Source organism: Ammospiza nelsoni, chromosome 2 (genome assembly GCF_027579445.1).
Source record: "Ammospiza nelsoni isolate bAmmNel1 chromosome 2, bAmmNel1.pri, whole genome shotgun sequence".
Lineage (NCBI taxonomy): Eukaryota > Metazoa > Chordata > Aves > Passeriformes > Passerellidae > Ammospiza > Ammospiza nelsoni.
The window spans coordinates 31,300,874-31,587,022 of NC_080634.1; the positions used below are offsets into that span (position 1 = coordinate 31,300,874).

Consider the following 286,149-nt stretch of genomic DNA (forward strand, 5'->3'; position numbering starts at 1 on the left):
GGCTCCCTCGCCTCCGCCCCGCCGCCGGCCCGTCCCGCGCTCCCCGCGGGCAGAGGGGCGGCCCGGCCCGGCCGGCGCTGCCTCCCCTCCCCGGGCCGCGGAGGGCGGCAGCCAATCGGCGCGGCGCTGCCGGGCCGAGCTGTTTACCCAATCTCAGCCCGCCCCCCGTCGGGGAGCCGGGAGCGGGGGGCGGGCGGGCAGCGGGGGCTCGGCGGCGGCACCGGCGGGGACGCGGCAGCGCACGGGGAGCCTCGCGGGGCGCGGCGCAGAGCGCGGAGGCGCGGCGGGGGCAGATGCCAGCCTGGCCCGCGGGCTCCGCGCCCGCCCGCCCGCCTCGCCCCGGCGGGGGCACCCCGCGCTCCTACCTGACCATGACCCCGCGCCGGTCCCCGCTGGGCCACCCCGGCGTTTCCCGCTGAACAGACCGGCTCCTTTCCGATCTCCGCCGCTCCCCGCCTTCTCCGCCTACTCGCTGCTGAGGCTGCCGCCTCTCCCCGGAGCCCCGCCGGAGTGATGGGCTGCATCGGATCCCGCACCGTGGGTAAGGCGTTGGCGGGGACGGCGCCAGAGCATGCTCGGGCAGCCGCGGCCCCCGCCCGGGTACCCGCACGGCAGCCCCCGGCAGGTCGCCCCTCGCAGCCCCCTCCCTGCCGCCCGTGCAGCGCCATTAGCTGCGTGCGACCCTTCCCCACCGCGGTCTCCCGTGGCGTGGCGGGGCTGCGCGGAGCCGCTGGCCTAGGTGCTGGCAGCGGGGCGGCGGGACGTGCCCGGGGCCGGGGGTCGCCTGCCCGTGTCACCCGTGACGAAAGGTCGCCGAACATGTGGGTCAGTGCGGCGCCTCCGGAGAAGGGGGTGGGTGCGGGGCGTGCCGTGCCGTGCCTCCCGAAGCGGAATCAGGCGGCCGGCGGCTGGCTCCTTTGCTCGGTAAGGGTTTATTGTTATCCGAGGATACATAACGTTCCATGATCTGCACGTCTTCTTGTCTCCCCCTTTCCCCTGCGTAGACTTCAATGGAGAAGAGCAAAGAAAGCTGAATCCCTTCCCTCTCGCGGAGCTATTGCGAGGGGACACGGGGAGGGACCGCATCCTTCCGCTGGGCCACGCCATGCACATTTTTAACCAAAGGATCGCAAGCCTTCAGGCTGTGTGACCCATCTCTCCCCTCCTACACACATGCAGATACCAAGAGGTCCCTTGATCTTTAAGCGGGGGTATCTACAGGTAAACACAGCATTCTGGGCACACTTTCTTGCCTTCAGGATTTTTTTTTTTTTTTTGTGCAAACCACAGGTACAGCTCTATCAGTTACATGGGGATATATAATTCAATATGCCAAAAGAATCTCTGAGAGCAAACCGGAGTTCATTTGGCAGTACATCTCGCTCCCAAGCCGTCGGCTCTGTCTCTCCCAAGAGCACGCGGGCATCTGTGGGAAAAGGAGACCTCTGAGGACATGAGAATTGCACCACCACCCCAGATGGAGGGACTGTGTCACCCCAGAGTAAATCTGAGGGACTATGTCAAAGCCTGATGCTGCTACACTTCTTGTCTCAGTGGGAAAGCCCTTTGTGAGCACTTGCAGGGAGCCATCTACTCCTGCAGCAGCAAACTTTAAACTACAGAATCCAGTTTTTACTTTGAGAATTAATTCCTGTACCTAGCCTATGTCTCTCATCAGTCTCAAATGTCCTTATGACCTAGAGAAATCTCTTACGTGTCTACATGGCAAAGATCACTGCAATATTTCCCTTGAGATTGTTCAAGCTCACCTGGATCAGTGTCTCTATAGCATATCAGGACATGTGTTGCCTCCATCTCCTGCCTTGCCCCTATCCTCCGCACACCAGTGCTGCCAAGGGCATTATTATTCTGTTAGCTGGGTAATTACTGGTACGCCTTTTATCGATGTCTGTCTGAACAGGCAGCGTTAATTCTTGGTCTCTCTTCCCACAATGCTGTTGAAATAAAGAACAAACATGCATTTAGTAACATCCACTCTCCACTGCAAAATGTGGTTAAGCTGTCGTACAAACTACAGGTGTTTGCTCCTGTGCATGGCAGCGTTTTTATGTGACAAATAACCCCTGGTATAGCTGAGCTGTTGCAAGTATCATGCTCATATGAGATTATATATACGTGTTTGTATATATATTTATAAGTGTCATACAGTTGTGTGGGCATAGATGAAAACAGAAAATAGCATCTATGCTATGTCGATGGGATAATGATAGCTGAAAATTCACTTTGCAAATTGCAGTCCTCCAATACAGACCTTAATGGTGCAGATGTTTGACTTCTCATATGATAGCAATTTTTGGTTAGTGTGATACACGTTCATTCTTGATGGTGCTAGCTCAGTGGACTTTAGGGACCTATTTATACAGTTAACTGAGGAGCTTTTCTTGCCCTGGTGGTATGAAGGCGTGTGCTAAGGGGGATTGCTCAGCTATGATTCTGGTCTCTGTGGGAGTCAGATATGAATGTAGTAATACTGTCTGATGCCTGCTTTGTGTGAAACTTTTACATTGCTGTGCTTTAGAAGGGGCTAATTCTCCTGTCAGTCCTAGAGGCTGGATTTCGTGAAGGTGGGATCCTTGAATTTTAGTTGGACTACTCCTCCTAAGGAATTTTGTTTAGAATGATTCTTACTTGGCAGCCTAGATTTTTGGCTCCAGCCTTCCTGGAGTTATTGAGAGGATTCTTCAGACATATTTTCTTCGAGCTGGAAATCAATGCTTTGAAGTACTAGGTCTGAGCTCTAGGATGTGGTTGGAAACTAACATCCTAGCATGAGCAGAGCTTTGTGTTCTCTCTTCCAAGTCTATCTGGTTCGATTTTTGCAGAATTAGTTCAGTATACAGCCTCTGTATTGGCTTCCCAAGACCAGGTAGGTCCCAGAGAAGGGAGTGCTATGCTTGTATTTATTTTACCTTGAAATTTACATGAAGCAGATTTTGAACTCAGAATTCAAGAGGTTTTAATTAGTGATAGAAAGCTCATAATCAGTCACATTTGGTTTATTCACCACACAAGGGCCAGTGCAGGATTGTGCCCTGAGCTTGCTCCGGGCCTTTTTCCATTCCAATTTTAAGCAAGCCACATGATTTCTTCATCTCCCGCAGGGATGTTTTACTATGATCTAGTTAGATGTCATAGTTTGCACATGTTTAGTGATGTGCAACTTTACATTTTCTTTCCTAAATATGAGTTTTCTGGTTATTTCTCCCTGGGGAAAAGTAATTGAGTGGGTCATAACAGAGCAGCTCCATATGTGATAATTTGAAATGGAGTCATAGAGTATATTTAAATTTTACAGAGGACCCCAGAATGGCAGTGATCTGGATTATGATTTCCTAAGGTATGGAAAAAGCTGAAAAGTGATCTTAAAAGGCTAACCTGATAGCCAGTCACCTTCTCCACAGTCACATCTCAATGTCATACATGTGCTTTGTGTAACATGGTATATAGCAATTACTCAATGAGAAGTGGAGGTGGCTTCTTCCTCTGGGAATGGCTGCAGGTCGTGTCTGTGTATTGAGGATACCCCATCATAGTTCCTAGGGAGCTGCCTAGCAACTCTCATCATAGCTGGGTCTCAGTTTCTGGGATGTAGAGGAGAATTTTCACTGAGGTTGCTCGACAGTTAAGGCTGTAAAATCCACCTAGGAACTTGTGGATATTTGAGTGCCAACCAGCTAAATGCCAAAGATTGGCTTGGTTGTTGTCAGTAACTGCGCCAAGTTTAGGGTTTCAGGTCTGCATGGGTGTCTGAATGCATTTCAAGTGTACCTTTGACTACAGCTTAGACATCTCCTAACACTGGCTGTTCTGATTAGCAGGGCAGGGTTTCTCTTAGTTCCTTGAATGGATTTAAATTAATAGAAAGCTCAAGCATGTTAAGCTCAAGATTGCTGTCTCTTTTTTTTTCCAGTGATTTCTCTGATTTCTCTCATGTCTTTGCACAGAAGCCTTCAGCAAACCTGTTTTGTGAATGTGATGTAAAATGGTGGGAAAATATTCCAAGACATTACAAACTAATAGTACTTGTGGAGCGTGGGAGAAGAGAAACTAGAGTTGCTCACGCTGAGGGTCAGGGAAAACCTTTTGACTGTGAGAAGTGTCAAGCACTGTAACGGGTTTCCCAGAGAGATTGTTCAGTATCCATTCTTTGAGGTTTTCAGGACCAGACTGGATAAAGCTGTGAGTAATCTGGTCTAACCTCATAGCTGACTCTCTTTGAACTGGAGTTTTCACCTCAGGAGGCACCTTCCAACCCAGTCATCCTGTGTTCCTATGCTTAGGGTCTAAACCCTGGAGTGGTTGCCTCTCTGAGTCAGGTTGGACTCACTGCTTCAGTCTTGCTGTGCCAGAGGTCCCCAGGTCTTCCACATGCCATCAGTACACTCCTACATGTTGCCCCCATCACCACTTTCCTTAGCTCTTAGGAGTGCCATGTGTCACAGAATTCCTCCCCATGATAGCCCCAGCTGCCAGCTGCAGCCTGTCCTCTCTGAGTGTTGTTGGTGTGGCAGTTTTGCAAGGAGCAGCCCAAGTGGCAGCTGGGCTGGTGCACGGAGCACCAGGCTGGAAAAGGCAGAGCTCTCCATTGTTAATGAATTGTTCAGGCTCTGGGTCAGGTGTGACCTGCCAAAGCCAGGTACCTGGCTTGCTGGGCTCCCCTTCCCTGGCAATGGTCAGTGTCATGTCAGAGGCAGGAGTATGTACTTTGTCTGTTGCTTTCCCACTGGATGATCCCTGCTAGGTGTAAATGAGTGGCTCATAGCACCTGCAGCAGGAGAGATGGAGCCAAAGACCACCCACTCCTAATCCAGCCACTTTCGATTCAGCAGAGTGGGAGCAGGGTGGGAGGCTGACAGGAGAGGGTAAAGCAGCTGGAGCAAGCAGTGAACATCCCCTGCATTTTTCTCCTTACTTATTCTCCCCCACAGATCTGTAGGTGTGTGACGTGAGATCTGGAATGGCAAGTGTGGTCTACACACTTGGAGTGTGAAAAAGTGAGACATCCACTCTGCATGCACACCTCACACATACCAAGTATGTATCAAGGTGTCCAGTTCCTACCTCCTTCACCTTCAACATCTAGTGAGTCAGTGAAAAGGAATAAAGAGAGGAGAAGCTTCAGAAAGGAGATGCAGAAAGGTAATGCAGATGGAAACTGAGTCATGGAAGTAGGAATAATTTCATTTAGTTGCATGCACAGAGGTGGAAGGGGAAGGAGCACAGAGCTCCGTGTAGAAACTGTAGGTGATGTGAGTAAAAGAGTGAGAATACATGAAAAGGGGCATCTGGGTATCTTGTTCCTCCCATACCTGGGATAGAGACAGAACAGAGGGACAAAGGCACACCTTCCAGACCAGACTGCTTTGAGGTTGGTCTCACTTCACTGCTTATATTTCTTCCCAATCTGGCTTTTCCTCTTTCAAGCATTTCTCAATCTAATCACTTTTAGAAGCTGAAGTAGAGGGCTCAGGGATGGGAACTTGTTTGTCCCAGTAAGATTCTGAGCAGAGAGCATCTCCCAGCCCTAGCAGCTGGTTGTCCTGAAGGCTGTATGAACAGGTGATCTCTGAGACCTCCCTCTCTCGTCAGGGCTTCTGAAATACAGGTGGGTGGTTTCAAAGTTGTGGTGGGGAGAGGCTGGCAAAGGGCATGATTGCATAAGCCTGGCTTTATAAGGAAACAGTCCTAAAAAATACACGTGCAAGGTAAGTGTGTGTCAGAAACAGTCATTAGTAACAGAAAATAGTCTTTGGCATGTTGCTGATTGATGTAAGACCTCTGTGTGTGTACAATGCAACAGATGTGATTTGAGGAACAGAACTGAGGAAGAGCATACTCATTTTGTGAACTCCTATGGACAGTAATATTGCAAGAATTATGAGAGAAATTACCAAGGAGCTGATGGAAAAATGCAAGTAATTAATTCATTGGCATGATAAAGCTGGGAGTCTTAATTCTATAGACTGATGTGTATTGAAGCAGAAGAAGTGAACTAATCAATAAGTGTTTTAGGCCTGCTTTCTTGGGGGGACATAGAAAAAGTAGTTTTCAGGTCATTTAATAAGTTTGTGTTATCCAACAGCAAACAGCTGTGATTTTTAGACTGATACTTAACCAATTGAAGATAATTCACACTCATGAGTTTTTAAGCACTTTGATAAAAAGTCAAAGCTTTATTTTATAAGGTCTTAAAATAGTGAAGAAGGTCTCAAGTGAAAAGCTGGGATGTTAGCACAACTTTAAAGGTTTTGTGAGATGACCTATCTATTTAATTTTATCGATTAGTTAAAATTTCCAATAAAATATTAGAAGGCAAATATATCAGTTAGAATGGGCTTATACAAAACAGAGCCTGTCAAGCTAACTTGATTTCATGACTTTATGAGACTCCCTGCAGCCAAGTACTTCTCTGATAGAAGTACTTTACCTACAGTCATGGTGATGGAGGTAAAATATAAGATTGTTAAAAGATACAACCTCTAATAAGCTAGCAATCAGCTTAGAACCACATGATTCTTAGTTAGTTAATATATGAGTACAGTACATTCTAAGTGCATCTAAATTCAATAGATAGCAAAATAGTAACAAGGAAAGAGTCATTGTTGAAAAACCTGTGGCTCTAATTTTGCCAAGTACCGTGTGATTTTTACATAATGCTCAAAATCCTGAGGGAGATCTAAAATACTGATAAACTTGATAGTATTTGCAATGACTAGAAGAACTGCTAAAAATGAAAGTAACAAATGGAAGGGATAAATCACTGATAGGGAAGAGTTTGATTCATTTTAAGTACTGACAGACAGTGTGTGTTTCAATCTAACCAAATATGAGTTAATCTAAATATCTAATGGCAGAGTGTGAATGCTGTTTACAGGACCAGAATTCTATTTTGTGAGCAGTCACACTAAATAAGCTTATAGGTATTGGAACTGGTAATCAGTAGGTCAACAGCTGCTACTGAGATGCTGCAGCCAAGGAAGCTGATGTGCTTCTTTGATCTTGAATATTGAATAGGAGGAGAGAAAAGCATATTTTCTCTGTGCATTTGGCACTTGTGAAAAAATTATTTTTCATCTACTTTGTCTAATTCTATTATTATCACTTTGAGAAATACTGCAAAACTGAAGTATGACAAGAAAATAAACATAGAACCGTGAATAAAAACTTACAGAAGTGACTTGATGACAGTCCTTAAGTGCTTGATTGAAGAAAAAAACGACCTCGAAGTCATCTGACTCTTCAGCCTAGTAGAAAGCTAAGATGTGAGAGAAGGATGGCAGATACATTCAGATTGGAAATGAGGCAAAAATCAAACAGTAAAAATACTGAACTATTGGCATAATTTACTGAGAGTTGTACTGAGCCCTCTGTCACATGAACACAATAAAATCAAGATTTTAAAAAATGCCCTCGTTCAAGCACAGCAACAGAAAGTATAATTAACAAAGGGAATACATTTAGCCTCTCTTATTTTAAGGAGGTCAGACTAGATGATCAGTGTGTTTCTCCATGAGTTTAAGCTACACATTCCCAGGTCCAGGAGTATACCAGCCTTTTAAATGAAATATAATTTTTATATCCTGAAACAAATGGGGTTGTATTTGCAGATGCCGATCAGGCATGGCTCATGGGGAAAGTTTCAGTTCAAAATTTCTAAAGTGCGCTGGAGAAAACGGTTTGGTGACTCAAATGGTGAGCATAGGGATTGACATTCCACATAGGAAAAAGAGTTTTAGGGTTTATACTGCTGGCCATTTATGCTCACTGGCCAGGATGGTGACAGAAAGCTGTGACAGGCAGAGGAGGATCAAAGAGGCTGTGGAGGCAGGAAGCTCAGCAGGCTGCAGATTAAATGTTTACTTCAGGAGCTATTCAAAGAGACTGTAAAAGGCAAATAACTTGCCTTTTGCAATGATTAGGAGGACTTAGTGTGTGGTGTTACTACTAAAGAGGCTTCAGGTGACTCAGAGAGATTAAGACCATAGCAGAACATCACTACCCTCTGCCCCCAGCCTCAAAACCCCAACAATTCTGTGTCTGTTCATTGTGGAAGAAGTTGTGGAATTTTATCCTGTGAAACCTTTTCTTGTTTGAGATGCATCACATCAGCTTCAGATCAAAGCCTCAGTGAGGTTGTAGAGCAGGTAGACAAAAAAGTGGTCAGATGATGTTCATGTGAGACTTCTGGAGAAGTTTGAGGCTGGAGGGGCTGAACTGCAGATTTTTATCTGTAATGCTTTCCAGTTGCTTTGGTACAAGAAGATTGGAAGGTCGATGATGTCATGCCAGTTTTTAAAATGATTTTGAGATCTGGAGAACTGCAAGCTAGTAAACAAGATATGCCTAGGAGGCAAGCTAATAAACATTACTCTGAAGAACAGAATTAGTGTAAGCATGGAGAGATAAGATGTACTGAGAAAGAGTTAACCCTACAGTTGTTAGTTGATATCACAATTTATAAGTCTTAGAAGGGGTCAACAAGCAATATTGACAAAGGAGGTCCAGTGGCGGTAGTCTGCTTGGATTTGCAAAGCACATTTGTAAAGGTCACTCACCCCAGGCTGTTAAAAGACATAAATCTACTGTTGAATCTGAGAAGTTTCTTAAGTAGCTGGGTACAGATAGGAAACAAGGATTAGCAGGAAATGTCCGTTTTTCACAGGGATTTTTTTTTCAGATTTGTGCATATCCATAAATGATATGAATATTTTTTCAGATATGTGCATATCTGTAAATGACATTAAAAAGGGGAAGGGCTACATAATGAGGTAACAAACTATGGTAATAAAGTAATCAATCATTTGGGGGAGCAGACAGAAAACTGCATGGAATGATTTGGGAAAGGATTTCACAATATCAAATGACATAAATGATGGGTGAAATTTGATGTGGATAAATGTAAAATGATGCACACAGGCAAAGCAATTCTAGAGTTACATTTGCAATGATGGAGGTTCTGAGTTTACTGTTGCCATGCAGGAACGAGATCTTGCGGTTATAATGTGTGGCTTAATGCATAGTGCCACTAAAAATGCCAATCAAATTAGGAAAAGAATAAGAGAATAAAATGAGAAATAGCATTATACTATGTATCTATCCATATGGTTCCCTTGTTTTGAGATTTTATAATGCATTGACCTTAATGGTCTGTTCCCATTTCAGAAAGGCCATAATCAAAGACTGGAAAAGATTCAGAAAAGGATAGGAAAAACAATCGAAGGTATTGTGTGGCTAATATGAAAGGAGCCATTTAAATAGGGATTTCTCAAGTATGGAAATGAGACGGTTAAGGATATGACAGATAATCTAAAAAATAATGAATTTTCTCTGGGATGGGAACAGCATGGAGAAAATGATGAGGGAAGACTATTTAATTACCAATTTTAAAACAGAGCCTAAACGTCAGACAAAACTAATAAGTGGCAAGTTTAAAGCAAATAAAAGTCAGCACTTCTTCATGTAACACAGAATTCAATTGTGGAAGTACTTGACATAGGATGTTATGGGTACTAAAAGGCCTTTGTTTTGATTTTAGAAGTGAACAGATGAATCCTTTAAAGATGACTAAATACAGAGACAAGTCTGTCTTGGGAGCTACTTGAGATGTAAATTGTGACAGGTTAGGACAGATATTCTGGGGAAATATCGCTGCTGTTTCCCCTGTTTGAATAATTTCCTGTCTTTCTTACACATCCACTCCCGCTTTAAGGACAAGCTGATACCCATCCCAAACAAATACTAAATACCTCCTTTCCCACCACTTTCTAAAAGAAGAAGAGAATGAAGAAAAGGAGCCAGAGAGGAAAGTAACCCAATCACTGAGGAGTGAGGGCTGGGAAGAAGAAAGCAATAAGAAAAGAGAACAGACTAACAGGCTAAAACCTGGAAAACAGGGAACCAAGGGGGAACAATGAGCAGAGCACCCCTGTATTTCCATGATATCCAGGAACTGGTAGGTGCTGCCGAGTCATGCCTTGCCCAGAGCACTGGAATAGAAATAGCACTGTTAGTTGCTGGGATCTTGGGATTTCCTCCTCCTGGAGCTGGACATATCCAGCTTGGTGAGAAACAGGATAGTTGATGAAGAGGATCCATAATTTAGTAGGTCTTGGGATAGAAACTGTACCAAAAAGATGTGAGAAGAGTAACCAGAATCAAAATAATGAGTTTTGGAGGAGACAGAACATTGGCATGTGTGATGTGCTGGTTTTCCCTCTGACTGCAGAAAAGGCCTGACTTGGGGAATCCTCTGAAGAAACTTGAACCTTCTGCTTGATGAAGGATTTTCCCAGATGATGTTCCCAATGAGCCATTGAATTAGCTGAAAGTAGAAACTGGCCACCGGGGTTCTTCATTCTTTTCTGACAATGAGTGGTCCTACAACCACTTATCATGGGTCTAAGGGGTTGTTAACCCGGTGTTTGGATTTGAGGGGGAGGTTGAACAAATAATGTGCATACCTGGCAGAGAGTGATGACTGTTCCCTTGATGTGGAGATCAGAGGGGCCTCTAGAACAGAAGGTACCCCCTGGGTAGGTGTGGATGCCCTCAGGGACAGCAGGGAAAATCATGGGGTGGGGTTAGGGGTGGGTGTGATGGTGTTTGTGATGGTGAGATGTGGCCTCACCCGAGCAGGTGCAGGGCTGGGCATTGAGTGCCCGCAGCTCTGCCTGGTGAGCTCAGCCCCTGCAGTCTCAGTGCCAGCAGCTCGTGCTCATTTTCCCCAGGTGCTTCGGGAGCTGTGGAGCTCTCTCTGGAGAGGACACCTGAAGCCCTGCTGGTGGCTTTCTAGGATTGGGAACAGTTTCTCTTACCAGATATCTTACCAGATATTTCCATACAATACAGCAGAGAGGAATCAGACCAGGAGTTTTCCTGGAGAGTGTGTAAGAATTTCCTGACACAGCTGGTGAGTGTGCCAGCTAGGGAAGGCACCTGCTGGATCTCTTGTTTGTGAACAGGGAAGAACTTGTGGGTGATGTGGTGGTTGGAGGCTGTCTTGGGCATAGCCATCACAGAATGAGAGACTTTTTGATGCTCAGAGCAGTAAGGAGGGGGTCAGCAGAACTGCCACCTTGGACTTACTGAGGTCAGACTTTGACTTGTTTAGGAGACTGTTTGGCAGAGTCCCTTAAAGAGGCAGTCCTGAAGGGCAGAGGGGTCCAGGAAGGCTGGACATTCTTTAAGAGGATATCATAAAGGTGCAGAAGCAGGCCATCCCCATGTGCTGAAAGATGAGCTGGTGGGGAAAAATACTAGAGCTTAGTCTGAAACTCAGGAAATAAGGAGAGTGTCTCACCTTTGGAAGAAGGGGAAGGTCATTCAGGAAGACTGCAAGGGTGTTGTGAGGTTGTGCAGAGAGAAAATTAGAAAGGCCAAAGAGCAACCAGGATTTAGTCTGACTGCTGCCATAAAAGGCAATAAAAAGGTTTCTGCAAATGCATAAGCAGCCAAAGGAGGGCTAAGGAGAATTTTCATCCTTTATTGGATGTGGAGGAAAATATAGTGGAAAAAAAAAGAGAAAAAGGCTTAGGTATACACTTTGCTTTTGGGGGAGAGTGGTGGCAGGGAGTCAGCAGCCTCAGTGCTTTCTGTCTGGCTCTGACCACTGCTGCTGTCCCCAAACCAGATGCCCTGTGGGGACTGTGACCAAGTGTGTGATGGCTGTGGTGGAGAAGGGTGCAGCCACCTGGCTGTAAACCCTGGGGCTGCCAGGGTGACACCCCACAGCTGAGGCAGGGCAGGTGAGGAGGGTGGATATGAAGCTCACAGGCTGCCCCTGCCCTCATGTGCTGGTGTTTGGAGAGGCTCTGGTTTTGTCCATTCCATGAAGAGGGACCAGGAGCATCCCTGAGGTGGGAAAGGTGTGTTGTGATCTGCTGGTTGACTCTTGAGGAGCACTGGGGTTGGTTCTTCTTCCCACTGCTGAGGATGAAACTACAGCCCGAAGATGGCACATCTAATTGTATTCCTGTGCTCCAGGACAGCGCCCACATGACGTGCTGGCTACAGGGGGATAAAAATTTAAACACCTATGGAGAGCAATGTATGCGATTGCCTGCTGCATATTGCTTCTGTGAGGCTGGCTGCAGGCCAGGCAGAAGGGGCTGCTACCTTGGTTCATATCGACGTTTTCATACTTACTGTGCTGAGTGAGGGCCCTGGGGACACATTCCCTGCACTTCAGAGAAGCAGTGAAGAATGAGGATAAACCCATCGCTGCTGTTCCTGCTGGCTGATACTTGTTCTGCAAATGAGACGGTGCTCTGAGGTTTGGTGTTTTTGGAGTTTGTGTTAATTGGATGTGTTTCCAATTGTGTTTCGTTTTGGAGTATCTCCCTAGCCCGCATGACATGATGGCTTCTCAGAGCAGAGCTCCTTGTGTCTAGCATTAGGCTCTCTGCTCATCTTTTACTTAAAGATATGCAGTAGCCTTTAGTATTGGTTTGACAGTGCTTCCAGTCATAAAGAAAAATGTAGGTGTTAGGGCTTAGTTCATTAATTCTGTCTCCTAAACAGCTCTGAAAAGGGATCTGCCTGCAGGAAGCTGTAGAATGGTCTGGAAAAGTACTCAAATGTTCCAAATTCAAAGCAAAGATCCTGAGAAGTGCCCATCTGATTCCTAATCTTAGAGACAGGTCAGAGCTGTAGGTGTTTCCATTTTTTATCAGAGATTTGAAAGACATCTGTTTTGTGGACACCAAGACATTTCTTTGCCTTGATGAGCACCAAACTGTTCTGCTCTGTCTCCTCCACCTAAACAGGTTTTTTTCCATTTCTCATCCACAACTGACCCTGTTGGTAGGTGCCAGCAGCAGATAACTAATTTTTATGCTTCCTTATGCAGTACAAGCTAGAATTCCTACAGAGTTAGGTGAAAAACTTGGGTTGATGGATTTCTCAGCTTTACCTGAGAGAATTTGAGTGCTTCCTTCAGAGTTCACCTCAGGGACAGCTCCGGTGACAGAGCTTTATTCCTTTCCTTGATGACCCTTTGGATGGCTTTGATTGTCTCTGTGTAAAGCAGGCAGGCAGGGAGAAGGTTTCTATGGTTATTCTAGCCACCCATCTGTCAGTCCTTCCCAGCAGTTTCAACTGCTTTAATTTCAACCACATTTGACAAGACACGATGATGTTGTGTTTGACAAAGATACACACTCCCACGAGTATCACGAAAATTGGTATCAGGGAAAGAACAATTTAAAGACTGATCATAATTACTGCAATTACATTTGTTGTTTTCTTAGTTGTTCGGGGGGAAAAAATGGGAATGGAAAGGAATAATTGAACCATTTACTCTAAATATTCATCTTTACCAACATTAATGCTAGCTACCAGTATCAAATGACAAGGTTTCTGCTCTCTGCTGGAAAGTAACATTTGAGAAACAGAAGAAAGTGTTCTAACAGGGGATAATAGCAGTGCTGGAAAGTCATTGCTTAATTAAATTGTTTCTTGTGTTAATTGGCGTGACACATCAGAAAGTAAATAACACAAATACTTATTTGGTTTATGGCGTAGATCTTCACCAGCATGATGTTCGGAAGGGAAAAACAAAATTCAAGACTCTCAAACTCTGTTCATCTATTTGGTGTGGCACAAAATAGAGAAGACAAATTTGAGATGATGTTTAACATCCAGCACAGAAGTTACAGCACAATAGATTATTAAAGGCTGTAGATGCAGATTAAAGTCATAGATGCAGAAGCCTGATTTAAGCATGGACCTTGGTAAATGAACAAAATGCAGGCACAGGTACCAAATATAGAATCAATTAATGCACAGTGGAAACAGCAATTCAGAAAATGTCAAGAGGAAACCCAAGGAGAATGGGCTGTTTAGATTAAGTTTTGAGTAATTCAAAACAAGGTGAATTTCTTATGGTCATAGAATGCACAGAAACTGAAAATATGACCAACCGAGAAACTCGGCGTCTTCATGGTAAATTAAGGTATGTGGCAAAATGAACTACAGAAATAGTAAAAAAGTAGTAGTAATAGATCAGCAAGGTGAGGTGCAGTCATCCTGATGATTTTTGTATTTTTCCAGTGCATTCATCAAATGTTCACTTTTCTTGGGAATGCTTACTACACATATTCCCTAGTTCCTGAGAGTCCAAAGTTATGGTGCTCAAAAAACCTAAAGTAAAGCAAGAAGTGGGGAAAAAGATATTTTCTTTCCCTCACATTTTTTCCTCTTTAAATGTTTTTCATCTTTATTATTTAGAAAGGCTTGATTAAACATAAATCTTGATTTTTTACCTTAACGGTACTGTAAGAGAAAGAGGGATGATATTTTCCCCCAAAGGCTCAAATGTCTTGAGTTGGAAGCTTACGTCAGTTGTAATGGGGGCATCTTTTTCTTATGAGTGTTTTTGCAGACTTTGTTTTTATCTAATTTGTGTTAAAAAATACAAAGCAGCCATGATCTGAATAATGTGGCCTAATGTATTTCGACAGCTTTCATTTTCCCTCTCTGCTTCATGTAATCAGCTTCTTACTTTTTCTTCAGCCATCCACTGAGTCTTCCAAAACAAGGATGAAATCTGTGATGTTAAAAAACCCCAAACCAAATAACAAATTTTTAAATAAAATGAAGACAACTTTTAAAAGTTCCATGAAAATGAATCCCCTCTATATCCTTTCTATACAGAAACAATGACAAGGTCAGAAACTCAGTTATCTTTCAACTTTCATCACCTCATTTCAGAACATCTGAACGAGAATGATAGCATGTTTGTAAAAATTCCACTTTAAAATTAGCTTTATGACCCACTCATTTTAAAGTTCTTATCAGCTCTATATGGAGAAGAGCAAATACGATTCTGTAAGAGGATATTGATCATAGAATTACAAATGGAATAGTCGTGATGATTAGCAGAAGCTGGAATGGGAGATGGATAAGGGAAATTATACTGGAGAAGAAACATACCATTACAAAAGAAAAGAAGTCTCTACTAATTGCAGGGAGAAAGAGGTTGACAAGAGACTGGATAAAAAGAATACTAATTTACAAAGTACTGCTTTTTCAGTTTCTGTTTTCCCACTTCACTCTCCATACTTTTTTTTTCTGATTTTCCATGTTTCTTTCCTTCCATTTGCCAGAGCAGAACTTGTTTTTTCATGTCTTGATCTAACATGAGTTAATGTTGCTCTTGCTATTTCTAGCAGGAGAGAAAAAAAACCCACTAACCTTTATCCACCTTTCAATAAGAGAAAGTAATGTTGCCCCAGGCCCAACATCAGTTAGACAATTTCTTTTCAACCAGTGTGTGATGCTGTAGCTTTTCAGCAGATATGACTGCATTTAAAACCATTTAGCAGATGTTAAAGAGTTATTTTCTCTCAATATATTTCTCTCTTAGTACCTGTGAAACTGTTTAGACCAAGAATTTATTTTCAAAAATTATTCAGTCTCTGTAGAGCATGCAGAATCACATATTACTCATTCTTTTTCCCTGAACTGGGTTGATGAGCTGTTTCAACTGGAGAGAAGCAGTAGTAAATAAATTCTGTAGGTCTTCAGCTCTGCTATTACAGAACAGGTTTGAACTTTGAGACAAATAATTGTTTGATGTTCTTCAAACATTTGATGCTACCATCTGCCAGAATAGTATTAATGCTGGACAAGACAAAGCTCCTGGGAGACCTTATAGCACCTTCTGTGACCTAAAGGGGGCCTGAGAGCTGGAGAGGGACACTTTACAAGGGCACGGAGAGATGGTGCCGGGGAAGTGGCTTCAGAATGGGAGAGGGTTGGTTTAAATTCGATAATAAGAAGAAATTCTTTGCTGTGGGGGTGTTGAGGCACTGGCACAGGCTGCCCAGAGAAGCCATGGGTGTCCCATCCCTGGGAGTGTTCAAGGTCAGGTTGGATGTGGCTCTGAGCGACCTGATCTAGTGAAAGGTATCCTTGTCTGTGTCGGGTGGGTGAAACTAGATGATTTTTAAGGTCCCTTCCAACACAAATCATTGAGTGGTTCTGTGAATATTTTCCACATTCTAACACTTCAAGAAAACCATCAGTGGGCTTGCAGCATTGAGAGCAGAGGCTGAGTGTCATTTGTGGAACTTTGGGGCTGTCAAATGACATGTGCTGAGCAAGAGGCTCCTCTTCCTTTGGCTGGGGCGGAGGTGTCTTTGCAGTGTGTGCCCAGAATGGTGCTGCAGCCTGCTTGCAGTTTGTACCAGGGTGGCTCCAGGCTCACAGAAGGGCCACAGCGCTGTGCTCACAAAGAGCTGACAGTGCAGGAAAAAGACCTGGGGTAAACAGAGATAGAGCAGGTGTGACACTGTTATCTGCACTGAAGGGTTCTGTACAGCTGCTCAGGAGAGGTGACATCTCTCCTGCTCTCCAGCATCCCTGTCTTGTTCAGCTCTGTGGCAGGAATGCCCCAGCTCTCCCCTTCTAGTGTGCAGGGTTGCAGGTGGAGGACAGGAGCACAGACAGGAACAGGCAGCTGGATCCCAGTGTGCAGGGGCAGGCTCCTGCTCTGCTCTTTGCACCAGTTTCATCCTCCCACTGACCCCTGTTGGACCCTCAGTCCACCCTGATCACAGTCCACCCCTCCATCCTTCCTCTCCAGATTTGCTCTTCCTGGCAGTGCTCCCTCCTCCTTCCCTCTACCCCTGCCCTGTTCAGGGGGACTGAGGACAGATGTATTCCATTCTAAGCCAGACCTCACAGCTGATGGTGCCTGGGTCTGTCAGCTGGGCTTTCACAGCTCTGCCTGGGACTTCCCTTTGCTATAAGAGAGACTTCTAGCCCTGGCAGTTTACTTGGGCCCCAAATATAAGAAGTTCCTGGTCATTGTGGCAAGAAGTTCCTGGTCAATGGGCAACTCACAAGTGGCCCATTAAGCCTTGCTCCTCTTGCTTGAGTTCAGAAATCCCCAGATCTCCCTCTCTTGCCTTGCTGGACTCAAGGTTGCCAGTCCAGTCTGTGGCAGTGCAGTCAGCAAGAGCTCAGTGAGGCCCAGTACATGGATGTGCTTGTCAGGAGAGCCAGTTAAGAGGATCACAGCCCTGAAGGGGGTGATGTTTGTCATCCTTGTCATAGCCATGTCCTGCCTTCTCCAGAGATCTGTCTGTGTCTGACCTCTGTGCTCACCTTTGTAACATGCAGTACAGGAATCCTTTTTCTTTTTTTTGAGTTCCCCGAGTTGCAAGGAGCTGCAACTCGGAGAACAGCAGCTTTACTCAGCCTAGTTAGGAACATATGGGGGATGCTACTAAAGCACTTGGTTCTGATGAACAGAAGCATCCTTTGGATGTGAAGGAAAAAATATCCCTTAGTCCTCTCAGAAATGGACCTTCCAGCACAGCAGAAATTTGAGATGTGAAGGTGTGGTGGACACCACCATATGCAAACAGCGTTGTCTTTTTGTTGTTTTTCATATTGCCACATTTAGCCTTTTTAGGGGACAAAATCTGAGGGTTTTTTTTTGCATTTTGAATTCTTGGTGATGAATGCCTCAGGTTTCCCACCCTGAAGTGCCTCCTTGGCCCCTGCAGGCCTGTGTGGGGTGGATTGCAGCATCTCTCACCTGTCAGAGGATTTGTACTGGGGAAGTGCAGTGATGAGCACTCTATAAAATGTGCCAGAGCTGCTAGAATGAGTAAGGGGCTTTGCATATATCTGTGGAGGAGAAATTTGCTATAAAGAGTAAAAAAAAAAAAAAAGAAGATCATGAAAGCGGAACCATTCACATTCAATCCAACCAGATTAGACCTTGCTGAATTGATCCCAGGACTAGATGATCATTTTGACAGCTACATTTCTTGACAGATTATAGGAGGCTCAGGTTTAAGGACAGTACAATGGTTCCTCCATGACATGGGAGCAAATAACTTCAAGCAGAATTTGAGGATGGCACGCAGGCTGAAGACAGTAAATTGCTGACTATCCAGAGCAGTCCTGGTTACCTGGCTGACTACTTACATGTGCTTCTTAGCATTTAGTTTCACTTTTTACATTTAATATTATTTAATTTTTAAATCTTAATAAAATTTTATCATGTGTATTTTGTATTATTGATATTTAAAATTTGAAGTGTAATGGCAGGTATTACAAAGGTCTTTTTTCTTGCTGAGGATGGCAGAGCAAAGGCTTCAGCAGCTCTAAGCTGATGTGCAACCAACTCAAGCCATAATGGTGAAATGCCTTTTTCAGGGATGATGGTTCAATATTGAAAGGGGATGTCTTAGGAATTGATTCTTTCCCAGTCACACATCATGACTGGATTAATCTGCACTTTAGCCAAGCATACATCATGCTTGAGAAAAACACAAGTGACTTGTCTTCATATGGAGAAAGCTGTGAGAAATGTAATAGTTGATGAGGTACGGGTGGTCTGAGTACAAATGGAATGTCTGATTTAAGTCTGTTGTGGCCTTAAACTCAATGATTCTCCTGCTTATTTAGCTGAGTTGGCTTAAAACTGGTAGAACAAATTGTAGAGGCATTCAGAAGCCTGACCAGATGTGTTCCCACAGGAAACGAGGTGATTGCAGTAGACTGGAAGGGACTGAAAGATGTGGACCAAATCAATATGGACAGCACGAGTTCACTGCATGGCAGCAGCTTCCATCGACCTTCCACTGAGGTGAGTGCCTGGCCCAGAGCTGATGAGCCAAGGGGATGAGAAAGTTTGGATTCTGGGTTCAGAAATGGGTGTTGTGCATCACTGAGGCATCATCTGTGGGAGGGCTGGAATGCCAGGGAGCTCCTGAGGACCATACCAGGGCAGTGTGGCTTGCTCTGAACAGAATTGAGTCACTCCCTTCACAAGATCCATAGTGAGTAAGAATTTGCAAATGGAACTGCTTTTTAACCAGTCATGACGGGAGTGGAACACAACATGAGAAAAACAGTGACAGTTCTGACAAGCCTGTAGGTCTGCATTCCTTGAATAAGGGATTCACATTGGAATGTCCAGCACTGTGTCCGTCCCAGCTTTTGCAGCACAGCCGCAAAATCTTTTGAAGAAACACATTTGTCTGCATTTTGAATTTTAGAGATGCATTCACTAATAACTCACAGACAATCGACTTACCATGCAGTATTTTAAGGGCTGGTTCATTGAATTACTGCAGCTTCTGCATTCTTGGATACCTGAATTTTCAGCTTTGTAAGGTTCAGAGTATGCAATGATGATTAATAGAAAGATAAAATCTATTTTAAATGCATAATATTTGAAGAATCACAAATAATGTTCACAAATAAGCTTAACAAATAATATACAGTTTGCAAAACCTTGAAAAATGTTAATAGATGCACATATATATAATATTTTTATTTTGTTTGAGTACCTTGCTGGCTTGGAAAGCACCTTCAAGACACTTAAGAGTTTCATGGAGTCCTGGCAGGAAATTGTTGGGCCCAATCTTGTATGGAGAATTCAGTCAAATCAAAGCAGATCTAAAAGTCAACGAGCATAAACCACACCTCAGTGAACATTTTGATTTATATGAATGGCTACCATAGGTGTAACATGAATCATTAGATTTTCCTGAGTGTCTCCATCCCCAAACCCAGGATGTTGAGATGAGTCCTCCTAGCTGAAGGAAGCACACTCTGAGTTGGTGCTGTGATGGCTGATGTGGGAAGTCATTCTGGCTCACAAGGGGCGAGTGAGTCAGAATGGACAAGCCAAAACACTGCAGAAGAAAATAATTTCAGCAGAATTGAGTAGCTTGCTGTAGGACACTCAAAATACAAAGGTGGTGTAGCTCCTCCTTGTGTTAACCTCAAAGTGGTGCAACCCACACTTAGGAGTAGAGTCTTGTGAAAAGGTGCTTTGCTCTTTCCTACTCTGTCACCCTGTTCACTATTCCACTTTCAAACACCATGACCCTTATAGGCACCATATTCACCAGCAGGGAATGAAACCATCTTGAAAGACACAAGTTTTTAGAACACGCCAGATAAAGTAGTGCCTGTTGATTGTGGCAAACCACTGGAGTTGCTTGGCTGCTTGCAAGTTGTTTGTTACACTGACGTGGTGCCTTTCTTTGCTTTCTTTAGCAAACACGGACGGATTTCTCCTGGGATGGTATCAATGTGAGTATGCACTGAGTCACTTTTCAAATTTGTAGTCATAGGAAGACCAGGGTTTGTCTGACATTGGATACAGCGGAGGCCAGAATGAGAACATGGCTGAAAGTGCTTCGTGCTGCTGAAATTCTGGTGGCTGTCTCCAAGGTGGTAGATTTTTGTTTGCTTCTGAGTCTTTTGCTGTCTGGCAGATATTTTGATCTGTGGGTGGCTGTTGAATTGCTTTCCTCCTTTTGGGGACAAATGTGTGCCATTTCATATGTTCTATTTTTGAGATTTCTGGGCACTGCTACATAAGAAAGGTGTCCGTCCAGCATATTTTAAAAAATAGTAGTCCTTGATTAGAGCATCATTGGATCTTCTTCAGGGAGAAGTTTGGGAGAAGTGTCTCCCGCATTTTCAGTTGCACGCAGAAGTAACAGAATTCTTTATGTCTCCTAGGGTAGATGGAGAGTACCAGTTAACTTCAATTAAAAGCAGATGAGAAGCAAACATTTTAATTACACGTGTTCCTTTTGCTCTTAATACCTGTGCCATGAAAAAAGTTTTTTTTCTTTTTCGCTAATGCAGAAACAGCATCCTGAAAAAGGAATAAGGCATATTTATTCTACTGGACTTTTTAAAAGGGTACTTACAAAATATTTTCACATAAATTAACTTTATAGTTCTGTACACTTGGAAGGCCAAGATTAGCAGCTCCATTTTGAGTAGTATAAGTGTTTTCAAATTCTAGATTCTTTCAAAACTTTAAAAATACCTGTAGCTTTCTTCTTTCCTGTGATTTGGAAGCATGTGGGACATTGAATATAATTTTTAATTCTCACCTCTTTCATTGGGGCACTTATGGTCTTGAGATCTTTTGCCTAGAATCAATTACAGAAACAAATTGTGTTGGAAAATAATGGTGCATGCAGCAACTGTCTAGAAGAAATTTGTTTTTTTTCTTTTCCCTCACTGCACCTATGTCTAGCTGAAAGCAAAGTACACAAGGTTGTGTTTCCTTAAAGAAAGCAGAAGACAGTTTCCTTACTTGCAGTTTCCCCTTTTCCAACCATAGAGAATCCATGGAGCTCTTTCATGAGGCAGCTCTTAGCCAGTGTAATTCCATAGGTCTTCTTTGGTACTGAAGCTATATCATGAATTTCCTTCCCTTCCCATTCATTCCTGCCTTCATGTCACAGCTCTTCAGCCTTGCAGTAGTGGGAGCCCTCTGCAATTTACTTTCTTTTTTTGATGGGTTCCATGAGGCAGCTCACAGCACAGCCCCCAGGCTCTCCTGGAGCAAGTGGTGGATACTGAGCAGGAGCACCCGGGCAGGAATGACCAGTGGGGCATAGATGGACTTTCTCCAGCAAGCTTCATCACCAAAGGAAGTGCTTCATGGAACAAGGGCCATGCTCTCACTTTTTGCTGTTCTTCCTCTGCTTTCTGATTTCTTCAGCTCACGTTACACACACAGCACGTTCCTGCCTCCACAGTTACAGGATGCCTTAGCTGCTGCATTTACACTCAGTTTCCAGAAAATCTCACCTCTCATATTTTGGCAACTGACTGGAATTATACACAGTGTGAGATCTTTAAAATGCCTTCCTTTGCCTCCAGTTATTTCACTGCCCAGTTACTGCTCCACTCACTTTTTGTGAGGTCCAAGTGCTTGTTTTCTGTCAGGATTTAAAATTTTCAGTGTCATAGTCACTACTTTTGAGTATCCTTGTGTTTGAAAGATTCTGGCCTTGATTTTCAGAGAGGTTGAAATGAAGAGCAGAAGCAATGTTTATTTATCCCTTGTGAAAGTTAAGCCTCATATGCAATGCCTGGCATCTCTGAAGAAGCCTGATGAATTCATCTTGAGAGATTATTTTTGTGATGATGTTTGTGACGGTTGCCTGTCCCAACAGTGCCCTGTCCTTGTTATTCAGGGACTGAGGATAAACACAGAAAAGGCAGTCAAGAAAATTAAGCAGAGCTGTAGAGCTGTAGACCAAATTTCCTTTACAGATGTAGGTACTTGAAACAGGACCCATCACTGATATAGTCATGATCATTTTATTAAGACTATGTAAGAAGAAAAAAAAACAAAGTACCAAAAAATTGGTAGTACAATGCATATATGATACGTTACTGTGGCTTGCCTATATTGCAGTGACAGCTCCCCACTGCAAGATCCCTGAATTGTCCGATAGCCATGTCTTGCATCTCTAACAAAGAGTTGGGAATGGTGCAGCGTGTCTGTGGAGGGCTGGCAGCTGCCAACGGGAGGCTTCTCACAGCCTCTCCCTCTGGCCTTGCCTCAATCAGTCCCAGTACTGTGCAATATCCAGTCCTGGTTAAATAGCCTCTCATTTTCCTTTCCTTCTTTCATTCTTACTGCTTGCTTCTGCTCGTCATCTTCCAACTACCTACTGTTTTCTCGTTTCAGTTCACTTCCTTTTCTCCTTCCTGTATATCATTTCTTCATATTCTCTCTCTTTTCAGCTCTCCATGGAAGATACGACCTCCATCCTTCCCAAGCTGAAACGCAACTCCAATGCTTATGGGATTGGGGCTTTGGCTAAATCATCTTTCTCTGGTGAGGTCCTCAAAATTTGACTTTATCCTTGGCAGCTTCTCTCCACAGGCCTTTGGCCTCTTCCCATATCTCTCTGTCACTCTCACAACTGCTCCTTTCTGGCTTTCGCCTTTTCATGGCCTTAGAGGAGTCTCTAACACCATGGTTCTAAATACAGCAATCTCACAGTTGTTGCCCTTTTAAAGAACAGATTTGTCTTACTCCTATTGGCTTCTCACTGTTCACCCCTGCTCTGACATCTTCAATTGCTTCCCTTCAGTCTTGGGTTTAACCCCCTTTTTTGTTTCTTAGTTTGTTCACTTCCAGGCTTCATCCTTCATGCCCAGCTCTATCCTAAATGGATTCTAGGCAAGGAAGGAAATGGTCTTTCATATTTGGGGTTCCCCTTTTTCCCTCTTCTGAGAGTTTGTCCAGGGGAAGATGGAGAAACTCCCCTGGAGAGTGATGCAGTGAGAGGTGGGAGACACCCAGCCCTAGTCATGCATCCTGTCCGGACAGGAGGGGAGAAGCTCCACTTCTGAGAGAAGTAAAAACCCTGTCGGAAAGCGGAGCTGTGTAATAGCCCTGCCTTGTTTCCCAATGTCTGGCCCCTTAGGGATATCCCGCAGCATGAAGGACCACGTGACAAAGCCGACGGCCATGGGGCAGGGCCGCGTGGCGCACATGATCGAGTGGCAGGGCTGGGGCAAGGCGCACAGCCAGCAGCAGCAGCACACGCACGAGAGCGCGCGCAAGGACGCCGACGCCTACTCGGACCTCAGCGACGGCGAGAAGGAGGCCCGCTTCCTCGCAGGTAGCCCTGCCTGCCTCCTGGCACCTGCCGTGGGGCGGGCGGGGTGCCCCCAGAGGGGAGCCCCTGAGAGATTCCAAAATGCGGAAGCTTGAGAAAAGCACTCGGGAGAGGCTGAAGTAGAGAGAGACTTTGGTGGTCGGGATATTGCCAGTGGAATGCAAGGTGGAGAGGGTGAGGGTCAGTTGTGGGTATGTGTGTTGCTGAGATAGGACCAGAGTGGGACAGTGTGACCAAAAGATGGGGTAAGGGATGATGGCGAGAAGTGGAGACTTTAATGCATCTTTGCTTCCCTTCCCTGTCTCCTTTGGCACAGGGGTGATGGAGCAATTCGCTATTTCTGAAGCGACTCTCATGGCCTGGTCCTCCATGGATGGTGAGGATATGAGTGTAAACTCAAATCAGGACAACCCAGCAGGCAACTACTCTGAGAACTATCAGGAGCTGATGGAGAGCCAAGGTGAGCTCTAGTGCTTCTTGCTAATCTTAAGACACCCCCTTCCTGCTTTGGTTGCTCTCTTTTGCTCTAGTCTGTTTTATTCTGTAGCCCCAGTCAGATCTGCTAGAGTCACCCCTGTTTGTGGAGCTGTCCAAGGAATCTAATCTTAGCAGAGAGTTTCCAAAGCCCAGTTCCTTTTGCCTTTTTGGAGCACAACTGTGGAAAGCTGCCAGCTCTTACAGTCAGTTGTTGGTATTGAGGTCACCTGCCAACTGCCCAGAACTGTGTTTTCTCTTTGCTCTCCTTGCCTCTAAAGGTGGATTCACCCACCCTGTGCAGTACAGTGCCATGCTCAGGCACACAGGCTACCACGATGAGCCAGCCAGGCCTAGGGAGAGTGTCTAACTGTGTGTTGTTTGCCTCCTTTGCTTGCAGAGCACATGGCCCAGACGCAGTATGACAGCTGGCCTCACTCCTACGTCTCGCAGGGCATGTACTGCTTAGGCTCCTCCGATGCCTGGGAGGCCAGTGACCAGTCCCTCATCGCCTCCCCAGCCACTGGCTCCTACCTAGGCCAGAATTTTGATGAGTCCCAGACAAACCTTCAGGAAAGCATTTTGCTTCAGAGCAGCTTTCTCCAGCAGCAGCAGCAGCTCCAGCAACAGCGGCAGGAGCAGAACTTCATCCAGAGCACGGGGCTGGTCCACGTGTGGCCCCTGCAGACTGCTCAGGGCGGGGGTGGAGCTGAGTCCAGCACGTACATGGAGGACCACATTGAGGATGAAGGGAACCCGAGGCTGGAGAAGGCTCCTCTCCTAAACAAGAAGCCCTCTCCAGAGGAGGATGATGCAGTGTGCCGGGACCTGGAATCTTTGTCTCCTCGAGAGGAGATGGAACATGCTGCACTGAGCCGCAAAGTCTCAGATGTCACCTCCTCTGGGGTGCAGTCCTTTGATGAGGAAGAGGGAGAAACAAACAACTGATGCTTTCTGTGAAGTACTCATCATTGCTGAACAAAGAGAGGGGTGGCAAGGAATGCAATTACAGGGATTCTTCTCTCCAGCTCCCCATATTTCCAAGCAGACACACCTTCCATTCCTGACATTTAATTATTTTTTTAAATGAGGAAAATCTCAAAGTGATTGACACATAAAAACCTTTTCTTCCCCTCCCCCATGGATACATATTTTGGATTTTCATTGCTCTGGGCAACATGTGATGTGCTTGGAGAGATCTGGATTGGTAAATAATTTCTAAGTCTTTTTAATACAAAGTCTTGGCTGTGGATACAAACTCTTCTGGTACTGGGGATGTGGCTGATGAGACAGGCTTGGTGTAGGGAGCAGCTTTGTGGCTAGAATTCATCTTGGCAGAATGGACGTTGCTCTGTGGACATGGCCCCCTTCTATGTCTTAGAATATATGAATATAAACTGGTTTTAAATGAAGCTGTGGCTTTGCAGATCTAGATTGCACTAGTGTTGGGATTGTGGCTGATGCAGAGGATCAGGCCATGAAGGATGTGCTGTGCAACCAGGTCCTCAGTAGCACCTTGGTACAAGCTGTAGAGTTGATGGGTATGAGCTGTGCTCCCAGAGCCTGGGCTGTGCTGCCAGAGTGGCTCTGTGGGCACGGCTCTGCTGTGGCATGGAGAAATGGGTGCAGATACAAACCTAACCCTGCTCTCAGATATTCATGCTTCGGTCTCTTCCATTTGTTTGTTTCTCTCTTTGACATTTCTGCCTTCCCAGGAGCTGGCAAGAGCGGTGTGTCCTTTTGGCAGTGGGCACGGGAAGCCAGTGGAAAGGACATTTTCAGCTACGGAGACAGTCATAAAAAGCTGACTCTTGCAGGGGGCTTGAGGACATGCCCATTTTGGTGCTGCTGCTGTCTTTCTGTCTTTTCCTTGCCAGCAGAATGGGGAGACCCAGAGAGTAGGCAGCAGGTCCAGGGACAGTGCATACAGCTATGAGATCACAGATACCTAGTTTACATTAGAGTTTTCAGTTTTTGCACTTTTTTTTTAACCTTTTTATATTCTGGATAAGTGTTAATAACAAAGCAGTTAGTAATGGGAAAGGCCTGTGCTCCAGTCATGACTTAACAGAAATACTGCACCTCTCCCATTTCTGCCAGTCCTGCGTGCCAAATGTAGCTGGATGAAAAGGGGTGAGAGGAAATTTCTCCTCCTATTTGTCTTCTTCTTCCTGCCTATGTTTTCTTCTTTTGTTTTCCTACCCCCAAGCAGTGTAAATAATGCTCAATACTTGCTCTGTTTGTTTTTCCTTCCCATCTCTTTTTTAGGTGTGGAGAAAGCTGATTTCAGGAGTTTCCCGTATTTGTACGGGGTATATATTTTTTGTTTTAAAAAAAACATGATTCTCTGATTAGGGGGAATTTGGTCTCTTGCAATTCCTCGCCTTTTTTTCACAGACCTCCTTTTGGGAGGGAGAGGTTTTGAAAGGAAATTGTTTCACTTTCAGCTCTCACCAGAAAATAAACAGGGACAACAAAAGCAAAAATTGTATAAGGTTATTGATTTTGCTGGAGGACTGAACAGAACCAGCAGAGATTACCCAAGTGCTGAGTTTTAATTGCAAGACCTCTTGCAAGGAAGCATCAGCAGAGCATGGGTGTAGATCAGATGCTGGATCTGATGAGCTATAGAAAGGAATTTGCCTGGACACTGCCATACTGTTCCAGGAGCAACTCTTTTCTCACTTACTCTGACTCATATTTGCTCTGTTTAATTCATGATACATTTGTATCTTCTTTGCCTCCTCTTCAGGCTTGGTGTGTTTTTTGGATGACAGGAGAGTGATACATGCTTCTTTCCTGCTTCAGGTTCAGTTCCTGCATATTTTCAGGGAAGAATGTCTAAGGTGAACAAAATGTCACTGGAGGAATATCATCAAGTCTCAGAGTTTAGACAGCTCCTGGCAAGCAAAGCAAATGATGTCCAGGAATTGTGAAAAGTAGGAATGGCACTCTCAGGAAGAACTTCACCCCGATCAGCTGTTTCCCACTGACACAGGCAGCTGCAAAAAGAGGGACTCCTTTTTCAATACCCAGGTCTTTCCAGCCAAGTCCACTTCAAGCAGATCTGTCTTCCCTCTCCACTGCACCTCTAAAGGAAAGACCTCTGGGATGTTTAAGTTACCCTGGTAATTTGATGTAGGTAAGAGAGAAAAGTTATTGTGACCCATCTTTTTTTATGTGTTTCCTTGGTCTTGCTTCTGTATTTCTAAGGAGGTCGCTCTTCTCCTGAGCGATGAGCTTTCAATATCTCTTCAAAGATATTTACACATTCAGGTACTAACCTCCCCTGGGCAGCAAGGCTTGATAAAAATGATCTCCTATAGTTCTTGCAGGGCCATTGGAAGCTCATTGTCCTGAACTGGCTTGGGTCCAGCTGTGGCGCAGGGCCTGGGAGATCACACTAGCCAGAAAAGACAGATGGGGCAAGTGCCAAGAGCACTTCAGCAGATGAGTAAATGAGTAAGTCTAAAGCTATTTCTCTTTTAAAAGGTCTTTAGGGAAACAAAAATGGTTGGGTGTGTACCTTTGTGGGAGATTTGGGTGGCTTGTTTGTTTCTTTCTCCAAACCATTTTGTTCCCATGTGCCTCTCCAGGACCAATCTGGATGTTTACAGTAACTTTCAGAGTAGCTTCTGATCATCCCTTTGTGTTGTTTACAGGACTGGGACAAGTGGGTCAACTTGTCCAGGCTTCTTTTTCTTCAAGATGGACATGTGGTACATTTACTAAGATGTCTGATTGATGTCTAAAAGATAGACCTTATCTCCATGGAAAGCAGTGACAGTGAGTTATCTACATAAGGAAAAGTGTGAAAAAAATTGACCATATAGAAAATTCTGTGGAGTCCAACAGAAGAGAAGAGAAAATCTGTAGGTTCTTCTTGCCTCTGTGGAATTGGGATAAAGAGTTATACCCTACTTTATAGTACCATAACCTGCTGTCTTAGAAACCTGTAGAGAGCCTCATTCTCTGTGAATGCAGACTGGTTTGAAAACCACTCTCTATAAAAACCTTCCAGCTTACTAAATTCTGTATCTTTTTTCATAAATGACTTAACATTCTGTGAACAATAAAATTTCAGCCTTTTCCTGAAAGAAAGAAAAAGGCTATTTTCCATACCTCTCCACAGTCCAAAAGAGCTAATTGCTAGGAGTCTGACTAGAGAGAGCAGATCTTCCAGTTCACACTTGCCACCCGAGTGAGCAGCCTGAGCTGAACTGGAAAGGCAGTTTGAATCTCTTTGAAAGTGGAAAATTGTTTGTGTAATCTGGTCCTTTCTTACATAACAGGCCTGCTGCCTGTGTGTATCCAATACCAGAGAGAGAGATACCTGGAACCTCCTGTACATTTCCCAGAAAAGCTGTTATTATATAGATACACCTATTCAAGCATATGGGAGGCACAGGTGCTCTGTGAGCGAAATTTGGCCTGCAGTCCCTTTATCCTGGTGAGGAGGGATGAGTTGGAGAGAGTCCAGCCAAACAGTCAGAGCCCAAATTGTGTTTGTGAGGCTGTAAATAAGAAGGAAAGGTGAGCTCAGTATCCCTGATCTGCAGTTACTAAGAAACTGAGCTCTGCTGTTTGATGCCACAAACATATTATGAAGCAAAGCTGCACTACAGAAAATTTTGGGTATTCTTGAAGTAGTGGAGATAGAAGATTCCCATCTTTCCTCCAAGCCTTTGTCTTCAGCAGGAACTTGTTGAAATTACTGTGCTAAACATGAAATAAGGCTTAACCAGAAGTGACCCTAATTTAAAATCTTCTATTGGAAGAAAATTCTCTCTTGTTCCTTCTGCCATGATTGCTCATACCTGATTAGTTATACTCTTTCATGAGCTTTTCTTTTATATAAATCTGAAGCTTTCTTTACAAGCCCTCTGGGTTCTCTTCAATTCCATTACCTCAGGCTCTGGGACAGAGAAGTTTATCTGCTTCTTTCAGTTTCTGTGCCTCTAAATCATCATCCTCTTTTGGAGAGCTGCTGACAAGTCATCCACTTGCTTTTTCCCCTTAAAGAATAGTAACATCACCTTTCAGGACAGGCTTGCTGCAGAGAACAAGTTTAGCCATGCTTCTAAGCTGATCCAGTGGTGAGCTGCTTTGAAGGAAGGGGAGCTCTGCTCTGACCATGCTCACCTCCCACAGCCCTTGGGCAAGTGCTGATGCACAGCTGGCCCACACCAAGCCAGGGACTTTTAGCCTGCTATAAAAGTGAAGATGGAGGAGCTGTGAGCAGAGGGAGAGAGAGTGCTGTTCTCAGCAGCTGGTCTTCCTTTATGTCAGGTTGGAGAAACTGGGAAAAGCACTTTGAAATGGCATCTTCATGATGAGTCTAAGCTGCTCAAAGGAGCTGTCCTGCCTCCTCTCTTCCACCACCACCACCAGCTCTGTACTTCTACTGCCTAAAAAGCACCAGCACTAGCACTCATTTGGCTGCTCAGGAATTGGCCCCATTGAAAACTAACCCAGTCCCCTACCTAAATAAAGGTTTCAGTGAGGTGAACTCTTCATATTGCTTCTCTTGATGAGGTAGGCATCACTGAGGGCTGCTAAATGTGTAGATGGTTATGTGGAAAACTGGTTGCAGATGCAACTTGAATTGGTTTAAGCTGATTGTGATATGTCTGTCTGAAAAGAATAAGGGTACCAAGAAGGATATTTTTCACCATTTTCTTCCTTCGTGTTTTCCTTGGAATTTTTAGGATGATCTTACTTGATTTGGTCTTTGTTATTTATGCCCTGTTGTTTCCCTCACTGTTCCCTTCCACAGGCTCCTTTGAGGTAAACCCTGGAAACTGGGCAGGAGGACATGAGTAACTTGATATATGCATGAAATTAATAAAATTAACATGCACAAATCGTGTATGCACTCAGTGATCAAACTCCATGGCAGCTAAAGATACTGACAAGTCTTATCCTGTAATTGCAAGAGGGGAGACTTGTTTAAGAGTGGAGCATAGCTGTTGGAAGGGATATTTATCCCTATTTTCAGGCCAGTTCCAGTCCAATGTGAGATACAGAAGAGTACCTGCTGTACTGTGTGCAGCAGCAATGACAAATGTTCAATGTAGCCCTGGAGAAGTGGAGAAGGAAAGTCATCTCTCTGTTTGACAGAGGTAGGAGGTGTTGTGGTGAGGCAAGGCTGTGTGCAACAGCACAGGCCTGTGCACCACTGTGTGTGGCAGGGAGGGAAAGGCTTGGAAAAAGGTCCAGAAAAGCCTGATGTCTTTTGTTTACACAACACAGGTAAGAAGCTTCATGGCAAACTCCCAGCGGAGTGGACTGAGGTACAGAATTGCTAAACAAGCTGTAAGTCCAGGATTGTTGCAGCTTATGGTACTCCTTAATCCAAACCACACTTTTTTTTTGAGACAGTGATAGGAAAGAGACCTCCCTGGGTTTGGGTACCTGCTAGCTTCTTCTTCGTTGTCTTCAAAAAAAAGCTCACAGTGTGTTTTGTTCTTCAGGGAAATCGTATGAGAAGTACACAAAATAAGAACTTACTCCTTGCCCAAATGAAGTTAGTGTGAGTTCCGATCTCACTGGAAAGCCAAAACACCTAAATTCAGCTTAGTTTGCCTTAACTGTTGTATTGATAATTGCCTAAAAGGAGAAGCAAACTCAGATAACCTGCCTCTAAGTGCTATAAAAAGCAGAGCAACATTGGCAAAGTCTAAGCTCTTCCTTCTAATTTCTCCCAGGTGGATTATTTTCCAGTGTTCCTTGTTCAGACAACTCTGGCATATCTTTTAAACAAGCTGTTTGACTTTTTCTAAAAGAAAAAAAGAAAAGAAAGGAAAGAAAAAAAATTAATTCCAATACAGAGATTATCAGCAGCTTACAGCTAGAAAAATGTAAATAAGTAATACTTTCATCTTTGATTTTCCTCCCCTGTAGCAATCTGACAGGGAAAGATTTCTATGCCATGGCTCAGGGAAAGGAAAAATAAACAGGGAAAATGTGAGTAAAATGGTGCCTATTAGAACTACATGTATGTGTAGGACAGCCTACAGTCATTAAAGCACAGTCTCAAATACGGTTGCAAGCTGTAAAGTCAGTGTCAGGTGCCTCTTTTGTACCATGGGCTTTTCCCAGGCTGAGTAGTAGCGAACCTGTGCATGAGCAGAAGAGCTGCACTTCTGTGCCAGATCAGAGTCTCTGTGTCTCAGAGTATGTCCTGGAGCCTGGGGACACCGTGCTCCCTGGGCAGCACAGCCAGTTCCGTGGAATGACTGGGATAAGGGTGAGGGTTACCATGTTAACAAATGGATGTGGAAGATCTGCGCTTGCAACATCAGGGTCTGTTTACATCCTTGCACTGACATTTTCCCCAGCATAGGCAGACCAAAGTGTTATTTTTTCCTTGAAAATGAAGAGAAGGTCTATGATTGTCATTGTTGGTCTGCACAAAAGAAAAGAAATATGTGCTGTATTTTTCCAGTGCAGATACACATTGTTGGAAGAGGAAACCAGTGCAGATACCACAGAATCGCAGAATGGTTGAAAGGGACCATCAAGTCCAACCCCTCTGGCATGGACAGGACCTACCCACTGATGTGTAGTAGATGCTGTCTTTTGGGAAGAGAGGGGTTGCAGTGTTCTGTGGAAAGAATGCTCCTGCTAGGATCTTCCTCATCTCCTTCAGCTGGGGACATTTTAAATGCCCTCTGAAACCTAGTCTTGTTTTTGCTTTCTCATAAGGGATCAAATGTCCATGCTTGCAAGACAAAAACATCTAAAAAGGCTTTTCTCCATTATGGAAACAAGATTGTGCATCAAGATTTGCTTCTAATAAGATAAAGGCATGTAGTCCAGATTCATTGGCCTTCTGGATTCATTTTCATTTGGCATGGAAATCCAGTCTCGATTGGATTGGAGGCCACAAGGTTAAGAATCCTCTTCCAGAGCTCTGCCATGTTCCCATAAGGCAAGTGTAGGTGGATTTCCCTTCTTTTCAGATACTGCATGCTTGAGCAATGTAGCAAGCCAAAAGCTCTTTTGCAGGTATATATTCTTGTTTGGCTTTAATTTTTCTTCTCTGATTTGTGGATGTTGTGCATGATTGGAGGTCTCTGGGAATCCCTACACTATAAAACTGGAACTCAAAAGTAATTTTACAGGGAACAGGATTCCTCTTGTTTCAGCTCTTTTCAGACGTGGGTGGGTACAGGCAGAGGATTGGGACGTACAAGGATGGTGGATAGGAGTCTCAAGGGTGGCGTGCAGAATGGATTCCTGAACCATGTGTAAAAATAACTAAAGGCTCGGGTCTTCAAATGTTGTATTCTCAGTATCTGAAACTCCTTTAGCATAAGTGTATGGGACAATGGAGGTTGCTGCAAAGCAGTTCTCAAGGGCTTCCCCCCAAGCCTGGATGTGTGTTCTGTAGAGGGGAGGGTGCATGGGGATTGTCTGTATCCTGTTCAGCTAGTGTTTACAGAGGTGCATTGATGTGTGGGGAGAAGGTACTGAATGCAAGCGAAACAAAAAGGAAAAGGGACCCACTACTGAAAGCTTTCATCCTTACATTGTCCCACACTAGCCCTTAATAACTAAAATGAGTCTGATTTGCCTTTGGTCTTCCAGCTCCAAAACATGTTTGCCTGAAAATTTTTGTTGGATATACTTCGCATGTTTTGATAATGTGACTTACGAGATAAACACTTCTACAGAGCTATATATAAATACATCCATGTGCAACCACCTGCATACATGTGCACACATTACATATAGACTTAGAGAACTATATGGCACTACACACCTCCATGCCTGTATGTGGCAGCAACCACAGTAAAGGAGGGGAGGTAGCTCAAAATAGCATGTACAGTCCTTTATGGAGTTGTTATTAAACAGAATGTGGTCTTGCCCTCCTGGCTGGTGGAAGTGTTTTATTTCTGTGGGACTGGTTCCAGGGAACTTGCGTCTCAGGAAGGAGGATCCTAGGAGGAGGGGGTGGGTTTCAAGGAGACAATCTGATGGAGCACATTGAAAAGGATCCATGGTGGCTTGGAGAAGTGCCCCAGAGTAGGAAGTATCTGATTTCTCATTAAGAAAGAGCATCACATGTTTGACTATACTGGGCTAAAATCTGATGTGTGTCTATGACTGCCAGGACATGAATCCTAGGCCAGATTTGAGGATAGAAAGCATCACGTCAACACAATCCTCAAATTTAGCACAGAGTAAGTTTTCCTGTTCTACTGAATAAGCATTTTCCAGGTGATACATACAAGCTTTGTCCCAAAACTGGTGAGATGCAGACACATCTGACTCAGAGTTGGACAGAAATTTCACAACAGCCCATTAGGACACAGAAAGGTGTCTGGTGCTTCAGTTGTAAAAGGCACTGACATTGAGTAGCACGACTCTGGGTTCACATTTCAATTTTAAATGCTTCTCAGCTCACTGTCCTCATAGCAGATTGGGGAATTGGTCCACCCAGAGGGAAGGAAACATCTCTGCACTTGCAGCATTGTTGTGTCATCTGCTTCTGATGCAGGACATGAGGTAGATCCAGTAGCTTGTTTGCCATAGTTTGTTTGCCATGTGAGACTTTTGAATTCCAGCCATAAAAAGTATTATTTCCTTGTCAAGATACTTGTGCTTTTCAGACTCTGTTTCTTCCAGGAGCTAAGCAGTGTTTCTTGCCCTGCTCAAGGCATAGCATATTTTACAGCCAGGGCTATTGCACTGAGTTTTGCTTTCTGTGTTCTATTTGAATTTAATTTGCTTCTTTCCAGTTTACCTGCTTTTGCTACCAAATAGATTGCCACCGACCACTTGGTATGTATGTCTGCATAACTACATTCATAGAATTAATTGTGACTTGCATAAGACACACTTACTTAACTGCTTTAGGTTTTTATTTGTTGTTTTTTTGAGGGTTTTTTTTTATATTTTATTTTTGTGAATCCTTGTAAGTCTCCCCATGCTCTCTCCTGGTTTTGGTTTTTGATGTTGATGTTGTGGATTTTGTTGTTTTTTTTCCTTTTCCAAATGGCTTCTAAACTACTTTGTTTTTGAAATGTAGTGTGTCAAATGAAATCACTTATTCCACATATGTTTAAGACTTGAGTCCCTGGGAAAACAAAATGTCTCTGGTCCTGGAAGTTATACCTCTGCATCGGAAAAACATATTTTTTCCTTAATTTCACATTATGCTGTGAAGATACTGTCCAGCTGCTGAATGTTTCATATAAAAGAACTCTTCTGTCATCATACTAGATTAGACTTACCCCTCAGTTCAGTTCATCTTCTCTGGATTCATCTGCTTAGCCCCATCATGAACCTTATTGTATGCTATCTGCCTGAGGCTCTCATCTCCACTTTCTGCTTATTTCTTTGTTTAGACTAGATGGCAAACCTGCCATATGTTTCTCTCACGTTGCTGTTTTACAATACCTCATGTGTTATTTCTAAGTGATTAATAAGAAGGGTAACTAAAAAGGGCATACGAGCACTCTTGCTGTACACCTCACTGGATCTACACTTTGCCAGCTGCAAGGGTACTTTCTGCATGGTTCTCAGGCAGATCTTATCTTCTGTGCCAGAGAAATTGCCAGTTTGAGTTAAGCACAGGATTCTGTGACATGTTTGGTCAGAATCCAGCCATCTTGGCTCCCATTTCTTTTCACAGCCTGTTTGCTTAAGTGCACTATGGAACTTTAAGGGGGGAGAAAAAAGCAGATTTTTTTTTTTTTTACATTTCAAATGTGTTTCTCATAAACCTTCCATTACTGTCTTTTGCATTTGTTTCTGTGTGGAAAAAACTGAAAAGCTTCTACCTTATGTGGCTTTAATTCTGAGTATATCTCAGTATGCCTTGTAGCTTTCCCTTCTGTTCTTCCAACTGAGTAGCCATTCAGTAAAGGTTTAGATACTAGCAGTACTTAGCTTGTTGTTCCTCTAAAGTAGGCAATTCACATTTTCATTTCTCTGCATTCTGTTTCAGTTATGAATTTGGTATTGGATTTTTCCTCAGCTGCACATTGTCCTCCATATCAGGTGCAATTCTTCAAGTCAGATATGTTTCTGTGACTAGTTTTACTACACAGCACAAGATGTTTGCACTAGCAGCACACTAAAAAGGCTGGGATGGGAGCAAATGCTCATTTGAAAGTCCAGTGCTTGGACTAGCAACAGGTTTGGGTGAGACTCTACCTCATTTAGCCATCACACCAATCCCAGCAGTGTCCACAGCACTCTTGTTTGTCTTACAATGAAGCTGCGCTGGGACTTGGTGACATCCAGCAAGCTGAGGGAAGGAGGGATGTGCCTCAGGGCAGAGGAAACTGAGTTGAAGAGTTTTCTGCTACTGCACAGCCACGATTTGACAGAGGTGATGTTGTGTGTGTGCCTGAGTGAATGTGCACAGGGTTGTCTGTCCAGTGGCTGGGACAACACACAAGAACAGCCTGTGGCTCACAGCCAGGACCAGTTGAAGCTTGTCTCCCACAAACACCGCATTAAAAAGTTTTGCATCACATCTTAAGACCCTAACCCTAATGCTCAGGTATGGCTTTTATGTGTAAATTTTAATTATTGGTCTCTAGTGTTGATTATATTTTTATAAGAGCTGTGCCCAGGTATCTGCTTATGTGGCCATGAGCAACTTAGTGTTTGCTGTGATTGTATTTTTAATAGTGTGTTTCTAATTATACCCTTCCTGGGTTTGGACTAATTTGGTAAAGAGGGATCTTCTCTTGCTCAGCTGGTTTTTGCTGGTCTTTTACTCTTAGGCCACAAAACGCACACTTCTATACAGTATCTGCATAACTGGGCAGAAGGGGATGTTGTTTTTATGGACTCTATCTGTCTCTCTGTTTCTGCCTCTACTAATTGTTTTTGTCCATAGGCTTAAAACACTAGAATTTCTTTAGTCTCAAATGGCAATCAAAAATGTTACTTTGTTGAGGCAAATCTTTCTTGTTGTTCAGTAGTTCATCCCCATGTGTTTCTCCTTTATTTGGCTCATGGCCAAGTCTCTTAGCTTAGTCACACCTACCTAAAGCCCCACTTGTTGTCTTACCAACCTTAAGTCTTCCCTATTTTTTCAGTTCTTCATATTGATGCATTTAAAAACAAGACTCTGCTTTCACCCTTAAGTGCCATGTGAAGGAAGAGTTCAGTTTTTTGCTAGATGTGAATTTCTGGATGTGAAGACCTCTTAGCTGATACTAATTCTGGGGATATTTTGGGTTGAGAAAAAAAGGTTTTTCCCTGTAGCTTATCAAATCTGTCCTATTTGGATAGGATGGGAGATGCAGGCTTTAGAGTGACAGATAAGTGTGACTATTTGCTGGACAAAGGTTTCAAGTTCAAACTTTGATGGGGTGTAGTGGGATAGCCTGAGAGTGCACAAGCCTAAAGTTCCCTTGACAAAGGTAGGCTTAGTATTATTTTACTGCACATTTTGCACCTATTAATGTACTTGGCATCAGCTCAGTGAAGATTTTATTGATAGGATGGAAATGGAAACAACTTCAGCCTTTGCAAACCATCTTCGCAGAGTGTTTTTTGTCCCATCCTGGCTTCTTACACATTTTCATGTATGAGTAAAGGTGAGAAAAGGGTGCGGATGGATGCTGCTTCTGTTCCATGGGTGGAGGCAATACCTGGAATGGATCTTGAGTAGTGTCCACAAAGAACAGCAGACACAGCCACCTTTCAGCTCCCCCCAGAGAGCAATCCTGCTCCTCACAGTAACCCAGGGACAGCTCAAGGCAACAGGAGTGGAGAGGTACCTGTGTGTGCATGTGTGGGCACACGTGTGTTTTCCTGCAATCTCAAGGGGTGAGCCTCAGGAAGCTTTCCAGGTTAGCCAGTGTTTCATTCCCCAGGCTCTCCATGTGCATAATTTTTTGTTCCAGCTTCATCTCCCCCAGCTCACAATCTGTCTGTCATGACTCACACACTCGCTGGCTTTGATTTAGACTCCCATCTGCTTTCTCAGCCAGTCACATCCCAGTTCTTCTGTAACACACTGTAGGAGAAGTGTGGGACTGGAGCAGAGCATATCTCTGCATGCAGGAGAGAGGAGGGGGAGGAGGTGTGCTGACTCCAGCCTCAAAGTTTCTCCTTGTCTCATCTGTCTCAGTGGAAGCCTGTGCTTAAGCTGTAAAATATAAGCCTGCACAGTAAGGCTGGGGATGACTTGGAGAAACTCATCCTTCTTGGGTGTGCCTGCACCCTCAGACCACATTTGGTCTCGGTGTTGTCACTCACTGAATATTTATACTTTTGTAAAAGGAATGTCCTTTCTCCTCTGCTTATATAAGGGACTATCACAATTCCCTGAGGAAAAAAACAAAGCAGCAGTTGTTTTGCCTCTTCCCTGCAGGCAGCAGAAGGTGACACAAAGGTAGTGGGGAGGACGTGCTGGTGCCTGGCAGACACAAAGGTGCCCCTCTGGTGGAGCCAAGCAGCTGTTGTATGCAAGGGCCTTGCCCTCAGATCACCACTGTCTCCTCACAAGGACTGGCTGGCTCCTGGAGCACATCATTAAGGCAGGAAAGGCTGTCCCCAGTTAGCTCATCAAGGGTGATCTTGCGCCTGAAACAGAACAGACCTGGTGGGCTCTGAACTCCAGACAGCAGGAATAAATTTCTCTCTCTGCAAGAGACTAGCAGGGAAGATTTCCTTTTACTGTAAGCTTGTCACAGACTCTCCCACCCATAATCATCATCAGAGAGCAATTGGTGCAAGGTCAATCCTTGGAATTAAAGCCAGGAGGGAATTTTCCTTTGGTGACTGTGTTAGAAGTAATGGTATTTTTCACTTGCTCCTGAGATGGCTTATGGAAAATCACGTGTTAAAGTAGAACTGGTCAGTCTAAGTTAGATAATGCTTTACTAATATCAAGAAGGGATATGAGATTACCCCCAAGAACGTATTTTCAGAGCCTGGATTTCTTCTCTGTTGCTGATAAGTGGAAACACATCTAATAGACTGCTTGAGGCTGCATCTGAGTGGTATGAGACACCAAAAATATGGTAGAAAACGATGTAGACTGTTAGAAGAAGCTGCAGAATACACAGAATTTGGTTTTGCCTGTTTACTGAGAAAACCTCACAAGAGCAGTGAATTAAACAAGCAGCACCTTACCTTTGGATGCCAAGGTTTTGCATGCATGACACGAACTGACAAGACGTCTTTTTGCAAGACGCAGATCTGCTCCAGATTTAGAACTGGAATAGGGAGGGATGCTGCAGACAAGGGTTGAGGTCTCTGCTGTTAGTCACAACAGAGACAAGCTGGCAAAAGTGAGAGCTGGAATTCTCAGATCTGAGGTATGCAGAAATATGTGGAAAGTAGGCAGGGTAGAATTACCAGGAAAAGAGAGCAGGAGTTTTCAGAAAGAAACTTGTTTTCAAAGTGTAGAAAATGTGTCTTCCCTCTGCTGTATTTCTTGGCAGCCTGCTAACACTCCATAATTACTTTTTTTTTTCTTGAGTTCTTATATTTTAAGACTATAACTGTGGAAAATTGTGAACAGTGATTCAGAGAGACAAACATTTTTTTGAAATATAGGTACATACATGCTGTTTTACTCCTCTTCCCCCAGCACAGAGGATGCCCTCACTTAAGATTTTCCCATTCTGTTTTAAAATTTCAGAGATGATGTGAAAACAAAGATGCTTTTTTCCCTTCCAGTGTTTTCTTAAGCCTTGGCTGAATTCAAGACATGAGACATACACCAAATACTTTTCTCCCATCTGTTTTTAGGGCATGGCTCAGCCATAGGACAGAGGAGAAGCTCCTAACTGCATCCCCATCCAGGAAAATCCCAGAGTAAAAATTGAGAAAGAATAAAAATGTTCTACATGGGAATGTTTGGGGGGGTGCAAGATAAGAGCCAGTGAAAAGGAGCTGCAGCAGCGTGGACAGGGTGGCAGTCAGAAGCAGCAGTATGCTTCTAGGCTGGAGGTCTGGCTGTGATACACTGCTGCATGCAGGCCTGGTGTGGCTGGAAGGATGGCACCAGTGGTGAGTGAGAGCTGATCCTCCTCCCCTTTCCACATGGCAGATTGACCCAGGGCATCCTGGCTGTGTCAGCAGTATCCATGTCCTGTTACAGTGGGCTCTGCCTGCACTCAGGCTCCTTGCAGTCCACATCTGACACCTGCACATGCCCCAGTAGTCCAGCAGCCCAACAGCCTGCCCAGAGGGAAAGCGTCAGAAGAAAGGGTCAGTCTGATGTCCCTCCTCCCAGCTGAATCGTTCCTCTGTGGGGATTGCAAAGAACATCCAAAAGCTTCTCCTGGAGGAGCAAACGCAAGAAGACTGGCTCACTGAAGAGTGTGATGGACTGCTACCCTCACACCAGCTATAGGGGAACATCCTCATCCTCATCTTCATCTTCATCCAGGTCAGTGGTACGTAGGTTTATGTCCTTGAGGATGTCTGAGATGTTTTCAGCAACTCGCCCTGTCAGCTCCATCTCTTCCAACTCCGTATCCGTGGCATAAGCGGAGCTGGGGACTTCCCCCTCTTCCTGTGAGTGTGAGGGCTGGGGGGAGTGTGAGCAGGGGGGCAGAGGGCTCTCGGTGCCCAGGTTTGCTGCCTCCTCTGCTGCCACCGTGCCGGTGTCCTCCCGGCCCCACGCCTGCGCGCCCTGCCCGGCCTTGGCGGTGCTGGAAGTCCGGCTGATGTCACGGAAACTGGCAAGGGGAGGTCGGAGACGGACCCCAGAGCGGGTGGAACCCTCTATTGCCTTCTGGAGCTGAAAAAAGAGAAACACTTCAGAAATAAAAAACGTTGAAAGGGAGGCCAGCCCAGCCCTACCCAGCAGAAGTTCATCTACTCCCCGGGGTAAAGGGATCACAAATAGAGTCACAGCTCTGCCTCTGGGGCCTGTGGAGATCATCTTTTACACTGGTGATGTCATGAAAAATTCCATGGTAAACAACAAATTCCATACCTCTTTCAGAAACAGTAATAGCCACTCAGTTAAGAGTGGCTATTAAGCCTGCACTCATGCAAAAGATGAACCTGTTAGCATCCCTGTAAACAGCACCTGCTGCCTCCTCTGAAATGCAGTCATCCATTCCTTTACGTGGCTTCCAAAGAGCAGACTCAGAATTCAACACTGGACTGGAAATGTAGCACTTGCAGTTATATATATTCCCAGCTGGAGCCTACAGCACCTGTGACTTACTGCAGTGATCCACAGGACACTTGCAGTTATTTTATTTAGGAGGATGGCAGAGGATGTGTACTCACCTCTTCCAAAGCCAGCACTCCCCTCAGCTTCCCCATGCTGGTTACGTAGGCATGGCTGAGGCCCAGCAGTGAGAACAATGTGTGTGTCTAGGAGCAAAACCACAAAAGACCATCTCAGAGGCTTTGGAAATGGGCAACACAGAACTTGATGCTAGAGCTGAGACTCAGGATTTAGAAATGGCAGTCACAAAGACACAAGACTGCAGTTATCCCAGTGAGAAATTATGCCTTCCCTTCTTGCCCTTTTGTTTCTGCCAAATGCTGCTCTTTGCTCCTTCTGCTGTGCAGCTGTAGTTGGGACTATGCTGATGATGGAGAGCACATTCTCAAGGTCATTCTAGTCCTGCAGCTGGTGGAGATTCACATACAACACCCTGTGTTGTGCATTTGGAGACCTATGCAGATCCTGTTTCGATCTGGTGCTGGAAACTGAACTACCATATAGTAATATGTAAAGTCAAAAGCAGCTTAGGTTATTTATTGCAGTGCTTTCCTTATCAATGGAGGATTTCTTTTTTTCCTGTCCCAGAATATTTTCGGTGGAAGCTTAAGCTTGTTGCTGCTTATCCAGTGCAGTGAGAACACTGAAAACAAGTTATTCTCTTTCTCTTACAAAGTCTCCTTGAAAGGACAGATATCACACTGTTATCAGTCTTCTTTTCTTCAGCCTAAATATACCCCATTATTTTACTATTATTCACAGATCAGGGTTTCTAAAACTTTCCACATTCTCAGTCCTCATCTCTGGTACATTTCCAACCTCCAGGTTCTTGAAGCTGAGCTCTAGCTGGACTTTACCTGTGGCCTTTACCATGAAATCATTCTGTCACAGCTAGTGTTTGACCTTTTCTTTAGCATCATATGAGAAACTGAATGTCATGTTCAAGTGTAAACTAGGAAAAATCTGATTTCTCAAGAATAAGACATTTTACTCTAAAGTAAAAGAAAACCAAAGAAAAGAAAACGTGGTTAAATATAGCTCGGTCATGATAAATTGTGGTATTCTTTTCATTGTCAGTAGTCTCACATTTAGCTCTAACTGTGCATATTTCACATAGTTTGATTATTTATTATTTATTCCTGGGTAGTTTTTGGGGTTTTTTTGTGCATCCAAGTTAAGTTGATTTGTCTGTTATTTCAGAGTTTCTCACTTGCTCTTTTGTATGACAGGTATGAAACTTTCCCCATGATGAGCCTTCAAGTATATTTTTTTGTAAGCGTATATTCTCAAAGATACATGCTAGTGGTTTTCAGGTTACTTCACCTACCCCTTCAGAAAACTCGTCTGAACTATATGCTAGCTTATTCTTGTTTTGCTCAAGGCTGAGATCTTAACAGTAATTCATTAATTTAGTACAAGGTTTATGCTGACTAGTCACATTAAATATTGATAAAAGCATGCACTATGCACTTTTGCTTCAGTAGACTGCTTTCCACTGAATGAATGCCCAGTCCTACCTTCCTCTCGACATACAATGATTGCTTTACTCCCCAGTCATCCTATGCTGATTCTAGGTACTGCATGATCCAGCTTCCTCTTTCCTTGTGCTTCAGTTCCATGAAGAGCCTGTGACACAGGCAGATGAGTAGAGGGTTTCTGAAGGCCCTCTGAGAAACACCCTGAGAAATCCAGGAGTGCTCATTCCAGTGCTGCACACTGACAGGGCAGACTGTCAATCTCAGTGGAATGCCCCAGCAGCAAGGCACACAATGCTGCTGTTAATGTAGCAGACTTTTTTTTTGTCCAAAAGCTTTTTTAATAAATGGACTCAGACTTCTTATCACAAAGGCTTTCATTTTGCAGGAGATTGGAGATACACACAGGAGATTACAGGAACAAGCTCACTTCTGTAGCTCGATGTGAAAGTGGGTAGTGATAGTAGTTGTAGGTGAAGACAAGGAGAAGAAATAAGTCATAGACTGGACTTGGAATGAGTGGAGAAAAGTGATGTATGCCTCAGGGAGACATCTGCACTCACCTTGTGCAGGGAGGTTCTCTCCACCAGCTGGAAAGGGGAGGGATCTATGCGGCAGCTGTCAAAGCACACGTTCTTGCCCAGCTCCTCCTGTTCCCAGGCATCTATCTGACACAGGAAAGAAGGGGAGTCACTCTCACAGCTATCTGCAGCATTGCTGTCTTGTGTACCCAAACCAGTCCCCTCCTCCTGTTAATGCTTCTTCCTTCCTATGTACAGCATTCATCTTGTCCATTATATCTCACCCCTCTGTCCCTTTCTTGCCAGATGTCAAGTCCCTGTGGAAACAGGGCAATTCAGAGATTTTCTGAGAAGATGGGGTTTTGTTTTTTCCTTCTTAAAGAGGGGGTGAACATCTTTAGCTTTCCTTTCTGAGTACATCTTCCCCTTGTTGTTGCAAGATGATTGATCCATTGCGTAAGAAATGAAGGAACAATGTGGGCCCACAAGGATTTAGATGAGGGGGCACCTGTGGAGGCCTCTAGTCCAAAACCCTGCTCCAACAGGGCTGACTTCAAAGCTAGATCAGATTAGTCAGAGTCTTACCAGCATATCTAGCCAATCTCTTCTCTTATGGGTGAGACTTGCCCACTGTGCCACTCCAAGCAGAAATTTACTTTGGCTATGACTTTATCTGCCAGTCACTGAGGTTCCTGGAGTATTGCAAGTGATAGGAAATGGGTACAAGGAGCACTCACATAACCTCACTCTGTTTCTGCACCTCATCTTACCTCTTCTGGTGTCATTGTCTCAATGACTTCCACTGGCTCCTGTAGGAGAAAACATTGTTCAGGACAGCCAAAGAACCCACAGTTTTACAGAGTACAGAAAGGGAAAATCTGCACAGCCTCCTCACCCCATGTGGTCCCATTTTTGTTCCAAATGGTGTATTAGATTTTCCAAGTGCTTAGATTTTCTTTATACTCATCCATTATATGGTGTGCTCTGCCCTTGCTGTGCTTCCCTTGCCAATGACAATTCACCATGGAGTTCTGCTGGAGCAATTCAGGTGCCTAAATATGGCCACCTAATACTGATTTAGATACTCTCAGGATATCCCACATAGGGTCCAACCACTGTCCTGGAGTGGATGCGTCTCCCATAAGCTCTTATCTGTTATACCCAAACCCTGTGCAGATGTGTCAGATAACCAAGGGCAAGTTTAACATGGCAAGAGCCAAAAGCTTTTTTTTTTCATTTTTCTCCATCTGTCCAAAACTGTTTGCCAAATGGAATAGAACTGAATTTTATTGCATGTTAGCCAAAATATCATTAATTTTTATCACTGAGAAAAGATGCCCAAACTCAATCATGATGGTAGCCTGAGACCTGAGCACAGGTGACTCTTCAGGAAGATGCACACTCCTTTACAGTAATCACACCCTTTCTCCTTGGGTGAGCTCCCCACTGATGCTGTCAGAGTTCAGGATCATAACTGTGTCCATGCTTTAGCCAAATGCTGAATGTCTCAAGTAGTAGTTTCTAGTTCCACTGCATTCCCTTCCCTCTTCAGGGTACTACCAGGCTCTGTGTAGCCCTAACCTGGATGGTGCTCTCTGTTTCATGTGGACGGCTGCAATGGCACAAGAGCTGCTGGATCAGTTTCCTCAGACTCCTGAAACTGCCTGAAGGATGAGAACAAACATGTGGATAAGAGAGAAGGACAAATGAGAGACAAAAATACAAAGCCCCACACCTAATGAATCCTCTTAGCCAAGGCAGGCTGGGAAATGCTATGTATGAGGGACATGATAGAGCTGGGCTGGTCACAATCTGGCATTCAGTTTGAAAGATGGTGTCTGGGACATTCCAGAATGAATATTACCATGCAACAAAACATTTCAACAAACTGGATGTGACAGTGGGTGCCAAGGGGTGAGGAGTCCATGCGTTCTGCCAGAAGTGGAATAATGGGAATAGAAAAGACCAGAATTATACTCCCAGCCAAAGAGTAAGCAAAGAGGAAGATACAGGGCCTGGTGCTGTTGTGAGCAAGGCTGTGGAGGAAGTTTAGTCAGAAACAGTGATAGCTGTGAGCCAAACTAAAAAAAGAAAAGCAAGGTCTCATGAATTCATTCCCGTTCCACTTCCTTTGTCATTCCTGGGTCACCCAGTTCTAGCTTCACGTAAAATGTTTCACACACTGTCCTTGTTTTCATATGTGGTTCTTTTTGTGCTTTGGTAGGATAGGTGGATGGCTACCCCAACACTTCCCTGCTCTGGAAACATGAAGTGGATTTTTCTATGCCTTAAAGGTTTAGTCACACATGAGGGGTGTTAATGAACCAGAATGTGCTATATGCTCTATTACATGTAACACTTGGGTGCCTAAAAGCATGAGCTAAAGCCTTATCCTCTGTACTCATTCTTAAGACTGGGCTACATCTCTGTGCTTACTCACTCTGCATATTTCAGGATGCATAAAGGATAAAAACAACCCACCATCCTGCATCACACATGAAAATAAATCGGCAATGAGCTATAAGTACAGTCTTGAAAGCAAAGCTAATACACAGCTGGGGTGTGACACAGAAGAGCACAATATATCAATGTTTGTCCATCACATTGATGCAGCTGAACCAAAGAGATGTGTGTCCAAGGGAGGAGACTTTCAGTTTTGGAGATGGCTGAGCAACAGCCTAAGCTGCTCAAAAACTTAGTGCAAAACATGTTTAGCTCTCAGGCTGCTTTCTCCAGGGAGATTCACTCATGTGGTGAAGGAGCCAAAGATGGGACCATTCTATTCAGACTCTACAGAAAATGTCCAAGGAGTTGTTATTGCAAAGAATGGAGTGGGGAGACAGATAGAATCCATCCTTAGTGGGCCTAATTATTCCGTGCTGCCTGAGCAATCACAAAAGAAGGTATCACCAGGTACATTACACTGATGCTTGGGTGCACTAACAAAGTGTCCTTCAGGAACAGCAGAGAAAGCTCCTCCTCAGTCTCTGGGAAGCCAGCCCCTCACACAGGCAGGTACACACAGCTTCCCCAAGCTGGCCAGGATGTGGTTGAGCCATGACAGAAGTTACCATACCTGGGTGCTGCTGGGGCTCCAAGGTTTCAGGCATTTGTTTAAGAGGACTTGTTGGGCCATTTGGCTCCTCTGGGTAACTGGGAGTGGGACTTGGAGGCCGAGGCAGCTGTTACAGAAAGGAGAGAAAATAAAGTCCACCTTGTGCCATTTATTTCTCAGCCTCCCCAAATGCCTAACTGCTTTCAAGCAGTCTCTGTGTTGCAGTCTGTCCACTTCCCTCCCTCACCTCTCCCCTCTCCTCTGTATCCTCATCCTCATCGACATAAGCAAAAGATTCGTGCTTCAGCTTGGGCAGGTTTGCCCAGGGTCCATTGTAGGGCGCCTCGTTCAGCTTCTGCTGCCTTTCTCTGTTGAGGAGCCGCCGCCGCTCTGGGCTGATGTGGGCCTGGAGGAGAGCCTGCAGCTCCGACCGCTCCACGGACCCCAGCAGGATCATGGACTCTGCACAAAACAGAGCAGGGAAGCCATTAAACCACCTCCAGGTGGTTTGAAGGTGCCCTTCCACACATCAGCCCTTCCTCCTTCCAGCCTCTTCCAGGTGCTCAGGTTTGTACTGCCTAGATCTGTACCAGAGTCACTGACTGCCCTGTGGTGGCTCCTAGGCTGTGGGACTGTGGGAAGGGGCCTTGCTGTCCTGAGCTGTGCCACCCCACGCATGCTCTTGGCTCATGCAGGATCCCAGGAGGGCCCTGTTGTCACAGTTCCCTCTACAGACTTCCCACACACCTCCCTTACGTGCTGGATCTGCTTCACTGCCCACACTCCAGCTTCCCTGTCTGGCCAGCTGAACAGCTGTCTGCTATACATCATCCACAGTGGGAGATTTTTAGGATTTTTTTTAATGTGGTAGGTCACCCTGCCTGCTTCACACCATATAATTTGAAAGCTAGTTTCTTCAAGCTGAAACAGTCTTCAGGAAGGACCAGTCTCTCCACATTGCCTACCTGGCGAGTCCACCAAAGGCAAAGATTTCACTGTGGTGCTCTGGAGTACCTCTTGCAAGTCTCGGTATTTACAGTTGGAGGAAACAAATTTCACATCTTGGACCATAATATCCTCAACAAAGATATTGTATTTGCTTGAATTTGGGGAGAATAAGAGGAAGAGTTAGCATATTAAAATGCCAAGCACATAAATTCTCTAAAGAAATACCCAAATGACTACTTTTAAAAAAAGTGTTTAAAATACAGCTGCCAAATGATCTTCTGTGAGAGTAACCAGAGGACTTTCCAAGAGGATAAATACAGATTAACTGGATTTCCATTACAGTTGTATTTCACTCCGTTACCCCTCACCATGAAATACACACATGTATACATATATGTATAGATGGTTTTTTTATACATACCCATGTGTATGATATATACTAGACAGGGGAAGATGTTTATAGGAATAACTGAGTTTTGCTTCAAGCAAAATATCCAAATAAAGTATTTCAAACATTTGCTCATTTGCTGGGGAAAAATAACCAAACTCCACTGAATTTAGATAAATGAGACTCCTGAATTTTAAATTTTTAAGATGAAGCAACTTGGAAATATTAATACAAATTCAGTTACATTGCAGGTCATTCAAACTTGTGGTTTCAGTTAAAAAAATAAGAGGACTTTTCTCCATTTTTGTGTATGAAACCTAATTCTACTCCAACACTTGTTTTTTTCTTACTGCAGACCTATTGTGCCTTCTTAATTCCTTTGTAGTACTAGACCCTTACTAGACCTTTTATTCCCCTGTGGTTTTAACCCTCCCCTGCTTTATTTTCTTGCCTGTTTTGCTACTATACCTTATGTGATTCCAGCCCAGGTCTGGCAGGTAGGGCAACTTCTTCACCTGGATGATGCTATCATAGAGGCTGGGCTGCAAACTCTGGGCCACCATGTTGGCAAGGATGACAGCCACCATCATGGGCAGGATGTGAGAGATCTGACCCGTCAGCTCGAAGCAGATGACAGCAGTGGAGACAGTGTGGCTCACCGCTCCTGTCAGAGCTGCTGCACCTTTCCCAGGTAGGTGAAGGAATAGGGAGAGAAGAAGACTGTCATATAGAAGCAGCGTGTCATGTCAACCAGGAAAATTACAGCAGTGGGAGCAGGTGAGGAAAAAGGAAGGTGTGGAGGCTCACCAATGACAGCATACCCTCCAGGTAAGATTTGGTAGAGAATGTCGTCAAAGAGGATCCCGTTGGGAAAAAGTGATGCCATGATTTCCCCAATGAGACGTCCAAATGCAGCTCCTGAAAAATATCACTGACAGTTATGGAGTTAACATTTAAGGAACATCCAGTCTGTGCTGTGCAATCACTTGGATATTTTCTAACAGAAACGAAGCCAAAGCTTACATTAAAATGACACTGAAAACTAAAGAGTAGTTCTCAGTTATAAAATACAGAAGTTAGACTAAAAGAGGAAAAAAGGGTACTAAGATTGTTAAATACAGCTGACCACTCGTTCATTCACTTGGGCACACCAGGCACAGCAGTAGCTGTGATTCCCAGGCTGGAGGACATATTTTCAGGCTGCGTACAATGTCAGTCCAGATCATATTTGAGGCCCTTTAGACTCTCATGCTGTGAATGTCTAAGCATTAGAATCCCAGCTGACAGAAGAGTTTTTGTGGGAAGGGACTTCAGGAAGTCTTGTTCTGACCCCTGCACATAAAAGGGCTGATTTCAAAGTTACATGGAGTCACCCATGTCTTGTTCAGACAGGTTAAAAGTCTGCAAGGATCTCTTGGTCTGGTGGACACAAAACAGCACAGTGTTCCAGAATTGTATCCAAAATGCTGAATGCATAGAAACAATTTCTTTGCATTGCTGTCTAGGTCTTTTCCTAATACAGCCCTGATGTTGGTTAGCCTTCATCACTGCAAGGGCATGGTTACTGCCTCATGTTCAGTTGCTGCCTGCCAGAACTCAGAGGTCCTTAGAGCACCCTATTTCATTTGAGAGTTGTGGGTACTGAATGCTGAACATCATGAGCTTGTATAGCTCGGTCTAACATAGCCTCTCTTTCTAAATATCAGCATCACATTATTGTGATTTTTTGTTGTTGTTATTGGAATTAAAACCAGTTAAAAGTCAATAAACTTTTTATGTTATCACATTTCAGTCAGAAGAAAGGAGTTAGATTACATTGCGGGTACTAGTTTTGAGGTTATCTCTTCTGGCTGGCTTTCAAGGGTGAAAGGAGCAGCTACTATTCATTACAGGATATAAGTGAAGAGGCATAGAGATTAGAAGGCCGTGGCTCAACATGTGACCCCAAGTGTGGCCTTCCTTATGTAAAAGGGTAGGGACTACCTATTTGGCATTTGGTTTCAGGGGATTGAACTAATGACAAAAGCAGAGATCCAGAGGCTGGTCCATGGACTTCTAATCAGGTTGTCATAGACATCAAGTGATGACTCCTCATATGCCAGCTGAACCCTGCTGGGTGTGTAGGCAGTGTCTCTCCTATTCTCTCTCCCTGTCAGATGAATATGCTGCAAAACAAAATTGCAACTCACCTAATACGAAAACAGGCATGAAGCCTCCACAGGGGATTGGCATCGTAGTGGCAATAACAGCCATGCAGAACTAGAACAGAGGCAGAGGGTGCAGTTGTTACTGAGCAGCAGTAGCATTTCCTGCTGCCCCACTCTGTGCCCAGCCTGGCTACAGAGGCCAGAAAGCTGCTGAGCTGTAGTACTGCTAACTGAACTCTGTCTTTGTAGTACCAAACCTGGCCAAATACAGCTGAGAACTGATTATACTGCAGTGGAGAATCAGGCCAGGCCTTTGCCCAGAGTCAAAATAGCAGTTTCTTGTTTATGTGGTCTATCCCAATACTGAATTTATCCAGAAGAAAATCAAGAGCAGTTATCTAGTGAGTAGAGAAAGCCTTTAGTTAGCAGGACAATGCCAATGAATCTAGTGACTCAGGGTACAGCTCCTCCAAAGGCAAACTGATGGACTCAGGACCAACACACCCCGTAGTCCACTCCTCCTCTCCTCTTTTCTTCAAGTAAACAAGACCTTTTCTGCTTGGTACACTGTAATAAGAATTATCACAGAAGGAGAACCCTTAACTACCTGTCAGAAATTGATAGAGTGTTTTACTTTAGGTGGAAACAGTTGTGTCAATCAGTCATTGATAGCTGCTCTTGATCTACCAAAATTTTCAACTGACATTGCAAGGTGGCCTCAGCTCTTCTGTGCCTTTGCAATAAGTAAATAATAAAAGAATTAGCACCTATTCTATGATATTTTAAAATCTATCTATCTATCTATCTATCTATCTATCTATCTATCTTTCATCTTAGGAAAACCTCCTTCTTGCTGCTTTTATTTTGCACATTGGAATATGATGTTTTCTTCTTTCAAATGTCTTTTTTTTTTCTCTGTCCCATGTCAATTACACAGCTGATCCTTTCAGAAGCTGAACAGACCAACTTCCACAGCTCAAAATTTTTAATCTGCTGTTGCTTTCTGGGAAGTGAGCAAAACTGTTTCCAGCTGCACTTCTCCATCAAGTTTTGATGGACTGCTAAGAAATCCTTGAGCCTCACACAGCTGTAGATTGCACTTGCATATTTCTATTTGTCCCATATCTGAAGTCAGGAATATCAAATAGACTGTATCAGACTTCATTTAGATCAAACATAAATTATCTGAGGGCTTTTTAGTTAGTCAAGTATTTATTTTTGTGGAACTTGAGAAATCTTTCCTTATTTAGTTTTCCCTACCAGCTACTACACAGTGGACACCAAAGGTCATTCAGCAGGATGCATGAGGAGGATGACCTAGGGAGCACAAAAGGCTACTTTTAAAAGGAAACTCTTCCCTAATAATTTTGGTCATTCAAGGTGGACGAACATCACATCAGAAGATGCAGGAATCCATTGCAGCTGTAGTGCTTCATTCAATACCCAGCATCTCCTCATTGGCACTGCACAAACTGCTTTACAAAAGGGAAGAGCATTCAGTCTGAGTGGAGAAGGGTTGTGGTGAGCTGGGCTTCCTACCTTCACAAGGAAGAAGAGCAGGATGGTGACAAAGACGCTGACTTTAGGATGGATCCAGGCAGCAGATTTCCCTAGGATCTGGGTGTCCCCAGAGTGTTTGATCCAGGTATAGTTATCAAAGAGAGTGCTGATGGCTTCCCGTGGCATCAACTAAACAGCAAAAAAACCAGGTATGAGTCATGACATCAGATGAAGTAAATATTCTATCTCTATTACAAGGAAGTGGAGGAGATTTTTACCATGGGAATTCACGACTATGAGACTTAATTCACATTTCTAATCTTCAGGAAGAGAGACAGAACTTTACTCATACAGGTGAAGAGATAATTACTTTTACACAAAGGGTAAGATTTTCCTTATTATTTGCTTAGAAGAGGGGATAATTACTTTTACACATAGGGTAACATATTTCTTATTATTTGCTAAGAAGAGTGGACCTTTTTCAAGTTTTCTATGAAGGAGGTAGCAGAGATCATATAGTGCCTCCTCAGTACAAACTCCTCCCATACTGTTCTTCCCTTTTCCCTGACACAAGGTTATTGGGGCGGAGGATAAGGAGATAATGTTCCAAAGAACTGCACAGAATTGATAATACACTTTCCAGCCTCACCTCTCCTGCCATGAACTGCCCAAATCCATGAGGAAACGTCACAGACGCTATACAGAAGGTTATAACTGCAGGGTATATCAGTCGGCTGTAAAGGAAGAGAGTTATTACAGTGTGGCCTCTCATTCAGTTCTTGCAGCACCATCACTTCAGGACTAGGAATGCTATTTCTGTGAGGCTCTCTGTATTTGTATCCATTGTTTTGGAGTGCTGTTACCAGCAGTTTAATGCCTTGCTCCACTGTGACACTTCACAAGCACTGAGACAACATGAGCCTAAACTGCTCCCCTGTGCTGGACTAATCCTGTCATGTGTCCCTTGGCAAGGTACCGTTTCCTACAGGAAGCATTGGCTGAGATTTAGGAAGACAAAATATAACAAAATATAATTTGATTCAGTGTAAGGACCTAAAAAATTTTGAGAAATCAGTGAAAACTAATTCCCACTTTTCAGGCTTTGCCCTACTCCTCTATTAACTTGATTTAACAGCCCTGCAGCTGTTTGTGGGTAAGGCTACATGATGAGGAAAGACATTTTTCCTTCCACGTAAGAAAGTAAGCTAATTTGAACTTCTGTTTATTTAGTGGTTTTCTTCTGGTCAGGCTTGCAAGTGGAAAAGAAATAAAGTCCTCCATGCCTCTCAACTTCAAAAATTCTCATAGTATCAGATCTTTTTCTGTAAAGAGACTGAAGACATTTACAGCTAGCCACCATTTCTTATCTTGTTCAATTTATGAACTTTGGAGGTTAGGACTCTATTAGAGAGGGGAAAACAGTATCTTCAAGTGTCCTGTTAAAACTTTATTGTCAAGACTTTTATTTCATTTTTTCATTTCTCTTCCATGCTGCATTCCACACCATTTGGTTACTATCAGTTTCAGCTTTTGGTTGATAAGAATGGAGCACATTCCTTACAATTATGCCAACACTTTGATTAAAACCAAATTACATATTTTAAAAACATAGTTAGATTTCAGTTGTGTTTAATTTTCCTGAAATATAAATAATGTTGAATTTTTCACAGATCCTAAAAATCCCAAACAAACCAGAAACAGCATGATTTTAAAAAGCATGATCATTGACTTTCTAATTAAAAATATTTTCTGTCCAATTAATAGCTTGCCTTATCCTCTTTACAAATGTTGCAGTCTCCCTTCCAAATCAAGAGGCTATTTGAAGCTATGGAGGATGGGCAAAAGGAAAATCCGCTGCATGAAAAATTCTCTTGATGTTTGCAGAGACCTTTCTCTCATACAGGAGCAATTTCTCATATTTTTACTATCTTACACATGAATTAGGTCTGCTGTCATCCAGAAAGCATTTGCTACTATCCAGTACTAGTTGGGTGTAAGAATCTGGTCCCTAAAGAGTATATATTCAAAAGCACTCACTATTTGGTGAGAAACTGGCTCAGGGCTTTATGACGTCGGATGCCCAGGACCACTTGGCGATTGAGATAAACAAAAAAGGCTCCAAGGAATCCAGAACATATGCTAAAATGGAGAAAAAGAAATAAAATCATGCCAAAAAACAGATAATACACAAACCATCAACCAAGAAAATGAGTTTAAGTGGTTTAATCTTCAGCTGCTAGTGAAGTCTTTTGAATAACAGCTGGAGGGTTACTCCTGCAGCAGCTCATTTTGTCGACTCCCTGATGAAAGAGGAGAAATTATCTTGGACCTTTGTCATGCACACTACCATTTTACCAATTTTTTCTTGCTGAAAATCTATAAAATACTTTATTAAAAGAAACTGACAGTTCTCAGTGGGGGCTCGTGAAGAGCAACGGGGCAAAGAGCAGTATTGTCAGAACTTAAACACCAGGTTGGAACAGAAAATAGTAAAAATGAGGGGAGTTTTAAGTCTGATTCAGTAAAATTATACGCCTACAACAATTACTAATAGTGATAGGAACTCTTGTGCCTAAAGCAAAGTATATCATCTCTATGATCCTAATAACTTAGGTTATGCTCCTGATTTTAATAAAGAAAAAAAGTGTAGTTGTCTAAGAATTGGTGTGATCCTTAGGCTCTGTAGCTTAATGAGACTTGGATAAATAGGGCCTAATACTTGAACATGAAAAGAAAAGGAAGAGTGAAAAAAGACTGCATTTAGAATTGGTAAGGGCAAGATTTATTTTAGGTGACAACCAATAACCCACATAATACTGAGGATAAACACTTCATATTTTCATTCTATTAATTTCTAAAATTAACGGACTTCTGCTTTGTTATATGTTACACATGCTTTTGCCAAATCTCATTCAATGAATTATTTAGTATACTTAAAACATTGTACGTTGAAAATAATCCTGCTTTATCATTTAAAAATTGCAGAGAAACACATTTAAACTAAATATAAAGCTTTTCACAGACAAACATGTTCAATGAATTACTGTTCAATATTTTAAGCAAGCACTGATTAGAACAGTGTTTAAAATAGACCAGTCCCTTAGGCAATATAAGCCTAAAGACTACACAGTTAACTGAGTTGCTCTATAATATTTTAAATTAAAATATAGGTCTCTCCATTCCTGTCTATCATTTTATCAATAAACAGGAAGTGCTCCTTCTGTACAGATTATGCAAATTAACATTTGGTGACACAGAAAAACAAGATCTACCCATTGATAGTTCTTGTCCCACCTGAAGGTGAAGAAATATGTTGGGTAGAAAGAATGTTCAACTTTGTGACTTAAGAGAATTTGGAGCATTCCAAGTTGGTATCAGGACTTTATCCAAGACTATCCAAGCCTTTGGGGTTGTTTTTTATTTTAGAAACCACACTGGACACCCAGGCATTTGAAAGCATTTTGCAGTTGTCGTATATTCCTTCCCTAGCCTATGTGCAATGCTGAAAAAAGCCAGCTCTGTCAACTCTGTCCAAAACACAGCGGCAAGAAGTTTTGTGTTTTAACAACCAGCTGTAAAACCACAAGGATTATGTTTTTCCTTGCCAATCTAAAGCAGTAGATTCCTCCAAGCTCATTAGGCAAGTCTGTTTAAGGGGAAGAACAAAGTGAATACATGTTGCTAGCAAAAGCTCCTGTGTATTCACAGACTTTTCAATATAGCTGATGTCTTTAAAAAACCCCACTTGATTTCATATTCAAGTAAATTAGTAGGAGAGCAGCCTACTAAAATAGGCTGGAAAACCTCAAATATATTTCTGGTCTTGGATGGAGGTCTTGCAAGAGAATATGTTCACATCACCAGAACAGGCGTTTGTTCCTACAGTGTATTCCTTTCATTACTGCTCTGAAGTGATTTCCCCAGAGCCTCCCTCAAGCTCTAACCACAGATTTTTCCCCACAGTAATTCCAAATTCATCTTTTCTCTAATATTTCCCAATTTTCATTTTTCTTAAGTTTATTCTTTCATTTCCTCCAAATTAACCAATTTATTCTCACTGAATCCAATTACTGTTGATTACCCTTGTCACCATGTCAGGTGTACCAACCTCTCTCAAAAAGGATAATCAGTCTGAGCTTGTGAAAAGGAAACTTCAGGTTAAACCTTTTGTTCCATCTTTGTCATATGAAATGGCCGTACTTGTTGGATCAGTTCGTTTGGGGATAATGTCAAAACAATTAAAGGGCCATTCAGTAAATTTATTCCCAGAATTTTGACCAAGTCAGACTTTTTTTTTTTCCCTTTTTTTTTACCTCCAAGCTTAATTTCTGAAAAAGATACATGGAAAGGAAATAACAAGCACCTTAATAATACCCATATTTCTTTCCTTAGCCATTGTGATACATAGGCATAATTTCTGAAGGAAAAATTCCAAAAAATAGAAGCTTTATTTGCCACAACCAAAGTGACTAAAAGTGATCTTTGTAAATTTTTGGCAGAAGAATTCCTAACAGTGATCATATTCTAACCTTTGTAGAGCAAGGTGTCAGTTTCCTGGGAACTCACCCTATTATAGCAAATGCTGGCAGCTCTTGCAGGTCAAAGGGGAAATCCATGCGGAAGTTTGTTCTGAACAGGGCTGTGATGGTAACTGTGAGAGACAAAAGGTAGAAGAGGAAAGAAAATAATGAGGTGAGAAGTTAAATGCAATAAAAGCTAGGGTAGGGACAAGGAAACTTGTTTATACACGCTCCTGTGTGGTTTTCCTGTGTGGTTATATACATTATTACAGATTGGCAGGCTGCTCTGATTTAGTAGGTTCTATCTCTGAGCACTCGCAGCCCTAGCACTCTAGATGGTCTAGGTTTGCTTTCAGATAATGTATGCATTATTTTTAGCATCAATCTCTGATTTTTACAGGGTTTTCTTTTCTTTCTTGTCTCCTACCATGCATCCACTACAGAAAAAAAAACTCTTCCTGGTGTCCTTACTGACCAAGAGGTCTCTTTGCTGAGGCAGGTAGTGCATGCATAGCTGAGGAAGCTGTGTCACTTCTTACAGTTGTGATTGCCTTCCAGAAACAAAACTCAGATCTTCACTGAAGTTACAGCTTCAAAATTTCTGACTGGTACCAAAACTTGAAAATTAAAAGCTTAGAAATCAGAGATGTAAAAGATCAGCTAAGCCCCATCTTCTCCAGCTCACCCCTCCTGGTAGTACTGCTCTGCTACAATGCAATGTTCAAACCTGAGCTGCTTTTTTCTGGAGGTGCATTATTATGGGGAAACAATAAACATCTGTGTGCCAACAGAAGAAGGATAAATCAGCAATTTAATACAGAGTGGAAGTGCAGCTGAATGAGGATGGCTATAAATCCCCACTTGTCCTGGATGAAGGAATTATTTGTTCAATGAGAAAATAAAAGAAGCAGTGAAAATCTAGCATATGATAATAACAGGAAGAATTAATTACTTTTAATTTGGTCAGACAGAACTAGGTTTAGAGTAATAATTTAATGAGGTCTCAGTGGGTTATGTTACCTAAGATAGCTAAGCCTAAAACTGCATTCTACTATCCAAATTTTGAAGATCTTGCTCCCTGTCTCTTCCCCCTGCTCCTTCCCTCCCGGCTGTACTATTGTTCTCCTCTCCCATCGGGCCCACTCTCACACATCACAGCCTTCTGTGAGCTCCTTTGCCTCATTAAAACCTGCCAGAAAACCTGTCTGCTCTTTCCCTGCATTACTCCTTTGCCAGCGAAGTGAGTTGAATTGAGGGGAACAACAGACCCAGGTGGCACCAGCGAGGGTTAGAACAACACTCAGGGATGGAAGATGGTGAAAAGCAGGGTGCCCTCTTTTTTGTTAGATCAGCCCAAGAAAGGGATCATCTCAATTCAGTTTTAGGAAATAGTCCAAGCCACTAAAGAGCAGAGCATTAAAAAGTATAGTGAACTCATTTTCAAAGAGTTTTGCTACAGGGTGGCAAAGATGACCAGAGGAAAGGAAAACAGGCACAGCATTTAGTCTGGGTCCTTCTTAGTTCCATCTCTACTCCCACAGAAGAGAAAGAGATTTCCACAGAGAGATTCATCCCACCTGTCTACATCCTCTTTCCTGACTGACTAAGCCATCCTGAAACTAAATGTCTAAGCCCTTTTTTCTCCATTGGCTACCAAATGTACCACTTTAGAGTATCTGTCCAATTATTACAAGGCTAGAAGTAAAAAGGAATGGGAAAGTAGTTAATGTGAAAATTTAATTAAAAATAGATTTGAACTTTAAGATAGCACTGAGCCATGTATAGAAGGAACCAGAAGGAGCAGAAGGAAGGCAAGGCATGAAATCCTATGGCAAGTAAGATGAAAGCTGGGGACATGGTAAAACAGAAATCCTGCAAATTGCATAACTCCAGCCTTCCATGACTGACAAAGAGGGACTCAAGCTGGAGCAGCCAACCAGAGTGGTTGACAAATAACCAGAAGTTATTTGGAAAGTACAGATCATGGTGTGAGGCCAGACAACAAAGCCATGAGTATCAAGAGTCCAGCAAAGATTCTGTGGGTCTAAGAAATAAAAGAATTTTGGTGAGATGCCACACAACTTACTTGCATGTGTCATTCTGATGTGATCACTTCCCTACCTCCTTCTTCCTGGTAGCAAGCATAATAGAACATGAACGCAGACTGAAAAGACTGGGTGTGTAACTTTTGAAGGGAAATAAATGAGCAAGAAAAGACATGAAAGGCAAGTTAGAGCAGATATGATAAAAGATCATAAAATAATGAATGACTTAGCTAGATAGAAGTTCCTAGTTCCTTAATACAAGGACAAGCAGACTGACAACACAAAGAAAATACAGAACTGTGAAAATGATTGATTTTTCATAGCCAGTTGAATCATGGAACTTTTTAACCTAGAGTCAATGAAGAAGAACTTGAAGAGCCATTAATATGGGTATTAAAGCTGTCTGGATGATTTTGAAGAAGGGACAGGAGTCAAGATGATTCAGGATTAAGCTAATTTCTAGTGATTTGAGAGACCAAGAAGGGAATCAGAAAAGACAAAGTGAAGGACAGGAAATTATCTCTTGTTATCTGTCTTTGAGTTTCTTATATTTTTCTCTGGAAAGAACAAAAAGATAAGGGTTCTGGGTTTTTGTGACAGACCCAATGGTAAAATACAGCTGACTTTTAGGCAGTTCTGTATAAAGAACAATGTAGTCCCTTTCTGCATTTAGGTAGAAAGTATAGTCATTTTCTATATTTCAGAGAATATTCAAACCTCCAAAAAAATCCAGCCCTCTGAAGTCAAGAGAGACATGTTGTAGCAGTTATAAATAAATAAACTGCCCACATGGAGCTCAATAAAATAGATGTAATTGTAAGAATAAAAGATATAGGCATTATAAGGAAGAAGTTTACATAGAAATGGCAGCCTTCTGCACCAAAACTCTATTCCCAGAGTGATTGAGATGCTCTCCTGAACAAGCCTGACTTGTGCAATTTCTGTCTGCAACAAATGTCACTCTCATGCTTTTCAGTTACTTGAGACACTTTATTTTTTCAGGACCTTCAGTCAGATCCTACCAGTCCTATACTCTCCTAATCATTCAATCATCTCAATTTTCTTGATTATCTGTTTTTAGTCAACAGATGACCAAAGCAGGCCATGAGTTTTCCAGCAAGGATTACATCCTGTGTGACAGGATATCTCTGTGTGGCAGCCTGGATGCTGTCCTGAGTGGAGGCAAAAAAAAATCCCACCTCAGGGGGTCTTTTGCTTGCTGAGGACTCATATTCTGTCATTTATCAGTTAGATACACCCCAGCTCTCCTAGGAATAGGTTGGACTAGACAGCTGACAAGATGACAAGACACTTCCCTTTCTCCTTCCTTCTGTGCCATTGAAATTCGTGTTGTGGCAGAAGCTTCAAACATCATAAAAACATTGTGGTTTTGAGAAAGATGGAAAATAATGTATGAACAGAGCAACCTCTGTGCAAAGAGGGCAGGAATGGCTGTTAGCTTACCTGCATCCTTGTTCCAGACAGCCAGGACTCGGAACACGAAGGCACTAAAGGTGGCTGCAAAGAAGCCTCTCCAATAATTGCGCACAGCAAAGTAAGTGGAGGTGACCTCGATGCTGAAAAGAACCCCTAGAAAGGGTTGGAAAGGGAGCAAAGTTAAAATAACAAGTGTCATGTTAGAAGCATGAGAGAGGGTTCTAAATAGCTCTCTAGAGCAGTTGTCTCTGCACTTATTTGATCATGCACTCCTACCAATAAAAGGTTTTTGAGCATGTAACCTCCCCTCATATGTGTATTTATTTATTTTAAAATAATGTACTAAAACATTGCGTACAATAGCAAACATGCACAAAGATAGAAAATGAACAAGGATGAGATAAAGATGAAATAAACATAATTTTTAAAATAATTTGTTTTATTTATTGATGGAACAAAAATAATTGTTCTCACTAAAATAGTAATATTCTTTGTTTTTAAAAATCTGGGTTTAATGCTCTGTGACACAGGGATTCAAGATACAAGAATATCTTGGTTCCTTGCTCAATTAGTTTGGTACTTGGTCTAAAAAGAATATCTCACAAAGACACATAGATCCAAATGCAAGAAATGTATCATTTGCTGTGCTGGCTAAATCATGATACTATTTTTTCAATCCCACCCACCACATATTGCAAAGATTTTTATTAAAGTTTGGGAAGTAAATTTTCATCCTCCCTGATGTCAATCATTTGTGGTTGCAAAATAATCAGATGATGTTGAATTTTTATTTTTTTAACAAGTGGGTTCAAAACCCACTGAAATTCATAATCTTGAAGATTTCTAAAAAGGTAGAAATTTCTGTTTTCAAGTTTTTTGAGTATATATAAAGTGACAGTTTTTGTAGCTAAGACATTTACATTGTATTTGGCAACAGATTCACAAAACCTCCACAAATTTCTTTTGAAAAGCAGTTTCTCACCCACTCTTAGAACATCACTTTCACCTTGAAGTACATTAAGTATGTTTACTTTTTCAAAAATAACTGCTAGGTAGCAATCTACTGACAGACACTTGTCATCACAGAAAAGATCAGCAAATTCAGAACACCTCTTTTTGTAAAAGAAAAAGGTGCAACTGGACTTTAAATTCTATTCTTCTCTAAAGTTGGTATCAGATAACCAGCAAATGCCTGTAAGATTTTCATGGTCATTTCCCATCTCATTATGAAGTATTGTAAAGATTCTACTCTTTCAGGGTCTTGTTTTTATTAAATGAACCACATCAACAACATCCTGCAGCACTTTGTGCATGTCTGGCTCCCATTTCTTTGCTGCAATAGCTCATCTGTGAACACTGGAGTGCATGAATTCCAGGTGTAATGGTGTCTAGGTAGCCTTACCCCCACAATTCTTCTCTTATTCTGCTCCACCAGTTGTTACATGTGCAGAGCTCTTCCATGAAACAGTTTTTATTAAAGAAGTCATTAACTGTTGGGAATACAATTTCTGTGGTAGACATTCCTTTCAGTGTCTCACAGAAAGAACTTCTGCATTTCACCATTGAAACAGAATCTGGAAAATACCAGCATCTGAGGCATTTTAGAAACAACTGTACTCTAATCCAGCTGCACAGGAAACCTTTCCTACTGCGCAATTTGTACAGACTCTTGTTTCTTCAAACCTTAAGCAATGTTTGCTGTGCATCTTCCAGCAGTGTTTACTGATGAAGGAACACATTTTAGTTTGCTGCCCTGTTGCTTTCTGTCTACTATCACAGCCATTTTTACATTTTATTGCAGGAAGAACAAGCGTTTCCCCTGTGCTGTGTGGCATTTTCTCTTTTGCTGTGAAGAAAGAGACTTTATAGGAGGCTTCTCTACACATTTGTCATTAGGTTCAGTGGAATTTTGTGAAATATTGGATTGAATGTCACACAGCTTGAAACATCACTGAAAAAATTGTAGAGGTCTCTGTCTTCATGCTCTGGATGCCTAGATTTGAAATGTCTTGATAATTCTGATGGCTTCATACCCTCATTACTTAACTTCTCAAAGCACAATACACACGCAGGATAAAGTTCATCATTAACAATAGCAGATGTAAATTCATATTTAAAAGAACCTTTGATAATTTTAATCTTCTTTTATCCGACTTCTTCTCAGATCTGATTAGCTGGCCATTGTTTGTACCTCATAATGGGACTGAATAAGGGCCTGTGCTAGAAGTGTCAGCTCTGCCATTTCTTGTCATTTCTCTGTGCTGACATTATTAGTATTATCTTCAATCCATAGCCTCTTTGCAGGAACCTTTAAAAGCCACTTTTCCAATTTGTGAGGATTAGTTTCATTAACAGTAGATAATATAATCCATAAATCCACTTAATCCAGTGTGAGCACACATCAATTGCAATTCATTGCAATATGCTTAATAAATGATTGAAGGCACCATGATCAACCCCCCACATTGGGAGCAACTCTGCACCTCATGCACTGTATGTGACAAATGGCCATGTGGCATATTAGGGCACCACTGCCAATACAAATACTTAATATTAGTGAAGTTTAATCTATTTACTTTTTTATATTAAAAAAATACAAATTCTGTGGGTGTTTCCTTCCCACACCCAGCAGAACACCTTGTGTACCCCTGGCGTATGAACACCCCAATTTAGAGACCACTGCTCTAGAGAGCCTTCTCCTCTTGCCTCCAGAAAGTGGACAACACGTGGGAAAGAGACTGTCAGAGATGCTGGGGAGGTTGAAAACACTAAAGGTAAGTGTCTCATCAAAAATGTGGTGCAGGAGAAGGGCAGAGGAGAAGAGGACTAGGTGGGAGAGGATTTTGGTACCTGAGGAAAAGGAAACAGAACAGCCACTTGCCTCCAAGTGGTGTCCCAAAGCAGCAGCCAACACCCACAGCACAGCCCACAGTCAGGACATCCGTGTAATAATAGGGCTGCTACTGGTGAAAGAGACCAAGAGAGACAGACAAACAGAAGAAAGAAGGAAAGAAAACAGAGAGTGAGTAACAAAATTGGCAGGTGTTACTGCATGATGTCACCCAGCTCTGTCTCCAGTCTCAGAGTTACAGCTATGTTTATCTTACTTCTCCCTTCTGGATGGCTTCAAAATAGTGAAAAGGCAAGACCTGGCACAGGACAGGCATATACCTGGAATCACACATTCAAGAAACATGAAGAAGGCATCACCTCATTTTCCTTTGAAACATACACATTTCTGTCACTGTGGAAGAAATGTCTCCTGGAAAATCCTCCAGAGGGTTGAAGGAGCATAAGTAGGTTTTATTCCATCTCATTTACTTTGGCAGGGAATCTCAGGAAGCACATGTGCCACAGAATGCCTCGAAAAACCTACCCTGTGATTCAGTGTGCACAAGGTACATGCATGTCCAGAGCAGAGTGTGGACTGATGCTGAAGGTTCTCCCATGCTGGGTAGGTGAGTGGGTGACAGATCACCCAGTAAAGCATTGTGCTGTCCTGGCAAAAATGGTCATAATAATAAAAAAAGTAATTGGAAGGTATAAAAGGGAGATTCTTTCTAAGACACTGAGTACCATTTGCTTGTCAAGGGCTAAACTGGCTTTAAAAATCCATCCTCCTGACACACAGAGTAGTATTTACCTGCAAGAACACCAAGAAGTTACACATCAGGGCAATATGAAGTCAAACTGCAAGTTATATCCTGGACCAAGCTGAAGATTACATGACTCTGAAGTAAGGGAAATCACATTTGGCAATTTGGTGTAAATCCAAAAGAGGAACTAGGGCTACAGAAACTATGATAACTTTCTCTTTGTTCTCATAATACAATGTTATCACAGACTCACAGCAAGTTTTAATCCTGTGTTTCTGAATGCTTCTCAATGTCTCTGTTCAGAGCTGGGCTAACTGCAAGGTTGGTCAAGGGTGATGGGATCAGGGTGCTCAGGATCAGGCTGCTAGGGTGGCCCTGAACACCTTCAAGGGCAGCAATTCCCCAGCATCTCTTGACACATGTGCCACCCTGAACCGCCTTTGTGACAAGGGGAGAAATTCTTTTCATGTGTACATGGAATTTCCCTTGTTGCAAGTTGTGCCTGCTGTCTCTTTGTGCTTTCACTGCCCTCTGAGAAGACTTTGGCTATTTTGTCTGATATCTCCTTTATCTAGCAAAGGCAGCAGTTAGATCAGTCCCTGTTTAGCCTTCTGTTTTCTTCTCTAGCATCTCCCAGTCATCTAGGTATGATGCATCCTGGAGTCTCTGACATGATGTTAATTCCAGGTACAAAGAAAGAAACAAAATTTATAGACTTCTACGGAGATGATTTTTTAGTTTTTTTTGTTTTAATTTTTTTTACCATTAAGACAGATACCATTCTCCTGTATATTTCCAATGGTTCCACCTGACTGCGGTCTGATCCTTGGTTCCGAAACTGCTTTCTCTCAAGGCTTTTGGCAGACTGACAAATTTTGCCTTGAAGCCTCAGGCTTCGGCTCAGGCTGTCTACATCTTGCTGGACTGCCCACATATGCACAGTTCTCAGCCTCTCTCTTGATTAGCCTGATTTTCTTACTGGCATCTTTTCTCAAGTTATCCACTAAAGAACTTCTGATCTGTAGCTGACAAACTATGCTCCTTCCTTGATTTTTTTTAAATAGCCAACCAGAGTAAAGATCAGTATTCCTGCTGATGCAAGACCATGTTGCATTTGTCAGCTAAGTCATCCATTTGAAGACTAACAAGAAAGTAGTGCATGGGAAAACTAAAGCCATCTTAAAAAAACCCCAAAAACGTAGCATTTAAAAACTCCTTACACTTCTGGGCACAATAACCATGCAAAGAGGTTCAGGGCAGCACACTGAGGGGAGAGGGGGAAGTGAACTGGAAGAAATATTATTTATTCATATGTTCCACTGCTTTAGGAAGAGGCCTCTGTACATGTGCCTCTGTTTAAGGAAATTCAGTGAATCAGAAGAGTAGTATAAATGCATGGGGGAGACATAAATTTCCAAATTTTTCTTCCAAGTGGGATCATGGAAAGTTGTGAAGGGACCACTGGAGTTGTCTCCCTGCTCAGAGAGCTGTTAGTTCCATTCATTCCAAGTCTAGGTCAGGTTCTTGTCCAAGTGAGTCCTGCACATTTCAAAGGGTGGAATTTCCCTGGACACTCTGAACACCTATGTCAGTGCTGGACCACCTTTGGGAGAAAAGAACAAAATTTCCTTTAACTGAGTCAAAATTTCCCTCATTGCAAGTTGTGCCTGTTGCCTCTTGCAAGGTTGGCTTTTTTTTTTTTTTTACTTCTGTTCTCTACTTCATCCTTATTGATTGTCTGGATTGCCCTGGGTACTTTTCAGGTGGAGCAGTGTTAATGGCTGGCAGGGACTGAACAAGCTGCATCATTAGAAATCAGCACTTAAATAGGTGTCCCTTTTCCCGTAACCTTCCCTTCCTTTCACTGCCCCTGGTTACACGTGGAAAGAAAGAACTCGTGTTGCTGCAGTGGAGAGGTCTCTGTGGAGAACCTTTCATGAGAGCAGGAAGTCTCACAGCAAGAGGTCAAAGGAACTGTACACGAAATGTCACATATAGGAAGACACTTGCCTCCAAGAGGAGCCTTGAAGCAACATCCGACTCCAACTGCGCAAGCTGGCACCAGGAGGTCGAGCTGCCTATGCACATTCTGGAACAGGGAGTGCAGCCAGAGACGGGCATGCTGGGGTTAGAGGGAGCAAAGCCACGGGGTTAGGACCCAAAACAATGAAAAGAAGCAACAGCCAGCAGCACAGTCAGCCATTGCTATTACAAATAGCAGGCTCTACACACTTTAGTGCGGTCTTTAGTACTGTCAGCTGGTCTCCAGCAGTGACATCTGCTCCTTGTGCACAGACAGGACCTACTCAAGGAGAACAGCACCTCCAGCTGTATTACACAGTCACCTTCTGCTAAGAGCCTGCACATAAAGGAGTTCCTACATTTATCTATATGTGCAGTTAATAGATTTTTTTATACAACCAGTCAATATGGTGATCAGCCTGCAGAGGCTGTTTGGCAATAGCAAAAGCACAGAGACGGTGTCAGTGTCTATAATTAGCAATGCTGTATAAATTTGGCTTAAAGACAAATTGATCTTTGTCTGCAGCTACTTTTTTATACAGTCAATCACAGTGCAAAGGCATCAACCACAAGATTGAAAACTTGTCAAACACATACTCCTAACCAGTCTCTGTGTAATTTCTAGGCAACATTGATGGTCCTGCACAGTTATTTGGCCTGTATGTCTGGCCTTGCACTACTTTTGTTCAGCCTGTGTTTTACTGCTCTAAGCAGTACAGTAAACATCAATCTATGCCTTTCCCCTGTGTTCCATAGCCTACCCACACTACCCTGGGTGTCTCAGGAGCTCAGCCTGTGGAAGAGCTGTGCGCAGAGATATGTGCCTTACCTCATACACCCCACAGAAGATAGACATGAACTTGCTGAGTACCACAGCACAGATACTGGCAATATGCACAAAAGGACCCTGCAAAAGAAGAGGAGGACAAAATCAGAGAGGGTTGCCCCTTGCTAACTGACAACCATTTAGCTGCTGCAGGCCTCATAGCTTCCCTGCCATCTTAGCCAGTAATACAACCATCAAGGTTGGAAATGACCTCTGAGATCATTGAATTAAACCTTTAATGCAGCACCACTGTGTTCACCACTAAACCATGCCCCCAACTGCCACAGCCCTTTGAACACCTTTTGAACTCTTCCTGGGATATTTATTCCATCACTTGCCTTTTCAATGCCTGACCACCCTCTCATTGAAGAATTTTTTCCTAATATCCAATCTTAACCTTGCCTGGTGCAACTTGAAGCCATTTCCTCTTGTCTTCTCACTGGTTACCTGGAAGAACTGACTGGTTCCCACCTGGCTACAGCTTCCTGTCAGGGAGTTATAGAGAGTGAGAAGGTCTCCCTTGAGGCTCCTTTCCTCCAGATTAAGTTACCCCATTTCCCTCAGCCACTCCTCATAAGATTTGTGCTTTAGATCCACCAATCTTCCTCAGTTGTCCTATCTCCATTTAATTTTTTTCCCTCTCAAAGACTACCTGACTTGAGTTCTTTGATGTTTCCTATATCATGTCTTTGAAAGTGGAAGAAAAATGGCCAGTGAAAAATAGGTGCTGGAAAGTGCAGAGCTTTGAGAAGAGGAATGGTGGTGAAAGTAAGAAAACATTTATAGATTCTTCTTTCACAGAAAACTCTCACCTTCCAGACCATGGTTACTGCTGCACACAGAATCAGCAATATTTACCTCTTTCCCCACAGGCATGCCACTTCCAAGCCCAGCTGTGAGGGCCACAACTTTGGCCACGAAAGCTTTGAGAGTGAGATACTCCTTGAGGACCACTCCCCTCATAATGGTCTTGAGCTCTGGGATCCCAGACCCTGAAAACAAGATCAGAGCCAGGGATGAACAAAACCCATGGACAAATGGAAAGAAGGAAAGACGAGACAGACAGAAACAGATCTTGCCCCCCTTCTGCGCTCACCAACAGCCTGTGGAGACACGAAGTGGCAGAAGCTGGCCGCAAACAGGATCAGGCCGAGTGGGACGGCCACCCACGCGGCATACTGCAGGGGGACATTGGGGTGCAGCGCTCCATAAATCCACTTGTAGGCTGCAACACACAAACAGAGAACCCATCAGTACCCACAGCTGCTCCAAACAGGCTGGTGGACATCAGAGAGTCACACACTTGCTAAATGCGCCCATGCTAAAGCTCCATCAGAAATGGTGCCCTCATACTCCTTTTCTAAGACAAGCCTTATTTTGAATATGAGTTCCCCAATAAAGCAGGCATTCTTCAGAGATGGATAGAAAACACTATTAATACCTGTGCACAAGTGTGGCATAAAAAGAGGCCTGTTACATACAGCTGTGAGAACAAATCACTGTGCAGTGCCTTCATTTGGCAGTCTGAGGGTCTTGCGTGGGTTCTGAAGGGCAATAACGCAGTCCACCCACCATTCCTTCATAAAAAACTAGTTTAAAAGTTCTGATTGTGATATCCCTTTTACCCTTTTAGAGCAGCAGAATGGAAGCTGTGCCAGCAGCTATTAAAACAGCAGTGGTACCATTGCTCAGCCAGGTACAACAACTTGAGCTGCTGAGAATCTAAATTGAACTGCAGCTCCTCTAAAACTGCATCTTCCCTGCCTGAGCTGGCACCCCACACAGGCTCAGAAGAGGCTGAGCTTTGGTAGAGATTTGGCAGGGGAAAAGGAAAAGGAACCCCAAAGGACTCAGCTGCAGGGAGTATAAAGGAGAGGAGCCCTCAGAGTAGATTATACCAGTCACCTGGTAGATGGGGAAGCTCTGGAGGGAGGAACGCCAGGCTGAAGAAATGTTGGGAGTTTTGAGGAATTGCAGCAGCCAAGAGGAAAAGGTTGCAGTATGTGTGGGCCAGTCAGGACTGGGACATGAGAGTAAGGACAAAGGAACAGTGCAGTTAATGGGATGTGGCAGTGGGTGGAGTGTTTGTATGCGCACACTGAGATGGGGGCTGAAAGATCTTGTAATTTTTATTGCTGGTGAAGGGAGACAGACTACAGGAAAAATGCAGGGAAGGGATAGAAGACAGGGAATAGGAGATCTTTGTGAAAAGGGCAAAAGGTGAGGGCACTATATGCCCAAATGGCAAAAAACCAATCAGGGCACTGTATAAGTAAAAATTGGAAAGAACAAAATCAAGTTAAAAAGCAGAAACAGTGCCAGGAGGGCATCTAAGAGCCCCTTCCCCCAGTCACCCATGTTCTTAATATTCTTGGGGAGAAAGGGAAGCAGTAGAACAGGAAAGGCTGCAGTAACACTTCCCTGTGCTCCTGCATATTCAGGGGAGCAGAAAGAAAAGGGATTAAAAATAATTGTTTGTCTTTGACTCATCATACACATCTCTTGTTTCTGCCCACTTGCTTCCAAAATTTCCCCTGCCATCACTTTAAAGAACCTCTCTCTAGCCAACCTTTACTACGTTGCCAGAACTTCAAACTTCCCAAGCAGCGAGGGTTGAGGATGGGACAATGATGCTAAAGGAGGAGCAACACTGGTCACTGGGCTTTGTAACACATTCCTATCATTTACTGGCTGCTTTTGCAACACCTGAATGGGACCCACCCTGTACGGTCTTTGCACTGGCATAATCCACTCCCCAGCTCACCAACGCCATGACCAGACCCAACAGAACCAAGAAAATCCAGTCCTCTCCAAGCTTCTTGGTGACATATTTCTGGATGCGTTTAGCACAGTCTGTGGAGGGAAGAGTGAACCAGAAAAATGGAGTGAACATAGATGAAGCTGTGTCTGTCTCTCCTGTGCTGAGAACTGACTAAAACAAGGATTTATTTGGAGGCATCGTGGGCTTCATGTTGAAGGACTGATATCCATCCCTCTCTCACACAGTTCTGTAATACCTAATGTAGTTTAAAAAACATTTTAAAAAAAGGGGGGGGGGGTATGTACAGGGGACACAGGGTGGAATTTAACATCTTGTACACTAGCAGCAAAAGTCTAATACAAGAAGGTCCTTTTCCTCCCATTACAGAGTTCTGTTATGGAAAAAATATTTACTTGGGATTGCTTTTTTATATTCCAAACATCTTTTCTAGGATGAAAGCTCATATAGAAAAGGTTTTTCAACCCAATGAGACTCGATTCCTTTTCCTTCCCTCTCTGCTTCTCCCCAGTCTCAATTGCTTAAATCCCATCTCTCTTGCTGGCCCACCCAATATCTGGTAATAGGGAATGAAACATGAATTTTCCTTACCTTGACATTTGGAATAGTGCTCTTCTTTGATCTGTACTTGACTGTCACGTTTCAGGGGTCTTCCATTGTTCCTTTGGGCTTGTTTCTTCAGTAGCTTTGCTGCTTCCTTGTCTGAAATGTCATCTGTTATCCGGTCTGTGTATCGGCCATACAGCTAGAGCAGCAGAAAACAAGAAGGATCACAAGGAAAAGGCAAGGCAAATGCTCCTTCACAAATAGCATTAAGGATGACAAGGCAGATCTACCAACAGCCTGAGTTACAGACCCAAATGTACCAAGCAGGGAGACTGAGACACAGAAACTCTCAGACAGATGCAGCCCATTTATTTTTTTCTTCTTTTTCTTTCTAGTTTATTCTTCCCAATCTCTCCAAAACCTTTTCACCCCCTTTTTAGGAGTACAAGATATGATCACAGAATATTCATTATTTTCTAATGTCCTGGGGGAAAAAATGGTTGAGAGATTGAACATTAAGAGACAGCATTTGAGCATTAAGAGACAGCTTTCTGAAGGTACAAAAGAAGGTCAAAGTAGTTCATATGAGGCCACCATCCTCAGGGCTGTCTCATAGATTTCAGCAGCACTGTAAAACATCTCTGAAGGTTTTGAGAGGCATTACACTCTCAAACAGGCTGCAGGAATGTCCTGCATCTGTTCCTCCTGCTGCCAAGGAATGCTTAACAGGGCACACAGCCACTGGTGCTGCTTGTGAGGAAAAGAAGCAGCATCATCTCAAAAATATCACAGGCTGCTGCACACCTCCAACCGTTATTTACCCAAATCAGCATTTTAAGTACCCCTGCATCTCCAATTCCTCTGAAATTCCTAATTGCTTAAGCCAGTCTGTTTCTTCTGATCCTAAACTTGAAAAGCAGTAGGTTTTATGCAGTTCATAATCAGCTGCAGGTGCTCACCAAGGACATTTCTTACATGGGTCTACACTAAACTGGGCAGTTGTGCTGTCTCATCAACAGTTTAAGGGAGCTTGAAGAACCCTGACCGTGCCCTGTGTTTTTTTACCAAATTCCCTGGAGAGCAGCTATCCCACCTCATTCTTTCAGAAAATAGGTGGGGAAGGTGTGCATTTGAGAAGCAGAGAATAAGCTTCTTCTCCTTTCATGTCCTTCAGTGAACCAGGTTTGGCTTTACTTCAGACCAGGTCACCACCTGATGCACTTCCCACCTGTGACAAGGTGACCCTTTGCTCCCTCCCCAGCACAACATCTGCTTCTCTGAGATTTTCTGAGTGGCAGGAGGAGAATGAGCCATGTCTTGGACAGCAAAATCAGACACTTAAGCTGGAGAATGACAGGACACATGACAGAGATAAAGCACTACCACACACTTAGGAGACATTTCTATTTGACAGTTCCTGCCTCCCCCTTCCTGTTCCCTTGAGATGAAATAGATACAGAGACTCACAGAAAGATTCACACTAGAAAGCACCTCTAGTCCAAGCCTCTGCCCACAGCCTGCAAACTCCAAAGCCAGGTAAGCCAGATTAGGCTCCTCAAGACCTTATCCAGGCAACTCCTAAACAACTACAGGAGTAGGAATTACCCAGCTTCTCTGGGCACCTGTTTCAGTGCTCTACCAACTAGTACTTGAACATAACAAATATGACGGAAGGTCCTAAGTATTTTATTTATTGGCACAAATTCCTCAAGAGGCACTTGTACCATTTGTCATAGCTCCCTTTGGAAATCCTAGTGGATTATTTTTTTCTTCACAGAACCCCTATCTATGCTTTTTAAAATCATCCTATTCTAAAGATGGCTCATCTGCTGCTTCTTAAACAGATTGATCCTGTCTGAGCAGCTGAAAGTATTCTTCCATTCATCACTGTATTGGATGCCACACAAATTTAATGCAATTATTAACCACATGATTACCAACACATTCTAAGTAAATGAAGCAGACTCTCTGCAGGGAATAATGGCCATGCTCTGACCCCCTTAAAACAGACAGGACAGTGAAACATCAGGCTGAAGAATTTAATCTACAGGGTAACTGCCACATACAGAATACAGTCCTTCCTAGCAAACTGCTCATTTTTTTCTTTTACTGTGTCTTTCAGGCAGAAATGCCAAATACAAGCAGATTTTAGACAAATGCATCTTCACATCACCTCAGTCAGTGTTTCATTGCTGTTAAATGGTCATGAGAGATGGGTTTATGTCAAATACAACTCAAACCCATGTCAAGTATGAGATTCAAATTAGAATCTTCCATCTGTCAGATGGAACAGCATGACAGTAAAATAGTACGAATGCTGAAATCCTCATACGGTATCTGAGTTCACTGCTTCTGCCTGGCTGCAAAATGGTGCATTTGGGATATGGGAATAAAAGGAGTTAGTCCACAGACATAAAAAAGAAACTGCTGTCCTGGCAAACTAGGTAGTCTCAAACATTTAAAGAATGCTTCACACATGTGCTTTGCTTCTCCAGGATTCTGGAAGTATCTGAAAAGGTAGGAGACTGTGGGACAGAGAAAGAATCCAGAAATCAGAGGATGACCTTACAGCAAAATTGGGTTAGGCAAGAAATATCCACCCACTAGAAGATATAAAACTAAAAATATAACACAGTACGACTCTGACTGTTCCTTCTTCTGTTGCTCCCTCTCTAGCACGAGGAACACAGGGTTTCTGAGCACCAGAAAAAATGAAGGCAATTTTATAAGTTCTCAATTACCACCTAAGTGTTGAACCAGAAAAGGTGCCTACTTGGCTAAATGCTAAGGGAGACACCAAAATGGTGCAAAACCAGCTGAAGGTACAAATATCACTCAGGATAGATGGGAGGAACATACATTCCCCCCCCCCAAAAAAAACCCCCAAAACCACAACCAAACAAAAACAAACAAACTAACCAAAACAAAACAACCCCAAAAAACAAACCACAACCAAACCAACAAGGCAAAGTTTGTTTTCGGATATGAAGCATTTATCAATGCAAATGATCTTTTGTCTTTCTGAAAATTGGGGAAATTTCATTGTTTAAGTAACAGAGGAAAAGCTTCACAGAATCTCAGGGGAAAAAGCACATCACAACCTCAAGACTACGGGGAGCTATTTTCTGAGGGGTCAGCACCTGTATAAAACTGCCCTCCTCCCACAATCCAAAGCCCAAGCTATTTCCCATGCCATTCAGACTGAACAATGCATGGAATACTCCAGTCCTGAAATCCCTTTCCCAGCTCTGCCAGTGCATCCTGTTTATGATCTGCTGCTCCCAGCCACTGAGGCAGACTTAGCCTGTACCTCCTTTCCCTCTCACTTCTGCCTTGTAGCCCTCCTGCTATTCCTAAAATTATCTTCCTTAGGTGATTTTTTTTTTCCTGATGCATCACCAAGGAGAAGCCATATCTGACCTCAAAGGTGAAACCTCCCAAAATGCAGCACATACATAAATTCAAATGTCAGTAAAATATCTCAGTCCACTGCTTAGACATAGAGCCAATGAAGCACATGTAAGGAACAGGGGACAGCAACAAAATAATAGTTGTTCCTGAAGAAAGGGTGTCTAAGGGGAAATCTAACAGCAGTGCCACTACCTAAAGAGAGAGAGGATTTGGAGGGAAACATCAGAGCAAGATTTCTCAGAGGGGCACAGAGATGGACAAAAGGGAAAAAGCACAGCTTGCAAGAAAGGAAAGCCCATGCAAAGGAACACATGCTCCCATCCAGCCCCACTTGAAGGTAGTTCAGCACAGGAGCAGGTGCTCGGTGGGGCTGGGGAATCTTCAGTGTTGCAGATGTTCAGAACATGCCTGGAAAAGGCTCTGGACAACGTGATCTACCCTTGGAGTCAGCTCTGCTGTGAGTAGGGATTTGGGCAGGAGAGCTCCAGAGGCCCTCCCACCTACCTCTCTCTGTGAGCCTGTTATTCTGTATTACTGCATTGCCTGATTTCTTACTGCACATCCCTCCCACTACCCCCATCTGTGTATTGCTGAGCGAGCTCCCTGCCAGGAACACCCTTTCTATAGTCACAAATAGCACAGCTTTTAAATACTTCACCAGCTGTAACTGCTTTCTCATGCAGAAATAAAACAATACAAAATCCTACAGTGTAGGATAATGTATATTTTTAACAAGGTAAATTACATCATCTGTTATGTATCTATCTGTTATATTAATTGCCAAAAATTTCTTGTTCTTGTTCTTGTTCTTGTTCTCCTTCTCCTTCTCCTTCTCCTTCTCCTTCTCCTTCTCCTTCTCCTTCTCCTTCTTCTTCTTATAATAACAATAACAATAATAATAGTAATAATAATAATTATTATTATTATTAGTAGTAGTAGTAGTAGTAGTAGTATCCTACTATAATGTTATTATCTATTAACCACTTTATGGTTTCTTATTATCAATTATCTGAAGGTCCAAGGCCAAGGACCAAGATTTCACTATTTTGGGGCCTGTGTAAACCAAACCAAATCACATGTATAACAGAAGGCAACAGCTAGCAAAAAAAGGGGTCAACAGAATCAAAATCTCTGTCAAGTGTTTTTTCAGATGACAGTGGGGAAAGAAATCTTAATGCTGACTCTGTGTGGAAATGTATGAAAACGTGCAAGGGGTTGTTTTTCATGCTAATTACATGATAATAAGTGTGCATGTTTGTAAAAACTACTTGTGCATATTTATAATTTGTTTGCATGTGCATGACTTACCAGCAAAATACACATATCCACAGCAAACCTGGCTTAGCCAGAATATGCTTGCATGCAAAATTCCATGATAAATGTACATACACACATGTACATGACTGCTTATATAAAATATTTCTAGGACGCATCTTTCAGGAAACTATAAATACAGCTGTCTGGTTTTTAGATTACAAATTGCCTTCACGAATGCATGCTTGCTTGGGGATGTTTCTGCCTGAAGTTATGCATGGGAATGGGTTTGCTGGCCTTCTTGTTTGCATGAGAGATCATCTATCTGCATGCACTGACCATCAGGCCTCTGGAACTGAGCACAGAGACACTCTGGTGTCAGGGAGCAAGAGCACAGAACTGGTGGTGGTGTTGCCTCACTGTGTCATCTGTGCCTACTGGACAGTGGTTTTAGGTGTGTGGGACTGGCATATCTGCTGGATCTGTGTGAGCTGGGAAGTTTCTGTGCATGGATGTGCTTTACTGGAGAAAGGGTTTGCATCTGGAAGCTCCCCACAACCCAGCTCACTCCTGGTTCACGGCACACACACAAAGGTGCATTTCCTTCACCCACCTCAGCTCTCCAGCCCCATTTGCACCCCATGGGGCAGGCATGACCCCAGTGGAGCTCAGCCTGAGGTGGGCACACACACCTCTCCACCCCATCCCACCCCCCTGCTCACCCTCTTAGCATGGCTGCTGCAGCCAAAGCTCTGTCTCGTGTTGGTGTGAACAAAGCCTAAGTCAGACCTCTGTCCATCTGGGCTGCTGCTTCAAGTAAGCCAGTGGGGTGATTTGGGAAGACTTTTGTGGAGGAGATATGCAAGGTCTCAGATGCTGTAGGCAGTTTCAGAAGAGAAATTCCTGAATATGGCCATGGAATTGATTCTCTGATCTTTGGCAGTGTGACACATAACTATCCTTATTGGGATGCTTTTCTACTGGAAGAGATTTTCTTGGTGGCAAATGTGCCTGTTTTCCTATCATTAAATCACCCAAGTCTTTAGGAGACAATTAATACAATGGCCTTCATTCCCCAATCATTCGTCATCCATGTAAGAGGATTTGTATTCATTTAAGGAGAAACATCCACTTTATGAATTTCACATTCACATGCTCTCTTCCTTATAATTTGACTGGATCCTTCATTGCACCAAAGCTGTCTTAGATCAGCTTAATCAGAACAGAGTGGTAGGAAATAAAACACCAGGACTCCTCTGTAAACCCTCCCCTTTGCAGGCCGTTGTCCCAAAAGAAGAGGTAAGGGACACACAGAGCATAATGAACAAAAAGCCATAACCAGAGTACATCTATGTTCCAGACACTTTTCTGCACCAGTGCTTGTACAAACCAGAGCAAGAGTCAGGTCAAGCTTAAGGGTTAGAAAATCCCTCACTTACAGTGCCACTAACAGTTATCAAAAATACCAATATACATGTATCCATGAAGGGCTTCATGGTCAGAGGAAAGTCACAAGAGAGCTTTACTTCATCTACACAGCTGTACAGATATCCATACACATACATCACTGCTTGTCTTTAGTTTTACTCAATATCACTACACAGCTTGAAAGCAGCTGCAGCTTCTCTTTGCTGTTACAAACACATTAATGCTCTGGTTAATTTTCCCCATCCCAGCTTGCCCATTCCAAGTCTCGTTGCATCTGTGGCAGGTGACAATGACCTCTGACTTGAATGACTGGTTAGGGATCCTTGGTGCAAGTACGGCCATGAACGTCAAGGCCCGGCCTGGAGTCAGCAAGCGAAGGGGAGAGCTGGTGGCACTGGGCATGGACAGGGATCTGTGTTCTGAGAGCCCCAGAGCCTGTGTGACCCCAGGGAGACCTGTGCTGCCACAAACCATCCCGTTGTTCAGCCCTACCTGTGGGTAGCTGAGGGAGTTCTCCGGGGAGCGCAGGTCGTCCCGTGTGGGCCCGGCCTCGTGTCCTGCCTCCAGGGGAATCCCGTACCGGGTGCATTTCTCAAAGCAGACATAGTCGTACTGCGGTGTGCCCCCCCACAAAGCTGGCTTCCAGCTGGGATCCTCTGTCTTGCTCTCTGAGCTCTCCATTCCTCCACTCCTCCTCACACTCCTCTGGGACTGAGTTGCTGCTCTGGGCCTTACCTAGAAGCACCTCGTGTTCTGGCAGAGAGCATGGCCTCCGCATTCTCTGCTGATCCTTCCTTTCTCTCTCTCCTCAGACCACTCCACCTTGTCCTGTTCCTGCACTCTCTTTCTCTCTGCCCCTGCTCCTCCTCCTCCTCCTTGTGCCTCTCTCGCTTTCTTCCCTTCCTGCCCAAAAGGTTCAACTATATTTATAGCAACCTTCCTCAGCCACATGATTCCCCAGTGCCGTGTCTGATCTCAGCAAAAGGCAATAACTCTGCTGGGATTGAATATCAGGTGTGAGCAAGAGGGGAACTCCTGAAGGAGAGGGAGGGGGCAAGGGGAAGGAGGTGGTGTGACAGAGCTACGAGCACACAAACAGAAAGCAGAGAGGTGGAAGCAGAAATTATTATCCAGGATATCTCTTCTTTCACAGCTCCCCATCCCATGCGCTCTGTTTGCAATGAGAACAAAGGTCAGTGGGCTTCCTCATTTTCTCCCCAGACACCAGGTGCCCTAAAGACTGAGCAACAACCATAAAGAAGCCAGCAGCCATGGTGAGATGGAACGAGATGAGTGTTCACTCAGTGTCCCAAGACAATTTTTCTAAGCATACAGTTCACAGCAGCAAGCCCTAATGGAAAAGTCAGACATCCCTGTAAAGCTGAACATTACAGTCTAATCTCAGCTTTCCCAGATGTTCTTATGGGGAATACTTTGCTCTTCAAAGCACGTCACCAAACTGCTTTGTGGGTACTCAATTATAGGTGTATGCAGAAATTTAATTCTTCTTGATGCTCACTTTTCCACAGAGTAGAGCATTCAACAGCTTCTCCTCTCCACTCTGCCACTTGTTTCTCAGCCACGGAGAGAAGCAACAAGCTCAGCCAACACCAGTGAGCTACCAGCCAGTAACAGGAATGAGAAGCATGTTAAAGCAACTTGGCCTAGAGACACCTCCCAGTACTGTCAGAGTGCTGCCTGGAACCATATTTCTTGTGGAGGCTATTAATTAGGGAGGAGCAGAGAGTTCAAGGTCCCAGAAGCTGTATACAAGAAAAAAGACCTCATATGCCAAGCTACTCATACTGAGTAAGAGATTTGCAGGCAGGATGGGGTAGAGAGAAGGGCAAAACACCCCTTTTTGGGCCCAGAACAGTGGTCTTATTATTTCATTTTGCAGACTCTTGTAAAACATTTCTTCTTTTGCTTTTTGTTTTTTTTTTTTTTTTTTTTTTTTAGTCTGCATGGTCCTAGAGAGTAAGGTAGAAAGAAAGTCTCTATGAGGAAGACACACTTCATTTCTTGCACAAACCACCTTCTCCATGCTCCTGCTAAGATATAGATATCCATTAGCAGTAATATCCACATGGATAAGGTTAGTGTGTGCAATCTACAACTGGTATCTGGCCAGGCAAGCATTAAATGTACTGAATATTTACAAAATCAATATTAGTGCTGCCCCAAAAATTTACAGGCTCTCCTGTTTCATTCTCACCAGCACTCACTTTACTGTCAACAAGCACTATCTTCTGGAGAAAGACTGTGTCCCATAGGCAGGACAAAACTTGAAATGAATCACCTTAAAGAAGAGTTTCTAAGCGACTGTTTCTAGGAAATCAGAGAAAAACATTTGGTTGCCCTTACAGGTTACCATCAAAAAGGTATTAATTGCTCCAAACCTATTAAGATGCTTTTGGAAGGCCATTGTCATTATGACTTATATTAAAAAATTATACATAGCACAATCTATATAGTGTATAAAATATAAAAAATTTCTAAAATATAGGGTACATCATGTATAGGAAGCCTAAAAACTGAACACAGTAGAGCCTAGCAAATATCAAAGCTGTAATACAGCACCAGATCTTCAGCCACTATTATATGCACTGAAGGAGAACACTCATCAGAGACACTGCAGAAAACAAATGAGAACCTTTAGCTGAAAGTGCACTCCTCTAGCTCTTGTTTTCAAGAGGCACAAGAATGGCACATTAGAAATTGCTGCAGTATAAATATGAACCCTCTACTGCCAGCTAATCAAACTCTACTGCCTGTCTTGCATGATACTCTTGTGGAATTTCCAGGGAAACAATGATATAGTAATAGCTCAAAATAGGATGATTCTACCCTGAAAGGCTTTTTCCAAGAACTGGAAAAAGCTTTTTTTCCCTCTCAGCTTCCTAACTGGTCCCAGCCTCACTCACCTCATCAATAAAAGCACGAAGGACCTCAAGGCCAACCAAGTGACTCCAGATGCTACTTGAAGAAGAAACCTTTACTGTCCTCACTAGGAAGACATCCTACAAACCCCCTGAGCCCCTCCTTGTGCTTCCCATAGTGTAACACACCTCAGTCAGTGCATGGCAGTGCTGCAACTACACAGCTGATCCTGAGCAATCACTGTGTGCATGGTGGCGCCTATGCACTAGGGAAGACCTGGCTCGTCTGCAGCTAAGAACCTCATATTCAACTAATTCCCACTTCTCATCAAACAGAGTCACAGCCTCTAGTCTCTGTACCCAGATATTGTCCAACAAGGAAACAATGAGAACTGAAATTCGTCATTTCAGTGCTTTACAAAATATATGCAATCTTTGGAGATTCTGGATTTATGTTACAATATTTCCTGTGTCCTGAACACTAATCTTACCATGCTACTGAGCTTATAAATCAACCTCTTTCCCCTTGGAGGTGAAAATGCTTTGTCAGCTCTATGGAAATTTTTAACAATCCTTGCTATTTCACAAGGTACCAATAATCTCTGTCACAGCCTCCAGCCTCACTGACACTACTTTAGTTAAATTCAAAGCAGCTACTCTCAACTTGTATTTGCTCTGAGATTTCAATTTGCTTCTATTTCACTCTCAGAAGAACTTGTAGACCCACCAATTTGTCCACTTTCTCCAGCTGGCACAGCTGACCTAAAGAAAAGTAAAATTCTGGCTTTACTCATAATCTTTTCCATGTTTTCAGATCTGCAGATAAAAACACAAACAAAGAATATAGAGAATACCTTGAAAAAAATCTGCCTTTCTGCACTGCTGCTGCCCAGCAACTGCTGTCAAATCTCCCCTATCACTCCTCCTGCAATCTCCTGCCACAGCTCTTTGTTATATATTTTCTTTACTGTCTCTCTGTTTTGCTTTCTATTCCCCAGACCTTGTTCTGCACTTCCACCAGGACTCACCAATGGAGCATTTCTGTTGCTTCAGAGGTTACCAGCACACTCAGGAGATTAGCACAGAGCTGGAGGAAGACGTAAAAATAACACATCTTAACCATCTTGCACTAGCCACAAACACAGATGACCTGCACACATGGCTGGACTCCTCAAGTGCACCTAAGCCTCTGGAAAAGGCTCACAAAAGTTTCTAGACCTCCCCATGGCATGCAAGAGTAAAGTTACACGACCTGCTCATACACCATGTTTTTTTTTTTTTGTCCATTGCATTTTACAGGCCCTAGTGAGACTCCAAAATGTGCTTCAAGAAAAGATGTTTGTGATGAATGAAAATACAGCTACAGTCCAAATTAGGGTATTAAATGACAATAAAGAAAAGAATAGAAACTGGAAGAGCTGTCAACTGAGATGGATCTCTTTTCCAGTCAGGCTTCTATTTTTCTCACTCCTCTTCTTAGTTTTCCCTCAGGTCTGCCTTTCTCTGCATTAATTTTTTTCTCCTTAATGCTTTTCAGGATGCAGAAATACAATTCCTAGCCTTCTCATCCTAATGCTTTGATGGCATTAGAAAGCTCTGAAAGGCTGGTGAAAGCTCTGAGAGGCTGGTGGGGAGGGAGGTAAGGATGTCTGAAGACTCACACTTCTCCCATGGTCTGGTCCCAGGAGATTTATAACCTGAAATAATCCAAGTACTATTTATCAGCAGTGACAATCTTAATGTTCCCTATGCCCTGCCCACGCAATTATCAGACATCATACCAACTTCTGAGGCTTGTGTTTATGCTAGAGCTTTTTTTGGCTTGTTCTGAAAGATCTAGACCACTTCATGACCTCCCTGTACACAAGCCTTGCAGCCCACCAGCAGACTGCAGCCTCCTCTGGAGTGAAACACCACATCTATTTTTTCAACCCTGCGTACACAGACATTATAGCAGATGGTGATGCAGAGCCCTCTGCCACCCCACACTGATAGGAATGGAATTTGCTGAGGCAGAGTTATTGTTACAGAGAACCCTGCGTGCAGATTAGAAACAGGCATTTAACAACAAAGAAAAAAAATAATATTCTGTGCTTGAGAAAGCCCAGCCCAAGAGGTCCATAAGTCTGCAAAGAACATAATAGAAAAGATAGTCTATGGGACAAAAGAAACTATAAAGATGAAGAAGGGAGTTTTAAAGGAGGAAGAGGAGAAAGGTGACAAAGGGATTACTACTTAACACTAACAGGGTCTCTAAGAGAGAAACACAAAGGCAATAAAAGACAAAGCTCCAGAGGGCATCAGGGGATGAGAACCTGGACAGGAAGATACAGCAAGAATATTTTGCTTCAAGCAATACCTTTAGATGGAGCAAAAAAGAGTGAAAAAAGCAGGAAAAAGACTTCAGTAGATGTTAGAAAAGGCAATGGCTTCTAGATGAGAACAAAGCTCTTGACTAGGACATTTTATTAGACAAGATAACCATAGAGGCTTCAAAGAGCTACAGGAGGCAATTAGAGCTTTGGGAGAGAAAGAATGCTGTGAAAAGGGCTGGGATGAGGGAGGGAGATTGGAAGAAAAGGCAGCTTTTATACTAAAAGAAAGAAATAGATCATGGACCGAGGCTTGAACAGCAGCAAAAGATAGAAATTTAGGCTGTGCAGGGCACATAGTAAGTCAGGCTGGATATGGAGAGACAATGGCAGAGAACTCTCAGAGGACACTTGAAAGAAGGGTTGAGTTCACAGCAAAAACTCAAAAGAAAAAGACCAGAAAGTTTAAGTGCTTTCATTATGGAAAAATAACAAGATAATATGATGATATTCAAGTGGACATGTACTGACTAATACTAGACTGAGTAGAGCAGAATTGACAGAAACAGGGCAGATTTTGAAAATCATCAGCTTTTGATAACTCAAGAAGAAAGAGGCAGAATGGGGGAAAAAAATCTCACAACTGGTATCAGATAAATACTTACAGGAACACAAAGACATGAAGGAGCCATTGAAGCAGATGTTGGAGTAGAGGAATTTGGAAGGAATTTGAACAGATCAGGATAGGGCAGGATGGCAGTGCAATATGACATGATATGACGATATGATATGCCATGACTTGGCAAAAACCAAATGAGCTTTAAAGGGGCAGGGTTATGTCCCAGTTCCAGAACCAACCTGACTGTGACAGTCATCACAGAGCACCATGTCCATGTTGATGACACCATCTAAGGTAAATTACTTTTTAACTCGAGGTTGTATTGTCCTAAATCACAATGTGGTCACAGGTTGGAACTGAGAGCAAAAATAACCAGCAGGGAGACTTAAACCCAGCAATAAGAACAAGACAGAAACTCAGATTAAAGAGAAGACAACAAAATTTGGTTTTATAAATGGATCCAAACTCATTCAGAACTTTAAAGTGAATCTGACTGTCCTGATGAGCTCTCAGGTAAACACCATCAGGCTTCAAAACTCAATACAGAACAGCCTTTAGTAGAATAAAAATAAGATTATTTGATTATTTTAAATAGAGAAAACTTCAAGCATGGAAGTCAGAAAGCACAGAAATAAATACATAGTCTACACACAACTCTCCCTAACCCACTATGACCTTGGTTGCAATTAAGTTGATGACCTTCTGAGCTGCTAAAATTTTGTGCTTACACTCTATTGCCTAGGAGATTGTTTCCATATCTCCACAGGTTGGATGCCTCCTCCCTTACAGCTGCCCCCTTCTAAAATTGCAGCCCTCAATTCCCTTGGTGATTCTCTATCCTACAGCACCCCGTAGCTTCTATTAAATAATTTCTTCTTTTCATCTGCCAAAAGGCTTTCCAAATAAAGAGGTGTATTACTGGTGAGGTAGAAAAGTGAATGTCTTGTCTTAGGATAAACCAAGAACAAATCAAATAGGCACAGTGTGCATGCAAGTACCAAAAGAAGAAGAAAAGCAATTACAAAAAAGTAATATTAGACTGCTTAGAAGGAGAAAACTTTTTCTGACTGGATTGCGCATCCAAAAGCAGCTAAAGTACAGTGAGAACTAGCAAACACTCAGTTAACTGATTGAAGTAGATTCAGTGGATTTCTTATTTTCTAGGAGAATAATTTTGCATCACAAACATTCTCTGATGTAGTCAGCTTGAAGATATTTTTAGCAGAAAGGACCAAGGAACATCTAGGAAATACAGACTTTTCTTTAATGATCAAAACTTATTAAGGATACCTCTAAGCTAGTAAATTTGTTATTATTCCAGCACAGAGAAATTGTAGCTTGTGCCTTTCTTCCCCTTCTCCCTGTGGATTGCTTGTTGCACAGGTAAAATGAATAATTGCCCATTAGATCTGTCAGTCATGCTGTGACTCACAGCCTGACCAACACCACGAGGGTGGAAAGAAAGTGCACTGATGAGCTGTGCTGAGCTGGTTTGGCTAATTTCAACAACAGAATGATGATTCTTATGTAAAATATGGCCAACTATGAAGATGTGTGGCCATAGTTGAAAGGTTTAGGAGGAGGAACTGGCTTGTGAAGGGAAGATTTTTGGGAAAGTTTCAAGGACATGTTTGTGGTGTGCATGAGCTGAGGTTGGTCAAGAAGAAGGAACCATGAATATGGACAGAGTACCTGCAGCAGGTCATGGCTAGGATTAGAGATATGCAAGAAAAATAATTTCTTTTTCCTGATATATGTTCCACTTTCAAATGCCTGAAAAGCAATTTCACTGAAGCCCTGTGATCTATGGATCTCTACGAGACTGATCACATTGCCTAGTTTGGGGCACTTGAGGAGCAGACTTGTTGAAAAGGACAGTCCTAATTTTTTTATGTACTGGAACTAGTAATCAAGAAGCTTGATGCAAGGAAAAAATTAATTTTCAGCCAGCTCAGCTCTTCATTCCTGCTGATGCATGCCCACATGAATGTCAGTAAAAAAGGGATGAGGAATACACCTAGAAATGAGAAAAGGGACTGTCTTTTCTGATTGCAACAGAGCTCTCATCCACCATAAAAATTTTCTATGTAACACTTGGCTCTTGCTTACATTTCAGACTCTTGACATGGTTAGAGCAAATGCTATGAAGTGCTTGCATGAGCCATGGTTGCTAAGTACAAGTTGTTGGCAGCTCTGGCTTGTCCTGTCCCATCTCAGACAACTGAGATACAGGATGTCAACAGAAGGGCTGTAGCACAGATGTGTTATCACTAGCATTGAAGATTTTTTAATATACTTATTTACAAGGACAGCTGTAAATCCTGAAAAGTTTTGACTAACCTTCCCCTTCTCTTTCCCCCATCTAAATGCAGATACCCATAAAAAAAAAACCTAACTCTCCAGCACAGCAGGGGTCTTGCCTGTTTTCCATGAAACAATCCCTGGTGGTAATATGAGATAAAGACTAAGGTAAACAGAGGAAAGATAGTGTTTCTCTTGGCAGCCTGAATAATGAATCCATCCCAAATGAAGGCAAAGAAATTCCCCTGCAGCAATAACCTTTGCTGTTATCACTGGCTGCTGATACAGGGATGAGAGTGAGAGTCAGCATGACGTTCACTGGACTCTCTCCCTCTTCTGTCTTCTAGCCCCTTGCTTTGACTTGCAGGAAGGTGCTGGGGGAAGGGAAGAAGAACTGCATCAACCATGTGCATCCAGGTTCAAGTACTGGGCCACTCTTTGGCCTGAAGGCTGCAAAAAGTCTTTTCTCTGTCAAGCTTTATAAACTAGAGCTGCTGCACACCTATTAGCAAGAGCCAATTTAGATTGTCACAAGGGGAAAAATGGTGCAAGAAGTACACCAGGGCCATGAGGGGATACAATCTCCAAGCGCCAAAGAGACAGGTAGCTTAGTATATAAAGTCCAGGATATTAAGATAAATCAGCAGAAGAAATTGCAGGACATTCCCCATAAGTGGCATTGGGTCCCAGGGCTGGCATATAATGTCCATGACATCTAAAAATATTAGCCCTGGAACAGGAGTCCAGTAAGGGGCTATAGGTTGACGCTGGAAACTATTGACCAAGGTCAGGAATGGTGCAGAGATAATGGTCCAATGAAGAGGAAGGTGCTGAGAAGAAATGGTGGAAACTATTCTTACTTTCACTTATGTTGGGAGCTGAAATTAGTTCTACAAGCTGTTAAACTCGGACTGTTCAGGAGAAATGAAAGACTTTTGGATGTTGTGTTTGTTTAAGACCATTGCTCACAGTCCTTCTCTTGCATTATTAGGTGTTCAGAAACAGCAGCAATGCTTAAGACTACTTGTGGTATCCTGTTCAAGCACTGCCCTTGGTCTGGGGTGTATATAAAATTTTTCTTGTCTATATCAGAGCCAGATTCTATTCTATATTATGTTTATAGTTTATTTTGAAAGGAATGAGTCAGTAACAAAAGAAAAAAAAAAAAGAAAAAAAAAGTAGAGATGGACTTTGTGAAATGTTTCAAATCCCACTCACTCACTCTTCTGGGTTTTCTTGCATCAGGAGGAGAGTTGTTGCTCTCTGGCAGGTGCACTGCTCTCTGGCAGGTGCACTGGCTGGGCTGGGGACATTTACTTAGGGGGAGAAGGACAGAAATGCTCTAGACCACTGGTTTTTGGGCACCATGAGGACCACAAGCTCACACAAGTCTGCAGGCTCCTCAGACCCATCCTGCTGACAGACAAGCTATGCCACATGCTGAAGACTCACTGCTCTGGGAAGAAGATGCAGCTGACCCTTGCCATGGCAGCTTTCAACCTGCTCTTCATCAAAGAGGAGAGGGATGCAGAGGGTATTGCTGTGGTGCTTCCCTGTACCACAGGGACCACAGTTCTGGCTACAGAACTTTCTGGTAGAAAGCACAGGCTGGCCCCAGTGCCTCCACCACTGCCAGCCAACAGGTCCTTACCCTCCTTCCCTCTCCCTCCAAATAAAACTGCTACAAATGCCATCATTAAATCCCATGGGATGGCAGTGAGGTCTCTGTAGGGGCAAGGTAATCTCCTTGCTCTGGGCAGGAGGGTTCTCCATTGTCTTCCTGCAGGAGATCCTCACCAGTCTAACTGTGCTTTCTGGCAGGACCATGAACAGACATCTGTCTATACAGTTTCATACTGAGCTTTGCTACACTGATCATTACAGACCTGTCCTCCCTTGACCTATAGTCTTGTGTGCTGGGGAACATGATCATTGCCCTGAATCAGCTGCTGAGCATTCAGATCTGCTTAGAAGTGCATTAACGTCTTCAATATCTGTGTTCTGATACCAGGTCTGAAATGTCATTGTTATCAAGATGCCTTCCTCTGCAGTCCACGGTCTGTCCACAGGAGGGTCTGGACCCAGCTTTGAATTTTTCTTACAGAGTTGCATTGGAAATAAGAGGCAGATATAAATGAGAAGGCAGGAGGTCAGCACTCCCTAAAGGATTCCTAGTACACCCTCTAACCCTATAATAAGCATATCACCTGCATCCTGGCAGGGGACAGCATTCATGTGAAGGATCTGAAGCAGACTAAAGAAGGACTGAGGCCTTTTTGTGTGGACTTGTTCTCTTTAGATACCAGTATAGTGTCTTTCAGTAACCTTCATATCTTCTGGAAATGTTTCACTTTTTTGAACACTTCTCTTAATAGGTCAGAAAGCTTCTTTGTTTTAATGTGGCTCTCCATTTGATCCATTCTAGTCTATGTTTTGACCTTTGCTGTTTCTGTGGGGTTATTGAACTCCAAGCACATTGTGGTCACCATGAAATAAGTAGTGGTTTCAGCTAAGAAGCTGAATCGTGGTATCAGGTTCAGCTGAAGTATTGTTATGGAATCAGTTGTTTCAGTCCTCCATATGCAGTAGCAAAAAATCATCAGATGGTGATAGTTCATTCTCTTTAAAGAACATCCATTTACTACAGGACCAAACACACTGATCTGGAAAAGTGGAAAGAAGAAAAGAGAAGCCTACACATAGAAAAAAGAGTCGGGTTGGAAGCAGAAACCACTAGAGGTTCTGAGAGTGAAAAAACTTTGTGGAAGAATTTGGAAAGGATATCTTAGCATATTCTATTAATCTACTACACTATTATTACACTACTTATTTGCTACATAGCATGCAAGTAGTTTCCCCCAGTGATGGAAGAGTAAAAGAGAATAAAGATAACATATGGCCGCGCAGGGCTAGAACTAGTGGGGAGTGAGGAGTCACAAGGGGAAGGACTACTCCTTGTAGGTATTCTGACTCTTTCTGAGGCTTGCATTGAGGGGCTATTAGTGGAGCACCATGCTGTACCTGAGCTCTGCGCAGAAAAGGCTGCCTGTCACACTGTGCACCTGCCTAATCAAAAGCCAGTGATGCATCAGGCCCTGACCTTCTTAGTCTCCCTTGCTCCACATTTCCAGACAAAGTGTCAAGTCTAGTTCTTTTATCTTTTGGTATGAGGCAGTTATAAGGAAAAAAAAATATATATTTTCCAGGGTCATGGCATAAGAGTAGTTGGTACTGCTTCTGAAATACATCTAGATTAAAGAAGAGAGAACACACAGAGACTCAAGATTTTTCAGCATTGGCCTGAACTGTTACAGCTGTCTCAAAACTGAGTGCCATGAAGAAAGGATGGTCATATTCCCTTCCTTGCACCAGCTCTGATATGTCTGTCTGAGCATTGTGAAAGGTAAACCGATCGAAAACACTCATGTCTTCATGCAGTTAAGTGCTCAGAGTTGTGCCCTGAGTGAGTTCACTGCAGGTCACATAGGGAAGCAGCATTTAAGAACAAAGCTGTTCGCGTGGCCGTCAATAGATCATATCATCCAAAATGTACATGCTCACATGCAGCACTAAAACACATGTGTAGGCTAGAGAAATTTATTTAGCCCTGGCTTCATCTTCCCAAGAGTAAGATTTCCATGAATCCCTGGAATAAAGATCCTACACCACGCTGACTGTTTCTTCTGCCACTACCCTGTTGCATAGCTGCCATGTGTTTAATCCTGCTTTTGCCTTTCCCATTCCTGGAAAGCTTAGGTGAACCTGCAGCTCTTTTGCCCTTTGAGCCTGGAGCATTATGGACTTCAAACTAATGGAAACAAGGTTTCCAACATGCCTTATTTTTATATGGAATTGGAATTAAAAGCAGCCTGCCCTCAGTACCATGTCCCCTACGGTTGATAACAAACTCGATGCCAAGAAGAATTAATATCAAATACCTCTCTGGTCTGGATAAGGGCTCACAGGGTGCTAGTAAGCTATTCAGAGGAATAAAAACAGACTGGCTGAAGAATTGTACAGGGCTTTAACAGGATGATTGAGCAATAAAATTACAGATGAAAAGTCACAATAAATCTGAAGTGATTAAGGAGGAACAGGCATTCTAGCTTTGCATACACAAGAACTGTTCAACTATGTAAGCTCTCAATATGTAAGAATAAGACCTTGGGGTTACACTGAATTATCATAATGACCTCTTTAGCATTTATTTAGAACTATGTTTAAGAAGCAGGATAATAATACCTAATAAAATACAATGTGCAAGTACATCTGAACAATGTTTGTTTTCTCTTTCCCTACGTAAGTCTCAAAATTAATACAGTAGAACTGGGAGACTTTTAGTGGATGGTCAAATTATGGAATAGTTGCTGTATGAGGAACAGTTAAATGGACTATAACCTCCCAAGCTGGAAAGGACAATGAGGTCTGGAAAATATTGAGCGGTATGAAGAAAATTAACTGAGAAGGTTAATTTGGCTGTATCTCAGGAAGTAGGGCCTTGCTCTATTGAAGTCAAACTCCTTGGAATTTAGATGCAGGCAAACAGTTTTAATTTGCTTTTCTGTAATAGAAGTAAATGACAGTTTTGTGTGAGTCATTTAACAGCAAGGGTAGATAAGAGAGTTCATTACAGACAAAGAATTAAAAATACATTCTGTGTCATATTTAGAAGACAATAATCTTGTAGACCAGTAGGTAATTTGCACTGCTGTTCCTCTGAGTACTTAAGTTAATCACAGAATTACAGAATGTTTGGGCTTTGGATGGGACACCCGCTGTCTTGTCCAATACCATGTTCAAGCTGTGTCAGCAGGCTAAAGTTGCCTTGGGCTGTGTCCACACAGCTTTTGGATGCCTTCAAGGATGCAACAATCACACCAGGCAAACCTGTGGCAGTGCTCAGTCATGCAAAAGCCTCTTTATGTTCAGACAGAAATTCCTGTGTTTCAATTTGTGCCCATTCTGTCTTGTCCTGTGACTGGGCTCTGCTGAGAAGAGAATGGCTCCACCATCTTCAGTCTACCATCAGATAATGAGACCTCCCCCAAGCCTTTGCTGAACAATCCCAGCTCTTTCAGCCTTTCCTCAGATGTGAGATGCTCCCATCCTTTCATCATCACTGTGGCCTTTTGCAGAACCATCTCCAGAAACTCCATGGGTTTTATGAACTGGGGAGCTCAGACCTGGGCACAGGACTCCAGGTTTAGCCTCATCACAGCTAAGCAGAAGGATGTGCTGCTGATCATAACCTTTGGAGCCCTGCAGTTCAGCCAATTTTCAATCCACTGCAAGGTCCACTTGTCCAGCCTGTACTTAATCAGCTCACTATGAGGATGTGATGGGAGACAAAAGCATTGCTAAAGTAAAGATAACCATAATCCACTTCTCTTCCTTCATCCACCAGGCTGTCTCAACTGGCCACTGAACTGTATGTTGGTTAAATGTGATTTTCCCTTCACAATGCCATGCTGGCCACTCCCAATCATGTTGGGGAGTCTGTCCTTCATGTGTTTGGAAATGGTTCCCAAGAAGTCTTGCTCTATCACTTTTATGGGGATTGAGCTGAAGTGGGTCAGCCTGCAGTTTGCTGGACTTCTTGCTCCTTTTGAAGATGGAAGTGACATTTGTTTTCTTCCTGTCCTCAGTTACCATTCTGAATCCCTATGAGCTTTGAAAGATTAAATAGAGAGTGGCCTTGCAATGAGATTGACCAACTCCCTCATGCTGGTGGGTGCATCCCATCAGGTTCCATGGATCTGTGCATTCCCAGTTTGTTTAAATGTTCTCTGACCTTGTCCTCCTCAAGTGAGAGTCCTTGCTCTCCATCATCTTCTTTAGAATCAATTTGCCTTGATTCTTTAGAAGAGGGCCCACATTTTCCATTGCCTCAATTTTGCTGCTGATACACCTGTAGAAGCCTTTCTTGTTGCCCTTTGTGTCCCTCACCAGATTAAACTCCAGATGAGCTTTGGTTTTCTTAATCTCATCCTTTAACACATGGCTGGTGTCCCTAGAGTCCTCCCAGGTCACTTGTCTGAGATTTGTCAGGATCTCCTTCCTAATTCATGCAGACTTCCTGCCTTTGCTTGATTTCCTGCTCATAAGGATGGATCATTCCTGAGCTTGGAGGAGATGATCCCTGTACAACAACCAGCTCTCTCATACCCCTCTTCCCTTCAGGGCCATTTCCGATGGGATCCTTCCAATAAGATCCCCGAAGAGTCAAAGACTTTTCTCCTGAACTCAAGGTTTGAAACCTTACTTTGAGCCCTCCTCCCTCCTCAGATGCAGAAGCTGTCCTGGATGTTCACATCCCTAACCTGTCTTTCCTCCTTTTCAAGTATCAGGTCCAGCAGAGCACCTCCTCTTGTTGTCTCTTTGATTATCTTGTTATGAACTTCTTGGCAATGCACTCCAGAAGCCTTCAGGATTGCTTGTGCCCTGCTCTTACTGCTGCAGCAGGTTTGCTTCCAGGGACTATGAACATGACCTCTTGCAATGGTCTGAAGAAAGCATCATCTAATTCTGAAATCTATTTGCAGGACTGCGAGCAGTTCTGGCTGACCACACACTCAAAAATGGATAGTTATTTTTCTGTAGCTGTTAAAAGCAGTGTGTTCCTCCTCACAGTTAAATACTTTATCAGCCTCTGTGACTGGTCTTCAGGCAAATTCTCTCCTCTTCAGTGTCCCAGTAGAGATGTGGGAAACTCCAAGTCTCAGGATATAGATATCTATAGTCTTATAATAGTTTACATGTAATCAAAGGATATGTATGCCAGAATATGCACAGGTAAGACTAGTTGGACAAACTTCCATCTGAAACAAACTTGGGGGTGCACAAAGTAGTTTCCTCATGGCACCAAATCAGAACATACTACATGTAGTTTGTCAGAGTTTTTAGAGCTATAGGTATTTGACTTCCTTTGAAAAAGTTTAGGTGCCACTGACGCTCACCATAGCACTGTGCAGTAGATGAAGGCGCTTTGTATTTTTATGTGCTTCTAGAATCCACCCTCAGTGCTGATAGATGATGGGCAAACATTGCTGATCCATGACCTTTTACAAATACGTCATAGAAGTGGATGACTAACAATCCCAACAGCCACTTGGTTCCCTGAAGAATGAGTAAGAATCAATTTCTTCACCAAGAGGCAGGAATTTGCTGAAGAGATAAATGCCTGAATTTTAAAGATGTGAGCAAATTCTTTAATTCTGACTACATCCTCATCAAGGTCCAAAGACCAAAGTGTTTGTTGCAGTCACGATGTGTGGAGGATCTCTTTGCTGCCTCTATGTTCAGTACTGAGAATTGTGTGATTAACAAATACAAAAACATTATATGCCTTCCCATGCAAAGAAACAGCAGTGAAATCTGGTTTCATCAAGAAATTCTATGTTACTTAACAGTAAATATGAACACTTAAGATAAGCAGGTTCCAAGAAGGTAGTGTTCAGCACTATTAAACTTCTGTCTGTCCTGCCTCTGCATTAACAAGTTAACAGTGATCATTTTATCATACAGGTACATGGAAGCTCTTCCATCAATACTGACAGCAAAATCTCCCTGCTATTTTGCTAAAGTAAACACTGACAAAATAACTTATTTTTATGTCATGTTTACTGCCAGCTTCTCTTCTGCATGCCCAGATTCTCTGCTGTGATTGTGTGGAGATTCACAACAGTAGTTGACTTTACCCTGAGGAGTTTTATTTGCTGTGCATTTCAGTATTGATGAAATATTTCCCATCTACCATACTTTGTATGCCACCTGCTGTACAGCTGGGGCACTAATCTCTGTACTCCAGTTGCACCTCTGCTGCCATTGTTGAGAATTATACTAGCAACAGGTCTGTCTTTTTTAATGTCAGGAATTTTTGTACAAGGTCTTCCCACACACGTACCCTCTACCCCAAACTTGCGTGAAATAATTTAATCTGCTATATTGCCAAAGCAGCACTCACGAGATGTCAAAGCAAACATGTATTTTCTTTGTCCATATAAAAAAAGCTTATAGCATGCAACTACCCAATTAGGTTTCACACAAATGGGGGATAGCCCCATGTGCCATTTACACATGAACAAGTTTTTTTACTTTTTACAGCACAAGATCAATGGCAACGTGTAGACTGATTGGCATGCTGCCAGCCCTTGGAATTTATTTCTTTGGGCAGGAGACCTGTACAATTCGTGGAAACTGTAATTCACCTTCAGGTATTGGACACCTTCACAACAGAGTCCAATACCTGAATGATTTTGGAAATGAATTTTAAAAAATACTATTCTGCAAGTAGCAGAAAAGGCCCCTTGCCCTCCCTGCCAGGATGGTGCAATCCAGAATGTGGTGTCTGCAGGCAACCTGTTCCTGTAGCTGCTCCCATAACCCAGAACCAGGACAATGTGGGCAACACTTAGGCAAAGTAAAGCCTTTGGTACCATTTCTGTTGCATGTGCTACTGTTGAACTGAACTTTCTCCATGGGAAATGTGTTTAAGTCAGGAATATACAGCACAGGTGTGCAGTTGTGGGTGTCACCTCAGGAAGTCTTGCTTGGATGGTTGACTGGAGAAGCTGAAGGAGCAGGGTTTATTCACCCCAGAGAAGAGGCTGATTTGCAAACAGCAAATGCCAATACACTCAGAGGGAGGGTATAGGCAGGGCAGCACCAGGCTCTCCTCTGAGAGGCATGAGGAAGATGCAAGAGCCAATAGCCATGACCTGAAACAAGGGAAATTCATAACCAAGCAGGGGGCTGGACTGGATGCTGCTAATGTTCCCTTCCATTATAGATAATTCTGTGATTCTTGTGGTTTTGCTTTGATGGCAACAAAACCAAAATACTGGCAGGCAAACTTCAATTATTAATAGAATGATAGAGACCAGACCTGCTAGCAATACAAACTGGAAATGAGAAAATTTCCTCAAGAAGCTGCTATTCTCACAGCAGAGCTTAAAATCACAGCAAAATACAGCAAAAATTCCTATCCTCATCTTTTAAACAGGTAAGGTTGCCCTGAACATCTCTCCCATGCAGAAATGGACTGAAGAAAGAATTCCTTTTTTTCTTTTCTATTGTCATTGTCACAACCCTACATCTTGCCACATACAACTTGGCCCCATGTTCATCTGCATCTTTTGTCCTCTGCAGCTTTGGAACTGGCAATACAAATCTGCACAAGTGATCTTTCTCATGACCTCAGTTTCCCAGGTCTCTTCTGCCTTCTAACATTACTTTCTGTATGATTGACAACATCTTCAAAAATAAAAAGAGGAGAGGGGAGCTGGGGAGAATCCCCCTTCTGCCTTGGGACAGCACAGGGAAAGGGTCACATGGGATATTTTTAGAACAGAATCCAATGGCAGTGATGTGAGGAAGGCACAGAGAAAAACACAGCTGTGAAACCTAACACTTGGCCTCATGTGTACTGAGAGCAAGAGGAGCAGAGAAACAAATTGAGGAGACCAGCAGAGCACAACAGTGAGGAGAAGGTATGCGAGAGCAACAAGGGAATGGTAAAAGAGTAAGTGACTAAGAGGCATGAACACCTGGAAAACAAATAGTTAAAAATTATTGGAAATGGAAAAAAAAAGGAAAAAAAAAAAAGAAAAAAAAGCCAGGAGCAGAAAAAATTTATAAGGTGGCCACAGTATATAAACAAACACAGATACTTCAATCATAGAAGGGGTTTAGAGACAAGAAATGGTCAGTTGACTCATCAGCGCTCTCTTGTAGATGGTTTGTGACCTTGAAGGCTGACCAGCAGCTGCCTCATCTACCATCTCTCCTCACCCCAAGATGTACAGGCTTCATAAGTGACTTTGGCTGTGGATTGTGACACTACAATAGATTTTCTAAATCAGAGGAAAACAGCAGTCATTCCTACAGTCTTTGAGCCAGGCAATGACCTACTGTCTGTCCTTTATGACCAAGCAGCATGCCTAGAGAGCAGTGGTAGCTTTATGTCTGAAAACTGATGTATGCAGCATTAGTTCAGAAGTGCTCTCTGCTTCTGTTCACTCACCAAACAAGAACGAACCAACATGACTGAGTACATGGAGTGAACAGATGTAATGCTGATACTTGAGAGGAGCCTGTTCCTAAAGATAGCATTTTAAGGTGTAAATTGCTAAGATACTCAAGTCCTGAGAGTGTCTGGCAAAAACACTTGAGGCAACAACATCCAGAATTACAGTCCTGTTTTCATCTGCTACATAATCCTTATAAATGCTCTTAATTTTGCTTGTTTTGAGAAATAATTTATCTTCAATTGAGATTACTGATTCAGTGCCTTCTTAGCACTGAATTGGATTGGATCCAGCAAATAGCTGCTCCAGTAACTAGCTGCTACTCTGCCTATGATCCCTAAGGACTTGGGTATATATGGTCATTCTCAAAGAATTCCTAACTTTAGCGTCACCCCTAATGAAACAGGTCCTAGCATTGCTGCCCTCTTATCAGGGATGGGGATGACTTGAGTTCAACAAAGAGTTAATAATTTGGGATTTACCTTAGCAGGTACTCAAGGAATCAGACATAATTTATTACACAATCCTGTCCTGTACAGAAGCCTAGAAAAGCTTTCAGAGGCAAATATATGGGATAAATTTATGAATAAATTAATATAATGCAATACACTGTATGTCTTTCTCTCACAAATAGCTATTTTAATGGACAAATATTTTGTCAAAGATTTGCCTTAGCTCAAGTTATACAAATCATGCTCTTTGAACTCAAGAAATCTGGTGCTAGCTGTGTCTTCCCACAGGCATTCGAGAAAACTCTCCTTAGTCTATTTACTCTGACTAGTCTAGTTTTACACCAAGAACCTAAAACTGAAAATTGTAGAGATCCATGACTTTGTTATATCTGCAGAAGAAATATAGCCATTTTATCCAAATAGCATACTCACTTCTTCTGCATCTTGTGCTGGTTCATGCTCTCTTCCTTACTGCTGCTTTTGTTTGGGTTTGTAGTATTTCCTAACAGTTCAGTACCTCATGCAATCATTACTTGTCTGTTTATAGTGCAAACAATAAAACAGGTCATGGCAATCCCATTCTGTTCTATATTAGGCTCAGCCTCAATGCTGTACTGTTGATACTACTCACTTCTGACATGAGGATGTTTCTTTTTTATATTTGAATGCAGAAAATCAGGCCAAGAGAGATGAAATACATCCTAATCCTTCCACTGTACTGACTGTCTCTTTTGGCAATGTTAATACTTGATATGTGATAAATAGCATTCTTAAAAAACCACTGTTGAGTTGAGGGTGTGTGCTTGTGATGTGCCTACTGTGGATCACTAAGAAATTTACATTCATTGTGTAAGTCTGGATTTGAAATTAAGATTTCAAATCAAAAAGGGCTGTATGGTCACATTGAAGATCATACAGTCCTCATTCATCTCTAAGGTACTCTGTCATACACACGAGCAATATTCAGCAGCAGAATATTTTTTTACTAAAAGCCATTCTCTAGTTCTTCACCTCAGCCTCTTGCTCCCAAAGCCCATCCCTTCCTTCTCCATACCTTCTCCTCACTAAACTAGGTGCTCTAGAAACAAAAACCAGAATGTGTGGCAACACCCTGCATCCAAATACTTATAAAACAAAGCAGTGCAAGACACTACTCAGATGTGGTCAAGAAATGCCAGAAAGAAAAATGTAAAAAAGTCTCCATCTTTCTTTACAGCAGCTCAGAGAAGATGAGAATTTTTTTTTTCCTCAGCCCCAACAGTCTTACTTCTCTCTAAACACTGCTACCAAAACTTTGCATGCCCAGGCACAAAGAGGCTGCTATTCATTTTTAAAGGCTGGGATTTCATTCATGGTGTTCATTAGGCAATCTGGATTGTATGATGCTAATTCTCACTTCAGGGACCAAAGCAAGAAGCTTTTTAGGCACAGGACAAACTGCTACCTCCACTTGTCCAGTAAAGTGTGAGGACTCACAGACATGCAGCGAATCTCATTTCTGCCATTTAACTCTTTAAAGTAGCTAAAGCAGAAAGAGGCTCAACAGCCTGCATCCAAATACCTACAACAAAGCAGTGCAAGACCCCACTGGGATGTTCCCAAAGGATGCCATAGAGCAATGTGCTCCATGTTCTCACAGTGCCTGTAGCCACCACTATGGCAGAATCCTAACTGCTTCTTGTGGGAGCTGTAACAAAGGGCAGGGAATGGCTTCAGTGCCTTATCGGTGGCTGTCTTGATAAGAGAAACCCATTCACAACCAGCAGCTGCATTTCTGTGTAGCTCTGCAGACTCAGCTCTGACTCATGCCAGCATTTTTTAACCTGCCTGGTGTTGTAAATTTTTCACCCATGAGGATTAGGAATTCAAGGAGAACATGGCCACATTCTCTCTTGAAGGAAGCCACTATTGGAGCATGTGCTCGGGCACATGTCTCAGGGAGTTTGTCTAATGCAAACAGGGAAGGATATTTGTACGCAAAGAAAGTTTTCAGTGCCTTAAGCAGAGGAGGGAAGCCAGCTCTCACGTAGGAAACATTCTGTGCTGCTGCAGGTATCGTACTCACCAGAGTTTCTTGGTATCGGAACGCTTTCGTTGGAGAGGCATCCCCAGTCATATCCCCAGAGACAACGTCCTGTGGAGCAGGGCTTGTTCAGGGCTGTCCTCCTGTCTGCCCTCCCCAGCAAAATCATGGAGTGAAACAGGCACAAGGCTTCAGCTGAAGTCCCTCAGAGCACCCTGAGAGAGAAGGTTACTGGTGAGGGAAAGACACAGAGGGAGAGTGTAACCAGAGACTCCCTGCCCCCTCCTGTTCTGTCTGCTTCCCTGCTTTAATCTCTCTCTGCTGTCCTGGCAATGGGACAGCTCAGTAAATTAACAGGAGGTAACGTTTCCTCCTCCTCTCTCAGGCAGTGTCATTCTTCACTCCATTTGGAAAGGGTGGGGAACCACAGAAAGAACGGGTACTCATGGCAGAGAGAGATGAAGGAAGAGAAGGATGGAAATGACGAATTAACAAAATTAGAGACAAGATCACCATCCTGCAACTTTGAAGAGGATTATTTCCACAACCTCTTTCAGGGACAATCTTGTGAAGTGTCAGCATCTGAGAGAGGAAGTTCTCTAGCAGGCCTTGGAAGATGATTCCTCATATGAATTACTGTTATGCTGTCCTCACATTTAACATAATTTTTCTTCAAGCATACCCATTATTGCTGGTTACCTCGCCACAAATAAACAGCACTCCTTGCAGTCTTTGTACCTTCATGAACCTTCATCCACTGGCATAGCTAACACCCAGGATCTTTTATATCCAGAATCACAGAATGGCTGAGGTTGGAAGGGAGCTCTGGAAGTCATCTGGCCCAGCTTCCCTGCTCAACCAGGGCCTTCTAGAGCCAGTTGCTCAGGACCACTTTCAGATGGCTTTTGAGTATCTCCAAGCATGGAGACTCAGCAGCCTCTGGGCAACTCCCTCCAGTTCTCAGGCACCCTCATGGTAAAAAAATGCCTCCTGATGTTCAGATGGAGCCTCCTGGGTTTCAGTTTGTGCCAATTAAGGCTGCTCAACAGCATAGTCAGGAAGAGTTTGTGGGCTGTTGAGGATCCTGGAACATCTGTAGGGGTGCAAAGTAGAGAGGTCCTGCCCCCTGCCCTTTTGTGTGTCCTGGGCCTTTGCCACAAGAAAAGCAAGGAGGAACTAACAGTGTAGAAAGGACAAAACCAGGGTTTTGCTGCTGTGGGTTACTGCCTTGAGAAACAGAGCACTGAGCAGCTGTGGCAACAGCTATGTCCTCAGCTGAGTCACAGCTACTGTCTGCTGTACCCTGAGGCAGCAGCAAGCACAGAAGTTTGTGGGGAATGGAGCAGATAATATAGGCCACAGTTCTTTTCACAGACAAGTGCTTTTTTTCCCCCTGTCATCTGATATCTGTAAAGCTTTTCGTTGAGGGAAAAAGAAAAATTCTGTATCTAGGAAAGCAGTTACTTAGTGCAGCATCATAACTTCCTAAGCTGTTTCCCCCACTAAATAAAAATGAGTTATGTAAGAGCATGTGAAAGGTGAAAGTGTTGCCTTTATTAAGGTTATCCAGTCAGGGAGCTTTCCAATGCAGATGGGAAGCCAGAAATAAAACCACCCAGGACTCAGGGACAATGGGGAGCAGAGATTATGCAAAAGACCAAATGTCTGCAGTCACTGTTTGACAGGCCATTAATAAAGTACATTCACAGCTTTGGAGAGGGCCAGCTTGGAGTTTGTAACTATTACCAAGAGGGAAACAAGGATCATAAGGATTTGAACTAGGTCTGTGGAGCTATGCAAAACTTATTAAGGAAGATGGCTGGGGAGGATTAATGAGGGGAATAGATGGAAAAGGACAGCCTTCATGAAAACTAAGTTTGTCCTATCTTCATATTAAATGCTTTCTTAACTATCTTTCCATGAAATATCATTATCCCACATGCATGAGTGCTGTAAGTTTGAGATGCCAGCAGCTGGTGAGACTGGCATGAGTGAATTTGGCCCAATTGCAGTCAGATTGGGTGCAGATCGGGGACAGGAGCTGAAGCAAGTGTGGCCTCAGCAACAGCAACTGGAGCAGCCACAGCTCTCTGGACCAAGTAAATGAGTGTGTGGCATGCTGCAGCTCAGACCTGTGTGAGGGGACTTGGCACAAGAACTTGTCACACCTGGGGTGCTGGCACCCTGGTCTTAAAAACAGGAGCGGACGACTGTCTGCTCCAGCCTCTAGGATGGGACCAGCACATGTCCTGGGTCAGCTGCTAAGGCATGGAGCCCAGGGTTTCTGGGCTGGACAGGAAGAATAACTAAGCCAGACTTGCAGAGGCTTAGTTATGAAATTCCTTAAGTGTTTATTTCTGTGTGAATCCATTTAGAAAACTTAAGCCTATGCTCAGTGTGACCTTTCCCTCTCATTCTTTAAGTCACTTTACAAGTGACTGAATACCAACAGCTACTAAGTTTGTGTTTTTCTTTACCACCTGCACCTAACAAACCCTGATCCAGATCCAAATCCAAATCGAAATACAAGTATTTTTTCAATGTAGTGTGAACTTTACCTTTGTCAAAACATGGTTTCTATGGCAGGTGTTACTGTTGCTCCTTTTTTTTTTTGCAAATAAATAAATAAAGTAAAATAAAAGTTTTTCAAATAAAAACTTTTGGAGTGCCAAAGGAAAATTAAAATAATAATAAAAAACCAGCCTAAACTACAGCAGTTTAGCTACTTTTCTAAGTCAGAGAAATCTGAGTGCGACTCTGAGCTCTTTGAAATATGTAGTAAATTACACAGATGTCATCTTAAGAATTTGTGCATGCAGGCAAAACGGTTCGTGCAAAAATACAGTCTGAAGACCAAGTTATAGATAGCAGTCCCATAAACAAGTAACAAATGCAGATGAACTGAAACAAAAGAATATCAAACTTCAACAGAAAAGAATTCTATGAGAAGCGGCAAAATCAGCAACAAACAGCAGGCCAAATTGCACTGAGTAGGACATAGCTCTCATTCCTAGTGAAACAGACTCACCAAAGCTGCTGATCCTGTGACAACAGTCGATTGTAACTTCTCTGGAGATTTCCATTTCATTCCCTTCCTTTTAAAGAAACTGTTCTCTGTATGCATACGCTGATGACATAACCTATTACATAACAGTATCTTCTTGCATTTCCTTCTCCTAACTTAATAATTTACTGGTGTGATATAGTGAAGAATTCTCATATCCTGAGGGGTAAGAACAAATTATATAAGACCGGTGCAGTCCATGTCAGGAGTCTCAGCTTGGCATAAATTTTATATGATGTATTAGAGATGTTTAGCCAAACCTTTTGATGTTTTGGAAGCATATGCTCTCTTTCAATACCATTCTGTACATCCTAATCTTTAAGGGGACTAATGACTATTTGTACAAAATCAAATCCTTTGACTATCTATCAGTAATCACAGATAGGGAAACAAAACCAGTTCAGAATTAAAATTGTATTAACTGAATTGTTCTGTTAATAAATGTGATTCTCATGCAACACAAGATTTTTAGAATACATTGGGTTCACTGTTTTCACTCCCCATCTCAAATAAAGCCCTCGACCTTATTCTTCTGGTTTCCAGACAAAATGTGAACCTCATAACACTGCCCTGCTATCCCAGCTATTGTAAGTAATTCCTTAAACCATGCTAGTAGCTCCAAACTCACCAATGAAAACATCTTCTTTACTTCATCTTCTGGCCTGCTAGAATCACTTTCTGCACAGGTAGATGTTGGTCATTACAGTGCTAATATCATACTGGATTTCCTGCACCAGAATTCTGTATTTTTAATAAACCAATGTACTCTTTCACCAAAAAGAGATCATGGAAGACAGGAAACAAATCTTCAAGGTGTCATGGATGAAACAGGGTAAATGGCAACCTCTAGTGGATTTAGAGACTGGGCATTATTTTTAGAGCTTACAAGAACAGAGCTTCTACCTTTTTATTTCACACTAATTGACTTTCTCACAGGTGCATTACTTTGATCTCAGTTTCCCCACCCAGCAGTAAGATCATGGCTCCTTTGTGAAGGGGGAAGAGAAAATTCTGTGTACAGCTGCTCCCAGCTACAAGCCTTGGGCTTTATGCATCAAGCCTCTAAGCATTCTCCGGCATTCCTTCCCATGCATCTCTCTGATCCCCTGGACCTTCCTCCGCTTCCAGAATCTGACTGATGGTATCTTCACTTTCTTTTCAGCCTCTGCCTCTGAGGCTCCTTTTTTTCCACGAACTCTTCATTTTGACACCAACTTTTCCCTCAAAAAGACCAACCCCAAAATTTTCCCAAGGTGAGTATTTCATCTGCTGAAGCACAACAGCAGCCTCCTACTTGGTGGTTCTGCCTCATCTCTCCTTATTAATGAATCACTCTTTGTTTGGCCAGGGAGTTATCAAAATTCACAAGCAGCTCACAGTGGTTGCAGCTGTAAGTAGCAGGCTTCTGCCTGAGAGTTCAAAACCCCCTCTGGGATGTGCTATCCCAAGAAATGACACAAAATTCTGTTTATGTAGAACCTCCATTTCTGCAGGGATCTAATTCTCCAAATGGAAGACACCGCACAGATTAATCAAACAAAAATTCTTTATTTTGACACCTCAAGGCAGTAAAATACAAGTGCACAAAAGATATATAAAAGTGGCAGTGATAATGCAACTTGATGCAATCCTACAGAAATTCAGTCCATCAGAATGGACTGCTTCATCAATAAATCTATCTGTAAAATATTGCACCACTTTGTAGAGGGAGCACTCAGGAAGACACTGTTTATACTCCAGCCTAATACACGACCCCTAAACTGGTGTATTAGACTTCAGAGTAAGGCACCAATTGGCAAGTATGATTCTTGTTCTGTTCATCACATTGTGTGTAGGATAAATACAAGATACACATTAATGCTGCACCCTTGTCAGCTGGAGGAAACACAGCCTTCATTTACCAGGCAGAACAATAAAAAGAGCACATGCCTAGTTTTCCAGCCTCCCTCCATTTACCTTTGTGCTTCCCATTCATAATTCTATCCCGAAAAACAGATCTTAAAAGCCATACTTACATTAAAAAAAGCAAGGAACTATGCCAACTTAGTGCTACAAAATGGAGAGACTGAGACTGAAGTGAGCCACCTGTAGTCCACATGTAATCCAGTGTCTCAGGATTTAGGCTTACCACAAAAAGAGAGCAATGCCCATCTCCCACATCACATCAAGTGGGAGTAACTGCAGTTGGACACGGCAAGACACAAATTACAGCATGAAGAGGCTGTGGAAGAAATTTCCAAAAGAAGTGATAGTTTATGCTTTTAAATGATCATGGATTAAGAAAGAAAACTCACAGAACAGTATAATAATATAAAACTCTTCCCTCTCATTTAAAAGGAAAAAAAACCTGCAGTGATAAATAATCCAAGCAACATGCTCAGACTGTAAAGAGCTGCCTTGAATATTTTTGTCAATTAAAAAGGCAAAAGATCCTCATGTACAAAGCTGTAGAGCTTCAGGGCTTCGGTTGTACAGTGCAATTTATAGACTCCTGAGAAACTGGTGGAGTGAATGTCTGTTGTGACATGTAAGTACTATGGCAAACAAATTCCTCAAAAGGAATATTCCATGCAGTTGTTCACTCTTGGGACTAAGGGAAGTTAATCTAGAATTTCTGGATTCAAAACTATTTCTGGGGCATTTTATACAGGCATATTTGTTTGGGTCTCTACATGTTTTCCTGATAATCTGGTATATCTTAGAGTTCTTTTGATAACTTGGCTATAGAAGGAATGTAGAAAAATAGACTTTTAAGTGATCAAAATGGAAAGTGTTGAGTACTGAGAACAATAACCTTCCATTTTAGGGAGGGGGAAGATTCTCCTTCATAAGAAGCCCTTTTCAATATGTAGAGCAGTCGACTGTCCTGGATGAATAACCATGCAGAAAGTACTTGAAATTGTTGAAGTACAAGCATAAGATAAGTAGCATCTTTTGACTGATTTTCCTTTCAGAAAGGCTTAACTTAAAAACTTGTACTAGTAGTCCATTTCCAGTTTCGCATTAACTTTGTTTACAAATGTCCTTATGTCTCCTTCCAAAGGATGTTTCCACTTCTTTCCAGTTCCAGTGCTGATCCTCTTTCCATCACTTTCTATACATACACACCCAATTGGGATATTAGAATTTTAAACCCTGGACTGAGTCAGGGTCAAGGAGAGTGGGCAGTTTATTTTAGAAAAGGACATAAAGAATTAGACTGGCACTCCTTGCTTGCACATGTGATGTCACAGCTCGTAAGAGTGAAAACAGATATCCACAGTCAAAGTTCAGCTTTGGCAGTATCTCTCTTCAAACAGAGCTGGCAAGGTTATTTTCCTGGTAGATAGCCAGGAAACAGGTAAAGGTCCCGACAGAGCGTGCTACAATATTCCGACATTTCCTTGCAGCGGTGGAATTCCGTGCCTGGGGCATAACCTTCTCGTTGCTTGATCTGCCTATTCACCTAGATGTGAGAGGAAAAAAATTCAAGTGACTAGAAGGATTAAAAAGACAGAAGGAAGAAGAATGTAATTTCTTTCTGCACTCCCAGATTTTTCTGTTTAATGCATTAAGTAGTCCTGTAATTATAAGAAGGATAAATAACTATGGTGCAGTTCCACAGCAGCTCAAGTTGCTGTGGTCACACTGCTTTTTTTCACTCACTCTTCCTCCACTTTTTCAATCTTTACTTTATATGAGTATTGCTGCTTTTGCAGCTGTTTTGTGCATGTTCAGGGAATGAACTCAACTAAAACAAAAGCTATTTCTATAGAAGAAAAGTAATTGTTGCAAGCAATATGAACTCTACTTGCAAGTGCACCATGTGACCACATCAGTGAAACAGGAGGAGTCAAAGAAACAGCATTACTTGGTTAAACTACTATGCAGCTGTATATAAAGTAAACAAGAAGGAGGAAAGAATTATAATTTTGCTACAAACAAGGCAAAAATAAGTGCTCTAACAGTACTTTAATCCTAGCATTCTGAAGCAATGGAAGGCCCTTCTAAAGCCAGGTGGGAGTGGGAGAGTAAATGGCCTTTACCTTCACCAGCATGTCAGCCACATGGGTGTGTCGGGAGTCCTCTGCAAACACGGAGGTGAGAGCCTCCACATACCAGGAGCCGCGCTTGGTGTTCCGCATGGCCGCCGTGCCTGCCGAGAGAGCGCCTGCCATGAAGCCTTCTGGGGAACACCGACACGTGAAACCTCCTCATGCCCAAACAATTAGGGGCCCAAACAATTACCTTTCAGGCAAGCATATCCACAGATCATATCCGAGCACGTGGGCAGCCGCAGCTTCAGGCTTTCTTCCTTGTTCGCGTCGCTTTCCTCACAGCCTGGAGAATCTGACCATCCTTTGCCATCTCTTTGATCCACTCCCCGGTCCAACTCATCTGTGGTGGCAATAAACGAGGAGAGGGAGAAAGGGAGAAGAAATTATCCTGAATTACTGGATGTAGCTTTCCTGTACTGACTTAGATTTTTGGTCAGCAATGCCACAATTCCTGACAAGCAGAAAGTTTTTGCATTAACTTGAGGCTTTCTCAGGTGTTCAAAACTCATCTGAAAGTTCTTCTGCGCAAACTAATGCAGTACCAACAACTGCTGCACCTGCTTAACCTGACACGGTCTGCATGCTGATTTCTGCTCCCACCTCTTCCTGCACAGATCATGAGATAACCATGAAAGCAGGGAAGTTTCTGATAGTTCTCCACCACTCATTTGATGCCTACCCATGATGATTTTATTTTCCACTCATACCTACCTTGGAAATATCCAAAAATGCCTAGTGCACTTTGCAGTGCTAACTGTCTTTTGACTGCAGAACTCAAACAAGAGCTGTAATTTTAGTTGCTATGATCTACACCCAGGACATGTAGAAAACCTAGACCAAGTATTTCACCTAGTTCTAAAACCTGATTACAATACTGCTTGTTTCAATTAAAAGCATAAATTGTGCAGCAGAAAAATGCAAAATAATCTGAATCCAAACATGAGAGAGACCTACAGTCCACAGAGATAAAACCTGGAGTTTAAAACCTGGAGAGCATTTAATGCTCTTTCCAGGATTCATTAGTGTGCATTATGCAAGTGTAGATATTCTCAATTGGTTTTCTGCATGATGCAGAGCTTCCATTATAATCTCAACTAATTGCTTAGTGGTGGTAACTTTGATAGTCCAGCTGTGTTACAAGAAAATTAAAATTACATTTCACAAATTTTCCATATAATTTTGCCCTTTTGTTTTCTTTTGTTATGAGAATCTATTATTCTTTCTTCCTAACAGCAAAATCAGAGTCTAGTGTTACAAGGCTTCAGTGTCCACTTCAGAGGCCTTCCTCCTAAGATGTTTCTCAATTTTTATTGCCAGCTCATGTCTAAATAATCTATTTGGATTTCTAACCCTTTAACAGGCAGTGGAACAGGTGGCATCTCATAATTATGCTCAGAAAGTGGTCAGTTCATAAGTCAGCAACATTGTTCTTTTCCTCTAAAAAGAAAACAGCAGTGGGAGGAGTGTGATTGTCTGAAACAGCCTAGAATTAAAGTCTCCATAGCTCAGAATTTAATAATTTCATAATTAAGCTCCTTTCTCATCTCTTACGGTAGCAATGCGTATTTTTTCATTTTTAACCACATTTTTTTCATGCCTTTATCACCCTTCTCAAAATCTTTCCAGTTCTCTGTCTTTTTAAAAATTTAGTGTACTGTTCACAGTGCATTTTATTTCAGAACACTCAGGTAATTTTACTGTCAAACTCTATTCATCCCATTATGTATAAAATCAAAACTTTTTTGATTAAAGCTTCAGAATTAAACATCTTCCTCATGCATATCTTCAAACACCACTCCTATCAACTTTACTAAAACATGTAAAGCACTAACCCTTTGCATACTTAACCTCTAATTTATAGAACCACTGCCAGAGATTGATCAAGTCTGTTTAAATTGTACTGAAGCTCCCAGACAGCTGTTCTGACAATTAATTTAAGTAACTGCTAACTACCCAGCTTTTAGTATAATTTTTCACTCTTTTGAATGGACTACATCAAATGCAGATTCTAAGCAACTTTTATGCCACACTGAAACTCTTCCCATTGCTTTCTGTTGCCACTGGTTTTTGACCCATGACTGTAGGTGAACTACTTAACTTCTTTAGTAGACTCCTGCCAAAAGCTCATTGGGAATTAGGACTGTACCAATATTTCTTTATCTACATTTTAAAAATGTGTCACTAATAGAAGACAGAGCAGGCCTACAATGTAAGGTTAGAGAGGAAGAATAACTTATGTATTTCTCACCTTGTTTCAACTAGTTCCAGCTAACTTGCATGGCACAGATAGATTGACTACTATTTCAAAGTTGACAATACTATTTATACAGTCCTTTTAATGCTGTCTAAAGGGTACACATTTTTGTTGACAACTCAATTACTTTTTAACTGGCTTTCCCCTCTAGCTATTAATCAAGGTTTAAAAGAGGTTAGACAAGGCAGGGTTTTGTCTTTGCTGTTTTTTATTAAATTGAGTTTTTCCTTACAGTTTTTCAAGTATCTTAATCCTTTGTCTACTGCAATATCCTAGTTCTAAAGTGTTATGCACAGCAAGCTTTACCACTCTTCCTTGACAGCAACTTTTTGGGAATGCAAAGGCCAAGCTTGATTTGTTAGTCTTAACAGACTCCTTATGGTAACATTACAGTCAAATAAACATAATTACCTAATGAGGTCAGCTGAAAATTATGGCTAATTACACTTATTTCCACCCTGAGTCTGCACATTCACATTTGTTCAAGAGTATCTAAATGTTCATTCACTTAAGGAAAGCAATCAGATTCAATTCACATTGTAAACATGCATGTTACAATATTCCCAAATGCTTAAAAGGATCAAGTATTTCTGACCACTGAAATACTTCATGTAGACTTTGGGCATTTCCCTGTATTGGGATTAAAGAAGAGTAGAGATTGGAGGACAAACTGTAAAGCTTGCTAAAAATGAGAAAGAAGGGAGACAACTGTGAGAAACAAGGAAAAAACAAGGGGAAAAGCTATGAGGAAAACTCCTCTATCACAATGGAAAAGAAGGAAACTCTAAGACAGAGCTTCACTTTGGAATAGCTGCAATTTCACAGAGTCCAAACACTTGAGAAAAAAATTTTGGTCATTAGCAGATCTGAAAGGTAGCTAGTTACAGATGTCTTTGTTTAGTTACAAAAGGGAGGAAAAGGAGTAATAGAATTTAAATTAAAAGGTACACAAAGCACAGAAGAAGAACAAGTTTGTAAGAATCATTAAAAGAGTTCTGTACAGCAGCATGTAAGAATTCAACAGCAGTATGTGGAAAAGGGTGCAAGGAAAGGTCATCTGAGGCTGAAAACAGGCTCAGGTAAAGGAAAAAGCCAAGACCCTAAAAATAATTGGAACAACCCTGACAGCTCAAGAGACCACCACAGGAGACACAACACATCAAGGATCTAGAGAAAGACAGGACCTCAGCAAGACTCCAGTGCTAGTGTACTGCTCCATGCTGTGCTGCTATTTGTGCACCACGTGCCCCGCTCCCCCTCCTGCAGGCACAGCACGAGGAAGCCTCGGGGTATGGGTGGGACATGACAGAGTTTATGTCACCAAGGTGCTCTGGGGTCTGCAAGGCAATGCACACACCTCATGCACAGCTAAAGACACTTACAGAGCAACAGATGCAGGGGCAGCAGCGGGGCAGAGGGAGGTGAATATGGGTCCCACTTACACCTGAGAGAAGCAAAGAGCAAAGTTGACAGCAAGTTGAATGTGAGGGTGTGCATGTGTGCAAAATGAGCCTTAATGGCATGCCAAGTACATGGCTTTCAGTGCTTGGGCACTCACCTCCCCGGCAGGCCTGAATAAAGAACATTTTGGGCTTATTCTGGAGATTTGGGCAGTTTGCATTATCAAAGAGCCGGAAAGCCTCCTGCAACTGAGAGAAGAAAGAGAGGAAATTTCTTCACTGTAGCCTCCTGTAAGCCAAACCCAGTCTCAACCTTGGTTCCCTATCTTTTGCTTATTACCTCACCAGTCTTGGTAATCCTCTCCTTTATCTGCAAACTCAGTGTGTGACAAACATATCCCTTCTCCACCCTCTCCCCAGGTTCATACTTGCTTGGGTTCATGAACTCTACCTAGTATTTACACAGAGAAATAATTTCTCCTGCTTGCTATTTTTCATTTTCTAGACCTCCCCTTGCCCTTTTCTTCCCTCCAGCCCTTATTTTTTTCTATTTTAAAATATGTGAATCCTCAGTCTTTTTTTTTTCTTTTTTTTTTTCTTTTTGAATATTGTTACTTTCCTGGAGATAACCTACAAGAGATCAGGACTCAGCAACATACCTGTAGTAGTTTGCCATCACTGCCATAAACCCCACCCTCCACACCATGGGAAAGCAGAGCAATAATGCAGGAATCCACATCTCGATGATCTCGCAGCTTGGAGAATCTCTCCAATGCATTCTGCATCTCCTAGAACAGGAAAAAAAAAATCCAATGCTTTCCAAACTTCCATAGGGAAAGTGAATCAATTTTCTGGGAAGAACACAAATGGCCCTCCTTGTAACGAAGAAAAACCCCTCACACCTCAAATTTACATGAAAAAGACATATACTATTAAAAAAAAAGGCAAAATATTCTTCTTTTATGCAATATTCAGTCCTAAATATAACACTGTGAAGCAGGAATTGCTTAGGCCAACAGAGGAAACCAAGTGATATTTTACAAGTGATATTTTACACTGACACTGGCATCTGGCTGGGATGTTGGACCAGCTTAACAGATACATACTCTGGGGCTTCAGGCATTCAGACACTAGTGGTCAATTCAAAATTTAAACTGAAAAACTTCAGGAACCGACAACGTGACAGATACAAATATCTTCTATCAATGTTGCAAAAGCTCTGTTCTTGAAGAAAACATTCTTTAACACGTCCTGTGTCAGTTGAATTCATAGGGATTTAAAAGGACTAAGATCAAATGATGCTGGAGAAGACAGCAACTGCATTCCTAGGGAGAGTGGCTTGATTAAGTTAGTCATGGAACACAACCAATTTTCCTATGTGAAGCACATACATGTTTTTAGTGAAGACTGAAAGAGTGGAACTGAGCTGCACAGATAGACTGGTGAATGGGATGCCAACTGACTTCACCAGTGAAAGGACATGAAAACGTCACAATAGCAAAGACTACATCAAATATTTGCAAAGTTTAACTTTTAGGAGAGAACACTGGAAAAGTCTATCTATAGTAAATTGGAGACTTCATTAATTTGTGCTTTTAACACATGCCAGGAGTGGTCTCAAAAGTCTTCCCCTTGCATTAGGGTCAGACTAGAATAGTACCTCTTGTAGTTCTTTGTGATACTACTATCCACTGGAAGAGCTCAGCCTTCCAAGCTTTCTCATGTGGATCAGTATGAGAGCATCATCACGTTCAGCTTCATTTTCTATTCTTAAGTGATAATTCATATATTCAAAGCTCAGCTACGTACCAGAGACAACTACGACACAAACTCTCAGGCACACCGGTTGTGAAGCACTGGGATCACCCCTTACCTGTGCAGTTTGATCATGGCAGACAGTGACTCGGTAGCCGAGGTGCCTGAAGAGCATCTCCAGGGAAGCGCAGTCCACGTCTCCCCCGGCGCGATATTCCAGGTCCTTCTCGCTGCTGAAGCGGACATTGCTGAGGATCAGCGCTAAGCCTCGTGGCTCTGATGTCAGCTTGTATGCCTGCAAGGAAGATTAAAAACGGGTAAATTTAGACTACACAAGGAAATAATGGTGTGTTAGAATAGAACAGCTATCATTCCAGACCAACTTGATATGCCTGTGCTTGCCAGCCTCCACAACTGACAATGCTACAATACTATTATTAATAAGTTAGACTGCCTTGCCTTATTCCTCATTTCAAAAGAAACACAGCTTATCCATTTCAAATTGTGAATTAGATATTGCTAACTTTTCCCCCTTTCCTCACCCCAGCAGGGCCCCAAATATTTTTGTGTCACCCCCAACAAAGGACAACACTATGCAAAATTTAGCTAAGGTTTCTTAATTGCTGTTGGGAGCAGAGATGTAAAATAGCAATGAGTGTCATTGTAACAGCAAGGGACTGTCAGTCATTGATCTTCAAAGTTGTGCAACTGGCAAAAGAGGTTAACAGGAAAAAAACTAATTTAAGAGGGGTGCCTTCTGACAGAGAAGTTACCTCTCTGTCCCTACCATTCCAACAACAACAAATCAATAGTAATTCACTTATTAACACTCCTGCAAATTGGAAGTAAAATTTAATACCAAAGAAGAATATCAAATAAGGTGCATCCAGGCACAGATGTAAAAGGAGCCTAGTCAAGCTCACACTGGCACTGCTTATTAATCAAGTCACCCCCACAGACAGTTCCAAAAAACCCAAACAAAAACCAACACACAAACAAAACCTCTGTTTCATTACACATAGAGCCTCTGACACTGTACAACCCTAAGGAAGTGTTTATCCCACAACACAAAGTAATTTTTCCTTAAGCCCATCCCACCAATCTATTTACAGACAGAATCAACAAAAAGGAATTAGATTACATATAAACTTCAAACACCGCAGCAGAAGATTAGAAATTCAAATTGTTCTACCCACAGGTAGAATTCTAACACATAATCCTGATCTGGTTCTCAAGCCTAAGGATTCTATTGGGTACAGCTGACAATTAAAACAGCCAACTTACTAGCTGAAAACACAGTTCTACTATCTTACAGTCATTTAGAGGGTTTGTCATCTTACAGAAAATGAGGACACAGATAAATAAGCTTGAGGCAATAATACTGACAGCTCACAGAGAGCAATAGCACAGAAGTCATTCCAACAAGCTCTTCATGACCAAAAAAACAGAGGCAGAGATTTGTTTAGAGTTACAGAACCTTTTGGGATCTCTTGACACTTGTAAATGAGAACCACATCAAACGGAGCATGACTGGTAACACCTTTCATTTACACAAATAGCACAACCCTGATCTGCATCCCAGTGAAGCATTTCAACTCAATTTTAAGTGGCACATGTTCAGCTCACTGATCCAAACATCTCACATCTTGAAGACTTTCTCTGCCAACAACTTACCAAGTGCTGATGATTGTGATAAAATTCAGGAGTGCAATACTTCACTGGAGGAATTGAGGGACCATCTCCATTATCCAAGGAATGCTCTATTGGTTCTGTGCAAAGCCAAATATATTAATAAAAATTAAAAATTTCAGACACAAAACCTCTGTATTAAGGTAGTAACTTGCAAATTCTGAACTATATTTATTTATGCATATTTCACACCTCCAAACATTTTGTTTGATCAGGGCCTACTGACACAAAATGAAACACAGAAGAGAAAAAAAAGTGCTGTAACAGTATACTTGTTTTATTTATTTTAACTGACAGCTTTTATTTTTGCTTGTATGTGGGTCAGCCTTATCTAACGCCTAGTCTACAGAGTATGAAAACAGAATTCTCATCTAATTTAAGATCTTTGTGCTTTCTGCTGTTTTGCACAGTATGTTCTTACTTTCAGAGTTTGGCTGATGAAATGTTGCTAGAAAATTTCAAACAGAATACTTCTTTCCTTCATAAAAGGCCTCCCATGCTGAACACATGCATAAGTGATCAAACGAGACAATTTTAACTTTCATAAAGTGCAAAGCCCTTCTCTTTTTTTAATCTGCCTCTGAACACTTTCCTCTGGATAACAGCAGATGAGGGGAATGATAATCAACTATTTGCCATTTGCAGACAAACACTCACTCCTCTGTACCGAAGAAACTGAGCTAATGACATTCACGAGCTCTTCTGAAATCCTCTTTCAGCATTTTGAGGCATGGCTCTCCTGGTTGGAGGAACATATGCTCTAAAAAAATCAAAACAACCCAACCTAAAACCCTTGCACATAAATAAAAAAGTTTCCAAAAATTAGACACTTGCTCTTCAACACCAGAGAGAGCTTCTAGTAACCAGCATAAGGGAAAACCTGTGGTTAGGGAAAAAGTACTCAAGGCATTACCAGAAGCAACATAAAAACTAGCAAGGAGATTCATTCCAACCAATGTTTATTAGACCAGATCCCTGGCCTAAGCTGGAAATGCACGTTAAGGAGAAGCTGATATCCTGCACTTGACAGAAGCTAAAGAAAAGCAAGTTGGACCCAGATAACACATATAAGGCCTTAAACTAATTTTTTAAGAAGGAAGTCTTGGTTAAGAAATGCTGCCTGAAGTCAGTATCTTATCAGAGTGCTAGCTCAATGAAATTCTATTACAGATCTTCAAGAAAATCTTTGCAAAATCTAGAATTTTACTGACAGGTACTGTTTTAAGCAACAAAGTCTCCCATAAGAATAAATGAAGCTAACAAGAAACACGTATTGGTTGTCTCTTCCCATATGCTATAAAGCACCCTCTTTGATCATAATATAGTCAGTTTACTGTCAAGTTTGCATTCCTGGCATGAGCAAAGTGGTGGCAAGCTTATCTCTACAATCAAATTAAGACAGTATTAATTGGCAGGAGCCAACCAGGTAGCAAATCAAGTGCAACTCACCAAGCCAACGGGGTCTCTTTGAATTACAGGACTCACTGACAGGGTATGGAAGATCTGACTCATGACAGTGTTCAAGCTACAAGACATCAATAAATCCATGAAAAAGAGTAGCATAAAATAGCTTTTTTTTCTCTACAGTACAAAGCTGAAGGTATCATGGAAGAAAGGATACATGCATTTATATACACAAAAAAATGACTAAAATATAATATTATGGTCACTTCCAAAAGAAACATCATGACAAGACAGCAGCAGCACTTTCTCTCAATGCAAGACTCCTCCCCTTTGATCATCTGCACTTCTACCCAAATCCTCAGTTTAGAATCTTTACACTGGGGTCATCTTAGCTTTCTCGGTTTTAACAAGAACTTGATTGTCTGGTGATTCCTCTATTTTTGTTTGCTGTCAAGATTTCATTGTTTGTATAGTAAAGAAAAATTGGAAACAAAAAATTAAAAGGGTAGTCTAATAAATTTTACATTTTAATAAGGGAACACTTGTGCAAAAGTATTTGATCTCGCTTCCTTTGTGTAAAATATGTTTACTGACAGTTTCCATCCTTGCCAATGCACTAAGAACATGGAATCTTTCCAAAACTCTTCCTTTAGTACAACACTAAGTACACAAAGTGAAAAGGTGAAAAAAATAACAAAAGAAAGAAATACAAGTATTTGTTTCTTCAAGAGTCTACTCAGACAATCACTGAAAACTAAACCAATGAATGTTCAGAGAAAATTTCTGGATTATTGATTACACATCCATTAAGAACTTGTTGGATGTAAGAACAGTGCAGGAGCCTCATACAGTCCAACAAAAAGAGGTGCAAGGCCCTGTGCCTGGGGCACCAATATATCCTGGGGGCCATCCAGCCGGGAAGCAGCTTGGCAGAAAGGGACTTGTGTGCTGCCAAGCCCAAAAGGAGCCAGCAGTGCACCCTTGGCACAAAGGCAGCTGGAACCCTGGGCTGCACCAGGAGGAGCGATGCCAGCAGAAGAGATGAAGGGAGGTGATCCCTCATCCCCCTCAAGGGGAACTTATCAATGTGTATGAATACCTGAAAGGAGGGCACAAAGAGGACAGAGCCAGGCTCTTTCCAGTGGTGCCCAGCGCCAGACCCAGAGGCCATGGGCACAAACTGAAACACAGGAGACTCCCTCTTAAACATCAGGAAATGCTTTTATATTGGGAGGTGCCTGAGCACTGGAGGCGGTGCCCAGAGAGGCTGCAGCCTCCATCCTTGCAGATATTCAGAAAATGCCTGGATGTGACTCTGGAAGCCTACTGAACGTAACACTTGAGCAGGAAAGTTGGAAGAGATGACTTCCAGAGGCCCTTTCCAACCTCCACCATCTTGTGATTCTTTATGAAAATTCTGTTCTTCCCAAGTTTCTTCTTCTCTGCTTTTGCTAAGGCTACTACAAATTTCAACTTACAACAAAACCACTCTATCCTCTGTAAAAAATTGAGTTTCTCCCATTTGATAAAGATCCTTTTGTGCCCAAACCCAATCTGAAATGCAATCCATCCATCCTATTCTTTAAAAACTGCTGTACCCTTGCAATCTCATGGCTCAGGTTGGACATTGTCTTCAGGATCATTGCCTCCAGGTGCTGCTGCTTGGTTTCTCTCAGAGCTTCACAGAAGGCTGAGAAGGCATTAGGGCCTCTCTTGGGCAGCAAATTGAGGAATTCCACATTCCGGTCGAAGCTCCCAGACTTGGCCTGAGGAAAAAAAAAATCAAAATCCATACTCAAGTAACATCTGACATAAATAACTTGCAATGAATCATCAGAAGAACTCCTTTTTTTTTATTTCAGAAAAACATTTCACCACTATGCTTAGCTGTGCTAGAACCACTATTATATTCTTCCTAGTTGATTTCATTCACACTTCTCTGTTCCTATTTGCTCAATACATGACACCACACAACAAGCCAACAATTCATACATGACCACACACAGTAATACACCATATTCTCTCTAAAATTTTTCTTCCAGTTACGGCTGGAATAGTATCTGCTCCTCCTCACTGAATACACAAAGTCAACCACATGCTCCCACTACTATCCAATAGTTTATGGTCTCACACAGATAGTCAAATTCTCCAGAAAACATTAAGTAAAACACTTACTATATGCAGTCAGTTCCAGAATGGTATTTTCTATGTACAGATGAATACTTAGACCAATGAAGCGAAATATACTGGTATATGGGGAAAAGTAGCCATCAAAAAATTAAACAGTGCCAAGAAGCTCTAACTGTTAGGATATTAACAGGTATTTCCCAACAAAATGTATAATTTCTACAATAATACTCTTCCCTGTGAAATCTAAATTACACCAAAAATCACACACCAAAATACTAGGTATCATAAACAAATTTTATTTATTTAGAATTAATCTTATATTGTTTTAATTATCACTTAGATCCAAGATCTCTCCTTTTGGTGGATGATGGGAATAGCTGATGAGTTAGAGATAATTAAAGCTTAACAATACAGCAATCACAGGAAAAAAAAAAAAAAAAGAAGCCTTGAAGTAAATGTGAAAATCTTCTGCTACAAAAGATATCATATCATCTGGTTTCATTCATAATTATCAAGCTCAGTGTCAGAGTCTGGGTTTTGCCCTGACACATTGTTTGGGAGGATATTGCAAAATCTTGTTGATCCAATGTTTATGAACCTATTTAGAATTTCAGACCTATATTCATTCATGACTGACTAAGAGCATTTATTTTTATCCTTGGCTTCAATGTTTTGTCCTTTCCCTTATTTATCAAACTCCTTTCTATAAATTGGTCTTGATTTGCTACAGGAAACAAACTTTCTTCCATAAATGGCCTCTTTCCCTTAGCAGTGAATGTACCTTCTCCTATTCCCACAGGATCCGGAATTTTCAGAGTACTATTGACTAGAATTGCCAATAACAATGTCTTACTTGTGCCTTCCCAGAAGTATGAAGGTTCCTTTCTCCTGGTAACACTGCTCCATTAGTCGCTGAAAATAACCACCTCCATACATTTGTATCTTGCTGTAAGCTCATTGAATTTTATTGTAACTAGAAACGTAAGTTGAGACTTGATTTCTTAAGTATCTAATGCATTTTTCTTCCTTTCTGCAGCTGCTTTAAGACAAGCTAAAGGTCATTCATCTTCTTCAGTCTGTGACTCTAAGCCATAAATGATAGTTAAGAACACAAGCTGACCTCAAGAACCAGAATGCTACTTTTACTGAAAAGTTAGGAAATTTCCAGAATGTTCATATTCTGCACTTTGCATGCACAGCAGTCAGCTTTTGGCAGACTTCTTCCTTAATGCTTCCTTAAACACTCAAAGTCATATCAGGAAGCACAGCCCTTTATCTTCAACATCACATTTAGGTTATGCTAAATAATGTTCAGCAAACATTCAGAAGTTAATAAGACACTTCTTTCATTTTATTTCCCAATACATCCCTAATTTATTTCTTTCCCCTCACATATGGGTTTGACAATCTGAATAACAGAAACTAATTGTAAATAAATTCTCAAGTCCTGTCAAAATTCCATATTAGTCTTATTATACACCTGCAGAATCCATAGAAAAAGCATATAAAATTGACAAACATCCTAATCAAATTTATGTCACTTGTCAAAACCAATGATCCCTTCATTACTGTCTAGTGATCAACGGAGTATTTAAATCTTTCTATATATACCATCTCAGTCTTTGATTACAGTACAGAGTACTCAACTTGTTTAAAAAGCATGAAAGCTCTTGCTATTTTATCTGCAATTTTAAAAGTCCATCTCAGAGCTCTGGAAGAACATCTAATGCTCCAACAAGCATTTATGCAAGTAGATGTTGGAGCTTGCCTTAAAAACAGCCGTTTCCACTGTCCCACTTTATGCCACAATAATTTCCCCCCTGTGTTTGAAACTCCCCTCTTCTGGGTTTTCACCTAGATAATCATAACATCATTTTCACTACAAAGTAAACACAATTTTTTTTTCTTTACAATTTATTGAAAATGTATATTGTGAAAAAAACTTCGCACGGTTTAGCATCTTTCTGAACGACCCAATTTAAATTCAATACTGTCAGATCCTACTATCTCCCCACATTTCTTACATCAAAGGAGGCAGCTTCTATTTGCTGACTCTTCTCCAATGCTGTACACCTATAAACTCTCTACTTACTCTTCATATTCCTTGTGAGCTCCTCATCCAGTTCAACCATCTTTGCCTTCAGTGGCTCCTTCTGGAACACAGTCCCCCTCCCATCTTCTTTTTACTTGTGGTAAAGTTTCAGTACTGGTTTGACACCTCATACTTGGAAAAAATGTCATCTCCCTGAGCTCCTTGATTTACTTCACTTTCCTTACATTACAGAAATTTATTTAAATGCTCTATTTCCAGAATTTTCTGTTTCCAGAAAAATTTCCATTTTCTTCTTTTGTTTAGCTTAAATCAAGCCAACAGGACCAGCGTAACTGTTGTCTTTTTAAGAAAAGATTATTTAGAACATAACTATTTATCGTAACTATTTATCCAGATCTTGATTTCCTGACTTATTGAGGGTGCAGGAGGATATATATAGAACCAGCCAGTTATAATATCCAGGAGAATCTATTCTCTTTCATCAGTCAATGGCATTTGGCTCCTCCTGTTTCCATTAAGGTACCTGGCGATCAGCATCACAATACATTTACAATAACAGGCTACTTAACAGCACTTCTAAGACCAGTGCTCACATTTGCCAGAGACAGGAAGAATATTAAAAATTCACAGACCTACTACAGGAAGATCAAAGTTAAGACAAAGTGTTTTCCACTCCAGTGATTCTTTTTTTTTTTTAATGCACTTTGCTCTTTCTCCATAGCACTGTTATGTCTAGGAGTATTCAGTAAACGTTCCCTTCATTTTTATCCTTCTAGTACAATGCATATTCTGCAGATCCAGCCTTCCTTCTACCTCTGCCATATTTCTATTTTTGTTGCAATTTGCAGATCAATGCCCTGCAACAGTGGTCCAAGTCACTCTGTTCTCTTGCTCAGGCTGCTACTGCTATTTATACACATTTAAGCACTTAGTTAGGTGTGTTTATTGTATTAGGCATAACTTTTCACTAAGCTACTACTCTTTACCTGAGTTATCCATCATAACACCTTCCTCCTTACTGATAATCCATTACTAAGTACTGCTGCATTCCCTTTTACTCGATTACATCTGGAGGGAAAGGCTCCTTTAGGCTTCTTCTCTTCTGTCTCAGATTAATACTTTTAACCTACAATAGCACCTCACCAAAAAGAGTACTTTCTCTGCCATTACCTTAGTTTGAGACGATTTTTTTTCCCTTTTCTTCCCTTCTCCCCCTCAGGTGACACAGTGCAGGCCATCAGAAGCCCACCCCTACTCACCATTCACACTTGAGCAATGATGCTGCTTAACCCCTGTGGGCTGCTAAGCATCAGACACTCAGTTACCTCCTCCCCAGGTGGAATGGTGGGGAGAACCCAAAGAATAAAAGTGAGAAAAGTTCAGACAAACATGGTTTAATAGGTTAAGCAAAAGCCACACGCACAAAGCAAAACAAAGAATTCACCCACTAATTCTTGTTGGCAGGCAGGAGCTCAGCCACTCCAAGGCTAGCAGGGCTCCATCACTCACAATGGTGACTTACAAACACAGAATATTCTGAGTGGGAAGGACCATTGAGTCATACGTGAATGGCCTGTACAGGGATTAAATCCAAGACTGTGGCATCATTAGCACCATTCTCTAACTCAGTTTCCCTTTCCTTCTTCTTCTCCTACCTTTACATGCTGACCATGACACTGAAACTGGATACGGAGTGGGATATCCCTTGGGTCAGCTGTCTCGGATACGGCCCCTCCCAATTTCCTGTGCACCTCCAGCACTGCTGGTCGGGTGGGGTGAGAAGAAAAGGCCTTGGCTCTGGGTCAGCACTGCTCAACAATAACTAAAACACTGCGAAATCAACAACACTGTTTCCAGCACAATCCAAAACACAGCCTCATAGCAGCTACTATGAAATTAACTACTCCAGCCCGAACTCGGAGAAGTCCCTGATTCACTCTCTGGCTTGCACTGTTTCATGGTATCTTTGTTCTCCTCCACTGGGGATTGGAGCTATTTCAGGTGAGACTGCCTGGAGCTCCCACAACTCAGCATTGATATCCTTGACAGGCCCCATGAGGCATCTAATATTATCTTTGACACTGCGTCAAAGTATGCAAAGTAATTCACATTATCTTTGACAATGACTCAAAATTAGTCAGGAAGTTATCTTTTCACTATCAAAACCTTATCAGTCTCAGGTTAACATTTTCTACACTCATACCCAGAAAATAGCTCATAATCCTAATTTTCAGCATCCGTTCTTTGTTATGGGACCATGAACTTTGCTAGGGGACTAAAAACCCCCTCAGCTCCTTACTTGAGCCCTGACATGCACTTGTTGTGCAGTTTCAACCACTTCCTTTCCAGCCTGCTTTCTCTGAAGACCTGCAGCTCATCCTGCACTGTGTTCTGCACATTACCATCCCTCTGGCTGGAATCCCAAGCTATTTCCGATGACTTCTCCCCACAGCACCCACTGCACAGGGAAAGCAACACAAGCCTACAAACAAACAGCATTTGTCAGTTGTCAGTGAGCCTTGCAATACAATTCACGCAATTTACAAAAACATACAGGAAGCACCAACTCTTTATGTGGAAGGTGCCACAACAAACCGGTATATAAAGTATTCATTTACTTATTTTCACAGTATTATTTTGGAAATACATATTATTCCTGCTTCTATACGTGGAAGGAAAAAGATAAGCACAAAACTACAATAATGGACTGGAAGTTACCATACGATGCACTAAGTGCAGCCTGCTGCAACTGCACACCAGAACACAGGGAAATGTCAAGAGGAAATGCACTTTGCCTTTCTACAAAAGCACCTCACAGCTCTCCTGCACGCTGCAGCTCCTCGGAGTGCAATTCCCCTGCAAGGTGCAGGTAACAGGTGAGTTTTTCCCATGCTGCCGCTGCAAAGAGCGACACCGAGCTCAGCCAGACACAAAGCTCACGGCGCAGGCGACAACCCGCGTACCTGTATCATTTCCACCATTTCCGTGGTGATGATGTCTTTCTCCACCATGTGCTCCACCAGCACATTCAACACCAGCTGCTTGGCCAGCATCACCCGGTTCTTCTTGAGAGCTTCCTGGTGGCACCGCTGCATGCCGCACGCCGCCAGCATCCTGGAGGAGCGGGGACACCAGGGCCGAGCGCCGCGCCAAGAAGCCACCCGTGCCCCCTCCCGACTTTTGGCGCGGGAGGAACCGGCGGGACCCCGCGGGCCGCGGCCGCCGCCTGACTACGGGCGGGCGGGCGGAAAGGAGCCTTCTCCCGGCGGCCCCCGCGATTCAAACGGCGGGACGCGCTTCCCGCCCTCACGTGACCGCCGCTGGAGCGGGAGCGCCTTCCCGCCTCTTCCTGCGCTGGCGGGCGCGCGGTCCCTCAGGCGTGCGGAGCTACCGGGCGCAGTAGCCAGGCTGCGCCTTCCTTGGGAAGCGTACCGGCTCTGGGCATTTTTAATTCTTTTTTTAACCGGTTTTAGTTTCTCTGCTTCCGCTGAGATGGGTTCCTGCGGCAATCAGCTGCAGTCAAAAATGATAACGTGCTGTAGTTAACAGGGAGGGAGGAAGGGTGCAGAGAAATACGGAGGGAAATACAAAGGGGTAATCAAGCGAGCACCCTAGCGAAAGCAAATTCACAGCTCCCATTAAGGAATCAATTGGAAAAATTGGTTGGAAAAGACCTCTGAGATCACCATGGCAACTCGACCATAGCACTGAGTGCCACGTCCAGCCCTCCCTTAAACAACTCCAGGGACCGTGACTCCACCACCTCCCAGGGCAGCCCATTCCAATGCTCGACAACCCTCCCGAGAAGAAACTCTTCCTGATGTCCAGCCTGAACCTCCCCTGGCACAGCTTAAGGCCAATTCCTCTGGCCCTGTCACTGGTAGCCTGGGAGAAGAGCCCAAACCCCACCTGGCTGCAGCCTCCTTTCAGGGGTTTTGGAGAGCGATAGGGTCTCCCCTGAGCCTTCTCCAAGCTAAACAACCCCAGCTCCCGCAGCTGCTCCCCATACAACTTACAAAAACAGTCATGTAAATCTTCAGATGGCTTCTGCACATTATTCTTTAGCACATAGATTTCCCGTGTCCTGGTGCACAGGAATTCCATCTGCTAAAGCTTAGCACAAGTCCAAAGGCTTGACAACCTTTACAAATGTTGAAGACAGAATTGTACTGATTGTAACTGGTGACATTTTTGGTCTTTGTTTTGGCTAGTTTTTAGTTGGTGCTGGCCACCTGAATTTCTTCCTGACTCCTGGCAATTTGATGCACTCAGGCAAGTCCTGAGTTACCCAGTTTAAGACTCAAAGTTTCTATGCCTGTGTCACATACCTGTGACACCTTTTGGTAAGGTATTTTTCTTTTCTGCTGGCAGATACAGGAGGGAAATGCAAGGAGTCATTGACATTAAAGAAATCACAGTGCCTTGATCAGCAGTTTGTGTCTCCTAATACTTCCATGACAGAGGTATCATAATTGCTTCATCAATAATGATAATAAAGTGATTCAGCTGTTGATTCATAAATGGAACTCCTCTCTCTTTTCTAAGCCAAGATTATCAAATAAGCAGAATGCAAGCAAAAGCATGGCTTTGTGGAGTGTTTCTTTTGAGAGGAAAAATTAATGATGCCACCAGGAATTTTTAATGCAGTCCTATTTATTTATAAACAACATAAAAGGTTTATTTTTTCTCCTTTGAAATATAAAGAATCAAACAATAAGAAATAATTTATTTGCTTCTAGCCTTGGGTTGATGGTTCCTCATATGAATTAAATATGCAGTCATGAGCAAGGCTGGGATGATTGCTGCTCTCCTTCACAGGAGATTTCGACCACCATTTAAATTTTTTAATGTGGACATTCAACAGATGCAAATGCATCTCTTTGCATACTGCAGACCACTTTGACACTGCAGAGCTGATCAGTTTAGCTCACTCATTTAAAAAGTCACAGCACCACTGATCAGTGAGAGCTAGAACCTGCCTACAACCTACAACCATCATGATGAAGGCCAAATGTGTCTTGGGACTGTTGTCCTCTGGTGCTCCGCTGCCCTGGCAGACAGACTGGACCTTTCCAGAGCCCACAGAGAACTGGGGGAGCTTTGGCCTTTCTGTGCATGATGACAGTAAAGTGTCTCAGGCCATCTGTTAGAGTGCATCTGTAATACAGCAGACATAAACCCTGCTCTAGAGCCATGAGGTCCAAGCAGAGGATGCTCACATGTGTATAAATCCCATCGCTGGCCTCTCTTTCAGGGGGAAAAGTTATCTCCCACTTGTCCACCACTGGCTGTGTGGGATGAGAACTTTGTGAACAACAGAAGTCACTTGATGCATACTATCAGCTTTTCAACCCTAAGTGAGAGGTATCAGGTGGTACCAGCTTCCAGATGCAGTCAGACCTCTCCCCTTAGTCACACTCCCATGTAGCACAGGTGAGGATGGGGAGCAGGTGTGGCAGAGGGACAGTAACAAAAAGCTGAGGCCATAAATTTGTGTTGCTGCAAAACAGCAAGGTGAGGAGTGCAGGCTTGTTCTCTCTGTGGGGATTTCAGGGTGGCTGAAGTCACACAGTGCTCAGCAATATTGCTGTTTGCAATGCACAGGCAGAATGTGCTTAATGTTGTTTCTATTCCTCCCCTTTTCCAGGCAGATTCTTCTGGCTGCATTCCTACAGTCCTTCGGGAGTTTTTTTGGCCATCTCATTTCTTCTCAGGATTTACTTCTCTCCCATAAAGGTGTATCTCCAGTTTGAGAATGTTGCCATACATAACACAACTTTCCTCACAGTGGTTTTATGTATCTGCCAAGTCAAAGCAGTGTGGTATTGCATTGATTTCTTTTTTGTGCAAAGAGATTCTGGTAACATCAGAAGCTGTGTCTGTAGTTCAGTTCTGGTTCAAAGAATGGTGAGACAAACGTTTAGGCAAAACATTATCAGCCGTTTTACCATCCCTCTAGGAACATCCTGTATTGGAGTGAGGGTTTGGTTCTGTATTCATGGAAGGTGAAGTCAGTCCTAATACAGAGGGCTGGTGAGCATCTGCAAAGACCTCATCACTGATGGCAGTCTCGTAAGGAGGTGGTGGGGTGAGTGGCTCCAGTGGTTCAAACCTTTCTTCAAGGTCTTTGTCCTCATGGATGTCCGAAACAAACCGCTGCAGTCTCGGGGGCAGCACCAGCTGCAGCTGCGTCCTGGAGCCCGTGTCTGTGTCAGAGGGGTGCACTGTGTCTGGTGGCACTGGCCCCCGCAGAGCCTCCACCATCATCCCCTGTTGGGCAGAGGACTCAATAACGACGTTGTACGGGGGAGGCTCGCTCAGCGGCGAGGGCACGGAGCCTGGGTTGGATGTGATTGTCCATATTGCTGGTGCTGGAGCTGACATGGTCATCACCTCCTCGTAGGTGGGTGCTTCATAGGCGGCATTCACCCTGTGCCAGAGAACAATGCCAGACACACTCGTTGTTTTAGTGCATAATTTATGTTTGTAGTACAGATCATGGACTATAGGGACCGTGCTACAATCAACAAATGGGACTGAGACAGGGTATCTCATGTGGTATTGCTGTGTAGGATATTCTGCCCCTGGATCAGCTCACCTCTCCAGCCAACTAAATGCCTTTCTTACTGGGATAGAAAATAGCTTGTCTGACCATTCTCCCACACTCCCCAGAGGTAGTGAAGCTACCCACACTGTTCAGTTCAGTGTCCTAGGCTTAACCCGGTGTCCTCCTACAGTTGAAATTTATCACTAAGGATTGCTAACTGCTAGTTATCTCATGGAATAAAAGAACCTAAAACAGGACCTATTTTTTTTATTATATTAGCTATTTTATTTATTACATTAGCTCATCCATTTTTAAGAAGTGGAGAAAATTAGGTAGTTTCATTTAGTTTAAACAAGGACTACTTATTCCATGTTTAAAATAACTATATCCAAAGGAAAAAATGTTACATTGGAGACATTTTCATTTTTGGGTTGTATTTTTAAATAAAAGGATACTACTTTTCTTTAAGTATGCCCCCAAACTAGCAGGGCCCAATACAGACTTCTTTTTTTATATAGTCTTTCTAAAAATAAACATTGTCTTTGGGAACATCAAGTCATTTATGCACGTGGATAATGATTATCTGGATTATACAAGGAAGCAAGGCTGCAAGTAGAGTTAACCTCTTCAATGACAGAGGAAAACTGGGGTTAAATTAGCTGACGCTGAAAACCTGCAAATGAACGTGAAGCCAAGAACACGTGGGAGTATTCAGTCTCTAAAAATCAGGGGTTTATTAGCGTCAAGCAGGAATTTTAAGAGTGGAAACACACCCAGTTACAGGTTTCTCTTAAAGTTTGCCAAGAAACAGTTTCTCTAGAGATAAGGTTTATAGAGCTAAACCCAAATAAGATTTAGTATTGCTTCAACATTTTTTCTTTTTCCTTGTCTGACTCATTGTTTGGCAAGCCTCGATTACTCAAAGAAAAAATAAAATGGGCCTGGATCGGTTTAACATTGGCAAGTTTTAGTGGATCAGTTCCCAGGGGGAAGAAAATACATATTATAAAAGTTACAGGACATGCGTGGCATTGACATTTGCAACCTCCACATCAGTAATGAGGGAAAACAATCTGAAAAGAACTTTTGTCTTTGGGAATGGAGCCTGCATTTTGTGCCTCAGGGGAAGGGCAGCAAAAGAGTGTTTAAAATGGCCATGAGTGAAGTGAGAGAGTTAAAGAGGAGCAACCAGGTTGCTGCTTACCCTGCTTGGCTTTGCCTGTTTGGAGGTATTTCATTTGCGTCACGCCGGTGTTGATTCCTCAGGTAACACTCGACAAACACACTCAGCAAATAGCCGACCAGGCACACTCCCCCTACCCCGAGGAAGAAATAGCCCACTGGGTTGATGTTAGAGGAGATGGCCAGCATGGTGACCCCGATGAGAAGAGCAGCGGTGAACAGAAGCAGCAAGGTTTGGCGGATGTTCTTCCAGCGTGTCTCTAACAACATGGCAGAAGGGATGGCGGTGGCAGGCACTCGAGAACAGATGGGCATTTAAAGGGTCAGACATCTGTGGAAGATGGAGCAGTTTTTTCAACATGAAACATGAGCATATAAACACATTTCTAAGTATTGTGACCAAAGTAAAAACATAGACACTCAAGTATGTGCATGTACATCATAAGCCTGGGAAATCTGTGCACACCAATGTAAACATATTAGAATTTCCTCTGTGTGTCCATATTGAATAGTTGGAATGCTTGGACACAGCTGCAAAACATAAAATGTATAAATGGACCATCAGTACTTATTACCAGACATATCTAAAGAGGCCTGGCTTAACAGGAATGCAGATTGAGGTTACTGCAAAAGCAAGACATGGAATAACTATAAGGGTTAATTCTGGGATGTTTGTACCTTGCATAATCAACATTCAAATACTCGTTCAAACCCTGGAAGAAAAGCAGCATTATTTAATATGCCTGCCTGCCCTGACAAATTGAGCATCTTACTTCAGTGTAGTACTAGAGCAGTAATGTAACTTTAGGTTCTGGATGTAGCCAGGGTATATGTGCTTTTGTAAAATGTAGGTGTTCATTTCAGTGTTTGCCTGTATTCTCAGTTCCTTCTCGGTTGATGTGCTTTTTTTTTTTTTCCTCTGTTCTCAGACACAATAGTCTTTCCTGTCCCCCATTCCAAACCCCATTTCTGTGAGAGAAAGAGTCAGCAGTTGTCACTGTGTGCAGTCAATACGGAATGAATACCAGGGATCTGTGGTATTCAAGAATACCATAATTAAGGAGCTGTCTTGCACATGTTATACTAACTTACATCTATCCCACTGTTTTGGTGAAGACCTGTTTGAAGCAAAGAAGCATGACACAACAGGCATATTTTTTATGAATATGCTTCTCCAAAGAAATAAACAGTTTTATATAGCTCATGTCACATTGTGTGCTTTCCCCTAATTACAACAAAAATAGTTAAATGCATATAAGCAAAATAAACACATTTGTTTTAGCATCTACTTACCAGAAGGAGGTTTTGGTAGGTACAAGCAGTCATGGTCTAACTTCTCTCTTCATCACAAGGAAAAATGTGCACTGCTTCCCGTTCTGACCTGAAGATAGAACACCAATTAAAACTCTCCCTTCCTCCTTTTGAGTTTTTTGGTAGGGAAACTATGAAGATTTCTTTTGAAAATAAAAGAAACTAGTGAATATGGGAATAGAGCAACTGATGGGAAGATCCCATTGTACAAGTTTTGGGTGGGAAAGAAGAATCTCTGTTTTCCAGGTTCTGAATCCAAAGCAGCTTCTAGACGATCACACACCTTCTACTCTATTGCAGCTCTTCTCGGTCTGTCCCACAAAAGCAGGAAACTCATTAGGAAAGAGGGCGGAGTGAGCAGTGGGGGAGTGCTTACCTGTGTCGTATCTCTTTGATCTGCTTCACCTCAATGAGAGAAACTGCCCTGAAAATTCTGGGTTTTTCCCCACGTAGCAAAGGAATCTTGATCTCTGCCTCACAAAGCAGGAACAACTGCCTGCCCAGCCCACATCACGTGGCCCACATATAAATCTATTTATGACTTCTGTAAAATGTAAATTCATACATTTGTCCTGGTCGACTTCTGTTTGACAAATATTGTTTTATGTCCTCTTTGATTTCACAAACAGAAGGGGGGGAAAGGGGGGGCAAAAGGTTACTGTTTCACAGAGGGCTGAGTTAAAAATATTTTTACTCCCTGATGTATCTGGGAATGGAATGAGAGGTAATGATAAGCAACAGAACTGAATTCGGTCCTGAATTACTTCTGTTATCTGAATCTTTAGTGTGTGTCTGAAAACTGGAATAGAATAGAATAGAATAGAATAGAATAGAATAGAATAGAATAGAATAGAATAGAATAGAATAATTTCACTTGAAAGGGACCTACAGCTTCCCTAACTCCCCACCTGCTTCTGGCTGACCAGAAGCTAAAGCATTCTTAAGGGCATTGTCCAAATGCCTCTTAAACACTGACAGGCAATCAAGGGGTGGGATTATTCTGAGCAGCCCTTATTAGGACACACATGAAACATTGTGTACAGTTTTGGTCCCCCCAGTTTTGATGTGGTCTGAAAAATTGGATATGGTCTGGTGAATGCCTTGAGGGTTGGAGAACTTTGAGAGCTTAACAGGCTGAATTTGTACAGCTGAGAAATGAGAGGGCTTGGGCAGGTGGAGAGTGTCTGCTCACAGTTTTCCAATAGCTAGTTACAGAGAAGGAGTTTTAATGAGGGTACGTGGTGACAGGATAAGAGGCAACAGGAAAAAGGGTAAGTGCCTATAGATATTAGAAAAACAATCTTTAATGTGAAAACAGCAAAATGCTATTACTTCCCCAGAAAAATGGAGGAATCCTCTTGGCTGGATATATTCAAGACACAGCTGAGTTCAGGGCCCAGCTTTCAGTAAGAGGTTGGACAAGATCATCTGCCCTTCCAGCCTAGACTTGTCAATGTTTCTGTGTTTTGAATATTTTCTCCTTATAATTGCCCTTCTGGCTGCTGACAGATAAAGGACTTTAAGCTTTGATTGTTATCCATTCTTTGCTTTCAAGAGAATTCTTTTGAATATGGCAGACTAAACACCCACATAAAGGGGAGAAAGTCAGGATTCTGGTGTGCAGCATGTAATGTTGCAAGGCTATTATTTAGATGGAAAATATGATTTGCATTTTGGGGTTGCCTGGTGTTGAGAACACCTTAACTTCTAAGGAAGACTTGAGAAAACTGTTTTGACAGCCTCTTTACACAGGCATCATGAGTGACCCATGGTGGAATCTGCACATGTCAGTACAAAGAGCAACTGCTTTCTAACCAGCGTAGCTGGTGGTTGTTAGAACCGTTCCTCAGAGATAAGATTTACATCCTACTGATTTGAGGAGGTAATTAAAATTATCCTCCTGCCTGTTCTCCATTTCCTCCTGTCTTCCTTGCAGTGACTCAGTGCTCAGGTGATCTCTTGCTGAACCAGCCCCGCTGTCTCAGTGGGAAAGTATTTACATTTTTCCAAAGTGAATTTAGTAGGCTTAATCTAGTCCCTAGAGTATCATCTAACCATTAGTTCTCCATTAAAGGGAAGCAATCGGAATGCAGAGCCAGAGTGGTAGAGGAGAAGGGAGGAAGAGTGGGAATAATTTCCAGGGCTGTCATTTGATTGACTTGGCCCAAACCATTGTAGCAGAAGGAAATTCTTCCTTCTTTGATGGAGTAAGCCCCACAGAAAGGTGCAGAAAGAATCTAAGACCCATTTTTTACCCAGCAAAGCCTGTTAGATATATCATGGCTTACTAGCTCAGCCTGATGACTTTAGACAACTCCCAGCTCCGGTATGTACACTGACTACTGTCCAAAGGCCTCAACAATTTGACCACTGTTGAATCCCCTTTGTAAGTTCTTACAGAAGGTACTTCAGCTGTGTGGAGGGAGCTGTGGCTTTTTGCACATCTGCACATTCTCCTGTGCAGAATCTCCCCAACTGCTTTGGGGCTAGATCTTTTTGCTAAGTTAGTACAAAGTTAAAAAGGTGAAAAAATTCTTCATTATTTGCTGGACAACTACTTCTGGGACTGGAAATCCTGTATTTGATTTGTGGATAGATAGAAAGATGTTGGTTTTGCTGAAAATCTGTATAGCAGTTTTGATTGGTGCACCATTTTTAAAAATAGTCTTGGGCATAGTTATGAAATATCGGGATGAAAAAGGCTAGAAATGGTAGGTCTGTGTTGAATTGGTTGTTGCTTGTATTGATTGCATCTGTTTATTTCTGTTGGATTTCAGGGTTCAGTAACTCCTGTAGATTTTACCCATGCAGTTCATGGATGACTGCCGAATCTTTAGGAATTATTTTTATTTACAAACCCACATAAAACAACAATACTTTATGATGCAGTTGTATGTTCATTAGTTGAACATGTTTTTGAATGTGACACATACTGCTTTGTGAGTCTAAGGATACAAAGCAGGATGAATTTCTATGAAGTAACCTTTTAAATATGTTTTCTGGCAGAAAAGTGCTTCTTCATGAGGCCTTTTAGCATTTCTGAAGGAGTTCTAAAATTTTTGTCTCTCTGCTGTTTTGGTTCTCTCCACAGTCTGGTTCAGACTGTCACTGGGATCCATAACTAAGAAAAATTGATCACAAGCTGCATCAAGAAGTTTTGGTGATTAAAAGGCACAGAAAAAGCAGTGAGGCTTGGGTAAGGCCTGAGAGATATCACTCTGTGGGCTTTGTTAAACAAGGTGTTGAAGCCTGGGAGAGTAAACAAGCACATTTATCCTGCCGTGCTAAACTGTCTCCCTTTCATGTGCAGTACAGATTTTCTTTCTTACAGAAAGCTTTCTGTTCTCTTTTGTTCAGTCATACTGTGAGAACCTTCATTTAACAGTATATTTCTTTACTTAGGACTGTGAATTTCCTTTTTTTTTTTTTTTAATTCTTTGTTTCTTCCTGTATCTCGTCGTCAGCCTCTAGGAAGCATTTCACCTTTCCCCTGTTTCATCTCACTATCTACTCAACCTTCTGCCCCAACTGCTACTAATTAACTTAGTACCTACAGTGAGCTCAGTTATCGGCTCGGTATGCAGAGAAGCTTGCTTTATTCCCAAGGGCTTGTGACGTGCACACCATGGCACAATTAATCTGACTGTAATCGCCAAGCCTATTCTTCCTCATAACCTCGTCCTGAAGCAATTTCTGAGAATCTGAGCAAGTACTGGGGACAAAGTGTTACTGAATCACCTTTTCCAGTCTTGTCTGCCTCTCCTTTTGTCCCCCAGATTTTGCACAGTCACTTTTGTGACTAAGCAAATTGCATCACTGCATTTTGCGTTTTGTCTAGAGATCATGGGGCAATGATGAGCTCTGGTTGATGTTTCTGGTCAGTATAATGTTCTAGGCAGGAGAAGGCAAAACCCCAAGGAAAGCAAAATGCCTATGCTTGGATATTCAAAATATGTGTGTAACTTGGGGAAAATTATTTGTGTTTGACCTGCCAGAGCTTAATGGTCATACGTTTCTTGGGAACTGGCAATCTCTGTTTCCTTCCAGCTTATTCCAGTTCTTACCGGACAATGGTTGGAAGTTATATGCGTAGTCACTGTAGGGTGGGTTTTTTGGCATGTTTGTCTTCTACCTGCAGTGGCTTTTCTCCACAGATCAGGGCCGAGATGTGGTGACAGAAGGACTGATACTCTTAATTCCTCAGCTGTCTGATGCATGCCTGAAAAGCATAAACGTACAGAGATTGAGTCAGAGACACTTGTTATGTTGTGGAGAACTAAAGGATTTCTCTTTTCTGAAAGTGAGGAGTCACATTCAAGATGTGAAGTGTTTTTCAGGGCTGTCTGCACACTTAAAGTTCCTAAGTACTTAAATTTAACAAAACAGCACCTCCTTTTCCTGCCAGGAGAGGAACAGAAAAATAATAAGCATTTACCAAGGTGATATGACAGTCTTTATATCCTCTTTCAGACTTTTAAATTCACATACATCATGTATGTGTTTTGCTTTTTGTCTGAGAAAAAAAAAAAAGTGAAGGCTAGAAGCTTCCTCATCTTTTTATTCTGAGTTCTCCCTAGGGCAAGCACTTTAAATTTGTGAGATATCATTAGCACTGGCAAAACTTTCTGCATCTGATTTAGTTTAATGATAGAGCCCAGCTGGGTCTAAATTATTTACTTTTTGCCAGAAGACTTTCTTCACTTGTGTAGAATCTCTGCACACTGCAGTACTTCTACTGAGATGTTATTCTATGTGGGATGTAAATTAGCAGTATGCACTTCTCTGTGGGAATCCAAACTGGTGACTGAAATGCTACTAAATGGGACACTACAGTGACCTCTCCTCTTTTGCTAATTTAGAGCCCCTAATGTGGATTAGACAGAGGAGGAGATGGCTGTGACTAAATGTGAAGAAGGAGGGCAGTTAAGATCCTACTGCAAGAATATGGTGAAAGAATCACGTGGAATACTGTGGAAATTTCCATAGTGTGGAAAGAGCAAATGAGCAGAAAGAAATAGTTGTAAGATGAAACTAAGGACTCAGTTGAGGATAGTTAAAAGAACCCAAGAAGATAATTTGCTGTCATTCTAGACTGTACTAGGTGTCTGTGAAAAGAAGAGAAAAGCAGACCTATGTATACTGAGCAGCTTTACTATGGAACATTCCTTTTCTCCAGACATAATTTCACTATTCTAAAATAGGAAACTTTTCAGCCAAAGGACATGAGATGCAGTGAGAAAAGTTAATGTGTAATTGCCACAGAATTTCTGTTCCTTATCTTCCTCCCTGGTCCTAGCGATATATTCCTGCTGCTTATGTTGCCAAACCTGTTATACACTGGAGAGCTCCCTGAAATGTTCTGAATGGTTAACAGGGCATAAACAAGTATAAAAGAAAAAAGTGCTATTTTCTCTTGTGTTAATACACTAACAGTCACAGAACCATGCAGGAAGTGACCGTATGGCCACAGGAGAGGAGAAGGGACCTCATAGCCTCTTTCTGCGTTGAAGAAAGGGGGATGCCTTTTCCTTTCAACAGCTCTAGATGGTTTTGCTAAGGAACCACACCTGAAATAGTTGGGTTAATAGAAATTTTACTACCCAACAGTAAAATACAGCCTACTTGGGTTGGAATTCAGCATTTGTGCAATTCACTGTGGACTAAAATGTAATAGATGTGAAAAGATGAGAAAGAGGTTGAAGTGCCTGTTGCAGAATATAGATTCCTGAGCAGGAATTTGGCATTGTTTTCTGTTGCTGGTGAGACCTACAGTGTCTCTCCATAAGGTGTTCCTACTTCCTACTGTATAACATTGCACTTTCTTCAAATTCTTTTAGTAAATAGAGGGGTGGAGGAATGGGGAAAATGTTGCCAGACAGAGAAATCACAACCATTTTATTGATGAGTTGTGCTTTGGAGAAGAAGAGGACACTGCTGTTATTGGTACTGGCCCTTCTCTGAGTGCTGTGCTTTGTAGCAAGCAAAGCACAGAATCCCACATGCTCCTTGATCCCTGTTCTCAGCCTGAGGTGCTCATAGTCTAAAGCAAGTGTGGCAAAGCCACAAAATAATTTAGCTGTGGAAGACCAGAGATAGATAACTTAGTATAAAAAGAAACTCTAAGAAAGAAAAGAAAAAAAATAAGTAAAATCTATTTTAGTAAAGATGCCTTTTGCCTGAAAACTAGATCTCTAACTGGGATCCTCTTCTTTCCTTTGTTAGATATTCTCCACTCAAAGACAACACTGTTTCAGCCTAGTTCTACCACTAGTTTTTGCTCCAGCCACATGCCATAAAGGCAGCACACCTCAGAGGGAGGAAACTCAATCTGGTTCCCTTTTCTGCTTCAGGAAAAATGGGTGTCATATTTCAGTTACATCCCTGCAAACAGGCATTCACAGGGGTCAGTGAAAGAGCAAATATGTTATTTTATGAAAGCAAATAGTCACATGAGCCAAAAAGAATGTAGTTTTTATCTTGGCATGGCTCCTCAGTCTGAGATGTCAGTTTATTTAGTGATACAGACAGGTTTTGTCCAGTTCTGGCATGGATTTGCATTCCTAATGGTCACTGCCAAATTAGCAAGAGCACATCATAATGCATTTCTGGTATGTGCCATTGTCATGCTCGTAGTGTTGCAGTTTGTATGGCATCTGCATTGTCATTCTGGTACATTCTAGAATGTCATTGTGATGATATTTCAGATGTTTGTTCCTGTGGGGGCAAATGACTGCTTCCAAGGTCAGCCACCAGCTGCAGGGACAATCTCCTGAAAGCACCACACCACATCACTGCCAGTCCAGCCTGCTCCTTGTAAACGAGCACTGTGAAAGCAATACACAACCTTCTGCTTTCTCCTGAGGCGGCAGCAGTAGTGACACTGCAACTCCTGTTGTTTGTGAAGGAGAACTCTGCGTTATCAGGGCTTCTGCTGCTGAGAGATAGCTTTCTTGTTCACTGTAGGCAACAAAAAACCAGGACACTCAATATGTGGGATTAACTGCCTATCTGGTTGAAATGACGGCTTTGAGAATTTATTAGTGATGATGACTGTGCAAGTTTGCTTGTTCCACATTGTACCTGTTTCAAGAGCAAGTGTTGACTGGTTGCAAAGAGTCTTTCTGTGAAACTTAGAAGATTGCCATTGAAGGCAGAATTTCAGGGTAGAACGGTTGTATTTTATGAACATTTGTGTTGAAGTGAAGTCATATTTGATGCCGAAGATGATCCTTGTCATAGTGCCTCTGCTTCTTGAGAAGAGTTTTTAAGTTAACTCACTATTGGTGACCTCTGATTCATTTAATTGTTCTGTGAAATCCCTTGCAGATGATGAAAGATATCAGAGTGATTCATGAGAAGGTGTTAATTATTTGAAAAGCTCTCATTGACGCTTGGGGCATGAGAGATCTTAATCTTGGCTGAAGAGATTTCTTTGACTATACTGGAAGTAATGATGAGGTATATATTCTTGTCCACTGCCTCCTTTCTTCCTCCCTGCTTCCTCCAAATATTGTCTTGCTTGATCAAAAACAGAGAGAATAGTCTTTTATCAGAATTGCCATTATATGACCTTTACTTCACATACCTGAGTGTGTGGCAGTACACAACACCCAGAGCTCTCCCAAGTTTCCAGTCTACACCTGCCTGAGATCCATTGATACTGACAAAGTCCTTGGGCTTCATTAATATTGATGAAGTTTCCAAGTCTCTGATATATGGTGGTGTTCCTTTTAGCCAGATTCTCCTGCTCATGAAGCTACTCAGCAACAACTTTAGCAATCACTAAGACTTCCTAAATTTGTACTTTAAGCATTCTTATGGCATGAACATTTGGCCATCTGAAGAAAAGATAAAGGGCCTCCATGATGAAAGCTGACTCCTTTGCTTCCTTGGGAATATTATGCTCACCTGCTGTTTTTAAATGATATTTGCAAAGTAAGGGGTCAGGGCAGAATGAGAACTGTATGGAGGTGAACTGATTTTCAATTTCTTATGACCACTGTAAAGGTCAGATGATTTTTATTTATGCAAAATCCCTGACAATTGTTTGCTTGTCTTGAGGACTACAGCTTTCTGCATGTCCTGCTTCTGCTTGCTGCTTTCCTCTTGCAATCCTACCCTGAAGTGTAGTTCCATGGCAGCCCAGCTATGCTGAAATTGTTGAGCGTGTCTCGCAGTTTCTAAAATTCTGAACCATAAGTACATGAAACTGGAAATACAGTATCTACCATGTTAACATTATGGGGTTGGAGAAGGCAGAGATATGTTAATTTCCATGCAAAGGCTTGTTTCAGAGATTATTTTTATGCTCCTATTTTATATTTTGTTAATTTGGAGGCTGAATATTTTTTCTTACAAGTTGTGTTGAAACTGATAGGTCAAACAAGCAATGTGGAATTTGGCTGTAAACATGTTTCCAAACAAAAACAGACAAAATCAAGGCTTCTTGTGAATTGTGGCTCTCTAAATGGAGAAGTTTTGGCTAGAAATTGCCATAGTAAGAGGCTTTTGTGGTAGGTCAGTAAGAGACAATGGAAGTGGTACAGCTTGAAGAACATACACAAAATGGTGGAAAAATCAAACCTGACATCCTCCAGATTAATACTGGATGTATGCTCTTGAATGAGTCAAAGGGAAAAGAAATTACTGTTTTGGGGTCATAGATGAGATACTGATATTATAAATAACCAGGCTGTGGTTAGGTGATTCCCCACATTTGACATGCCTGTGCAAAACTCTTCAGTATGAGAGAGTTGTTGTTGCTGATCCTAAACTCTCTGGTTTAACTGTTGACCCTTCTGAGTTATCTCCAGCATTCACACCAAGCCAGCTGGGCTGGTTGGTTGAGCACTAACAAAGTGTAAATATTTACTGCCTAACAAATCTAACTTCTCTCATTTTGGTAGAGTCCCATGATTGATTACAGCTCTGCCTTTCATTCTGCAAATATATTTACATCAGTTATATAAATACATTTATCAATTCTTAATATTCTTTGAGAAGGAAGTAGACATCTTGCCCTCCTTTCATTACATTTTAATTTGTGCAGCTCTACTTGCTCTTAAAAGATAGCTGGATTTTCCCTGTTCCCAGTTTTATGTCACCAAAGTACTGATGGCATTCTTTATTTCAGGTCTAGAATATATTTAAGACCACTTGCTCCCTTTGAGAATGCCTGGATACTTTTTATCCCATGCTGTGCTGGTTTGGCTGTGGTAGAGTTAATTTTCTTCAAAGTAACGGTGACACATGATAGAGCCCTGCTGTCCTGGGAATGGTTGAACACCTGCTTGCCCATGGAAAATGGTGAATGATTCCTTGTTTTGCTTTGCTTGCATGTGCAGACTCTTCTTTACCGATTAACTATCTTTATCAGAACCCATATGTTTTCTCACTCTTACCCTTTTGATTCTCTCCCCCATCCTACCACAGGGAAGTAAGTGAGCCAATTTCACTGCAATTGAATAGAATTTTTTCTTCTACTCTGGCAGTTCAACTCCCTGCCGTCTGGGAATTATACTCGATTGTTACTAACCAAGGTGCTCAATGCAGGCTGATTTTCCAGTGGTGCTTGTCCTCTTAGTGCTATCCAGGCCACTGAGGTGCTTAACAAACTGGCCATAATTTTTTTTGTGTGTGTGTGTTGATGTGGAAACACTATTTTGTGAGACATATTGTTTGATAGTACTCCAAAACGTTTAGTGGGCACTTCTCTGTAACAAGTAAACTTGAAGCCATAGATTCCATTTTTACTGCATGTCTGATACACAGAATAGATGTATTTGATAAATGTGTGTATACCTATAATGCACAGCCCACACATGCCATGTAGAACTGTATGTAGTGTGTAGTGTGCAAACACATCAGGACACATATTTAGTCATTCACAGAAGCAAAATGTTCTCCATACTCTTCATTAACATTAATTTCTAGATATTTAGAGTTAGTGTATGGTTCCAAAGTGATAGATACATTCTTACGAAATGTCATGAAGTGATTCTTTTTAAGTTTTTATATATGCCAAGTATTTGTCAAAGCAAGTGTCAGCTGTTCTCTGCTGTTGTACATGCTTACACTATGGAACCCTCCTTATTCTCTATGTGTTCTTATTAACAAATAAATGATCCACTATTTTGTCTCCTAATACTCTGCATAAACCACCCTTACTGCTTTTCAGATGGCCTGTTGATGTGGAATAATTACTAGGTGTTTTCCAATGAAATTCTGTTGGTTAATTAATTGTGAACAGTCTGCATATTGTTTGTTTAACTGTCCTGATTCCTGTAAGTAAGAATGTCCTTGTCTTGCCCTCACTGGAGAAAGGCACTGCTGTATCGTAGGTGGGAAGGAAGAGGGAAACAAGGGGACTGTTCCTGTAACTGGCACTGACTTCTGATTCGGGTCATCTCAGATCAAATTCCAGTTACACAGCCTTCAGCTGTCACTTTAACCAAATCCTTTCGTTCACTGCAGGTCTCTCAGAGATTGGACTCTTTTGGAATGGGGACTGACTCTTATTTTATGCCTTGGAAACAGGGCTGAGATTTTCCTGAGCTGCCTTGCATCCTTCTTCAATGAAAAGAAAAAAAAAAAAAAAAAAAAAAAAACCAGCAAGATTTTACTGAAGTACAAATGTTTCACTGAAACAGATAATTTCACGGTACTTCAGGTATTGATCATGTCTAACAAAGTGTCAGCACGACCCCCCGCCTGTATTAATGCCCCGAGGGTGTAAGCGCTGTTGAGCGTCCCTCACACGCTCCGGGCACAGCAGCTGTAGGTGGGCGGGCGGGCGGGCGGGCGCCCCGCTCCCGCTCCCGCTCCCTTCTGTTGCTCCCGCTCCCTTCTCCCGCTCCCTTCTCCCGCTCCGCAGTGGATCGTGCCGTCCACACTAATCAGCAGCGGCTCCCGTCATTAAAGGGGCCGCCGCACCCTTCTCATTTCCCAGAGGAGGGGGCTCAGGTGTTCCGTCCCCGGGGATTCCGCAGCCTCGGCACGGTCTGACCGCGGCCGCTCCGCCACCCTTTGTGCTGCGGGCTGCTTTAACCCCTTCTGCGCCCTTCAGAGTTGCAGTAGAGGCTTATGGGGAATAATCCCAGCTGGTCCAGATTATCTGGACAGAAGGAAATTGCAAGCACCTTTATCGCTAATTTTGCAAAAGAAATTTACTTGTCCGATTGCCTTTTCATCCACACATTGTTTTTATTTGCACGGCATCTAGTTCTGACCTCCCTTCCTTCTCATCCCATGTATCTTTCTAGCAGCCACAAAAAAATCCTTGCCTGTGCTTCCTGCCCTTTTGTTTGGATTAAGCAGCTATTATTCCCCTTGTTTGAATACCATTTCATTACTGCAAATTGTTAAACTTGTTGATCCAACCTAGGCAAGGCCCATATCTTTACCCTTTTGCTTTTCAGCCTTTCCTCAGTCTAATGACTTGCCTCTCTGCTGTTCATCCATCTGTTTTTACATGACCCTGGCAATCCTTTCACTTCCCTGCCTTGGTTTCACACGCAATTCACGGATGCAAACTGGCTTTGTATATTCATATAACACTGCTTTTAAAGGATTATGCTTACTGAGAGTGTAGAGAGTTTTCCTTTGTTAAAATCATTAGTTAAAGCCCATTATGAAATTAATGGTGCAGTAAAGCCTAGAAACTAAGTCCTTTTTCTAAGCATGATTATTATATAGGTAATGCAGTGCTGTTTGCAAAATATGGTCTTTAATTAGAGGGTCTTCCTCTGCTAGAGCTGTCCTCACATCTTGCTCTCTGAGTTATCCTCTTGTTAAGCCCCTGTGATATATGGCCAGGGCAAGACCTGCCCTGAAGTTTGCTGGATGATACAAACTGATTTTCCAAGTACTTTCACATATGCCAAGAAAATTTTTACCTGCTGAATGATTAGAGAACTTAATTTCTGGGTGGAAACCATCACTGACGAATTTCAACTTGGTTAAGATCTGACACACTGCAGAACTTGAAGCTCTTACATATTATACTGAAATTATGAACTTTGACCTTTTGAACATTTCATGCCACAGATTTTTTAACATGCAGTGGATAAAACCATAGAATAAATTAGCATGAAAAGGTCTCATTTAGGTCAACTACTGTGCACTAAATGGTCAACTTCAAAGCTAGAAGGGCCTTTTATATATATCTTCTGAAGATCTCCAAGAATGATATTACTCAGTCTCTCTTGGCACTTCTTAATGACTGAATCACTCTCATAGAAAGAATGATTTTTTCCTTGAATGTAGCTGAAATTTTCCTTGGTGCAACCTGAATGTTGTCACTCGTCTTTTGCTGTGCCTTTATATGAAGAATTACAAGTCAAAAGAGTTTAAGTAGAATAATAGTTAGTTTGTCACAGGGTGAAAAATAGATTTTTGGGGTTTTTAGAGTGAGGATTCAGGGAGGCAAGATGGAGGAATCTGGGCGTGTCCAGCCTTTCTCCTTCTTCTTCCTGGCCTCCATCTTCTGCTGTGATGTTGGTACTTTTAGATTGGTTTAGAGTAGAAGCTTGCTGTCTAACATAGGTGATAGGTATTGGAAAGTTATTGTAAATATTGTAGTTTTTAGTATAAAAAGATAACATGACCTCTGAGGGGGCAAAGTGCCTCTGACTGTCTTGCTGAGCAGATGCTGGCAGGCCAGGAGAAAGAATTTTATAGATAAGATACAATAAACAACCTTGAGACCGAGAAATGAAGAGCTCTGACTCCTTCTTCAACCACTGGGCTGGGAAAAGAGATTTTCTAATGTATTCCGGGGTCACTCTCAGCAGAGATTTTGAGAGAGTCTTTACAGACATATGGGAAGACCCAGTCAGTTTATAATCAAAGGGTGATTTAAAGACTTGTATGAAGGGCAGGGTGTTATAATTGTATTGATCAGGTTATGAATAATACTAATTTTTAGTATATAATACTAAATTTTATGCAGTATATAAATTGTATATATATTATATAATATGAATTATACTAAATTGTAAGATACCAAAATAGTCATACAATTAGTCCAGTAAGAGTCTAATATTCTGAAAAGTATAAATAAATCTATACTCCTATATCTGTAGGTAGATGCACAGGTATATTTACTGCTAACTGAAAAGCCAAAAATTACTGTTTTCTAATATTATAATTCTGATTTTCTTAATGTTATTGAGTTTTACCATGTCTTGTTCTTAGTCTGCTTTTCTGGAAATAAATCTTACTTTAAACAGTCTGTCTGTGCCTTATATACCTGTATACCATTATTCCTTTATAACATCTGGAATAGCTCTCTTTTACCAAAATTAGGGTATCAAGGTCTCAAAGATAATTTGTTGATTTGATAATTTTCATAAAATTATGTTCTGATTACTTGATAATTATTGCTTCGATAATTATCTCATTGAGCCTTTTTTTCTGTTATCTCAGAGAAAAGGCTCCTTTAAATTTAATTAAAATGGCCAATGAAGAAAAAAGATCCAAAGGAGGGAAAGGTTTCAAAGTGAACCTCATCGAAGATCCAGCACAATAGATGGGTCTTGTAACTGCTCCAGAAGCCTCAATTAGAGTTCTTGGACCTGGAACAACTGCACAAAACAAATCTTTGGGTATTATTCCATCCACAGAACTTGGTGGTTCCAATGCTCATACAAAAACAAAAAGGTGATGATTTTTTCTTAATTTAAATTAAAACTTTTCCAGCCTGCAGAATTGTGGAGAAATGCTTGACAAAGCTTGATCTTTAAAGTTTTGAAAATGAGAAGATAGTTGCAAACAATCAGAGTACCCTCTTAAAAGCATTGCTGGTCTTCAGGAGTTTTACTCATAACTGTAGTTGCAATACCAATGTTTTCTATTTGGCATTTTATTTTTAATGTAATTTCAGGATATTCTTCACTACTTCTGGTAAAATTCCTGCAGACATTTTTTTCAAAAGATGGGAAAAGTTAAATGGGGCAGAAAAGCCACGATGACCTACTGTTTGAGCACTCTGGCTGGTTGTTTTTTTAATTTGTCTCTGTGGTGATTCTGGCACAGCTGTGGTCATGGGAAGAATTAACAGAACAAACTACTGTGATGTTTGAGACGACACAGCAGGAGGATCCCCAGCAAACTGATGGCACTGGGATGATTCAGGGTGAGTTACACCAGTGCAAAATGGAGCAGTTAATTTGTCCTGGGATTTCAACCTAATTTTGCTGGGAGGCAGATCTAGAACATTCACCCAGTTGTGGGCAGTAGCCCTCTACAAAGGCAAAATGCTCTAAATGCCTTGACCCAGGTCTGCCAGAACTCATTTTACCTTTGCCTAAGGCTGGCACCACGTAAGAATCCTTTAATTATCTACAAAAATTGTGACTGAAGAATCATTCCAACCCACAGGTCGGTCTCATGATTCATGATTACCAAAAGCATTTACAGAAAGTACCATGTCATCCTGTCCCCTTAAATTATCCTCTCCTGTGCCTTTGCTATGGGACTAAATCAGTACTACGTAATCATGTTTCAGATTTTTCCAGTCTTCTACTTCCCCTTCCTGCTCTGATCTATACACATGAATTGGCATGACCCAGTTCACTGTCACCAAATAACTGTCATTATACTTGAGAAAACTAGGAAAATGTGCTTTTCTCTGGTTAAAAAAAAAAAAAAAAAAAAAAAAAAACACACCAAAAAAACCCCCAAAAAAACAACAAAAAAAACCCCAAACCACCATAAAATGAAACCTAACAGAACCAAAAAACCTGCTTTCATTTTTAAAGGTCATCCCTGCAGGTCTGAGATTAGAAGTGCAGGGAGCAGGATGTGGATGTACAGAGCTGCCTGTCTTCCACTTCTGGAGCTGCCAGTCTGTCCCCTTCTGCCAGGGCAAATCTTCTCTGCTTAAGAGCACAGCTGCTCCACAGGCTGGCTGTTCAATCGACAATGATCTCTAGTTTCAAGTGTGACAGCACCGACCTGCTCGATCTCCATTCAGCTGCAGGTGGGGGCAGCGGAAGAGAAAGGGAGGGAGGGAGAGGGAGGACACTGCAACCTACGTGAATAATTGATAGTGCAAGGAAGGGAGAGCAGCTGGGTTCCCTGTCTCCATCTGCTCACCAGCTGGGGATGAGAGATCCTTGCTCAGGTAGGGGATGAACAGCTTAGCTGCTTTTATTCTCGTCTTGTTTGCAATGCCAATTAAAAATGTTTTGCATCTAGAAGGAATGGGAGCAAAGATAGGTGGGGGAGGGTTGATCCAGATCTTCTCTGCTGCTTGTGTGGCGTTGTGTAATGATAGAGTTTGGGGCAGTTTCAGCCTCATCAGGGAAAGTGTGTGTGCTTTTTAGATGACATTGTGCTATTCTGCATTGTGTAGAGAAGCAGTTGCAGAGAGAGAAATGGAGAGTGGAGGTGGGGAGAGCGGATGTCTGTGTAGGAAATGAAACAAACTAAAGGGATGGGGGGGCATGAGAGAGGGTCTGCCCAGACTCAAAGGAATCCCACCCTGATTATGTCAGTCCTGGACATAAAATGAGGAGTCCAAGTGCACTGCAGGAGGTGCTGTCTGTGCACACCCAGTGCTATATTTAGAAACTGTGTGCATAGATCTGTGGAAACAGCTGATGTGAGAACATGTGTGTTTCTGTCTGTGGATGCAGCTATGAGTTTGTGTAGTATTGAAGTAAAACTTCAAAAAATACAGGTTTTGCCCTGAAGAGTTTACCCTTGAAGGATATACTGCTGTGTTTATGTGGTACTGCGCAGCTTCCGTGGAGCTGCTGATGTTCTTACAATGACTCAATTAACAGAATTGCAGGGACCAGTTTCTGTTTTACAGCTAATATAGACTTCTCCTATGTGAGCAAGAGAAAATGCTAGTGAAATGAAACACACTGAAAAAATCTGCTAACAAAAATAGGAAAATACATAGCAAAAGGTATAGACAGCAATTACTGTAAGACATATATTAATGTGCCTACAAGGATACCTGAAAGAACAAAAACTAAACCACGACATCACTATAAAATGCATAATGATCCATGCAGGTATGGACACATATAGGGATTAAAATCTGAGACTGTAAGTACACTGTATTAGTCATATAAGAACACAAGTATTAATAGGAGCTGAATCTACTTACTACAACAGGCTTATAATAGGGAATATTTTTGTATCAGCAGGGTAAATAGTAACAATCGCTGTCTTGATTGTAAGTTGAGGAACAGAAAGCAGACCTGTGATTTGCTTACATGTAATTTATTCATGTTGCTATTGCTAAAGGAAGTTAATTAGAACAGTAATTAGGGCATTTAATAATTGTTTGCTGTTTTGCTTATGCATGTTGAGGGCTTTGTACACAAGTGGAGTTACACAGAAGGTTAGGTAAAACTGTGAGGCAGCTATATGAAAGCTGAGTTCCGTGTGGTTTTGTATGTGAACAAAGTTGGCTCTTGTCTGTAGTGGCAAGCTGCCGAAGAACAAGAATGGCAGAAAGACCTGAGCCTCTCTGTATGCTTTGCTTTCACCATGGCCAGGCTTGATAGCGCTGCTGCTGATGACCCTGAGATGGGGGAGGGCAGTAGTTACTGCTGGCAGCCCTCTCTAACAGCAAAAAATAATGTCTCTTCCTCCTTCCTAGATGCAGCAGAAATGGCAAGCTTGGCTCTTTGCCTTGGTCCAGTCACATCTCTACTCAGAGATTCAGGTGAATGAGTAAGTCCTGCTTGTGCCGAGAGCAGCTGCTCTATTCAGTGCCCTGGGTCCATTTAGGAGGCATTTGAGTTGGAGTGAGGATGTAAGAATTGGCCCATGCATCAGCATCAGATCTTCTGGGGAATTACAAAAGGTAGACAGAAGGAAATTGAGTCACCTTGGCTCCATGCAAGTTACTAAAAACAGCAAGTGGACCCTTTCTTTGTCCATTCAAAGTCATCACCTATCTTTGATTCCTTACTCGTTTCAGTCTCTTTGCCCACCCACAGATCCTTGAAGTCCCCATAATCATTTCTATCCAGGTCTTTCAAGAGTAGAATTTATAGGAAGCATAAGGATGAAAATGGTGCATTCATCTCCAAAACTTTGAAATAACTCCTTGCTCTCTGCATTTTTCTTTTTTCTCCCATGTCTATCTGCTAGCTCATATTTTCTGCCTGGTTTGTCTACATACTGTTTGCACTCTTCCTTTACATCTTTTTCTAGCTCTCTGGCAAATTCTGCCTCATGTTCTGTGTTTCCTTATGTCTTCTTCATTAGTTAGGAAAAACCCAGTGTGAGGCTGACATTTGGCGTAAGGCTGTAGTTGCTGCTTTTACAGGTCTTGATGTAAAGAGAATAAATGACATCATTCTGTGGAATGAAAGTGAGAAGCACAGAGAAAGAAAAAAAAGGGTGTCCAGAAGAACTCTGTGTTCTCATTTAAACGCAGGTATATTCATATTCTTTCTATAGCAGACCATGTTCTCATGCTCAGTTGTTGTTTGTTTTTTAATCAGGAATGACAATCTGTTGATGAGTGAATCTGTTGATGAGCGAATGGAAATACATGTGGTTAAGGCATTTGTGACCTCTGAAAAATTGAGCCTCCCTAGTTTACACATTGCATCAATGAACTATTTCATACGGGGTGCAGAGCCAAATTTCTGCGGTCCTCGAGGTACGTCAGATCCAAATGACACGGATTTGGATTTAGTGGATGCAGTATGTTCCTAGCCTTCCCTTTAAAAGAATGGAGATTTGTGGAGAACTGCTTTGATGGTCACCTTCCTCACTGGACATTGAGAGCCTGAAGATGTGATGTTATTCTATAGCAGAGTTGAATAAGTGGAATCCCTCTGCTGTCCCTGTCTAACGCTGTGCTTGTGTTACCCTCACACAACCTGGAGAGCAGCGTCCCCGGCTCGGCTGTCCCAGCAGCCGCTCCTGCACGCTGTGCTCCATCCATGGGCTCCCACAGCGGGGACTCCAGGGGAACCGCTCTGCCACAGCGGAGGAGGGGCAGAAGCCATCACCCCATCCCCCCTTGTCTCCTCGTCCTCCATCCCTCCTCTTCCTCCTCCTCCTCCTCCTCCTCCTCCTCCTCCTCCTCCTCCTCCCCTCCGTGCTCTCCGGGGCCGCTGCCCGCCGGGCCCGGGCCCGGCCGTGCGGGTCCCTTCCCTTTCTATCCGGTGAATCCCGACTGAGAGGAAGAGGAGGAGTGGGGGCGGGAGCCGGGGCTTCGCGGGGGGCCGGCAGGGAGCCCGTGCCCTTCTTCATGGCGAGGCCGGGGGAGAGCAAGCTCCCGAGGAGGGAACCCGGGAGCTGACTCAGCGGAGCAGTCCAGCATGTTTTCCCGGGAGCACGGCTTCCCTGCCGGAGCCAGCGGAGGGTAGGTACTGCCACCGGGACCGGTGCCGGCGGCAGTGGGGCCTGGGGCCCTGCCTTTCCCGGGCAGCCCGGGGACGGGGCAGGGCAGCGGCTGCCGGCGTTGGGATCGCAGTGCTGGAGCAGCAGGAAGAGCCCTGGCGGGTTGGCTGGAAGGGCGGAGACCCGGGAAGGGGGAAGGCGATGGCCGTGCCCAGCCAGGCAGGTCCGGGTCTGGCTGTGGGCCCGGCCCTCGCTGCTCCCTCCCTCCGGCCCCGCTCCGGCCGCGGGAGGCGGGCCGTGGGGCGGCCGCGGTGCTCCTCTCCCTGGAAGGAAAGAGGGAGGCTCGGCTGGCTTTCTCCTGCCGTCCCAGGAGTGGGGGACCTCTCCTCTTGGGACTTCTCAGGAGGTGGGAGTGTGGGTTGGATGGCAAGATTAAATTCCCCCTGGAGTTCTCCTTTCTCCTGGCCCGCAAGGAGAGCTGGCGGGGAGAGTTCTCCGGGCCTCCCGCTACGCTGCCCACCTCTTTGTGCGTGCACGAAGTCCTGAGCGCGGGCTGCCCACGAGTGGGAGCGGTGCCCTCCACGGTAGCTGCCCCGCAGCCAGAGGTGGGAGAGAGGTTCCTTACTTGATGTCAGAATCTGTGGGCAGAAAGTTTGTGACCAGCTGAGAGCAAACTGCCTCTCATCTCTAGTGGTAGCTTCCTTTTCCTAGTTCTGCTTCAATAATTCCTTCTCTTGGGCTCTAGGAATCCATGTGTAAGCAATTTTCAAAGCTGTATAGGGGTTCTGAGAGTAGGGCTATTCGTGTCATGTTTTCAGCTGTCTCCACCGAATAGCTGACAATTGTATGTGGTAAAGCAAATGCACCTCTCTAAGGCAGAAATAAGGGAGTGAAGCGGCAGAAATTGTTACTCAAGAGAAGTGGTTGCCCAGAGTTTTCCTTATGAGCATTTCAGGCCTGTTCTTGTCTCACATTACCTTCAGTTCTTCTGAATTGCCTGTCCATTCTAGTGAGGGATTTAAAAAACATATTAGTGTCTCCCTGCAAGAAACTCTTATCAGGCTGGGACACCAGTTATTATCCTGACTGTTGTTCCACAGATAGCTGCAAATCACGCTGTGGTGTTTCTCCTATTGGAAGGCTTCCAGTTGAGCAGAAGTGTTTACAACAGCTATACACCTGCTTCCCTGTGAACTTTCAGGAAAACAGTTGTCTTAGGATTTGGGGCACTTGCCTTTTAGAGTGCAACAAATCCCCATTTGCTCTGGAATATATTTATGAAAGGGTGTATGAAATTCTGTCCAATTTGTGGTTTTTTAGAGCAGATACTTGCATTGACTTGGTTATTGAACTGGCTCAGATACAGCAGATAGCAATGATTTTGAAAGCTGGGTAGAGAGATCCTATGACTGAAATAGCAGAGGATGCTGCAAGACAGAATACAAGGCATGAGCAGAGTTGTAGTGGCTTAGAGATGTTCAAAAGTTCTTGTTCCGTTTCAGAATTGAGAGTGGAATTTATCAGTGGATCAGCAGTACCTAGATTTAGTTTGACTGCCTGCTTGAAATTAATGTACTGGTTAGTGTCACTAGCAAATCCCAATCTAGCCTTCAGCATTTTCTAGGCCCTATGCTTCCCCTTATTGCCATTTCCTAAGAATAAAGCTTCAGCAAGTATACATTTGCACATAAATATTCCTCTCCCAATCTGCAGAATTGCTTTCCTTTTTCAGAAGGATGATGTTCTTCTTTTTTGTGGTCAAGGAGTTTGAAGTTCCAATTTGAAAAGAAGTATGTTCCCTTTTTATAATAGTCTAGTGCTTTTCATTCCAAAAGTTCAAAGTTCCAGAAATTGAATGTGGACTTCAAAGTGATAATTATAATAGCACCAAATTTTTGTGATATTTTATAAAAGATAATGTAAAATCTAAGGCATTCTCTTGGATTTTCAAAGGCCTGTGGCATATTCCTAATTTGGGATAATTACAGAATTGTGAACATCCCTGAATCTACAGTAAGTCTGGTGATTTTGGCATTTACTGGACTCATTTGGTCAATAGAACTGTGCTAGGATTCAATGGTTAAGAACAGTTTCTGCCTGAAGTTTTCCAGTCAGTCCAGAGTGTTGAGATCAATTTATGGTTAGAGGACAGGGGCAGGACTGGCCACACTGACCATGTAGGATTTCCATGATGCAGATGTGTATTTAACTCCTCTGAATGATTCAGCATTCACCTCAGTGACATGCCAAAGAAAACACTAATATGAAACAAGGCCCCAGGACATCCAGTTACACGAAAGGTTCTATTGTTACACTTCTTTCTGAAAAAGAGAATTTATCGACTTAAACTTGTTGCCTTTTTAGAGTTTACAGAAAAGAATCTTCAGATTTTTAAGAGACAGGGAAAATGTTTCATGTACTGCCTTGGACATAAATTTTGCTCATCCCAAACATTCTTCAAGTAAATGAAGAGGATGATAAATAAAGAATGTATTAGTATAGTATTAATATTAATTTAAAATACATTTGCCATCCAACTATTTCAATATTTGTTTGAGGTTGTCAAGACTAACTCCTACGTCTTCCCTTGCAGACATTTTATGGCATTAATTTCTGGATGCATTATACAGATCTCTCTCATATGAATTTCAGGAGAAAATTGTGGGATGGAAGCATTATGTGTTGATGAGTCTATATGCAAGTTACATTATGCCATTGGGCCACAAAAATGAATTCTGAATTGTCAGAGAACTGGTGAGCATTAGGATTCTTGGAGCTTGTGACAGAGTAGTTTCAAGATTACAGAAATAAGTGGTACCTCTATACAAGAGGGAATGTAGCCACTGCTTTCAAAGCAAGGGTCTGCGTGACCACTCTCCTAGCATGGAAGCAGCAGCAGTCATGCATCTAATAGCTACAGGACAGCAATTCTTGATTGCCTTGTAGGATTATTGTATGCCTTGTATCATGGTTGTATGGCCAGTGGTGAGTAGTGTCTCTCAGGCTCTGTCTTGGGACTGGTGATCTTTGATATCTTTATAAGTGATGCAGGCAGTGGCACTGAGAGCACCCTCAGCAGGTTTGCAGGTGACACAGAGCTGAGGGGTGTGGCTGACACAACGGAAGAAGGAACCATCCAGAGAGACCCGGACAAGCTGGAGGAGTGGGGGTCCTGTGAGAATCTCATGGAGTTCAACAAGTCCAAGTGCAATGTGCTGCACCTGGTTTGGGACAATCCCAGATATGGGCACAGGCTGGGAGATGAACTCATTGAGAGCAGCCCCGTGGAGAAGGACTTGGAGGTTCTGGTAGAGGAAGAGCTGGGCATGAGCCTGCAGTGTGCGCTTACAGCCCAGAAAGCCAAACGTACCCTGGGCTGCATCACAAGAGGAGTGGCCAGCAGGTTGTGAGAGGTGATTTTCCCTCTCTACTCTGCTCTTGTGAGTATACATGTGGTATACTGCATCCAGCTCTGGGGTCCCCAGCACAAGAGAGATGTGAACCTGCCAGAATAGGTCTAGAGGAGGCCACAAAGATGTTCTGAGGGCTGGAGCTCCTTTCCTACAAATATAGTCTGAGACAGCTGGGGTTGTTCAGCATGGAGAAAAGAAGAATCTAGTACTTAGAAGGAGCTTATTTAAAAGGGAGAGTGACTTTTTACTGGACAGGTAGTAACAGGACAATGGGGAATGGTTTTAAACTAAAAGAGAAGAGATTCATATTACATATTAGGAAGAAATTCTTTACTCAGAGGATAGCAATGCACTGGAACAGGTTGCCCAGCGAAGCTGTGGGTGGCCCACCCCTAGAAGTGTTCAAGGCCAGGTTGGATGGGCCCTGAGCAATCTGATGTAGTAGCTGACATCTGGCAGAGGGGTTGGGACTAGATGGTCTTTAAGGTCACTTCCAACACAAACCGTTCTGTGATTCTGTGACCACCTAATAATCATATTCATGATTTCATTACAAAGTGGATGAGTCCTGTGTCCTGTAAACCTGTGCTTAGTTCCCAGCCCCACCTATGTGGCCTTCACCATGACTTAACCCCAGTTGTGACTGCTAGTAAAAACTGTGAGAGGTGTGGAATGTTTATAAAGTAACAGTAGGAGAGGTGCAGCTGGCTGTGGGGCTGGTTGTACTGCCTTGGGCAATGCCAGATATGTCTTCTAAACTACAGTGTAGTGTTTGTGTTGCTTTTTATTTTCTCTTCTATGAAATCAAATAAAGTCCTGCTGCTGTTTGTACCCACTGCTGCTCCAGCAGGGACCATAGTAATAATATATTTTCCATAGCAGATGTGCATACAAAAGCTCACCTAATCTCCATGCTGCTGTACCAGCAGTGGTAACACAAAACAGTGCCTGAATCTCTGCAGGGTGTTATCGGTTCTGTTCCAGTGCCATCTCTGTTATGCTCCTGTCTTTGAGATTAATACCCAGGCTGTGGCAACTGGGGCTGTCCTTTTGGTGCTGATTTTAGTGATGGCTCAGAACTACTTTCATCCTTTTTAATGCAGTTCTGTTTTGAGATCTGATTACAAAGCTTCTTATGACACGTGTCTTAATTCTGCTCCAAATCCATGATGGAAGAGGAACTTGGCAAAGAAAAATCATTCAGCACTTCCATGACAGTTGTGAGGAAAATATTGTTATGTGAGCAGAGACAGAGCAGTCAGAAGCCAGAAGATTTTTGCTGTTACATCCAGGATGTTTGAAAGTGGCAAGGGGTAAGTTCAGCCACCTCAGGGATTCTCGTAGGTAATGACAGCTTCCTGATAGGCAAGAAATGGCCTGGGGAGAGGAGTAGTATGCAGAGGGCAAAGGAGGCACTGCAGGCAAGCACTGACATCTTGAATTCTGTTAAGAGTTAATTTTTTTTATTTCTTTTTTTTCTCTTCCACGTCTGTCTGTTGCAGGAGGTCTGAGGAGGTGGTGCAGGGTTTTAGTGATGTTATAGACTCTCCCACTGAAGGCTTTCCATGTGTCCTCACTCCTGCTGTCCCCAACAAGGTAAAAGCAGTTCATGTTTGACTCAGGGCTGGTGTATGCTTTGAGTTATGTGTGCAGAGGAATTGACTGAAATCAAGCTTGTGTGCATGTATGTCTTACAGCTGTAGTTGCCTCCCTCTGTGAGAATCCTAAACTTGCTAATTTGACCAGTTCTTATGCCGTTCTATCTCAAGTCAATCTGACCCATTGAAACAGAGAAATCCCGGATACCTGACTGACCAGGTTTCAGGTCAAGCTTTTGCAGCACAAGCAGAAGACAGTTTGGACAGTTATATTGTCCATGCTACCAATTAAGGAAGAACAATTCCATCAGGTCTTCAGCAAGCAAATAGTTTCTTTGCCAAAATATGGAAGGAGCTGTTGACTCCTTCAATATCTGGGTTACCACAGAAGATAATGTTAGCTTCTGCAAATGTCAAATTGTTTTTCTCTGTTGTCTTTTCCTTTTCACAGACTGTGGACTTGTTTGAGATGATTGAAAAAATGCAGGTAAGGAGAAGTAATTCTGTCAGACTTTGGGATCTCTTAATTTTTGGTAGCAAACAAATAATCAGCTACTATTTGTCCTGTTGCTTCACTCACAATATTCTTTATTGTGGGCTTACAGAATGTTTAGGGCTTCTAGGCTCAATCTCTTACTCTTCAATGGGATTTCAAAAGCATTTTTCTGTGTTCATTTTTCCATGTCAGCATGATGGAAGCAATAGACACAGGTTATTATAATCCTGTCTGTTCTTTGCAGAAGTGTGATTCTGAGAGAAAATCAAAGTTGCAGTAAGTTATCTCTGGCATCTTCTTCAGGAAACTCTGTTCTGCTGGGTAGCAGATATAATGACAGGTGATTAATGGGATGTTAACCTAACTGCATTTAGCAAGGTCAGACAGTTTAATAAATAACTACTGTAGGTCCTGTCTTTAACTTGTGCAAGAAGGAGGGACTCTGGCTTAATTCTTACACAGAAATACACGCATTTGGCTGCATATATTTTGTTACAAACTTAAAACAGGGCAGAATTGGTTTTTCCCCCCTTTTACTGTATCAGATAAAGACATAGTAATATATGTGTTAAATACCTAGCAATGAAGTCTTCATATTTTTCAGATTATGTGTTCTCAGAGCATCCTTGTAGGTTACCAGTATTTTCCCTGAGTGGTGCACCTTCTTTAAAGTGCTGTGGTTAACCTTGACCTAACATAACACATAACATGACACATAACTCCTGCCTTTTATTATGTACAGGAATTAACCTTACCAAAACAAATTAACTTCTTTTCTGGAATTTGAGTGATCAAATTATGAATATGAGGAAAATGTCAGAATTTAGTGAGACTACAAAGGTGAGGAGATGGATGGTAGCAGCAAAATGCTGAATTTAGAGTGATGAGGCTTAAGTACTTTTTGGCAGACTGGAGAGGAGGGTGGGAGGGAGGGCTGAAGGTGTATCTGCCATGTATTCATGCATCCATGTATTCTGTGCAGGCAGACACAGACCTTGCAACCACTGCACTGACATCCAAACTGTGTTTGGGATGTGTTCTCCGTGCTTTAGAGTAGCAAGCTGTGTAAGTGTGCCTGGCTCATTTAACTGCAGGAGAGTAAGCTTGAGCAAGCAGTGCTGCGTCAGTTCAAGCACATGTTCAAAGGCTGTGACAGTCCTTCCCAGGCTTTGAAATATGGATAAGGATGAGTCCCTACCAGGTGTCCCTCAGTGGAAGACCGGTATTTAAGATTGTCAGTATTTCAGTTTACCATATGGAAAGTCTGACTGGATTTGCACCTCTTTAGTTAGAGAGATAGCAGGGAGCTGATGGGAATCTCCAAGGCATGCAGACTGCCTAATTTTGCATCTATGATGTTTTCTTAGCTGCCCACTATCAAGACTTTATAGCTTTTTTTTTTTAATTTAATCTTGTTTTGTCACCGAAGATGCACTAGGCAAATCATTAACTGCCATTTCAGTATAACAGATTTTTTTTAAAGTTTAGTGTTTTCCAAAAGAAAAAAAATTCTAATACTTATTATCTTTGTTTAGATTTTTACTAATTCTTTATTCTTTTTTGTTTGTTTTTGCTTTCCCTTTCCTTCCATTTGACTGTGACTGTCCTTTACATCTGTTGAATCATTCTTGTAAACAAAATCTGGGATTTTCCTTAGCAATCAAAGTGAGAGAAAACCAAAGCAGGAGACTTGAACATTTCTTCTGTAAAATAACAACAAAAAAGCCTCAGGATAGCATTGATTATTGAATACTTTACCATTGGATTGGAATATAATTGTTGGACTGAAAATTAGGATAGCCATTTCACATTCTGTGTGATAAATTAACAGGTAAAGTTGTACTCTCTTTTTACACTGAAACAAATCCCAAGATCTGGGAAAGAAGTTTACCATTTTTTTTTCCTTTCTTGTTTCCTTTTTGTTTTTCTTTTTCTCTTCAATTTTATTAATAGTTTCTTGGAAATAAATGGACGACTGGCCACTTTGTTCTGTGCTTCCAGATCTAGTGAAGTCACTGTATATACTCTCTTAAAGGACATTTAGTAACATGTTGATCCTTGATTGCTTTGCAGTGCAGGCAATTGAAAACCAAGGAAATTTTATTTCATACAGTAAGCTCAGATATTTCAGGTCTTCGTTTGTTTGCATAGCCAGTCTCCTTCACTTGACTGCTTTTGTTCACTCCCTCTGTTCTGCATTCTTACAATTTCTGCATACTCGGTTTTATTTTCTCAAAAGTACTTTCATGGGTTTTTTCCCTGTGTCCCCTTTTGTATCTCAGTTGTCTGTTTTGAACTAGTCTCCTCAAGGCACTGCTCTTTCCCCATAAAATATGTGTATTATCTTAGCGTTGTTATGCCACGTTAGACCTGACTCTGGGTCTGGGCACCTTTTTCTCTGTCATTCATTCTTTCATCCTGCTCAGACCAGGTGTTTACCCTGTGCAAGACCTTGGGAATATGAGATTCTCAGGCTGATATGAGATTCCCAGAGTGATGCTGTGTCCAGTTGGCTACCCAGAGAAAATGGCAGTGCTGCAAGCCAAACCAGCTCAAGCCTGAAGGATGTCTCAAGGGGTGGCTGAGACTGCTGCAGTTTATTCCTCTCCCTTTTGAGGAATGACAGTGATCATCAAGCAGTTGTTCAGCCCATGCTTTGATGCTTCAGCATCTTAGGCTGCACATTTCTTGTGGTCCTGGTTACCCTTTAAAGTAAAGCTTTGGACTGTACAGCCCAGGGTTCCATTATTCTTACCTTAAGCTTTGCTCTAGAGGAGAGGCTGGTAGATTTAAATTTGTCTTCAGCTTCCAGGCTACCAGGAGCTTCCTTAACAGTGCAGAGTCTTGGAATGTGCTGGTACATTCCTTTGCTCTCTGTAGAGGCTCTGGTACAGAGCTCCTTTACAGCAGCCCAGAAAGTTTTCCCTCAGGCTTGCTGAGATACTGGTCTCCTACCAGGACCTCCTTTGAAACTGAAAATTTCTTGCAGTTATCAGATCTACCAAAAATGCCAAGGAAGGAGAGAGAAATATTAGAAGATTGCAGTTTCCCAATCTCCATTTCTATCCCAGTACTTCCCCCACTTTGTTGCGGAAGTCTGTGGCTGTTTTGTACCTGTGTGTCCATCATGCCTCAGCCCTGTTTTGACAGTGCCCAGGACTTTCTGGTAGTGACAGGACTTTCTGTCTCTTTTCCAAATCCCTGTTTCAGAACCTGGTCTTCTTTGTGAACCTCAGCTCAGTAGGTTGACAACTGAAACTCGAGACCACATCAACAAAGCACTTTTTAGCACTTACATTCCATGAACTCAACTTTTTCACCTTTACAACTTCCCTAAATGCAAAATGGTTACTAACTACTTCTGCAAAAGATAAAGGTCACTTGTCAACCTGTGTTCCATCTTAATTTCACAACTCACCACATCCTGGTAATTGGTTATTCATCTTGTCAATGCTGTGTACTGACATCACAATTCAAAACATATTCTAAAGGTTTCCTATGAAGAATGTTTCCAGGCTGTATTTGTTTAGTCTCCATTGTTGAAAATACAAAAGGAAAACAATTTTTTGGGGGAAGGTCTTTAAACTCAGCTTTTGTAGTTTGATCTTGTGTCACCTTGTAGACAACATGTGAAGCTTCTTTCTCCTAGTAGAGCTAAGGAAAATAATTAGGTTTTTTGTTACCTGCTCATTGTTCCTCGCTCACTTTACTGTGTTTCTATATTTAACCAATTAAAATTTGTTTTTACTGCTACTTTCTGTGATTGAACTCAACTTCAGACTTCTGAAGAATGATCTCATACATCTACTACTAGTCTCCCTTACCCTGGAGTGTGGCCATACTGTTTTACTTCTGATGTTTCTAAGAGTATTTTAAAGGTGTTAAGCATTTGTTGTGTACTCAAGGTCTGGCTCTTCATGATTTCATGAATGTTTAAGTTTTTTCATGGCTCCTTCTTAGGTTCTTTTAATAAACTTTCTCATTTTCCTCAAACCTTGTTTTTATGTGAAGTAGGTGTGTTGGGTGTTTTTCTTTCCTTTTTTTTTTTCCTTTTGTTGCTCCTGCAGAGAGCATCCTGATTATTGTGAATCCTCAGTAGTAAGGTTGCTGTTGCTCAGTCTTAGTGGTACTATGCTAGCAGGTTTTGCACCCTGTACAGCTGGAGCATTGCCCAAAACTTCTGTTCCTGAGTCTCCTAAGTCTCCACTGTAGAGCTCCTCTGAGATTTACCTATTTCTACCAGAATCTGGTTGACAAGCTAGTTTCACTGTAGAATATGTGCACAGGCATGGCTGTTAGAAATCCAATCCTGCTTATTTTCACAACAAAGTCAAGAGCTGCTTATCCTGTCTGGAATCCCTGATTAGCCACGCCAGTAACTGATGGTATATAAAAATGTAGTCTCAGCATCGTGTTCCAGCATGGGAGTTACAAGATTTAGGTGACAGTAGTTGAATGCTCAGGTAGTGTGTGTAAGAGAAACCTGCATTTTAAATTCTGGTCCTCACCTTCCTATCTGATGATGCAAATTCTGCTTCTGACGGTTCTGTCTGTGATGCCCACTTGGACTATGGCCTGTTGACCCTCATATCTTCTGGTCTGGGCCTCTGCTCAGTCTGTGTTGGGACTCTCCTCACTGAGATTGTCCTATTCCTCTGTGCTTCTGCTGCAGAGGTGTGGTAGAAGTGAGCTACTTTGCCATGGTGAGGAGGCAGAGGGTAAAATACCCTTAAGGAGGAGATTCAAGTCTGGATGCCAGCTCCTGATTGAGGGGAAACTAGGCGGCCTTTTGCTCTGTTTTTTCAACCCGCCTCATAGTCATTCCATTTTTTCTTTTTGTTGCTTAGGATAGGAAGGAAGGTAGCTAGAACAGATCAGAGAATCAAGTAAGAAAATGAGTTTGGGAGGTTGTTTTTAATATCTGCCAGTTGTCTGCTTTTAAGAGGTGTAAGCTTGGGGGTAGTTTTTCAGTTTTAATGCCAGATTAGGGGGCTGGCCAAGTTCTAGCTTTACTTTTCCTTTTTATTCCAGTCCTCCAAAGTTGCTTAAATTGGCAGATTTTATAGAGGGATAAAATATGCATATTGAGGATATGGAGAAGGACACAGAGGGTAAGTGAAACAGACATGCTGAGATACAGGATTCACTGTCTGTGACTTTATGTTTCCAGGGGAGTCGTCTGGATGAACAAAGATGTTCCCTTCCAGCTCCTCTCAAGGTCAGGCCAAGTTGTTGTTGCCTCCTAAATTGTTGAGAATGGCAGATAATTACTGACCTGGCTTGCATTGTACTTTCATACTGGAATGAACAGGGAGTCTGCAAACATCCCAAAAACACATGCTTGCCATTTTTCTCTTCTTTTTTTTTCCTAGTTGCTCCACAAGAGAATGAAAGTATGTAGCTGAAATAGAATTAACTTTTCCTTTTTCCAATTTAAGTTGCTCCAGTAAGAGTTTATTGTTATTAAAAGTGTTAGTTTTGACTAAGTAATTTCTTAAATTCATTCAGTTTAAGAGCTGTAATAATATTTATGAAACCACGTAGTATTTATTTCAGTAATCTGCTTGATGACTCAGAGATGCTACTAGAAAGTTTATCTGTTTTGCCAGTATTAAGACAGTAAGAACAGATTCCTATCTTTAAATCCTCAAGTTGAGGATTAAACTCCACTTCTTCAGTCTCAGCTCAGGCCTATTAACCTTAAAATCAAACCTGACCTTGACTTTTATCTTGGGATGACCTATAAAATAGCCACATCGAGAATTGATACAGCTTTACTCTGACAGAGATAGTCAGTGCTGTTTGTGGTGATGGAGAGGGCATCCAACCGGCATAAATTGGCTCAGATACCGCTTCTGTTCTCTGAGTCACACCTCGGCCTTGCTCTGATGAATACCACAGAGCAGCCATGGAGATGACACAGCCTCAATCTCACTGTAAATAACAGCACTTTTTCTGCCATTCCTACTGTCATCCTTGTCAGCAGAAGGACAGAGGCTGTCTGACACTGTGTGGAATGAAAGGAGAGAGGCTGCCACTCCTAACCACACCAAATTTGCTTATAGTTTGGCTACTTCCTCATTTTGCATGCCTGTATTCCCTGTAGTTTGGAGGAGGAGGGTGGATAGAATCTGGTTCCTAAGTTTATTGTTCACAGAGTTCTTTATTATAATGCTGAGACCTTGGAAATGGAGTCTAACCTTAAGTCCTGAAGTAAAACTCTAAGGATGACCCAGGGCAGAGTAGAAGCTGAGGGCACAGTTTGCACAGTCATGAGAGCATAACACCTTTAAAGATGTCACATGTTTTTGCTAATGGCCTGTTCTGATTTCAGACAGAAGAGGAGTATATTCCTTATCCCAGCATCCATGAGGTGAGTTAGTACTGCTCTCTCCTCTCTCTGTTTGTCTTGGACTTCATTGTTTTTTCAGCTTATTGGCTTTCCAGCTTACAGACCTGTCAGCTTTTATGCCTTTTGTCCTTCTGAATAGGTATTACAGAAAGGGTGGCCATATCCTCTCATTATCCTACCCCAGTTTGGGGGCTACTGGATTGAAGGGACCAGCCACAACCTCTCCAGCTTGAGTCCAACTCTGTCTGATGTACCCTTTTCCTGGAGTGGTAAAGTGAAACTGGAAAGTGACCCTACAGCCAAGCTGTACCGCAAACATTTTCTGGGAAAGGTAAGGGTGACCTTCAGAGCCTTCTTTGCCCATCCAGCCACCAGGCTGAAATGTTTCTCGGGCTTTTTTTGGTGAACTTAAAAATGTCTGCACTGCTGCTGCATTTCAGTTCCTTATGATGCCTTGAGCTGATGTAAATGAGGTACATACTAAGATACTGTCTGTAGTGTTTCAATTGGTTGTGTCCCCTTGTGAAATGTGCATCATCCTGTGCATTAATAGAAAGATTTGCATGGGAAATGCTTTTATTTAGTTAAGAAGGTCTTTTGAGTTTCCTATACAGATACCAATCTTGGGATAACAAGTGGACAAAAGTGTAATAGTACTGGAAGTGGAAATGGCATTATTTTTTTAGGGGACTTCAGCACTGACAGTGCAAGCTCCTCAGTAGGAAGCAGAACAGTCCATTTCCCTCAGTATATGGTCATTACAAAATGTATGTGATGAAACCACACCATGTGGTTCTATAGTTGTTGATGTGAGTTTGGTGCTAAACGTTCCATGAATTTAAAAATTCCAGTTTGACACATAGGGAAACAGAGCAAGGCCTCATAAAGTGAATGTTTGCTGGCCAGCCATTAAGGTCCATCTGGGTGGGCCTGTTTAGGGAGTTGGCTGATTACCAGACTGAATCTCAGGATGATATTAGCCATAAAGAACAAGTAAGAAAAACACATGATGTTTGTTGAGATTTGGTTCATGGCATCAGGAGATAAGAAAGCTTGACAAGAATGCTCACACTGCATCTTACTCAGTGATCTCCCTTAGCGACTGCAGAATAAGTTCAAAACCAGGAATAGGTGCTGCTTTGCACAGTGCTGGGGACCTGTTCTGCAGTAGTTATTCTTGTCAGAGTGATCTTCTGTAGTGAATCTTGTTCCACAACAGTGGAAGATTATTAAAATGATTTATAAATAATTAGGGAAAGAAAGGAAGCCTTCCTGGAGGCTTCCCCTCAAGACTAACAGATCTCCTGTGCAATCTGCTAATGGACATGTATCCTGTAACCTTCTGGAAGCTTTCAGTATGCCAACTGTAATTATTTTTCTGTCATGGTAAATTTAGGGTTGTGCTTGAATGCTTCCAGAGCCAGATAGGACAAGAGGCAAATTTGGATATGATTTTTTCAGTCCAATTGTAGGATTCACTGCTGACCTGGTATCACAAAACAGTTGAGGTTGGAAAGGGCCTCTGGGGCTTATCTTGTCCAGACTCCTGCTCAAGCAAGGCCATATCATCATTGTTCCTTCCAAGTGAGATCCAGAACTTCCTCTGTTGTGGAGCTTTACATTTGCAAAGTGCCCAACCGTTAGCGCCTCTCTACTACAGAAAAACTCTCTCCTATATTCTTCCTTTTCTGGTGTCCAGTGTTTTATTCTTTGCCTTAGCTGACACAAATATGTGTCCATGTTCAGTTAAACATGCAAGTTTTTGAGCAAGCCAGTGTCAGAAAAGATCAAGGTGAACAGGAGTCTTGTGTTACTGAAAACTCTACCCATAGCTAGAAAACTTCCCCCATAGTTTAAAAACGTAGTTAAGGAGAGAGCTCAGAGCTTTTTCACTAGAAGAGTATTTCTTCAGTGCAAAGTTAACAGTGATTTTGATGCTGTGTTGGATCTTTTTCTTGTTGGTAACATGGGAAGGTTATTTCAACAATGTCAGGAAAGGTCTCTTTCATATGAATAACAGCAAACAGTTCTTAGCTGAAGAAGAGTCTGAAAGCATCACATGATGGGAGAGGCATAGCCAGTGGTTTAGGTAATATCCTTTAAGCAAGACAGGAGATCAAAGTATTGTGTGGTACTACAAACTTAATGTGCATGTCTGTGTTGTGGATGTGTGTATGTAGATTGCTCAAATGTGAACAATTCTGTGATACTTTTTACAGAATATCTTACAGCAGACCCTATAAAACAACGATCAAAAGAAGTGCTAGAACATTCAGTTCCTTTTCCTTGCCTCATGATCTGTATTTTATATGACAATTACACAGTAAGATTTATTTAGCCTTTAGAATAAAAGCTGTAAAATCTTATGTCTTATACTGCGGGAATAATTTGATGTCAATGTTGTTTTTCAAGGCTGTAATAAAGAGAAATAGCCTGAAGCCAGGAAGGATTTAATAAACGTGTGCATTGTAACTGCCAGTCAAATAAACTTAGGGTCCAGTTTCTCAAACACTTGCTCTCAGTGCTGAGGGAGGAGCTTTCTTGCTATGCATTCATATGTAACCATGTATTTCTCCTTTATGCTGTCCTTTCTTTGTGCTGGTTAAAGTTGCTGCAGATGGCAGATGTCTTAGTAGCTTTAGAGCTTCTTAGGCAAACTGTCAGCCTTCCTTGTGTTTTCTGTTAGTCTTTTCCCTTGGCCCATGGAAGATACTTCATTGTTTTTAGATAGATCTATTTGAAATCCAGAACTACTTTTCAGACTATATTAAATGTTACAGAAACTGCTTCTGTGGCGGAACAAATTTGTACTTAATACATAGATCATCTTAGCTCCAGGGTATCTTGTCATCACTGACTTGCAATCTTCAGTATCAACTGCAAAGCCTTTTGATGGTTCATCTCTAACTTCAGGACAGCTAACAATAAAGGCTGCTGTCCACTGAAGGAATATGAGTCTGATGTATGTTGCCTATGTGTTTTTACAGAGAAAGAAAATCATAAGGAGTAAATGATAGGTTTAGTCATACATACGATTGCTCAGATCTCAGTTTAAACCTCAGATCCTGGTTCAGGATCAAGCTACATAGCCAAATTCAGTTGTTTTAACATCTCCACTAATTCTGGTACCCATTCCCCTGTGAGGACTGCACCCATTTGTGCAGCTCTGCCTGGCTATGTCAGCTGCAGAGCTGATGGCCCAGTCTCCAAAGCAATTGAGATCCCCTCTATCAGACCTGCTGCCGTCTGGCTTAGAAGTCTCATCAAAAGGATCTTAATTTCTGGTTCTGATTTTTGTTGGCATTATGCCCTCTTTTTCCTTAACAGGCTGTCTTGGCCATCCAGCCTGGCATTTGACTTCTTTGGTTTAAGGATTTGGATTCTAGACTTCCAACTGACCATGGAACATGGTCTTGCTTTGCTCCTACATCTGTTTGTTCCTCAGCTACTCTGTCTTTCTGCCCTTGGTCACAGTGACTTACTGCATCTGATTCTTGTTCACATCGCAAGAATCCATTAGTATCCTAAAACTCATGGTCAGGAGAAATTAACTGTCCTGTGTGGCTTCCTTTGATTTTAGCTTTTTTTCCCATGTGCTGTCACTGACCAGTGTGACCGATCACACTGGACTTCTGTGATTTGAACAGTGCAGCTAGAGGCCATATTATTCTTTTTGCCTCTTGGCTGCTCTTAGACCTTACCTTTTTCAGATTGCCTTGTTTGATCAGCCATGGAACCTTTTGCCCAATATCAGGGCAGTTCTGGGTGTTGGGTGTTTTCTGTCTCAAAGAGGAGGTGAAGACAATGACATCTTTAATACTTAAAAAAGTTAGATAGCTACATCGTCACATTTTGGTTTAGGGTAGTGACTGTAGTCTTACTTATTCCTGTTTTTTGTTTCAAAGATAGGATTGGTTTATGTCTGTTAGCTTCAAGTTGGATGGGTCCACACAGATATCAGAGTATTTCACTAGATATATCTTTATTTCTGACAGTGAGTCAGAACTATGACTTATACAAAAAAGTCATGCAAACTATGAATTTTACTTTTAGACAGTGAAAGACAATCTTACCAGTGTTTTGAGAGAAGTTTTAATCCATCAGAGCCAGAGCGGACCTCCTAGGCATGCTCCTAGGCATGTATATATTCTATATATTCTAGGCAAAAGACTGAGGAAGGAACTGACAGACTAGCAACCATTTTTTATCAGCTTACGCTTTGCTCCCACTGAGTTCTTCACTAATTTATTGTGCCTGGATTATTCCTTTCACAGAACATATTCCAAATCATGCAAGTTTTGACTGTACAACTGAATACAACTTGCTGTCCCACTTCAGTGTCATGCATGAGGATGCTTTTCCACTAGGATGATGGGAGTGATCAAGGCATTTCTGCACAATTTCACCTTAATGTTATTTTCATTCACATCCTGTGTCAAAAGGCTTTAACCTCTTGAGGTTAGAGATTATATAGTAATATGTATGATGTAGCAATATACAAAATATACATTGCTATACCTAGGCCACTGGAACATGGTTGTGTTCCAGGAGAAATGTATGGCCACAGCCACTTACAAATAGAGACTGTGAAAATGTTTGCAGTATCTTTCATTGTTTGACTGCATGACTGTTTCAGGCACGCTCCACTAAAGCTCTGGCAGTGTTAGTGGCACTGCTGAGACCAGTCTTCATCTGCAAAACCTCTTTGCTTACTGATTGTATCCTTCCTGACATGTGAGCACTCTTGGAGTTCAGCCATTCACCATAATCGTACCATTGCTCTTTAGATAGAGAATTTCCGTGACCACATCCAGTTGAATGTCTGGTAGACACTGCTTAGTCTAGCAGAACCTGAATGGGTGCAGGGAAAGTTCATGAAAGATACAATTTTATTTACAAGAAACTCAATTTCTTCAAAACTTGTTGCAGAATGTTCTAATACTATTCCTTCTCAGGAGCCCTTGTGATGTTGGACAGGTGAGGAGGAACTGAACTGACTGGATGCACTTTGACTGATATGCTCATGCACTGATGATCAAGTGGGCTGGAAGACAACACACACACATCTGGAAGCATGCTACTCCTAGTTGAATTAAAAATTAGCTAATCTTGAGTGACAGGTTGTGTGCAAAAAAAACAACTTGGAAAGCTTCTCCAGGAAGTGTGTTGGGGATAATGCATTTTGGTTTCCTATTTGCAGGAGCACCAGAACTTTTACTCCAGTGACATGTCCTTGGGCTACCTAGTACTTTCTGTGAAGTATGAACAGATCGAGAAACAGGAAAATCTCCGCCTGTTGCTGAGGTAACAGTGCCTGTTATTGGACTTGCACTCCCTCTGCATAGATGTGGGTGGGAATTTCATGTCTTTCTTCTGGAGAGAAAAGAAACTGCAAAAAAACCTTTGAGCATTTTTTTTCTTGCCTTATGCTCTTGAGTTGCTCTCAGCAGTTTCCTTAAAGAAGATGATGTGGTGCTTACAGGTGCATCTTTCTAGTACCAGTGTGGAAAATACCTGCTCTTCCCTCAAATAGAAAGTTTTTTTGTTTATTCTGTCTACTTAGAGACATGTGAGTACTCTCTAGGAGAATTTGGATTCCCTAATGGAGGACAGCCTAGCCCAGGCTTTGTACTTGAGACTAAGGCTCCCTTGAAGGTGATCTAGAACATCCCCTAGATTCTATGAAGCCATAACCCTTAGAGAGGGTTATGAAGAGAGACATTACCTAGAGAGAGCTGCTGGATGAGCTACAAGAAGAACAGAGAAGGATCTTGTGTAGGTGAGAGGCCACTGGAGAGAAGCTTTTTACCGCACTATGGGCTGGATGCACTCCCTGTAGGCAATGATACTGGAGCCAGGTGATGTACAGTTGCTACGGACAAGGATTTGTCCAGGACTGAGGGGCAAAAATGATTGCATAGGAATCAGCCACAAGAAAATCACTGGCGGGTTTTCTCCAGTGTCTGCAGAGAATGCTTTAGACTGCCAGCAGTAATCTGGGAATAAAGAGACAGCCTGTTTGTGAGCTGTGCCTGGGAATGTTTTTCTTCCTATGTGGAAGAGACCAGGGAAGACCAAAAGGGTAGTTATTCCTCTATTAAGATATTTTATTCTATGCAAGACTTTTTGCTTAATAACTTGTTTATAATGCTTTGAAGAGGCTTTTGACAGCCCAGTATTTCTTCTTCCTTAGAAAGATATTTCTCCTTAAGTACACATACAAAGAGGAAGGCAGCTTCCCTCTGTCGGCTTTCTGGAACAATGCTACACCAGTTTCTACCTCCTTTCTACCTAGATCTGCTTTCCTAGGCTGTTTCTAACAGACCTTTTAGCAATCTTTCAAGCCCTCACTGATAATGGGAATCCCTTACTATTCTGTGTCCAAGAATTGTATTTTGACATTTAGATTTCTGTGAAAGAAAACTTTGAGGGGGGAAGCAGACTACTTCTTCAAGGCAAACAGGAGTGCAAAGGAGGAAAGACACCAAGGAATCCTGTTTTGTCTTCCTCTGGTCACCACAACGAGTGATGGGTAGTAAGAAGTGAAAATACCTTGCTTTTCCAGTGATTCTATGCACCACAATTAAAATTAAGCCTCTGGAATTAACTGCTTCAACAATACTCTGGAGGAATGGCTACTCTTTCTTTAAAGATCCAGTGTTGCTTGTGTCTCCCTTCAGCCATCAGTCTCTAATGCCTTTTTTGTTCTATGTCAGGACTCGTACTGGCACCAAACATGATCTTATTCCCATTTCCTGTCTGAATGAGTTTCCCAATGCTGTTCAGATGGCAAAGGTGAGATTCATGCTTGCCTATTTTTTCTTAAGGCCTCATTCTTAAAGTTATTTTCACCTCCTTCCATTTCCCTCTTTTTCTACTGTTCACCAGTAGAACTGTTATATAGTTCCCTCTTACCCTTCCATTTTGCCTTCTTTTCTTTCTCTTCTAATTTTACCTCAGAATTTTTGCCTGAAGGGGCTCCTGTCAGATAATTATATACAGTTCCTACACTGTCATGCCTGCAACAAGCCAGGGCACATGATAATCACACTTTTGTTTCCCTGCCTCTCTCACTCAACAGCTTCTGTGTGAGGATGTGAATGTTGAACGCTTCTTTCCTGTCCTCTATCCCAAGGTACAGTGTTCTGTTTTGTCTGTATATCACTTTTCCATCAAGGTCTGGCTAATGACATCCAGGTGACAATTTCTGTTTTCATTACTTTAGGCTTCACAGCTTATTGTTGCATTTGATGAACACGTCATAAGCAATAACTTCAAATTTGGGGTCATCTACCAAAAACCTGGACAGGTAAGACCCCTCAGATCCCATGGTACTTGGGGCAAAATGAAGAGAGTCAGTTTTCCTAGCTTAAAGGATGTAATAACAAGGTCTGCACTGTCCAGAAGCAATGGCATGGAGGCAGCAGTGTTTGTGCAGTGCCATGGTTCCCTTGGCATGCCTCTTCCACCTGCAGTGTCTCTGGCAGTATAGGCTTTGTGAATCTCTGAATTCTAGCTCTAACCCTCATGGCAGCTTGGGGCTGAGGCACAGGATCCCAGCACCATGGGGGGGCTCAGATCAGAAATGTATTCAAGCAGAGATGTTTGTTGGTTGAACTGTCTATAGAAATTACTGTCTGTTCTTTGTACTCCTTGTGCTTCTTACTACTTCTGCTTTCCTTCTGTAGACTACTGAAGAAGAAGTCTTCAGTAACACAGTAGAGAGTCAGGGTTTCCTGGAGTTCCTGGATTTCCTTGGTGACAAGATTCAGCTGCAGGATTTCCGTGGGTGCGTACACAGAGCAGCTGGAAGGCCAGATTAAGTTAGGGAACGTCATGTATTCAGAGGCTGTGACCCTGTTACAGCCCAGCTTCCAGAGAAGTGCTGTGTCTTCTGAATCCCAGTGCAGGTGAAGAAGCCCCAGATGCTTTTGTCAGCATAATGTCTGGGAACTAGTTGGAGCTTAGGTCTCTGCTGGTATTTTGATTTAAAGATCTCCTGATATCTCAATCTGACCCGCAGCATTAGCAAAGAATAATTTTACTTGGCAGGACAAATACCAGTTTGTTTCATAGTGGTATGGGGCAGTATTGTTTCAGGCTCTTTCTCTGAGGCATCACATCCCTTCTGTAGTTCTAACATACAGAGTGTGTTTCTCAGAGGAATGCCAAAGAAGGTAGCTACTTTGAGGATCACTGGTTTAACTTCATGGCTTTTAACAAGCTGGTATGTTCACCAGCACAAACATGGTGCAGCTTCAGTCATTGCATTGGTTTGGGGAAGATTTGGTGCCTCATTATCATTGCTTTCCTAAAAATCGCCTTTGATAGTCCTGATGTAGTACTGTTACTGATGCTGTCTGTCTTCTCTGCTTTCTCATTCCTGCACTGCCTGACCTGTGGCGTGGTGTGGATTTGCTCAGGTTCCGGGGAGGCTTGGATGTTACCAGAGGTCAAACAGGCACCGAGTCAGTCTATACAAATTTCCGGGGGAAGGAGATAATGTTTCACGTGTCCACAAAGCTGCCCTTCACAGAGGGAGATTCCCAGCAGGTATCAGAAGGAGGAGTAAGGATTACAACAGCGTGGCTGGGAGAGGAGGGCTATATGAAGAAGGACTGCATAGAGGGGAGAATGACTGACTGTATAGTGTTGGGAATTATGGCTGGAGTAATGGCAAAAGTAGTGATGAGGGCTTTGGTGAACAGATAGTTTTGAGATGTTAGGCAGACTGGTGTTTGAGGTCCCATCATAGTGTTCTGCTCTTTTTCACCTGCCTTCTCTCTTCATTATTTCTTTCCTCTCCAGCTTCAGCGGAAGCGTCACATTGGGAATGATATTGTAGCCATCATTTTCCAGGATGAAAGCACACCTTTTGTCCCTGATATGATTGCTTCTAATTTCCTTCATGCTTATGTGGTAGTTCAGCTCACTCATAGCACCACTGGGGACACTCTCTACAAGGTAACCAGGATCAGTAGATTAGCCTGTACCGATTTTGGTCCTTGATGTGGAAACGGGTTCTTGGGCCTTTGGGAGAGGTGCAGATTCAGCCAGATGTCATCCTGATTTCTTGAGTGTCTACACCTGAAAGCTGACTTAAGCTGTATGCTTTTCTAAGTAGCTGATTAATTTCTGAAGCTTAAAACTTTGGAATTGAAGCAGAAAGAATTCAGGTAAAAATTTTTGTTTACATCACAGAGCCCGAGCCATAATTGATTGCACTTTGGGGGTTGTCTCGCTTACATTGTGTAAGTCAGGTAAAATTCATGTCTACATTGCCCATGCTGCACAGCACAGTGCTTGCAGCTTGCACTGCCTGAGGCTGCAGGCCAGATACAGCTGGTTGACCTAGCTATGGAATTCAAGCCCGCTACACCTGCTTTTGGGGATTCCAGAGCTGATGCCCATCTGGCAGGGATGTGTTACCTGTTAGGGCCTTCCAGCTGAAAGAATCCCTGCTAGAGCCCAGATTAATTATCTGCAGCCTTTGGACACAGCTTGTTCTCTCTCTGACTTGACTCTGTATGGATATCTGTATAACTTTATGTTCAACTCTCAGTGATGCTGAGAGAGCAGAAAATACAAAGAAACTTCGATTTGTGTAGGATTTTCCATTGTAGAAACATTTTAATCCCAAGTGGCATGTGTTGTATTATGTAGGGATTTTGAAATGGTGGTGATGAGTCCTTATGCCTTGGAGGTCTACAGGTACACCAAGAATATTGTAATTGGACGGTATCCCCATCATTAGGACAGTATCCCCATCTCCTCTTCCACCAAGAGGGTGTTGGTGGTGGAGCTGGCTCCTTCCCTTTTTCTCTATGCTTTGGGTAGCAAGGCTTTCATTACAAACCAGCTGGGGTTCCAGTTCTCCTCTTGCTCTCTGTTTTGTAGGGCACAAAAATTCACTGGACTTTTTAATGACAAGGAAAGAGCTGGGAAAACTTGCTATTTGTTGCGTGTCTTCCGGCCATTGTTTTCATCTTTGCCTGTCTGCAGTACCTTTTTTTATTTGTTGTTGTTAGTGTAATAGGGCTGCTTCATTCCATAAAGAAGAAATCTTCCCAATAATCACCCTAGAGCCAATGCAGAGTTTTCTATAAAGGCTTTTCTAAAGGGGTTTTAACTGATGCTGCCTTGAGAGCATTGCAGTACACAAAAGACTGCCATTTGAAAGATTTCTTTGCCGTCCCTTGTTCCATTTACTTAAGCTTTAGTGCATCCTGTTAAATTGGAGTATTAATGGAATTTATTTCACAGAATCAATTTTTGCAATCAGAAAACTAAAAATGCAAAGCAGGATTTTAACTGGTAGATATCTATTAGGAGAGAGATGGAGGCTTTGTAATTGGGGAAGGTGGCCTAAAATGTGAGAAGTCTTAATTAAATCCAGAGCCCATTTCCTTCTTCCTCTCATTAAACTCACACCTCTCAGTGGCTCTGTGACATTTATTTGTTGTTTTGGCAGTTGTGGTTGCTAGGACATTATTCCCTCTTGTATGAAAGGACAAATAATGGTTTTGTTTCATCTCAAACATGACAAAAAAACCCCTGTGAAATATTGTGAAGTACTGTATGTATTTGATAAGATAACTACATATAATTATGGGTAAGTGCTGTGAAGAAACAAGTGACAGTGTAAAAATTGGACTGCATTACAGTTACTTCTTTAGACATTGGTATGTCAGGTGGGAGCATGCTGAAAACAAAACAAATGAAACCTATCTCTTACTGGGAAAGTGCATTTACATGTTTACCACCTGTGACTCCCAGAGGCAGATGCACTGAGATACTCTCCTCAGTGTGCAGTGTATCTCCACCAAGGATTCTCTGTAAAAAAAAATAGGTCAGTACAACCACACTGGCATGGGTTCTTTAGTGGAGGTTAATCTTGCGGGCTGAATAGGAGCATTTCTTTGTTCCTAAATATACTGGTTATACTAGTTATTATTTAAAATATTTTTTAAAGAGCAGTCAGTTCAGCTTTTTTTACTGCTTTTTACTGTGTGCACATCTAGCTGGCTGAGTATCTGAGAGATAAATGAGCACAACCTTCCACTGAGTTCAGGAACAGAAGGATGCACAGGACACGATATTACGTCTCATTTTTATAAGTAAATTACTTAGGAGGAATCAGATCTATCATAGTAGTTTGATGGTCTTACTTGTGTTCTGATACTCATTTTTTTCTCCTTATATTATTTCAGGTTTCAGTCACAGCCCGAGATGATGTCCCCTTCTTTGGACCGCCGCTGCCAAATCCAGCCATATTTAAAAAGGTTTGTTTCTCTGGTCCAGTGTTAGTTGGCAGGGAACATACACCTGTGTTCTGAGTTGGTATTGTCAGTCTGGCTAGAGCACTTTGGAGGTCCAAAGAGTAGTAAGCAGAGCTTTTATAATGGGATATTTTACTAGCGTTTTGATCTCCTGTTTAGTCTACTCTTCATCTTGTCTTGCAGAGTGCAGAGTTTCGTGAATTCCTTCTGGTCAAGCTCATCAACGCCGAGTACAGCTGCTACCGAGCTGAGAAATTTGCTAAATTAGAGGTGGGTCTTTTACCTACCTGCTTCAATTAAAAATAATACTTATTATCAGAAAAAGAAAATAAAGTAAAATTTCTGACTTCTAGTTTTATGTTGTTTAAGAAGGGAAGATGAAATGTGATTTTCTACTCAGTTTTGGGATATTTCCTTCATATTTCTTAGCAGGTGTGATAGAATATGAACAGGTACACTTTAATATAAAGATCTAATCCTCAAGTAAGGATGGGAATGTGATGCATGTATTTTGCTGGAGGAAATTCTGTATTAGCCGAAATTCAGTATTATGCTACAGGATGCATGCTAATATCACTGATTTTTGGTTTAAGGTACCACAGTTCTTTTCCTGACTCTGCTGTTGCCTGATCTAGAAAAAAACATGTCTCTATTTCATCATCTGTAAAGAAGTGTCCTTTATGATTTGCTTTAGACAGAGCTTGAAGGGGCTGGATATTACTGCAATATATTCTGTAACTATGCAGTTAAATTCACTTCATACTGTTTAAAGTGATTTTCATGTGGTTTTGTTGTTGTCATTGTTGGTCTTTTGGAGTTTCTTGTTTGCTTCTTGGGGTTTTTTTTAAGACGGATGGGAGACATTAAAAAAACAGGAAAAAAATCTCCCTGCTCTCAATAAAAGCTGTTCTGATTCCCAATGTTGGTGCAGGAAAGAACACGGAGTGCCCTCTTGGAGAGCCTTTTTGAGGAGCTGCAGCTTCGCAGCCGCAGCATGATGGGATTGCCTGTAGGGGAGGATGACAAGATAGAGAATGGCAGTGGGGGCTTCCTCGAGAACTTCAAGGTGAGCCTTTCTACAAACCTACAATGTGGTCTAGAATTCCATACTGGCCCTTAGAAGCCAAACTCTTAATGCTTTGTGCTGGTGTCAAGTGTCAGATGTGATTTTATTCCATGACTTACAGAAGAAGGAGTCAGTGTTTGCAAGAGAAATTGTAATAACTAGGAGCAAGGGGCTTTCCGTTCCTACAGCAGATCTTTCAGTTCATTTTCATTATAACTGAAAGAATTGCAGAAGTCACTGCAAAAGTTTCTAACTTATCTGTGAGTGTACTGTCTAGAAAAACTGTGGTGCTTTCCTTACCCTCTAAAAGCCAGAGTTAATTTACCTTTTTCAGTGTAGATGGCATGTTAGGGGGTTTTTATTGTTGATTTTTTTAAAATAAACCAGGTGACAGAACTTTCTTTTAGAAGTGATAAAGATAATTAATGTGAGAAAGCAAAGGTTTTGTATGATTGGGAAACTGAGTTTTGAACTGGTTATATAGAGAGAAACTTTATTGCTTTCCTATTCTATCTACTTGCCCTTTCCCACTTAATGTGGGAAGTGCCTTGCCACCTTGTTTATATAATAAGTTATCTCTTTGGAAAGAGAGATGTGTTACAAATAGCATTTCTTCAGATGACTTTATGGCTTTATATGGTGGGTCAATTAGAGATATTAAAGTCTGTAAAACTAACCTGTTCACAAATAGGTTTGGTAGCTGTATGTGTAGCTTTGGTCCGGATTATTTGGATGCTTTGGTGAGGATTATGTTTTTACATACAAACTGCCTTTGCTGCTAACCATTAATTTTAACCCATCCATGTCTTACACTAATTTTTTCAAAATGTCCTTTTATGACTTCTGGCAGATGCTGGGATTTGCACATCATGTACACAGATGACATTTGTAAATTGCTGGAAAAGGCTGGTTTAAGTCAGAAAATGGCTTTTTTAAATGCTGCAGATTTTGACATGGCTGCTTTCCCATTGAAACTAGAACTCAAGTTCATACGAGGCTGAACCTTACAGCCTTGAACAGGAGTTTAACTTTGTGTTTTATAGCCTGTACTGGATAGGACTGCTCCAGGTGATGCTGTGTAATCCAGTGTGCAGGGATACTGGTAGGAAACCTCTATTCATTGCAGTAAGAGAAGGGAAGTGAAACTAGAGAATATACTTGATGAAGAGTTCTTTCCAGAGCTCCATGAATCAGCTAGGACCAATCTAAGGTGCTGCCTTCTAGGAGTTAGGATCTGTGTGGTTCTGGTGTCAGTCTGTCACAACTTCCCACTCAATCTGTGGTGCTTCTCACACTACCCTACCGTGTGCATGTCTATATGTGTATATCTGTGTTTGTCTGTTTCCCTGCCTCCCTCCTGTTCAGCGGGTGATCAGAGGCCGCAGCCAGAGCCTGGATACCATGGGGATATCCATGAGAAAGCAGCAGCCAGCCACCCTGCCCAGCCGCCCAGCTACAGCTGGCCTTGCCCTCAGCCAGAGTGTCGCCGAGGGCCCTAAGGCCATTGCTGCGGTAAGGTATTCGGGTGGGCTGTAAGAGAGAACCCGGCATACCTTTGTAACCACCCAAACATTTCCTTTCCCTATTAGTTTGTCCTCTTGTCCCACTGTGAATCTTTTTGTTGTATCATCCCATTTCACAAGTGGTGACAGCATGTGTTGCAGTCTGTTTTGTCTGTGCCCATCTCTAGCCCCAGTTCATGTGTAAACTAGACCTGAGATTGATGCAGACTGGGAGAAGAAAGCCAAACATGATTCTGCATCAGACATCTATCTCTGATATCCTGGATTAGATCCTGTACGGTGCCATGTGTTAAAAAATGCATGCACTGTGGTTTGGCTGGAATGGTACTGTATTGTCATATGGCAAGACCTGAGAACATAAGGACTCTAGAACTGTTTCATTTTCTTCGATTTCACCAATCAGACTGTTTTCGGTAATATAAACAGGTGCACAAGATATTCAAGGTGCTGTTTTGCTGTAAATAGAATTTGCATGTTGGAACAAACAGCAGAATTAATAAAGTTTGGGGTGAGAAAAAGAATGAATATTTATAGTCACTATCAAAGCCTTTCTTATTTGATAGGGATACTAAATATATGTGACCACTGAATTAAAAATCTATCACAAATCTTTCCAGAAAAGGATCCACCAGTTTCTGATACTGAAAATATGGTTAACTTGGCCAAAGTGCATCCAGCTGGTTGTGGTCTCTGCACTAGTGATGTCAATACAGGCAAACTACAAAAAAACCCACCCATCTCTGAGTAAGCCAAGAAAGTGCCCTTCAGTGCTAAGATTTCTTGGTGACAGTTTAGTTGGTTGTATGCATTCTTTATGTCAATACAACGAAGTCATAGCATACTAATGACTTGGGTTTGCTGCCTCCTTTTCTCCTTTAACTTCTGGTTTTTTTTGCTTTCTGGTTCTGCCTCTCCTCTCACCATATGGGGATACCTCCCTTCCCAAGCCTGTTTCTCTGTATACTGGCTGTGTTCTGCCTTTGTTTCTTTATAACTCTGTGCCTTTCTCACAACACCTTTGTGAGCCCTGGCTGCTCTTGCTCGCTGACAGAAAGTATTCCTTGCACAGGTGGAGCTGAGTCTTGTATTGCAGTAAAGGAGAGGATCTGGACCCACGTTGCAAACTCTTCTCCTATGCTTTCCACAGCTTTTCCTGTCTTGTTCCTCTCCTTTCTGTCATGCTTTCCTTTTTTCTAGTCTTTTGCCTTGCCTGGTAGGAGCCCATCCCGTACTCGAGCCAGCCGCTTCCATGGGCGACGGAGTAGTGCCATTGGCATTGAAAACATACAGGAGGAAAAGAGGTATGAGCTGTGGGGAGATGAGACAAAGAGGGTAAAAAAGCCAAGAGGAGATGAGAAAAGGAACATAGGCACATATAGGCAGAGGGGGAACCCTCAGGAATGAGAACTAAAATGGGAATTGTTGGAATGGGAAGAAAAGGGACTGATTATCGACTGATGGAGAAATGGACAAATAACAGAAACAGACAAAATTAAAAGAGGGTGTTTGGAATTGGAGAGATTCGGTATTTGAGTAAGAATGGAGGAAATGGGTGGAGGAACATTATAAGATCACTCTTAAATGTTGTGCAGTATTATCCAGGACTCCTGAGCTTCCTGCTGACCACTGACCACTTTCAGAAGCGAGTCAGATGAAAGGCTGGTATTTGGGAAGGTGATGCTTGATTGTTTGTTTCTTTTCATGTTAAAATACTCAAATAGGCAAAACTTCTGGTAACTTATAGGATTTATGAAAAAAAACTTTAAGTCCAAATGACTAGTGTTTAAGTTAGATCATCTGAGAAATAATTACAATTAATGGATAATATACTGCTTCAAGGAGTGATTTGGCATATTTGACAGAATTATAACCATTCAAAAGTTGTCTGCTGGTCACGAGATATTATTTAATTAAATGATACATTTCTCTCAGCTCTAGCTGAGACATCTTTGTAAGATTATACAGTTTCAAAAGTCATGTGAATGCTCTGCATCTCATATGCAGTTTTCCCAGTTGCAAGAATTCCAGGAAACAGTTTAAAGACTGGGTGCAAAAGGGGGAAAGTCATCTCTAAAGTGGAAACTAGTTATTTTAGGAGGAAATTTTACTGCATTTTCCCTTCTTTCTTAATGAGGTGCCTATGACCTAATCTGAATAAAAATAGAACTTTTGAGAAAAATTAAATCTTCAGAGACAACTGCCCTGTAGTAGTCTGAGCTAGCACAGTAGCCACAGCTTCTCACTGCTTTAAATACTTTTGTATCTTAGGCAGCAGTGTGTCCTTCAGTCCATTACTTTGTGTACAACAACTCTTTCTATCTCCTTGAAGGATCTGTAAAACTTTCCTACTGCAGGGAAAAGCCCTGGATTTATTTATTTTTTCCCCTGCTCTTTCCTTGGAGGGATCTGATGAACTAATTGGCTTATTTAGCTTTCCTTTTGCTTACTTGTAAACTTAGATGTGAGGAACAGGGAGCCTTAGTTTGTATTTTCTGAAAGACTTCTTGGGTCATTCTTGAAGGTGCAGTTTCACTAGCAACTGCTCTAAGAGTTCATTGTTATTGAAAGCAGATGCAATACTTCCCTTCTGTCCCTTTCATCTACCCAGTCCTGACTATTCCTTGTGATGATTGCTCAGATCCCCAGTGGGCCTTTCATGGAACTGCTTCAGCCCAGAAATCAAAAAGAAAAAGTATCAACTTTCTTTCACTGGATTAATTGTCTGCCAGGTTCTGCCATGAACTGGCTCGTGGAGAAGTCTGATGGGTACCAGGACTGGTGGAAAGTGCACTCAGCAAGAATGAAGGAGGCTGGAGCATGCTCTCTTTCTGGGAACAGTGAGCTCAAAGTGTCATCTGTGACTTCACCCTGAAGCTGTAATTTAATGATATGCAGGCTTTGCTGACAGAGGTGACCCAGTCCATCTCCCTTGTTAGTTTGTTGTAGGAGTTTCAGAGTTGTTTTAATTTTAGAGTTACTTTTTGTCAGGGTAATTTCCAGTCTCACAAACAATTGTATTAGCATAAATGAGGGTATCAGAAACTGTGATGTGTGGAGCACAGGTAGGGTCAGCTGACCAGGAGAGCAGAGGAAGAACTTTGTGACAAACTCCATCACTGAAGCCCTAAGAAATCCCCCAAAATCCCTTTGTTTTCCTTTCTTTAATTAAATGCACCTCTCATTTCAGTTACTCATACAGACAACTTTCTTCAGTGGTATCTTGACAAGTCCTAGTAGCAATAACACTTTTGTAACCATCATCTTTATGCTCTCTATTAAATCCCGTAGCTTCTTAAGACCAGTGGAATGGGGAGGATAGAGGAAAAAGTTAACAAAATAAAGGTGACTACTGAAATTAATTCAAGCCTTTCTATCAATTCAAAAGGATCTTAAAGTTGGCCATTTCCAGATGTCACATGTGACATCAAAGGGGTCTGCCCTTTTCAGTGCAACTGTGTTTGCTTCCCTTTTACATGTATACAGGAGATGCAACTTTCTACTGTGGCTTTTAAGGGAGTGTTAGAATAGATGGTAGTTAACTCTGGCCCTGGGGTATAGCTGGTTTCTCTTTTCTCCCAGCAGAGACACCACAGAGAGAATACAAAGGGTGTTGGACAGTCCAGGAACTTTCTTTGACCTGAAATCTGATGGATCATCTAGTCCCAGCTCTCCAGAGTTCCCCAGCAGGAAGAGCAAGTGAGTTGAAAATAAATTTTAGTATTTGAAAGATGCTCACTGTCTCTGGTATTGGCTTAAGTGTGGTGCATGTCTTGCTCTGTTGAAGGCTTTACTGAAATTGTCCACATCAGGCATTGTAGCATCTCCAAAGTTGGATGTCTGGCTGTGGCACAGTAATTCAGAGCCTGTCAGGAACTTGGCTTTCTTAAACAGACTGTGATGAAAGATTGGACCACTTGATTTTGGTTATATCTTTGCTGTAATGTGAGCTTGCATCCAACAGGATACACAAAATCCTAGCTGTCCAATTATCCATGTTTACTCATGTGTATGTTTCCTCTGTAGTTTGCTCTGGAGTGATTTTGGAGCTTCATGGAGAAGCTTGGACAAGGGTATGTTGGGATGTTGGGTTGTACTCAAGTTCTGCCCCTTTAAGCAGGATTCATGCCGCTGCTCCCAACCAGCGTGAACTAACCTGTCTCCAGTCTCCCCAAAGTGTTACAGCAGGATTCCAGCACGGTCCCATGTGTTGCACCTATGTTTCATTGCTAAAGCACGCCATACCACACCCAGTGGTATGTGCAAAACACTCCATGCAGTAGTCTGCAAGTTAATTCTCCAGTTTCTGGTTGTCAAAAACTGGAAAAATGCAATTTCCTGGTAGTGGAGCTTTGCTGCTGCTAAGCTGTGTTATACTGGGATGTGATCCTACCTAGAACACTTCAGGGAAACCACGCATTTACATTTCCAAGACCTCAGAACAGCCTGTCTTTAAATCAAAGGCTGCAGCTGACTTTCTGGAACATTTTACTACACCTAATTTTTTTCAAGAGCTTGGATGAGACCTGTGGCAAGAAAGGTAGCAAGTGCTTTGTATTAGGGCATTTCCCTTTCTCAGGACTGTGGAGAGTCTTAAAAAAATTTCAGGAGGTGCCCTAGGACCGGGCATCTATGGTTATAGTCACTTCAGGTGCCAAATTTGACAAGGAAGGGCTGTCCTTCCAACTACACCCAGTGCTCCCTAAGAATTACAAGCTGGTGACTATCTGCAGTAGTTCAGCTGCCCAGTTGTGTGCTGTAGGACTGCTCAGAATTTTGTCACAGCCAAGGTGCAGTGTTCTAGTTTTTGTGTGTGTACTAGTTTTTGGGTTGGATGAGTGCCCAGAATTTTGGTGTGGAGGAGGATGGGAGCACATCTAGGAGATACAGACCATCTAGGGTGCTAGCTCTGGCAGCTAAGGACTAGAGGGAATGCAGGACATGGAACATCAGTCAGCACCCCCCATCTCCCAGCATTACCAAATCATTCCACCTTCCCTTCCTCATCCTGCCCGGGGCCTTGTTAGTGAACTAGAAGTTCCTGACAGGCATGTGTGAGGGACTCTTGCTCTGATTAGATAGCTGATTACCTTGCATAATCACCAAGAATTCTGCTTCCCTCACTTCCCACCCCCATTCTCCATCAGCTGAGGAGGTGAGCCAGCTGCAATGGCTGTTTCAAGTTGGTATCCACATGCTTTCAGAGAGCAAACATAGCATGGGATTTTACTAACAATACTTGCATGAATATTGTTTATGCACATTAGGCATGACCTATATGATTTGTCAGTTTGTCTAGTTCTGTTCCCAGGATTCTTTTTCCAGTCATGGACTCAAAACCACTTAGGACCACGAGAAAAAAGAAGTATTTTCATATCTCTGGTGGTTTAGCCCATTCCTGGACAGTTCATTTACAAGGTGGGATGCAGCATGGAGTTTTGCACAATTAGTGATTAGTCAGAGTTGTGATCTCAGAGTTAGGGACTAGCCCATGTGCAGCCATACTTTTTGCATGACATTGGGGACAGGGAATTTAGAACATGTAATTCCACCAGGTAAAGCACACCATTTTCAGCAAGACAGTATTAGCACAATGTTGCAGGAGAAGGCTGGGAGTGTAAAGTCTGTCTTGGAGACACTTTATTGGCATTCTGCTGAAATAGCCTACCTGGTGTTCATCAGCTGTGAAACCAGGATCAAGATGTAGGCATACTTCCAATGCAGAAGAATTCTGCCTCATTCGAGAATAATTTATGTAGTCCCTCTTAGATAACAGAATGGGCTATCCCTGGGAGTATATCATCAGTCTATTCCTGGTTCTCTCCATAGAGTCACAAGAAATTTCTGTTACCTCAGAAATGTCCAGCATGATGCTACTGGTCTTACATAATCATTTCAGATTCAAAACTTGAATGATCAACCCCTTCACCTGTGTTCTGCTAAGAGCAACCTGGAAATAAATGCAAAGGGAACACATAAGTAATAGATTAATTATTTTACAGTAGAGGCAGAGCACGCTGCTGAGTTTAACAGATGTTTATATAGTGATCAGCCAGCAATCCATGAAACTGCATTGTTCACTTGAGCTAACGATGTCTTCTCTCCCACAGACAGGGACAATTGTCCTTAGTTTTTCTGCTTTACTGTCTAGGTAGCCTTCCAAGTAATCCTTCTTCTCAAGGGACAGACTCAAAAGAATGAACCCAGCCTATGTAACCAAGTAGTAGAAGTCCTGAGGATCAGACAACTCTCTGGGTTGCATCTGAGAAATCAAGCACTGTACTGTGTATGTCCATATCCTAGGAAAAGTACATGGGTTTTTTGTATGTGTGTTTTCCTCCTCAGACACATCTGAGTGGGGACATCAAGCCAATCAGGAGTGGACCGGATGCTACTCAGTCATTGGGTACCTCACTGAAGACACTGGCAAGACTTTTGGGGTGAAATCAGAGTCCTGGCTAAGAGGAGCATGAACGTACTTAGAGGACCTCAAGGACTGTGGAGAGACCGAGTGGCACCAAGTAACGCTCCACTGGCAGTTCCTGGAGCAGGAATTCTGTGAGAGGGAGATGGACAGATAGCTCCTGTTGGAGCATTTTGGCTCTGTGCCCTTCCCATTGCCAAATCAGCAGCCACTGAACCAACCTCTACTAGTGATGGGGAACAGAGGCCACCTTGAGTGCAATCCCTTCTCTTCCCTTCCTCTCCCCTCAGATGAGTGAGAATAGTTTGGCCTGCAGAATGCAAGAGCAGAAAAACACAACTCCACCTCTGTCTCTAGTGCCTTGACACAGGTCAAGAAACGCAGTGCAGAGATCAAGGATGGAGAAACATGCTGAGGAAGGGTGCTGAGAAGGAGATACTTTGTGGAAATCTAGATCCCACTTCACTTAGATTCATGTTATTGATTTGCTCTGCTAAGGGAGAAGCATGTTGGCCTTCATTTCCTCCAAAATATATTTCCTAATCTCTTGAGGAAATATCTTTGGCCTTTATTGGCCCTGTCTTCACTGTTCTCCTTGTTGCATGCTGGCATGTAATATGCCTGGGACTTTAGGTTTCACAACTGCTTGTAGGTCAAGACTGGCCACATTTTGCAGTGTTTCTGAAGGAATAAATATATTTAGTATGTTAAAGGTGTCTTATCTTTCTTGCCTCTCTTTTTTTTTTTTTATTTCTTAACATTTTTAAGCTCTTTCTCTCTCTCTTACTAGCTGGTTTCTTATGCAGACAATGAGTATTTCACCATAAATTTGGGGCTTACATGCAGGGAGGAGAGCCATGTATCTCCTGAATGACTCTAAGCAGTGGATCCCAAATTCTCAGCTGGGAAGAGCTGACCTTAAGGATCGTCTTTGATAGATCTGAAACATGCACCAGGCTACCTCAATGTCTGTTCCATTTGATAAAATGGTGGTAAAGGGATCCAATACAGTTTGCTTTGAATGTCCTCTTTGAATGGCCTTGTTGGGAGCTAAATTTTAGTGGGACGGACCTACAGGAATCAGTCTATTGGCAACTGGGCGCATGGAAAATCACCAGGATGGGAATCCTGACATAGGTGTGTTCCTGTCTGTAAGCAGGAGGAAGGCTCTGACTTGTCTGTGCAGGAGCTTGGTACTTGATCCTACATAGTTTTACACTGAGACATCCTGCAATAATGCAGATCTCAGTAATGTGTTCCTACCTCCCCATCGCTTCCCTAAACTTTCTTAGTTAACTGTTCTGTAATACTGGTTAATGTGTGTCTGCTTTCCTGCTTCCTCCTGTTACAGCTATACAGAAAACAGCAGTAACAATTTATAAGCTCTATGACATGAAGAGTATGCTTTTTATGGTCCCTTTGTTCTGCCTGGAATTTCACATCACAAAACACGATCGCCTGAGACCACCTGTGGAAATGGGTGGCCTAGACTGGACTGCACCTGCTCTTCATACTCAGTTTAACACCTCTTCCTTCTGTATTTAGGCTCTTAAAATCTCTGATATCCACAATAGGGCATCTGTTGATTTTAATGAATATCTAGATGTATTTAATACTTAAATACAGGTGATTTGAGTCACTCCACTTTATTACACTTAGGTCTGTGACTTAAAAATTCATTCAGACTTGTCCTTTCATACAGTTATCCAGAATGGAGACAGAGAATTGCTGTTTCTCCTAAGTGATGTAGCAACAAGAAATTAAGGTATGCATGCCAGTTCACCTGAATTCTGTTCCTAGGTGGAAAAACTAGCTGTGGATTAATAATATATTCTTACTGTTTCTGACTGCAACATAATAAAGCTATGCCTCAAGAAGTTAAGCCTATGTGTAACAATAAGCATGATCATGTTGAATGCTTGCATTTCACAGAGTGCTCAGGAGTCAGACTTCAGGATACTGTGTGATGCAGCCACTCTCACGTTCATCATCCAGTGTAAGCAGTTGTTGTAGTGGATTGAGGGAAAATGGAACATCTGAGGAAGAGGAGAATGACAGGGTGGGTGTATGATCTCTAACAAACAGAGGCTACCCTCCCTGAATTTTTACCAGGTGCATTATTAAAACACATCTTCTTTGCCCTCTCTAGGAGCTGACGTGCTCACTTAAGGGCCCTCCAAAACAGGATTCAATGGTTCAGAGTATGTGGCTGGATGACAGTGACTGCACACCCAGTACTTCTAGCTCACCAGGTAAAAAAGAAAGAAAAATAGAAAAAACCCTCTGCTTATGCTTCTAGAAGCATATGAGAGGTTGAGCCAAATCTTTTGTATGCTGTACTTAATATTTTAGAAGCACAGGTAGATGATAGCCCAGAAAAATGGGGAGAGCAGCTGCCATGCAAAGTTTAATTGGGAAAGAATTCTTCAGTGCCATGAATAAATAGTGCTGTACATACTGCAAAAGGAGTTACAGTAGACTGCAAAGAATTAAAGAGTTCATGTTTTTTCTGTGGAGAACTATGGTTGCATTTCTGAATGCAGTCCCTGTATAAACTAGATAGTTTGGATATGGGATTATAGGAACTGCTTCCTGAACAAAGCAGTATGCTCCTAAGAAGGTGGGTAAGCAGGAAGCCAACCTGTACTCGGAGTTTTTTTGTCAAGGTTGGGCTCTTAGTCTAGTACTTGATTAAAGCTCAGATGTAGTTGATTAAACTCAGCTTGGATCCATTCACTATAATGATCCATTCAGTGGTACTTGGATCCATTCACTATAATCATCTATTCAGTGCAGTGATGATTATAATCCTTAGAAGTTCTCTTCAGTCCTGTGGCAGGGATACCTGTTGTGTTTCCTGCTGTGGAGCTTGATCATCTGCCCTGATCTCAGACCCTGTTTGCAGTTGTATTTCACTTTTGTTAAAATGAACTGGTTTGGATTGAAGCATTTCTTGTTGAGCATCGGCCTTAAGCTAAAATTAGGGAAAGTTTAAATCAGTTTCAGTGTGGTTTAGAGAAGGGGGCTATGTAAGATTTTGGGAAAGTATGATTGAAAAGACTAAGCTTTTGAGTTTGGGAAGTCATTAGAAACTGTGAAAGGCAAAACATTTAACATTTGTTGCTGGAAGACTGGAATAAGAGCATGTTCAGATGGTAAGAGATACTAGGGATTATGTGTATGGCAAGGAAGAGAGTTGGTTGAAATGAACCCTGAAATCTTTATAGGAATTGTGTGAGAAAGGATTGTTTGTAAAGATTACGAGGGTCAGAAAGTGGAGTCAACTTAATTTGAGAATAGAGTTAGGTCTCATTCTCCACAGCTGCCATATATGAGATATCAAGAATGGCCATCAGACAGATCCCTGCATAAAACTGTCTGTATTTGAGCAACAGCACTGAAGATGTGATACTGTCAGATATTCTGCAGAAATCTCTGTTCTATCAGATATTCCTCTTTTGTTGTGGATGTTGGAGGCAGGGATGCTTTCCATTGGCCCCTTCTGCTCTTCACAGATACTTTCTCTGCTGACTCTATTATCTTACAGTATATGAGATGCATTAATATGCATCGCTGAGAATAATCATTACAGAGAATGCAATGTTTAGTTCAATGTAATTTTTAGGTTTTACAACCCTGGGGACAGAGAGCAATATCCTGGTGGTATAGTTTTGCCCTTTATTAAGTTATTTAGTAAGTATTCAGCCAAAGTTAATGCACTGTGTAAAATCAGACCAAACAAATTTTCTTTAATGGAGAAACCTAAGACAAGCCCACTGTGAGTCTAGATCCTACGCTGAATAAATCCAACATTCCTGACCCATGTACACATTCTTGGCTTCTTCAATTTGCCTTTCAGATTGAGAGAGCAAAGTTACAGGAAAAAAAAAAAAGTTGGTCTGTGGTCATTATGCTTCCAGATGACGACATAGAGAACTGCCTTTGCCAAAATGTTTTCTGACTTGGCTTTAAAGTACCAACATGTCTCATGTGCCAGTGCGTGTCACATGAGGCAGAGGTGACTTTCTCCCTAGCCTCAAGGGCAGGATAAAAATTCAGCTATAACGTTATATCTCCTCAACACATAGACACTACCAGTACTGTTAGGTATATTTTTATTTAGTTAGTTGGCCTGTTAGTAACTTCCTACAAAAAACATACATCATTATTAAATTTTAGCATAGTGGAACTGGGATATATACAAAATAGAGAAGAACCCTCATATTGTAAATTCATATTGTTTAAAACCACAGTTTAGCAGCATTAGGCAGTGATTTACCAATTTTGATTTAAATCTCAGTTTTAAATTACATAATGGCACTGGGAAAGGGGATAGTCTACCTTGGAAAAAGTGCTGAAACAATAATTGCATCTTATCTGTTTCCTAGAAAATACTGGTGTGATCACATATAAGTAAAAAAAAAAAAGAAAAAAGAAAGAAAGAAGTGTTCCTGGGAAAAGCATCTGAGCTTACCATCTTAGCAGGAATCCCTCATTAGCTTTCTTCATTTTCCTGATTGAATGATGGTTAGATATGCCATCAGAGGTATTCACCTGTCCATTCTACCCCTTAGCACATTCCACGCTAAACTCTTTAATTCAAACTCTTTCCATTTTTCCTCTGATTTAAAGAAAAGATTTAGTATTTTATAATAGAGATTTATGTTGTGATGTAGCTATGCATAAACTCTCACAAACTGTACTGGTTAGAAATTAGCATATTTAGTAATTTTAACCATAGAATGGATAGAATGGAGGATCATCTAAGAGTAAGCATAGAATGGTTTAAGAAGGCTATTATGTTAAAGACATCTTACTCATTTTTTGAGAAATGTGTATGGTAAATATAAGCTGATTACAGAAAGCAAAAGAATGCTTTTAATTTGTGAATTTTGCAAGCATTTAATCCCTGGTTTTGCCATGGTGTTGATATGTGATGAGAGGCAAATTCCTTAAACCCTGAGGTCAGATATGGGAATCTCAAGGGAGGGGTCAGAGGGAGAAGGAAGAGAAACACTGTGAGAGCGTAAGATTGGAGTCTGCTTCACAAATGTGTATCCTTGAGAATAAGGCATTCAGATTGTCTGGAAGCAGTGGCTGGTGACTATTTTTAAATGAAATTAAAGCAGTCACTTTCCTCATGTTTTGAGCTGGAATGAGAAACAAGTAGACAGGTAGAAGGTAAACCTAGTCAATTTGGGCACAGGTACACTCCTTTCACTCTTTATCTGTGGATGAGCCACAGATCTGTGAAAACTTCGGAGTAAAACCAGCTATGTGTGCAGCTCCTGGGATACCCTCTTGATTATTTTTGTATTGTTCTGTGCTTGGTTCCCTTCTAGGAAGCAGGTTGCTTCCTTCCAGCAGTGTTGCTGGCTCCACTGGAAAAGGAAAAGGCAACAAAGCAGAGGCTCAGCACCATAATCCAGTAAGTGCTTTAATAAAATGTTTTCTTCTCATTTGCACAGAGATAAGGACGGGAGAAAAGAGAGGCTTGATTTAGGTGTTGCTTGCTGAGGGTTGAAAGGGCAGTAGGAAGGCATTTGCAGGGGGAGGTTAAAGTGGTGCCTTGTTCTGCAGGCCTCCATTTTGTGCTGTGTGTGATGTCAGCGCTGGAGCACTGTCTGCTGCACACACGGTGAGGAGCACAGGTAATGGACACGGGGGAGGAGAGCCACAGGCCCCTGGCCATCCCTGCCTCTCTGAGACAGTGCAGCAAGTGCTGTACAGCTTCTCAGGAAACAGAGTTAGTCCTTTACCTTCCTCCCCAAGCAATCTTCCATGGCAAGTGACTCTGGCCTGTCTGATTTACCGAAGCACTCCCTTTCCCGGCTGCCTCCTCCCTCTCAGGGAACAGCATTTCCCATTGAGATTCTGTTCTCTACCCTAATCTAGGCACAGTTTCATCCTCTTCTTTGTCTTTCATTGTTCAGTTTCCTTTGCTCAGATACAACATACCTTTCTCTGTGCCTAACCTCTGCTTTTTATAATAGTTTCATTACTTTGCAGAACCCCTTTTTGTTGCTCATTTTCTGATGTTGTGCCTATCTGTACACTTCCTTATTTGCTTTCAGCCTAGCATTGGCGGGACCTACTTGCCAAGCCAGTTTCACAGCTTTTCCAGACATGGGAAGTGGGATTGATTTCCTGATGAGGGAAAATGGGAACACCACTTCAGGATTGTTCCCTAGAATTCATAGTCCAGTTTTGTCTGTGTTGTTGAGTCTTTTTGCTCAATGTCCCTTTCCTTGCCCAGTATCTTCTCTGGTCTGACACTAAACAGCTGCCTTGAAAATGGTGGGGATGTGAGGCTCTCAGGAACTAGTTTGGTACGCAGCTGAGTAGAAGAGGATCACCTTTATGGATGAAAATTCTTCCAGCTATTCCTAAACATTCCTAAATAGCTGGTAGTTCTTACTGTTTCTGTTCAGATCCTCAGCGCTCAAGTTTTAGCTGCCCTGCCACCTTGTGGCATTCAGAGCAGTCAGGTGCACAGTTCAGCCCCATGAGGTGGTGGCCACTGTTGCCACTGCAGATCAGAGAGGGGAGCTGATACTCGCCGCTGAGGCTGCTTCAGTGTGCGCTACAGCAGAGATCAGAACTGAGCGTGGCAGTGCAGCTGGCAGCCACTGTTCTCTGGGGTCATCCCCAGAGCTTTTGCCAAGAGCTTGTGCTCACAGCACGGCTCTGTAACACAGGAACAAGGCTGTGTAAATGAGGGGCAGAACTCCCTCAATGTTCTGCTCCCAAACAGGCACATTTTGCTCAGAATAGGTAGAGAGTCAGAATTGCAACAATCTGCAAACTCACTGATAGAAAAGGCAAAGGCAGTGGTTTTGCATTTACTGGTGGCTATTATAGGCAATAAACAATGTATCTCAGTAGTACTCAAGTATGATTTTAGTACCTAAGGTTTTGAGCATGTAATTTCCACTGATTTGAAGTAGGTCAAAGAGCATTTAAAATAATTTCATTAAATATATTGCAGTCTGTAGGATCCATGTCTTTTGGTTCATCTGCCAAATCAACAACATTCTGCCACAAAGGCTGGTTATTTTCCAGTTGATCCGGCTCAAAGAACAAAGTTTCATGAGACCCTGCTTTTCACTGACATTATTTCCAGGTGTTCTTTGAATTCTCACCAGCTCCTTACCAGAGCACATTATTTCCCACAAAAGGGCATTTTACCCACTCCTGAGATAGCGCTACTGGCTTAAAGTGATGTTTTAGTCATTCCATTTTATCACAACCTCTGAATCAGTTTGATAGCACAGATTGGAGGCTAGCAAGTTTCAGGGGAGAAACGGTAAAAAATTTCTGTAACATGGCTTCAAGGGACTCAAAGAAACCTATGGCAGCCACATCCATGGTAACCTCCTTGTCATTCTAACTCCTCTTATCTCTCACAAAGTTTTCCTTAAGTTCCAGGCTGAATTTGCCCAAAGACTAATGGGTGCACTGGTAAAAAGGAGGAAGGACTCCTCCAATCCTAGGGTACTTCCTGAAGAGCTGAGAGAAGTAAAAATTGTGGGTGGGGGAACAAATGATACTCCCACAACACTCAGAGGTGTAAGAACATGAAGGATACAGATTTTTTTTCTGATCCTTTGTTCTAGGATTTGCTGTTCAAGTGAAAATACGTGAATGTGCTTTATGCTAAAGTTCAGAAAAAGACAAAAAAGGGAATTCCAGCTGCTGCTGTTTCATTCAGTGATGCATCAGAGTGTGGAATCATTGTGAAATCAAACTTCCTATAAATCAAATTTCTGTGTGTCATTCCAATTCAGCCAATACAGGGCCAAGCTCAAACACTTTCCATGTGAAGTTTCTTATTTTAATTGTTTGCATACCTTTCCCTCTGCAGACGACATGCTTGGAAGTCCCTCACAGCCATATCCAAATCACCTTTGGATAGGCAGCAATTAGGGCATCCTTGAGGAAGCAAAACAGAGTCTACTTCAGTTACCAGCTGAACCTACAGTGGTGTTCACAACCATCCTCCAAAGACATTCCTGTAAAACCTGGATTAGTTAAAAACCCCTGCAAGGTTTGGGGTTGCATGTGTATGGTGGTTTCCTCAAACATCAGTCGCTGCAGGTGTATCACATATTGTCCAGGATGGGGACAGTTCCTTTTAAAATACTTGATTGGCTCGCTAGGCTCTTCTTTAGGCTTGAATTGTGTCTTTCCCAGCTGCCATGATGCAAAGTAAAAGGAAGCATTAATATCTTAACCTGTGCTTCTTATGTCTATGTAGTACACTGGACTTAAAATAAAAGAAAATGTGGCCAGCTTCTCTTAGGTTTTATGTGTGTGTGTGTGTTTGTAAAGGACAAGCAGGAAGACATAAGAAACCCGGAGATCACAGTCCAGTAACTGCATAATCCTCACGTGTTCAGGGTAAAGGAAAGAAAACCAACCAGGGAAGAAGAATGTTCACTCTGCAAGAAGTTAAATCTTTAATGTTAATCTTTGATCTGTGGAAAGAAAGGAAGCACATTTGTATTGGTAAACACCTCACCAGGCTGGTAATACTGGCAAACCTTGATATTTTTCAAAATTACAGATGAGACCAAGCAGTAAAGTTAACTGTTAAGGATGAGAAAGGCATCTCTCCATAAAATTGAATACATTCAGATAACCACTGAAGACTGACATATATATTTTCCTTCCTACATATTTCCCCAGGACTTTTCACAACTTAGGGCTTGGAACTGGTCCCAGCCACTTTTCACCTGCAAGACAAACCAGCACAAAAGAGAAACGTTAAAATGTGATCCATACAAGTAATTGGGGGGTTATTTTTCTGCAGCAGGATTATTGTTCCTACTCTGAACAGTAGGTGAAGGGTAGCTACTGGTGATGGAATACAGATATATATCTTGTTTGGTGTGCTACAGCCAGCTCCATAAATCTTTCACTGTCTAGTCACAACTGAAACTGTGCAGAAGAATTATTTTCCTCCATTACAGATGAGACGTTCTGCAGGTCAGGGATATTTTACATGAGGGAGAAATCAGTTCTTTTTAGGACTCATTTTGCAGGGGGGAGTGGGGGTTAAAAAAAAGCAAAAAAGGGTGCAAGGCTGCAGAGTCAGAGAATCAAAAAGAAAATATGATTAAGTCCTTGGAGTTGAGACTAGAAATCAGGCCACAGCATTCCAGTCAGTATTAGTGACTGCTGTAGTGAGTGTTGGGTACTCTTCTTCCTCACTCTCATGTTCATCAGGAATATTTTACAGAATCAGAAACTCATCCAGAACACTAAAAAAGAAAACCTCAAAAAATTTCCATTCTGCTTAAGCTTATGACTAATACTAATTTGCATTAATTAATACTTTCTGTTGAATGTTTTCCACAAATGCATGAGCTAATTGTGTGCATAACTCTTTCTAGAGACACTCTCTCAAGTGCCAGATCTTGAGATGAATAGTCAAATGCCCTGTAACTCATAAAAAAAGGTAACTTTAGTTTTATTTTTTTATCACAACCTACTTCAATCTCTTAAAGAATTTAAAGTGTGTATTCTGTTAATAGAAAAATGAAAAGAAGGATGGTCAATATATGAACAACCTAAACAGCTGTGTAGGTAGACACAAGTTATGGACTGGGGAGCTGTAATAATGTGCTCTTAATAAGAAGGAACAGATATAAAATGAAAATGTTAGAACAACAACAACAACAAAAAAAAAGCAGTACCAGCCATAGTCATAATCTTAGCCAAGGTCTACGGTCCAGTACCAAAAGGTTACATACGGATATTTTGAGAATGGCGCATGGAGCACAAAGCCTTGAAACACACCAAGAGAGGGTGTGAGAGAGAGAACTCGAGTTACTTCTGGTCTGGAAAAGGATCATTTGGTCATTTTAAGTGTACTGGGACAGATTTCAGTCAGCAGTTTCATTCCAGGATAAGGATAACCAACATTATTTAATATTTGAAAGCCCTTAGGAGTGTTTTACTCAGCTGCATTACTTATTTTGTTCCAAGAGGGTGAAAGCATGAAACCAAAGTGATGAAATGAGGTAGACTCACCTATAATGCTGCCTAGCAGCTCTAAACGATCAGAGCCAAAAAACAGATGAGGTTTCCCATCATAATGTGCCACAACAGCAGGCATCCCAAATGCCTATTGACACCATGGAGATGAAACAGAGAATGTTATAATGGGAGAATTTCTTGCAGTCATATCACCAATCTTCAGGAATAAATCCCAACAACTTTTTACTTTTTTTCCTCCCCTTCTTTTTACCTTCTTCATTCTTAAAGATAAGCCTAATGAAGCCATCTGAAAATGGGTGACTCTCCAGAGCCTGTGTGCCCCTTTTGAAGGAGCATAAAAAAAAACCTGATTAATCCACAGTTCTATTCCAAGTAGCAATAAATGGTATCTCTCAGTAAAAAAAAGGTTCTGTCCTTGGAATGAGTGGGTCAGCCTTGTTTTCTCAGATGACTGAGATAAACTACCAGCAACAGTGAGGTGGCTTTCACACATTGGAAAACAAGAAGTCTATATAGTGCTTTCTATAATCATCACTCTCATTGTTCCCTGCTTCCCTGTATTCTTAAGGGGGAAGGAATGCAGAGCTGTGAAGCCCAGTGCCATTGGAAGCATCTCACCCCATGTTTCAGTGCTTCAGTTGTTGTGTCTTTCAGTCGGTCCTTCACTGGAGGGGATGAAGCCATTTCAAGTGCCTTCTGGGAGAGCTCTGCTGGGAGCCCAGCCTGTCGGGCAATCTGTGTAAACATGATTTAATTAAGAATACTCTAAATGTAAATATTTCAATTCTCACCCTGGTATAATTAATTTAATCTTCAGTCTGTTAACAAAAAAATTCAAAATACTCTTGAAGCACTTCTTGCACAACTGTCTTGCTGTATTCCCAAACTATTCATCATTTAACAACTCTCAGATACAAAGTGGAAGAGACATTTTAAATCTTCCAAGCCCCAAATCTGCACTTTTTTTCCCCAGGAGTTCCTAAACCAAAGAAAAAAAATGAAAGAACCTTAGATACAATGACTCATCAGATAACTTACAAAAAAACTCAAACTGGTGTTCTGAAAAGTAAAATCTCGCACTACAAGCCTACCAAGACAGAAATGCAGCCACATGGGATCTGTGACACTGTATGAAAGACACCAAATCACAGAGGTTTAACAGTGGCTGGTGTTACTGCTGGATCTTTTTCACCTCCCCTGAGCCTCTGCCACACCGGAATGAGACAAAGTAGCCAAATTTAAACTTCTGGTGTTTACCTGGTAACAATGACTTCCAAGTACTCTTTGAATAAGGTATTTCACGAAAAGAGAGAAAAAAAAGAAAGAAATGCAGTATTGCACATGGAGAAGTAATCCTGCACATGCAGGTGTTAATGACTTTTTCAATGACTTTTTTTGTTTAGCACCAACATTTTCATGTGCCTTCTCCTGCTAACACACCAGGAAAATGAGGAGCTCTTTTTGACTGTGCTTGAAGAGGAGGTTAAACAAGTGTACCACTGGACTAGAACAAAATGCTTGGTAGCCACAGTGTTTAGAGTGCAATATTGACACTGTGAAGTAGTATCTCGTCCTCACCATTTCAGGGCAGAAAGAGGATTTAAGTGGACTGGGGCAGAATTCAGACCACACATTGCTGATACAGCAATTTATGTGAAGCTGCTTTTGAGTAAATGAAGAAGTAAAAGAATGCTAAGGAATTATTATCAGGTTTTAAAAGTACCATTTTTCTGACTGATGTGTAAAATAAATCTACCTGTAAAGACTCAGATGATTGGCTGGGACCTCTCAGCCACCTTTGGATGACAAATTTCCAGAAAAGTCTAGTAATTGTTGCAGGAGTGAATGAAGACAGACACAAGCAGACAAGGGGACACCTCCCTCTCTGCATTGATGCACGGGAGGGATACTCATCGACTGCCAAACTGTGGCTAAATTGGAGATTGTTCTGAGTATGAAGCGCTGAAGTTCTGCATGTCCTTGCTTTATTTAAATAATGATGGATTCAGAGACAATGTGACAATATTCTGTATATGTTTATGTATTGGGTCTAGCTGGAATGGAGCTACTTTGCTTCACAGCAGCTCCTATGGTTTTGTGTTTCAGATCTGTGACCAAAACAATGCTGATAACATCCTAATTATTTTAGCTATTGATGAATGGTGTTTGCACAGTGTCGAGGCAGTCTCTGGTTCTCACTCTCCCCCCACAGTGAATAAAGTGGGGCTTCACCAGAGGCTGGGAGATGACCTGAACTAACCCAAGAGACAGACCATGCCATACGCCATGCTCAGCAGTAATTGATGAGGAGGGGTTTTAGGCAGGTTAAACTTTTTCTTGGGAACTGGCTGAGCATCAGTCTACGTGTAGGGATTTTTTGTTTTCTTTCACTCTGCTCCCAGTTCTCTTTTGTTTATTAAGTAATTTTATCTCAACCCACACGTTTTCTAGCTTTCATTCTTCCTTTCCTCTTCCCCTGTCCTTCTGGGCAGTGGGAGGAAGCAAGTAAGCACCTGTGTGGTGCTTGGCTGCCTACCAGAGTAAATTATATCTTAAGCTATAAGTATAGTTAATTAATTAAATTATATGTTTAAATAAAAAATAACTTTATTTATATCCTTCAAATCTTGCTTCTTAAAAAGCAAAGTGCAAACCTTTGCTGAAACTTAAGTAAAAAAGTGACACTATGATGAAGCTGAAGTGCAAGAACTAGACTTGGGGAGGAACAGCAAGACTCCAAGCTTCAGATTTCAACTAGGGATGTTGGATAGGAGACACCAGTCAACTCCTCTCTTTTCTTCATATTCCAAGAACTTATAAAATAATGAAGAAAGGAGAGACCTTCAAGAGAATCTGCTGGTATACTACCTTACATGCTATTACAGCTTTTGCTGTAATAAACAAAATTGAAATGGCAAAAGAAAAAACATCAGGAGTATAATTTCCAGGTAAGTAAAAGAGCATAATAGGACTGAGCTTAACAGAAAACCTGACTCCATCACTCTAAGGAAAGTCACCTTCCCCAAGTGTTGCATTACAGCTGAACATTTCATAGAGCAGCAACGCCTCAATGCAGAAACTATTTATACTTTCATGACTTTTAATAACATAGTATCAATAGGTAACTCATTGTCCAGCCTGAGTATCTTGCCACATGAATTAACAAAAAAAAAAAGGTGTATTCTGGTTCTGAGGAAAAAAAAACACCAAAAAATCCAAACAGAGCTGCAAGGGAATTTAAATAAATTTTTCCTCAAAGTCATCAATAAGAACATCTATCAGAAATGCAGAAGCACCAAGAAAAAGGAAACACTTACAGCCAATATGTTCTCTGGCTGACTGATGTCTTCATGCTGGTAAAAGAATAAAATAAGTAAATCAGTATTTATGAAACAAAAGCTCATCTCTGGATTTTTAAAAGCAAGTTTTCTAAGCAAACAAAAATAAACTCAATACTAATTGCTGGAGAAATTACCTCCAAAAAGGTCTTAAGTCACCTAATCTAGGAATGTATTAAAGTGTTTTCTGATATGAACCACAGTGACTTCTGAACCACTGTGACCGTAAGTTCCTGCTGTGACTTTCCATTAAAAGACATTTTCTTCCTCTTGCTGGAATTCCACATTTTAATGATTCAGGACAGGGAAGGTGACAGAAAGAGTCAAGAAGCTGGCTGAATGAAGTACTGACCTGTGACCAGAAGCGCATCCAGAACTGCCTGGATAAGGGCTCCAGGTACTGTGGGTTTGTCATGTCAATGGCTGTGATAAAGCGCATGGCCGTCAGGCTGCCTGCATTCGTGGGAGACAGAGGAACACTCAGACAAGGCACAGCAGCAGGAGCAGGTGTGGTCTGCATGACTGCTACCTAAGAGCAGTGTGATGTCCCCTGTACCAGTCCTGAGAAACCCAAAGTCTGTACAGGAAAGCTCATGTTGATTCACAGTTATCTCCTGTGCTAGCATCATTCACAGCCACATTTCTCCAGAAATTTCCTTCATGGCTATGAATGCAGACTTCATCCTGCTCACAGGTTCAGGAAAAGGCTGCACACAGGGACTTCATCGTAGGGAGAACTGGAACCAGAAGGGCTAGGGATGAGAAATAGCTGCTAAAACTCTTACTTGTGCCCATGATGTGCTGGAAGGCATCTGGGGTCATACGTAAAGGCACCTGGTAGTACTTTGCCATCCTTTTCATATCCTTCAGCAAGTATTCCCCTCGCTTTGGTAACATTGCTGGCGGCTTGTTACCTTTTAGGAAAAAGTTCTGTTGAGATTTCCAGCTGTATTATAGTAATACTGAACAAACTAACACTGGAAAAATTATGCCTCATATGTACATATACCTAAGGAAGAGTCTAATTTCATAGTATAATTTCATTTTGGTTTACTGAAACATACTTGGCTTTTCCAAAGATAATGCTGCGATTTAAACATGGTTTATTTCAGTTTTGCACTGATTAAACCTTTAGGATAGCTGAATCAGTTTTAAACCAAGGTACAAATGTCCTAGCAGGGATTTATGTTGATTCAGACAGATGACTTTTAAGCTAGACAACTCCTAATGCATGGGTAAACCAATGTAAAGACTTGTTAATTCATGATTTATGCGTTGTAAGTCTTGGTGATCCAATTAAGGCCGTAAGTACTGTCTCAGGACATAGTTGTATCCTTCCTGTATATTACAAAGTGGAAGTGTTCCACAAATTAATTCTGGTTTAAAATCTAACTCTAGGAAAACACTCCCTGTCAAATTGTTATTATTATTATTATTTATTTATTGTATTTTAGAACAGGTGGACTTTGGCACAGACTGTCTGTGTAGTTGCAACAGTGTGAAATTCCTTGTGACTGATTTCTCAATATCTTTGGGGCTCCACAGTCCTGTAGTTAATCTGTTAGTGGTGCCATAACTTAGTTCAGAGCTGGCTCTTTGTGGGCTCTGCACACTCCCAGGGCCTGCAGACTGAGTACTCTGCTAGTGAAGAAGGTATCTCCCTGCAGAGCTCATCTCCCTGTACTCCATACCAGTTTGTTGCATTATGCCACCGAGGAAAGCTGGACGGAAGCGCAGCTCAATATTCCAGATGTGCCGGTACCGGCAGAGAGCCTGCAACGTGAAAGAGTAGTGAGGGATTCAGAGTCAGAGATGTCTATAGAGCTGTGTGCAGCTTAGGCAGTAAGTACTACAGATAAATCCTTTCCTATTGTATTAGGGCTAGTCTTTCTAAAGCCTTTCCTGGATGCTGCCAGAGAACTCTGATGTCAGAAAAACTGAGGCGTCTCTATTCGTGTCACGACTATCCAAGGCTAAGCAGCGGTAAGTATGGGAAAGGTCAGGCTCATGTCATGATCAGGACACCTGCACTTTTTAAATATGAAAGCTACCCCAGAAGCAAAATGTTCAGCACTAACTCCTGCACTGCCGTTTGGCTCGGACACGCTTCCCTGCTGTCCCTGGATTTCAACACGCGAGGGAGAAGCCCAGGCACCCCTTAGAGGTGAGAGAAAAATTAACTTCACGGCGCAAAGGGCGCTGACTGCAGCCAGCCGGCCGAGCTGCCCTTGAGCGGCCCTTCCGAACGGGAGGCGGCGGCGGGACCGGCCGGGTGCCAGCGCCGCTCGGGCACCGCGGAGACCGGGAAGGGCCTCCCTCCCTGTGCCACCGCTCACCTCAAACGCCAGCCACGAGTACGGGGAGATCACATCGTAAAACAGCTCCACGAGCGTCCGGCCCATGCTGGCCTCGTCCCGTGCCGTGCCGCCGCTCCGCAGCGTCCGGTGGCCGCAGCACCGCCCCCCCGGGCACGGAGCGGCAGCAGCAGCGGCAGCGGGGCCGCCCTTCCGCCGCCGCCCCTCCGGCCCGCCCCACTCCGCTCCGGCTCCGGCTCCCCGCGGCTGCCGCTCGCTCGGCCCCGCCGTGCGGCTCGCTTCGCTGGCTGCCCGGAGAGTGCCGGCCCGGGAGGAAGAGCAGGGGTGGGATCGCAGGGGGCCGGCAGGGAGCCCGTGCCCTTGGCCATGGCGAGGCCGGGGAAGGGCAAGCTCCCGAGGAGGGAACCCGAGAGCTGACTCGGCGGGGCGGTCCAGCATGTTTTCCCGGGAGCACGGCGTCCCTGCCGGATCAGCAAGCTATTTACTTGCCACTGGCCCTTATATCCCCCTACCCTCCATTTTCGCCGCACTTGTTTGTTCCTCCCCCATTCACCTAAGCCCTCCCCTTTCACCGCCTTTAGTTCCTCCCCTGCCCGTCCCACAGAAGCGCTCTGCAATCCCAAACCGCTCTAGCTGTGCCACGGTTCCCTCCCCACCGCAATAACGCCCTTTAGTCCTGGATGTCATCGGGAACGTGCTCCTGGATCCCTCCTTTGGCTGTAATCTTGATTATTTTTTTTTTTTAGCAAAGCGGTTTACTGATTTGCTAGTTTACTAATTTACTGAAATTTACTAATTTACTGAATTATGAGTAACTTTAACTCAAGAATGAAAAACCTGAATGCCAACAACAGTTTGTGACCCCTCCCTGAAGTCTTTCTTAACACCTGAGTACTGGGCTGCGAGCCAATCGTTAAGAAAATATTTGGGGGAGAGCAGGGAAACTTAAGTGTGAAGATTTTACCAAGCATATTCGTGGCAAAAAAAAGGAATAAATGAGTGACTGAATAAAAATTCTATTTTGGAGAATTGGTAGAATTTCTTCAAAGGGGAATCCTGCCTTACGTTTTTCTCAAGGAGTCAAAAATACTGCAGAGTGTGACTTAAAGAGGTGCAATGAGTCACTGCCTCAGGCATCCTCTGGGGTTTGTGGGTTCCTCTCTTCGGGCCACTGGAGCCTGTGGATGTGACTGCTGCTTTCCCAAGTGCTGGCTCAGGCAGCAGTGAGCCTGTGTCCCCCAGAGAGATAAATTTGTACACACAGAGGTGACTCCAACACAGCTGGCTACACCGACTGCAACAAGCACTGCTGCCTGTAACCCCACTCACAAACCTCCTGTTGTACCTGCTTTTTCAAAAGTTTGAAAGATAAATTTGTAATGAGTTCAGCTGTATCCTGATTCTCTAGGATTTCATCCTGTATGCATCTGTTTTTATCCCTTAGAAGAGAAACTTTGCCTGACAGATCCCACAGTTAAGCCATTTTACATCTTTTATTAATCTTGTTAATTGTTAATATGCTTTTAATCCAATTACTCCAATTATCCTAAACATTTCCTTGTGCAGGTGCCATTCAGGTCCAGGCAGGATGCTGTAAGAGTTTGGCTACAAATTTTAACACATTCCCAATGTCAGTCCACTTAGTCACACTGAGGATTATATAACCCAGTCACCTGGAGAGCACTCAGCTCAACTGGACCATGCTTGTGACATCAGTTGTTGCCATCTCTGAGTCTCCAGGGATTCCTTCTTCCTGGTCACTGCCTGGTGCACCTGGAGAGGAGAAGTTCTGTCCCATGCAGATAGTTCTGACAGGGATAAATAGTTTGCTACACCTTTTTTTAGCATAACATTTGTTGCTCCTGATGGTTTCTGCTGCCTTTTACTATTCCTTGCAAAAACTTTCTACTTTCCCAGTTTTCCTGTTAGTGAGCCAGGAAAAGGAGATTGTATGATGCAGTTAAATCCCATGGGTGTATGTGTTTCCCTCCTTCTGTGCCTCATAGCATGCCTGCAGCACACGTGTCAGATCTTGTTGATGTTGCTGCAGAAGCAATCAGCAAGAATTCCTTTCTCAAAAGACTTGGCTGAAACAGAATTTTGATGATTTTCTTGCAGTTCAATCTCCATTCCAAATAATTACCAGAAGCTGTCCCCATATATCTGGGAGAAAAAGCATAAATTTGAGATCTTTGGACAGTTTCTAATAAGAAAAATCATAATTTTAAAATTACCTCAGTAAAAAAAAAAAAAAAAAAAGGAAGGTATTTAAAATAAAATCGAAAAGTGTCCACTAAGTCTTGACTACAAGAAATTATAAGAGAAATTTCAAAGCTGTTCTTAACTGCCATGCTTCCTTAAATTTTATGTATATAATCTCTTCTTGGGAAATAACCAAAACTTATGCAAACTAGTCCTAAATGCAGGTTGGTCTGGTTCTGCTAGTACAGGATTAGCATTTTATGAACAGTGGTGTATTTCCAGAAGAAGTCAGTGCAGCTCAGCAGTCTATCAGTGCCCCAGCTCTTCAATGTCGTCATAGCCCGTATCCTCAAGAGCAGGGGATGAGGATCGCTCAGCTTCAGAGGTCCTGTTTCTGGGAATCCAGTCTGAAAACATGAAGGGAAGAACACTGAGATAGATAAATGCACATCCTGTATGTATTACCTCTGTGTGGTTGTGCAGCTGCCAGTTGTCTCCTCCAGAAATTAGAATTTTGGATAGGAGTGTCTGTGAAAGACCTGAGAAATGTTTATGTCACTCTGCCTTCTGCAGTGTGTATACATACCCAAGGATCAAGCTTTATACACAATATTAAAAGGAATGTATTCATGGGCTGTGAAAAAAACATTCTTTAATGTCTCTCTAGTTACTTTGAGTCCTGTATTTTGATTATTTTCCACATCTCAAATAGGCCAGAAATATTTATCACTACCCCAAAAAGTAGAGTTCAGATCAAGTGTTCCACAGTTATATTAAATACACTGATTTAAAAAAAGTCTGTCTTAAATATTTGTTGTTAATTATATGGGCCTGACAGAATTTAGTGCCAGGTTAAAAACCTAGCTGAATCCATCCTCCATGGACATAGAATGAGATCTAATAAGGACACTAAAGAGACTACAGATGAAAGGAGAAACAGTCAATGGCATAATTTGAAAAACATATGTCTAATGATATGTAGTATTTTACAAGGCATTATTTGAAGCTGCATCAGGCATTGAGCCCTCTCAAGCCTGTCATGTTGATGGAAAAAGGGGAAGTATCACCTGAGCATCCATAAACAGAAGGATATGGTGTAAGAGCTGGTCCTTCTGCTCGACCTGACACTAGTAAGGTCTCAGTACCATGCTGTAAAGAAATACCTTAAAGTTTTGGGTTTTAAGCAATTTTTGAAAGATACAGGCCTACAGACATGGACTGAGTGGAGACACATCATGGGCAGAGTGTAGTTTACAAGGCCTAAGTAGAAAGCTGACTAATTTAGATTGTGGCTGTGTAGAGAAACAAAATACAGAACAGGACTGAGGATAGGTATGTGAACAAACTGTTATCAGTCTTCAAGTACTTAAAAGGCTGTTATGAAGATGACTGCAACCCTCTGTCCCCATGGTCATTTTAATGAGAAGTAACAGTTTTAATTTGCAGCAGTGGAAACTTAGGTTGGGTTGGCCATAGGCAAGAATTTTATGTCTGTGAGGAAAGCAGAGCAGAGGTATAGATTAGCTGGATGTAGGAACAGAACAGTACTGCTCTTCTAGCCTCACCTGTCTGGGAGTCCTTGTTTCTGTCACTTTCTCCAGGGATCCCAATGATTTCCTGTATATTCTGCTCAGAAAGAGAAGCATCTCTAGGTCCAGGGGCCTCTGTTGCATCATCATAATCATCTTCCAGAGCATTTTCAGGCAGTGGAGAGGCCTCTGGAAGAGTAGAGGTATTAATTTCCACTAGGGAAGGCAGTAGCTGATAATCCAGCAACACAGGGCTGTAATACTGACATGTCTGTACTTAACTGGAATCTGTCCTTCAGCAAATGTTACTGTGCACAGTTTTATTGTAAATACTTCTGCTTACCAATGATACATGTATAAACAGAAAAGTAAATCAAAGTACTCCTATTTCACTTTTTACCTAGAAATCAATATTCAATCTGAATAACAGAAAGAGAACTTATTTAGAATAATTGTCTTCTCTATAGGCACTTCAAAGCTTTTTGTTTATTTTTTAGCTTTTGGTTTGTAAGGAAAAGCTTTTAGTTTGTTTTTTAACTTTAAAAAAGTCCTTAATATAAGAACAGCAGTAGAAAATAATGACATGGTGCAGCAGAGTATGGGATATGGGCAACTGAGGTTCAGAACTGCTTGTGCCTTTGGCAGTTGATCTCTTGGACAGCAGACAATGGCTAACAGAGCTTTTTGATCAGCTCTAAGAAAATGCAGTTCTTCTCCAAATACTTGCTCTCCTTCACCTATTTCAAATTATAAAAAACCCCCAAGCTACAAACCACATGTACCCCCCCCAGGCAAACCCCACAGACAGGAATCAGTATTTTCTTCAGATCACTTGGATTAAGATCCCTTGATCAGCTCAAATTGTACACCAGTGTTCTTATTTGGAATATGTCTTTCCTCTGTTTTAATTCTCCCCATCTGTCTCAGAAATAAGGTAACAGTTTACAAGCTATTATGGTTGCAATGTCTGGAAGAAGCAGTTGTTGGATTCACGTGACTGGATCCTGTGAAGTGTCTGCAGAACTACCAGCAAATATTTATTTTGAATTTCTCATATAGAAGAGAAAACTAGCACTTGTGTATGAGATTGTATGACACTCTTCCACCACAAGAGTTACACAGAAGATTTTGCATCACTAGGAAACATCACTAGGACATGAAATGAAAGTCTTAGTCACTCATAATGCTTTGGATATTAAAAGTTACCCTGATTTAGGATCTCTTTCTTTGTACAAACCCTTTCTCACATTACCTTGAGTTGCTCCAGGACCATTTTCTTCATCACTGCCTGCTCTATAAAACTGTTCCTTTGGTTTTGAGCTCTCTGAATAAGAATCTAGGCAAATGAGAAAGAGCATGATACCGGATTAAACTCTCTTTAAGTGCTAAAACTGCACCATGAGAAAAAGAGCAGTAATAGCATCCAAGTTCAGCATGTTCTTTGACAGTCAGTATTACTTCTGCAAGGCTTACAATGGAATTATCAAGAATCCCTCTGGGGGCCCCATAACACCTCTCATGGATCATGGGGGAGGCACTCCACAAAGGGAGAAAAGCAATCTATGGGTGGAAACCTACAGGGACCCAGCTGCTGTGAGGGAGATGCAAATAATTCCTTTATTTGTTCCTGCTTTAAATAATTGAAGCAAAAGGATTTTGTTCGTTTGTTTGTTTGACCTATACTGATCTATGGTCTGTGGCTGCAGTGAGAACTTCACTCAACAAATTGTCCCTAGGAAAGGAATTGACAGAGTCCACTGGGCAGGAAACTCCTCTCCTCAAATCCAGGAATTTTAAATTTCCCAGTAGATTTGGGACCTGTAAGGTATCAGATTGGGATCAGAAAGGAGGAGCTTTCCCTTGAGAAAAGCAAGAAATACGCACAGACCTGAGAGGAAAGTCACTCCCTGCTTTTCCCTCATCAGGTTATAATCAATCTCTTCATAGACAGCCTCGGAGAAGGGGTCATAGGATAGTCTGGAGCCTGAAAGTAAAAGGTAATAATCACTTTCACAGTCTCTGCCTATATTCAGGCTGGAGTCTTGAAAAGGAGAAGTGCCTTACAGGGGCCTCCATGGCCTGGTTGCTACCTAGAAAGGCACCAAGAGGTGCTGACTGAGGATAAGCACCTCTGGGCTCTTTCACTGCCAGAAAGTAATGAAAAATCGCAGTGTATCAACAGATTCAGTTCATCTCAGTCACCCATCCCCACTGCCTCCCCAGCCAACTAAACATCTGGGGCCACGTAAAGGAGGCATTTCATACCAGTCCTGAGAAACTCACCTCTCTGCTGTGCCCTGGCACGTCGGATCTGCCCAGCAAGAATGGCAAGGACCAGGCAGAGAAGGGTCCCCAGGATGATGCAGAGGATGACAGGCACTGAAAGCCTCGTGCTGCCTGTGGCAGGGCGGCGGGGGCGATCTGAGTGGAAACCAAGAGGAAACAGGTAGAGAATCACGCGTCCCAAAGGGCTGCTCCTCTGCAGCCCCTTCCTGTGCCCATGAGGGCACAGCAGGGTGAGGCAGGGCACCTGCTGCTCTGCTATGGGTCCTGCTCAAGTAGATAAAATTCAGCAGCTGGGGGTGGTGCCTCTCAGTGTTCCTTTATGAAATGCTGGGTGAAGTGCTTTCTGATGAGCTGAAATAAACTGCTGTTTTATCTGTTAAGTATCAGGGACATTAAATTGTCATTTGATGGGAGAAAGAAAAGAGAGAGAAAGAATTTACCTGCTCTCGTGGGTGATGCTGTTGTTTCTGTCACACCTGCAAAAGGAAGGTGAGTCCCGATTAAGAGGCAAGTGTGAAAAATAGGGAGAACATCTTCATATAATTTGTGGTGCTTTACCAGTCAAAATTATGAAAGGGCTAGTCACTTGGAAGTACAACTGGCATAATTCTCCCCTACCCACCTCCTTCACAAACCTGTGTAATAAAGGACCAGTCACTAACCAGAGCAATTCACAGCAGCATCTTCCTTATGATCACAGTTTTTGCCAAACAAAGGTTTGGCAGGACAGTCCCAAAGAGACAGCTCTGTTCCTTTACAGTGCACCTTCTCCAACCAGATGGGACCAGTCCCTTCCCCAAAGGCAGCCTCACTCAGAGCAGACACAGCAGATCCACAGCCCAGCTGCCTGCATACAACATTGGCATCTGCCATGTCCCAGGTGTCATCGCAGATTGTTCCCCAGGAACCTTGGTGCCACATCTCCACTCTGCCTGAACATTCATCCTCTCCTCCCATGACTCGTAACTTCTCCCTGTCTGCAAAACGCAGAAACCTTCTGTTTTACTGAAACAGCAGGAAGGTCCACAGAGACCAATAAGGAAAAACAAAGAAGTGAAGGTACCTGAACAACTTGTGGAGTTTGGACACTCAGCAAATGCAGCTGGAGATGTTGCCTCTTTTCCTCCTGCAGAATTTAAATATTGAAGTAAATAATTTAATTATTCTCTGAAAAAAAAAAAAGAGGGAGTGTTAAATAGCTGAAAATTAAACATCAGGTTAATTATTTCCTGAAATATGTGTATGGCCTGTTTAGTTCTTGGCAGATGGCTGCTTGGCTGTTGCTGTGAGTAATAATCTTCCTGATGGTTATGCTTTCCTTCTTCTCATGAGACGATTGCAATCCCTTTCAGAATATCTGAATGTCACATAGATTTCATTTTTATTATATTTTATATTTTATATTTCATTTATATTTTATATTTTATATTTTAATTTAATTTAATATTTCTTATTATATTTTATTATGTTTGAATGCAGTAATTGATACCCATAGGTGTGAAATACTGTCATAAGAGCAGGTATTAGAAATGAACCTTTAGAACCAAACGGATTTCTACACTTGTCCAAGGCTATGTGTATACACAGATATGCCTGCTTACATGTAGAAGCATAAACTTGGCTCTAGACCTCTTGGAAAGTCTCACACTAGCTCAGATCTCACAGACTGACTGTGTATCATAGATTTTTGCACTAAAAAATATGCAATGGGACCATCCCATTAGGGAATACCTTAGGATTTCACTGGGCCAAAGCACTCTGATAATCTTGTAGTTTTAATTCACTCGTTTAAGTCAATTATTTAGACAAAAAAAAAGTTGCTGTCATTTTCATGAAACTAGAAACAATATACACCAGCTAACAAGTGCACACAAAGTAATTGCTGTGATGTCCATACGTGCATACATAGGTTAATGTACATGTCTGGCCACATATAAATACATTTCTGATTACCAGTGCAAGTAATGTGGGTCTCTTCAGCTCGGTTGCTGCACGACTGAGGGTCCCAGGGGTCTGACTGACATTGCCAGAGCGAGCTGTGCTCCTCAGTGCACTCAATGTGGTCCAGCCATGTGGGCCCAGACCCTCTGCCATATTTGAAGTCCGTGGCTATTCCTCCTCCATCTCCGCAGCCCAGGTGTTTGCACATGGTTGCTGCTGTGAGCAGGGACATGCGGTTGGAACAAACGCTCCCCCACGTCCCGTTGTAGAAAACCTCTACACGCCCGGCACAGTCGTTGCCATTCACCAGCCTCAGAGCCAGGAAATCTGGAAGTGAAGGCATAAAAATTGAATTAGTGCCACAGATTTCTTGTGATGTTTCTTTCCTGTGTATGTGATAACACTTTTTTTACAGTGTTAACTAGCTGTATTGGTCCTACCTATATTGTGAAGCATGGGTACTCCAGAGGCTGCAGTCCTTTCAGGGGCTCTAACAGGCCCTAACTCCCTTCAGGGGTCATCTGTATTTTTTTCTACTTCTCTTTCATTTCTCCTCTCTCTTGCTGCTGCCATTCTGTCTTAAATATGTGTGAGCAGAGCCACCATAAGCTACTTGGATGCCTGATGCTGTAGTGCACAGTGGGTTGTTCCCGTTGATTTCAGAGCCAGCTGGAACTGACTGGAAGGAGCACACAGCCCCTTGCTGTGGAAATCTTTACAAATTCCTAAAATTTATGCCCCAAATATCCTACTACACCACAGACTTTTTTTTCATATGTGTGTGTGTGTGTGTGTGTGTGTTGGTGCATAATATGGGCTTGTGTAGATCCTTTGCTTCTTGGTAGGACCAAGAAGATGTGCTGACCAACCATGCTGGTCATCAAGACAGGAGGAGGCTGTCCAAGCAGTCCCCACTATTCTTGACTTCCCTTTTATACAACCCTCCTAGTTGAACACACAGGCTCAGAAAAGGCTTTTCAAAACACACCTGAGCACAGGACTCCAGCATCCTCTTTGTGTTGGCAGTTGTGGTGGCCCCATGCCCTAGAGGGGCATGCCCAGAGGTCAGATTCAGCCCCAGTGCAGTTCACATCATCCAGCCAGATCTGCCCTGACCCTTCACCATAATGAGCAGATACAAATGCCTCGATGGCATGCCCACATCCAAGCTGTTTGCAAACAACATTGGCATCTGATAGATCCCAGTTATCATCACAGATGGTGCCCCAGATGCCATGATGATAAAGCTCTACTCTCCCGGCACAGCGGTTTGTTCCATTCACCAGCCTCATCTGTCTGCTGCCTGTAGGAGGAAAATCCAGATGTCAGCATGCAACACAACTATAATGCACAGGTCAGCATAATGGCAATGTTTTTAAAGCACTTTTAAGACATCATGTTCTTGTTAAATCCCAATTCTTCTGCTATGGTTGCTTGGACAGAGGTCCTGTGAAGCTAAAACTGCATAAAGGGAAAGGCCTGCATCAGGTGGATGTTTGAATAATTCTGGTGAGATATTGCTAGCAATAAGAGAATAATCATACCAAGTATATGCAGAGGTCACCTTATCTTAGAAAGCCAGACAACCTGTTTTCTGTCTGTACTCATTTACTTAGAGGCAGACACTGTTCCTGTTACAGAGGGGTTGCAAAATCAGAGAAGAGTAGAAACAGTTGTAATATTCTGTAGAATAGCTGCAAGTATCTATAAATATAGAAATGTCACAAAATGAAAGCTGTTTAATTCTCAAGTGGCAGTAAGAATGCTCGGAAATCATAGCCAAATTAGTGTTCTTATGGCTTCTGTGTTCTAATAGTTCTTTTTGACTCTGGAAGATAATTCTGTAAGAAATTCAGATGAAGAAAGCATTATGTAAATTACACTTGCTTCCTTAACTATCATCAAACTCAGACTCATGCCAGCTTAAGATCTGTGACACCACAGCACAACATGGGCTGGAGAAATCCTAGGAAACCTTCTGTACCTTTCACACAGTGACTCACCTGAACAAATCACACCAACATCTTCAGAAACTCCCGTTGGCACTGTCTGATAATGGGAAGTGTTGCAGAGCATTAGCTGAGTCTCGTTTCCAGTACACTGGACACTTCTTAGGCCAATGAGACCCGTGCCTCGCTCAGACTTTGGAAGGTAATAGGCTTTCTCAGCAGTTCCACACTGGAGCTGTCTGCACACCACATGGGCATCCCTAATGTCCCAGTTGTCATCCAGCACTCTGGTCCACACACCATGGAGGGAGATCTCAACTCGCCCAGCACAGCGGCTCTCACCCCCTGAGAGTCTGAGTGATTCAGCAAGACCTGGGCTCAAGAGAGTTGGGAAATATATTGAGTGACATCTACTTATCTCACTGCAGTAGAAATAACTTGCAGGAAGGCTATGGAAGACAAATTTCTGTGCTGGCAAAGTATTAATTCTCACCACTGGTGAAGGAGACTGCCCCTGTTAAGGCTTTGTTTGCTTTCATGCACACAAGGGCCTGCAAAGGGAAGCAAGAAAGGCTTCCCCACCTAAAACACTAGATCCTATCAGTTAGGTCACCAGCACTGCTTTGGTCTGAAGTTCTACCACCCATAAAAGGCCCCTCCTGACTTACCTGAGCAAGTTACAGTGGCTGCTTCTTTGGCTGAACAGGTTGGATTGCCCAAAGTCACTTGAACACAGTCCCATAGGCAGGACTCTGTCCCTTTACAGTGAAAAGCATCTCTCCATATAGTCCCATTTCCATCCACAAAACCATCTTCCATCTGGATTGATTTTGCGTAGCCACAGTTCAGCTGATGGCAGAGAACACTGGCAGCTTGTAAATTCCAGTGGGAGTGGCAGAGTCTTCCCCAGGTGTCTCCATGGCGGATCTCCACTATGCCAGAGCACGTGGTGCCATTCACCAGCCTGCCCCCTGGACACCCTGAATGTAAGAGAAAGGGAATATTGGAGTGTTACATTTGCTCATGGGCAGGACCTGGAAGTGACTGGGAAACAGGAATGGGTTTTCTTTATCATTCAGTAGTAAAAATGACTTAAGTGGGCCATACTCATAACTAGAAACTTTCATACTCATAACTAGACTTCAGTCCAGCCTGTTTTACTGAGAAGAATGACTAGAACTCAGGATTACATTCCATTTGCAATTTTTAAAATCGGGGCATTAGGAGTTGGGAGTTTGGGTCAAACAATAGACTTTAATTTTTCAGACCAATATCTCTGAGGGCCTACAGCTCTGCATCCTTCAACTGCTGGTCCAAGTCCTCACTTAAACCTGGACCAGGAATTCAATCCTGCCTCAAGTACATGGCAGGTGTAACTGTCTCCAGTCTTATCTCGTGCTATGTATGCCTGCCTGCTCTCTCCAGCCAGACCCTACACCTCTTTGTTTACTTTGACTTCTCTGGGACTGCTCATAGACCTTATTACCAACACCTTCCTCTGCCCTCTCTGCAGATGCTTTGGATTGTGTCTTGGTGGCAAGGACTCTGCCTGTACTGTGCTCAGCCTCTGTGCCAAGCTCATCCTGGCTTGTGCAGCAGCCCTGCTCTTGCTGTTTCCCTACACTAGGAGCATTTCAGAGAGAGCAGCCTTGTGGTACAGTTGAAGTGTAGCCTTGCCTCCTGTTGCAGCAATCAAACGACAGAGCCTGACTCCACATATGCCCTCTGAATTTTGAGTCCATATTTTTCCTCAAGGAAGGAGTTTTTCAGTTCTCTTCTTAGACCTTTCCACTGCTTACCTGAACATACCACACGAGCCTCTTTTTCAGCAGGGCATTCATCCTGACCCAGAGCACGCACGGGACAGTCTCTCAGGAGTGAGCCATTCTGCTGGCAGCTGAATGTGGCATTCCAGACAGATCCATTTCCTTCCCCAAAGGACTGTCCACTTGGGATCAGTAGTGCAACTCCACAGTCTAGCTGCTGGCAGAGGATATTGGCAGCTGGTAAATCCCACAGGTAGTCACACAGGGTTCCCCATGTGCCTCCGTGAAGAAGCTCTACTCTCCCTGAACACGTGGTGTTGCCGTTTGCCAGCCTGTACCCACCGTAGCCTGCAGAAAGAATAAAGGAGCTTAGCAGTTACTTTTGGGCATTTGTGCTTCTGCACTGAAAACTGTAAGAGAGCTCTCTCTATCTGCAAGAAACTAGCAGTCATTTTTGTGTCAGGTTACTGGAAAGCATCTTAGAACAGAATGCTGATAAGCCAGCTCTTAAAGTCTCCATTGTCCATGTTGTAGCCTGCACTGTATGACGAAAAGTCTTTTGACTCTTTGTGTCTCCTCTCTGCTCTCCTCCCTCCTCCCCTCACAATACTGCTGCTACCTTACAACATCTTCTCTTGCAGAGGCAGTCTCAGCACTGCCTCGCATGTGAGGAACTCAGTTTAGGAACAACTGGTATCACTCTCTCTCCCAGCAGTTGGTCATGTCACATTTCCTGGTAAGCAGAAACTGAGTGGGGGATTCTCAGCTTTCATCCATGCCCCAGAGCAAAGCTCTGAACACCCCAGGCCATACCCATCAGCATATTTACAATAAATAAAGGGCAGGGTGGATGGCGCTGTGGTGTCCTACTGCCAGCCCCATGCAGTCCCTCTTTCTTCTCACACTGTTACTTTCTGCCCTTACTTTGTCCTTGCACTGTACCCCTAATGAGCACAGGATTTCAGCTCTGAGCCAAGACTATTGCAAGCTAGAGGCAAGAGCCAAGGCCTGTTAGATGCCTTAGCTGAGGCGTTTGGCTGCCACTGGTCGCAGTATCCAAGGCTGTCTTGAAACAGACTGTAGCCCTTTGGGCAGGAAATGGACATGAGCTCCAGCCCTTTTCCAGGCTTGTTTTGTGTCAAGCTGTTGCCAGGAGCTCTGCCCCAGGTTTAGTTTACCCCTTTAGAACTGTGGCCTCAGGAAAAAAGTTGTTTGTTAGGCCTAATCTTCGCTTTTTCAGTGGGTGGCAATACACAGCTGTATTCAGAGCTCCCAGCAGCCATGACTTTGTGGAGTTTTTAAGAAGGGTTAGCATAAAAGAAATAACAGCCCTTTTGAGATCTCTTTGTGGTAGTGAACTGATTAGAACAGCCCATGTTAGATGCAGATTCTCAGTAGAGTGAGTGAGACATTGTGGGACTGCTCTCTGTTATTTTCTGGCCCCCCTGGAATGGCTCAAGGCATGGTAGGGGAAACATCCAAGGATTCTGAGGACCACAGAAGTGTACAGATGCTCTGAACTGTGGGTTAACACGAAAAAGCATATAGAACATGAGTGAATTATGTCCATCGGTCCAAAGTCTCACCTGAACACACAACAGTGGCATCATGAGTGCATGTGTTAGTATGGTGCATGCTCCTGGGACAGTCTGCAAGGTGAGCCTCATTCCCTACACAGTGAAACTCTTCTTGCCAGATCAGCTCATGTCTGTCTCCAAAGTGAGTTCCTCTCAAGGCATCCACAGCCTGGCCACACTTTAACTCATTACATATAACAGAGGCAGTTTTGAAATTAATATGTGAGAAACAGACAGTGGCCCAAGTTTCTTCTTTCTTTACTTTCAGATGTCCTGAGCAGGCAGTGTCTCCTCCAGTCAGATGCATATCAGAGAAGCCTGGAAAAAAACCCAAAAACCAAGAAATCTAGCATCAAGAGTTGGTTGTACTGACCTATTTTTATAGCTCCTTAATGGGCTATAAAAATAGCCCATTCAGCCCCTCAGAACATTTCACTGCTCTGAGGACCACTGATGCTTTTGAATTGTGACTGGGGCAATTCCTGTATAGCACTGATAAACAAGAAAATGGTGTATGAGATTGCTTATTTCTCAGTATGTGAAAATACTAAATCCTTGGGAAAGAAGGAAGGAAACTTTGAGCATCTGCCAATGACTGAGAAGTAACAGTCCCCAAATAGATAAATAGAAAAATAGCTGTTTACTAGTGTGTGTCCTTGAGACCTCATTATTTCAATGAATAGGAAGCTGAAGCACCCCAGGAAGAGGAAACAGGAAATGTTGTACCCAGTTTCAGAAACTGCTAAAAAGACAGTCTAGAGATCTGCAGGCTGACCAGCCTCACTTTGGTACTTCAAAAAAAAGATGGAGTGAGACTTGTAGAAACTTATTTGTGAGAACAAAGAGATAAATGGGAGGATTCAGCATGATTTTATCAAGCATGTATCATGCTTGTGGGACTGTAATGCTTTCTCTGATTAAAATGGATTTATGGATCAGGGGACAGCAGCACATGCCATTTACCTCACATTTAGCACTACCATTCACACTGTCTTGCACAATATTCTTATGTTCAAGAACTAGAATGTTGCTGTCTGGTTGGAAGAACAACATGGTTAACCAGCTGATTGAATGCTCAGGCTCAGCCATTAGTGAATTGCACTCTACCTGAAGACTGTCAGCAAGTGGAATTTCACTTGCTGGGTCTTTCCAGGGGCATGTTCTGCTCAGTGTCTTATCTTCATGGAGGTGGTGATGGAGTACACTCGTATGATTTTTGGGGGGTGGAGATATAACCACAAGGGCAGACCTGCCTTTCAGAGAGATCTAGACAGGCTAGACTAATGGGCTGACAGGAACCTCACAAAAATCACAAAAGGACAAATGTACAGTCCTGAAGCTGGGAAGGAAAAACTTCTTGCCGTGGTTCTTTTTCCAAAGGGTAAAACCATGCACATCTTGCACAGGAAGCAGCCAAACAGGTATTGGTCTTTTTTTGCCAGTGCAGACTGTCCTGTCTTAGCCTAGCTAAAGATCTGGAGAAGAAGGGCAGTTGTATGACGTAACATTGCATTTTCTTGCTTCTCTACCTACATCTGCTTTTTTAGCCCCAATTCCTTGTCAAAGACAAGTTCAGTACTGCTCTCCTGTTACCTGGGAGAGCTGTGGTAGAAACAAATAGTGGGTTGATTTTTTTTTCTGTTCTATATGTTAATATGCTCATTCCATGTCATTGCTGTGCCCAGGCAAAGTCAGCTTGCACTCATAGTCAACAGAAAACTTAATGCTGGAGCAACTTGCTTTGGATGAGTAGAGGGAGTACTTGGCTTTATTGAACTAGGACAAAATTTGATCCTAGGCTCGTATCTTTTTTCTATTGTACAAGGCTGGATCACTTCTTACCTGAGCAGATCACTCCAATATCAAAGAAATGAGGGCAGGTAAAAGAACCCCATCCTGTATGTGAGCAGTTCCAGAGAGCAGATTCATTACCCCGGCAATCAACTCGGTACAACCACGTTGGTCCAGTTCCTTGTCCAAAAGGAGCTCGATTTAGGGCCTTAACAGCAGATCCACATTGTAGTTGCTTACAGACAACCTCAGCATCCCTTATGGTCCAGTCACCGTCACACACGGTCCCCCACTGCTCCTCATGTTTTACTTCCACTCTCCCAGAGCAGGGGCCAGTTCCATTCGACAGCCTCAATTCATCAGTGCCTTCAGACAGAGCAAGGTTATAGAAAGGACAGAGCTTAATCATGATTATCTACTGCAGATGTTAATGAGATCATTACTGCTCCTAATTTACTCTTACATCAGACTTATTTGGTTCACCTTTCTAAAGAGTCCAACTTAAAGAGTGTTTTTTGCAAGGAGTAATGTCTGTATTTACGAGTTTGAGCTAACTGCACTGCTAAAATGTAAATTATTTCTAATGACAGGCAAACTTTCTCTTTTACTGACTCACCAGGGCTGGAAAATGCTGAGTAACGTCCCTGCTTTGTGATTCACAAAGTCTGCCACAATAAACACTGGCAACTGGAGTGGGTGAGGGGACTGCCTGTCAGTGTGTGATTGCTACAATAGATCAAGCTTCCTTATCCTGTGAGTTAATTGTCCTGAAAGCCAAATTTGTGTGTCTTTGGGAGTGAGGTAACTGGAGGAGCTGGATGCCAGAGGGGCCAGGCCAGCCACTGGAGAGCTGGTAAGGTCAGGGGTTCTGCCTGAAGACTCAGCTCAAAGTTGGCTTTCTGGGCTGCAGGGGCACATTGCCGGCTCATGTCCAATTTGCCCCCACCAGTATCGCCAAGTCCTTCTCCATGGAGCTGTTCTCATACACAGGCAAAGGCTTTACCTCTTTGCTAACACTACTGGATTTCTCACAATTTCCTACCTATCATTTAAATTTGGAAACAAACAAACAAACAAAAAAAAAAGGTGTTTATTCAAGTGACTGACAATTGGTAATTTCCAAAACTTTTTTTTTTCCACAAAATATCCTCTCTCTTCAAGTCTCCTGAGTAAGAAAGTCACATGCATAGTACAATTCTTAGGTAGCTAGAAAACCACTTTCTGCCTGCAACGTGTTGTCTTAGAGGGGTCATAATCTTTCTGTAATAAGAAAAATATTCTGGAGAACAACCCCCAGAGTATTTGAAGAACATAGCCCAAAAAAAGAGTTTTCTCAGCTACAATATTTATACATTCAAAAGGGTAATGAATTCTAAGAAAAGTTGTATTCCTAAGACATTTTTAAATGAACCAAATTACCAATTTCTATTAGCCATATCCAGGGACAAAACATCTCTTCATTCAACTGTATGACCTATGTGCGCTTGAATTTTTAAATAATTGTACATCTGACGTTTTCAACGTGTAACAGCATGCAAGACTGGATGCAGAGGTAGGCATAACCCAATTGACAGATTTCAATATTTCCTAATAAAAGCTATCATTTGCTGTAATCACTCTTCTGTGAATTTTTTATGATATGTACAGGTATAATTTTGTATTTCCTTACATTCCACAGCATGTCCCGCAAGTACCTTCACTGAATTCAGTGGTTTGGTGTTCTGCTTGGCTAAAAAGTCATGAGATTTTTCTTACTCCAGCTGAAAACCCAGTTCTTCTCATAGGAAAAGATGAGGGTGCACCATGCATTCCTGTCTCCAGGCCCTAAGAGGAGGTTTTCAGCCCAGGCTGGCTGCCTCAGGGGCAGATTTCCAGCTCACTTCTGGAGAGTTGTGACTCCTGCACTACTCTGCACAGTGCGCTGTGCCTGGGGAACATCAGAACACCTGTAGCAGCATGGAGAGTGCAAGTGCTGCCAGATCAGAGATGAGGGTGATAGGGTGCTGATGATGGTGTCATTGTAAAGCCACTGTTGTCTGCATCTTCCAGTCAGTTACTGTTCCCTGATATTAACAAGAAGTTGGCAGACAAGTCACTCTCATTTCTGCAGTACAGCTCAGTTGACACTAAAACGTCACTACAAAGGTGAATAAATAAAAATCGTTTCATATTATGAAAATGTACATCAAGAGTGCCTCCTGTTCCCTGCCCTGAACTTTGACTGCACCCACACAACTGGTGAGAACTTTCAAGACTTAAGGCCATGCTATAGCAAAACATCAACTCCAAAGTCTTGTTCTCATCATATGGGGATGAGACAACCACCACAATGCCTTAATGTCACCTCCATGTGTGGAGAGAAAAAAATGAGATTTCCAAAATCTGTCTCTCATCACCAGCATCAAGCTTGTACACATAGCTCCAGAAGTGCAGAGAGACAAATAGTGATAAGCTTCAGATATATAGGAACGACTGAGGAGATGTGTTATCCAAACTCCACTGGACACATGGGTAGAGCTACATCATTCTAACTGGTGTTGGACAAAGACCTGCAATTATTAATTTCATCTACAAAGAGCTCAGCAGAAGAGATAAGACAGTAGTAAGAATACCCAACTGGTTTTTAGTACAGCTAAACTCTTTACAAAAGTTGAACTTGAATTCTTATGAGAATAGCCAGTCACTGATACCTGAGTAAAATACCAAACTTTTAGAAAAGGCTTACCCTTACTTATCTCGGGATTATGAAGGAGATTGAATTAAAGACAGAAACATACTTAAATACCATTTTGTCACTTTGCTTTGGAGGTTGGTAGAAGAACAACCTATTTATATTAAATTTGCATACTTTTAAAAATCTCACTGCCTTATGCGAAATAAAGTATGTACTTACCCAGGGAGACCTGAATGGAGAGGAGAATCAACCACAGCACTGGACCCGAAAGAAGTCCTTCTGTTGCCATCCTGCAGATGGATGAAACTTTACTCTCCAGGCACTGCCTAGCTAAAACTCTGGCTGGGCATTCCAGTATCTCACAAATGACTACGAAGGAGGAAATATATAGATTCACGTGCCAGCATGAGCTACCTGAAGGAACCAATAGAAATATTGTTCACCTTTTTAGACATTATCAGCAGATAAATCTCCAATCTGAAGGAGCCAAAACCTCCAATAAAATTCAAAAAGTGTACTTGTGACCTTATATGAAGGATGATTGCGTATCTGATGTCATCATTGGAATTGTTTTACTGTGGGACCAACGCTGGTGGCACAGGCAGAGCACAGCACAAAGTGGTTATTTCTCACCTGAAAAAGGAGTATGAAAGTGTAGAACACTGGTCATTTATGAATCACCTCAGAAGAAAAAAGGGAAAGAAAATTCCTTTTATTTGTAGCTTACCTGTCATATTGGAAGAAATTGCACTCCAATCAACTCACTAGAGGTGAGTAAAAAGTGATACCCTCTCTGTATCTGGGGTAGGCTTAAGGCTTCCTTATTTGGGCACAACTTTTTGGGCAGAAGCTCTTAAAAAAGATCCTCCTTAGGAGTCAAATTACAGGCCTTCCTGTTTCCTCTGCTGAGTTTCTTTTCGTTTCAGGTGACCATTGCTAGTAATTCTATCCGCACTCTCATTCACTCAAGAATGGTAGCCTTAGGGAAATAAAGGCTGTTGTTAATTAAATAGTGGCTACTTGACTCATTTTGACAACTGGAACAATTTGCAGAATGCTGTTTGCACCAGTCTAAACACACATTCCCCTTTATGACACTGACGGCATCCTCCTTTTGTCTGATGGTATCTATCTGCTCTTTATCCAGAATTCTGAGTTCAGTGACATCCATGCCGTGGGGTCCTTAGAACACCAATCTTTGCTACCTCTTCCCCTTCTCACTGGGCTTTGCTTGTTCAAGTTCTGTGTAATTTTGCAGTAGAATAGCCCAGCAGGGTCAGACTGCTGCAGAGAGAGATGAGAGGAAGAGCAGAGTCTGGCCAGAGGCTGCTTGTTCTTAGCTCAGGACCTCAGACACTTGCCTGTGGTCTCTGCTAGAGCTACAGGGCAGCCAGGTTGGGGTCTGGCCATGAACTTTGCTGATACCTGACCCTGATCTGCTGACTTGACTTTATGGCTTGATCTTGGCTTTTTCAGGATTGCCTGTACTACTGGCTTAACCTTGCTGCTGTTGCTGACCTGTTCTGGAGGTTTTTTTGTTCAGGTACTATGGGATTGCAACTCTTGTGAGGACCTTGCTTCATGACTGGTTTGCTGTCAACTTCAGTTCCTGGCTGACCTTCCTTTGCAGAGCATCCTGCTTCTGCTACCTGATAGAGACCTCTGAAGACCAGAAAGTCACTGCCACTCCTTTGGAAATGTGGTAAAGGTGGGGGAAATCCCACTACAGGTGTGCCAATGAGAGTTAGGTAAGGTATCCATTGCTATGTCAGTTCCTATACTGAGGTTCAGTGGTTTCACTTAGCACTATTCTTTGCTGATAAGTGTCCACCAACTGAATTCTCACTGACATTTTAAACCCATTTCAGGAAGCCTTAGAGTAAGATCTGTTTCTCAGCATACAGGCCCTTGATGACCAGAGCCTCTTTTATGGGCACTGTGTCCACGCAGCCAGGTATGTGCCAGTGCCCATGGGTGTTTGAACAGACAGCATGAAAGAAAATTACCTCATGTTGTGCTAGAGGAGGCTCAGGTGAGATATTGGGAAAAAATGTTTCACTGGCAGGGTTATCAAATGCTGGGACAGACTCCCCAGGGAAGTGGTTGAGTTGCTATCCACAGATTTATTTCAAAGATATGTAGATGAGGCACTTAGGGCCACAGGCCCTTAGATTTAGAGCTAGGTTAATGGTTGGACTTTATATTAAAATATTTGCTAACTAAAATGGTGCTATGATTCTGGGAAAATCATGCAGGAAACAGCAGAACAACTCTGAGATATTTTGCTTATGAAACTGAACACAACACTTACCAAAATGATGTGCTAGAGCTGGAACAACATGAAGAATGTCTTCATGGATCATCAGATGACTACAAAGTCCATTTTACAGTCAGAAGGTAGAGACTTCAAAAAGTTGTCAGCCTAGCAAAACAAACTTTTTCTTCTAAGTATTTTGAGACACTAACTGGAATATGGACTATATAATGTAAAGAGAAGAATAAAGTATATCGCAAGGGGGTTTCAAACAATGAGAAAATAAGGCCCTGGAATTAGGTCTGAGTGAAATGGTGACAGAAAACTTCTGCAGTAATGACCAAGGTCATAATTACTGAAAGCAGCTATTGGGCATGTTTCATTCTGTTAACACTAATGTCGATTTGGTGACTCCAATGGTCCCCTTAAATCCCTTCTTCATTGTTCAGGAATTACCACAACAGACCCTCTGAATAAATCATCCTTTTGCTGCAGCTGCAAGAGAAGATTGCTGTAGAGCAGACAGAAAGGCCTTACTCCATAGTAACCATATAGCATTTTAATCTGGTACTTGACAACGAACTCTGCCTTGAGGATATGCAACATCTCAGACTTCCCTATACTGTGATCAACACAGTGCAAAGTATGCAGGTCAGTGAAGGGATAATGAGCAGGATTAGTGGAATATGTATTGGTCAGTGAGATACAGATCAGGCTTGGGCAGGCAGCCATTAATGAGCCCGTATTAGTCCCAGAGAGTCAAGCAAGGATGTGATGGTTTCATGAGTAAATTTGCAAATTTTCCTGGTCGGTACTAAAGTCAGGAGAGAAAAAGATCACAATTAATGCCTTTTAGATCACTTCTTACTAGTTAGGCTATTAGTAGACTCCAGCTGTTATTATTAATGGCAGATACCAATTCACACATTAGTTATTGACTCACACTCAGACACTCACCGACTGTTACCTGGTATCACGAGGTGCTTGTGGCCTTGAGAGACTGGAGAATCTTGATGTTCTGAGTTTTTCTGTTCTTGTGAATCCACAGGACTGAGAGTCTCCTGACCTTATGTATTCTTAGGAGAGTTTCACTTGTCTCTCAGCGCCTACCAGTTCTTCCTTTGATCTGATTTCTGGTATCACATGCACAGACCCTGCTCTTTTATGCACATTCACCCCATGTGGGCTTTTTATGACAGAAATGCAGAGCCAGAGTTGATCCAAAAGCCATCATGTGTCCCACAAGACACTGTCCTGTCCCATGATTTCAGCTCACAGCAGTAATCTTTACCTCCAATACCTCTGAACACAGTTCTTTTGTATCTATGGGAAATTTATACCTTTACTGCTGCACATTATAAATAGAATTTCAAAGTACATCACTCACTGCAAGACAACTAGTAGAAAAACCACTCTTGGCTAATTGTTTCAATTCAGAGTATGAGCCCCTTTGTACAGAGGCTGTACACATTTCTGAAGGCTTCCTCCAGGTCTTATGACTGTCAGTCCCATACGCCTGTGAAAATCAGAAAGATAAGCACACCCAAATGCATGTCTTGTGGTCTGAAGTTAATACAGGCTGCTTCAAAACTTGGTTTGGGTCTGTGTAAGTACATGTGTCTTTGAACTGTCATTATCTTGAAACAAAACATAGATGGAGTTAAGAGATAAAGGTAGTACACTGAGTGCTAAGGTAAAGAAGGGGCTGCCTGAAGGAAAGCAAGCAGTTAGGAAGGAAACCACTTTCTTCCTTACTCGGGCTGGGCTGGAGGGATTTTGAGTTTCAGAGAAATGAGATGCATCCTGTGGTTAAGATAAACCTGAGCTTTGAGATGGATTAATCTCTGTATCTCAAACTGACCATGGTTTAAACAGACATCTGAAATGAAGTTACCTGAAGTGGTATTTACCTTTGTGTAATCTTTATGAATGTATTTGTCAAAGCCTTCCAAAAGCTAGTTATATATTTACTGTCTTGTGAGCCCAAATGCTTTTGGAGAAGTGTCAGTCAGAAATTTTTCAGCAAAAGTACCACTTGAAGAAAGTGGACTCCAAGGAAATATTAATATTTGACAAAATTTGGTTTCAGGGAGACTTCAAGACTTCAATATGATTTTTATTGTAAGAAAAGATAAGATGTATTTCATTTCAAAATAAACTATATTTTGATCTTATGACCCATTGAATGAAGAGTTAAACAAATAGAAAGTAAAGTTTTAATGATTTCTTTTAATGTGGTCTAAGGAATATGTTTTCAGTGCACTTCCACTGAGACATTTTAATTTATACATACATTTATACAGGGTTTTTTTTGTGATATTGCTGCTTTCTGTACCATTTTTCCTCAATAATTTAAAAAATCTTTTTATGTGATTCTCTGTTACTTTTTCCCCCTCAAGTTTTGATAATTCCAAGTAATTATTAAATCACTGTTTATTTGAACCATGTGTATTAAAATTAACTTGGGGTCACTGTTTAGGATTTCATGTTAAGTGTGCAGTCAGCTAACAATGGAACAACTGATACAATGGCCACTGAAAATTTGTATAAATTGTGGCAGATTATGCTCTGACCTTTGCTTGAGAGATTTGTGAGGAGTAGTTTTTAATTAAATGTCAACATCTCAGTTCTCAAGATCTAAATGATTCAAGTTTCAGTAGGAACCAGGTGATGTGTATGTCTGTGTTTATCCTTTTTTGTAAGATAAGGTTTCTAAACTTTTCCTCTGAATATTTAAATCTTTCATCTCTGAATTTGAAGATACAAGTTAAAAACAGTGGACCAGGTCTCTCTGGTAGCTGGTTTCCAAGCCCACAATTTCTTCAGACCAAATCAGCATAACACCACAATTCTAGCTTAAGATGCATCTTAGGGATGCAAATCACTCATTAATCAACATTGCTGCTTGCAATGTTTGTATATTTTCTTCCTTCAGCACTGTGATTGTTTATTGCTTATAATTTAAATCTGCTTTCCTTTTGTAATTCAATTACAGGTTACTATGAGTGTGTGTGGGCATGTGAGACAGAAGGAGAAAGTGGGAACTGTGCAAGTGTATTTGCTTTGTGAATAGCTATTGATCTAAAATGTGTGGTAAAAAATAGCCTCCTCATTAATAAAAGATATAGACATAAATATTTTTTGTGCTCTTTCTGCATGGCAGAATCTTCTGTCAAGGAAAATGGAATTTGCAGCAAACATTATATCTCATGTCTTGATACATAAAGGAGAAAATCTGTTCAAGAGTTGCCAGGTCTGTTACTATGTACAGCTGATTGAATACTTAAATTTTCATATTTGGAAAACAGAAGAATGACTATATCTTTACAAGGAAATAATTTCAAAACTGAAAATTTAGGCATCAGATGTGATTAGTCACTTTTTACTAATGTTTGGAGGGTTTTATAATTTTTCATTATAATAAATGTATTAGGCATATTTTCAATATGCTATGTTAAAGTTATTTGTTACGTTTCACAAGTATCATCTGCGTATTGGCATTAATCAAACTAAAACCAGGATGGTAGTATTGCTCATAAGGTATATATCCAGAAAAAGACAAAATTGTGGATGTCCAGGAAAGCCTTAAAAATGCAATAGGATTTTCCATTTCTCTTAGCTGAGGATAGAATGCTTTGATTGTAAAAGCCCACCAGCAGTTACAGGGATGCAAACTACAGTGAATAACTGTCTGCATGTTCTGTTAGTTGCTGCATTTAACTCTTTCTATGTTAAATGAATAGAACCTGTGGATCATCCTCCTTTACATTTCCATATTGTGCCCAGAAATAACAGGCAATTAAAAAAGAATTAATTCAGTACAAGCTGTGTCAATTAAACTGCATCAGCTTTGTGACTGCTGTCTGAAGAGATTTCAAAAGAAAAAGTGAGCATCATACACATAGAGTAGAGTCAGCCTAAGTATTACCAAAAATCAAAGCTATGGAGATTGTATGAAATTGACTTAGTAAAGCAAAGTGATTGGATCCCCTTAGGGATACATAATGTGTCCTTATGCCCCTGCCTCTGATTGGAAGGAATGTGTCAAACACTGAAGACTCTGATGATATTGCCTGTCCAGGAGTTGAAAATTGTGGTTGTATCCAACATAAATGATGAACAAACACATAATTGAATGCTGAGATACAGCAATAGATAATTAAGGAAAGCTTAAGGAAACACCAATTAATTAGTTTATTAATTCCCTTTGTACTGCTGGTCTCTTGCACTTGGACCCAGTTATACAATAGTCTCTGTTGTTCCCTTCATTTTTTCTCAGACCCTTTTCTTCCCTTGCTTCTGTACCAAGAGTGCGCATAACATTCATCTGCCCTTTCAACCCTCTTCCCACATTTGAGAGTGCAAGTTATTCCATGCCTTATTCTTACACAGTGGGATTTTCTCAGTGTTTGTTAAGACAAGGCTGGGAAAGAATTTGGTAGCTCTCTCCTCTTAGACCATTTAGGCTGCTGTCTGTCACTTCAGCTTTCTACTGGCTGTGCTGGTTTATCCACCAGCCCCTGCCCTTTCAGGCCACACTCTGCGATCTGAGGAATGCTCGTTAGGCCTCGGCCTCGATGAGCAGCCCCTGGGCCCAGCGCCTCTTGAGCTCATCACAAACACCATCTGCTCCTGGAAACTTGCACTGCCTAATGAGCTCCTGGAATTTTTATGAACAACCGTGGAAAGTTTTTTTCTTGCCTGAATGGTGTAACATTCTTATTCTCACACTTTCAAGGAAAGGGCGCTGACCCGAAGCGTGGCCAGGTTGGAACATTGTTATGACTGAGGCCCGCTCACTTGCGGCCCACAAGCAGCGTTCCAAAATGAGACCCTTGGAGCTCTCCTGGGCCACAGTGGCTGGGACCAGCAACCTCCCTCTGGGCCAGCAAAATCTTTCTTTTGCTGCACTTGGAGATCACCAAATAACAATTGATCCTGGGCTGATATCCCCACTCCTAGAGGCCCCTTTGCCCATTGAGGAGATGCAAAGGCATCCCGAGTGAGTATTTTGTTACCTTCGTGTAGGAATGTGCCCCCTGTTGATTGAGTGACAAGACTATCCTTTGTCTCTTTAAAAAGGAAAAAAGCCCAGATGTTTCTTTCCTCGATTAGGTAAAAAGGCACCTCATAGGATCTGGGGGACTTCACCTCAAACTTAAGGATAGCAAATTGGACAGAAGCCAAAAAGCAATTTAATAAAAAAAGAAGAGAACAAAGAAACTAATTGCTTTTGTGAGGTGTTTTACCAGGAGCAAGAACCTCTTGCCCTGGCTCAGTTTTTCTCTGTAAAGAGGTTTGTTATTATGCCTTTTCTTAAAACTTTTTTGTTTCCAACACTGCCACAGAAGCCATCCTGCTGATTTTATGCCTTCTAAGGTAGCTGAGCTATCTTGGCTGTGATATAGATCTCCAAGATCTTCTGAGACCTGGCTCAAGGAGACCATATATCACCTTTGAGGGGAATTTTTCACATGTACCTTGCACTGACTCTTTATGTCCGTGTGCATACAAGTGTGCATAGCTATGGCAAAACAGGAGAAATGCTGCTCTTTCAGGTGCTTTAAGTATCTTAGGTATCTAAGTAAATTAGGGCTGTAAGTAACTTTAAGCTATAAGCTAAGTTAAATGCTGTTGAGTGCTATTCCTTTGCTAAATTTTTAAGTTTAAGGTATAATTTAAGTTATGTTAAATGCTGTTCAGTGTTGTTCCATTACTAAATTGTCAAGTTTAAGGTACAAGTAAGGTACTGTTAAGTTTGAGTGCTATTAAGCTTTTATGCTGTGTTTCTTTTTATCCTTGCCCTTTCTATCCTTTTATCACACACAGCTAAACACACGCACAAAAATAGATAGTACTTGGTTAATTTCTGTTTAGATTGAGTGGATTTTTGTTTGTTCCTTTTTTACCCTTGGTGTGCCTTAACTGTCTAGTAAGTAGTAGAGTGAACCATGCCACTGACCTTTGTCATGCTGTTGCTTAGTATTAAATCTGGTTTTTACTGATACCCTTGCTGGTGGTTTTTTAAGCAATCTCAACTTTCAAAACACTGAATAATGAGGTTTTCTATTCAGGTCTCCTTTTTTCCCTTATAAGTGATCTGGGAATCCATGAGTGCAAGATGTACTTGCAGATACAACCTTTCTGTGATTGTGATAAAAACAAAGAGTAATTTGCTGACAACTCCCTTAAGCAGAAATTTCCTCTGTTTTTTGAGCAACTGACATGAATTCCTCCTGGACTTTCACCAACACATATATGCAGTCATAGCTGAACTGAAATTTCTGCCCATTCTGCATTTTAGGTTAATTCAACACACTTTACATATGTGTGCAACTACTTGAAGATAATAGAATATTTGTTTTTCAACTCTGAGCTTAACGTAGTGTTCCATTCCATTTCATGGGATAGATGAAAATAATTCAAAAGATAAGTGCAGATATCATAATTTTAATGTCCCGTCATAAAAGAAAGATAGTTTTCTAAGAGATTTCACTGCATATGTAAAAGGTGCAAAAAGAGCTCAGTGAATTGGCCTGAATACACAGCAAATTTTGGCTTGTGAAAGACTCTTGCAGCTCAGCCATGAGTAAGACTTGCATTTCCATATCTCAACAAACTTAGCTCCTCTGAGATGAAAAAATAAGGAATTTTGGTTAAGAAATTGTCTGTTTAATAGATGTGTATTTTGGTGTATGACTCTATCCAGTGAAATGTTCCATTCCTGCCTTTCATTTCAATATGCAGAGTAATAAGGGACCATCAGATAATGTGCCCAACTGCCAATTGTACATGTGCTACCAATTCTTAAATCATGTTCTGGTGGGCATTGAAAGCAGAGTCCATCAGCTGTTGTCCAGAATTTCCATAATGAAAACTCCAGGCATGCTTATAGGAACGCAAATCAGAGAAGGATCCTGTAGTCATCTCTCATCTAGATGTTTGCATTTCTTGCATTGAGCTAAGGATTCTAATCAAATTACTGTTTTTTCACTTGGAAAAGACTGTGCTTTAGAAAAGAAATGGAGTCTATTCTCTTTTTTGAATTACTCACTGATGACTTTTTTCATCATTAAATTACAGTAATATAGAAAAGTACTTTTAACAGAAAAGGGCTTTGTTTAAAATGCTGTCCTCATTGCTTTATGTTATGTGTGTGCAGTTTCCTAGAAAATCTTGTGAGTGTTTTCCTGGATGTTCAATGTGAAAAGCTACAGGACAAGATGATTTGCATGATGTCTTTCAGCAATGTTAGAGCAGGATGAGCTTTGAATTTTGTTTCTTTCCTGATTTGCTTCACCGTACCAGATATGAATCTAGCTGCCATTGCAGTAATGTGACATGGGTGTGTGTGGAAATAGCTTGTATGTTTCAGAAGGGTCTGATTCCATGACTTCCAAAGCTTCTTCAGGTTGCAAACTGGCAGGTTTAAGGTGGAGGGAACAAATCACCTTTAGATTACAAAGAGAACAGAGAAAAGTGAAATTGCCTGCTCTCAGACAAGATACATGTCTTCAGAGGATCCTAAGCCCAAGAAATATAATTCTTCTATTAATACAGGAGTTGCTACTTTCCTTCCCAGAACAAATCCCTTGTCAAACTCATCTTATAATTTATCCAATAGAATGCAGGGATTTAGTAGATGGTGTATATAATGCATGTTAAAGATATTTTTCTTCATATGGTCAGAGTTAGTTAGGAGGTTAGTTACCGAAAGAAAGGTCTCCCAGAAGACTGACCCTATGAGGAGCCTTCCAATATTTCTGTTGGCTTTCCCTCTTAGATTTCCAAATGTATGCTAAAAAACTGGTAACTACTTGATTAAATTTTATAGAAAGGAAGCTTTGGAGGAAAGATGTACTTAAAGAGGCAGGAAAACAGCACAAGAACCCGCTTTTGAATCCCATGTGCATGAGGAATGTGGAATAAGGGAACGTTAAACCAAATGGTGTGAGAGCAGCTGTTTGGGGTGTCCCTGCTGAGCAGCCGTGTGCCTCAGAGCTCAGGCCTGAGCAGGACAGCACACACGGGTTGTGGGTTGAGCACAGCCCACGTGTTCTGCCTGTTGGTGTGGTCAGAGAGCTCTGAGGTTTGTTCCTGAAGGCCGGTGAGGGGAGAGCAGGGAAGGGCAGAGGATGGACCAACCCTCCCAACACGGGTGTCTCATGGTGCTGGGCTGGCAACCAGCATGGTGACAGTGCATGGTGCTGACAATGGCATGTCAGGGTGCCATTGTCATTGGCTCAACTTATACCATCCCTGTTAAATGGCATAAAAATGTTCATGGAAGCCGGTGGTGTCACCTGTGGCACAAATTATGTCATGAGGGAAAGGAAGACTCCATCTCAAGTTATCCTTGGACTTGGTATTTATTAATTTGTAGAATAAAGAAATTCAGGCACAGACTTCAGCTCAATTACAGGTACATTGCTTCACACAGATGGACAACATCCAAATGAGACACATTGATTCAGGATGGGCATAATCAATATTAGGCTCAGGTCAAGTATGTTTCAGTGACAGTCACTTTAAAAGTAAATAAAATCCCAGTGCAGCTGGAAAGGATTCTAAAGCTCCAGTCCTGCTGTACCAAGAATGCAGTGAGATTTTCCTATTAGCTGCGATCACAGGACTTTGGCGAATCCTCCAGTGCATCATTTCACTGGGAACACAGACACTGGTCACTCCTTCAGCAAGAGCAAAGGAAGCTCAAATGTCTATGTCATTTCATACCGAACCTTGCCAGAGTTTTAAAGACACTTTTAGAGTCTACAACCTTTTTATCTACAATTCAGCAGTAGTGAAATATTATGAGTAAGATATTCCCATCTTATTAGGAATTCTTCAGCATCATCTTTAGGAGCGTGTATTAACCAGAAACAGCATTCAAGCATCGTATTGCCAAATTAAATGTGAGCATGCTTGTGATCAAGCAGGGGTGATCTGTTTGTATAATGAATTAGTAACTTTAAGCATTTCAAGAGGGATTACAGTCTGTTCTGAATCATGTCCATGTTTTTCTGCTGTCTTAAAGAAACTGGGATTTTCAAGGAAAGAAGAGTAAATAGGAGAAAATTTTCACCTTTTTCTTAACTCCAGATTAGTAATCTAATCTACCCATTTCAATTTCTATTACTTTATAACTCTTTTGGTTTAAAATAAGTTCACTGACAACTCAACTAGACAGTCCAGGATAAATCATGATCTTTTACACGGATGTAATTCTGACAGAACAGTTGATGTGGTGCCAAATCCGAGCTGGCAGCTCTTGAAATTTGGGATTGCTCCAAATTAGGACCAATGTGTGTGCTGAAGGGCAGGCAGCCATTACAGCTATACATATGGATTTTGGGGTGCTAAAACGTAAAAACAAATTGTATAAAAGAAAAGTGAATGCTATGAAATATGTAACATAAAAGATAAGTAAGGAGCAGACTGACTTGATGGCTTTCATATGGGCCTCCAAGCTGGGATCCCTGAAGCCACTTGCATTATTTTGCATGCGTCTGGTGTGGATCCACAGAGACCAAATCAGCAGTACACTTGAAACAACAGACAGTATTAAAGGCAGAGCTACACCAGCACTATAAAGAAGAATTAACAAACCAGAGCTGTCTTTCCTTGTGGTTGTCCATGCTGAAGTTTTTGTCATGGATGAAGGAGCAGTGATGTTCTCGTGCACACTGTAGACATCCCAGGCGAAGGGAGCTGCAGTTGTGAAGGAGCAGAGCCATGATGTGAGCAGCATCCAGGGCATCAGCCTGGCAATTCTCAGCTTCAGCCAGATGAAGAAAGACTGTGTAAAACTGGCAACCTTGATGCAATAGAAGACACTAAGCCAGGCTCCAAACCAGAGGCTGGAGTGGTTCAGAAACATATAGCCTGTCTTTATAAATCCAAACATATTTTCTTCAAAATAGGAGGGTTCACAAAATATAGTTAAGAATAAATCCAGTATAATCCAGCATTGCAATGTAATTTTAGATGAGCTCAGCGAGATCACAATCATATCATATGGGGGCCATGTTTTGCTCCCAATGCAGCTCAATGAACTGGCAGCCAAGATAATTCCATTTCCCAGAATTCCTGCCATAGATTCAATTATAGCAATTGATAGACAAAGGAGAGCAAAAGATGTCATCATTGCAACTGAAGGGCTTGTGATCATTACTCAGCTTCTCCTGGGCTCCTGAGAGCCTCAGATCTGGCAGGCACTCCAATGCTAGGGAGCTGTTATGGGCAATGCTCACCTATTTATCTCAGGGGCAGAAGTATCCTAATGTCATTTAACATTTCTGCTGTTTTACATCTTGTTTTGGGGATTGGTAGCTCAACTGATTTGTCTAAGCATGCAAATGGGGTCAAGATTCAATTACATAGCTTTCATTTTGCTGAAAGAATTTGCATTGGAAGGGCTATTGAGCAGGTGAACTGTGGTGTTTACAAATGTGGATTTGCACTCCAGGTTCTGGTGTACATTATGCCTAGATTTTTCTTTTATACTTGATGCCTTCATGTCTCCATTTGTTGCACTGTAATCTCTTTAGGGTTTCTGAGACATACTTGACATGGCCTCTTCTCTTTATCAGATATTTTCAAATTTGTCCTGCAAAGAGGATTATCATGTTTTTTTTTTGTGTTTGGAGATATTAAAGCATTATAATTTTCCAATAGAACAGAGGGATTTAATAGTTGGTGTATATAATATGTGTTGAAGATAGTTTTATTAATATGAAAATAGTTAATTTGCTGGTCAGTTGCAGACAGAAAGGTCTCCCAGAAGACTGACCCTATGAGGAGCCTTCCAATATTTCTGTTGGCTTTCCCTCTTAGATTTCCAAATGTATGCTAAAAAACTGGTAACTACTTGATTAAATTTTATAGAAAGGAAGCTTTGGAGGAAAGATGTACTTAAAGAGGCAGGAAAACAGCACAAGAACCCGCTTTTGAATCCCATGTGCATGAGGAATGTGGAATAAGGGAACGTTAAACCAAATGGTGTGAGAGCAGCTGTTTGGGGTGTCCCTGCTGAGCAGCCATGTGCCTCAGAGCTCAGGCCTGAGCAGGACAGCACACACGGGTTGTGGGTTGAGCACAGCCCACGTGTTCTGCCTGTTGGTGTGGTCAGAGAGCTCTGAGGTTTGTTCCTGAAGGCCGGTGAGGGGAGAGCAGGGAAGGGCAGAGGATGGACCAACCCTCCCAACACGGGTGTCTCATGGTGCTGGGCTGGCAACCAGCATGGTGACAGTGCATGGTGCTGACAATGGCATGTCAGGGTGCCATTGTCATTGGCTCAACTTATACCATCCCTGTTAAATGGCATAAAAATGTTCATGGAAGCCGGTGGTGTCACCTGTGGCACAAATTATGTCATGAGGGAAAGGAAGACTCCATCCCGGGTTATCCTTTGACATGATATATTTTAATTTGTAGAAGAAGGCTATTCAGGCACAGACTCAGCTCAATTACAGGTACATTGCTTCACACAGATTGACAACATCCAAATGAGACATATTGAACCAGGATGGGCATAGTGAATGCAAGGCCCAGGTCATGTATGTTTCTGTGTCAGTTACTTCAGAAGTATGTAACATCCCACTGCAGCTGGAAAGGATTCTGAACCTCCAGTTCTGATGTAACAATAATGCAGTGACACAGATCACTTTTTCAGCAAGAAGAGGAATCTCAAAAGGCCATGTCATTCTTTCCTGAGCCATGCTGGAATGTTAGAAACACCTTTAGAATCAGCAAATATTTTACTAGAATTCAATCAGATTTGAAAATGATGAATGAGATATTCTGAAAATATTGGGAATTCCTCAGAATCCTCATTAGGAGGTTTTAGTAACTAGAAACCACTTTGAAGCCTTATGTTCACAGAATGTGTCCATGCCTGTGCTTAAAGTGGTCTATTCTATGGATCAGGTATTGTAACCTCAAGCATTCCAAGAGATTCCATTCTAGTCTGAGTCTTGGCCCTGCTTTTCTGCTGTTTTAGAGAAACTGTGTTGATTTCCAGGGAAAGTACAGCTGATAATAGACAACATACACAATTATTCTTAATAAGACTAACATCCAATAAAAAGAAATTCCTACCTTCCTATTGACTGCTGATCAAGGCCCTAATCTACTCATTCCAACATCTATTATTTATCCATCTGATGATTTCAATTTAATTGTTCTGGATCTAAACTAGAAAATCCAGGCTAAGTCACTGTCTTTTACATGCAAGCAGTTCTTCCATGACAGTTAATGTGGTGCCAAATCCTAGGTGGCAACTGTTGAAATTTGGGATTGCTCCAAATTAAGACCAATGTGTGTGCTGTAGGGCAGGCAGCCATTAAAACAACACAAATCATTTCTCCATTGCTTAAAGGTGAAAAAATGTTAAATAATATGAAAAGAACACAAATAAAGTATATAATGTAAAGGAAAAGGAAGGAGCAGACTGACTTGATGGCTTTCATATGGGCCTCCAAGCTGGGATCCCTGAAGCCACTTGCATTATTTTGCATGCGTCTGGTGTGGATCCACAGAGACCAAATCAGCAGTACACTTGAAACAACAGACAGTATTAAAGGCATACCTATACCAGCATTACAGATAAGGATTAATAAACCCAAATTGTCTTTCCTTGTGGTTGTCCATGCTGAAGAGTTTGTCATGGATGACGGAGCAGTGATGTTCTCGTGCACACTATAGACATCCCAGGTGAAGGAAATTGCAGCTGTGAAGGAGCAGAGCCATGATGTGAGCAGCATCCAGGGCACCAGCCTGGCAATTCTCAGCTTCAGCCAGATGAAGAAAGACTGTGTAAAACTGGCAACCTTGATGCAATAGAAGACACTAAGCCAGGCTCCAAACCAGAGGCTGGAGTAGCTCAGAAATGTAAACATTATCTTGGAAGTTACATTCACGTTTTCTTGACAAAAGAAGTTTTCATAAAATATACTCATTAAGTATTCCAGTGTATTCCATGACTGCACAATGAATCTAGATGAACTCAGCGAGATCACGATCATATCATATGGGGGCCATGTTTTGCTCCCAATGCAGCTCAATGAACTGGCAGCCAAGATAATTCCATTTCCCAGAATTCCTGCCATAGATTCAATTATAGCAATTGATAGACAAAGGAGAGCAAAAGATGTCATCATTGCAACTGAAGGGCTTGTGATTATTACTCAGCTTCTCCTGGGCTCCTGAATGCCTTAGGTCTGTCACGTACTTCCAATGCCAGGGAGCTGTTATGGGCAATGCTCACCTATTTATCTCAGGGGCAGAGGTATCCTAATGACATTTATATTTCTGCTGTTTTACATCTTGTTTTCTGGGTTGATCACTCAATTGATTTGTTGAAGCATGCAATTTGAATGAAGATTGAATAACAGTTTTTTGCCGAGGAGTTTGCATTGAAATGGTGAAGGGATTTACACCGGAAGGGTTATGGAGCAGGTGAGCTGTGGTGTCTACAAATGTGGGATCTGCACTCCATTGGTTATGTTCTTCTTTACATGTCTAGATTTGTTTTTTATACCTGATGCCCTAATCTCTCCCTGTCTTGCAGAGATATGGCTACAGGGTTTATGAAAAATACTTGTCATTACAACTCCTTATCTAAGGGCAGCTCCTTTGCTTTATTTGGTATATTCAAATTGTTGCTGCAAGGAGGATTTTCACACTTTCTTTTTTGTGTATTGATATTTTTAAGTATTATACTGATCATTGTGTGCTTGCTCAGATTGTCCCGAAAGAGGACAAAAATCTGTGGGAAGATAAACACAGCAAAAGGAAAATCATTTTAGCAGAGTATTTCACTTGCCTGTTTTTCACAAGCATATTCAAAAAGTGCAGGAATTTCCCAAGGAATTTAAGATCTGGCAATATACAACATTGGATACAGGAGCAATGACAACCTATTAATCAAGTCCGTTTTGCTCCATATGGAATATGCATGCCTTTAAAATTCTTCTATACTTGCTAAAAGAACTGAATTAAAACTCTTTCCCCATCTGGAAAGAAACAGTTGAGTGGAGAGTCTTGAGTGCATTGAAAAACTTAGAGACTTAACATTTTATCTGTAGCCCAGAACACAGAAGGAAACACACAAAAGCTCTTCAGAAATGCAGTGACACAGGTTGCTAGCACAGTAAGAAGCTGTCAGCAGTGATCAAATGAGAAATTTTGAGGTGCTTTCTAGGTTGTTTCTTTGGGTTGTCTGCATTTCACAATGCTTAAGGTAATCTGTGATTGCCTAGGGAAGTGATAAAACTGTTTTAATTATGCACCTGTAGAAGTAAAACTTTGTGACCATTCACCTCACATAAATGTATATTTGTTTATATATTTCATATATATACGACTCTATGTGTTATGTGCATGTTATGTCCAGATACTGATTATTATAATACACATCAAAATAAATAATTTAATAATTAATATAAAGTGAACAATATTTTTTAAATTATTTCATTTTAATATTGGTACAAACTCTTTTTTTCTTCTCATTAAAAATATTAGTAATTTTTTTAAGTGAGAGCAATGTAATCTGATATGTTCCATTACTTTCTTAGATTCTAGGGGTTTTTTTACCAATTTGTGGCACAGTGATTCAAAGGTCGGGCTCTACATTCAGTTTCTTTTGATACTGGTTTGCATGACTTTCCGACTATCACATCTGCAAAGTTCTTTGTTGAAATTTGGCAGTAAATATCAAAATTCCCTGCTGTCAAATCTTGCAAACCAATCAAATATTGTTCTGGTCTGATAGGTTTAATAACTGGGTCCAAAACTCACAGAAGATCGTCCTTAGAAAGTTGTAAAAATCGATTAGAACATTCTGCGTCCAAATTTTGCAAGCATACCTGTATGGGAGTTGTTGAAGTTCTCACACTTATACAATTTTTGGCACGAAAATCTTTTGAAAAGCAGTTACTTTCTCATCCATTTTAAAATCTCAATTTCACCTTGAAGAAACATAAAAGTGTGTTTGGTTTTTTGACAGGAACAGCTCTGTAGCATGCTACAGACAGACACTTCCAAAAGAAAAAGGTAGGTGAGCAAATATGTATCACTTCCCTTTTAGTAAAAGAAAACTGTGGAGCTGCTGTTTAAATTCAACGCATTAAATTCAGCTCTTTTAAGCTCACTCATGGAATCACAGAATCACAGAAAGTTTTGGGTTGAAGGGGGCCTTAAAGACCATTCAGTTCCAATGCCCTGCCATAGGCAGGGACACCTTCCTGTGGAGCAGGCAACTCAAAGCCCATTCAGCATTGAGCCTGAGCCTCTTGCCACAAGACAACCAGCAAATGTCTGTGTGATCTGTGTGGGGTTCAGGGGCAAGGTTTTGGCAGCTGGGAGGCTGCAGGGGTGGTTTGTGTGAGAAGAGACCAGAACGTGCCCCCGTGTCACACAGAACCAGTCCCTGTTACCCCCAAAAGGGACGGACCATTGGCCAAGGCTCTGCCCACCAGTGCTGCCGGTGACATCTGTGTGACAACTCATTTAAGGAAGGGTAAAGACCAGTGCACAGCAACTGTGAGTGAGAGGACAGAGAGAGAAATGTGAGCGAAACAGCCTTGCAGACAGCCAGGTCAGTGAAGAAGGAAGGGGACAAGATGCTCCAGGCACCAGGGCAGACATTGCCATGCTTTCCCTGGAGAGGACCGTGCTGATGTAGAGTGAGACCCTGCAGGCGTTAGCAGGGTCACACTGCAGCAGATATCCACACTGCAGCCTGAGGAGAGCCCCCTTGGCAGCAGGTGATTGTGCCCTGAAGGAAGCTGCATCCTGTGGAGATCCCACCATGGAGAAGGTTCATGGCAGGAGCTGCAGCCTGTGGGGATCCCGTGCTGCAACACTTTGTTCCTGGAAGATTGCACCCTGTGGAAAGGATTCCCCCTGCAGTCCCCATTCCCTGTTCCCCAGCCCCGCTCAGGGAAGGAGAAGATGGGAGTGTGAAGAGGCAGGGATGGGGGGAAAAGGTTTCTGGTTTTGTTCTTTCTTTCTTTCTCACTCCTCTAGTCTGTTATTGATTGGGAATCTCTTATGGATTAGAAATAAGTTCAATTATTTTGCCCATGTTGAAGGGATCCCCAGAAGGCAAGGCAAAGACAGTGAGGGCACTGTCAGGCCTGCAGTCCACCTACAATGTGGGCAAGGACAGTAGATAAGCTCTGTGAGAACAATTAGGGACAGGCACATGTCCAGGGATTGCCAGCCATATCCAGAGTGAAAAGACATGCCCAGGATCAAGCCAGTAATTCCAATCTGCAGGCCAGGATCAGTATCCAAGTGAGCCAAGCAGGTGGAAAGGCCCAAGCAAAGCTGCAGCAGAGCTCAAGGAGAGTCCAAGGTACACCCAGTAAGCTTAGGAGCAGCTCCTGAATGTAGAGGGCTCCAAGCCCCACTGAGGCTTCACTCAGCAACTTGCTAAAAGGCCAGTCAGGTGGACTGTGGAAGCTGGCTCTGAAACAAGGCAGCCAAACCCCAAAAGCAAGGCCTTACTTTCAGCAGAATGTCCATTCATCGTTTTTTGTCTTTCCCTGACCACACATGTACAGAAAAGTAGTACAGCCTGGCACACAGGTTTGTTTTTTTTTTTGAAATCCTGCTGTGATGGGCACTGAAAATTGACTCCATTGCATGTTGTCCTGAATGTCAATGATGAAAATTCCAGGCATGCTTATAGGAATGGAAATCAGTGAAGAATCCTGGGATCCTGTAGTAATCTCTCATGTAGATATTTGAATGTCTTGCCTTGAGCTAAGGACTCTAATCAGATTACTGTTTTTGTTTTTTTCTTGGAAGAGACTGCGCTTTAGAACAAGAATGGGGATGGTTTTTTTTTCTTTCTGCCTCTGAATTACACACTGGTGATTTTTTTTATCATTAAATTCTGGAAATCTGGAAAGGTGTTTTTATAGGAAATGGTTTTGTTGGCCTCATTGTTTTATGTTGCATGTGAGCATCTTATAAATTCTTGTGAGCTTTACCTGGATCTTCAATGCAAAGAGCTACAGGACAAGATGATTTGCATTATGTCCTTCTGGCAATGTTAGAGCAAGATGAGCTTTGAGTTTGGTTTGTTTCATGATTTGATTCACTGTACCAGACTTGAATCAAGCTGCTATTGCAGTAATGTGTCATTGGTGTGTGTGAAAAAAGTTCATATGTTTTGGAATGGACTGATTCCATGACTTCCAGAACTTCTTCAGGTTGCAAACTGGTAGGTCCACTGGGGTGGACCAATCCACCTTTATATTACAAAGAGAAGAGAAAAAAGAGAAAAATGCCTACAATCAGACATGATTCATATCTTCAGAGGATCCTAAGCCCAAGAAATATCACATTCCTACTAATACCGGAGTTGCTACTTTCCTTCCCAGAACAAATCCCTGTCAAACTTATAATTTATCCAACAGAACACAGTGATTTAGTAATTGGTGTATATAATGCATGTTGAAGATATTTTTCTTCATATGGCCGGAGTTGGTTAGCTGGTCACTTACAGACAGAAAGGTCTCCCAGGAGACTGACCCTACGAGGAGCCTTCCAGTATTTCTGTTGGCTTTCCCTCTTAGATCCATGAATTCATGTGAATGAATTGGAAACTCTTTGATATTATTTTAGGGAACAAAACCTTTGGAGGAAAGATGTACTTAAAGAGGCAGGAAAACAGCACAAGAACCCGCTTTTGAATCCCGTGTGCATGAGGAATGTGGAATAAGGGAACGTTAAACCAAATGGTGTGAGAGCAGCTGTTCAGGGTGTCCCTGCTGAGCAGCCGTGTGCCTCAGAGCTCAGGCCTGAGCAGGACAGCACACACGGGTTGTGGGTTGAGCACAGCCCACGTGTTCTGCCTGTTGGTGTGGTCAGAGAGCTCTGAGGTTTGTTCCTGAAGGCCGGTGAGGGGAGAGCAGGGAAGGGCAGAGGATGGACCAACCCTCCCAACACGGGTGTCTCATGGTGCTGGGCTGGCAACCAGCATGGTGACAGTGCATGGTGCTGACAATGGCATGTCAGGGTGCCATTGCCATTGGCTCAACTTTCAGCATGTCTATAAAGTGGCATAGAAAATATTTCTGCAAGCCAGTGGTGTCACCTGTGGCACAAATTATGTCATGAGGGAAAGGAAGGCTCCACCCCAAGTTATATCCTTTGACTAGTTAGATTTTAATTTTTAGAAAAAAGCAACACAGGTACAGACTTAACACAATTACAGTACATTGCTACAAACAGATCGACAACATCCAAACCAGACACATTGAATCAGGATGAGCTTAATGAACACAAGACCCTAGTCCAGTATGTTTCTGTGTCAATTACTTTAGCAGTATGTAAAATCCCCCTGCAGCTGGAAAGGATTCTGAACCTCCAGTTCTGATGTAACAATAATGCAGTGACACAAGTCACTATTTCAGCAAGAGGAGGAATCTCAAAAGGCCATGTCATTCCTTCCTGAACCATTCGGGAATGTTATATACACCTTTAGAATCAGCAAATATTTTACTAGAATTCAACCAGATTTGAAAATGATGAATGAGATATTCTGAAAATATTGGGAATTCCTCAGAATCCTCATTAGGAGGTGTTAGTAACCAGAAACCACTTTGAAGCCTTATGTTCACAGAATGTGTCCATGCCTGCGCTTAAAGTGGTCTATTCTATTTGTATCAGGTGTTCTAACCTCAATCATTTCAAGAGATTCCATACAAGTCTGTGTCTTGGCCTTGTTTTTGTGCTCTCTTAGGGAAATTGTGATGATTTCCAATGAAAGTACAGCCGATAATAGGCAACATACACGATTATTCTTAACAAGACTGACATCTTCATAAAGCAAATTCCTACCTTCCTATTGACTGCTGATCAAGGCCCTAATCTACTCATTCCAACATCTGTTATTTATCCCTCTGATGATTTCAATTTAATTGTTCTGGATCTAAACTAGAAAGTCCAGGCTAAGTCACTGTCTTTTACATGCAAGCAGTTCTTCCATGACAGTTAATGTGGTGCCAAATCCTAGGTGGCAGCTGTTGAAATTTGGGATTGCTCCAAATTAAGACCAATGTGTGTGCTGTAGGGCAGGCAGCCAATAATACAACACAGATTGAGTCTGCATTGCTTAAAGCTGAAAAAACATTGAATACGATGATAAGAACACAAATAAAGTATATAATGTAAAGGAAAAGGAAGGAGCAGACTGACTTGATGGCTTTCATATGGGCCTCCAAGCTGGGATCCCTGAAGCCACTTGCATTATTTTGCATGCATCTGGTGTGGATCCACAGAGACCAAATCAGCAGTACACTTGAAACAACAGACAGTATTAAAGGCATACCTATACCAGCATTACAGATAAGGATTAATAAACCCAAATTGTCTTTCCTTGTGGTTGTCCATGCTGAAGAGTTTGTCATGGATGACGGAGCAGTGATGTTCTCGTGCACACTATAGACATCCCAGGTGAAGGAAATTGCAGCTGTGAAGGAGCAGAGCCATGATGTGAGCAGCATCCAGGGCACCAGCCTGGCAATTCTCAGCTTCAGCCAGATGAAGAAAGACTGTGTAAAACTGGCAACCTTGATGCAATAGAAGACACTAAGCCAGGCTCCAAACCAGAGGCTGGAGTAGCTCAGAAATGTAAACATTATCTTGGCAGCTGTTAGCAGGTTTTCTTTGTAAAAGAAATTTTCATAAAATATATTCATGAAGTAATCCAGTGTATTCCATGACTGCAAAATTAATCTAGATGAACTCAGTGAGATCACGATCATATCATATGGGGGCCATGTTTTGCTCCCAATGCAGCTCAATGAACTGGCAGCCAAGATAATTCCATTACCCAGAATTCCTGCCATAGATTCAATTATAGCAATTGATAGACAAAGGAGAGCAAAAGATGTCATCATTGCAACTGAAGGGCTTGTGATTATTACTCAGCTTCTCCTGGGCTCCTGAGAGCCTCAGATCTGGCAGGCACTCCAATGCCAGGGAGCTGTTATGGGCAATGCTCACCTATTTATCTCAGGGGCAGAGGTATCCTAATGACATTTATATTTCTGCTGTTTTACATCTTGTTTTGGGGGTTGGTAGCTCAGCTGCTTGTTCTAAGCATGCAAATGGGGTCAAGATTCAATTACATAGCTTTCATTTTTGTTGGAGGATATTCATTGGAAGGGCTATTGAGCAGGTGAACTGTGGTGTTTACAAATGTGGGTTTCCACTCCAATGTCTGGTGTACTTCTTTCCATATCTAGATTTGCTTTTCTATCTAATGCCTTAATGTCTCCCTTTGTTGCACTGTTATCTCTTCAGGGTTTCTGAGACAAAGTTGCCATGGCCTCTTTATAATAGTTGTGTTGGTGTTCTCTTTATCAGATATTTTCAAGTTACTGTTGCAAAGACAATTACCATGTTTTTCTTTTGTCTATGGAAAATTTAAAGCATTTTAATTATCAGTGCATGCTTCCTCTAAGTGTCCCAGTGGAGAACGATAAATTTCTGTGGGAAGATCAGAACAGAGAAAATGAAAACAATTTTACAGAGTTCCTCACTGGTACATTTTTCACCTGCCTCCAGAATAGATGTGGAATTTGCCTAACGAATTTAAGATCTGGGAATATACAACATTACATACAGGGGCAATGTCACAATCATTATTTGAGGCACAATTTTGCTCCCCTGTGGAATATGCATGTTTTTGAAATTCTGTCATATATGCTAAAAGAAGTGAATTCAAACACTTTCCACATGCAAGGAGATACAGGTCTTCTAAGTAAGTGGAGAGGCTTGGATTCCTTAAAAGGCTTTGGAACTCGGGTTTCATGGGTAGCCCAGAATACGGAAAGAAGCACACCAAGGCTCTTCAGAAACACAGTGGCACAAGTAGCTGTCAGTAGCACAGTAAGAAGCTGTAGGGAGTGATCAAATGGGAAATTCTGAGATGTTTTCAAGGTGGTTTCTTTGAGTAGTTTGAAATTTCCTAGTGCTTAATGTAATCTATGACGGCCTAGGAGAGTGATCGAGCCTTTTTGATCATGCACTCATGGGAGTAAAACTTCATGAGCATTCACCTCAGATTTATGTACATTTGTTTATATATTTTATGTGTGTACTGTATGTATTATGGACATATAAGGAACAGATACTTATTATTTGAAAATATACACCAAGAAAAAAATTGACATAATTGCAGACCAAATAAAAAATATTTTAAAGATTATTTCACTTTAGCATTGCTACAAACTCTTTTTCTCTTCTCACGAAGAATATTATTAATAATTATTTTTAGTGAGAACAACATGATTGCATATGCTTCATTTTTGTTTTTTAATCTGGGCTTATCACTTTGTGACACGGTGATTCAGAGACCTCGCTCTGTGTTCAGTTTTGTTTCATACATGCTCTGAATGGCTTTCCCGCTATCACATCGGCAAAGTTCTTTGTTGAAATTCAGTTGAAATTGCCAATTTCCCTCTTGTCAAAACTTGCCAACAACTCACCTATTCTTCTGGTTCTATATGTTTACCAAACAGATTCAAAACTCACAGAAGCTCTTGTTTTGGAGGTTTTGAAAAGAGTTTAGAACATTCGGCTTCCAAATTTTGCAAGTGTACTTGTATGAGAGTTGTTGAAGTTCTCACACTTACACAATTTTTGGCACGAAAATCTTTTGAAAAGCAGTTACTTTCTCATCCATTTTAAAATCTCACTTTCACCTTGAAGAAACATAAAAGTGTGTTTGGTTTTTTGACAGGAATAGCTCTGTAGCATGCTACAGACAGACACTTCCAAAAGAAAAAGGTAGGTGAGCAAATATGTATCACTTCCCTTTTAGTAAAAGAAAACTGTGGAGCTGCTGTTTAAATTCAACGCATTAAATTCAGCTCTTTTAAGCTCACTCATGGAATCACAGAATCACAGAAAATTTTGGGTTGAAGGGGGCCTTAAAGACCATTCAGTTCCAATGCCCTGCCATAGGCAGGGACACCTTCCTGTGGAGCAGGCAACTCAAAGCCCATTCAGCATTGAGCCTGAGCCTCTTGCCACAAGACAACCAGCAAATGTCTGTGTGATCTGTGTGGGGTTCAGGGGCAAGGTTTTGGCAGCTGGGAGGCTGCAGGGGTGGTTTGTGTGAGAAGAGACCAGAACGTGCCCCCGTGTCGCACAGAACCAGTCCCTGTTACCCCCAAAAGGGACGGACCATTGGCCAAGGCTCTGCCCACCAGTGCTGCCGGTGACATCTGTGTGACAACTCATTTAAGGAAGGGTAAAGACCAGTGCACAGCAACTGTGAGTGAGAGGACAGAGAGAGAAATGTGAGTGAAACAGCCTTGCAGACAGCCAGGTCAGTGAAGAAGGAAGGGGACAAGATGCTCCAGGCACCAGGGCAGACATTGCCATGCTTTCCCTGGAGAGGACCGTGCTGATGTAGAGTGAGACCCTGCAGGCGCTAGCAGGGTCACACTGCAGCAGATATCCACACTGCAGCCTGAGGAGAGCCCCCTTGGCAGCAGGTGATTGTGCCCTGAAGGAAGCTGCATCCTGTGGAGATCCCACCATGGAGAAGGTTCATGGCAGGAGCTGCAGCCTGTGGGGATCCCGTGCTGCAGCACTTTGTTCCTGGAAGATTGCACCCTGTGGAAAGGATTCCCCCTGCAGTCCCCATTCCCTGTTCCCCAGCCCCGCTCAGGGAAGGAGAAGATGGGAGTGTGAAGAGGCAGGGATGGGGGGAAAAGGTTTCTGGTTTTGTTCTTTCTTTCTTTCTCACTCCTCTAGTCTGTTATTGATTGGGAATCTCTTATGGATTAGAAATAAGTTCAATTATTTTGCCCATGTTGAAGGGATCCCCAGAAGGCAAGGCAAAGACAGTGAGGGCACTGTCAGGCCTGCAGTCCACCTACAATGTGGGCAAGGACAGTAGATAAGCTCTGTGAGAACAATTAGGGACAGGCACATGTCCAGGGATTGCCAGCCATATCCAGAGTGAAAAGACATGCCCAGGATCAAGCCAGTAATTCCAATCTGCAGGCCAGGATCAGTATCCAAGTGAGCCAAGCAGGTGGAAAGGCCCAAGCAAAGCTGCAGCAGAGCTCAAGGAGAGTCCAAGGTACACCCAGTAAGCTTAGGAGCAGCTCCTGAATGTAGAGGGCTCCAAGCCCCACTGAGGCTTCACTCAGCAACTTGCTAAAAGGCCAGTCAGGTGGACTGTGGAAGCTGGCTCTGAAACAAGGCAGCCAAACCCCAAAAGCAAGGCCTTACTTTCAGCAGAATGTCAATTCATAGCCTGGCACACAGGTTTTTTTTTTTTTTTTAAATCCTGCTGTGATGGGCACTGAAAATTGACTCCATTGCATGTTGTCCTGAATGTCAATGATGAAAATTCCAGGCATGCTTATAGGAATGGAAATCAGAGAAGGATCCTGTAGTGATCTCTCATGTACATAGTTGCGTTTCTTGCCTTGAGCTAAGGACTCTAATGAGATTACTTGGATTTTTTTCTTGGAAAAGATTGTGCTTAAGATAATAAATGTGTTCTTCTGTCTTTCTCTGATTTTGTTATTGATTATTATTTTCATCATTAAATTATAGAAACCCAGAAGAGTGCCTTTAAAAAAAAGGGCTTTGTTTCCAACGCTGGCTATTGTTTTTTGTTATATGCGAGCAGTTCTGTAGAAAATTTAGTGAGTTGTTTTTCCTGGACGCTCAATGAAAGAGGTACAGTACAAGATGATTTGCATGATGTCCTTCTGGCAGTGTTAGAGCAAGATGAGCTTTGAATTTGGTTTGTTTTATGATTTGATTCCCCGTACCAGACTTGAATCAAGCTGCAAGAGGGTCTGACTAGCAATGGTGTGTATGCAAATCATTCATATGTTTTAGCTGGGTCTCAGTCCATGACTTTAAAATTTTTTCAGGTTGATATATGGTTAATTAAAATGTAGGAATCAAACCAATTTCCATCTTATGGAAAAATAGACAAATATATAAAAATGTCTACTTTCAAGCAATATGTGTGATATCAGAGAACCCCAACTGCTGTAATTCTCATCTTCTTACTAATACAGAGGCTGTTACTTTTGTTTTTCAAAACAGGTTTTTATCAAATTTATTTATTAACTTATCCAGTAGAACACAGGGATTAAGTAGATGGTGTATATAATGCATGTTGAAGATATTTTTATTCATGTGATAATAATTAGTTGGGTGGTCCTTTGCATGAAGGAACATCTAGCAGGAGATTGGCCCTATGAGGTGCCTTCCAATATCTTTGCCAGTGTTCCCTCTTAGATCCCCAAATTCATGTCAGTGAACTGGATAACTATTTGGTTTAATTTTATAGAAAGGAAGCTTTGGAGGGAAGATGTGCTTAAAGAGGCAGGAAAACAGCACAAGAACCCGCTTTTGAATCCCATGTGCATGAGGAATGTGGAATAAGGGAACGTTAAACCAAATGGTGTGAGAGCAGCTGTTTGGGGTGTCCCTGCTGAGCAGCCGTGTGCCTCAGAGCTCAGGCCTGAGCAGGACAGCACACACGGGTTGTGGGTTGAGCACAGCCCACGTGTTCTGCCTGTTGGTGTGGTCAGAGAGCTCTGAGGTTTGTTCCTGAAGGCCGGTGAGGGGAGAGCAGGGAAGGGCAGAGGATGGACCAACCCTCCCAACACGGGTGTCTCATGGTGCTGGGCTGGCAACCAGCATGGTGACAGTGCATGGTGCTGACAATGGCATGTCAGGGTGCCATTGTCATTGGCTCAACTTATACCATCCCTGTTAAATGGCATAAAAATGTTCATGGAAGCCGGTGGTGTCACCTGTGGCACAAATTATGTCATGAGGGAAAGGAAGACTCCATCTCAAGTTATCCTTGGACTTGGTATTTATTAATTTGTAGAATAAAGAAATTCAGGCACAGACTCAGCTCAATTACAGGTACATTGCTTCAAACAGATTGACAACATCCAAACCATACACATTGAACCAGGATGGGCATAGTGAACACAAGGCTCAAGTCATGTATCTTTCAGTGACAGTTTCTTTAAAAGTGAATATACTCCCCCTGCAGCTGGAAAAGGGTCATGAAGCTCCAATTGTGATGTAACAATAATGCGCTGACAACAATCATTACTACAGGAAGAGCAGAAGAAGATCAAAAGGCTGTTTTGTTCTTTACTAAATCATACAGGAATCTGAGTCTTGGCCTTGTTTTTCTCTTGTTCTATAGCAACCATGGCAATTTGCAAGGAAAGTGTAGCAAATAGGAGACAACTTGTACAATTTTTCAAAATAAGACTCACATCCAACTAAAGCAAATTTGCACTCTTCATGATTCCAGATCAAGGGCCTATTAATTAATCTATTAATTCCAGTGACTATTATTTTATATTTCTGACAACTTCATTTTAATTGATTTGGATCTAAACTAGAAAGTCAAGACAAAATCATGATCTTTTATATGGATATAGACCTGACAGGACAGTTAATGTGGTCCCAAATCCTAGCTGGCAGCTCTTGAAATTTGGGATTGCTCCAAATTAAAACCATTGTGTGTCCTGTAGGACAGGCAGCCAATATAACTATACACATGCATTCCTCATCACTTGAAAGTGAAAAAACTCTGCAGTAGATGAGAAGCAAGCAAATAAAATATGTAATGTAAAGGACAAGGAAGGAGCAGACTGACTTGATGGCTTTCATATGGGCCTCCAAGCTGGGATCCCTGAAGCCACTTGCATTATTTTGCATGCGTCTGGTGTGTATCCACAGAGACCAAATCAGCAGTACACTTGAAACAACAGACAATGTTAAAGGCAAAGGTGTACTTGCATTCCAGAGATAAATCAATAAAGTCAGTCTGTCATTCTTTGTGGTTCTCCTTGCTGAAGAGTTTGTCATGGATGAAGCAGCAGTGATGTTCTCGTGCACACTGTAGACATCCCAGGTGAAGGGAATTGCAGCTGTGAAGGAGCAGAGCCATGATGTGAGCAGCATCCAGGGCATCAGCCTGGCAATTCTCAGCTTCAGCCAGATGAAGAAAGACTGTGTAAAACTGGCAACCTTGATGCAATAGAAGACACTAAGCCAGGCTCCAAACCAGAGGCTGGAGTAGTTCAGAAAGGTAAAAATTGTCTGGGAAGCTATGTACACATTTTTGGTATAAATGAAGGGTTTGTAAAATATAGTCATTAGGAAATTCAATGTATTCCATGACTGCAAAATTAATCTAGATGAACTCAGTGAGATCACGATCATATCATATGGGGGCCATGTTTTGCTCCCAATGCAGCTCAATGAACTGGCAGCCAAGATAATTCCATTACCCAGAATTCCTGCCATAGATTCAATTATAGCAATTGATAGACAAAGGAGAGCAAAAGATGTCATCATTGCAACTGAAGGGCTTGTGATTATTACTCAGCTTCTCGCGGGCTCCTGAGAGCCTCAGATCTGGCAGGCACTGCCAATTCCAAGAGTTGTTATGGGCAATGCTCACCTATTTATCTCAGGGGCAGAAGTATCCTAATGACATTTATATTTCTGCTGTTTTACATCTTGTTTTCTGGGTTGATGTCTCAGCTGCTTGTTCTAAGCATACAAATGGGGTCAAGATTCAATTACATAGGTTTCATTTTTGTGGAAGGATTTGCTTTGTAAAGCTATGGAGCAGGTCACCTTGGGTTTCTAGAACTGTGGATCTGGATCCACAGATCTAGAACTGTGTATAGGGCACTACAGTATCCGATGCCCTGCTTTACATGCCTAGATTTGTTTTTTTAAAATATCTTAGACCTTAATCTCTCCCTGTCTTGCACTGTCATGTCTTCTTTGTTTATGAGAGTAATCTCTGTGGCCTCTTCTAATACTGAAGCAGGTCTTTATCAGATGTATTCAAATATCTGCTAACAGGCTTGGTGGGCATGCAACAGCCAATCAAGGTATAAAGGATTTTCGTCATCTCTCCCCTGTCATTGCACAGTATTGTAAAGGTTCTAATATTTCAAGTTCTTGTTTTTATGAAGTAAATCAAATTGTTGACATCCTGTAGCACCTTTTGGAGGTCTGGCTCCAGTTTCTTTGCTGTAATAACTCATCTATGAATATTGCAGTGAACGAATTCCAGGTGTGGTGATGACTACAAAACCCTACCACCCAATCCTTCTCTTATGCCAGTCAAAGCAGCTGTTCCACTGGTCTTTACACTTGCACAGCTCTTACAGAAAACATTTTTATTAAATAAATAATTTTCTGTGGAGAATACAGCTTCTGTGGTAAATCTTCCCTTCAGTGGCTTACAAAAGGTAGCTCTTCATTTATTTCACTACTGAAACAGAATTTGTCAAATACCTTAATCTGAGGCATTATAGAAACATTTGTACTTTCACCCACTCAGTAATCCACTTCCACTATGTAATTTGTGCTTATACTTGTCTCTTCAAGCCTTTAGCAGTATTTTCTATGTGTCTTCTAACAGTGTTTGCTGATAACAAAATCCATTTTAGTTTGCTGCTGTATTGCTTTCTGTGTATTTTCTCTATAGCTTTCTGTGTATTATCCCAGCCATTTTTACTTTTTAAGGCAGAAAGAATAAGTGTTTATCTGGTCCTATGTGACATTTTTTCTTTTGCTGTGAAGCAAGAAACTTCAAAGGAGGCTTCTCTACACATTTGTCATAAAGTTTGGTGAAATTTTGAAAAATACTGAATTGAATGTCACGTGGCTTGAAACATGGCTGAAAAAATTGTAGGGGTTTGTCTTTGTGCTCTGGATGCTTAGATTTTAAATATCTTGCTAATTCTGATGGCTTCATAGTGACATTAGCTAAATTTTCAAAGCATTCTCAAAGTAAAATTTTCAAGTACTTCCTGGCCATGTGATCTGCCTGGCCAGCTGTGTGCAACTTTATATTATCTTGGCAACCCACTCCAGGGAATGACCTTTGTTTCCATGGCTAAGAGACCCAGGGTGACTCATGTGCCTCTACTCACTGCAAACATCAAAAGCCAAGCCAAGCCAAGCCTACCCTATCTGGCAATGGTCTGACAATCTGAGTGACACTGCTGCCATTCCAGGTGCTGGATTTGATTCTGCTGCTGTATTCTCAATTATGCTCATGCTCAGGAATCATCTAGAAAGCACTGGAGCAATCTTTTTCTCCAGGAAGGGTCAAAGGAAGCTGCTAATGGGTAGATAATTCCTTCACCCTGTGAAAAATGACCATTCAGTTCCTGGGATCATATTGTGCTGTGCACTTTGGTGGAACAGCACAGGAAGTGACGCATTTTGACCTGAAAAGGGTCAGTTTAATGTTCTATGTAGTGCTCTCATGCCTGTCACTGTCACCATATCACATTCTGGTCACCAGTACCTGAGAAGAAGGTGCTCCATTGCATTTTGCAGCCTTACTCCCTTGATACTGATTGTCAGGCACCCAGTCCGAGTCCATGGTGCAGATGGACACAAAGGTCTCTCAGGCCATCTTCCAGAATGTCTACCCATGAGTCAAAATCAATGTCAGCAGGGTGCTAGCTGAACCTGAACACCCCATCCTCATGGAGTCAACTAACAAAGTACGTATATATCCCCATACACAGTTTAGAGAAAGGCTACCATAGAAGCCTAGTAGTCAACTATTTCAAAAGCTGCTCAACACCATGTAAGCCCACAAGGGAGAATTATGGTTGAAGCATAGATTACAATGGTCATGTCAAGGAGCAGCAGGAGGAGCTGTTCCATAAAGAAATGAGATCCAAAAAGGCAGCATCACCACAAGGCAGGCAAGGATGTCAAGCATGCAGTCCCACCTCCTATAAGCAAGCATAGCTGAGAAGCTCTGTGATGGGTCAGCCAACAGTCCAGTAAAACCAGATATGTCCATAGTGATACAACATGTCCAAGATCAAGCCAGTTAATTCCAATTTGTAGACCAGGATCAGTATCCAGGTCAGCTAGGCAGGTGGAAAGACTCAGGCAAAGCTGCAGCACAGCTTAGTGAGAGAGCACGGGTGAGCACCCAGCTTAGAAGTAGCTCCCAAAATGAGAGGGGCTGAGCCCTGCTGAGCCATCTCCCAGCAATCTGTTTTAAGGTCAGTCAGCTGTGCCGTGGAAGTTGGCTCTGAAACTCAGCAGCCAAAACTCCAAAAGAAGTGTAGAGCCCCTAACTGTACTCACCATAGCAGTACCTGGGAACTTTATCTCAGTCCCGCCTTTTTATCGTCTGGTGGTAAAATTAATTATATCAGCAGTATTCAACACAAGTAGATTCCAAGGGCTTGACAAAGAAATCAGAATTAACTACCACAGTAGATGGGTAGCTAAGTACATAAAATAGTTCAGTAAATGTCTAGAGAATAAGTATACAGTGTACAGCACTCTGATCTGGTTTACCAGGAGCACAGCCAGTAGATTAGGGAAAGTGATTCTCTTCCTTAACACTTTTTAAGGTGATATCTGGAGTATTGCATCCAGTATTTGGGGGGAATTTTATTTTTCTGGTGACTGGACACTACTGAATTTACACACAACACCAGGCTTAGGCTGACCACAAAGTTCTGGAAGACAGATTCAGAATTCAAAATCATTTTGGCAAGCTGGAGATGCAGTCTGATAAAATAGGGACAAATGCCTACAGAGATGAATAAACACATGCATATATAAATTTGTGAAGAAAGCAGTAATAAAAATAGATGCTATACTGGGAGATGCAACCAAAAATTTTTGTTTGTTGCATAAATTAAGGCATTGTACTCTTGTATGTGGCTCTAATAAAGTTGTATTTCAGAACTATAAAAATTGGAAACAACAGCCTTTTTTAGTTTAGAAAGAAGAAATCTGCAAAAGGGCTAACAAACATGAAAAAATAGCTCTGAAAAGACAGGAATAAACTCTTAAAGTGCATTGAGAAGAGGGCAAGGAGTGGCTGGTTTCATAATTACAAAGCCAGATCCTTTTTACAATTAGTCTTAAAACCTGGAGGAAAAGAAACCACATGTATATTTTCATTGCAAACTTTTTTATAAAGTTTGAACAAGAAGATTCTGGAGAGTCACAGAAGAAGATGATCCTGCCTTGGATAAGAGAAGTAAATTAAAGCAAAGCTTATTCATCTAACTATATAGAAATCTACTAAAAATACATTTCTTTCCATTTCATTAATCTGGGAGAAAATCTCTCCCAGCTAATTTGACTGTTTGGTGAACTAAAGTGTTTGGTACTTAATAATACCTCATAGTGACACAGGAAATTATTTTGTTCAATTCAAAATATGCCACATTGCTGGCCAAATGCAAACAACTCCATTTTACAGATGCAATGGCAAGTTACCTGATGACTAAAAACCTCATATTACAACAGAATCAAAGATACAAAATGGAACTTGAAATCTCCAGAATTCTAAGTTTAAGCCTTAACATCTGAAACACACTGCAATAACTGGAGATACTGAGGAGGATGAAAAGGCTAAGAAGAGGAGAGATAAAATGAAACTGTGGTGGAAATACAGAAGAAAGAAATTTAGTGTTCTGCTCAGAAGAGATGAGGTAATTTTAGGGTTTTTAAAATTTTTTTTTGATTTCACAAGAATTACTTTGTGATATTGCAATGTGAAGAGCTTTAGTATCTAAATTGGATCTAAACCACAAATGAGGACAGCAGATTTAGGGGCTGAACCAAAGAGAATTTTTGTGACTGATGACACTTCACTGTCTTGTCCACAGATGTAACTAATGGTAGATATGATGGATGTACTTCTAGCAAAAAAATACTTAAAAACAGTATCTTGCTGATACTTTCTACAGTATTGTGAATGATCATGAAGTTCATACAGTTTTAAATTTAGCTGTAAATGCTGTGCTTCCATATAGTTACTTGTTGCAGCATTACAATTAAAATACACATTTGGAGACATAAATCTGCGTTGTGGTCAAGTGGCTATTGCATCGTAACATCCATGATTCAAGTGATTTTGCAACAGAAGAACATTATCGACATGTGAAATATAAATAATTCTGCTTGATAGACCCATAGTCTCTGAAATTCAAGGCCATTTTCACCTCACACATTGGCACACATAATTCAGGTTATAAGGCTTTGATCTATTTTGTTGTCACCAAGCATAGCAATTAACCTGAGTTTTCCATAAGTAGGTACAACTCCACATCTCACACAAGGTTGTCTTTCATCTAAATTACATCTGTAGGGTTAATATAGTAAAGCACAGGACATACCTTTAATGTTATGAAATTCACAGCTTTTGATTATGTTGCATATGAAAGGGTATTTTTGTTATGGTCACTTTTCACAATCAGAACGGAGTTTTACAGGAAATGTCCCTCTACATGAGCCTGTAAGCAATTGTAAAAAACAGAGCAGAGAGCAAGCACTTTAAAGAGCTATGGAAAATGGTTTTCTAGGATGTATTTTGGAAGATGGTGCACTGTGAAGAAGCAAGAACAGAGTTGATACACACTTAATTGTAAGAGAAGCCCCCTGGCAGCCTGCTGGACTCAGATATTTCATTTGCCTTAGCATGCCTCCTCAGTACAAGGCCTTGTGGCTGCTTATTCAGGCTTTTATTCTTTTTTGCTCTCCTTGATGTTAAATAAATGCTTCAGAGACTAGGACTTGCTTTTCTGAATGGAAAACTATGCCTCATGGTTGTTTTGGAATGGTTTCACAGGGAATGTCTGAATGCATAAAGAGATATACAACTGCAAAAATATTTTTTTAATATCAGTCTTTACCCTGTTGCAGAGAAAAAAACATCAAGTTCTCACTAGTACAGTAACTACAAAAAACTACAAAATCTTTAACAATAGCCTGAGGTGAGATTCTAATTATGCTATTTATTGTTAGAGGTTGTGCCCAATGAAGCAACAAATGAGATATTAAAGTAACACAGAAAATAATAGAAGGCATTCATGTACGATAGGGTTATGATCAGGGAAACTGATGTACATTCATGTAGGAGAGGGAAAAACAAGGTGTTTTTTAGTTTCAGCTTCAGTGGATTTTCCATTCTTATTTTCACTGCTCTTCCTATCTTTCTTGCCTAATCTTCTCTACCCTCTTACCCTTCATTCTCAGACTTTCCTTTCCTAGTACCTGAAACCAACTCCTTTTCTTTCCTGTCATCAAGGATACCCTTCCTGTCTACCTTCCAGTTCACATATCTTGTATCCATTCTATCCACCTGGATCCAAGGTTTGAGTAAGGTCTTCCTTATGCATGGACTGATGAATCTTCAATTCAAAGGAGTCACAGAGGTCAGGCTATTCCTCTTTTTTTCCCCATTGTCTTTAACAAATTTATCCAGGTAAGTGAATTGCCACACATTGAGCTAATCTGTGGTTACAAACTTTGGTCTCTCCCCTTCTTCCTTCCTCCTCTGAACCTAAAGTCTATTAACTGGTGGCTGTGGTTAGAAGTAACAATTACTTTTCTGTCCTTTTTTTCCTGAATAAAGGTGTCCCAGAAAGCTGGAAGGACATGTTGCCCAGGGAAGTGGGGGATGTCCCCTCACTAGAAGTATTCAGGGCCTGGACAGAGATTAAGCAGCCTGACCATGGTGGGTTGGTTTAACTGGATGATTTTTAAAAGGTGCCTTCTAACCAAGGCATTCTCTGAGTCTTTGAGTTTGTGTACTGATTGACTGATGCTAGATGAACGAGAAAGTTTTTGGTGGATAAAAGAGTGAAAAGTTGCCACGTGTGAAATTGTCATGTGAAAAGTTGCTGCATATGTGATTTGAGAGTGTCTGAGAGCACTTTTGTCCCAGAAGGAATCTCTCTCTGTCACCTGCAGGGCAGTTAGAACACTCTGCTAGATCCCTGACTGACAGCTCCAATTATGGGTTGTTTAAAGTGAATTTATCCTGTCATTAGTCCTCCAATCTTCAACGGAATATTATGGCTCTCAGGCTATCCTGCCTCCAGTTTTCTGAACTTCTTTAGTGAAGGAACAAGTGCTACAGTGTTCTGATGTCCTCAGACCAAATTTGTGCTTTTGATGGTTGCCAAAATTATTACTAACCTTTAGCAGACAGTCTTTCATATCAAGGAGATTTTCTTCCATGTTGTTTTAATCCTCAAGTCACACCGCTCAGTAGTAGTATCACCAGAGACCATTTGAGGTAGAAGAGCTTGAGTTAAACAAGGTTTTTTTAAACCTAAGTGCAGTCTCTTTGTAAGTGGTAGCCTTTTTACAAGAGTTTTCAAGATGGCCAGTGTCATTAACATTGCCTCAGCATGTTTTTCTAATGCTCTTTTTAAAAGAGCAATCTTTCGTGCAGTCTGTGATACATATATATTTTGGAAGGCTGAAGATGGAATATCAATCCATCCAGCAGAACTTCAGTCTACCAAACTGTTGCAGCGGAATTTACTATTCACAGGATGTAGAAGATCAAAGTCCCAATTCAATTTCGCTTCAGGACAGATATTAGAAAAATAATTTGCTGAAACCTGCTTTTGATTCCAAACCATTTGAAATACTAACAATTTAAAATTACCATGATAAATACTTGCAACAACATCTGTCAAATGCATGCCAACACACTTAATATGTCCATATTTCTTTGAATCATATGTTTATTTAATTCTAAGAGGTATCTAAAAGATAATTGCTGTTAAGCATTTTTATGTGTAACAGCTGGAAGGCATGCTGAACATTATATTTTTTCAATGTGCTGATCAGTTAGATTTGGAAGAAGCTAATGCACTGTACAGAGAAGAGAAAGCGTCTCTCCCAGAGAAAAAAGCCAGAGGTTCTCTTACTAATTTGTGGACTCAAGGGAGCAGAGCTGTCATATGTGCCTTAAAGATAAGAAGGGAATGAGTTGATAAGGATTACTTGTGACGTCTTCTCCCTCCCTGCCCTCCCTCCCTCCCTCCCTCCCTCCCCCAAGCCCCTCTTCCTGCTTCTGTAATTAGAAAAATTTTACAGGGAAACTTTTTGTCTTTGCTTTCTGTAGGTGAGAAAAGTGTCTTCAAAGAAACCTACATGCTAGCAGGAAAAACAGCAGCACCATTTTCATGTATACGTGAATACTTCACACAGTCAGCTCTCAAGATGCCCAAAGCTCTACAGGTTGTATATACAAAACCCCATCAGAGTATTTACAATACCATCATGCAATCCTTTCCAAGGCAGAGCTTTTTCAAGCCTTAAATATATATACAGACTGTCACTTTCAAACCGAAAGTGCTACTGTCCTGTGGCACACAATCTGAAAGAAATTTCCATATCCAGTTGGTGATATGGAAAATGTAAGTCATGCTTTACTGCCTTATTGCTACCAGATGCAAATATGCTCTATCTTTACCCTGACAGATGCAAGAAACTCTCCTTAAAAACGTACATAACTACAGTGTATGAATTACTTTGCAACAGCCAAACAGATTTTTCTGAAATGTGGATCATATAATTTCAGATAAAATTTATCTTATACCTGGATATCTCAGACCATAGTCACAGTCGTAGCATCTACATGAAATAAATCCACATTTTTCCAATGAGATACACAAATTTTAGAATAAATAAAAATTTTAACAACTTAATTCTCTCCATAGCAGCTCAACTTTGCTACTGAATTACTGAACTCAAAACCCAATGTCCACTACAGCAGAATATTACTCAGGAGCATACTTTTACAGAACACTATTGGGAATCCAATAATAATGTCTATTAGATCCAACATATGATGTTACTATGGTATGTAATGCCTTCATAGAAGAAATATCACCACCACACTAGATCTTGGAAGGCAGCTTTCTCAGCATCACAGCACCACTGAAACATGCAATTCAAAGAGCTGTGCTCTTCATTGAGAAAGAGAGGGTTTCTCAGGTTTCCTTTCCTGAAACATCCCATGCACTCTTGAAATGAAGCTGAGATCCATCTACTGTTAAGGATGTGTCCTGATTAGTTTACAAGTCTGGTAAAAATCATCCATACATACACATTCAAAGCATTTCTAGCTAGCATGTGTGGGACAATCCACTTCTAGCTAGCATGTGTGGCAATATCAATGTAATGTTTTGCCAAATTATGTGGTAAAATTTCATTTAATCAAGAGGAAATGAGAATACCTGTTTAATAGCTACTAGTATATGAAATGACATTAATGTCAATCATTTCCTCCCACCAAAGGCTTTTTTTGTCTTCTCAAGTGTTATTTTAAAAGTGAATACTTCAGCCAAGCTCTTATTACTTGCTCTAATTTTAATTACATTTTGTTCAAAAACATCATAACCATTTTATAATAAAAAAAGGCAATAAATTCCTTGCCCAGGTAAGTTTTAAACTCTTTTCATAGAGAAAAGAGAAGTAAAATTTACTTCATTACATAAAACTTGGCAGCTGTTAGATGCTGTAATTATGAAGGTGGAAGAGTTCAGATACAGTTAAGACAGATAAATAAACTCAATATTGTCATGAACAAATTTGTCCATATAGTTTACAAAGATCTCTTCACTGTGAGATCTCAATTGTGGCTAACAAAAGACTGTTTTGTTGCTTTCATTAAATCTCAATTTAAGCGAGAAGTATTTGCAAATGGATTCTGATGTTAAGGTGAAGTGACACGATGCAAGGAAAGAAAGGTCAGTAGGGACCTTTTTGTCAGTATGCAAGAACTTTCTTACTGTATTTAGAGCTGTTTGGTAAATATAGAAATATATAGCTACCAGTAACCTGAATGCTAAAAAGAACTGGGAGTAAGTAACTCATTTCAGCCATATAAGAAATCTGTTGTGACAGTAAAGTGTTAAATTATGCAAGCACTACAGAAATAGGGAAAAATCAGGTTGATAGGAGCTCTGAACAACTGAGCAGATATCAAATTATCTTCAGACTAGTGAACCAAGATATAACGTTCTTCTCAGAGACTTGCAGCCTGGGGAGGCAAACAGTCCCATCCTGGTATTCTGCTTTTTTCAAGCACTTTGGAAGCTGATACCAAATTGGTCCCCACTACCTCTCAGCTCACAGTTGCCAATTGGGAAGGTCTCAAATCCCAATGTCTCACTCTCCTACTCAGTTTTTAATGTCTCAGAGAAGTAATCTGGCTTCCCAGTCCTCAAAGCAGAGAAACCTCCCTCCCAAATCTTCCCAATACTCCTCCTTAAATAAGCAAAGACACATAGGCTGGCCATCTTCCAAGAAGCAATGAACAACTGTAAATAGAATCAGTAATTAATGATTTTCTTTTTCTATGACTCTTAATGGGAAAGAGAAAAAGTCAGATGTGTTCACTCCTTGAATGGACACTAGGGCGCAGATGAGAGAGCGAGAGCAAGAAGCAAGTCAGCACCTTGGCTTTTCCTCGTGGGAGGAGGAGCACTAGGATCCCTAGCCCACACTATCTAGCAATAGGCAGAAGCCTGCGGGCCCCAAGGCAACAGCAGGTTGAAACAGGCTAGTGGCAGGGAGAATATCAGACCGAAACAGGCTTGTTGGGTGGGCAGGATAGTGAGACTGCTGGAGAGAAAAGAAACAGCGACTAGCTGAGAAGAGGCTGAGGGAGATAGAGAATCACATACTTCTGTTCAAAAAGATTTCCGCGGAGCTCCAAGAGACAGAAAGGCAGGTGGGTCACAGAGACACAGAAGGGAGGGAAAAATCCTTTTATGAGAAGTAGAGGTGTTAAGAAGGTGGGTGGAGAGTTGCAGAAACACCATTTCCCTCCCTCCCATTTTCTCTAAGGGTGTTTGTCTCTGAGCTTTTCTTCTCACTTCTCCTCCCCACAGCAAACAGCCAAGCTGGGAAGAAGAGATTGTCTCTGGACTCAGCAGAGCGTGTGGGCACAGAAGACTGATAGCAACCAAGTAAACAGAGTTCACAACTGTGGTAGCCACAGGAGCAAAGCCTGCTGGGGTGACAAGCATGAGCACTGTTCCACAGGTAAGGAAATGGGTCTGTCTTGTAATCTGCTGAGGGAGCTTCATTGCACACCTCTCTTTTCCTTCCCCTTTCATAGCTACACTGCTTATTGCCTTGGGAGACTGAGGTAGTTGAGTTTTTCACAGTTTATATCCAGAAAGGTCTTGTCCGGGTCTCAGAATTAATGATTTGGGATATGATGTGATGATTTAGGGGTTCTTGCCCTTCCTGTTAGTCACCCTAATGGCCGTTCTGAGCTCTGTTTGAAGTACTGACCAACAAGTAATAATAGTAATAGTAAAACTATTAGTAGTAGTAATAATGATGATAACAACAACAACAACAATAATAATAGAAATTATAATGGCATATTTTATTCTATCTCCATTTTTTCCATCAAGGTTTTATTAGAAAGTACTTACATAGAAATGTGCAGTTTCTCCCTATAAATAGTTGTGGATAAGCAAGGCATAGTTTTTGGAATGTGAGAATGACATGGTGAGCCTAATTGCTTCCCATGTAGCGTGGTGTCCTTTTTCTGCTTTGATGTCTTATATAAATAACTAGCAAAGTCTTAATTGCATATTTACAGACAAATTGCATTGAACTGAACTGTTAGCTCAAGATTGCTGAAAAAGTACAAAACATTCAAGGGCAACAGAGATAAATGAAGTGTTCTGTGTTACTAAATAATACAAACACTGAAATGTGCATGTGTTCTTACATTGAGATCTGTTCAGTGTGACTGTGGCTGTAATGCAAACAGTCACTTATATTTATCTTGTCTGAGTTTTTATAGTTGAAGAATTTGCAGAAATGTTTGTTTTGTATATCCGTTCCAAAATTTCTGTGTGATGAAGATCAAACCATAATCATAATTTCAGTTGTTGGCCATGGTTTTGCTTCACAGTTTTAGTACTCCAGAATACAATTCAGCAACCTTTCTGTTTCATATTTAATTTGAGCGGTTTGAAACACAGGCTAAAATATTTCTCAAATGGCATTTAATGGGCTCAATTTATGTGCTTAAATAATTTGCTGACAAAAGATGAATTTAGAAAATGAAGGTTTTTGTGATATTGGGGTATTAGTCTGAAAATATGCCATCCGTGTGAGTAATGTGATAAACAAGATTTGGGTAACAGCCAAAGTCAGTAATTCATGAATAATCTACTGGCTGAAAAACAATACTGCTACATTATCTGGTAAACAGTTATGAAAAATAACTTCATTTCTCTCTTCCTTTGATCTCTTTTTTAAAATTTACTTTATTTTCATGAAAGCTAGATGCTTATGTTTCTGTAATAGCACTAAACACTGTGAAAATGCAAGGTGAGAAAGAATTAGGGAGAGTAACTTCAACTCCCTTCAGAATTCAGGAACAGCTCACAAAGAAAAAGAAGGAGATGCTCAAGGAAAATCAAATTCTTTGGCTGATTTAGTTGTATCAAACAGTTCTTGCTTTAGTGATAACAGTACTTGTCATGCTATCCCAAGTCATACTTGCCTTTGAGTCAGATGATAAATATAGTACATTAATTTTAAGTCATACATTTTGATAATTTACAGTTATTAGACTTAATCTTTTAATGATTTTACGGCCGTTTGTTCTCACTTAGCCATAGTGAACACATTTACATTTGAGCATTTGCACATGCTTAAAAACATGAAAGGACTGAAACTGTAGTGGAAATTGCATTCATCTTTATGCTAATACTGATTATTCTTCTCACCCATAAGTGAGGCCTATGAAGAAAAACCCTGTCAGAGGTTGAACTCTTTTTATCCTTTTCCACTGGCTTGTTCAAACCATTCACTTGTATCTTTATATGCTGCTTGCTGGATGAAGCAATCAGGTCTCAAAACATACCACAATAAAGTGCTGCTGCTTCCTATAAGCTATGTAATGTTCCTGTATCCTGTGCCCTGGAAGTGTTGGTATGCCACCTCTGGGTCTATCTAGTTAAATTCACACTTCTGCCTTGGCCAAGAATCACTGCCTTAGGTCTGTATTTTAGTGCCTGTGAATCACTTAATCCCTTGTGGCATAAAAGTGAAATTCATTCTAGATCAAGCATCTGACAGGGATTTTGCTCTGGTCAGTATCTGTCTAAGAGTACTGAAAAAGCAGGTATTTGTCTATCTAGATTTGTTTAAGCTGTTGGCATGAAAAAGACATAAAGGAGGACTAAATATGACTGCCCTCCTCTTTTTTCTCTGTTTATGTAGGTCCACAATTTCTCTCAAATCCCATCCCAGTTAGAGAGGCAAGATTAGAAAGGAATTTATTATGGAAGGTGAAGTGTTTCAAGAACAATATTTATGTTTATGGTTCACATAACACAGACCATAATCCAGTTTCTACATAGAGGTCCACAACCAATTTCCACTACCCTGTCATTTGTTTTGTGCTGTGTTATTATTTTGGGCATGCTGCTCTCAGCCAGGTACTTCTCTAGTTGTTTCACAATGGAGATTTGAGGGGGGCAGTGCTGTTTCTCTTAGACATTTTTAAAACTCTCTTATTTGATGCATTTTGGATTTCAAAATAAACATCATGCATAGGCCTGAAATAGGCCAACTGTTAACCAAAAATTCATAAGAAATTCAACAGAGAGTCTTGAAATTCCAGTTTCTTGCTAGTATCTCCACAGTCATGCCATTTATGACTCAAAAGAGAGAAACAGATGTCTTCTGATAGCATGAAACCAAATAATTGCAAAATTGTTACTATTTCATTATAGGAATAGGCCAGATTTTCTATGTTAAAAACAAGAAGTTTATTGCAGCTGAGAAGTCAAGAGAATTGTGAATGTAAATCATTCAATCTTTCCTAAAGGGTGAAAGATGAAGGCTTGCATGCCAAAGAGTGGTTTTTGTATTTCCTTTACCAGCTAAGCTAGTTTTCTTTCACTCAGTTGCCATACGGTTACTCTCTTACTCCAGGAGTAAAACAAGTGTTTTGCTACAGGGACTTATGAAAGGAATTTGGATTTCATCCTTTGTAGTTTGTACTCTGTACTTTGCCAGTATGATCATGTTCTGTATCTAGCAACTTCTAATGTCACTTGTATGTACTTGCTCTCCATTTGATTATTCTGTATCTTTCCTGAAGAAGTCAGAAGAATAGGATTTTAAAGGAGAAAAGCATTAGGCACTCAACTCTTGTTAGTAATTTCCAGGAGTTGAAAGCCTTTGAAAGGTTTTTATTCAAGATTGAATAAAATTCACATTTGAAAGATTAGAAAATGATGAGGTCTGTTTTTCTATTGCTTATTTTTGTTTTCCCTTCTATTAATGTTTTTGTGCAGAAGTCATAAATCATATATTAGTACAGATGATTAACAGCAGACTCATTCATTTCCTTAATGTTCCCTTAGGAGAAGGGGCATATACTGTGACATACTTACATTTCTGTAAAGATTTTGCTCCATTTCTTGTGATTTTTGTCAAGATCCATGTTTCCTGCTTTTGTGGCAAAGAACATAGATACCGAGAGTGGTGACGAATGCAGTTTAGCTGCTGCATGTCAGGGAGCAGCAAAGGCGGAAGAGAGGTGACAATCTGAAACCTGAGAGTCATGACAAGGCAGGCAAGAAGCAATGACTTAAAAAGCAAGGGGTGCCCCCCTCAGTATGGGCATGAGGGGTGTAAGGTAGGATTGGTGACAGGGCCCAGGGTCAACCAAGAGTGCAGATTGCCAGGCAAGTACCTTGTGAGGAGACAGTTCCAAGGGAAACCTGCAGAATCAAGTCTGTAGGTGATGGTCAGGATCCAGATCGATGGCATGCCTGTCCAGACAAAGGCATGGCTGCCATTGCAGCAGAGCTCAGATGGAGACCGCACAGGAGAGCTGCAGACAGCCAAGTGAAGAAGTGGGCATGTGCACTAAGGCTGCCTTTTGGCTTTCCTCAAAGAGTTCCGAGGCCTGATAAGATTTCTCAAACAGATTTCTTTTATCAAAGGATCAGGATAGAAAAGGGAGATAAACTTGAGCCTGTAGGGACAGTACAAGCCAGGCCCTGACAGTGACATGTAGGACTCTCCAATAGCACTTCCATCAGCTTTCACAGCTGTGAGATTTTCTCCTTGTTTGCTACAGCTGAGGTTTTCCATTATCTTCTGGTTTTTCCCCCATTCTGCCTCCCTTTTATCATTGTATACTCCTATTCAGTCATTTAACTTTTCATTTTTTTTCAGTTCTTTCCCTTTCCTTATATATCACCAGTATGCATTCCAGTGTCTGTTCTTTCATAAACTGCTGTTCTCCAGTGTTATGTACATCAAAGTATGCAGAAGGAGCGAAAATGTCATACTATCTAACTATAGGTAGGTAGATGTTAGGGATATATCTTATGATAGTCATCTAGCTTCCTTTGCAGCCAACAGAGAAAAGGACAAATAACTCTGGAGAATGTTTCAGCTCATCCTAAAACAGATATCTAAAACAGAAGGTGTACTCATTATGTCTCTAGCCTGTTCCACAGACAAAATGAGACATCTAGATTATGAAGAAAACTAAATTTAAGTGGCATAAAACCTGTCTCTATATAGGATCTAAGCAATTTACAGTTTACTTCAGTTTCTAGAATAGAACAAATCTTTTCTCTCACTTGAATTGGACTACAGGGCTTCGGATGCAGTACTTTATTTCTTGAAGAGAGATCTGAAATTAGTGCTCAGATTACCAGACTCTAGCAGAATAAAGAACCAACCACCAGTCATAGCCATCCTATTATTAGCTTTATAGACTCAAAAAGGCTTTGATATCTTCAGGAAGTATATGCAAGGTGATTCCATAAACCAGAATGAACCATGGAGGGAGAAGTCTCCTCATAGCAAGCTGGATTGTCAATGAGTAATTCATAATACTGTGCAACAGTTATAGCTTGAAAAAATGGGGAAGTGAAGAGAGAAAGCCCATGGGAGTACAACATGTAGATGACTTGGATGATTATTGGTATTTTGGCACTAGTCGTGTGAATGATTTCCTAGTAGATTAAGTGGGAGATGGAGTATGTTATTAGTGCTAACCTTAATATGAATTTTTCTTTCTTGATTTTTTCTGTCTCTTCAGACCTGTGACCAGGAGCTGAGAACAGGTGCAAAGAAAGAACGATGCCTTCAGGGGAAAAGCCTACTTCTGTGTGCGCTTCTTGTCAGTACTCTCCTTGGCTTTACATTGCTTATCACCTACTTCGTGATGACTTGTGCTCTAGGTATAATATGAGATACCCTTTTCCATTCTTCCTCATCCACCCCATTTTTAAGATCCCTTTCTCTCTTACCTGCCTCCACTGAGTTTTAAGGTTAACATCAGTATTAAGAATCACACTTTCAGAATCTCCAGGAATCATAGCACCTTTTGTTAAAAAGGTACATTTTTCTACCTCTTCCTTGAGTCACAGTGAGAAGAGATCCTCCATGTCTATCCTCCTCTGCCTGCTATTTAATATGCCTGAGCCCAGTTTTGAGGGAGAACAGCATTATATTGTATTGCACCTCATCAGTCTGTTCTGGTCTCTCTGCAGTCAAGAAACTGAACTGAATCTGAGACTTGGAGCTCCTCTTTTGCCTTTCTATCTCTGACTGAAGTCCAGTCCTGGTTTTCTAGCCTAGATCAGTGCAGTCATAGAGTAAAAGCAAAAGTCAGAGTTTCTTGCTAATGGAGAAGCTGGAAGTATAGATCAGAAACATTAATTTGCCTTCCAAATTTGCAAAAGAGCTATCTGCAGAGTGGTTCATGTGAATATCTCTGCATATAGAAAGCTCAATACAGAAGGTGCATTTATATTGGTGGATATAGACATTCCCTGCTCCAAAATAAGCTCTCTTGAATCTTTACCTAGCTTTTTTCTTTAGCTCTTGTCATATGTTAAAGACTGCAGAGACCAAGGAAAATCTGTTTAGATCTAGTCCTTTTCCACTCTGCCTATCTTCTCCCATGTCAACTTTGAAACCATAGTATGGGAAGACTTACTTTGATTTACAGGTGGATTATTTCAGTAAATAATTGATCTGATCTGTTGTTGATATAAGATACTGAACTAAAATGACTATGCATAACCAGCAATTTGAAGCAGTTTAGAAAAAGAAAATTATAGATCAAAGCAAGATATTCTAGAAATATCCTTGTCCTCTTTTGACAAATGTCATGCTGAAAAATATTTCCCATACTTGAAAAAACACATTTTTAATCTGATCTCATTTCTTTCTCTGTGCTATGTCCTTCTCTTACATCATATATTGACACCATGAGTTGCTTTCTTGTTTATCGTGTGGCCAAATTTGGCTGATTCAGAGGAAAGACTTTGAGAAGGCAGAATAATCCAACCTGTGGCTGCCTAGATAGTACAAACAGAGGACAGTCTTCCTGGGATGTGAAAGAGAGAACACACTTCCTTTCCATTCAGCAATATCTTACAAAGAATTCAACACGGCATGCAAAGGAGCTTGTACCAAAAATAAGTTTTTTGGGGTAAATGTCCCCTAAAAGATTTTTGTTTGTAGTTATTCTCACTCTCTACTATTACTTCTCAGTTCTCTCTTATTTACTTCCTCTTCAGGATCCTGTGATGCTGAGTCAGATCCTGCTCTGTTGGAAAGACTTCTGAATTCTAGGAATGACACTGTTAACCCCTGTGAGAACTTCTACAAATATGCCTGTGGCAGATGGGAAGGCAAACAGTCAAGTAGAACCAGAGAAGAATCACTAAATGTATTTGATGTGTTGTTGGAAGAAAACCTGTTGATCCTGAAAAGGCTTTTAGGTAGGGTCAGATGATTGGTGTGTTACCTTCAGCATCTGCCTTGGTCAGATCTGACAATAGTAGTGACTGAGAGCAAAATCATTCCTAACAGGGACTGAGTCCCCTCTCTTCGTTCTTCTATCATTACAGGTACAGATTTATTTTTTGAGCATGTCATGTTACAGTAGCTGCATTTTAAACATTTTTATTTCCTCTTGCCAAGTGTAACAGATGAAAGTCACGCTTTAAATTCTGACAGCAACCCAAGCCATTTTCCTGTTACCTTGTCAAAGTAGGCCATTGTTGCTGTGCTAGTCTGAATGTGCACTCTGGTGATGTGTCCTGCCTCCATGGGGGACTGAAGCCTAGATATGTGCCAACTTCCTGTTATGCTCCTGTTTCCATGCAAAAAACCTCACATATTTGGCCTCAGGAAGAGTCATGGTGCCAGAAGGTCCCTTGCTTTGGGTCACTGTGGGAAATGTGGATGCATTTGTAAAATGTTCTTAAAACTGTTCTCTGCTCCAATGCTGTCCCACCTTCTTTCTAAATTGCTTTTTAAAATTTTAAATCTGCTTTTTTCTTCAGAAAGTCCACAGTTTGGGATAAGAGGCTCAGCCAAGGAGAAAGCAATACGATTTTATCGTTCCTGCATGGATACTGAACGAATAGAATCCCAAGGAGCTCAGCCACTGAAGGACCTCCTAAATGAGGTGAATGTTTGTGCTGTTTCCTCTCCCTCAGGAAGAGAATTCCAGCAGGGAGAAGGAAAGTGGGCAGGTGTGGTCATACAGTCCTGTATGATGTAAGTTTCATAGAATCTGGCCCTAGTCATGGTTCACAGCCCAACTTCCAAGTGATAAATCTTCTAGCTTTAAATGCTGTTTTAAGAACTTTTTAAGAACTGATTTTCTGACATCAGGTACCTGAATCTCTCCTCATAACCTTATATATTACTGAAGGATGGTAAAAAAATCAAGTCTACAGAGAGGGGTTATGTTTCATCTCAAAAGTTTGGTTCAGTAGGATCTGACTCACAGATTGGGGAGCATCTTGCAAATGGATGAAATTTTTCTGTCTAAAACGAGATGATCATTCAGTAATCCAGGCTGCCAGGAGAGCTTGTTTAAAGGAGAAAATCTTCTCTTTCCATTCTGAGAGACTCCTCTTGGTGCCAGGGAGGGCTGGGCATCTTCCTTCCAGCAAAGAGCACTTATGCTGTGTGTCCAAAGAGGATGCAGAACCTTCCAGCAAAAGGAACAGAGACTACAGGCCCACCTGTGAATCTGCTTGTCAGGGAGGTGGGACCTGTAATCACTGATCCCTGTTTGTCCTTCCAGATGTCTTCAGAAAAATGATACCTATTTCCTGTCTCCTGCTTATCCAGCATTTTTTTCCTGCACACCTTACTCTGTTATTAATTACGATTCCTTTTCCTTGTCATTTTGCAGTTCATTGCTTTGCTTAAGGGAAAGTGTCAGGTCATTCTAAAGCCAGCAGGATATGTAGAACACCTCATGAGTTTCCCCTGGTGCTTTTGCTCTGTTGCTTCTTAGTTATCAGAATGACTAAGCTTATAGGTGTAAAAGGAAAAAAATTGTAAGTACAGATCCAACCAGTTTTTCTCACTTGCAGCATTTCTGTCTTTTTCTAGGTTGGTGGATGGCATAACACAGGTGTGGGGGAAACAAAAGATTTTAATGAAACTCTTCAGATTCTCATGAGCAGATACAGCACCTTTCCATTTTTTAGAGTACATGTGGGACCCACTCCTTTTGACCCCAAGACCAATATTATCCAGGTGAGCATGCTAAAGAAAGAGCATTATTAAGGAAGCATTGTGAGTAAAAAGTCAGACCAAGACTTGCTCAAGTTAAGCCTGTGTCCTTCTTTGAAGAACTAAGCAAGCATTTTCCAAAAGTAAAAGGAAGTTAATAGCATCTCAAATTCCATGATACAGAAAATACCAAAATATCCTCACATTTGCATTTCTGAAAATGTTTTTTCTTTACTCCTTCTTGCAGATTGACCATCCTGAGTTTGATATTCCACTTGAGAGTGAATTCAAAGAGAAAAATTATCTTGAGGTAACATATCAGAGGCTGAAGAAAGGTAAAAATAGCTATTTGATGTAGGGATCTCCTTGAATTGCCTCCTGGTTCAGAGTGGTCTGTTTCCATGGGTTACGGTCAGTGACCTCTGAAAATGCCTCCAGAAGGAATTCTTTACAAAACTCAACTTTTCCAAAGGATAAATTGTAAAATGCAACCCATTTTAGCCACCAGGTTTAAAACTTCTAGTTTAGAATGTTATAGTTACAATTTTTTATAGTTTTTATAGTTACAATTTTTCCTGAACCTGGGCTTCCTTTTAGTGTTTGCCTTGAACGAATGTTTTTTAAAAAATGTTTTTGTCCAAAATATGGCTTTATAACAAAATTTGTGTATTGCAGGGAGGGGTATCTAGCATTTTTCAGCTTATTTTAAAGTGTTTGAACATATTTTGGGGGAAATAGTTCTTTGACCTTGGGACATTGTAACAAAATGCACTTTGTCGTTTCTGAACTTCATGAAAACTGACTTATGTCAGTTTCTCAATCAGAGCCTTTCAGAAAAATCATCCCAAAACCTCCTGAGTTATCATATCTGAAAGTTTATGAAAATAGAAACAAGAAGTTGACATTTTCTGTCCATTAAAATACTGGCTCATTATATCACTGAATTTCTCTCCTCTGACTCCAGAGATATAGGCCTACATCTCTAAAGTTATTCTAGTATTTGAAGTAATTGTGAGCTGACAGAAAAAGAATCATTAGGGAATTCACTGCTCTTCACTGAGAGAGGAGCTGTACTTGGCAAAGGGTATTCCACATGAACAATTACATAAGGATGTTGCAGCAAGAGGGCAATTTTAGGGATGGGGTGGCTCTGGATGGATGGATGGATGGATGGATGGATGGATGGATGGATGGATGGATGGAGTGACTAATTTTTGGTCACGTATCTTCCATTGAAGATATGCTCTGTATTGCAGGTTCTCCGTGTGTATCTTTCGTATTTGAAGAAAGTGGGGGTCCTACTTGGAAGGACAGAGGATGGTCCCCCTGACTCCTTTTCCCTGACCTTGTCCTTCATCTCTAACCTCCAGCGCTTTGTCACTCCACTGCAGAAGAGACAGCAGAGGGGGATGCTGTTCTTTCGCACTACCATTAGGGAGCTGCAGGTATCTGTGCCTTAAAGCTTGAGCAACACAATTACATGTGACTTTCATGACTTCATTCTGAAGATCCAGATCAAAAGAGATATGAGATGCTTTGTTTAAACGCCATTGTCTTGCAAATTACACTTGGAGCCTGTTGAGCTTTAAATAACCCAGTAACTTATGTTCTTTTACTCACAGAGTTTTTTCAGGCCCACAACTCTCTCCCCTCCCAGTGCTACTTCCCTTTAAAAAAAGTCAGTTCTCATCTTCAAGATGCACATCATAAAAACAATTTAACTTGTGGAAAGTATCTCTTGACATTATTGGGAAGACTATCCTGGTTTCCCTATTATTTCTTGTGAGCTAGTTTAGATTCATAGTTCAGCATGTAAGCTTTGTTTTACTTGCAGGAGAAGGCACCTGCTATCGACTGGCTGGCGTGTCTCAAGGCTGTGTTCCATCCTGCGCCAATGGACCTCTCTCAGCCAATTGCAGTGCATGACATGGATTACTTAAGCAACATGTCAAAGCTCATCGAGAAATGGCACAAGGGAAGGTAGGAGCCAATATCTATTGTTGCAGTTTTTCATGCCCCAAGAAATATTTTCTTCAAATACCATAGGTTTAATAGATTAGAGGCTGCTGTGTTGGAGGCTACTGAATCCAGTAGTCTAACAATTGCAAGGCTTATATCCACAGATTTGGCCAGTGCTATGGCTTAGCATATATTCCCAATAGGTTTGTATATGCATGCACCATGTATGAACATACATCTAAAATAATATATTAATGTGTGTCACACAGAGAGGGAACACAGTGTCTTGACTGGCACCCAAAGCACTCATACCAACATGAGCACAGAATTGATTCTATTCCGCAGCTCCAGCTGATCGGGATTGGTCAGTACTAGTGAAATATGTGTGTGCACACGCATGATGTGGCTCACTCCAAGAGCAGGTCTTGGGTATTTAGTCTTCTGTAGAGAAGCTGGCCAAGATCTCCTGGTGTTCACTTGGGTATATCACATGAATATATGATTCCCTGAGCCTTGCAGCCCTATTTTGGTTGCTGATACTTTGGTGCCTTCCTGTTACAAGCACACTTATACTATCAGGTCTCTTCAGTACCTGCTCCCAACCACTAGTATTCCCAATAGCCAGCTCTCAGCCTGCTGCTCTCTCCAGAAGCTAGCTGGATCCAAAGTCCCTCCAATAGTCAACTCTCAGACTTGTCATCTCTCCAGCATTTAGTTCCATCTTCACACACAGTGATTAGAATGTTACTTAACAATAGCATTTAATAAGATAGGAGGACAAATCCTGGCTTCCATGTGCAGAGCTCAGTTGGGCAGACACCCTGGCAATCAGTTTACACTCAACCATTCCTTCTCATTGGCTTTCCTCTCCATTTTCCCACATATATTCTCCCAGTCCACCATGATCCTTCCCTTTCCCTGCCTTTGGTCCTTCCCATAAACATGCCATCATAAATCTTACATAATCCCACAGACCTCTCATAACATTCTATATGTTTCACCCAGTCCTAAAAAGTATCCTTCTCCAACTTCCCATAAAGAATTCTGTGCCCCAGCAGGGAGTTACCTCTTAAGTCTCCACAGTGTTTTGGGGAGTTTCTGTATTCAACTCATGTCAGTCATCCCTCTTTGATAGCCCCAGCTGTATTCCATTCAGAGTTCTTTGTTGTCATTGTTCAGGTTCCTAGGATTTCTCTGCCTCAAGTTACTCCTCTGACACTTACCTCTCTTCTGTGTTTATGGTTACCAGCCTTCAATCTTCTGTCTACAGGGTCCTTCACATTTATATGATTGTTTGTCTGGTTGGGAATCTCTCCCCAGCCCTTGACAGTCAATTCCAAGATGCACGCCTGGAGCTGTATAAGATCCTTTATGGAAAAATGGGGTCTAGAATGGTGAGTTAGCCTTTTAACAGTTTCTTCAGCCTCCCCAACAGCTGAACACTGTAGCTCATGCCTTCTGAATGTTCTCTTGATACCTTAGACAGATGGAGTTCTTAGCTCTGGGGAGAAAAACTACTCTCTCATGGTCATTAAGAGCTTCTTTTTTCCTCAAAAGAAATGTGTGAGTAGATATGACCCACAAAAGTTTAGAGAGCTCAGTGTACTGTATCATAGAGTAGGGAAAAATATATAGATGGTCACCTTTCTTCTATGGCTTTTTCTCTGCTAATGTACAAATCTGCATCTTGAGGGAAAGTAAGTGGAGTAAATCGTAAGGAAATAAATATTTTACTAGAAATTTTTATTGTGGTACCGTAAATAGAACTACATTACTTATTCACTACTTTCAATTTTAGACAGTGCTACTGTCCACATATCTACATATAATTTTAGTGATTTCCTATTTCTTTGTCCTCACTCTCACATGTCTCTACTTCTTTATTCCTACAGATCCCAGCTGAGCGCTGGAGGAAGTGCTTGTCTGATACCAGCTCTTTCTTTGAGCCAGTTCTAGGGAAGATGATTGTGCAAGAAATTTTCCCTGAGCAGACCAAGAAATTTGTAGGTATTCATCATCTTAACCCATAAGCAGAGTTCAGCTTCGCCTCTTTCTTTTTTTGACATACCACCTTAACACCACATTAAGGCAGAAAAATCATGTGTAGGTTTCCTACCTTTTAACCCTCTGCTTATGCACTTCCCTTCCTATTTTGGGAATATGTCAGAACAAGACATTGGTGTCATTTTAAAATAATCAGTGCTAAATACCCGCTATTATCTTTGTCTCAACTGTTAGAAAAGTCCTGTGTGCAGCACCAATAGCTATGATAGCCCTACAAATACATGCAATCTCTGTAAACTCCCTAGAATAAGAGTATTAACAGTATTCATCATCAATGTGATATATCTCAATAAGATTTTCAATTGCAAAGATATTAAGCAGTCATTTGAAAGTATTCTGAGTGGATCTACCGTAAAAAGAACACTTGCCTGCAGTGTGGAAAAGATTTCCTGTTTGAGAAGGGTTGAATCAGATTGCCATAATTTTGGAAAGGGAGACACCAGCAAGAAATACTTGTGGATACTGAATTTTCATTTTGCTCAAGAGGGGAGGCAATTCTTCAAAATGGAATGAGAAGGAGTTGTCTCCCTCTTAGGTACCGTGAGAGGCCAGATGAAAAGGTGTGTGGGAGAGAATGGTGAGCCCTGTGAGGAAAAACTGGATTCCAGATAACTTAAGGCTAAATCACTGTAGAAAATGAAATCTCTTTCATCACACACACACACAAAATGGAATTTTCCCCCAGTTATTCTGTGGTTGAATTGCTAGAACATGGGAAGATGGTAACTAAGAGTGAGCAATGTCTTCGTGCAATTGTGACCATGCCTTCTTTTCTCCATGGCAGGCTGAGCAGATGTTCTCTGTGATCCAAGATGCCCTCTGTGACCGCCTGGATCAGGTGGAGTGGATGGATGAACAGACTCGCCAAAACGCTAAAGCCTTGGTGCGTGCAGAAGGCAGAAATTACTGAGGCCTTCCTTTCCTTGAAGCCTCTGGAGAAGGAATGGAAGAGAGCTACACCTTTATGTATTCCTACCTGCTTCTACAGGCACACAGTCTTAAACAGATGTCTTATTCATACTAAACACTGAAGGTGGTTTTATAAGTGACAGCATGAATGGAAACATATGCTGATTGAGTGGCTCCATTTTTGTCTGTCCATGAATACTCTGAATAATTTTATTGAGATATAATTAAATTTTATACATCTAGTAAGGTTAAAAGCTAAAAAGCTGGATGGCAGAAGACAATACAAAGAAAAATAATAGAACAACATTAGGTCTCAGGTTGTAGAGCTGAGAAAGCAGAGCAGCAGATCAAGATGTCTTCTTGAAACAAGCTGTCCTTTTGAAGGGCTGACTCACAGATCATGCTCACGTTGGTTAGAAATAGCCTTTAAAAGGACTTGCAGAATGTGAAGCCTCCTATTGATCAAGTTTCTTGATGTTTCTTTGTTTGTTATTATTTTAGGTGTCCAAACTACACGTGGAGATTGGTTATCCAGCTCACATACTCCAGACTGACAAAGTGAACCTGGAATACCAGAAAGTGAGCTATATAATGTAAACATGCCTGCCTCATTATTGGCAGTTTACCTGTATCAACTGCTGTCTTGTCTGCTTACAAAAGAGGCTATGACCTCTGGAGCACATTTCCTACAGTTCATTTTTTGGGAACACGTGGGACCACAGAATCATTATCTGTTGCTTCTATATTGTTGCCTATACTGTTTCTTATTTAGACCTGTTGGCCTGATAAAAGTAATTTTTTACCTGTTTGTATGTTCTGTTTGGCCTTCAGATAACATTCCTGCCATATTTTAAATTGAAGGTCTTTAGAAATGGGAGAGAAAAAAACTACAAGTATCCCATTGGTTTCTGTTCGGATTAAGCCTTTTTTGATCCATGGGACTTTTCTTTTTCTTAATTTTTCTTTTTCTCAATTGTTCAATTCATTCCTCACTTATACCCTATGACAATCACATTCCCTGTCTCTTCCCTCAGCTGGAGATAAATGAAGACACGTTTTTCCTCAATGTGGTGGCTTGCTTGAAAGTACTGAGGGAAAATTCCTACCTGAAGCTCCTTCAGCATAACCCACAGAAAAAGTAAGTCAGATAGTGATCTGAAAAATATAACAAAACCACATACTTGTGAACCAGCTGAGGTTGGAAGGGACCTGTGGAGATCACCTAATTCAATCCTCCTGCTCAAAGCAGGATTAGTTAGAGTAGGTCACTCAGAACTGTGATAACTGTATATCTCTCTTTTACTGTGGAAGAGGAGGAAGGGCAGGTGGGAGCCAGTGGGCAGAATTGTATTCAATACCTCTGAAAGTGGTTTCACCAGTTCTGAATGTTGCTGCAAGTCTGCCTTGCTGCATCCTGCTTTAAAGAAACCTTGAATCTGGCAGGCTGTCCTTCATTGAGCCTGAGTAATGCTACCAAAGTACCCATCATTGTGAAGAGAGCACCTCTGAAAAAAACTCACTTTTTTGCCATGCTCCCTTAATTAAGGGGGATAGCTGGTTCTCCTGGACTTCTTAATAAAGCCAACAGCAAGCCACCGTGATGACAGGAATGCTGGTGGAGTCACCTCAAAGGCAGGACATAGGATGCTTTAGAAGGAAGGCAGCATTGACAGATGGGCTTAGGCCTTACACCTCCTGCACAGTATTCCATGCATGACTTCACAGGAGGCTACTAATCCTAATTTACTTGACATAGAAATTATGAGGGAGAATGTCTATGAAAACTAAGCTATTAGTTCTGATAATCTGTAAACAACTGAAGATTTATTTCTAACAAATAAACTCTAGAGAATGTGAATGTCATCATTTGCTGGTGCTGTGTGAACAGTTGAGCTTTTTTGGCAAGCTCAGTGAAGGAAAGGATCAAAGTGTGAGATAAGGCGTTAGTACATTCTCTAATTTCTCTTTTTATTTTGCTTCTAGCTGGCATGTGCACCCCTGGAGTGTGCATTCATACTATTCTATAAGCCACCACATGGTGGTCTTTCCGGCTGGAATGTTCCGCAGTCCTTTTTTCCACATGGAGTTTCCCAGGTATGGAGGGGCTTCAGAGGTGCAAGTTGAATGTAGTCCCTGGGCTGCACCATGCTTCTAGGAGGAATCTTAGCAGGTGGTCTGTCCCTAATTTCTTTCTCTCACTGCATCCCAGAAAGACACAGGAAAGGAGGGAAGCCCAGCTTTTTCTAAAGCCACATGGATACTGCTTGATACATTCTGAGAGAGAGAGTGATTCATTGACTCTGCTGAAGCAAAATCAGAATCTAGGTGAAACTCAACTGACACAAAGATATTACTCCAGAGCAAAGAGGCAGAAGTCACATGTAGGTTAACTGCAAAGATATTCCACCTTTGCCTCTCATTTTCTAAATTCCAAGGATTCCTGCAATCTGACCCAGAGAAAATAGCAGCCTCATAGAGCAACTTCTTGTCAGAAGTCTTTTTCAAATGTGTCACAGTTCTTCTATCTTTGTCTTAAAGAAACCCTTTCTAGTAAGCAAATAGACTTTTAACTCTGAGTCTTCCCCTGCAATAACAACACTTCTCAAGACCATACTCCTCTGGTTCTGTTCTTTCATCATATGGAACAGATCTCTTAAGCAATATTTTTTCTGATAATAAAAGCACTCCAAACAGTTGACTGTAAACATATAATTCTATGTTCTTTTCGCCTATAGTTCTAGTACCATTGTATGAAAAATAAGCTCACATTGTGGCAAGAGGCTGAAGTTCGAAAGAAACATGTTTCAGTTAAAACTAATTATTTTCTCGATGGTGATCTTCTAGTGCTTGGAGTATTTAATTAATTTATTATAGTATGAAGAAAAGGACATCTCAAAAGAATAGTAGAAAAGAAATTTTTTTCCAGTGGCATGGGCTGTCACTATATTTCTCTGTGAAAAAGTGTCTATGCCTTCTTATTCCTTTTGTATTCAGGTTAGTAAAGTACATTTTTCTCACTGTCGCCTCAGTTGAGTGGACTGATAAATAAAACTTTATCAGCTTTTGGTGAGTTGGTATAATAGCATTTTCTCAAATGATGCTCCAGAGTTTAAACTTCACTGGCAAAAGCCAATTCAGGTGACTGTGAAGATAATTTTTAAAATAAGAACTCAGCAAAGCAGTACAATTATTATAGAATCGTAAAAAGGTTTGGGTTGGAAGGAACCTTTAAAGATTGTCTAGTTCCTCCCCCCTGCCATGGGCAGGGACATTTTCCACTAGACCAGGTTGCTCAGAGCTCCATCCAGCCTGGCCCTGAACACTTCTGGGGGTGGGGCATTCACAGCTTCTCTGGGTAAAATTTATAAGTTATCACCTATAGAGCTACTATTAGTTCCCAGTGATGGAATAATGATCTAGTACAAAAATTTCATGCTTCAGCAGTGTTAAACAGTGTATGGGAAGAAAGAATAAGCCCACAATTTCATATAATGGAAATGCATTTTGAGTGTTCTCTACCTTGTGATAGTACTGGTAAATTCATTGCATAGAACCATAGAAATTCCATTTGGAGGTTTCTAGGACAACTTCTTGGTTGTAGCAAGATTGCCCATGCTAGACCAGAGTAATTGCAGTCAAAACATCATGATTTCAATTTGCCTTGCCAGTTTTATGTATCCTTTCTCACTGGACAAAAGTTGCAAGATTGCTTCTCCAAACATCCTGCTTTTGTATAGTTACCGTTGTAGCTGCTGTTTGTGCAGCAGTTTAGACAGTAGAGGTTCAATAAGGACATATATCAACAACAACAATACCTGTCATTATTAATGAGCTAATAAAGGCAGAATCTCATTCATAGACTTTTCATTGTTATGATGGCTTATTAGCAACAAATACTTTAAAGTAAGCCCATAGTACAATTTTAAGCATAGGTAGGATAATTCGCACTGGTCTTTGCACTTTTACATGCCTGAGTGACAATACATAGAAAGTGTTTCTGTGTGGTCCCAGAGTAGAACACTCCTGTGGAGCACACAGTTGTGCTTAGTATAAGAATGCTCCTCTGCCCTCTTTTTTCTTTCCAAAAGCACTCTTTTCATCTTTATTTTTCAGCGCTGTGAATTTTGGAGCCATCGGGGTCTTCATGGCACATGAAATTCTTCACTCATTCTATGGTTATGGTAGGTACTGGCTGTGGTGTCTTCATTTACTCTTCTAGGTCCCACTGGTACTTCCCCTTAGAGGATCTGAATTCCTAGTCCTTACATCAATATATACATATATTATTAAGGTAGATGAACTTAAGGAAAACATATTTCAGTCCATGCTGGCTACTAGGAATAATCAGTGATTAGAATGAGGAACACAGGTGAATGCCATAAATAGCTTTACTTCTAGGACTTTTTTCCCCCACAGTGTTGCCTGAGGGCTGTCCTGCGTGCAACAGGAGTGCACTACAAAGCTCTATAGACTGCTTGGTTGAGCAGTATGAAAGCTACAGCTCTAATGTCAATGGCACCTTCACACTGTTGGAGAATACAGCTGACACTGGAGGGCTCGCCATCGCTTACCAGGTATTGTGATTTCCTTCTGCAATCTCATGGTCTGACTACATAACACACAAGATTACCCTGCTACTCCTTTCTCCCACGTTCCCCTCCAGTTCCAGATTTCTTGCACACCTGTGCCAGTGGAGCATGAGCCCAGCATGTCCTCTGTTATTTCAGAGAAAGGTTCCTCACAAATCCTTGCTCATAGTCTCAATATGTCCATGTAAGACAATTTGTTCCCTTCACCACCTTTACTTCCCTGTTTAAATCATGCATATAAAAGCATGCTATTGTATATGTGTTTATGTTATACTTGAGGAAATAAGCTGAGATATGAAACAGAACTTTGTGTGATGGTGAAATGACTCCATAGCAAGGTTTTCAGCAGTACCTTAGAGAGAATTTTTTGTTTCTTCATGCAGTACTTCAGTTTACCTGCTGAGGGTGGTGTGAGATACCTAGGTCTAAAATAGTACTTATTACTTTCTTTCATGAAGAACATTGGGCAGCAGAAAGTCTTTAATTCATAATCAAATACTTGTGATTGTTTTTTAATAATTTTCACTCTCTCATATTATAATTACCACATCCTATGACAATGTGTATATTGGTATCTGTGTAGCAGCATCTGAAATGGTAAGGAAAGTAATTATGTAGTATTCTCCCACTTTAGATTTATTAAGGGCATGGGCAGCAGCAGAGAGCCTCAGAATGAGGAGAGAGATACAAACTTGCTAATTTATTAAATATATATTAGATTGATAGATTTCATTGACAGAAGACATGAACCTGTGATACTGTCTAAGAAAGATTTATAATTATCCATTTTATCTCTCCACAGGCCTATAAGAATTGGCTGAAAAAGGACAAAGAAGAGGATTTACCTAAGATTGGACTTTCACACGATCAACTTTTCTACCTCAGTTTTGCTCATGTAATGAATTCTAGTCATGTGTCTTTTTCACTCTTCATTTCCTCCACACCCTTACAGTTTGTCTTTCTCAATATTCAATCACTTTTCCTCCTCTTCACAGAACTGATCCAGAATCTTATTTAGAAGCTAAAAATCATATTTACAGCTCCTAACCTGTTACGGATCTCAAGCTAACAAAAGGCCTGTCTGCAAATATATCTTTTACAAAGCACTGAAATCCACCAAAATTAAGTTGTAGCAGACAACTGTGTCAAGGAAAGCAAGCTTCTTTGCCAGCCTCTGAGTACTTTTTTGCAGTTGTGAGCAATCTTTTGCATGGACAGTAAAATATAACTGTAAAAGTCATGTTTCTGTCCCTCCCTTCCTTTATTCACTTCTCTGCCATGGTGCATAGCTGGATGTCACGTCACTCTGATTGACTGATAGTGAAAAAAATGTTTCAAATGTTATTTAGAGACAAAGAACTAGAAGTACATGCACCCATAGTTCGCTGTTTCTGTGGGAAACTGCAGTAAATTGCGCAGCTATGCACAGCTGTGCTGCCAAGTTCCCCATGATAAAAGGGTGGGATTTCTGTGCTCAGAAAATCACATCCTTATAAGTCACTCTATTTGTGCAAAGGGAGAAGTTTTGTGTATTTATTAAGTCAGAGCAGTGCATGAAAAAAACAGCTTATTGGGTCTTTTAGAGTCTAAATGGCAGCTGCATCATTTGTTGATAAAAAATGACGGAAATCCTGAGAATGAATACTTGGATTGCTAGTTTAACACCAATAAAGTCACATAATCCTCCCCAAGTCTCTAGAGTAGTAATGGGATTTTGTGTAAGTGCACTCCTTTGTGGATGAGCACTCACTGATTTCACTTAAGAAGCTGAATCTAGATACTGAGACTTCTTTACCACGTTTTAGATAGAGTCCAAGGTTGCATGAGCCTAGCCAGGGTGGTCTAAATTTTCTGTTTTCTGGACTATGCAGTATAGAAAAAGTGCAGATGACTTGTGAGAGAGTGAAATGGGGACAGAGAAGTTTAAGGAAAGAGAAAACAATCCGCAGAAAATCTTGTTGTCAGCCATGAATGCACATTTCCTTGTTTTCTCTAGTGCCCTCTGACACATGCAGAGGCATGAGGAACCCTAAGTCTTGTTTACATGAGGACTTTCAGCCAAACTGACTTTTCTATTTTGCTTCCCTTCAGGCAATGTGTGGACACCAGGATCCAGAGAAGCTCCAGTCTTCCCTGAACACAGATCCACATAGTCCCTTGCCACTTCGTGTCTCTGGGCCTGTCAGCAATAGCCAGGACTTTTCCAAGAGCTTCCAGTGTCCCAGTGGAACCCCAATGAACCCAGACAAAAAATGCCGCATCTGGTAGCATGCATGGAAGAGGAGGAAGAGAGATGTGATCCCAGGGAGAGGAAGGCCTGACACATGGAAATATGACCATCTTCTCAGGGCCTCTAGGGTGGCATGGTGCTCTTATTCACTCCTTTGCCTTCCTTTTCTTGTTATCCTTTCCTCAGCATTTGATGGCAGGGAAATTCTTAAACTGATCTCACAAGGAAGGGATCTCCTCCAAGGCTCTCAGTGCTCTGTCCCAGATATGTGACAAGTCCCAGGGCAGCAAGGTGACTGGGCAGTTTCCAGTAGGCAACAGCTTGTGAGGAGCTGTGAACAGAAAGACTGCTGCATTAGTAGGCCCTCTGTTTAGTGCATTTGCCTGTCTGCTCCAGCAGCCTCACAGTCCTGTAGAAAGGGCAAGTCAATAAACAGGAGCTATAAGACTTGTTCGTGTCTTACAATAGCTCTTGGGGAAATCCTGTGGGTTACTGTGCAAACCACATGTAACTTACAAGAGAGGGAAGAATCCTCTTCTCTTCTCTTGCTAATAAATGGAGACAGGTGCTAGGAAAGACTCAGTGACTACAGCTTGTAGGCTGAAAGGTAAGTAACTTAATAATGAAGTTTACTGGAGGCCTTCTCTGCTCTGTTTTTGTTTCATCAGCAAAACTCAGACATAAGAGGAAAGAGGAAGGCTTCCCCATTAATGGGAGGGTAACTGGGGAGCTGGGAACAGATTATATTTATTTTCCAACAAAATCCTCTTTTTTAAAGTGTCTAGGGTTGAGGATATGGTAGAGGATGCAGTATGGGAGAGTCACAAAGGTTTCTAGAAGTTTCTGAAGGTTGAACAACTAGAATTCTAAGAGCTTCTCTGCATCCTGAACCTGGTTCTCTTCCTACATTTGTAAATATTTACCATCCAAGCAGAGGCATAGAATTGTTGCAGGGTTTTACTTTCTACTTGAAATTGAATGTTAGGTATTGTTTTTAATTTGCTTTAGAGCAAAAACAGAGTAAGAAACAACATGATTTGGGGTAGCAGAAGTGCCTAAAGTACATTCTTAAGAGCAATGTAATAATTACATCTATTTCAGGCTCTCATAATTAGAAAATTTATACCAATGTTCTAAACTTTACTGATGTTAATAAGTATACAAAATACTTACACCTTTTGCATACTCTTCAAACTGTTCTTGTTTATGGGAACATTTTTATTTTACTCATTATATTGGCAGCCGGGGATTGTTTGTGGAATAGATGATGGCAAGTGGAAACATCCCTTATCAATGTAAGCATTTTAAAAATAACTGTGTTAATCCTTTTCAAGTACTGACAAATACAGCAAAATGTTTCCCAAGAATGGACTGTTCAGAGATATTGTTTTCATTAACTAACAAAAATAGTAATAAAGTGTTTGCTTCTGAAAAAAAAAAATTACTTTGATTGCAAATGCTTTATCATATTTATCTTTAAAGGCCTTTATCTTTTTTCTGTATTTGTACTGTTCACAATGTTGTCTGATGCTCTTAGTCAAACTTCACAAGTAATAAATGTAAATACTAAAATAATTTGAATTATTTACCATCATAAAAGTAACAAAATTAGGCTTGTACTTATCATTGCCATGTAAACAGTGTATAGTCTTCCTTCCCTTCACTCATTCAATTATTTTCTCCTAGCAGCATGTCCAGACAGGTTTTTTTTTAAGATGTTCAAAGCAAATAACATTGCATAACACTAAGTGTATAATATCGACATTATTTCAGTGTTCTGAGTCTACTTGGCTTCTGTGTTTATAAAAAGCAAAAGATACTGACAATATGCATTTTGAGGAGTATAACTTTTCTTGTATCTATCTTGTTAAGTATATGGGGAGGTACAGTTCCCTGGAATATGCTTTATTTTTTCTTGTTCTTCCAATATATGTTGGATTTAATAATATTCTGTTTAAAAGACAGGGTCACTGGTGAAATTGGTGAGTTGAATAATTCTTGTTATTAGCTATGATGTTTTTACGCAAAGAACGTATGGGAAGTGCAAGAAGGGAAGTCTGGCTTAGAAAAAATTACTGAGAATTTATTATTTATTTACTTGTTTGTTTGTTTGTTTCTCAAGAAGCAAGAAAGAAGAAAAGAAAAAACACTTTCAGTATGTGCACAGGGTCCTTGCCCTTGTCTCCAGTGTTCTAGTTCAGTTCCCTGGGACATGGTTGGTGAGGAAAAGCTGTATTTTCCAGAAGGTGATCATGAAACACAGGTAGCTGTTCAAATTGTCATCATTCATGATCACAGAAATTATTTCAAGCTCTAGCTCATGCATAAAAAAACCCAAAAAACAATCCTGAGGAGAAGAGCCAGATCCAGGAGCAGATCCTTCACCGCTGAATTGTTCAGTATCTCTGAGCCCTCATGCTCCACCATATCGATCACCTCCATTCCTTCCCCTGTTGATGAGGCCACAAATGACTCCTCCATTTCCTCCCAGACTGTAAATGAGGGGAAAAGGGAACAACATAAGCTTTCTTCTTGCTCACTTCTTTAATACTTGAAGGCTTTTTATTCCCTGCATCCCTCCTATTTTATTCTCCCTGCTTTCTGAACTTTCAAATTCTCTTCACCTTCACTGTATGTTTATTTCCTCCTTCACCCCAAGCAGCTTTTCATTTGTACCTCTTTCCTCTCTCTGCTTCTTTTGTCCTTTTGTTTCTGTGATTCTGATTTTGAAATATTTTCTTTTAGTAATCCCTTTTTCTTCACTCCTCTTTGCATCTCATGTTTTTCTCCTTTCCTGTATTTTCCATTACAAAAGTTACCCCAGATACATTCTTTTATCTTTTCAGGGCCATGAGCAGTAAGCTGTAATAGCCCTTAAAAGCCTTGGCTGCAGCCTTTACCTGAATTCCATGGGTCTGCATTTAAGCTCTGGTCTGGGTCTCAGATCTCTGTTTGTGGTCTGCTGTAAATATACTTATCTCCAGCTCCATCTCTATCACAGCTGTGCCTGGACTCTGTTATTGTGGATCCTGACCTGCAAATTGACTCCTGCTTTGACCTTGAATGTGCCTTGTCACTACAGACTTGCTTGGTAGTCATGGGACTGTGTCTGACGGTATTTTCTTTCATTATTTCACCCTGGTCTCCAGGAGTGTTCTGGACCTTTCCTTTCAGATCTCAGTAGGGTGTGAGGGGACAGCTGAAAGAGGAGGCTGCAGTCAGGGCTGCAGGTGATCTAGGAAGCTTTAACAGCTATGACTGGCCTGAATTTGTGTGTCCCTCATTTCCTCTGCCCCGTGTGAGAGTAGGATTGGGCTCTCACTGGACCGTGTCTGACCCTGGTCATCATCGTGGGTTTGGTCCTCACACTGACTGGTATTCCTCCTTGAAGTAGAACTTGTCTCAACATTATGGACCTCCCTGGTGACCTCTTATCTGACCCTGACTGGCATCCCCAGGCCTGTCCTGTTTAGGCCTGTGGGATGGCCTTGCTATCCTACTCCTTTGAAGGCTCCCTATTCCTTAGGGATCATCTGACCTCCACTTCCCCTTGGCATATATCTTGTTGTTCCTCCTCTGGTTTTCCTTTTACAAAAAGAAATTTTTTTTCTTTGATGTCCGCACCTAATCTCATTTTCTGCCCTTAGCTGCTCTCCAAGCCCCTTATTTCTCATCTTCTCTCTTCAGCCCATCCTCTCACCTGCTGTTGGACTGCTTTCCTCTTCCTGTTCATTCTCAGCAGTGCGAATCATGCTCTGACTTTTCACTGGTACTGAGCAGTAAGTGCCCGGGAACAAACTCATCAGATAGATGGCAAACCCCAGGAAAATTATCAGCTTGGCATTAACCCCCATCTTATTTTGCTGTCTGGCACAAGACACTTTTCAGGTAATGGAGTCTGGACGTAGCTACCACCACGGTCTTGTTCGGGGCACATTGTGACATCATGACAGCATCTGACATACAAAGGTGTTGCATGCTTGTTGGGCATAAACACTGTGGACTTTCACCCTGTGTAGCTAAGAAGACCCCAAAGCAAGGAAAGAGTGTGAAATCTTTTGGGAATAATTGAAAAAAAAGTATGTCTCGGCTGAAAGGTAAAAAAGAGAATGAAGGGGTTAGGATCATAACAATAGGACACTACCTAATGTGAAAAAATCATACCTAATCCTCAATATTTCTGTGTCTGACAACTAACTTAAACTGAACAAGAAGTGTTCTATAAAACTGGTAGAAGTGGAGTGGAAAATGTAATGAATTTCCCACTTCAGTGCTTAAGCAATTATTAGTAATTTGTGCTGTTTGGCTCAAACAGCCTTAGTAAATAGAAATAAAATTTTGTTTTAAATCCAGTTCGAATGACAAGCATGTGTTTCAAATGACCTCTAGATGGTGATCTAACAACATTAATGTAGAAACAGCTCATCTTGCAAAACACCTATTCTACAGAGGAAAAAACCCATCTCATGTCTTATTAACCTTTGCCATTGACTTTGCCAGACCAAAATGCCCACTCTAATTAAATCTCTGTCCAGATTGCATTTTAGAACTCTGATGATGACTTTTCACCACATAGTGTCGAAGACAATTTTCTAGTTATTTTCAAACTCACATTTAAACCCAACTGTTATTTGCTATACTAAATTTCTTTCATACTCCTGAAATTTATGTACAGATTTATGTTAAGATCCCTTAGATTTTACTTTCATTTTGTTTGATTTTGTGTTGATTTGTTTGGAGGGTTTTTTGGTGGTCTTGGGGGATGGTTGTAATTTCTTGCTTGTGGGGTTTTTTCCCCTTTTCTACTATTAGCAATGGTCCTTACATTCAAGCTCTTCACATTTATTTTCTAGATGCCCAAAAGCCAGGTGGGGAAATTAGCTTCTCAGATCAATATAATAATTAGCCTGAGACTATGATGGCTACTACAGACTTAAGCACATGCAAGGATATATATATATTCTAATTTATAGGCATTTTTACACCAGAGATTTTTACACCACGTCTTAGGTGAGCTTCAGCTTGCTGTCCAAGACATTCAGCCATCTTTTTTCCTGCTTTTCTTGAGAATATTTTACATTCAGCCCAGAAAGCACTCATTAGAAGTATACTTCAGGAAGTTAGAAGATCAATTTTTCAGAAATACCCATTGAGTGGAATTGTTGAATGTTATGTTCAACAAATAAATAATGTGTTTGGCTGTCAAATAATTTCTGCTCTACTGGCTCCTACTGAATGGTGTAATAATCCCCAGTCCAATACACTGGGTGCCAGGAGGTATACAACCTAACACAGGAGTAGGACTGAAGCTTCAACAGATCTGCATCAGAAAGGGTAAGAGTGAGTGGGACTGGAAAGTGGAATTTTCAGTCCTGCAGAGCAATTAGTAAAGCAGCTTCAAGGGGCATATTCCCTACAGAGATCTCTGCATCTGAAGTAATCTGTACCCAAATCAGCATAAGATTGTACTTCAAAGGTGTTCTGCATTCCTCACAGGGAGTGTGGGATACTTTCAAGTCCTCACCTGCACCTCTGAAATTCTTTATTTCACTGAAGTAGGTAAGTAAATAGATGCTAGATGTGAAAACTCTTACTATGACTGAGGTCATGATGACATATTCATTCTGGCATAAGCTCACACTCTGCCTCAGCAAGGGTTCCTGCCACTAGATGTTTGCTCCTACATCTTTTCCTTTGCTGACACTAGTGCTGGTATGGCTCAGTTAGTGGGGTGTATTAGGTAACAAAATAATTTTAAGCATGCTTTTATTAGGTCACTTTTCTATTGAGTGAGTTTTCGATGCAGTTAACTGTGGAGTTACACAAATGCTACTCTGCAGTGAGCCAGCAGAAACAAAGATTGGGGTGGGACAGAGGGAGGCTGGACTGCCCTTTACTGAGTGACACATACTCCAAATTCAAAAGAAGCCATGGCCTTGAAAAGATACAATGACTACGCAATCCCTGCCCAAGTACAGAGAGTTCTGACTCCTGTTTTGCTTTGTTTGTGGTTATGTATGTTCCCTAGCAAAGTATATATAATTAAAATAGGAAAAGTGTGAAATGCAAAATGAGAAGATTTAAGCTTTGAAAAGAAAGATTCAAGTTTAAAAAAAAAATATTTAAGCACTACTCTTTAAACACCACTCCGTCCCTGAAGAGTTCTTAAAATCAAATTGCAAAAATTTTTTCAAAAAGTAAAATAAATATGGAAAACCACACTGTCTGCCTAATGTTTTTTTTTCTCTGTGTGGCTGACAGTAATAGAATATTTATCTGACCATCTCAGACCTTGTATACATATTTCTCTGGCTGTTCTCTGTTTTGCATGTGTGAATGCAAGTATGTGTGAAAATTTCAATTTGTATGCATCTTGCACAATAGAGAAAAAAAGGTTGAAAGAATTAAATTAATAATTACTTTTTTCTCCCCTGCTTCATCTCTGTTTCTAGAATTAAATCACCCTTTGCCAGCATTACCACCCCATTGATTGTACTACACTTTTGAAATCTGTCCTCAATAAACTGTTTTGCTTTAAACGATGTTGGATATTGGGCCTAAGTTGGACGTATTTAAAACTCTTTCTTTGCTTTGGCTCTCCTGGCCTGCACATTATTAGGCTAACCTCACTTCTCACTTCTGAAGAGGAATGACCCCCTCTCCAAAACCTCACTTAACGTGGCCTGGTCCTTCCCTGGAATCCTCATGGTCCTTTCTGTTGATTGTCACACTGACTGCAGTGGAAAATTGATTCCTACCTAAGGCAGTGCTTTTCTAGCCAGACTAAGAGATACAGGCTCATTTCTGTAGGCAAGGGTGTGGATTTTAGTGTGGTCCAAAGGACTGCCCTTGGACTCGTTTGAAGCTGAGGCTCCAAGGTAGAAAAGAACAGTGGAAATGGATTTCCCTGTCCATACAATGGTGGAGAATGAGCAGGATATGAGAAAGATGAATACACTGAAACACTTGGATAAACCAGTTAGAGCAATAATTTCTCTTTCTAGAGATTGTGACTTCAGTATTTCACATATTCCTTCCTTAGCAAATTCTGCAACACGACTCAGTGTGGCGCAAAGACGATGAAAATACCCAAGGCAGAACAGCACATGGGCCACTGCTCTTGGGCTGGGCTGAGGGAGGGGGATAAAGCAGACTAGTTAATGTATGCTTTCTCCCTCATCAGGGTGAAAGAGCTGGTGCATGAAATCCAGTAAAAGCAGCTCTCCGGTCCAGTGAAGCTCGGGACAATTGGCAGCACCAGTAAGGTTATCACTGTCTGCATCAGATGACTCTCTTGTGTGAGGTCAAAACCCCATTGGATTTGTAATGAGGAGGTGGATGAGGCTGTAAAGTCATTCCCAAGATGGAGCAGTGAAGGCCTTGAGGCAAGAAGGAGCCAATGAAGGGAAGAAAGGAAATGGACCGAAAGATCATAATCAGTGAATTTCTGCATCCTACCCCAAGGCTGTATTCCTCAGAGAACGGGATAGTGCCAGGAAACTAAAGGCACTCCTACTGGCTGATTTTGATGCTGGGATCAGAAACTGATGGAGAATTTGGGGATACTGCAGTCTGTAAGGGGGAACCCCAGAACATGACTGAGAGCAGATATCCTTGGGAGTGCCCAGGCCAACAAAGACCAGGCAACAGTGTAATGGGAATGGCACAAGCAGAACTTTGTGAAGATTCCAGAACAGAAACAAGTGGAGAGATGCAGGACAGGACAGAGGGACCTGGCAGACAGTTTTGTGACTGTAGGTTGGAAATGACTCGGCAGCTACAAGACAGGAATGATGGGTGTTGTGTTTGAGATGAATACTGTAGAGGTCTGTGGTGAAGGGACTGCAGGCAGTTCTGTGTTATGGCTACTGATCTGGTGTTGCAGGGAGTCATAAAGTGCACTTCAAATTCCGAGAAACTAGTTCCCTTCCGGGGAAACCAGGCTTTTCATTTACCTGCCACGTATTATCATCAGAATGCTAACTAATCTGTGGAGTCCAGTTGCTTCTGACTATCCCAAAGCAGGTACTCTCCCTCTCTGCTTTCTCATGCAGAATTCACAACTTCTGAGGTCATCACTTAAAAGAAAACTTAGGAGGAGGGATCAGAAAGAGCAGAAGGGTTTTGAAATGTGGCCATTTTTCATCACTAATACAGGATTCTGGAAATGGAAATATCTTGCTTCTTCTAAGAGCAAATAGCAGCAGCTAGGTTGTGTCATCCCATGCAAGAGATGAGGATAACATCCTTCCCCCAAAGGTTTTGTCTATCTCACCATGACACAGAAAGGACAAATGAAAACTCCTCAGCTGGGAGTGATGGATGGTTATTCCAGAAAATAGTCCAAACTGGATTTCCACTGAGGCATGGGTTGTACAAAGACTTTCTCTTCTCATTCTCTTTTTGTGCCATTTCTGTTTTAATTTGCTCTTATTTGGACTGCTTTTATTTAGATAAAATATGAACAGTAGAATCACATGCAAGATACACAGTATTAATTAAACCTGTATTAAATCTAGTATTCTTTAAGAGTAAGAGTCACCTCCACAAGACAGTCCTTTCAAACCAGATCAAAGAGTTGTTCCTTTTTACACTTACTAACACTTACCTAATTTTAAAAATATATCTAGATTTAAGTGAAATAAACAGCCCTGCCTGTAATTTTGAAAAAAGTGAATTCAGATAAAGGAGAAAGTTCACAGCTGGAAGCTTCTAAATCAGAACAACTCCACTGATTGCAGAACCTGATTGCTTAATCATCAATGGAGGAATCAGAAGAAGCTTTAATTGTTGAGACACTGCTCTATGTAGCCTGTTAAGCCCCACATCATTTATCCAAATATCTTTATGTCTGTCATGAGCCATCTCCATATGCATTCAATAAATATTGAAATATCTTTTACAACAGCCTTACTATGCTTGTTTTAAAACACTTTTATGTTTTTTTCTCTAATTTACTTCAGGCTACCCTGACCAAATGTAGACAGAATGTAAGACATAAATTACTTGAAAAGCATTTCAGCTTCTTATTATTTCAGAAAATCACAGTTATTAAAGCAAGTTCTTAAGAAAATTAATAAACTAACTAAGATTATAAGAAACACAATATGGCAATATTCTGTGCCTTCTGTTCTGAATATAGTTGCTTAATATTTTCTGAGTTCTTTTTTTAGCAATTAAATCAAGGAACAGATTTTTAAAAAGCTCAAAAAATCCAGGGACTCAGCCCAACATGCACTGTAGACTTTCTGCAGAAGGCATTGCAGTGCTTGTACAATGCAAGTTATGTTCATTTCTCATGGAATCTGCATATATCTATAACGCTCTTTTTTATTCACCTTTTATGATATAGACGCTAATTATTTTTCATTTGTGAAATGATTCAATGCCTATTCAGAAAAAGATACAATTTAATGACTAATTAAATTAATAACTATAATTAGTAGTTATAATTTAATAAATTAATGTATATATAATTATGGCAATATAATGGGGCCTCCAAGTGGGTGGAGTCTACATATACCCAGGGTTCTTGAAAATGAGAATGTGAAGCAACTCTGCATTTGCTTATTGAAAATACAAAGAAGAGGAATGGTATAAGAACCGTGGGAATGCAAAAGTCATTAGGTGCATTGTCAGGGCCTTGGATCCCTTTCTCCCCAGGCAAAACATCAGTGACATTGTTCTGACATGCTTTCTTTATGAATGGGCAATTATACAAGGTTCTGTCTTAATTTCTCTTGAACCCTTTCCAGAGTTGACCACATGATGTAACTGTTCATCAGATAAACTGCGCAAATCACCACTGCAGCCTCCTTCCAGGCTGTAATTTGTTTTGGGGTAAATGAGGGCAGTACAATGATAAGATGAAGCTCCAAGATAATTAGGTAGTTGATAAGAAAGTCTGTGATAGTTCACTGCTATCAGAGGTGTTGCTCTGAACTGCCCCTGATGCTGCACAGTCTGTCATGCAGTATATCCCAGTCACTCATACCAGCAAGGAAAAATACATAGTATTAAAAAAACTAAAAAAATAATTCCATGTTTAGACAATTATATATGATTATGAAGCAAATTTGTGTACTTTCATTCTTATTATTCTAATTGTGTTTTCTAAACAGCTATTGAACACTGCTTGTTAACCTTGGTGACTTTCACTTCTGAATTTCCCATGGGATAGATATCATTCCAGTTTCTCTCTTTCTCCAGCTCAGAGAAATTTTACTGTTCCAGTCTCACTGTTTCTTCCTTCAGTATCTATAAGCTGGGGTCTGTAATATTGACTTGCTGTAGTGGAATAGAACAATGAAAGATATTGCATTGTCCCTTTAAATGTAACTGCATCTGGATTTTGAAAAGAAGTCAGCTGCAAACCTGCAGCGTCTTCATTGGAGCCAAGATCTCGATCAGTAGTACCTGCATGATTGCTAGCTAAGTGGGAGCAAGACAAATAGTCTTCAAGGTGTCTGACATCTGGCAGTTGCACAATAAACACTCCAAAATTTTAGAGTGCCTGGGGATTTTTTGCTTTCAGTTGACTGAAGCAAAACCAGTCAATCCAAAATTGAACATTTTAATGCTATTTCCTGGTAAATTATTTGAATTGTGTAAAACAGAGTTGTCTGCAGAGGGAGAGAGAAGTGTTTGTGTCCCATTGTGAAGCATTTGGACTGAGAACTGTGTCACAGGACAGATTGGACAGGTAATAGCTGCAGATGCAGAGATGTCTTAGATGCACTGCATTATCTGTACCTTCTGTAATGTGCTTGAACTTCTCTTTTTCTATTGGATATAGCTCTTTGAAACCTGTGACTCTTTTAGAGATATTCCTTCCAAAATGGGAATACTGCCCACAAATTAATACTGCCAACAAATGACTTTTCCTGTTTCTAATGCAGGTGAACACGTCCTGAAAGCATAGCTGTGACAGGACTATCCCCTAGTATGATAATACTATCATGATTTCTCAGAATTGCAACAGAGGGCAGGAGTTGCCACACCGTGCATTCTTCCCATCATACTCTTGATAATGTGATGCCCAATCTGCCATCTGATCTGTAATTTTTGGAATGTGAACTGTGCCCACTTCTGCGGCACCTGAGCTCAGGCTCTTCCTGGGTTCCTTTGTGCATGTCTGGCAGCCTGGCCCTAGGAAACAAATAGCAGGAGTTGTTTTGAAGATTTTTAGGTTGGTGTTCCTCCTTCTTTCCAAATATAGCAGATTCACGAGGGTTTATGTGAAGAAGAACCCCAAAGGTGGAGAAGTTCAAATGCCCTATATTTAGTAGCTTATGTGACTGCCTTTGGGATTCTTTTCATGTGAAATGACACAGTTAACCTGAAAAGTATACTCTTAGGGTTTTCTCCCTATGACTCCCTAGTCATGGCTTGGAATGTGTGCTATTTCTATGTAACAAAACCAATATGCTATTAATATAAGAAATATTTCCTATTTTGATTGGAAAGGATAATACTATACTGTGTGTAGGCAACTGACACAAAAGATAAAACATTAGAAATTACATTTGCTTTCTAGCAGTGAGAATCATTCTTAAAATGGCAAAATGATCTTTCATTAGCCCTGTGATAAGTTCCTTTGTCTTTTAAAGTCATCTGTTTGCTTGGGTATGGTTTCAATGCATATCACTCACATAGGGTAGACAGCTGTGGAAAAACTGACCATTTAAATAATTCAGTGTTAAAATACCTTATGATTTATTATCAGCTTATAATATCTCAGTTTATTATTACAAAGTTTATCTCCCACAAGTAATGCAACAAAATAAGAGAAGCTGAATGATTGCCCTACTTTAAAGTCATCACCAAGATATCTTTAACACTCATTGTAGGGCACCATGCAAACTAAAAATGCAGCCAAGAGTTTGTGTTCATCATACCACAGCAAAGAAATCAGTATAGGTAGTATCAGACATAGCTGCCATACCTGGAAGAACTACCAGTTCTGAGAAGAAATTCAGGAATATAGTTGAAATTTGTATCGTCAGTAGATTTTTTCTTCCAATTTATTATATTAAATTCTCCTTGACAAAAATTGTAACCTTTTCAAAGGCACTTTTAGCCAGAAATGTTTTGGAGTTAAAAGTGTCCATGAAATAACTGAACAGCTGCAGAGCACTCATGGGTCTGCAAGTCGGCAGAGTTTTGTAAACTTTGGATATAGGTTGGCAGAGTAAGTTTGACAGGTTTTGTAAGAATTAAGGTACTGATGTGGGTGCTTCCCATACTCCAAGTTCTGAGCACATTATTCCTGAAAAATAAACAGATATCAGAGTTTTATTACTGAATGGTGGAAATGAAAATGTCTCAAAAGAGTTAGGAAAACGAAATTTCCAAATGAGGAATGATTTAAAGCACCACATAGCCTAAATAGGAAAAGAGCAAGAGGTTACATGCCACTTTTTGAAAACTTGAACCAAAACGCATAACTTGTGATCTGGTCTGTGATGGGGATAATCAGTTTTCAACTGAAATTTGTATATGGCATCACATGAAAATAGATTGGGAGTCAATGTTTATAGTTGACGTCAGAAAAAACTTAAGATGCAATGAAGGCTTTAAGGCATAACTATTTTCCTTGGTAATTCAAAACAGGAGAAGCCAAATGGAATAAGTGTATTCAGCTACCTTTTCTTTTTCAATAAACTTGGTGACTCCAAAGGGCAAATTATGGAAAAATGCCGTGGGTGCACAGGAGATGTTCAGGCGGAAAAATACTTTGTGGTCTTTTCCCCAGGGTTTGGATGAAGGTCACCCGGATACAGTGTTCTTACAGCAGCCCGAGAGACGTGACCTCTGATCTTGCAGGCTTCAAATCAGAAGATGGACAAGGACTTGGGCACTAATGCTTGTTACTCTGCTGTATGAGTAGGAAATGGCTTTCTTAAGGGCTTCAGTTGAGCTGACTTAGTGTTTGTGCAAGCCCCACTCTAAGTGATGCCACCATTTCATTTATTTGGAGATTGATTGCCTTGAACATCCAGGAACTTGACATTGAAATCAGGAGGGGGAGATGAGACATAGATTCTTCCCAACTACAAACACAAAGATTGTAGAGGTTTCAGGAGAAGTCAGGTTAAGAAGCAAGCTGGTTCACAGAGGACTCTGCTGTGCAGAGCTGGTTCACACAAAAACCCCGGCAGGACACAGTCACATTTTTTGGATAGTTGCTCACCTCCAGTAACTGCTTTGGCTAATGTTTGTAGGGGATGACAACATTGTAATTTTGATGACTGTATGGGTCTAGCATTCATTAACATCAGTGAATAAGTAATGATTAGATACAGAACATTCATATCTTCATAAAATACATTTTAAAGAGTTGCCAAATCTTTAAGTTTTAGAAGCACTTCTATACTTTCATAGCCTTTAGAAAGGCTGTAGTCTCTCCTTGCTCAAAGCAATGCTGACATAAAAACTGGATCAGCTTGCTCAGAGCCTTCTTCAACTAAGTTTTGAAAAGCTCAAAGAACGGAGACATGACAGCCTCTCTTGACAACATATTCTATTGCAGAATCTCCTTCACTGCAGTGTTTGAAAGTTGTTGTTTTTTTCCTTGGTACCTCTTAGAAGAGTCTGGTTCTCTCACCTCTGTGACCCTGCTGGACACAGCAATTAGTCCTGGACCTTCCCTTCCCTTCCCTTCCCTTCCCTTCCCTTCCCTTCCCTTCCCTTCCCTTCCCTTCCCTTCCCTTCCCTTCCCTTCCCTTCCCTTCCCTTCCCTTCCCTTCCCTTCCCTTCCCTTCCCTTCCCTTCCCTTCCCTTCCCTTCCCTTCCCTTCCCTTCCCTTCCCTTCCCTTCCCTTCCCTTCCCTTCCCTTCCCTTCCCTTCCCTTCCCTTCCCTTCCCTTCCCTTCCCTTCCCTTCCCTTCCCTTCCCTTCAGCAATCTCCATGACAAACAAAAGCAGCCCCCTCAGTCTCCCCTTGAACAGTGTTTTGACCCTCTCTTTGATGTGCTCCCATTTGCCAGTGTGGGGACCCCAACCCTGGATTCAGTCTCTTATTAAACACAGCTTAACCCCTCTGAAATGGAAGGGGAAAATAATTTCTCTTGAAGTTCTGCCTACAGTATTGCTAATGCAGTTTAGCCTGTGGTTGACCTTCATTGCTGCAAGGACACCCTGCTGGCTTATGTTCAACTTGCAGACTCTTTTCTGCAGAGATGGTCCCAGCCAATCTTTCCCTGGCCTGTAGTTTTCCTACCCGAGATCCAAGACTGAGTTTTTGTCTTTGTTGACCCCATGAGATCGCTGTTGGACTCTACTTCATTTGATCAAGCAGTCTCTGAATGGCAGCCCTGCCTTCCAGTATAGTGAGCATTCCCCACACTTTGGGGTCATCAATTCACTGAAGGTGCCCTCTGTATTTGAATACATTTGTGATGCCATCAACAGTGTGAACCAGCCCTGATTAATCCAGTAGAGGTCAGTCAGTCTCTCCTAATTAACACACAGGGCACAGAGACATGTCAAAGCTTCCACACCACCAGCTCTTGTTGTGTTTCACAGATAAATAGGTTAAAAAGTAGGGAAGTCACTATGGAGACTGTTGGAATAACTAAGATAAAATATGTGTTTTTGTTTGCTATTCAATTGTTGAGTGTTACACTGAGACTTGAGTTTGTGTTTAGTGGTAGTAGATCCACACTGAACACACTTTCACACTGGGACACTAGGGCTGAATCAAGGAGAAATGGTGTTAGTACTGAGTCACCTCCTGATGCTGTTTTATGACACCAAATTTGTGGCTCCTTGTTGTGATCTTTGTGTCACATCACCTATACTCCCTTCAGCAGCATGAGGGATATTTTTGTTGGTTGTTCAAGGGAGAGGTGTCATTTTGAATCATCAAAACAAACAAAAAAATTCCTTGCTTAAGAGGCAGTTGAAGGAGCATTTAAACATATTTAATTGCTTGGTCCATGGCCAATGATAGTAAGAGACTTTAGGGAGGCTATAAATGAGCCTCTGCCTGGGAAAATTCATGAATCATACTTGCAAAGGGAATGGTAACTTTTTGTTTTAAATCTTATTCTCAGAGTCTCTCATGAAGATAGAACACTTGCTCTAATAGTTTGTTTTCTAAATGTCAGTCCTATTCAGGGTTATGTAAGTCAATGCAACTTCTTTCCACTTAAGAAAGTAGTTAGTTGTCACTGCAAATGTGCACTTCAAAATCTCCAGGACAGTCTTCACAACAGAAAAATTCATCTGTGCCTGGAGTACTTACAAGTGGCCAAAGACCTGACTTCTCATGATAATTTTGTTCTGTACTCAGTTTTAATCAGTGCATATCTGTTTCAGGGGACAGCTTTCTGGTATTTCCAACATTCTCAGGGGGAAGTGTGTGATGATTAATTTTGATCATTCATATGTCTTTAATTGTGTGGTTAGAACATACCTCTTTCTGCGGTGAAGTACAATTTCTCTCAAGTCCTTGGTGGAGATGAGGGCAAAAATTCACTAATGCAAATACAGCTCACGTAGCTCTTTGGATGTGTTATATCAGGCTCAAAATTCATTAGCTGATAAAATCTAATCAGATAACATGAATCTGAAGAAAAATCCTGCATTATTCAACAAGGTGAATACAACAGAATCTGAGGAAAAACAAAAATTCAAACAAAAAGATTCCAAGCATCAAGTTTTCCACCAGAAGTATAACAAATTATTAATAACTAAACAAATTATTAACAAATTACTAAGTGAACAAATAAACAAATATTTTTGTTCTAGTAGTTACTTTAATAAATGCATTAAATAAAATGCAACTAATTCCATCTTAGAGGAGATTAGTTATTTCCTTTCTCAGTGCTTATAAAATTTTATTTTAAGTTTAGTTCATTGCCATCTCCCTGGATCAGTTTCCCTTTGCGTACAGCACTCCAGTTTCTGCCATAAAATTTTCCATGAGGTGTATAACAGTCCTTTTCCCAGAAGCTCAGGGCAACGAGTTCTGCAGCCCCTGAGTATCTTTCTTAACTACTGCAATACCATATCTGCACAAAATGAGCAGAATTACTCACACAGTAACACAACAACCTGAACCTTGCCTGGCTTAGATAACCAAAGCTGACTTATAGAGAAATACTTCTGAATGGGCCATTACCTAGCAGTGAGTGTTCCTTCCCAGCAACAAGTATGTTGAAGAATATCCTTCAGGATATTTCCTTTGAGAGGAACATATCTAGCTTCTGTGCTTTGTCTCAGAGGAGACCATTTTAAACTCTGTTGACTTGGGTTCTAGCTCTGATAAACTCAGTTAATCAAAGTAGTTCCAATGGTTAATGCAATAAACCACTGTCTTCTTTGTCACTTCTCTACCATAAAAATTCTGTAAGCAGCTCTTCAGATACCATAAGTGGAATCTACTGTTTTCATTGATTATTCCTTTTCTGGTGTTGAAAGCAACAAGTTCACATAGGCAGAGATATTTGTTTCTACTTTAGGACCAATGGATCCTCTAAGCTAATTTTGCAGAACAACCAGTCAGATCTGACATCTGCCCATGACCTTCTGCTACTGCCAAAACTTTCAGAACAGGTCAAGACTACACTGGGACAATCTTTAAGATTGCACTTTGAAGAGTAATAAGTGCAAAGATATTTATAGGACCTCTTAAATTGTGAGAGAAATGTTAGGAAGCGGCAAGGGCTGGCTGCGCCCTAACAGATGGGACAGAGCCTGACTTTACACCAAACAGGACAGGGGCCTCCCATGTGGGGCACCTGAGCAAGGTGAGTAGGCAGACAGACCTGGAGATGGTCACTCAAGCAAGAGCCTAGACTTTCAAGCAATTTCATGGTGGTGAGGCAGGTCCAAGCTCAAGCCAGGAGATTAATCCATTGATCAGACTGACCTCCAGTGATGATGAAAAGGCCTGCTTATCACAAACTACATATCCATGACAAGGCAAGTGTGAAGTCAAGCTAGAAGTCATGGAGCCCATGGCCAAACACAAACACAAGCTGCAGGTAGGAACTGAAGACACAAGACAGACCTTAAACAGGGCTTCTATGCTTCTGGGCAATCATATGAGTGTGGGTGTGTGTAGCTTTTTTGAAGGCTCTTGGTTTGACTGAAAACCCATTAGTATACTCAGGAGCACGACAGTAAGAGTCTTCGCCCAGCAGAAGTGTCCTCACATCTCTCAGGGTACTGGAGTCAGAAAGGACTGCAAGCAGAGTGGATAAATTGTTGTGAGTTTCCACAGGACTTTTTCAGGGGACACAATGCCAAGGACAGACTATTGAGAAAGAGAAGAAAGCATGGGAAAATTTGGGCTGGGCAGCAGAACTCAGAGTGCCTATGAGGCTCCTAAAGGCTAGGTGGGCTTGAGAGACAATAGGGGATGGGTCGGAAAATTCACTCCATCCTTGACAAGATTTGGGGATGGGGCAAGGCAGAGGAAGCAGGGGAAGGAAACCCTAGGGAGCAAGGGAGGAAACCTGGAAACCTCAGCTATGTGAGAGATCACACAGACTTTAAGGTGATGAGTATGAGGCTGGAAATATCAGATGAAGGTCTGGACCATTAAAGGTCAGGACCATTAAAGCCTTTTAGTACAACTCAGGGACCTGACCAAGGTGGGGCAGAGAAATGAAACCAAGGATTTTCAGTCTGCTCTGAGATTTCATAGGTTGCAGCAAGCAACCAGTGAAATTTGTAGCATTATTTGCAGGAAGCCCTGTAATCTGAGATGTACAGTTGAATGGCTGTACCAGGAATTGCTCTCAGGATATTCCTAAAGACAAACATTTAACAGGGCCCAGATTTCTCCTGTTTGTCAGCACCAAACTTTTAATGTCAGTCTAAGGTCCAGGTAGAGATCCAAGCCCTTTTTTCACTTTTTCTTTATTACCTATTTTTGTGTTCGGACCCAACACCAGGTCCCTGTCTGCAGGAGTAGATTAGTGGTTTCACATTTACTTAGTCCACCTTTAAAGGAATATGCTTCTGCTTCTATTGAGTACACGAGTCCCTGGGACACACTCCTTTGACAGGAGGCTGGGGGATTGTTCACTGTATTAACCACCAGTAAATAAACTTCCCAACTCACTCAGAGAAAGCTTTCTGACTTGAGCTAGTACTTCAAATCATAACAGTAGGAAACCATCCAGGATCCTTTTCTGGGCTTCCCCAGTGAGGTAAATCCGACTGACTCCCTCAATCAAGGTTTTTTAGGAATTAGTAATACTCTTGGTGATCCTATTTCACTACCAGATCTTCTTCACATTGCCATTGTGACTGCAGTTATCAGAGGTCTTCAATTCTGTTTTGGCTTTTCCTGGAAATGTTACAAAGTCTGCTGCAAATGTTGGTGGGGGGGTTAGGTTTTACAAAATCTAGTGATCTTTGTGCTGCTTTTCTGTAACAGTCTGGTGCTATTGCTGATCCCTCATCCAACTGATCAGGACCTCAGGAATGCATCTTTCAAGGAAGTCTGTGCCTCTGCTGCGACTCCTCAACATGAGTAGCTGCTCTTGCTTCTGCTAATCTGAGTCAAGAAGTAGAGACCATTTCCTTTTAACTTTCTTAATCAGGCTTACTACACACACATATTCACACACAACAAGGCCATGCTATTAATTAAGGGAATTCAGTGTAATATTTTATTTACAACCAGCTTCCCTCTAGCATTTTGCACTCCTCCAGGCCAGGAGATGGATTAATGGAATTACACATCAGAATTATTTGCATAATATGAAGTAAATCCTTCAAGGACACTTATGCCCTGATATAGTTTATAATGCATTGTTAAGTTATGTCTGTTGCTGAGTTACCTGTGATTTACTGGTGGTGAAGTAATTCATATTTACACAACAGATGAGATCTTGTGAAGATAAGAGTTTCTCAAGACTGGTGGAGATAACACCACTAGTATTCTGCTTCTGGACTATCTAGTTATTTGCCTCTCTTACTTTGTTTTGGTTTTTGATAGGTATCACCACTCAGCTGTGTGATATCAAAGTGTACATAACGCTGTGCATTTCCATACAATCATCCCCAGCTTTGTTTTCCTATGCTACACAAGTAAGATATATAACTTGAACAACTGGAAATATCACAGTCCAACAGGATTCCCTGACATATCTGTAATACATCAATCACTTGCTGCCTAGTTATTATTACAATCCTCTCGGATGGAAGATTATCCATTACAGACATGGAGAAACTACATCACTGTTTACTGCTGACTTGGTGAATTCTTGGCTTTCTGTTCAGTGCTCTCTCTATACTTTGACTCTCTCTGTCCTTGCTTTTTCCTGTACTTCTGCTGCTCTCATTCTTTTCTCTCACAACTTACATTTCCAGAGCTTTTATTAGATGTTGGGATTTCAGACAAAGAATTGCAGTACAATCAGAAATGTACAGGGGAAGTGTTGAAAGACTGGTCTGGTTGTAGGTTGCACTTCCAGTCTTGCTCTTAAGATGGTAGTGTAAACTTGGGAATGCAACCCATGCACTTTGTTTT

At 41.7% G+C, this 286,149-nt stretch overlaps 12 protein-coding genes across 22 annotated transcripts; 3 read left to right on the forward strand and 9 right to left on the reverse strand.

The window, feature by feature from the left end:
• The first annotated feature begins 397 nt into the window (after positions 1-397).
• Positions 398-32,788, forward strand: FAM131B (family with sequence similarity 131 member B). 2 transcript variants are annotated; one of them, XR_009420525.1, is made up of 8 exons: positions 398-541; positions 18,516-18,625; positions 20,047-20,082; positions 22,552-22,645; positions 23,241-23,438; positions 23,752-23,895; positions 24,310-25,116; positions 26,718-32,788. XR_009420525.1 is itself a non-coding variant. In XM_059493786.1 (7 exons), exons 1-7 carry the CDS (start codon positions 514-516, stop codon positions 24,855-24,857), a joined length of 1,158 nt encoding a protein of 385 aa, XP_059349769.1. In that variant the 5' UTR covers positions 398-513; the 3' UTR covers positions 24,858-32,788. The 2 variants fall into 2 exon arrangements, 1 of the variants encoding a protein (XP_059349769.1); XM_059493786.1 differs by having other exon boundaries at positions 24,310-32,788.
• Positions 32,789-37,316: 4,528 nt separating this feature from the next.
• Positions 37,317-94,679, reverse strand: CLCN1 (chloride voltage-gated channel 1). The gene is made up of 25 exons (XM_059493930.1): positions 94,629-94,679; positions 74,468-74,710; positions 67,928-68,081; positions 67,279-67,410; positions 65,654-65,782; positions 65,416-65,549; positions 64,561-64,638; positions 60,995-61,073; positions 58,141-58,266; positions 54,678-54,762; positions 52,149-52,250; positions 50,761-50,845; positions 50,151-50,300; positions 48,654-48,723; positions 47,272-47,382; positions 46,933-47,146; positions 46,094-46,227; positions 45,376-45,590; positions 45,150-45,255; positions 43,655-43,737; positions 42,844-42,882; positions 42,116-42,220; positions 40,137-40,223; positions 38,019-39,636; positions 37,317-37,466 (listed from the first exon to the last, which is right to left on the reverse strand). Exons 1-24 carry the CDS (start codon positions 94,677-94,679, stop codon positions 39,241-39,243), a joined length of 3,108 nt encoding a protein of 1,035 aa, XP_059349913.1. The 3' UTR covers positions 37,317-37,466; positions 38,019-39,240.
• A 4,531-nt stretch (positions 94,680-99,210) lies between these two features.
• Positions 99,211-117,591, reverse strand: CASP2 (caspase 2). Its single transcript, XM_059466855.1, has 10 exons — positions 117,336-117,591; positions 111,788-111,955; positions 110,235-110,310; positions 108,771-108,865; positions 107,215-107,391; positions 106,001-106,129; positions 105,500-105,590; positions 101,878-102,027; positions 101,676-101,785; positions 99,211-101,095 (listed from the first exon to the last, which is right to left on the reverse strand). Exons 1-10 carry the CDS (start codon positions 117,483-117,485, stop codon positions 100,961-100,963), a joined length of 1,281 nt encoding a protein of 426 aa, XP_059322838.1. The 5' UTR covers positions 117,486-117,591; the 3' UTR covers positions 99,211-100,960.
• Positions 117,592-119,027: 1,436 nt separating this feature from the next.
• TMEM139 (transmembrane protein 139) lies at positions 119,028-123,861 on the reverse strand. 2 transcript variants are annotated; one of them, XM_059465937.1, is made up of 4 exons: positions 123,789-123,861; positions 123,395-123,482; positions 122,124-122,432; positions 119,028-120,802 (listed from the first exon to the last, which is right to left on the reverse strand). In XM_059465937.1, the coding sequence occupies exons 3-4, from the start codon at positions 122,414-122,416 to the stop codon at positions 120,328-120,330; spliced, it is 768 nt and encodes a 255-aa protein (XP_059321920.1). In that variant the 5' UTR covers positions 122,417-122,432; positions 123,395-123,482; positions 123,789-123,861; the 3' UTR covers positions 119,028-120,327. The 2 variants fall into 2 exon arrangements, with proteins under 2 accessions (XP_059321920.1, XP_059321919.1); XM_059465936.1 differs by lacking the exon at positions 123,789-123,861 and adding an exon at positions 123,696-123,733.
• Positions 123,862-141,624: 17,763 nt separating this feature from the next.
• On the forward strand, positions 141,625-182,164 carry LOC132087384 (rap1 GTPase-activating protein 1-like). 3 transcript variants are annotated; one of them, XM_059493531.1, is made up of 24 exons: positions 141,625-141,755; positions 146,649-146,742; positions 147,196-147,231; positions 152,411-152,458; positions 153,575-153,613; positions 153,732-153,923; positions 158,793-158,896; positions 160,309-160,387; positions 160,674-160,727; positions 160,818-160,901; positions 161,281-161,381; positions 162,016-162,145; positions 162,401-162,556; positions 164,803-164,874; positions 165,055-165,141; positions 165,803-165,937; positions 167,303-167,449; positions 168,658-168,761; positions 171,040-171,156; positions 175,814-175,940; positions 176,031-176,133; positions 179,224-179,309; positions 179,462-179,532; positions 181,746-182,164. In XM_059493531.1, the coding sequence occupies exons 1-23, from the start codon at positions 141,712-141,714 to the stop codon at positions 179,483-179,485; spliced, it is 2,163 nt and encodes a 720-aa protein (XP_059349514.1). In that variant the 5' UTR covers positions 141,625-141,711; the 3' UTR covers positions 179,486-179,532; positions 181,746-182,164. The 3 variants fall into 3 exon arrangements, with proteins under 3 accessions (XP_059349514.1, XP_059349515.1, XP_059349516.1); XM_059493532.1 differs by lacking the exon at positions 167,303-167,449; XM_059493533.1 differs by lacking the exon at positions 167,303-167,449 and having other exon boundaries at positions 171,043-171,156.
• Positions 182,165-182,316: 152 nt separating this feature from the next.
• GSTK1 (glutathione S-transferase kappa 1) lies at positions 182,317-189,723 on the reverse strand. Its single transcript, XM_059493534.1, has 8 exons — positions 189,558-189,723; positions 188,913-188,994; positions 188,007-188,135; positions 187,574-187,674; positions 187,201-187,236; positions 184,502-184,618; positions 183,917-184,010; positions 182,317-182,616 (listed from the first exon to the last, which is right to left on the reverse strand). The coding sequence occupies exons 1-8, from the start codon at positions 189,621-189,623 to the stop codon at positions 182,576-182,578; spliced, it is 666 nt and encodes a 221-aa protein (XP_059349517.1). The 5' UTR covers positions 189,624-189,723; the 3' UTR covers positions 182,317-182,575.
• Positions 189,724-192,047: 2,324 nt separating this feature from the next.
• On the reverse strand, positions 192,048-207,540 carry LOC132087574 (antigen WC1.1-like). The gene is made up of 16 exons (XM_059493931.1): positions 207,471-207,540; positions 204,629-204,943; positions 202,796-203,104; positions 201,243-201,557; positions 200,112-200,423; positions 199,498-199,815; positions 198,483-198,797; positions 197,507-197,821; positions 196,617-196,679; positions 196,216-196,530; positions 195,994-196,029; positions 195,547-195,688; positions 195,148-195,244; positions 194,520-194,589; positions 193,304-193,456; positions 192,048-192,145 (listed from the first exon to the last, which is right to left on the reverse strand). Exons 1-16 carry the CDS (start codon positions 207,538-207,540, stop codon positions 192,048-192,050), a joined length of 3,243 nt encoding a protein of 1,080 aa, XP_059349914.1.
• An 11,173-nt stretch (positions 207,541-218,713) lies between these two features.
• On the reverse strand, positions 218,714-219,649 carry LOC132070178 (taste receptor type 2 member 40-like). The gene has a single exon (XM_059466818.1). The coding sequence runs from the start codon at positions 219,647-219,649 to the stop codon at positions 218,714-218,716; it is 936 nt and encodes a 311-aa protein (XP_059322801.1).
• A 2,077-nt stretch (positions 219,650-221,726) lies between these two features.
• LOC132087575 (taste receptor type 2 member 40-like) lies at positions 221,727-222,662 on the reverse strand. The gene has a single exon (XM_059493933.1). The coding sequence runs from the start codon at positions 222,660-222,662 to the stop codon at positions 221,727-221,729; it is 936 nt and encodes a 311-aa protein (XP_059349916.1).
• A 5,820-nt stretch (positions 222,663-228,482) lies between these two features.
• LOC132087576 (taste receptor type 2 member 40-like) lies at positions 228,483-229,418 on the reverse strand. The gene has a single exon (XM_059493934.1). The coding sequence runs from the start codon at positions 229,416-229,418 to the stop codon at positions 228,483-228,485; it is 936 nt and encodes a 311-aa protein (XP_059349917.1).
• A 5,082-nt stretch (positions 229,419-234,500) lies between these two features.
• LOC132070156 (taste receptor type 2 member 40-like) lies at positions 234,501-235,893 on the reverse strand. Its single transcript, XM_059466785.1, has one exon. It carries the CDS (start codon positions 235,891-235,893, stop codon positions 234,958-234,960), a length of 936 nt encoding a protein of 311 aa, XP_059322768.1. The 3' UTR covers positions 234,501-234,957.
• Positions 235,894-245,662: 9,769 nt separating this feature from the next.
• KEL (Kell metallo-endopeptidase (Kell blood group)) lies at positions 245,663-268,816 on the forward strand. Of its 7 annotated transcripts, XM_059465962.1 has the most exons (20): positions 245,904-246,088; positions 246,249-246,402; positions 250,582-250,710; positions 251,459-251,600; positions 252,948-253,151; positions 253,719-253,843; positions 254,785-254,931; positions 255,155-255,217; positions 256,164-256,352; positions 256,742-256,887; positions 258,137-258,260; positions 258,759-258,869; positions 259,715-259,813; positions 260,341-260,418; positions 260,874-260,977; positions 261,823-261,933; positions 263,953-264,020; positions 264,256-264,413; positions 265,231-265,323; positions 266,520-268,816. In XM_059465962.1, the coding sequence occupies exons 4-20, from the start codon at positions 251,585-251,587 to the stop codon at positions 266,694-266,696; spliced, it is 2,013 nt and encodes a 670-aa protein (XP_059321945.1). In that variant the 5' UTR covers positions 245,904-246,088; positions 246,249-246,402; positions 250,582-250,710; positions 251,459-251,584; the 3' UTR covers positions 266,697-268,816. The 7 variants fall into 7 exon arrangements, with proteins under 7 accessions (XP_059321942.1, XP_059321944.1, XP_059321941.1 ...); XM_059465959.1 differs by lacking the exons at positions 245,904-246,088; positions 250,582-250,710 and adding an exon at positions 245,663-245,690; XM_059465961.1 differs by lacking the exon at positions 250,582-250,710 and having other exon boundaries at positions 245,901-246,088; positions 256,278-256,352.
• The last annotated feature ends 17,333 nt before the right edge of the window (positions 268,817-286,149 follow it).

Excerpts from the sequence above, each read along its gene's own strand:
- FAM131B (XM_059493786.1), top strand. The coding sequence starts at position 514 with ATGGGCTGCATCGGATCCCGCACCGTGG. Across the intron at positions 18,626-20,046 it reads TCCATCGACCTTCCACTGAG|CAAACACGGACGGATTTCTC; the intron begins GTGAGTGCCTGG and ends TGCTTTCTTTAG. Across the intron at positions 20,083-22,551 it reads TCTCCTGGGATGGTATCAAT|CTCTCCATGGAAGATACGAC; the intron begins GTGAGTATGCAC and ends CTCTCTTTTCAG.
- CLCN1 (XM_059493930.1), bottom strand. The coding sequence starts at position 94,679 with ATGACTGGGGATGCCTCTCCAACGAAAGCGTTCCGATACCAAGAAACT. Across the intron at positions 50,846-52,148 it reads AGCCAGTTTCTCACCAAATA|CCGACTGATATACCCTGCAG; the intron begins GTGAGTGCTTTT and ends CTTCCTTTACAG. Across the intron at positions 39,637-40,136 it reads GAGTGCTGGCTTTGGAAGAG|CTCCAGAAGGCAATAGAGGG; the intron begins GTGAGTACACAT and ends CTCTTTTTTCAG.
- CASP2 (XM_059466855.1), bottom strand. The coding sequence starts at position 117,485 with ATGCTGGCGGCGTGCGGCATGCAGCGGTGCCACCAGGAAGCTCTCAAG. Across the intron at positions 110,311-111,787 it reads TGAGCCATGAGATTGCAAGG|CTTGAACACTGTCATGAGTC; the intron begins GTACAGCAGTTT and ends GATGTCTTGTAG. Across the intron at positions 105,591-106,000 it reads GTGATGGCAAACTACTACAG|TTGCAGGAGGCTTTCCGGCT; the intron begins GTATGTTGCTGA and ends TTCTTCTCTCAG.
- TMEM139 (XM_059465937.1), bottom strand. The coding sequence starts at position 122,416 with ATGCCCATCTGTTCTCGAGTGCCTGCCACCGCCATCCCTTCTGCCATG. Across the intron at positions 120,803-122,123 it reads AACAGGCAAAGCCAAGCAGG|GGTGAATGCCGCCTATGAAG; the intron begins GTAAGCAGCAAC and ends TCTCTGGCACAG.
- LOC132087384 (XM_059493531.1), top strand. The coding sequence starts at position 141,712 with ATGTTTTCCCGGGAGCACGGCTTCCCTGCCGGAGCCAGCGGAGG. Across the intron at positions 141,756-146,648 it reads CCTGCCGGAGCCAGCGGAGG|GAGGTCTGAGGAGGTGGTGC; the intron begins GTAGGTACTGCC and ends TGTCTGTTGCAG. Across the intron at positions 167,450-168,657 it reads GCCCTAAGGCCATTGCTGCG|TCTTTTGCCTTGCCTGGTAG; the intron begins GTAAGGTATTCG and ends CCTTTTTTCTAG.
- GSTK1 (XM_059493534.1), bottom strand. The coding sequence starts at position 189,623 with ATGGGCCGGACGCTCGTGGAGCTGTTTTACGATGTGATCTCCCCGTAC. Across the intron at positions 188,995-189,557 it reads ACTCGTGGCTGGCGTTTGAG|GCTCTCTGCCGGTACCGGCA; the intron begins GTGAGCGGTGGC and ends TTCACGTTGCAG. Across the intron at positions 187,675-188,006 it reads CCAGCACATCATGGGCACAA|GCAGCCTGACGGCCATGCGC; the intron begins GTAAGAGTTTTA and ends CCACGAATGCAG.
- LOC132087574 (XM_059493931.1), bottom strand. The coding sequence starts at position 207,540 with ATGGCAACAGAAGGACTTCTTTCGGGTCCAGTGCTGTGGTTGATTCTC. Across the intron at positions 198,798-199,497 it reads TGTTGGTGTGATTTGTTCAG|GCAGCAGACAGATGAGGCTG; the intron begins GTGAGTCACTGT and ends TTCCTCCTACAG. Across the intron at positions 197,822-198,482 it reads TGCTGGAGTCCTGTGCTCAG|ATTTCCTGGCTCTGAGGCTG; the intron begins GTGTGTTTTGAA and ends CTTCACTTCCAG.
- LOC132070178 (XM_059466818.1), bottom strand. The coding sequence starts at position 219,649 with ATGATGACATCTTTTGCTCTCCTTTGTCTATCAATTGCTATAATTGAA.
- LOC132087575 (XM_059493933.1), bottom strand. The coding sequence starts at position 222,662 with ATGATGACATCTTTTGCTCTCCTTTGTCTATCAATTGCTATAATTGAA.
- LOC132087576 (XM_059493934.1), bottom strand. The coding sequence starts at position 229,418 with ATGATGACATCTTTTGCTCTCCTTTGTCTATCAATTGCTATAATTGAA.
- LOC132070156 (XM_059466785.1), bottom strand. The coding sequence starts at position 235,893 with ATGATGACATCTTTTGCTCTCCTTTGTCTATCAATTGCTATAATTGAA.
- KEL (XM_059465959.1), top strand. Across the intron at positions 264,021-264,255 it reads TCACTCATTCTATGGTTATG|TGTTGCCTGAGGGCTGTCCT; the intron begins GTAGGTACTGGC and ends TTTCCCCCACAG. Across the intron at positions 264,414-265,230 it reads GGCTCGCCATCGCTTACCAG|GCCTATAAGAATTGGCTGAA; the intron begins GTATTGTGATTT and ends ATCTCTCCACAG.